At 54.9% G+C, this 256187-nt stretch overlaps 14 protein-coding genes and 2 long non-coding RNA genes across 61 annotated transcripts; 7 read left to right on the top strand and 9 right to left on the bottom strand.

The window, feature by feature from the left end:
• Positions 1–2151: 2151 nt before the first annotated feature.
• TEKTIP1 (tektin bundle interacting protein 1) lies at positions 2152–5833 on the top strand. Its single transcript, XM_086410203.1, has 4 exons — positions 2152–2474; positions 5086–5324; positions 5419–5544; positions 5633–5833. The coding sequence occupies exons 1-4, from the start codon at positions 2341–2343 to the stop codon at positions 5809–5811; spliced, it is 678 nt and encodes a 225-aa protein (XP_086266329.1). The 5' UTR covers positions 2152–2340; the 3' UTR covers positions 5812–5833.
• Positions 3847–15916, bottom strand: MFSD12 (major facilitator superfamily domain containing 12). Of its 2 annotated transcripts, none has more exons than XM_086410201.1 (10): positions 15444–15916; positions 11582–11792; positions 9782–9920; positions 9504–9686; positions 9117–9209; positions 8940–9032; positions 8289–8459; positions 8109–8203; positions 6963–7093; positions 3847–6836 (listed from the first exon to the last, which is right to left on the bottom strand). In XM_086410201.1, exons 1-10 carry the CDS (start codon positions 15739–15741, stop codon positions 6820–6822), a joined length of 1431 nt encoding a protein of 476 aa, XP_086266327.1. In that variant the 5' UTR covers positions 15742–15916; the 3' UTR covers positions 3847–6819. The 2 variants fall into 2 exon arrangements, with proteins under 2 accessions (XP_086266327.1, XP_086266328.1); XM_086410202.1 differs by having other exon boundaries at positions 6018–6836; positions 8109–8198; positions 15444–15890.
• A 5596-nt stretch (positions 15917–21512) lies between these two features.
• On the top strand, positions 21513–31859 carry HMG20B (high mobility group 20B). Of its 9 annotated transcripts, none has more exons than XM_086410191.1 (11): positions 21513–21849; positions 23656–23725; positions 26641–26696; positions 27176–27284; positions 27764–27967; positions 28583–28703; positions 29083–29129; positions 29403–29475; positions 29714–29883; positions 30488–30620; positions 31158–31859. In XM_086410191.1, the coding sequence occupies exons 2-11, from the start codon at positions 23687–23689 to the stop codon at positions 31304–31306; spliced, it is 1101 nt and encodes a 366-aa protein (XP_086266317.1). In that variant the 5' UTR covers positions 21513–21849; positions 23656–23686; the 3' UTR covers positions 31307–31859. The 9 variants fall into 9 exon arrangements, with proteins under 9 accessions (XP_086266317.1, XP_086266320.1, XP_086266314.1 ...); XM_086410194.1 differs by having other exon boundaries at positions 29714–29929; XM_086410188.1 differs by having other exon boundaries at positions 21520–21849; positions 22420–23725.
• Positions 25092–26387, bottom strand: LOC147368832 (uncharacterized). The gene is made up of 3 exons (XR_015166861.1): positions 26137–26387; positions 25914–26056; positions 25092–25705 (listed from the first exon to the last, which is right to left on the bottom strand). It is a non-coding gene; the product is annotated as an uncharacterized LOC147368832 (long non-coding RNA).
• A 2857-nt stretch (positions 31860–34716) lies between the features above and the next one.
• On the top strand, positions 34717–41036 carry GIPC3 (GIPC PDZ domain containing family member 3). Of its 2 annotated transcripts, none has more exons than XM_086410173.1 (6): positions 34717–35081; positions 35844–36029; positions 36181–36361; positions 37449–37561; positions 37845–37939; positions 38045–41036. In XM_086410173.1, exons 1-6 carry the CDS (start codon positions 34839–34841, stop codon positions 40767–40769), a joined length of 3543 nt encoding a protein of 1180 aa, XP_086266299.1. In that variant the 5' UTR covers positions 34717–34838; the 3' UTR covers positions 40770–41036. The 2 variants fall into 2 exon arrangements, with proteins under 2 accessions (XP_086266299.1, XP_086266300.1); XM_086410174.1 differs by having other exon boundaries at positions 34718–35081; positions 37845–37926.
• A 166-nt stretch (positions 41037–41202) lies between these two features.
• TBXA2R (thromboxane A2 receptor) lies at positions 41203–54783 on the bottom strand. The gene is made up of 3 exons (XM_086410198.1): positions 54416–54783; positions 49144–49996; positions 41203–42394 (listed from the first exon to the last, which is right to left on the bottom strand). The coding sequence occupies exons 2-3, from the start codon at positions 49927–49929 to the stop codon at positions 42149–42151; spliced, it is 1032 nt and encodes a 343-aa protein (XP_086266324.1). The 5' UTR covers positions 49930–49996; positions 54416–54783; the 3' UTR covers positions 41203–42148.
• A 4069-nt stretch (positions 54784–58852) lies between these two features.
• On the bottom strand, positions 58853–72600 carry CACTIN (cactin, spliceosome C complex subunit). 6 transcript variants are annotated; one of them, XR_015166860.1, is made up of 11 exons: positions 70952–71481; positions 68077–68566; positions 67423–67518; positions 66792–66937; positions 65775–65937; positions 65580–65694; positions 62035–64134; positions 61207–61329; positions 60846–61126; positions 59691–60349; positions 58853–59175 (listed from the first exon to the last, which is right to left on the bottom strand). XR_015166860.1 is itself a non-coding variant. In XM_086410186.1 (10 exons), exons 1-10 carry the CDS (start codon positions 71122–71124, stop codon positions 59859–59861), a joined length of 2271 nt encoding a protein of 756 aa, XP_086266312.1. In that variant the 5' UTR covers positions 71125–72600; the 3' UTR covers positions 58853–59858. The 6 variants fall into 6 exon arrangements, 1 of the variants encoding a protein (XP_086266312.1); XR_015166856.1 differs by having other exon boundaries at positions 62035–62227; XR_015166858.1 differs by lacking the exon at positions 61207–61329 and having other exon boundaries at positions 60846–61173; positions 62035–62227.
• Positions 72601–72856: 256 nt separating this feature from the next.
• Positions 72857–123002, bottom strand: PIP5K1C (phosphatidylinositol-4-phosphate 5-kinase type 1 gamma). 10 transcript variants are annotated; one of them, XM_086410176.1, is made up of 19 exons: positions 122808–123002; positions 97257–97285; positions 95752–95844; positions 93852–93982; positions 92915–93032; positions 92374–92526; positions 90732–91031; positions 89773–89978; positions 87990–88073; positions 87129–87177; positions 85064–85148; positions 84122–84283; positions 83268–83406; positions 83117–83149; positions 81844–81948; positions 80006–80147; positions 78617–78694; positions 75938–76021; positions 72857–75659 (listed from the first exon to the last, which is right to left on the bottom strand). In XM_086410176.1, the coding sequence occupies exons 1-19, from the start codon at positions 122899–122901 to the stop codon at positions 75657–75659; spliced, it is 2088 nt and encodes a 695-aa protein (XP_086266302.1). In that variant the 5' UTR covers positions 122902–123002; the 3' UTR covers positions 72857–75656. The 10 variants fall into 10 exon arrangements, with proteins under 10 accessions (XP_086266302.1, XP_086266305.1, XP_086266307.1 ...); XM_086410177.1 differs by having other exon boundaries at positions 75280–75659; positions 93852–93961; XM_086410179.1 differs by lacking the exon at positions 78617–78694.
• Positions 123003–132237: 9235 nt separating this feature from the next.
• Positions 132238–162715, top strand: TJP3 (tight junction protein 3). 7 transcript variants are annotated; one of them, XM_086410162.1, is made up of 22 exons: positions 132238–132440; positions 133801–133869; positions 147953–148009; positions 148125–148234; positions 148907–149009; positions 149254–149602; positions 150918–151021; positions 152098–152257; positions 152532–152640; positions 153160–153218; positions 153641–153707; positions 153927–154083; positions 154958–155066; positions 155206–155443; positions 156350–156561; positions 157758–157853; positions 159496–159566; positions 160013–160223; positions 160306–160406; positions 160791–161078; positions 162073–162119; positions 162487–162715. In XM_086410162.1, the coding sequence occupies exons 3-22, from the start codon at positions 147962–147964 to the stop codon at positions 162587–162589; spliced, it is 2742 nt and encodes a 913-aa protein (XP_086266288.1). In that variant the 5' UTR covers positions 132238–132440; positions 133801–133869; positions 147953–147961; the 3' UTR covers positions 162590–162715. The 7 variants fall into 7 exon arrangements, 5 of the variants coding, with proteins under 5 accessions (XP_086266288.1, XP_086266286.1, XP_086266284.1 ...); XR_015166851.1 differs by lacking the exons at positions 132238–132440; positions 133801–133869 and adding exons at positions 142897–143088; positions 143461–143558 and having other exon boundaries at positions 162036–162119; XM_086410158.1 differs by lacking the exons at positions 132238–132440; positions 133801–133869 and adding exons at positions 142897–143088; positions 143461–143558.
• Positions 162716–162799: 84 nt separating this feature from the next.
• APBA3 (amyloid beta precursor protein binding family A member 3) lies at positions 162800–170249 on the bottom strand. Of its 2 annotated transcripts, XM_086410163.1 has the most exons (11): positions 170141–170249; positions 168571–169173; positions 168446–168485; positions 165360–165505; positions 165153–165239; positions 164887–165048; positions 164351–164530; positions 164013–164225; positions 163338–163457; positions 163109–163249; positions 162800–163019 (listed from the first exon to the last, which is right to left on the bottom strand). In XM_086410163.1, the coding sequence occupies exons 2-11, from the start codon at positions 169144–169146 to the stop codon at positions 162948–162950; spliced, it is 1737 nt and encodes a 578-aa protein (XP_086266289.1). In that variant the 5' UTR covers positions 169147–169173; positions 170141–170249; the 3' UTR covers positions 162800–162947. The 2 variants fall into 2 exon arrangements, with proteins under 2 accessions (XP_086266289.1, XP_086266290.1); XM_086410164.1 differs by lacking the exon at positions 163109–163249.
• Positions 170250–172103: 1854 nt separating this feature from the next.
• On the top strand, positions 172104–174121 carry MRPL54 (mitochondrial ribosomal protein L54). Of its 2 annotated transcripts, none has more exons than XM_086410169.1 (3): positions 172104–172234; positions 172930–173095; positions 173734–174121. In XM_086410169.1, the coding sequence occupies exons 1-3, from the start codon at positions 172117–172119 to the stop codon at positions 173864–173866; spliced, it is 417 nt and encodes a 138-aa protein (XP_086266295.1). In that variant the 5' UTR covers positions 172104–172116; the 3' UTR covers positions 173867–174121. The 2 variants fall into 2 exon arrangements, with proteins under 2 accessions (XP_086266295.1, XP_086266297.1); XM_086410171.1 differs by having other exon boundaries at positions 172104–172268.
• Positions 174122–175288: 1167 nt separating this feature from the next.
• Positions 175289–178183, bottom strand: RAX2 (retina and anterior neural fold homeobox 2). Of its 2 annotated transcripts, XM_086410167.1 has the most exons (3): positions 178090–178183; positions 177463–177697; positions 175289–176849 (listed from the first exon to the last, which is right to left on the bottom strand). In XM_086410167.1, the coding sequence occupies exons 2-3, from the start codon at positions 177676–177678 to the stop codon at positions 176511–176513; spliced, it is 555 nt and encodes a 184-aa protein (XP_086266293.1). In that variant the 5' UTR covers positions 177679–177697; positions 178090–178183; the 3' UTR covers positions 175289–176510. The 2 variants fall into 2 exon arrangements, with proteins under 2 accessions (XP_086266293.1, XP_086266294.1); XM_086410168.1 differs by lacking the exon at positions 178090–178183 and having other exon boundaries at positions 177463–177805.
• Positions 178184–181423: 3240 nt separating this feature from the next.
• Positions 181424–189380, bottom strand: MATK (megakaryocyte-associated tyrosine kinase). 2 transcript variants are annotated; one of them, XM_086410165.1, is made up of 14 exons: positions 189287–189380; positions 188730–188840; positions 187960–188019; positions 187469–187582; positions 187267–187382; positions 186959–187178; positions 186478–186571; positions 184530–184595; positions 183189–183288; positions 183023–183107; positions 182760–182833; positions 182451–182646; positions 181989–182075; positions 181424–181883 (listed from the first exon to the last, which is right to left on the bottom strand). In XM_086410165.1, exons 2-14 carry the CDS (start codon positions 188733–188735, stop codon positions 181644–181646), a joined length of 1458 nt encoding a protein of 485 aa, XP_086266291.1. In that variant the 5' UTR covers positions 188736–188840; positions 189287–189380; the 3' UTR covers positions 181424–181643. The 2 variants fall into 2 exon arrangements, with proteins under 2 accessions (XP_086266291.1, XP_086266292.1); XM_086410166.1 differs by lacking the exon at positions 188730–188840.
• A 183-nt stretch (positions 189381–189563) lies between these two features.
• LOC147368821 (uncharacterized) lies at positions 189564–194012 on the top strand. 2 transcript variants are annotated; one of them, XR_015166854.1, is made up of 3 exons: positions 189564–189713; positions 191571–192555; positions 192786–194012. It is a non-coding gene; the product is annotated as an uncharacterized LOC147368821 (long non-coding RNA). The 2 variants fall into 2 exon arrangements; XR_015166855.1 differs by having other exon boundaries at positions 189567–189713; positions 191571–191744.
• An 11793-nt stretch (positions 194013–205805) lies between these two features.
• ZFR2 (zinc finger RNA binding protein 2) lies at positions 205806–251501 on the bottom strand. Of its 11 annotated transcripts, none has more exons than XR_015166848.1 (19): positions 251426–251501; positions 229247–229466; positions 228178–228289; positions 227555–227758; positions 227173–227459; positions 224390–224572; positions 222447–222687; positions 220873–221033; positions 220018–220137; positions 218705–218844; positions 218455–218587; positions 217440–217630; positions 213950–214124; positions 211124–211262; positions 209624–209721; positions 209127–209222; positions 207634–207745; positions 206800–207359; positions 205806–206086 (listed from the first exon to the last, which is right to left on the bottom strand). XR_015166848.1 is itself a non-coding variant. In XM_086410156.1 (19 exons), exons 1-19 carry the CDS (start codon positions 251476–251478, stop codon positions 205907–205909), a joined length of 2943 nt encoding a protein of 980 aa, XP_086266282.1. In that variant the 5' UTR covers positions 251479–251501; the 3' UTR covers positions 205806–205906. The 11 variants fall into 11 exon arrangements, 8 of the variants coding, with proteins under 8 accessions (XP_086266282.1, XP_086266283.1, XP_086266280.1 ...); XR_015166849.1 differs by having other exon boundaries at positions 213950–214121; XM_086410156.1 differs by having other exon boundaries at positions 206800–206897.
• LOC147368820 (uncharacterized) lies at positions 214121–219243 on the top strand. The gene is made up of 4 exons (XM_086410172.1): positions 214121–214375; positions 214996–215097; positions 216515–216635; positions 218946–219243. Exons 1-4 carry the CDS (start codon positions 214249–214251, stop codon positions 218953–218955), a joined length of 360 nt encoding a protein of 119 aa, XP_086266298.1. The 5' UTR covers positions 214121–214248; the 3' UTR covers positions 218956–219243.
• Positions 251502–256187: the final 4686 nt, after the last annotated feature.

The following is a 256187-nucleotide window of genomic DNA, read 5'->3' as shown; positions in this document are numbered from 1 at the left end:
CAGCTGTGGCCAGGGGCCCGAGCATGCCTCCCTTCTGAGGCGAGAGGACATGGATGGGCGTGGACAGGGTGGGGCGGACCCTGCAGGAGCCCTGCTCTTGGTTCTGAGTACCTTTGCCCCTCAGCAGCCAGCGTGTGCATGTGTACATACGTATTTGTGACTTTGCTTTGGATTTGTTTTTGTGTTTCTGTAAATTGGTCCCCAAATGTTAAGGCTCGCTGGCAGGGAGCAGTGACCTGCCCCCACCCCTGGGGAAAACAGGGGTCACAGCTCTTAAAGCCCTAGCATTCAGAGGGTGGGCGGGTGTCTGAACTTGGGGAAGGGTGGGCCTGCCCCAAGCTGCTTGCAGGGGGCAGAGGGACAGTGTGTACAGACATGTGTATGCCCATTGGTCCAGGTCTTATTTTTGTTTGAGTCTTTTTTTTTTTTTTTAATAAGAAAACAGTCCTGTGTCTACCGCACCCAGCCTGGCTCTACTTGTGGGCCCCGCACCTGAGGGCACAGACAGGGTAGAAATGATGAAGCGTGTGTTGTCTTCCAATGCAGTGGCAGGGCTGGGCATGGGACCGGGAGGCTGGTGGGAGAGCCAACCACGTGGTCATGCCCAGTGGGGCTGTCAGTCTGTCGATGTGTTTGGCTCTGATGGTCCGCACTCAGCGTAACCCCAGAGCAGCCTCAATGTCACAAGCAGGTATCAACAGGCTGAGAAGGCCACTTGCAGGTGGTCAACAGGGAATGCCAGTGTCCCCGAAGGCTTGGATCCCTGATCCTTGCAGCCCAGCTGTGGCAGGTTCTGTGGGAGTGAGAGGGTGGACCCAGGGGTGGTGGTGTGAGTATGCAGCAAGGCCTGGCTCAGTGCCCTGGGCTGGGGGAGTGGCTGGGGAGGGGGCTAGGACTTGTTTCCATTGCTCCTAGACTGACAAAGGGGAAAGGTGTTACTGACAGCTGAGGGTGAGACGGGGAGGAAAGCAGCCAGGCTGGAGGAGCTGCGACACTGGATGGGCTCCCCAGAGGGTCCTAGAAGAAATTAGGTGAGGCCCCTGCAGTGAGCAGATGCCCATGACTGGTGGTACATCCTGTGAAGATCCTTGTCCTGGGCAGCGGGGACGAGGGAGGCCAGAGTCCAGACCTGCCCTTGAGCAGCTTCTATTTGCAGGTGAGTGGACAGTAAAGTGTTAAAGTGCATGTGGCAGGCACAGCGTGAAGCGGGGGTGGGGGGCTTGGGAAGAGGCAGCTCTGAGCCCAGGGCTGAGGTGGGAGCAAGGGTCCAATATGGGGCACAGACAACAGCCGGGCTGAGGTGGTGCCCCAAGCCGTGGGCATAGCTGTGCAAAGGCCCTGGAGCAGGACCATGTTGGAGGAACGGAGGGAGACCTGTGTGTGTGGAGCAGAATGAGCAAGGGGGAGAGAGGGAGGAGGGGAAGGAAAGAAAGGGACGGGGGAGGTCAGGCAGGGCCTGGGGGGCCGAGGAGAGGATTTGGGCCTTTACCCCCAGGGAGGTGGAACAGGACCAGGTTGCTGTGTGGAGACCTGGACACAGGTGGGAAGGGACCAGGGAGGAGGCTGTGCCCTGGCAGGTGCTGGCAGGACTATGGCCACAAGCCACTGGAGATGGTAAAAGACAGCCAGGTTCTAGATTTGTTAGTTTTTTTGCGTGTGGTGAAATGTGTGTAACATATTAAGGTGTACAATTTAGTATGTTTTTAGTATGTGTACTCTGTTGTGCTACCATCATCACTGTTCAGTTCCAGAATTTACATTCCTGAAAAGAAGCCCCATCCCCATCAGCAGTCACCCCCCCCCTTCCCCCTCCCCAGCCCCTGACCACCAGGAACCCACTCTCTGTGTCTGTGGATCAGCCTGTTCTGGATGTTTCCCATCAGTGGAGTCACATCCTGTGTGCCCGTCTGTGTCTGCCTCTCTCACTGAGCGTCGTGTTTTTAGGGTCGTGTCAGTGTATCACTCCATTCTGTGTTGAGAAATGTTCCCCAGCACGGAAGGACCCTGCTTGGGGTTTCTCTTCTGCGGTTGGTGGGTGTTTGGGTTGCTTCCGCTCTGGCTGTGGTGGTGTGTGCTATTGTGAACACGGGTGTGCAGACTCTCAAACTGGGTAAAGGACTGGATGTGGGGAGAAGGTAGAGCTGAGATTGTGGAAGGGAAATTCAGAAAGTTGGTTCTGTTCCAAGATGCCCCTGTGGGGGTGTTGGGGGACAGAAAAGAGGCGGGTGGACCGAGCCCCGGGCAGGCCCCTCTCCTGAGGGAGGGAGGCAGTGGCTTGGATGGGGGCCAGTAGGCCCAGCTGTTGCCAGGACACTGGGGTGGCCTTTGTTGCTGTCAACAATGGCCCCACAGGACTTGGAGGCAGGAGCCCCCAGGCACGCAGAGGCAGACATGCAGACCCTGAGGCGGCAGGCTGCCTGGCCCTGTGTCCCCCGGGGGACCCTGGAAGTGGATTTTCCTCCGCCTCTCTACAGGTGAGCATGTGCTGCCCTGTGCCGCTCCCCGGGTTTGCTTCCCACCAGCCTCAGTCCTTCTCCATAAAGGCTCCCCTGTCCTAACCTGGCTGCTCCCTGCACCCATCCCCTCCCACCCGTGCCTGGCTTGGGACCTGGCAGGAGTTGATGCAGGTCACGTGGTGGTTCATACCTGCACAACACACACAGCGTGTGCACGCACACAGCCAGCAGAGCAGAGGGTCCTGTGAACCCCACACTGCTGGACCAGTCTCCATAAGGGGCACAGAATACACCCTCTTCCCCTCTCCCGGGGCTGAGGTCAAGACCAAGCTGTCTGTCTGCAGGGTTGGGGGCCTCTTGAGGCCACAAGGGGGCGCCTGTCCCCTGACCCTCTGGGCTCTGGGGGTGCAGGCGGTCTGTGGTATCCCTTGGCTTGTAAAGGCATAACCCACACTGCCTCTGCATCACGTGATCTTCTCCCCTGCCCGTCCAGATCCCCTGCCTTACTGGGAGTCTGCATCAGGGTCATGTTAGGGCCTCCCCGACCCAGCGTGACCCTTTTTTGGGCTGTGCTGGGTCTTAGTTGCTGCATGGGCTTCTCATTACAGCAGGTTCTTCTGCTGTGGAGCACATATTCAGGCTTCAGTAGTTGTGACTCCTGGGCTTGAAGGCACAGTCTCAGTAGGCACACAGGCTTTAGTTGCTTCACGGCATGTAGGATCTTTCTGGACCAGGGATTGCACACGTGTCTCCTACATTGGCACAGGTGGATTCTTTACCACTGAGCCCCCAGGGAAGCCCCACACCCTCTGGAGTTAATCTGCTAAGACCATATCTCCAAATAAGGTCATATTCAGAGATTCCAGGTGGACAGGAACTTGGGTGACACCTTCAACCCACTAGAAGATCCATTAATCATTAATAAACTATAATGGTATACTATCCAGCTTTACAAAAAAAGGGGAGCGAGTACCTTGGGTGCTGCATTTCCAAGAAAATTAAGAAAAGCTGTGCCACCTCAATTGAAGCAGGGTCCCACAGGTGTGCAGTGGGACACGGGTGCATGCACAGACTGCTGCTGCAAGGGAATGGACAGCAATGAGTACAGGACTGCTGTGAGGGCTGGGGAATAATGGGGGGTCAGGGCTGGCATGGGAGATGAATTTTTTTCAGTGCTCTATTTAAACACTGGGCTTCCCTGGTGACTGAGGTGGTAAAGCATCTACCTGCAATGCAAGAGACCTGGGTTCCATCCCTCGGTTAGGAAGATCCCCTGGAAGAGGGCATGGCAACCCACTCCAATATTCTTGCCTGGAGAATCCCCATGGACAGAGGAGCCTGGCGAGCTACAGTCCATGGGGTCACAAAGAGTCAGACACGACTGAGCAACTAGGCACAACACGTTTATTTAAATGCCAGTAGGTCTCTCGATTCTAGACCGAGAAGGCTTCATTTATTAGGGAAAAAACATTTTTCTTTCAGCTGTAATGCAGTGTTTTTATTTTTTGAGGTAATAATTGACACAGACACTTTTCATTGTGTGTTGTTTTAGACTGTTTAAATTCCTTTCCACAAACCACGTGCGCTTTGTGGTTTCAGTTCATTTTGTAGCTCAAAAGGGTAGGGCCTGCCAGAGGGTCCCGCAACTCCCCTCCCTGCAAGCAGCAAACCCAGCCCATGGCCACTTCCCAAGACCTGTGCCCCAAATACAGCAGGCCACGCTCTCCTCTTTCTAGTTTGCCCTGTGGGGTGAGAACCCCAAGCAGGCACATAGGAGATGGTTTAGTCAGCAGCCCTGCTGGCACCATCTTGGGGTCACAGCCTCATTCCCTGGGGCACCCACGTCCCTGGAGCTAGACTGCCAGGTCACCGCAGGTGCCCACCTCTGTCCTTTGGGCAGTGGTGCTGCTGGGATGTTTGGAAGGGGAGCTTTAGTTTTAATGATGCCTCCTTGAGGTTTTAGTGTCACCATCAGCATATTTCCACTTCCCCCGGCTCTGCCAGCCTCAGTTCTTACATGTTCCCCCGCTGCCCCACGACCTTTACACGAGCTGCTCGCCTCACATCACTGTTACCTCCTCCTCCGGGAAGCCCTCCTGAGATGCTAGCCTGGGAGAGGCTCTGTACCAGAGGCCCCTGGAACAGGAGGCATAGGTGCTTCTTTAAATGTGAGCCAGTCTTAGCACCTAGGTGCTCCTGGGGACTTGGAGGAATGGTGAGGGCACTTCCTGGGAGCCTGGGCCCCTCCACACGTTTTCCCTGGATCCCCAGCCCATGGCTCCCAGGCCAGACCAGTGACAGGTAAACCTGGGCCACTCACTCAGCTGTAGCTGTGACCACTTCCAGTACACTTCCAGGCCAGGGTAGCTTCCTGGAGGAAAGGGCCTGCAGGTCTGTGAGGTTGGACAAGGGACTTGGTAGAGGCAAGAAAAGCAGAAAAGGTGAAGAAACATTTAAGAGGCTCCTGGGGGTCGGGGAGGATGGGGTAGGGAGGAGGGGCTACGGGGGCAGCCTCCCGCACCTCTGACAGGGCCTCTGCCTCTGCACCGAGATGCCAGCAAAGAGAGAGGCCCAGGGAGGGCAGGGGGGCTGCAAGCTCAGTCTTTCTCCTCCCGCCCCCTGCCCACAGCGATGACTACCTGTCCCAGGAGGGGCCCCGCTGGACTCCGGCCATCAAACAGGCCACGCGCTGGAAGTACACGCCCATGGGACGCGACGCGGCCGGCCAGCTGTGGTACACGGGCCTGACCAACTCGGACTCCCGGGAAGCCTGGTACACGCTCCCGCGGGCTCCGGACAGCCCGTACCGTGAGGCTTATGCCCGCTGGCACGGGTGCTATGACCACCGGGAGCGCAGCCTGCCCTCGGGTGAGCTCCCGCCCCTACCTTCCCCCACCGTCCCCAGGCCTGGAAAACAGGTGGGGCCGGAGGTGTGGAGCTGACCCCAACCCCCACCCCGCAGCCTACACCCAGCGTCTGCGGGAGACGGCCTGGTACGACCCCATCATCCCCGCCCAGTACACAGACCCCAGCACTCGGTGGGGAAGCGTGCTGTGGAAGGACAGGCCCATCAGGGGCAAAGAATTCGGTGAGGCGGGGGGCAGGGGGCGGGGCTCGGGGCGGGACCGCCCGGGGGCGGGGCCAGCCGTGACCCGAGTCCTGGCCCCGCCCCACAGCCATCAACAGGCCCCGTTTCGGGGTGGAACCGCTATGGCGGGCGTCTGACTACGTGCGGTACCTGTCAGCGCCCCAGCGCCCGCGCTACACCGCCCAGAACTACCGGCAGTGGGGCCTGGAACCCTACTGTCCCGCCACCAACCAGCGGCCCCCGCCTGTCTATACACCCAGTCACTGATAAAGATCGTGCTGCTGCCCGAGGCGGCTCTGCAGGGGTGCAGGCGCCACCACTCCCACCCGCCCTGGGCGTCCGTCCACCTCTGGGGCCGAGGCCTGGGGGCAGTCAGATAAAGGGAGACCTTGGTGACCAAACTCGAGGCAGGGGCAGACAGACGCCCACTCCGGCCCCGCCCTGGGCCCCAGGCAAACCGCCAAGGCAGAGAGTCCTGGCCCCAGGCAGCTCTTTATTCACGGTCAGCAGTGGCCTGGGCGCAGGGGATTGCACTCGGGGACCCCAGCCAGGCACGCGGATCCTCGACGCCTCCACGGCCAGGGTTTGGGCTCCTGGCAGGCTCAGCGACAGCTCTGTCCTCCAGGGCCTTCCAGCACCCAGGAAACCCTTGGCTGGCCAGGGCTGAGCTCCATGCAGCCCCTGGACCCAGGACCCTCATATCCGGCCCCACATAACACAAAGCACCTCTATCATCCAGACGGTGGGAGGTGGGTTAGAGTTGGCACTGCTGCTGCTGCTGCTAAGTCACTTCAGTCGTGTCCGACTCTGTGCGACCCCATAGACGGCAGCCCACCAGGCTCCCCCATCCCTGGGATTCTCCAGGCAAGAACACTGGAGTGGGTTGCCATTTCCTTCTCCAATCCATGAAAGTGAAAAATGAAAGTGAAGTCGCTCAGTCGTGTCCAACCCTCAGCGACCCCATGGACTGCAGCCTACCAGGCTCCTCCATCCATGGGATTTTCAATACTTCAATACTCCTCCAGGCAGGAGTATTGGAAGAGTTGGCACTGGAGTACACCAAATCACAAGAATCCCACCAGCTCGGTGTCCTCCCCTTACCCCAGCAGGGATAAGCTGCTGGGACCTCACCCATCCTGACCTCCACCCACAGCCAGGCAGAGACAGGACAATGCAGGGGAGGGAGCGGAGGGGCTGCTCCAGGCCTCTGGGCATCAGATGTTCACAGTCGAGGTTAATTTACAAAGGGCAAGGGACCACCGAGTGGGGTCAGGGCTAGGCTCCAGGGTCCCCTGCAAGAAAAGCGGTGGGAGTGGGGTTGGGGGGATGGGCCGGCCAGTTCTGGCCCCGCTGTCCCAGACCTACCACCACCCAGGACTAGTTGGGGCTTTTGTGGGGTGGGGGCGCCTACGACTCACATCTCCGAAGGCGGATGGGCCAGACCAGGAGACTGCACAGAGCCATGGTGGCGGCCACGCCCACACCACCCGTCACGACCACCATCACCCAGTGGTAGAAAGCCACACAGGCTTTGCAGCAGAGCTCCAAGCTGGGGAGGAGCAAGAGGGAGTGAGAGTTATCACTAGGTACCCTCCGGCTCCAGGCTGGACCTCCTACTCCTCTCAGCTGGTGCCCAAGCTTTCCTGGCACTCAGGCCAGGGCCAGGGGTCACCCTCCACCCCCTTATCCCCTCCAGCATCTGATACCTCACCCAATAAGGTCAGCTCTGCCTTCAAAGTCTATCCCAGACTCCCCATTTGTCCTCCCTCAGGACCCCCAACCCAGTCCAGCCCAGCACCACCCCCACCACCCTACACCCTAGTCCCCTCCCGTTCCCTCCTTCACTGCCCCATCTGTCCTCCCAGCAGCCACTAGAGGGCTCAGTGAGCAACTGAGTCAGGCCCACCCCTCCTCTGCCCACAGGGCTCAGAGCCACCCCCACCCCAGCCCCCTACTCCTGCAGTCATCCTCCCCTGCTTCTGCCCCTGCACGACCTGCACCATCCCCTCCCTGCCCTGGCCTCCTCACTCTCCAGACACCCAGGCCTTCTCCACTGTTCTTTCAACACACCAGGCCTGGTCCTGCCTCAGGGCCTTTGCACAGGCTCTTCCTCTCCATTTACCTAGAAATCCCTGACATCCACCATGTCTCGGATCCCATGTCACCTCAAGGAAGCCCTTCCTGACCTCTTTCCCTAGTGGGCCTCCCTAAGTAGTGTCCTTCACGCCCTCATACATATTTATTCATTGGATAGTACTGTGCCTGGAACCCTAAGGCCTAAGGATCTGAATGACAGGGATTCCAGGCTTTCCCACTGCCCTGTCCACTCCCATCATCCAACCCATCTTTGTGTTGTCAGCGCCCAGCACAGGACACACTGTCCACTCTGAATAAATGGGTGCTGGAAATGGGGAATAACCTGGTCTCCCTGACTTTGAGGCCACCACCACTGTATTGGGATCTTCTGTCAGTCATGGAATCCATAGTCTGCGGGCAGTGCCTGGCATACAACACAGGCTTGGCACACCTTACTAGACATGACGATGGTTGGATAAGGTACTCACGAGCAGGGGTGCAGGCTCTGGATGGCCATAACTGCCAGCCCATTGGCCACCTTGTCCGAGAAGCTCATGGCGCCATACACGAAGGCTCCACTGTGCTAGGGGGACACAGGCAGGGGGGTCAGCACCCCAGGCCTCGGCCCCAGTCCCCAACCTCGACTTGGCCCCACTCAGCAGCCCTACCGTGTGAGGACCGATGAGGTCAGCCGTCATGGCCAATGAGGTGACAAGGATGGTGGCACAGCCCATGCCCAGCAACACAGCCGCCACATACACAGCCATGCCCAGCTCCTCTGCCAGCGCCACCCAGGCTGCAAAGGCCAGAATCACCAGAAGGCCCACGAAGTAGGTCATCTGCAGAGCACCCAGCCCGGCGTCAGGCCCACCTCATTGGGCAGGCCTGAGCCAGACACCAGCCCTTTCTGGTCTCTAATCCGGCCCCCAGCCCCAGCAAACAAGAGGACTGAGTTGGGTCATCCCTAAGGAGCCCCCACTCTGACCTCAGAGAATTCCGAGGTTCTGAGCCTGCTGATACTGAGTGATCCATGGAGCGCATGTTCTACAGCTAAGCTGTCTGTCATGGCTGCCACTAGAGACTGGTGGCTACTCATGTCTCAACACGAGTTAATAAAGGAAATCAAGTGAAGTGTTTGGTTCCTCAGTCATACCCACTACCCCCACTCCTGACCTCTAGAGGGCTGTGGGTGGTCACAGTGTGCTCAAAGCCCAGGTTCTACAACTCGTTTCCCATCTTGGGGTTCCTGTAGGATGTGGGTGCTCTGTCCGTAGTTGCCAAGGTTCTGGGGGCACCCCCCTCCCCACCTTCCCACTCACATTCCTCCCGATGCACTTGTTCACTGGCTTCATGAGGAAGGAGGAGCAGAAACCGCTAAGGTACATCACCAGCGGGATGGTGGCGATGAACCTCTGTGGGGTGGAGAGGGCGCAAGCACGTCGGGCCTGGCTCAGCAGGCGCAGGGACCCCTGCCCCAGCCTGCCCACCCGGCTCACCTTGGGCAGGTGGAGGGAGTAGGTGAGGTACATGGCTATGTACGTCTGGGACAGGTTCACAATGAGCCTCGTGCTCATGTACAGCAGGCCAACCTAGGAACACACAGAGCATGGGGCAGGGGGGCAGGGCTGCAAGTCAGGATGAGTCACCCTGTAGCTCGCCACCCTGCAGCTGGCACCTGACCATTAGTAGTGACCGCCTAGCTGGTCAGGTGGAGAAGATGGCAGGGATCTATTAGTAATGTCTGTCCTGGGTGTGGACTTGGGAAGGGGTACATTTCCTCTAGTGTCTGCCATCTCTGCCTGCAGCCCGGCACAGTGAGGGCCCTGGTGGGGGAGGAGCATCAACCCCAACCTTGTTTGACCCCCCTCTCCCCGCTGTCATACCTGATAAAAGGCTGGCTCCCGAAGCCAGTGTTTCCAGAGCAGCAAGGGCTGGGTGGTAGAGGGAGCCAACAGGGGGCTGTGTTCACCGGGCTCCTCCACCTGCCGCCGGCGCCCTTCCCTGGTGCCCAGGTGGAACAGCAGTGAGAAGACAGCTCCGACACCCACCACCAGCAGGGAGAGATTCTGGGGACCGGGTAGGAGAGGGGTCAGCAGTGACACTTGGCCCCAACCCTAAGTTCAGGACCTTGGGAGCACCCCTCCCAGCCCCCACAGCTCACCCGGAACACTGGCACATCCTGGACCCCCAGATGGTCGCTGACATCCTCAGTGGGGCCGGTGTGGGGAGAGCCCTGCAGGTGTAGCAGAAGCCAGGCAGCTCCATAGACGGTGATGTTGGCCACCACAGTGAAGGCGTACCTGCGGGACAGTCAGGTCTCAGAGAGGCCACCCAGAAGCCACACAACCGCTTCCTTCCCAGGCGGTCACCCAGTCAGAGATGCTGGCCATGCCTGGGGAAGTCCTGGCCACATGATGTCAGCCACCAACACATCAGGTAGTCCCCGGAAATCCTCTGCTGGCCTCAGTTTCCCCAGCCTCCACGTTATCAGACTTCCTGCTCTGAACCAAGACTCCACCACGAGGTCCTGCAGGGCCGAGTCAGGGCTGCAACCCAGAGACCTGAGATACTCAGAAACCCTGGGCTTCAACTGGGCAGAGTCACCTGGGCCCGCACCTGCCTGTAGCCCCTGAGCCCTGTCCCCCAGGGCCTCACCAGATAAGGAGCCTCTGGGTCTCACTGGGACTCCGTTTCCCTTTCTGAAAGTTAAAACAAGAACACCCACAGAGTCACGAGGCAGGCTTGGTAAAGCTCTTGTGGGTAGAAAGCACCCGGAGCTTGACTTCTATGAGCCCAGCCCGCCCCCCGCAGCTGGGGCCTTTGGGGGCCCCGGTCATTGGGCAATCCCCCGATGCCGTTAGTGCCTGCAGCTCCCAGCCCTAATGGGGAACTGGGTTGTGGACAGGCGGGGCCTCATGACCAGCGTTCATGCCTGAACGTCCACCTGCAGGAGAGACATCCCTCCTGCCCAACAGTCACCTCCTGATGCCCGTTCCCCCGACACAGGCCCCGCTCTGCTCAAACCCTCTCCCTGGGTACATGTCAATCAACCTCCTGGGCTTGTTATGAGAATGAAAGATGGTTTGCTGTGCTCACACACAACAAGTGTTCTAAAGGGCTGCTGCTACCACCACACCTAGAATCGCCACCTTTAAGCAAGTCAGTGGATGAGCTGGGGGCCAGCTGTACCCACATGTGACAGGCAGGATGCTAAGATGCCCAGAGATCCCCCTGCCCTGCTTCCTCTCCATCTAACCTCCTCCCTTTGGGGAACGGAACCTATGAATACAATGGGATGTCAGGCCATGTTAAGATAACATCCTATGGCAAAGATCAAGGGATTTTGCAGATGTAATTAAGACAGACTATCCTTGGTGGGCCTCCTGGAGAAGGAAATGGCAACCCACTCCAGTATTCTTGCCTGGAAAATCCCATGGACAGAGGTGTCTGGTGGGCTACAGTTCATGGGGTCGCAAAGAGTTGGACACGACTGAACGACTGAGCACATCCTGGGTGGGCCTGATCTAATCCAGTGACCCTCAGAAAGAAGAAGGCTCACACACCGTCCCTGAGATCAGAGACTCTCATGCTGGCCACAAAGCAGCAGCAAACGCCAGGACGTCTAAAAGGACGCAAACACAGCAAATGATGACAACGTAAGCGGGGCAGAGGGACCTGAAACCGCAGCCAACACCTCAACTGCAGCCTCAAGCCTGAAGCTGAGAACCCAGCTAAGCTAAGCCAGACTCCTCACCTGCCAGAACTGTGAGGCAGTCCCGTATGTGCTGTCTGAAGCTGCTGATGTGGTGCTATTTGTTACGCGGCAACAGCTTAATGATACACTGATTGACGGATGTCCATTCTGGGGCTGAGACCCAGAGCCACACAGTCAAGCAGAGCTCAGATGTGATAGGTTGCCCTGGGCCCCCTGCCCCACCCTGCCCTGCCCCAAAGGTGGTACCTCAGAGCTGTGAGCTCCACCTTCTCGTGGTCGTTGGTGACGAGCTCTGGGATGAGGCTGAGGTGGGCGATTTGTGTAGCAGCCCAGCCGAACTGGAAGATCACAATGAAGGGCCCGTAGTAGAGGAGGGCGGCCCACTCAGGTGTGGCGGCCCCGCAGCCCAGGCAGGGGCTGAAGATGAAGGGGAAGGACAGCAAGACACAGATGGTGCCTGTGGACAAGCAGAATGGGGAGGGCACATCGCAGGCCTTCCCAACGGCCCTGGGCCCCCCAGGCAACCGGATGGGGCCAGACCCAGACACAGACACGGCTACACAGTGAGTGAGGGCCAGAGCCCCAGGCTCCCTGGGCTCACAGCCCTGTGACCGATTGGGAAACTAAGGCAGACAGATCAAGGGGTCCCCCTGAGGACACACACCCAAACAGGACAGAGGAGCTGGGCCTCCCCATCCAGGCTACCTGCCCCTTGTGTGCGGCGGGGAAGCACACAGAGGAGGTCACATGCCGAACCACGAGGGGGAAGGGGCAGCAATGGGGGGCCCCATGCCAGCTCAGGACTCCCCCAGCTCGCCCTCTAGGTGACAGCTCGAGAAACTGAAGCAGAGCTTGAGGCCATGCAGCAAGTTGAAAGAGCGCTGAGGGGTCCCCTGGGGAAGTGCCCACCACTTCCCCTTCCTGCCTCCCCACCAAGGAGGATTTTTCTTCCCAGTTCCTACCAGGTGATGCTGGGTGGGGCTGGTTGGACCCTGCCTTCCCTGAACCCTAGTGTCCCCATCAGAGCATGAGGGGGCCTCTTCCTGGAAAATACCCTAATTCCTCAGAACAAGCACAGGTCCTTCCCGAGGCCTCAGAGGCCCTGCTGACCTGCCCCGTACCCTCCCTGCCCTCCCCTCCTCCCCCCTCCTCCCCTCAGCTTGCTCTGCTCCAGGTACTGGGCCTCCAGCTGTTCCTCCTGCCCCAGGGCCTTGGCACCATCTGTGCCCTCTGCCTGGAATGCTTCTCCCCACGACATCTGAGCAAGACCCATTCCTCTCCATCCCTTGGGACTCAACTCAAATGTCACCTCCTCCAAAAAGCTGCCCCCTCCACCAGCTCCATTGCCAGCAGTCCCCTCCCCACCCTGACACTGTCTGAACCCTGCTTTCTCTCCTTCACATCCCTTAGCACTCACAGGAATTCTCTGTCTGCCTGTCTGTCTGAGGGTGGGTAACAGGTCTCTCCAAGTCACTTCTGTGTCCCTGGCACCCATTACAGAGCCTGGCACACCAAGATCTTTTCAATGAGTGAATAATAACAGTGGCCTCTGTTCACAGCCCAAAGCAGTACACGTTATTATTAACCCCATTTCCTGATGAGGAAACTGAGGCCCACAGAGTGAGCTACGGAACGAAGAGTCCAGCCCTCCACCCTTCTCCTCCCATCCCCGGAGGGCCTAGAGTCAGACTTCAGTTCTTCCTCTTTCCTGCCCTGGCTCCGGCTCCAGAGGTGACCTCATCCCCCAGACCCTGGGCCTGCCCCCGCAGTCCAGGGATTGGGAACTGAAACCCAAACCACCCTCACTATTTCTCTGGAACTGGTGCCTGGGAGGGGCACCCCGGGCCCCTCCAGATGCCTGGAGGTCTGGCTGCCACTCAGGGCCAGACAGGAACTGTAGACTCTGGTCAGAAGAATGTGCTGCCGTGGCCGGACTCTACCCTGCCACTGCTCAGGTAGTTAACCATTGTCAGCGCCCCAGGCTGCCTGGCTGCGGAACTTTGGGAAGTGACTTTACATCTCTGGGCCTTTGCCTCCAGAAAAGGCAGCTAATGAAAATACCCCACAAGATGGGTGTGAGGATTAAGAGTTAATGAAATTGGGAGCTCCTACTACTCTGAGCCACTTCCTGTCTCAGCAACTTCAAAGCCATGAGACTTCACACCTTTGCAAATGCTGTTTCAACTACTTGGAATGCTGCCCCATAAACACACACTTCTATTCATCCTCCAAAACCCCCAAGCTAATGCCCCCTCCAGTGCTCTGCTTCTTCCTTATGAAGTCCAGTCTACCCACCTGCCCCAACCTGGACCCCACAGGAGTACCCATGTGCTCTCTGGGTCCTCCGTGGGCTAGAAGCGGAGCACAGATGCTCATTAAGGTGAACATCAAGTCCGTCCCCACTACCCACAGATTCAGGGGCAAAATAGAATGGAAGTGGGCACTGTGGCCAAGGTGACCTTTATTCAAGTCACCTTATCAAGCCTCACAAGGGGCCACCCTGGCTTCCTCTCCCCACAGATCTTCCTGGATCTTCCTATGTGCTAACCCCAAGGCAGGGGGAGGGTGCAGGGAGATGCCTTGATATCTGGTTGGGGCACCATGCCCCACACCTGTTTTGCCTATACACAAAGCCTTCAGTTTAGGAGACTTAGATTTTGGTCTGGGGTCAGGTGAGACCCTCACTGAAGCTCAGCCCTCTGATTACAAAAGGGGAAGTCGTTTTTTTAGTAGCGCTGCTACTAGGTCCCATTCCAGGGCCCTGGCACAGGCAGCATCCACTGCCAGGGCCACCTACCCACCGCAGGCTCCGTCTCCTTAGAAGGGTCTCGTCTGTCCATCCCAGAAAACAAAAAGAGTCCTCACACCTCTTTGGCCCAGGAACGACCTGTTTGGTGTGTGTGTCAACAAGTCTACCTAACTATTATGAACAAAATTGCATTAGAGATTGTGGGTTTGGCTCTGTAAGCGATCCCAATGTGAGCCCGTGGAGGGACACCTCCATCTGCGGTCTGAGTCACCTGCCTCTACCTGCTCCCCTCCCTGGCTGCTTGTCTAACAGCCTGAGCGTGCTCAGTGTCTAAGAAACCTGAAATCCAGCCCTAAGCCGCTGCAGACACAGCAAAGCCGGCCACCTGCAGGCAACCTGGAGGTCTGCTGAACCTTGCAAATATGTCACTCACAAGGGCCCAGGGCAAATAACTGCCTCTTCAGTCACTGTTTCCAGGGGGCAGGGAGATACTAGCTGGCCCTCCTGGCACTTGAAAAGCTACCACCCTGAATTCTCATAAGTGGCAGGATTCCTGGCTTTGCTTTCTGAAATGCCTGGCGTGCCCCAAGTGCCAGGATGTGGCTAGTACTTCTGCCAGGGAGAGAACAGTAGGCAAAGTGGCCCGCAGCTAATCTCAGGGCCCAGGGTCCAGGCGGGCAGAGGAGGGACTCTAGGAGCTGGGCCTTATCAGGGGTGTGCACTGGGGAGGGTACTCCCAGCCCTGTGATACCTACCTCCTCCCCTCTCAGACAGCCCTCTAGTCCAGGCAACTCCCCCAGAAGGAACAGAGGGTAACCCCATAACCTTCTCTGCAGAACCCCATCCCATCAGCGGGACAAGCACAGAATCCTGACCTTTCTGGCTCACCCAGCCCACAACCCAGTTCCCAGGGCAGCTCCCCAAAGTCACCAATTGCCACGTTGCCCAAGATGGGGCAGAAGACATATGGACAAAGTGCACTGAGGGGACAGAGAGCAACACGGGGTTCTAGGCAACCTAACTCTGAGCTGCCATCGGTGGTCACTCTCATACAGACAGAGAAGTCAGGCCAGACCAGACAGACTGACAGTGGAGGCACTGGCAGGAAGATCCAACCCAGAGAGGGTTCAGGGTGCCCCTGAGCGTCAGACAGATGAAGAAAAGTGACCCTAGAGGGTCACACCCAGAGTCACATGGAGGAGGCTCCACGGGTCACCCAGCAGCCATCAGACAGACAGACAAAGACTACAGAGCAGTCAAGTGGACCGATGGGAAGGTTCATGGGCTGCGCAGATAGAGGACTGAGCAGTGGGACAGAGGGGCCGGCAGTCGGATGAGGGAGGCCGGACTGGGGCTTACCGACCAGGTGCCAGGCCTTGCGCGGGCCGAAGCGGGCGCAGCGGCCTGCGGCGCGGTCAGCCTCGAAGCCCACCAGGGGTGTGCACAGCCCGTCGGCCACCTGGCCGAGCAGTAGCAGCAGGCCGGCGCCGCGCGAGCTGTAGGCGCGCACCGAGTGCAGGTAGAGCAGCAGGTAGGTGAACCACATGGACGCGCATAGGTCATTGAGGAAGTGGCCCACAGCGTAGCTCAGCCGCGCGACCAGGGACAGCGGTGGCAGGGGCGCTCCGGCTCCGGCCGCCGGGGGCACCGGGCCCATGGCGGCGCTCCGGGCTCGGCCCGTCCGTCCGGCGCTGGCAGATTGTACCCCCGAGCCGGGATCTCCGCGTCCAGTTCTCCCAGGGGCGCCTCTCCTCGGCCCCACCCCGCCGAGCGCTTTTGCAGCGGTGGTGCTGGTGGACCCGGGACAACCTCGGGTGGGGAGGGGAATCTCGGGAGCGGCGTCCACTCTCGCCAATCGGAGCCGCACGCCGGAGAAGGCAAGCCAATCATCACGAAGGGAGGGCGTGGCCCGGGGGGCAAATAGGTTCTCGACGCCGGGTGCCAGCGGGTTCAGCCCCGCCGGGGCTGCTGGGTCCTAGCGCCCACCGTTCCTATCATTGGTTTGCGGACCCCCTCCCACGCAGGTGGGGGGCGACGCCAAGGGCTCTCCTAATCAGACTCGCGCGTTAAGACCCATGCCGTTTCAGGCTGCCCGCAAATTTACGAGGCCTCTTGTGGGCCAAGGAGGACGGGGTGGGCTGGGGACGCGGATGGGTGGAAGAGCGGTCCGAGTCCGACCTCGCCTGGGGCCCGGTGATTTCCTGGCCTGGAGAGACCCAGTCCGACGCAGAGAGGACACATTAGTTCTAATTAATTAGTTATTAACGATAATGGGGATGATAAAAATATTAACACCAGCTGGCATTTATGAGCGCTGACCGTGCCAAGCGCCCACGTGGATTTTCTCCTCCCAGCAGAGCAGGAGGCGGAGCAAGTCTCCCATTTCACAAGCGAGACACCGCCTTGGGGCTCATCATGAGTCAGGTGCATGCGACTCCGAGGCCAGCGGTCTGGACCCCTCTCCATCCTCCTTCCAACGCCTTCCCCCACCCCCCACCCCCCGCACCCCTCGCCACGATTGGGTCATCGCGCACACAATTTCAAGTTCCTCCAAGCGTTTGGTGCAGTTCCCCCCGGCCTCCGGGTCTCCACCAGCAGTGGTTTAAAACCTGCACTCCGGAACCAGAGGCTGGGATCCAGGTCCGGCCCCATCCACTCCGCGCTCCTCCTGCTGGGACAAGTCCCATCTCTTCCTGGGACTCCCCAGCTCTAGAATGGATATGCTGTATGTTTAAAAGGATCTAAGCGTCATGGGACTTCCCTGGTGGTCCAGTGGCTAAGACTCTGCCCTCCCAATGCAGGGGACCTGGGTTTGATCCCTGATCATAGAATTAGATGCTGCATGCCACAACTAAGACCTGGCCCAGCCAAATAAATAAGATAAAGTAAAAACTTTTAAAAAGAATATAAGCATCAGCACTTAATATTCTCAGCCAGAAAGCCTTTTCAGCACCCTCTCCTCCCAACTCAGTTATTACTCTGGGTTCCACAGTATCCTGCTCTCCCCTGCCCCATTTGTAACCCTTTGTCTTCCCCACTGGATGATGATCCCTGTGAATACACTCTTAGTCACTGGGTTGTCCCCAGTGATGCCTGGCACATAGTAGGAACTCAAGAAATATCTGTCAAATGATTGAGTAGTGGACATACAGGCAAAGAATCAGAAATGCAGAAAAATGCAGACAGAAATTGGGAACCAGAGGGGAACCCAATTATAAACTTAAAGTTCAGGGGACTTACCTGGTGGTCCAGTGGTTAAGACCCAGCGCTTCCACTACATAGGTTGTGGATTTGACCCCTGGACAGGGAACTAGGATCCCCCATGCTGGAAAAAGAAGAAAAAGCAAAAGGTAAACTTGAGGCTCAAGCAACCCAAGGGGTGCCCAGCCCAGACTTTGACACTGATAAGGACCAACTACTGCCACACACATTTTTTCATGGAGAGGAGCTGAAATGGGTGTGAATGGGAAATAGTGGCTTCAAGAGAGATAGCCTGGTAGAAAAACAGAGGAGATAGGGGTAGACCCAGATCTCTGATAAACTGATAAGAAGAGATCAGAGAACCACATTTCCTCCCGGCCAAGGTTGCTTCCTTTCAATTTCGGGGTTTTTTTTTCTTCAACTTTCGGCCACCCTCTGAGGCATGTGGAATCTTGGTTCTCCAACAGGGATTGAACTCGAGCCCCCTGCATAGAAGCGGGAAGTCTGAACCACTGGACCAGCAGGGAAGTCCCCAGAAGACGACTTTACCACTACCAGTGGACTTCTCTGGTGGTCCAGTGGTTAAGACTCCAAAGACTTAACGGTCCCAAGACTACATACTTCCACTGCTGGGGTGTGCTCAGTCACTCAGTCGCTCAGTCATTTTCCACTCTTTGTGACCCTGTGGACTGTAGCCCGCCAGGCTCCTCTGTCCATGGGATTTTTCAGGCAAGAATATTTGAGGGGGTTGCCATTTCCTCCTCCAGGGGATCTTCCCAACCCAGGGATTGAACCCAGGTTTCCTGAGTCTCCTGCATTGGCAGGCAGATTCTTTACCACTGAGCCACCTGAGAAGCCCCACTGCAGGGGGCATGCGTTCAGTCCCTGGTTGCGGGAATATCCCACATGCAGTGTAGCACTGCCAAACAAATAAATAAAATAAAAAATAAATACAACCCTATTAGCCTAAGCTTTTTATTTGCATTCCTCCTCTCTTTTCTTACCTCAACACTTCACACGCATTTTACAGATGAGAAAACTGAGGCTCAGACAGAAATTCCTTGCCAGAGGGCAAGCAGCTGACAAGAGGTGGATTCAAGATTCCAACTGAATTCCCTGTGACTTCCAATATCTTTGAGTTAATTACTCACTTTCAGGAGAGGTCTCACCTGTGGGTAAAAGATGGCTGAGTTTTCCCTCTTTTATCAGCCTCCTATGTGGATCAGGAACCCAAGGCATCAACCTGGCAGCCCCTGGGCACAGATCCAGCAGGGGGAGGAGGGGTCGTTTGGTGGAAGTACCAATACATCTCTCATCTCTGGGTTTTTGGCCTATTGAAGCCAGCTAGTACTTCTTGGGACTTCCCTGGTGACTCAGACAGTAAAGCGTCTGCCTACAATGAGGGAGACCGGGGTTCAATCCCTGGGTCAGGAAGATCTCCTGGAGAAGGGAATGGCAACCCACTCCAGTGTTCTTGCCTGGAGAATCCCAGGGGTGGCAGAGCCTGGTGGGCTGCCGTCTATGGGGTCACACAGAGTTGGACACAACTGAATCGACTTAGCAGCAGCAGCAGCAGCAGCAGCAGCAGCAGCAGCAGCAGTACTTCTCGGCCCTGACTCTGGCAAGTGTCAGTCCCTCACTTGTGACCGCATGGACTGTAGCCCACCAGGCTCCTCTGTCCATGGGATTCTCCAGGCAAGAATACTGGAGTGGGTTGCCATGCCCTTCTCCAAGGGTTCTTCCCCACCCAGGTATCACACCCGGTTTCCTGTATTGCAAGCAGATTCTTTTCGGTCTGAGCCACCAGGGAAGTTGACTCTGTGGGGATGGCAGGAACAAGACTGATCCTGACACTGGGGGAGCCAGAGAGCTGCCCCCGAGTATTGTCATTCATTCATTCATGAACTCATTACTTAATGAATGAACTCATTCAACTCACTGGATCTGGTCTCAGCCTGAGCAATGCTGGAGCCCCAAAGATTCTGAAGCCCCAATTCTAAGTGAGGGCAGAGCCGCATCCTCCAAACACCCCATAATCAGTGCTGGGACTGGAAGAATCAGACCAGGAAGGGTGACAGAATGTCAGAGGAGTTGGGACATTACCCTCAGGTCACTGAGCCACAGTAGAGTTCTGAAAAGGTGGGGAGAATCAGATTAAAAAGTCTATGGGGGGACTTCCCTGGTGGTCCAGTGGCTAAGAATCAGCCTGCCAACCCAGGGAACATGGGTTTGATCCCTGGTCTGGGAAGATCCCACATGTTATGGGGCAACTAAGCCAATGTGCCACAACTACTGAGTCCATATGCTCTAGAGCCCAGGAGCCACTGCAATGAGAAGGCTCAAGAGAAGCCACTGCAATGAGAAGGCCGCGCACAGAAACTAGAGAAAGTTCCCATGCAACAACGAAGGCCTAGCACAGCCCAAAAAAAAAAGCCTGTGGGGGTGGGAAAGGAGGTGAAGGTGGTTTATCCCAAATCAGGCCTCAGCTGCCTGGGTGGATACCAGCAGGGGGCACGTAGGCCCCCCTAATAAGGGGGATGGGGTCAGATTTGCTGGGAAGATCAGAGAAGGACATGCCTAGGGGAAGGGATGTCAGGAAGGACAGATAAATGCTGAACCCTTGGGTAGGACAAAAGGAAGGACAGACAGGCTTGTGTTCAGGAGCGATCCAGACATGCTTTGATGCCCCCAGAGCGTCCACAGCCGCCTCAGACGCCAGACCCGCGGCTCTCCTCCTCCAGCTGAGTATCGGATGACCTGGCAGCCCCCATCCAGCATCGGGCAGGTGCTTGCTTTGATCTTCTCTCTGACCTTTGAACTTCTCAGGTCAAAATGGGTGGGGGGTGGGCAGACACTCAGAGGGGGAAGGTTCTAACACTCAAAAAAAATTTCCTTACATCCCAGGGCCCACAGCCAAGATCAAACCAGGCAGTTTTGTGCAAGCTACGGGGTCATAGTTTCCCCTTTGTATAAAATGGAGGTGAGAGTGTGTATGATGCTCAGTTGTGTCCGACTCTGAGCCCGCCAGGCTCCTCTGTCCATGGGATTTTCCAGGCAAGAATACTGGAGTGGGTTGCCATGTCCTCCTCCAGGGGATCTTCTCAACCCAGGGATCGACCCCCATTTCCTGCAGCTCCTGCATTGTAGGCAGATTCTTTACCACTGAGCCACCAGGGAAGAGGAGCAACTCTGATTAGAGTTGTTGGGAGACCTTAGGGGGATCAGGCGGATAGAGCACTTTCTGGACCCTTGAGAAGGGTTTCCCAATCCTGTTCACAGCTTACACTTGGCACTGGATTATTCTTTGTGGTGGGGGCTGTCCTGGGATGACAGCACTTCTGGCCTTCACCGGGTAGATGCTAGGAGCAGCCCCACTAGCCCTAGACATGACAACCAAAAATGTCTCTAGACATCAGACCCCTGGGTGGGGGTGGGAGGGGCGCTGCATTACCCCTGGGTGGAAACCACGACACTAGAAAATTCTCTGTACCAGAGGCTTCAGTCTCCGTGGACAGGAGCAACCAATGCTTTATGGAGCACTGACCAGCCACGCCGGGTCGCGAGCACTGTGCTTGAATTAAACTCGTTAAATCCTTCTCACAACCTCATACAGGCAGACATGCTTATTAGCCCACTTTGCGGTGGGGCAAACTGAGGCACAGAGTGTTTGGTAAATTGCCCAAGTCACAGAGGTGGGCCTCAGCGCCACCTCCCTGAGCCCAGGAGAGTCCAGCAGCAGCGGTGTGTGTGTGGGGGGTGTCCCCTGCCCAAAAGACGGAGACCCCGTCCCCACACCCCTTCCTTCGGACAGCGGTTGCCTCTGCGTTTCGCTTTTGCCTCCTTGGCCCTTCATTGCCCACGACGGCAATCCCCTGAATTAAATTCACTCTGTAAAAGAGCCTAACGAAGGCGGGGATATCACGAGAGCGCCGACCGCATCCTGATCCTTCCTGGGGATGGAGAGAAATTGAACGGCCCGGGGCTGGCAAATAAGTATTAAAAACAAACGTAAACGCGGAGGCGTGGGTTAGGGAGATGACGTCTCTGGTTGTCCAGTGGTTGACTCTGCTCCCAATGCAGGGAATACGGGTTCTATCCCTGGTCGAGGAACTAAGATCCCGCATGCTGCACAGCGCAGCCCTGCAAAACAAAAACAAAACAAAACAAAAAGCCCCCCAAACGGTAACCCCGCCCCAACGCCTGCCTCGTCGATCAAGCCAAAGAGGCGGGGCTTGGAGGGCGGCGGTGGGAGGAACTACGCGTAACTTCATGTTTTCCTAGCTACGCTGGAAAAGGGGTCCAGACAGCTGGTTCGGAACGTTTGAAACAAAGGCGGCAATACAGTCGTATGAGGAAGAACCAGAAGTTGCCAGAGCTCGTTACACAGGCGGTGATGAGGTCCTGCTGTGGGAAATTACCCAGCCCCAGAGGCAGGGCTCTGGGCTTCACATATAAAGCCACTGGGCCAAAGGCTGCGGACTCGAGTTTGCAGAGGATGTTCACGGCGTGATTGATCATATGATCACAGGAAGCAAGCTGTGGGACTCCGCTGGCGGTCCAGTGGGTAAGACTGCAGGCTTCCACTGCAGGGGGGCACAGGCTCACTCCCTGGTCAGGGAACTCAAATCCTACATGCTTCTTGGTGTGGCAAAAAAAAAAGCAAGACGTGAGCTTACATTCCTTATAGGAGTGCATTCACACCCGTGTGTGTGTGTACGTGTTGTGTTTTGCTTTGTGCCCCCCAACCTTCCCAGGTGAAAGTCCTAATCCCCAGGACCTCAAATGTGACCTTATTTGGAGATGGAGTCATTGCAGATGTAATGAGTTAAGATGAGTCACAATTGGAGCAGGGTGGTTCCTAGTACAATACAACCCATGACCTAATAAAAAGGGGGAAATTTGGAAATACACACACGCCCAGGAACGTCATATAAATGTGAAGGTGGAGATGCAGTGATGCTTGTACAAGTCAAGGAAGGTTGCAGATGGCTAGGAGATGCCACAGAAGCTGGGAGAGCTCAAAGAGCATGGAACAGACTCACAGCCTCAGAAGGAACCAGTGCTGACCAAGCCCTTGATCTTGAACTTCTGGTCCCCATAACTCTGTTTTTTTTTTTTTCCCCACACTGCAAAGACATGCAGAGCTTCCCTGACCAGGGATCGAACCCATGCCTCCTTCAGTGGAAGCCCAGAGTCTTAACCACTGGATTGCCAGGGAAGTCCTTTTTACTTATTATTATTATTAGTTAATATTTTAACCATTTAAAAATTCTCTATTTCTGGCAGAGCTAGGTCTTCATTGCTGCATGAGCTTTCCTCCCATTTCCTCGATTGGGGGCTGCCCTTTGTTGCTGTGCGGGGGCTTCTCATTGCAGTGGCCTCTCATGGGCTTTAGGGCATTCGGCTTCAGGAGTCGTGGCTCCCAGGCTCTAGAGCACAGGCTCAGGAGTTGTGTTGCACTGGCTTAGTTGTTCTGAGGCATGTGGGATCTTCCTGAACCAGGAATGGAACCCGTGTCTCCTGCATTGGTTGCGGATTCTTTACCACTAAGCCACTGGGGAAGCCCCTATTATTATTTTTTAAAATAAATTTCAGTTGTTCAAGTCACCCAGTTTGTGGTGCCTTGTTCCTATAGCCCTAGGAGACTCACAGAGTATGTATGTGTATAGGTAGGTAGGAAAAGTTTTGGTAAGAAATGTGACAAGCTGATAAGGGGGAGTATGGTATGGGTCTGGTAGCCTTCACACACAACTTTAATTTGTACAAATGAATTTGCACATTGCTTGCATCATAAAATTAATTTCACAAAGACAGTTAAGTCATCCTTAATGGATCTTGTATTTCTCAGGCTACAAATTGGGGCCCTCTTCCTGGTTTCACACGATAAAAATTTCTAGGGACTTCCCTGGTGGTCCAGTGGTTAAGAACTCTTCTTCCAGTGGCAGGGGATGCTGGTTTGATCCCTGGTTGGGAAACTAAGATTCCACATTGTAGAGCAACTGGGCCTGGATGCCACAACTAAGATCCAATGCAGCCAAATAAATAAATAAATATATTTTTTACATTTCCAAATGGAGCATAGAAATGAATGCAAAGAAACTAACATGAAATTATATGAGGTTAGACAGCTAGAGTTCCTGGTTTTATTGAGAGCTAGGACTTGAGAGAAGTTTGTGGCTAAGGAAAAACCTATTTATACTTTGGGGGGCCAAAGTATCTGCTTTTAGATCAAAGAATGAAAGATGTAAAGTCAAACAGTAGAAATGCTGCTTCTTACATGTTGCTTCTTGGGGATGGGTGGGTGTCTGGATCACATGCACTGGAGTGGATGCAATGCCATTTGGATTCAAGACACTTTTCTTTTTCCCAGAAAATATCCACACAGCAAGGAATTTGTCCTGATGCCAAGGAGCTGCAAACTGCTTTCAAAATCGACATCAGTAAGTTGGGAGATTGGGATTGATATCTATATCACTAGTATATATAAAATAAATAACAATTAAGGACCTACTGTACAGCACAGGAAGCTCTACTCAGTACTCTGTAATAGCCTATATAGGAAAAGAATCTAAAAAAGAGTGGATATATGTATATGTATAACTGATTCAATTTGCTGTAAACCTGAAACTAACACAACATTGTAAATCAACTGTATGCCAAAAAAAAAAAAAATCAACCTCAAGACCTTTCATTTCTTTTCCATGCACAGGAAGACCCCTGAATTCCTTGTGTAGTACCCTGGGAGTGGAAGGACACGTTTCTATGGCAACATCAGCTTTGTCAATCAAGCCAAAGAGGCAGGATCTGGAGGGTGGGTCTTTCCTATTCTCCTGGCTGGAATTCTCACCTAGACATTTTCTAACCAAGCAGAGAGGCAAGCAGGTGTAGGAAGTCCCACATCTGATGAAGCAACAGAGCGGTGTGGAATTTGGGTCTGTCAAAATACCAGGGCACAGCTTATCTTCCTCAGCTCTGGGATGCCTCTTAGAGAAACAGGTTCATTGGGATTTAATTCACATTCCAGATAATGCACCTGTGTAAAGTGTACAATTGTGTGAACTTTAGTACGTTAATGGAGTTATGCAGCCATCAAAGCAGCCTAATTTTAGAACGTTTTGATCACCCCAAAAGAAGCCCCGTGACCTCCTTTGCCCCTGCCCACTGACTTTCTAGCCCCAGGCAACCACTAATCCACTTCCTATCTCTCTGGAGTTCTGGAAAATTCATATAAATGGAACCATACACTGTGTGGCCTTTTGTGACTGGCATCTTTGACTGAGCCTAATGTTTTCAAGGCATATCCCTGTCCTAGCATGACACAGCAATTTATTCCTTTTTATAGCCAAGAATATTCTATTGGATGGCTGGCCCACAGTATTTACCTATTCATCAACTGATAGACATTTGGGTTTGTTTCCACTTTTGCACTATTGTGAATCATGCTGCCGTGAACATTCATGTACAAGTTTCTGTGTGGATGTATGTTTTTAATTCTGAATATGTCCCTAGGAGTGCAGTGGATGCATTGCACGGTAATTCCTGGATGCTGGTGGTTTAGTCTCTCAGTCCTGTCCAACTCTTTGCGACCCCATAGACTGTAGCTTGCCAGGCGCTTTTCTCTACTGGAGTGGGTTGCCATTTCCTTCTCCAGGGAATCTTCCTGACCCAGGGATTGAACTGGGTCTCCTGCATTGCAAGCCCATTCTTTAACTCCTGGGTACATCGCATGGTAACTCTATGTTTTGTTTTGTTTTTAGCCTTTTGAAGAACTGCCAGACTGCTTTCCAAAGCTGCTGCACCTGCCTGTTAGAAATTTACATTATACATTTATTTGTTTATTTAATATATATGCATTGACAGCACCTGTGGGCACTGTTCTGGGTGCTGGCAATATAGCAATGAGCAAACAGGCAGCTTATAGGGAGGAAATGAACATATGGAGCAAAGATAAGATGGGGTGTTTGGGGTGGGGTACAAGCCTGGGAATGTCTCACTGGAAAGGGGGACATTTAACCTGGAGAAAGGGCATTAAGAGCAAGTGCAAAGGCCCAGAGGTGGGAATAAATGAAATGGACGTATCTAAGGAACGTTGAGGTCGCCAGAGTAAGTGAGGAGGAAAATGAAGGGAGGCGAGAGCAGGAAGGTGCTGTGGGTAGATTGTTTGGGGTCTAACGGGCCATCATGAGCATCCAGTGACCACAATTATCCTGGGGTCAGAGGAAACACAGTCCAGGCTGTAAGAGGACCAGGCTGCTGCCTGGGGGTTCCCAAGACTCCAGAGCAGGGTCTCCTGGCCCTTCATCTTCACGAGATCCTCGCAGCTTTCTTGTCCCCACCACATTCTTCCTAGTTGCTTCGAGCCCAGCTCCTGGTCTCAGCTTTGCTGCATCCGGCCTTCTGGACGTGGACTCTGTGCAAAGCTTCCATTGCATAGGAGAGAAAGCTGAGGCCCTTTCACAGGAGGGAGAGAAGCTCTTGCATGCAGGGTGGGGCACGGCCCTGTTGGGGGCTTTAAGTCCAGTGAGTAAACGGGAAACTTCTCCACCCGGTCTGCTAAGAACAGGTCCCACCTTGCAGTGGGGAAAGGGACTGCTCCAAAAGACCTTAACCCCTTCCCTAGCAACTTACTACCGTCCCCATGACAACTAGGGCGGGGCCGGACTCGGCCTCATAGGTCTCCGGATCCTGCAGGGGCGGGGAGTCTCGCCTTCAGCAGGGGAGGAATCTGAGCCGCGCTTGCTGGCCCTTTAAGAGGCTCCACCCGGCGAAACCTGAAAACATCCTGATTGGTCCCGAGAGCGGCCGAGCACAGCCGAACTTGACGCGCCCGCCTGCAGCTTTCTCTACTTACCTCCCACGCGGCTCAGTGGCTACCGCAGCCAATCACCAACGGGCGCGCCGACCTGTATCTGCATGGTCACGCCCCAGGGGATGGGTATACCCAATCCGATCGCTCGCCGAGTCGTTATTAGCATGTCGGGGGCGGTGCAGGGCGGAGCGGGCAGCAGGGGCGGGCTCCCGGCGGTTGGTTGGAGCGTCGTAGCAGCCGAGAGGTCCGGGAAAGTTTCTTTGGAGGTGAAAACAGCCGCGGAACTCGGGGCCCTGCGAGGAGGCGGGGGCGCGGGGATCCCTGGGCCGGGGCGGGGACCCTCCTGGGCCGGGAGGGTGCGGACCCAGGCCTCCTGGGGGGCGATCGCCCAACAAAGGATCCCTGGGGCGCCCGCCCCCGAGGGCCTCCCCGCCCCCGGTTCCGGCCCCCCCAGGCGCCCCGGACCTGGCATTACAGGGTTTCCCAGCCCAGCCCCGCCATCGCTGGCTTGGGCGACCCTCACTTGGCCACGCGTCTACGTTCCAGGTGCGGCCGGGAGTGGCCATGTCCCACGGCCCCAAGCAGCCCGGCGCGGCCTCCGCGTGAGTGCGACATCCCCTCCCCCTCAGCCCACTCGGGGATGCAACCACCCCGTCCCGTTGGAGCTTCTCGAACCCCGGGCCCAGGGTCTTGACTCCTCCGACTTGGGACAGGAGCCCCCCCACTTCGGAGTTCCCACGGGCTTCCCCCAAACCTCCGTGCTCTAGTCCTTTTCAGGAGTGGCCTGCTGACCTCCTCTAGTTCTCCTGCCCTAACCCCGGATCCTGACCTCCTAGACCCCTGCTCTCAGAACTCAGGCCGCTAGCTGCCAGCGCTTTCGTCGTGGGGGAAGGGGTGGGTGACCCTGGCGTCCCGTAGCTCTAGTCTCTCCGAGGTCCCCTGTGACTCCCCTAGTGCTCCAGTCTCAACCTCCGTATCCTGACCCTCTTCAGAGCCCTCTTCTGAGGACTCAGGCCTCTTGCTGCCAAATCCGTCGTCAGGGGTGGGGAGTGGGAATGACCCTGGCTTCCCGTGGCTACAGGCCGGCGAGCGGCAAGGCTCCAGGACAGCATGGGAGCTTCGTGGTGGCTGTCAAGCAAGAGCGCGGCGAGGGCCCGCGGGCCGGAGAGAAGGGGTCCCACGAAGAGGAGGTGAGAGTCCCTGCACTGCTGTGTCGGTGGGCCTTAGCCTTAAAGCTCCGCCCCGAGCTAAATTTGAATTTGCTGTGGCTCCGCCCACAGTCCAGAATTCCCTTCCCAAGCTGAGGCCTGCCCCATGTCAGATACCACGCCCCCAAGAGCTCCACTGCCACTGTCTAGGCCCCGCCCACTACCCGGGGAATCTCTGCTAGTAAGGCACGCCCATACAGGGGACACGCCCACAACACAAGCCAACCCAATCCTTGGGTTGATGCTCTGTCCCCAGTACCTCTCTGATCCCTTTACCCATGGCCAGGGGTTCCTTAACCCCACTCTCCCAATTCTGAACCCTGACCAGGCCATACTTCCATACCTCTGGGTCCCACCTCGTGGTTAGGCCCCACCCAAGTCTTCCAGGGCCCCGCCTCTTCCCCTCTGTGCCCAGCCCCAGCCCTCCAGACCCCTCCCAACAGCGCGACTGGGTTCTGCAGCCGGTGAAGAAGCGCGGCTGGCCCAAGGGCAAGAAGCGGAAGAAGATCCTGCCGAATGGGCCCAAGGCACCTGTCACCGGCTACGTGCGTTTCCTGAACGAGCGGCGCGAGCAGATCCGGACGCGCCACCCGGACCTGCCCTTTCCCGAGATCACCAAGATGCTGGGCGCCGAGTGGAGCAAGCTGCAACCGGCGGAGAAACAGGTGGGGACGGCCCGGGACCACTGACTGACCTGCTCTCACTCACTCAGACATCCATCAGCATCACTTACCCCCAAGGAACAGGTGTGGCAGGCCCTTCGTTCTGCCGGGAGGACTGACCACCCGTTAGCTCTCTCCAGTTTGTTGAAGGGAGGGGAGGGTGGCAGTTGGCTGGAATAAACATAAAAGTTAATAAACACCGTTATAAAAGAAGTCGAGGGTGGATGCTGGATTTTTGTTAGAAACCTTGCGGTTTTAAAGTTCTGGTAATTAATTTAAAATTTGCAAAAACATCAAGGAAATGTAACAAAATCACCAGCAGCGTACACCCTCTACATGGTATTTCAACAGGCAAAATGGGTTTAGAAGGGCAGGTCAGCCCAGAGGTGGGAGCCTGCAGACAGTCAGACACCGGGGAGTGGTTTAAAAAGGCTGGAATTGGGGTGAGGTAGTGAGGTCCGGGAGTTGGGAGGTGGCTTGAGCAGCAGAGCGAAGTGCGAAGTTTTGTCTGAAGGGCAGCAGGGAGCTGTGGCAAAGTGTAGTACAGCGGGCTGAGTGATGGAGTCTGCGAGGCCTCCGCTGCCACTGGGCCGAGCCTTCTCTCCCTGCCCCCACCAGCGGTACTTGGACGAGGCTGAACGGGAGAAGCAGCAGTACATGAAGGAGCTGAGGGCCTACCAGCAGTCGGAAGCCTACAAGATGTGTGCGGAGAAGATCCAGGAAAAGAAGATCAAGAAAGGTGCGAAGGGCCTCAGCCTCCAGGCAGCTGAGTGCTTACTCTGAGACAGGTGACCCAGGCCGATGCACCCCCCACCCCACCCCCTGCCAAAGGGTCTCTCACGGTCATGTGGGAACGAGACACATGTAACCAGACAGTTGTGAGTGAACGGGGCTGATCTGTACTGAGATAGGACACTCATGGATATGAGGGTGGGGGGAGGGGCCCAGGAGGGGCCTTTGATCCAGGATGAGCAGGTGCGGGGGTGGGGGGGGGTGGGGGGAAGGGGGTGGGTGTTGGTGGAAATAGTGGCGTTCCAGGCAGAGAGGACAGCATGTGCAAAGCAGGGGGTCAGAGGAGACCTGGGAGACTGACCCTGCCCTCCTCCCTCCCCCACCAGAGGATTCCAGCTCTGGGCTCATGAATACCCTTTTGAATGGACACAAGGTAAGCGTCCCTCCTCCACGGAGAACACCGGGGCGAGAAAGGTCTGGCGTGTTTAAACCCCCGGGTGACCAAGGACCGTCGCTCATGGGGTGAAGTGAGCACCCCGTCCAGATGTGTGCGAGTGGAGGCGGGGCACTCACACAAATTGAGAGGGGGGCAGTAAAATGGACTCTGACCCAGGTAGCCTCAGGAGACCCTCCCAAGCTTAGGGGATGTCCCATAGGAGAGTTGACTGACCCCCCTCAAAATTGCCACCTTGTCCTGTCGTCCCAGGGTGGGGACTGTGACGGCTTCTCGACTTTCGACGTCCCCATCTTCACTGAAGAGTTCTTGGACCAAAACAAAGGTGAGCGCTGACCAGCAGTTCTTGAAGCAAGCGTTGAACCAAGAGGGCATCGAGGCGGGAGGCAGTGGGTGCCTTCCTCTCTTGCCCTCGCAGCCCAGACTGCTGAGATGTGGGGCTGGAGACAGAGCAGTGACGGAAGGCTTGGCGTGGGACACAGCTCGGGGCGAAGTCCGCAGAGGGAAGGCGGCCGGGGGATGGCGGGGAAGCGTCAGGCTCTTACCCGGCTCCCCGCCTGCAGCACGGGAGGCGGAGCTGCGGCGCCTGCGGAAGATGAACGTGGCCTTCGAGGAGCAGAACGCTGTGCTGCAAAGGCACACGCAGAGCATGAGCAGCGCGCGCGAGCGTCTGGAGCAGGAGCTGGCGCTGGAGGAGCGGCGGACGCTGGCGCTGCAGCAGCAGCTCCAGGCGGTGCGCCAAGCGCTCACCGCCAGCTTCGCTTCGCTGCCAGTGCCTGGTGTGGAGGCCCCGCCCCCAACAACCTAGTCCCGCCCCCTATGACCCCGCCCTCGATGACCTCGGCTCTGCCCGGGCTTCCGCGAGTTCCGCCCCCTCTGACCCCGCCCAGCAAGTCCTCACTCTGGCATCCCTTCACCCCCAGTCGCTGCGCAAACCGCTTCTCTGTCCGACCGACGCGCCCCTGCTGACCCTTACTCCCGGGAATCCTAAGCCCCCGCGGCCCAGTCCCCACTGAACGCTGCTCGTGCCAGCCCCGCCCACAGTAGCCCTCGCGCCCCGCCTCTCCCCGGGTCTAACTTCCGTGTTCATTCCTCGGCTGACCTAGGCCAACTTCTCCCCCACCAGTCCCCGAATCCCCCCATCACGACCCCGCCCTCTCCATCTTCTGACCTCTGCCACAGTTGACCTTGATTTCCCCGGGTCCAGACGCCCTGACCGCGCGCACCTGACCCCACTGACGCTCACCCATGGCCCCCTCCTCTTACCCCCACCTTCTGATCTTTGTTTCCGTGGTGATCCCCCACTGGGCTCGTCTGACGGGTCCCTGCCTCCCCAGGCACCGGCGAAACGCCCACGCTCAGCACCCTGGACTTCTACATGGCCCGGCTGCACGGCGCCATCGAGCGCGACCCCGCCCAGCACGAGAAGCTCATCGTCCGCATCAAGGAGATCCTGGCCCAGGTCGCCAGGTGTGTACCAGGGCAGGTCTGCCCCCCGCCCGTTCAGCCCAGTTTGGGCTGCCTCGCGTGGGGACCACCTCAGGCTTGACTTGCCTTGGAGAAGCCTGGCTACATAAACCGGTTTTAGGTCTCCAGCGGGCTTTCTGGGGTCTGGGGCCGTTGCCGCCAAGTGGGATCTAGCTGCCAGATCTTATTCCGAGGCCACAGTGCTTGCAGGATCTACTAGGTGGGGCTGGTTTGATGTAGGTGGCTAATGGCCTAGCTACTGGGGAGCCCTAATTCAGCCTGGTACTGTGTTAAATGCTGCTTGGGGGATGTTGAGGCCAGCACACCTCTGGCTCAGGGGACCCAGAGCTTCACCACAGCTTCTGCATGGGTTTTTCTGGGTGGCTCCTAGCTGCCCAGGATAGGTGGGATCAACTCCAGGCCCCCCACCCTAGCATCCGAAGGAGCAGAGGAGGGTGGCCTCTGGGGTACCCCAGGATGGGGATGGGGGCTGAGACCTGATGTGGGTCCCCCATCAACTAATCTCTTCTTTTGTCACAGTGAGCATCTATGAGGGTGTCGGCCGCCCCACAGATCCAGAGAAGACCAAGCTCTGGTCATGGCCCCTCCCCCAGTTGCACCCCCTGGAGGAGGGGTGGGGGGTTCCATCCTCTGGGGCCAGGCCTGATCCTGCACCTTGGGGGCTCTAGCCCCCCTAAAATTAAATTTCTACAGCATCCCTCTAGCTTTGAATCTCCCCAGGTCCCCATCCTAGAAAACCCACCCACCATGCACTGTGCACAGACTCCTAGGGCCCAGCCAGGCCTGTTGGCCTCACAGGTCACATCACACTACACAGATGTGGGAACACACGAGGGGTAATGTAGCCCGGGACAGGAGGAAACCCACAGCCGCTCACAGCTGGTGTGGGGAGAGTTACACACCCTACACCCACTCCCCGGGACCAGCTCCCAGACCCAGGGCAGAGAAAACCCACATCCAATACACGGGGACTCCTGCCTGGCAGGTGTCACCCTAAGTACCCACACGGGCAGGCACCTTGCAGGGACACACTCTCACACTCCTGGCGGAGCCATCTATCTGTCACCCTCGCATTCCTGCACCCCTGAATGGGGGGGCTGGCACCACCCCATGCTCGTTCAGCTGAGGAACCACCGTGGAGGCAGTTGTTTTGCCACCACTCGATCTGGACTTCTTAAATAAAAAAAAAAAAAAAAGGTGGAATTGAATTTCAAACTTAAATGAGTATGTGTGTTTTTTTTAAAGGGGAATGGGCCAGGATCCTCTGTTGGGGTCCCAGGCCTACCCTCTCCAGCCCCTGGCAACCACTAGTCCACTTTCTGTCTCTGGATTTACATGTCCTAGACATTTCATACAAATGGAATCACACACTGGGTCTTTTGTGTCTGGCTTCTCTCACTGAGCGTCATGTCCTCAAAGTCCATGTTGTAGTGTTTCTTGGTGCTTCATTCCTTTTTCTGGCAGAGTGATATTCCATAGTGTGGATGGCCCATGTTTTGTGTACCCATTATCGGTTGATGGACACTTAGGTTGTTTCCACCTTCTGGCTATTGCAAATCATGCTGCTGAGAACACACACATACAGATTTTTGTTTGAACACCTGCTCTTATTTCTGGGTAGATCCCAAGAAGCAGACTTGCTGGGTCAGATGATAATTCTGTACTTAACTTACTGGGGAGTGCTTTCAGAGACTTAAGCCTTTTATGGAATATTTGAGACACCCTAAAAATTCCAGAGATTTAATTTGACAAACACTGGTGTTATCAGTTGAATTTAGCCCCACCCAAAGAAAATCTTGAAGCCCTAACCCCCAGAACCTCAAAATGTGACCTTATTTGGCAATAGGGTCACCGAGGATATAATTAGTTAAGATGAGGTCATCTTGGAGTGTATGTGTGGGGGGTGCCTCTAATCCAATGTGACTGGTGATCCTTATAAGAAGATAAAGTAGAGAAGGAAATGGCAACCCACTCCAGTGTTCTTGCCTGGAGGATCCCAGGGACGGGGGAGCCTGGTGGGCTGCTGTCTATGGGGTCGCACAGAGTTGGACACGGCTGAAGCGACTTAGCAGCAGCAGCAGCAGCAGCAGCAGACTACTTCAAATTAAGTTCTGAGGGATCAAAAATTATACATGGATTTTCTACAACAAGGGGCAGGGTGGTCAGCGCCACTAGCCTCTGCACTGCTCTAGAACCAACTGCAATTTCACAGTCAATGTTAAACTTTTGGGCTAAATTTATACTTTCAATTATGTAACTTGTCTCATATTCAACAAAATGAGATTCCAATTTTTTTTTTTACTGTGTGAACTGAATAAAATAAACAAATTGTTATTAAAAATTTAAAAAAAGAAGATAAGGATTTGGACATGGAGAAAGGAGACAGCCATGTGACAACAGGCAGACACTGGAGCAGAGCACACCCCAAAGAAGGCCAAGGATGGTTAGCCACCAACAGAGGCTGGGAGTGGTGCTGGGGGGAGAGGATGCCACCCAAGGAGTCAGAAGAGCTTGGACTTGCTGACAAATTGATTTCTAGCCTTCAGAATTTTGAGAGAATAAATTTCTATCGTTTTTAAGCCACTCAACTGGTGGTACTGTGTTATGGCTGCCCCAGGAAACTGGAAAAGATGGATATTGTCACACACACACACACACACGTGTGTGCTTCCTCACCTCACCCCCTCTCTGGCATCGTACCCTCATCGCAGGTTTGGAGTTTACCATTCCTGGTCAGGTCTTTACATAACCTTTAGCACAAAAGGATGTCTTTCCACAAGAATACCATTTTGATGGATTTTTTGTTTGTTTGTTTTAGTTTGTTTTCTAAAGATTTGAAAATGTACAATTCTGTGGTTTCTAGTATAGTCACAAAGTTGTGCAACCGCCAGCACCACTTAATTCCAGAATATTTCATCACCCCACAAACAACAGCCCCTTCCATGTTAGCTATTATTCCCCATCTTCCCTTCCCCCAGCCATTGGCAACCACAAATCCACTTTCTGTCTCCATGCATTGGCTGTTTTGGACACTTCATCTAAATGGTATCCCAGGCTATGTGGCCTTTGCAATCTGGCTTCCTTCAATGAGTATCAGGTTTTCAAGGCTCATCTGTGTTATGGTGTGTATGCCGTTCTGCACGTTTTCAAGCTTTATGTAAATTTTCTTACCTCGTCTGAAGCCTTCTGTAACTTGCCTTTTCCAGCAATGGTTGGTTTCTGAGATTCTTCAGAGGCATAAGTCCTCCCTTTTGAGCTGCTGTATGGCATTCCAGTGCTGTTTATTGAGCCAAAATCAACATTCCTTTTGGTGACAGTGGGTCCCCAGGGGATTCTGAGAGAAACCTCCTAGTACCCAGAGCCTTCTCATCTGTAACCCAATGGGCTCAGAGAACTCCTGCCTTCCTCTCCTCCAGTTGAGGAGACTGAGGAAACACAGGATGAATAAATAAAATATCTGCCCTGCCAGGTCACGCTCAGTGCTAGGGAGGAAAAAAAGCAGGGAAGAGAAACTGGGACCTGGTGAGGAGGTGACGTCTGAGCCAAGAGCTGAGGAGGCGAAGGAGTGAACCACTTGGAGATGTGAGAGACGTTCCAGGTGTTGGAGGGGGCACAGCCTGTGCAAAGGCCCTGTGTGTTGAATGAGCAGGGAGGACGCCCATGTGTCTGGAGCAGAGTGAGCCAGAAGAAAAGAGGGAGGAGAAGGGGCCAGGGATGGGGATGTGGCGGCTTGTGCAGGGCCTTGTGGGCAGAATAGAGGACTAGGGTTTACCCCAGGGGAGGTGGGAGCCCTGGAGGGCTGTGGGCAGGGGATGGACACGATGTAGCTCAGTTATGCCTGAGGGTAAGGGTAGGGTAAGGGTTCTCCCCACCTCCGACGGTTGTTGCAAGGATTAAATGAGTGCGCCCAGCAGAGAGTGAGCACTCTGGCACTAGCAGTTGCCCTATCCTTATTTGTGATCCTTATTTTTTCCCCTGCTCCCCGGGGAGAGCACAGCTGGACCTGGCAGGGCCGGGACACCTGGGGCCCACCCTCGCATACACACTCCGCGGTGTCGTCTTCCCGGGAGGCTCGGGTTCCCGGATCCCCTTACCCCGGGCGGCTCTGCTGTCGCGCCCTGGGCCGGGGGAGGGGAGGCTGCAGGAAGCGGCGGATCCGGCGGCTGTGGCGGTGGCCCCGGTGACCAAGCTCTTCCTGCCATGGAGACCACAGAGGCCCGCGAGGCCCGGGGGGCCGAGGCTCAGCGCCTGCCCGCGCCCCCGCCCTCGCCCGCCGAGGCCCCGGCGGCGTCCCAGACCCCAGCCGCGCCCCGTGCCCGCCCGCGCCTCGTCTTCCGCACGCAGCTGGCGCACGGCAGCCCCACGGGCAAGATCGAGGGCTTCACCAACGTGCGCGAGCTCTACGCCAAGATCGCCGAGGCCTTCGGAATTGCGCCCACCGAGGTGAGGCCCGCGGACCCCAGCACCCGAGGCCCACTAGTCGACCGGGGATAGGGGTGAACCCTGGACTCTGGGACGGGGTCCCCAGATCCTCCATCTCCGGATGGAGGGGACCCTATCTCCAGATCTCAGAGACTCACCTCTCGGATCCTGCGGTGCCCATACCCCGTGGACCCCCTTTGCACTCCCTGTGCAAAAGGTGAGCAAGTCTTAAGGTTCGTGGATCCTTAGATCGTCCGGAAAACACTGGGCTACCCAGCTAGGAGTGGACCCCAGCCCTCAGGGAAGCGCCTCCGGTTCCTGGGCGCGGCTGGGGACTGGGGTTCCCGGCAGCTCCCTGCCAGGTGAGATGTCCGAGGTCATGGGAGTCAGGGACTGGGCCACAGGTACGCCCCTCAGCCCCCAGGGGGCGCCAGGAGATTTGGAACTAACTGCCTTTAAAAGATGGTCTGGGGTTGTCAGGTCATCAAAGGGTTAAAAGTGGAAGTCTGAGGGAGGATGGAAGAAGGGCGTCCATCTGTCCGCAGCCTCCTTCTCATCCTGCTCCTCAGTCTGGGGGTCCCAGTCTCCTCGCCTCCTACTCCATTCTGAGGATCCCATATTCTGCCCTTAAGCATGACTACGATCCTGGGGAAGGCAGGGTTTTCATGCTTTTGTGCTGCAGTATCCCTATCAGGCCCCTGAGCCCATCCCCTGGTTGTTCTGTGCAGATGGTGGGGGATGAGGGCTGTCGTTAATTTGGGGCTCCCTCTCCTCTTGGGGCAGATCTTATTCTGCACCCTAAACAGCCACAAGGTGGACATGCAGAAACTCCTGGGCGGCCAGATAGGGTTGGAGGACTTTATCTTTGCCCATGTGCGCGGCGAGACTAAGGAGGTGGAGGTCACTAAGACGGAGGACGCCCTGGGACTGACCATCACGGACAACGGGGCCGGCTATGCCTTCATCAAGGTGCCCACTTTGGGGTGAGGGGGAGGTGGCTTCCAGGGTGTCCGGCGATCTGGGGTGAGCCCCTGCTCCTCTGTGGTGTGAATGGGCTCTGGGGACCCGAGTGGGGTGGCTGGATGGTGGGGTCCTGTGAATGACTCTGGGTCCCCCGCAGAGGATCAAGGAAGGCAGCATCATCAACCGAATCGAGGCAGTGTGTGTGGGAGACAGCATTGAGGCCATAAACGACCACTCGATCGTCGGCTGCCGCCACTACGAGGTGGCCAAGATGCTGCGTGAGCTGCCGAAGTCTCAGCCCTTCACCCTGCGGCTGGTGCAGCCCAAGAGAGCCTTCGGTGAGGGCCACCTGGGGCCCTGGGGGACAGGCTGGGTGGGGTGAAGCTCTTTCAGAAATGGGTTCTCTGGATGTAAGGAGCGGCAAAGGGTCAGGGGATGGGACAAGATGGAAGGGTCTAGATGCCCCTGGTAACAGGACAGAGACCTTTTGGCACTGTATGAGAAACAGGTGGGTTATTTCTACATTGTCATAGAGTCAGCCCAGGCATGGGGTCGGGGGAGGCTTGGGAAGACTGAGAAAGGATAAGGAGCTGTCTGGATCTATTCTGTAACCTAACTGGCAGCTTTTAAAGTCCTGCTCTGAGTCTCTGGTGAGTTCTAGACAGTGGCTTTCATAGGGAATTCTTGAATGGAGCTTTTCAAAGAGAAGTCTGTGACTGGTCTGTGGATGAGATAAGGAGGTCACCTTGCATGTGTGAGTGCTCAGTGGTTCAATCAGGTCCTACTCTTTGTGACCCCATGGACTGTAGTCTGCCAGGCTCCTCTGTCCATGGGATTCTCTAGGCAAGAACACTGGAGTGGGTTGCCACTTCCTACTTCAGGGCAAATTCCTGACCCAGGGATCGAACCCGTATCTCTTACGTCTCCTGCATTGGCTGGCAGATGCTTTATCATTGAGCCACCTGGGAAGCCCTCACGACTAGGTTGTGAAAGTGTTAGTCTCTCGGTCGTGTTCCACTCTTTGTGACCCCATGGTCTGTAGCCTGCCAGGCTACTCTGTCCATGGATTCTCCAGGCAAGAATACAGGAGTATCTTGCTCTAGCATTTGCTCTCCCTAATCTAGTCATTGCGGGAAAGCAATGACTAGATTAGGGAGAGCAAATGCTAGAGCAAGATACTTTCTAGACTGTCCCTAAGGAGAATCTGAAGTAGTTTCTTCTAGGGAGAGTCATTTTGAGAGGAGGAAGGAAATTTAAGGGAAGGAAGGATTCTCAAACAGGGTCTCTGAGGATTCATCCATGGAAATAAGGAGGACTTTGGAGGGTAGGAATGTTCTAGAAGGGCTCAGTTGGTGGCTTCTGAGTCTTTACGAAGATGTAGCTTCACCCAGAACACATGCACCTCCTCTACTCTGTCCCCTCCAGATATGATCAGCCAGAGGAGCCGGAGCAGCAAATACCCCATGGAAGCAAAAGTCAGCAGTGGGAGGGAGACCCTGCGGCTTCGGTCTGGGGGGGCTGCCACTGTGGAGGAAGTGGTGAGTGGAGGGGATGGGGGGCCTTCAGGGGCTCTTGCACACAGAGTTCTACCGCTGACGCTGACTCAGTATGACCTTGGGGAAGACCCTCTCCTTTACTCAGCCTCAGTTTCCCCATCTGCAGAATGGGTTCTTGTCAGGCAGGGCAGTAATGGCGGGACCAGAAGCATTGACTCATGGAAGATCCCAATCTGCTGTCACCAAAGGGGTAGTGGCTTGGGGAGGGGGCTGGGCCTGAGGATCCCAGGCTTCTGACTCTCTGCTTTGCCCCCCATGCCCCCAGCCCAGTGAATTCGAGGAGGAGGCATCTCGGAGGGTGGACGATCTGCTGGAAAGTTACATGGGCATTCGGGACCCAGAGCTGGGTAAGGGGCCAGGGTAAGCTGGGTGGACCCTGGGGGGAGGGCAGCCCATGGGGAGGAGGCAGGGACCCCCCCACCCCAGGGAGAACCCTCACCCACTTCCCCTCTGCTTGGCCTGCAGCATCCACCATGGTGGAGACATCCAAGAAGACAGTGAGCGTCCAGGAGTTTGCACGCCATTTAGACTCCGTCTTGGGCGAGTTCGCCTTCCCGGACGAGTTTGTGGTGGAGGTGTGGGCCGCCATCGGCGAGGCCAGGGAAGCCTGTGGCTAGTCTGCTCTGGTGCCAAGCGCAGCCCCAGCTCGGAGCCCAGCCCCCCGCCCCAGCCCTCCCGGTCAGTTTCCAAAGCCCAGCCCTGCTCCAGAGTCCAGAAGCCCAGACCTGAGATCCAGCTCTGCTCTAGAACACAGCCCAGTTCAGAGACCAAGCCTAGATCTGAGCCCGAGTCCTGCTCTAGAGTCCAGTCCAGTTCAGGGACCAAGCTCAGATCTGTGACACAACCCAGATTGGAGCCCCAGCCCTGCTTTAGAGCCCAGCCCAGCTCAGAGACCAAGCCCAGATCAGAGCCCCAGCCCTACTCTAGAGCCCAGCCCAGCTCAGAGACCAAACCCAGAACTGAGACTCAGCCCTGTTCAGAGACCAAGTCCCTCTTTAGAACCCAGGTCAGTTCTGAGGCCCAGTTCATCACTAGAACCCCATCCAGTTCTGAGATGCAATCCAGCTTCAGAACCCAGCTCAGTTCTAGAGCCCAGGATGGCTCTAGAGCCCAGGACAGCTCTGAGGCAAAGTGGAGCTTTGATGTGAAGTCAAGCTTTGGAACCCAAATAAATTTGAAGACCCAGCCCAGTTCTGAAATCCAACCTGGTTCTGGAAGCCAAGCCAGCTTTATGACCAAGCCCTGCCATAAAACTCGATCCAACTCTGCAGTTCAAGATAGCTCCATGACTCAGCCGAACCTGGATACTCAATGTAGCTCAGGAACACCAGGTAGTTCTGGAGCCCACGTGAGACTCAAGAGGCAGTCCAGCCCCGGAAGCCCCTCCAGCTTAGCAGTCAAAGACGGTTCTGAAATGCAACCCTGTTCCCGAACCCAGGCCAGCTCAGGAACCCAGATGCACACTTCAGTCCAGCCCAGGTCCAGACCCTATCTGCGTCCTAGGGCCCAGTCCAGCTCCAGTGATGAATCCAGCTCAGAGACTGAGCCCAGCTCTAGCACCCAGCCTCGTGCAACAAGCAAACCCATCTCCAGGATTCAGACAAGCTCTGGACCCCCACCCATTGCTGGGGCAAGACCTGCCTCCAGAGCTCAGCCTGATGCTGAGCCCCATGCTCACTGCAGAGCACAGAGCAACTCTAGAATGCCATCCAGCTCTGGGACAAGTACTAATCTCCGGGCCTGGCCTCTTTCCAGAGTTCAGTCCACCTCCAGCACTCCACCCAGCTCCAGAACTCAGCTCGGTTCTAGAGCCCAGGCTGGCTCTGGAATCCCACCTGGCTCCAAAACACAGTCAACTGCTGAGACCCAGGTGCATTCCAGAATACAGCTAATATCTGGAACCCGGTCAAGTCCTGGGACCCAGAAGGATGCAGACACAGACTTCAGCTTCACAGCTGTGTCAAACTCCGAGAGTAGGCCCAGTTCAAGGACCCAGCCCTGCCCAGGAGCTCAAAACATCTCTGAGGCTCAGCTCAGCTCAGAAAGCCTGACAAGTTCTAAAAACCAAATCCAGGCCACAACCCAGGGCAGCTCTGGGACTGAGCCAGACTTTGGGAAACAGACCAGCTCTGGAACGCAGCTCATCTCTAGAACCCCTCACAGCTCAGAGATGCAGATAAGTGCAGGAACTAAGCCCCGCTCTGGAGTCAAGCTCAACTCCAAAACCCAACTCAGCTCCACAGTTCAGTTCAGGTCTGAGATGCAAGCCAGCTCTGAAACCTGGAGCAGTTCAAGAGTACAGTCCAGCTCTGGATCCGAAACCGGCTCCAGAATCCAGACCAGTTCTGGAACCCAGCTGAACCCTGAGATTCAGCCCAGCTCTAGGACCCAGACCAGTGAAAGAACTCAGTCCAGCTCTGGAGTCCAGCTCAGCTCCAGAACACAGCCTGCTTCTGGATGCCAACCTGGCTCTAGAACCCAGACAAGTTCTGGAACCCAGCTCAGTCCTGAGACCCAGCCCAGCTCTGGGACCCAGACCAGTGCAAGAACTCAACTCAGCTCTGGAGTGCAGTTCAGCTCCAGAACCCAGTGCAGCTCTAGAATTCAGCCTAGCTCTGAAACCCAGACCACTTCAAACACTCAGCCCAGCTCTGGAGTTCACCTTAGTTCCAGAACTGAATCTGATTCTAAAACTAGAAGCCAGACCAGTCCAAGAATCCAGCTCAGCTCTAGAAAGGGGCCCTGCCCACAGACCCCAGGCCTTGACCCCAGAACCCAGCCTGATCCCACCCCTTATGCCCGACCTCAACACCTAGGCCCACCACCCAGAGCCCCGACTCCAGGTCCTAGCCAAATCTCTTGCCCCCAGCCCCATCCCCATGATCTGGTACGAGGAACCCCGCCCAACCCTAGCCCTGGCCAAAGCCCCTCAACTTCTCCCCTGGCCCCACACCCACAGTCCCCCTTCACCCTCCAGAAACCAGCCCTTTCCCCCAAGCCCCAGCTGGGACCCCAGAAGTCTACCCCACCCACCAAATCCGTCATCCCTAGTTTTGCCCCCAGGGTGGCCCTCCTTCGTTCTCAGCCCCTTGAACCCTCATTTGAGGGGCCTGCCCCCTCCTCCATGCTCAGGGAGTCTGGGTTACCTCCACGGGAGTCAGAGCTCCTACCCCACCATGGAGGGCAGTAGCTTGGGCGTGACATAGTTGGGGCCCCCATCCTGCTCCTCCTGCTCCTCCCTGCCTGGGTTGCCCAGAAGTAGCAGGTGACCTCATTCCACACCCACCCCGCACATGGGGTGGGGCAGGTGAGGAAGGGAGGGTGGAAACAGCTGATCCTAGGTCTATGGGAGGGCAGTGGGGTAGGGGCGGGCAGGGGAGGCAGGAGGCAGTTTCTTTCTCATGTACCTTGAGGGCTTGAGGGCTCGTGGGGAATAAAGGCATAAAGGCACCTCCCACCCCTGCAGCCTGATGTGTTATTTTGGCGGGTATTTGGGGGAGAGCAGAGGAAGGGGCTGACACGAAAACACTAGATGCTTCTTAAGTGCCTACTATGTGCCAGGCACCCTATAAGTGCTAATTGTGCAGGTGTTGAGGGCCCTGCAGGACACACATCAGTCTGTATAAGATCAGTCTACTTTTATTGAGCAGCTACTGTGGGCCAGGAGCTGCTTGCTCAAGGTACAGAGAGTCTGAGGGGCTGAGTGGATAGATGGTGAAACCACAAGCTGATGAAGGCATGTGCTTCATCTGCAGTGGAGGAAGCAGGTGTGTACCCCATGGTCTCTGGGTATCTATGTCGTCCTCTCTTTTCCTCATCTACAAAATGGGTTTAACCCAGAACCCTCTCCTGGGGTTTCAGGCAGGATTCCGGGAGATCTCAACCGTGAAATGTTCAGGGAAGACTCAATAAAGCGGGTGGGGAGAGAAGTGAGGAGCCAGCCCCACCTCTAGGGGCTTCCCCAACTCCCACCCTAGTCCTGCTCAGCTGGGGCTTCCCCAACCCCCACCCCAGTCCTGTTCAGCAGCTGTGGGCTGGATAGGAATCTTGACACCAGAAACTTCAATGATGGATGATTTCAGAGCCAAAGGAAAATAAAGCCGAGGTGGAGATTATATTTTGGCAAGAGAGGGGGTCTGTTGGCATTCAACCTTTCTAGACAGAGCCTTCTTGAATTGGGATGTCAAAGGGAATCAACCATACCCAGTAAGAAGGTCAGATTCAGGGGTTGGAGCCCCTTATTTTTGGAGGATTTCTGCAAGGGGAAGCTTACAAGTCTGATTTCCTCCAGATACCTGCCCAGCACCGTCACATCCTTCCTAGGGTTGGGAGGGGATTCAAAGAAGGGGTTGGAAGAGGGGAAGGGCTTTGGAAAGGGGAGTCAGGGAAGACTTGGGGGCGTCCCTGGGGCTGATGGAAGATAGCACACAATTTTGTTGTTCAAACCCTCTGTCTATGCTACACTCTTGGCTCCTGGGCATCAGGACAGACAGAAGCGACCGACAGGGAGGATAAAGGTCTGGTGGGGGACATTCTGGCAGGGTGCTCTGTCCTTCCAGAGTGTCCAGCCTAGTGTATCGTTGACCTGCGGGTGAGCTGGGGCTGCAGGGACAGTGACCGGGATCGGGTGCTCAGGCGAGGGTAGAAGCGCTGGATCACTGCCCGGCGAAACAGGATGTACACCCAGGGGTCGAGGATCTGGTTCCAGGTGGCCACTCGCAGGTAGATGAGCAGCTGCCGCTCCGTGAGGCGGGACAGCTGCCCCGTCGGGCTCATGGCGGGTGGGCTCTGCAGCACCGTCTGGGCGATGAAGACCTGCCGGGAGCCAGAGCAGTCAGCCAGGGGCCAGGCTGGCAGCCAGCCCTGCCCTCCACCAGCACCTGCCTGTGCCACCTGCTGTCCCCTGAGATCCAGTGCTGATTCTGTTCCTGCTGGGCTGTGTGACCTTCAGGATATCTGCCTGACTTCTCTGAGCTTCAGCTGATGTGGCTGCAAAATAGCACACTTTTCCTGCTCCTTCCCTGGACATGATTAAACACGGTGGACAAAGAGGACTTGCAGGTGCGAACAGGTGGAATCACTGTGACTGCCAGTGTTATTATTCTATTAAACACATATTTTATATAAACTTTACATATATCAAATATACATACTATATATAATAATATATCAAATTATGGTATAAGATTTATATTAAATAATTAAATTTTATGTTATTTTGTCACTTTATATTACATTGAAATTTATAGTTTATAAAATTCTATGACAAAAATTTTATATTAAATAATTTTATGTTGAACATAGTAAGTTTAATATAGATTATTAAATATTGGATTTATGTTTAATATTACACAATATGTAATATGATACAAATTATTATATACACTAATTTACAAATAATTATAGATATAATAATATAGTTACCTAATAATATGTTGTTAATTATAACCATATTATTTATTATATGGTATTTAAAATTATATATGTAATTAATTATATAATATATAATTGTAATGTGACTATGTATTACATGAGTGATCTAATTACTAAGTATTCATTAATAACATAGCTATATGTTATATAGTATTTAACAATTATATAATATATAATGATCAATGTTATTAAATATTAATTAATAATATGTATTATATGCTATATAGTATTTAACAATTATATACTATATACTGATCGATATATTAAATATTAATTAATAATATGTAATTATAATAGTTTTGCTCAGTAAGGTCCAACTGTTTGTGACCCCATGGACTATGGCCTGCCAGGCTCCTCTGTCCATGGGCTTTTTTTCAGGCAAGAATATTAGAGTGGCTTGCCATTCCCTTCTTCAGAAGATCTTCCTAACCCAGGAACTGAACCAGCACCTCCTGCATTGTAGATAGATTCTTTACCTGCTGAGCCACTGGGGAAACCCCCTAACTATAGTTATATGTTATATAGTATTTAACAGTTATATAATATATAATCATATATTATATAATAATTGATATAATTAATTATCAGATCACATCAGTCGCTCAGTCGTGTCCGACTCTTTGCGACCCCATGAATCGCAGCACGCCAGGCCTCCCTGTCCATCACCAACTCTTGGAGTTCCTTGAGACTCATGTCCATCAAGTCAGTGATGCCATCAAGCCATCTCATCCTCTGTCGTCCCCTTCTCCTCCTGTCCCCAATCCCTCCCAGCATCAGAGTCTTCTCCAATGAGTCAACTCTTCGCATGAGGTGGCCAAAGTACTGGAGTTTCAGCTTTAGCATCAGTCCTTCCAAAGAAATCCCAGGGCTGATCTCCTTCAGAATGGACCGGTTGGATCTCCTTGCAGTCCAAGGGACTCTCAAGAGTCTTCTCCAACACCACAGTTCAAAAGCATCAATTCTTTGGCGCTCAGCCTTCTTCACAGTCCAACTCTCACATCCATACATGACCACTGGAAAAACCATAGCCTTGACTAGACGAACCTTTGTTGGCAAAGTAATGTCTCTGCTTTTGAATATGCTATCTAGGTTGGTCATCACTTTCATTCCAAGGAGTAAGCATCTTTTAATTTCATGGCTGCAGTCACCATCTGTAGTGATTTTGGAGCCCAGAAAAATAAAGTCTGACACTGTTTCCACTGTTTCCCCATCTATTTCCCATGAAGTGGTGGGACCGGATGCCATGATCTTCGTTTTCTGAATGTTGAGCTTTAAGCCAACTTTTTCACTCTCCACTTTCACTTTCATCAGGAGACTTTTTAGTTCCTCTTTACTTTCTGCCATAAGGGTGGTGTCATCTGCATATCTGAGGTTATTGATATTTCTCCCGGCAATCTTGATTCCAGTTTGTGTTTCTTCCAGTCCAGCGTTTCTCATGATGTACTCTGTATATAAGTTAAATAAACTGGGTGACAATATACAGCCTTAATGAACTCCTTTTCCTATTTGGAACCAGTCTGTTGTTCCATGTCCAGTTCTAACTCTTGCTTCCTGACCTGCATACAGATTTCTCAAGAGGCAGATCAGGTGGTCTGGTATTCCCACCTCTTTCAGAATTTTCCACAGTTGATTGTGATCCACACAGTCAAAGGCTTTGGCATAGTCAATAAAGCAGAAATAGATGTTTTTCTGGAACTCTCTTGCTTTTTCCATGATCCAGTGGATGTTGGCCATTTGATCTCTGGTTCCTCTGCCTTTTCTAAAACCAGCTTGAACATCTGGAAGTTCACGGTTCACATATTGCTGAAGCCTGGCTTGGAGAATTTTGAGCATTACTTTACTAGCATGTGAGATGAGTGCAATTGTGTGGTAGTTTGAGCATTCTTTGGCATTGCCTTTCTTTGGGATTGGAGTGAAAACTGACCTTTTCCAGTCCTGTGGCCACTGCTGAGTTTTCCAAATTTGCTGGCATATTGAGTGCAGCACTTTCACAGCATCATCTTTCAGGATTTGGAATAGCTCAACTGGAATTCCATCACCTCCACTAGCTTTGTTCGTAGTGATGCTTTCTAAGGCCCACTTGACTTCACATTCCAGGATGTCTGGCTCTAGGTCAGTGATCACACCATTGTGATTATCTTGGTCGTGAAGATCCTTTTTGTACAGTTCTTCTGTGTATTCTTGCCATCTCTTCTTAATATCTTCTGCTTCTGTTAGGTCCATATCATTTCTGTCCTTTATCAAGCTCATCTTTGCATGAAATGTTCCTTTGGTATCTCTGATTTTCTTGAAGAGATCCCCAGTCTTTCCCATTCTATGAATATATATAATTATAGTTATATGTTGGGGCTTCCCTGGTGGCTCAGATGGTAAAACGTCTGCCTGCACTGTGGGAGACCCGGGTTCAATTCCTGGGTCGGGAAGATCTCCTGGAGAAGGAAATGGCAATCCACTCCAGCGCTCTTGCCTGGAAAATCCCATGGACTGAGGACACTGACGGTATTTAACAATTATATACTATATAAATATATATTATATGATTGATATAATTATTAAATGTTAACTGGGGCTTCCTTATATATTATATGATTAATATACTTATTAAATATTAATTAATACTATATAATTATAGTTTCGGGCTTCCCTGGTGGCTCAGAGGTTAAAGCGTCTGCCTCCAACGTGGGAGACCTGGGTTCGATCCCTGGGTTGGGAAGATCCCCTGTAGAAGGAAATGGTAACCCACTCCAGTATTCTTGCCTGGAGAATCCCATGGACGGAGAAGCCTGGTAGGCTACAGTCCACGGGGTCACAAAGAGTCGGACACAACTGAGTGACTTCGCTCACTCACTCACTCAATTATAGTGTATATTATATAGTATTTAACAATTATATCACAGTTGTTATAATTATATATATTAATTCTAATACAAATAATTATTATAGTGGGTATTATATTTCATAATTATAATTAAAATAATACTATGATTAATATTAATATTATATTGAATCACTACAGTACAGTTGTTTCCTGAGCACCTACTGTGTGCTGGGCAATTCTGGGGACAGTGCTGTGGCCACAATGGACCCAGGCTCTACTTACATGCCCAGGTGGTTTCGGCTCGGTGGTGGCGGTTGGTGTGACCAAGCAGACATGGAGGTACTGTTGTAGCCCAGAGGAGGCGTTGGGCCAGGCTTGAGAGGTAATCAGATGGAGAATAGGAGTTTCCCCAGTGAGATGGAGGGAAGTGTCTGTGGACCTTTCCTCTGGGACAACAGGGAGCCATGGGAGGTTTCAGAGCATGAGTTCGCTCATGGGCCAACTCTGGCCTGCCACCTGTTTTTGTTGTGCTTTGTTTGCTTTATTTGTGCCTTTTTGGTTTGTTGTTTTGCTAAGAATGTTTTTACACATGTCAATGGTGAGAAAAAAAACAGAAAGCATATTTTGTGACATGTGACAATTACATGAAATTCACATTTCCGAGTCCATAAATGAACTCCTTTTGGCACTTAGGCGTGCCCAGTCATTTCCAGGTAGCTTTCACACCCCAATAGAAGAGCTGTGTGGTTGTCCCAGAGACAGTGTTTAAAAGGGATACTATATGGCCTTTTAGGAAAAACTTGGCTCCCAAAGGGGACTTGGGAATCATTTAATGACTCAGTGATTCTACCTAAAACGCCTTCCTGGTTTTTATCTGGCAGCTTATCTCCTATTAAGGAGATCAAACCAGTCAATCCTAAGGAAATCCACCCTGAACATTCATTGGAAGGATGATGCTGAAGCTGAAGCTCCAATACTTTGGCCACCCGATGGGAAGAACTGGCTCATTGGAAAAGACACTGATGCTGGGAAAGATTGAGGGCAGGAGGAGAAGGGGGAAACAGAGGATGAGATGGTTGGCTGGCATCATCGACTCAATGGACATGAGTGAGCAAACTCTGGGAGATAGGACAGGGAAGCCTGGCATGCATGGGGTCGCAAAGAGGTGGACACAACTGAGCGACTGAACAAGAACAAATATCCTATTCAGGCTTCCCTGGTGGCTCAGATGGTAAAGAATTCAACTGCAATGCAGGAGACCTGGGTTCGATCCCTGAGAAGGAAATGGCAACACACTCCAGTATTCCTGCCTGGAAAATTCCATGGATGGGGACCCTGGCAAACTACAATCCATGGGGTCACAAAGAATCGGACACGACTAAGTGACTAACACACACATCTCTCTAATCTCCTATCCATCCTTCAGAGTCTCAGCTGAGACTCTAATGGTTCAGGGCAGGGCAGGGGTCATCTGGGGGTATTCTAAGACAGTCAAGCCTGGAAGGCAGGGATCAGGAAGATGCTGAGGCAGACCTTTGTCAGGGAACTCTTGCTGAAGGTGACATTTGAGCAAGGACATGGAGGAGTGAAGGAGTGATTCACATGGAGATCTGGGGTTGGGGGAGCATTCCAGGCAGACGGTACAGCACATACAAAGGCCCTGGGGCAGCATCATGCCTGGCATGTTGGAGGAACAGCAAGGAGGCTAGTGTGGCTGGAGCAGAGTGAGCAAGGGGGAGAGAGGGCGGACAGAAGGGCAGGGAGGGGATGGAGAAGGTCTCGCAGGGTCTTGTGGGCTGCAGGAGGACTTGGGGTTTTATCCTGAGGGAGATGGGAGCCCTGAGGTGCTGTAGGCAGAGAGGGGGAAACCCGATCAGGTGCTCACAGGCATCCTCTGGATGCTGCTCAATAAATAATAATGATAATAATTATAATAAACAAAAATAGAAACGGTCTCAGCTGTATGAAAACAGACCTGGGAGGGACACCCCAGGGACTGGGTTTCAGAAGCACATTGCTCAGCCAGAAGCATCATACTGTAACTTTTGCTCCCCCGGGGCCCGTCATGCCTGCAGCTTCATGTATCACACACAAAAACTTATGCTCCCTTCTATTTCTTTTCCCACCACTGACACATGTAAAAACATTTAGCAAAACAGAGCACAACCAAATTTGCAATCTTCCTATCCCACAGATTTAGTTTTTGTTTTAGCCCTTATCACTTCCTAATATCTACCATGTCACTTATTTATGCACTGTTTATTTGCTGTCTTCCCCATGATCATGGGGTCGCAAGAGTCTGACACGACTTAGCAACTAAACCGCCACCACCATGATCAAAGAGCTGCAGGAAGTCAAGCATTTTGTACTTTTTGTTCCCTTCTCAGCATCTAGACCAGAGCCTGCAACACACTGGGTGTTCAATCAATGTTTGTTGAAGAAACAAATGGATAAATGAGTTCATTTCCTCCTGAATCACTCTGAGAGGCAGGCACCTTTTAAATCATCCCCCATGGCTCAGACGGTAAAGAATCTGCCTGCAGTGCAGGAGACCCGGGTTGGATACCTGGGTCGAGAAGATCCCCTGGACATTCCAGTATTCTTGCCTGGAGAATTCCATGGACAGAGGAACCTGGTAGGCTATACAGTCCATGGGGTCACAAAGAGTTGGAGATGACTGAGCAACGAACACTTTCTTCTTTCTTTTAAAATCTAAGGAACTGATTGAGGCTGGAAGAAGGAAGCCCATAGCCAGAGTCACATGGTAAGTCCTTGTTGGATATGGGCTGGAAACCAAGTATCTGATTCTGGTCTTCAGACTTGTCCAGATTGAATCAGAAATGGAAAAATAACAACTCCAAAAGGCCAATTATATTAATCAGTGGAAGGACTTCAGTAAACTCACCTGACTCAGGAACATCTGTGCAAAGCTGGGGTCCAGCCCAGAACTAGGCACAAGGTAGAAATGATTCAGTGATTCCACCTGGAATATCCTCCCTGGTTTCATCTAGCAGGTAAACTCCTCTTCCTCCTTCAAAACCCCAGCTCCAATGACCCTCTTACGGAAAGTCTTCTCTGATACCCTCCCTGGGGTGGGGAGAGCCTGGGAGCCCCTCCCTGGGCATCTCAGTCCCAGGACACTGCTTCTGCCCCAGTCCTGCCCCCAGTTTGGGGTTATCTGTGTCTCACTCAAGGGAGTACCCCTGGACCCTGGGGTCACATTTTCTTGGGCTAATGAGAACCTGAGGGTTATGAATCTATTCAGGATGAACCCAGGCCCCAGGCAGTCCCCGCTCCTACCCCCGCCACTCACCAGCAGTGGCATCCAGCAAATGCTGGCCACCACCATAATGCCCATGAGCTGCACCATCATCTCCACCTCGCAGTCCCTCGGGCGCTGCTGGGCGGTCGCCTGCCCATGGTAGACGTGGCACAGGGTGGCCACACTGATGGTGTTGAGCAGGAAGGACATCCCCACTGAGACGCTGCCGAGGAGTGCGAAGAGCAGGCCGAAGGCCACGTCCCCCGGATCGGTGCCGAGTGTGAGGAAGCACCAGGAGCCGGGGTACTGCACGGTATAATGGCCCACACCCAGAAGGGGCAGCAGGCCCAGTGCCAGCGCAGAGGCCCACACCAGCCCCACTGTGGTCCAGGCTCGGCGCTGCGAGGCAGTCGCGGGCCTTGAGAAGGGCCGGGTGATGCCCAGGAAGCGCTCTGAGGCCATGGCGGCCCCCAGCAGCAGCGGACACAGGCCGAAAAAGACCATGATGACACCCATGAAGTGGCAGAGGCTGCAGCCAGGGTCCACGGCCTGCCATTCAAAGAGGACGAAGTGCTGGGTCACCACGATGGCGCCGGTGACCAGCAGCCCCATGAAGTCAGTGAGGACCAGGCCACAGAGGAAGGTCAGGAAGGAAGATCTAGACTGGGAGCTGCCTTGCCGTGCGCCCATCAGCACACTCAGCGCCAGCAGGTTGGACGCCAGGCCCACCAGGCAGAAGGAGGCTGCAAACCATGGGGAGGCAATCAGGCGCCGCTCCTCCAGTGTGATGTTCATAGGCCGGAAACAGGGCCCCAGAGAACTGGCATTGGGCCACATGGTTCTGGAGCATAGTAGGGAGGGTTACCACTTCATCAGGCCAAGGCTGGTGGTGGTTCAGAGACACCTGTGGGGAGGTGGGCGGCAGAGAGGATTTTGGTGATTCATTCTGCATATTAGTCTGAGTGGCCCCAGTGAACTCCTACACAAACTTCAATGCCCCAGCTCAACTATACCCTCCTTGAAGATGCCTTTCCTCACTTATCTCACTCCCAGCTCAGTAAGCATTACTATTACTACTCCTAGTAGTAGTCCTGCTATTACAATTACTAGTATGACTAGCTCCAACTCTGTCCTGCCCCAGGCTCAGTGACCCTCAAAGGCAAGGATCAGTGTTCCCTCCTCTGGGAACCCTGGAAGACACCAATTAGTGTCTGCCAGGTTGCAGAGAAGGGTTGAGAAGCTCTGGGTTTGAACTCTAGCCCTGACACCAACTATGCGACCTCAGGCAAATGATTTTTTCTTCTCTAAACTTCTGGTTCCCTGGGGGTCATCCATCTGAGTCCTTCATGGAAGGAAGGATCCAGGACAGATTTCAACTGCTGTAAAACAGGACACGTGCAGTGTGGGGAGGGCCACTGGCTGGCAGCCAGAGGTCGCTGACTCTCAGGCCAGCTCTGTGGTCAGCCTTGAGGTCACAATTCCTCATGAAGGCCTCGGGGAAGATCCGACCCCGTTGGTCTTTAGGGACATTCTTCCTCCTGTGTTAGAATCATGTATATTCCTCCCCCCCCATTTTTGTTTAATAAAAAAGAAACCCTGAAATCCAGTTCCATTCTGGGGGAAAAAAAAACCCAGTTCACTGGAAGCAACTGGATCCCCAGTGACGGGCTATAAACAGTAGCAGGAGGAAATGGGCTATAAACTCCTCAGTATGGGGCTGGGGGAGAAAACTGGAGAGACGTGTGGGTCTGACTGGGGTGTGGATGAATTGACCAGTGTTTGAGGAGAAAGAAAATGACACCATTTAAAAGTCAGCTCTCTAAAGCAATTATACTTGAATAATAATTTTTTAAAAAGTCTTCTCTCAGTTGCCCAAAAGGATCCAGCTGGGAGGGCACAGGGCCACCCATGGGGCCAGCCTCCCATGTGGTATGCGTGCCTATCACAAACCATGCTTGTGCCAGCAGTGAGGGTCCATTGGCCGCAGGATCAGAGTAGACAAAAGTGGGGAGGCAGGACGGTGGGAGGCATGGAGGTTCCAGGCAGCTGACGCCCAGAAAGGTCCACTTATTTTTTTTAATTAAAAAAAAATTTAGTTATTATTATTTTATTGGGCTTCCTAGGTGGTTCAGTGGTAAAGAATCTGCCTGTAATGCAGGAGATTCAGGTTCGATCCCTAGGTTGGGAAGATCCCCTGGAGGAGGAAATGATAACCCACTCCAGTATTCTTGCCTGGAGAATACCATGGACAGAGTAGCCTTGGACACAACAGAGCGACTAAACCACCACGACAACATTATTTTATTATTAATTAATTAATTAAACTGTACCAGGTCTTAGTTGCAGCATATGGGATCAAGTTACCGGACCAGGGATCAAACTTTTCAGGGTCCCTTGAAATGAGAACTCAGAGTCTTATGATCCCCATTTTGCGGAGGCAGGGAATCAGAAGTACAGAGAGGTTAAGTAACTAATCCAAAGTCACACAGCCTAGCCGGAGTTGACTGGAGATCAAATGTGTGCATCTGTGTCAAAAGCCTTGCAGTCAGGCAGAGGCTGGTGAGAGGTGGGTGTGGAGGGTCATCATTTCTAGGGAATTCCCTGGCAGTCCAGTGAGTAAGACTACATACATGCTTGCCCTGCCAAGGTCCCATGAGGCACAGCCAAAAAGGGATAGAATTTTTCTAAAATGACTGCCATGATTTCCCTCACGAACCTTGGAGGAGTCTCTTCCCTACTCTGAGCCTCAGTCTCCCTTCTGATAAAATGGGGCCAATGACGAGCCCTGGGGCTGTGTCCCGTGACCAGCCTCAGCAGCGAGTGTGCTTAGCTGCACCCCACCTCACTCCCCATCTCTTTAATTCATCTCAGCAACTCCTTATCTAGCCTCATAAATTATCCAGCTCCTCTGAGCCTCCCTCCCAGGCTGACAGCCAAGGTCAGCACCACTTTGGTGGGGTGGGGCCTCGAGTGAGAAACTAAATCCTGAGCGAGGGTGGCATGCGGCCTTTCCACGGCGCGTGGCCATCTGAGCCCTCCACTCCGGGGAAGGGATGTGTTTGTCGTCAGCTCAGATTCGACCTGCACTTGAGTTCCCCCTGGGACAGGGCGCTCCCTCCCTCCCTCCCTCGGAGCTGGTATGTGTTGTTTCTAAATATTCTCGGGACTCGGGCTGTGTCTGTGGTCACTGCCCCTGCCTCACCCTGGAGTGACTGCCAGCCCCTCCCGCATCTCATGGCCCCAGGGTCCCCTACTCTTGTGCAGGAGCTCATGCACCCAGGGACATAGACCCCGAGTCTGTTTCACGCTTCCCATATGTGGAAACAAAAACTGCGACCCCAGGACCCCTGGCCTGGGGGAGACTGGAAACTGGCACCACTTCCTCTGGCCCCAGCATGTGGTTTCCAGTCCCCCAACCAGGGGTTCAGGTGATAGCAGCCTGCTCAAGTTCCCCAGGAAAGCGGGCCAGGAGGGGCACCTGGCGGGGCCTCCCTTTCCCTCCCACATTGACCAGGAGGGCTCCGAGGTCCAGAAGCACGCCTGTGTGGCCCTTGGGAGAACTGCTCTCCCTCTCTGTGCCTCATGAGAAACATGGACCCCAGATTTGCTGGACAAACCCAAGGATCCTATAACCCGAGAGTGGGAGAGGTCTGGATTTGGAAAATCCAGGGTTCTGGAATTCTAACGAGTCCCCGGTTCTAGAATTCTAACAAGGTCCCACTTCAGGAACCCAAAGGCCTGAAGCATCTAGACTTTAAGGGGGCTGAGGTTCCACAGCTCTCATTGGCTGGTCCTGAGTTCCAGAAATCTCTCTCTCTTGGGTCCTGGCTCCTCTCTGCAGAACTGCAGGACAGACATTCAGTGCTCCCTCAGCTCACCTCGGGGAGGCTGGGAGGGCTCCAGCCCACTGTCCCAGAGGCCTGGGCGCTGGGCCAGGCGTGGGCACCAGGCTGCCCCCCCACTACCACGGTGTCCCTGGCAGACTGTAGTCTTTGGATTCCAAGGGCTGGGCCCCTCCTCTGCCTGATGGTCCATCACTGCCTGCCCACTCTCCCCCTGCTGCTTCCACAAGCCATCCATTTTTTAACAAGTCCCTCTGCCTCTCAACACCCCACCCCCTGGCCTGCCTGCCTGTCCCCTCGCCAGGGGCCTACCCACCCTCCCCCCAGAGGGGCGACAGTGACCTCAGACAAGCTTGGACTGGAGCCCCCGATCTGCCACTGTCAAGCGGGGGCTCGACCTTGCCAAGTCTCAGTTTCCCCCTTTCTGAAATGGGGACAACAAGGCCACTGACTTGCCTGCCAGCATTTGGGCTAGTCTTCCCAGGCCCGACTTGCTCTTGCCATTGAGACTTTCAGTCTTCACTCACACACACACACACACACACACCCATCCCAGCCTGGTGCCCGCACTCTTCCTGCTTCCTGGCTGTGCTCACAGCTTGTCTCCTGGGTGCACACACTGAGCAGCCAGGTGGGAGCCCTCATGCACTGTATGACCTCAGTCTATTTCCACATTTCCTAAGTTCTCTAATGCTGCCCAGTTGACCAAGGATCATGCCCTCTGGCACGAACATGCAGGGAGCAGGCCCGTTACTGCATTGGTTCCAGCTCACGCCCGGTTCGCATCTGCGCGCCCTAGGGTGGGGACCCTCTGTACGCCCTTGTGAAGCCACAGACGCCCACACAGACACAAACACTTCCACGCAAGGCAGCTCCCAGACCCGGCCCTGCCTCCCCTCACCACAAGGCTCTATTTCCGGGAACTTTTCCTGTTTGTGACACCACCCAGGTCCCCACCCCAGTCAGCCTGACTGGGTTAGAGCTGAGCCTTGGCCCTGACTCATGTGGTCCCCCTGAGCCTCAGTTTCCTCATCTGTCCAGCGGGCATCCTCTCAGCACTCACCACTGGCAAGGGGAACAGATGGGTGACAGAGGGACAGGACCGATCCAGGCCAGGCAGCCACTGGTTAGTGATGGACACAACTCCGAGTGTGCGTGCAGACACACAACCAACCAGGCGTGTGCTTTCACTTGCAGCCATACCCAGCGTCTCAGCACTGTCTCTGGCTGCAGCGCTACAGGACGCGGAGAGGCCTGGCCCAGACTCAGGGAATCCACACACAAGCACATTCTTGCTCACACCAGCCAGCAGGTGCCCAGGGCAGGCAGCACTCCAGACTGGGACCCAGGCTCAAGAGTGCCCCTGGACACCCAGCACCTAGTAGCTGTCACCGCCCACGGGAACACACCCACGGCAGCGCGGATCGGCCGGTAGGATGCACTCAAGCCACACCTGCCCACTCTCATGCCCCGCCCCTTACCTCAGGGCCAACTGTCCTCAGCTGAAGGTGGTCGAGGGGGCGTGCAGGGGTAGGCGCGCCGTCCTGGGCCCTGGAGCACGCGTAAATGTCTGGCGGGAGGAAGGGAGTGCGGAGGCGGAAGCAGGGCAGCTCGGCCTCCCGGGCCCCCTGGGGAAACCGAGTCACAGCGGGAGGACTCCCGCGCTGCCACGTCGCGCAGGGGCACCGACGGAGGGCCTGGCGGCGCGGGGTCCCCGGCCGAAGGAGGGGTGACTAGGTCCCCTCGCGGCCTGGAGGGGGGCCCAAGGGGTCTAAAAATAGCCCGGGGCGGGGGCTCTGCTCTACAGCTGGATCTAGTCTCTCTGCCCGAGTCTCTCAGTCTTTCGTCTGTCTCGCATCAGTCCCTCCCGCCCCGCGCTGGCCACGCCCCTCCCGCCCAGGCCTGGCTGCTGAGGGTCAAGGGGCGCCCCCAGCCCCCGGGGAGACAGCGCGGCCTCCTGGGGGAGGGGGAGTCCGTGGGATCCCGGGCCGCAAGGGCAGGGGCGCGGCGGGGGGGGTGGCCGGCACCCTCTCAGGAGCCTCCGCCCGCCCCCTCCCCCAAGCCAGCCCCAGCTAGGCCCCTTTCCGGCGCCGCTCCAGCCGCCAGGCCCCGCATTATTCACCGTCTGGGTAGTACCCCAGACCGAGAGGGGGCGGGGGCGGGGTCAGCTCCCCAGGGCGCCCAGACCCCGGTCCAGAGGCCCAGAGCTCAGAGCTGGTGAACGCGGGGTGCGTGGTGGTTGAGGAGTGGCTGGCCCCTCAGTAGAGGCTTCATCAGTGTAGGGTTTGTTTGAGGCCCCTGTCAGGGCTGGGGGTGGGGGTGCAGAGGTGTTCAGAGGGGAGAAGGACCGCACTCTGAAGCCGGAAGCCTCGTGGGCAGCCTGCTCAGACAGGTTTTCCCGGGAGCAGGTGAGCGAGAGGGCTGTGGGCGGCTGCATTCTAGGGGGAGCATCTGGGAGCACCTAGGCTGGCACTGGGCCCCTGAGGTGAGGGTGGGGAGGTACGCTTTCGCTCTGCTCCCTAGAGCCCATCACTGCAGGAATGATCGCGCTTGAGGCAGGGAGCTGGAAGCTGGGAATGACTCTCCAGACAGGATGGACTTTCTTGAAAGCCCCATGACTCACTCAGGGCTGTGGGCCAGGGTCTCATCGGCCCAAAGCTGTGAAAGTAAAGAGTGAGCAGTCGGGTACTGCTACAGCAAAGGTGTGGAGGCTAAACCCAGACCGTGGTGCAGGAAAGTGAGAAGCTTCTTAAAAGTCCTTCCTGCCCACAGTCCTTGGGCCTTGGGTGAATGAAGGGGGTCCACGGGTTTGGGACTGGCCATCGAGGATGCATGGAAGGCAGGGTTAAGGCATAGAGGGGTGAGTTTGGGCCTCATTGGCCCTGAGTTACAGCTTGGAGTGGGCTGGAACCCATTTGCCTTGGCCTTGATCTCATGCCACCGAGTCCTCAGGGGCCTGGGAGGGGCACACCAGTACAGGCTCTGAGTGGGAAAGATGGACTCCTGCCCTGGCCCTGATCTCCCTTCCACTGGGTCCACCTACTATCCTTCTGGCCTCTCCATCCCTCCAGACGGCCCCTCCTCTGTTCCATACCATTGTCTGAGTCCCCAGCAGGTTAACCCTAACTCCTCTTCCTTGACAAGGAGTCTCCCCGACTCCTATGCATCTGGCAGAACCCTGGCTCCGAGGCTCTCTCCTCTGTAAAGCCTTGATGTCCCTCACATCAAAGGAGGCAGTCTTGTTCCTCCCAGCCTTTCCTTTAGGGAAACTCTTTGCCCCAGCCCATATGGTAGGACAATTGTGAGCCCCAGGTAGACTGTAAACCACATCTGCCCTCAAAGATCCCCCAGGCTGGAGAAAAATAAAGCTGGATACAGACATTCCCAGCCTCCTGCGTTCAGGGCAGGGCCAAAGGAAGGGACAGAGGTTAGGGGGGCCAAGGAGGTGAGTCTGAAAGGCATCCTGGAGTGGGGATGGGGCAGAAATTGTGAGAACGGGGGCTTTGTGGAATGCATAGGAGGGCAAGAAAGGGACAGGGCAGAAATTATATATATGCTTTGGAAGCAAGAGAGAGCATGAGGCTTCAGGGGACTGTAAGGAGGGCAGAGGATGTGGGGCTGGGGCTCCAGATTGGGGGGGGGGGTGGGCTGAGATGGAGGAGGATTGTTCCGTTCCCACTTCCTCTGCCCTGAGATAAAAGGACAGTGCTCCTTCTGGTAAACATCCAGGGCAGGGGTCAGATAAACACACTTGACTTGAGATTGGCAAGTGCCTGGGTTACAGCAGGACTCTGCAAGGCAGGGGGCGAAAATGCTCATTTTATAGACTGGGAAACTGAGGCCTGGAGGGCAGGAAGGCTGGGTCTAAGGCCACATGCAGGTGCGATCTGACCGTGAGTTCTGCGCTTCCCCCACCTCCCAGGCTGTCTGCTGGAGGTCTCTTGGTCTCTGCCCTGGCCCTGGTCAAGGGCACATGGGAGTCGTGAGAAGCGTTGAGATGGTCTGTGGGGTGGGGGTGGGGGGCGGCAGATGGTGGGAACAGAGGTCAGGCTCAGGACTGGCTTCCCGGGGCTATGGTTTCCGCTGGGAGTCGGGGATCATCTATTCTTAGTCTCACACTCAGCCAAGGGCAGGAAGAGGCTGAGGTGGGGGTTGGGGGCAATTGAAGGATGCTGGGTGGACACTGGGCAGGGGCTGGGTCCTGGGGCAGCTGGGTGCTGTGGTGCCTCCAGTCTGCCTAATGGGTCTTCCTGACACCCAGCTTGTGTCCCACCCAGCTCACTTACCCTCTATGCCTCCCCAGTGCCCTAGAGCCCAGCACCTAGACTTGCATTCACCCCTGCCCAGGAAGCCCTGCAGAAGGAAATGGCAACCCACTCCAGTATCCTGGCCTGGAGAATCCCCACAGACAGAGGAGCCTGGTGGGCTCCTTTCCACGGAGTCACAAAGAGTAGGACACGACTGAGTGAATTCCACTTCACTTCACTGCCCTGGAAGCACTTGTTGCCTTTTCCTCTGCAAGGCAGGCCCAACTTCCTTCTCTGTCCGGCAGCCCTGTCCTCCCAGGCCTGGCAGGGCCCTCCCCCAGGGAACCTTCAGAGCCCTTTCTGGGACCCCTGGACCTTGAGCCTCCCCTGCCCCAGCCTGAACCCTTGCCTGGAGCAGCTCTCCTCCCTTTGGACTGGGGACTCCTGCTAAACAGGTGCCCAGCTATTCGGGGACATGGCCGCCTTGTTCCCCTCCCCCCTCCCCCAGAGTCTCCCTTGGGGTCTACAGGCCACCTGGATTGCAGAAGTGAAGTGAGGAGGCTGAGACACTGGGACTGGGAGGACTCCTCTTGGGGCAGGTAGGGAACCTGAGGCTGGAAATGGGAGGTTGGAGAAGGCTGGGTTCTAACTCTGACAGCTGGTTTCTAGGCTTGAAAACGTGGGCCTCTGTGAGTCTGTTTCCCAAATGGATGTAAATGCTGTCATGTACGGCTGGCGTGAGGTCTGCTTAACGCCTGTAAAGGCCAGGTCATTGCAGCCACACACAGCCTGCATGCTGAGACCAGAACAGGGCCCCACCCATCTGGTGAGCAAGCTCTGCCCCAGACTCGACCTTGCTCCAGGGCCTGTCCTGCTCCCATGACGGTGGAGCAGGCCAGGGATCAACTGGAAGCAGCTGCCCAGAGGATGCTGATTGCTATGGCAATCAGCCATTGATTAGTGATGTCCATGGAGGGTCCCAAAGGGGATGGATGGGGTCTTCTTCCACCTGGACCAAGCTGGCTGGGTGGGCCAGGGTCTGCAGTGGGGAGTGGGTGCCCCTTGACTACGTGCACTTCGTCCCCGAGTCCCCAGGCCCTGCTATCTAGAACGTGTCCGCTGACGTATGAGAACATGTGGGGCAAGGCACATCAGTGGAGGCCAGAGCTGAACCAGAGGCTCCTGGACACAGTTAAGTCAGGGTTGGGAGATGACTGGGGGACCTGGGGGTGTCAGTCTCAGTGCTGGGGACCTAGGAGCAGATCACTCTCTGAGAGTGGCCATCCTGGGCACGGTGGGGTGTGGAGCCCCCACCCCTGATGCCAGGAGTCCCCCAGGTCCTGACAACCATAGTTGTCCCTAGACACCGCTGAGCATCGAACCCTGGGTTAGGTGAACAGCTAAGCACCCCCTGGGGTGTTTAGGAATGCACCCTCCTTCTGGGGGGTGAGGGTAGAGGGCAAAGATGGAGGAAACCCTCAGATGACAAGGAGCTCCCTCGGGAACGGTTATCGACTATTTTTAGGGGTTGTACTTGTTTTCTAAAGGTCTTGGTTGTTTGGTGTCTTAGTTCTGACAGATGTACTGTGGTTGCACAAGATGTTAGCCATGTGGACAGCTGGGTGTGGATATGGGCATTGAGGGCGGGAACGCGAAACGACCTCTGCAGCATTTCTGACAATCTAAAATTATTCTAAAATAAAATGTTTCTTTAAAAAACATGCACTCTCACAAGTAGACCAATTAAAGGAAAATAAACAAGATTTTTCTCCCCCCACCTAAAAAAATCTTTGTAGAGAAACAACCTGAATTGTACATATTTCCAGATGAAATAAGGTGTCTGGACCACGCTGTCTGAGTAGTGGAGGCAGCCCTTCAGGCTTCTTCTCACTTGAGGCTGGAAATGTCTCCATAAGAAATTGTTAAAAAGCAGCCTGTTTCTGGGGCGGGGCAGGGGCGGGGGCCGGCCTGGGGCCCCACTGGCGCTCTGTGACCTGGTGAGAGATCGTACCTGTCAGACTCTCCACTGTCCCCATCCAAGACTCGGGGACAAGGAGGGTGGCTCTGGGTGGCATCCTTAAGGGACAGGAGAATGCCCAGGCCAGACGGGGCCCCCGGAGCGGCAGCTATGGAAGGATATTGCTCCCAGACTTGACAGTGGGCAGTAACGGGACCTCTGTGCCCATGGGGAGGAGACTGACCCCCAGCCAGCACAGGGGGTGAGCTAGGGCACCTGAGAGCTCAGACATCCCTGGATGGCCTCTTGGGGAGCATGCACTCAAGGCCCTGGAGCCTGGGTCCCACTGGTCCCACACCCACCCGTCAGCGACCTGGGCCAGTGAGTGCCCTGCCAGCCCTGAGGCCCTGACTTGAGATGGCTGATGTGGGGCCTGTCTCACTTGGGGCTCAGCGTCAGCCCAGGGACCGAGGTCTGGCGACACCTGCCGGGTCCCCTGGGCTCTGAAAACCCCCTAGCAGCCCCTCCAGTGTGTCAGTGCCACAGGCCCACCTGTCTGTGCGTCCCCTCAGCTTTCCCAGGTAGGCTTCGCAGGGAAGTGGGACCTGTTCATGCAGGGAAGTGGGGGGCGCCCTGCGAGGACCAGGCCCCGCCAGGGGAGGCTGCCGGCTCTGCACAAGCCCTCTCTGGGTCGTGGGGCTCCAGGAGGGGTCCCGGCCATCACCGCCGGTAGCGGTAGCGTTTGAAGTGGAACCAGAGCTGGAAGATGCCGTTGGCAAACTGGCAGCGGAAGCCGTGGCGGTGCGAATACTCCCACTCGCGGTTGACGATCTTGAAGGCGATGTCCTCGTAGGGCGGCCCAGCATGGAAGCGGAGCGTGGCGAAGTCCTTGTTGTCGGCGCAGGCCTCTAGGAAGTACTCGGGCGTGGAGCGCTTGTCGATGAGATCGGGGTAGAAAATGTTGAACTTGTAGCCCTGCACGATCTTGGGTGGTGGGTTGTCGAAGTCGTAGTGCGTCTGGTTGTACTTGTTCCACTCGAAGCCGGTGTGCACGCGGTTGAAGAAGCGCGGCTTGCGCGGCCGGTACTTGTCTGCCCACAGGTAGGCCTTGCCGGTCAGTGGCATCTCCACGCTGAACTGGGCCTCGTCCTGGCCCATGCCCTCCTTGGCTCGCCGGAAGAAGATGTCCTCTGCACTCTCGCTGGCGTCGCCTGCAGGGAGTGAGGTGGGGGGCGCGTTACCTGGGACCCCGGACACCCCCCTCCGGCCTCCCTGCCTGTCACACTCCCTGCTCCCGGCCTGCCTGCCCTGTGCCCCCTGTCCTCCCAGGTGGGCACCAAACACCACGTGTCCCCTTGCTGAGTTGCCCAAAGGGCCTGGTAGTTAGAGGCCCGCATGGGGACATTGGATCCGGTCTCCCCGAGGCGGTTTCTCCTCTGTGCCAGGAATGATGGCTGCCCCGGGAGGCCCAGGCCCTGGCCCACGGGCCATGTAAGGAGCTCAGAGCAGAGCCGGGCACTGGAGGTAACCACCACCATCCCTGTGTCCTTTGGACAAACAAGCAAGTGAACAAAGGGACACTCAGGAGAGCTGGAGGAGGATCCAAGCGGGTTCAAGGACAATGCCCCCTTCTCCGCTGGGAAGCCCTGCCCTTGCCCACCCCATAAACAGGGAAGCCCCACCTCTTGCTGCACCCCCACCGCGCACCTGTGACCTGAAGCTGTTGCCGCGACAGCTGCAGGCGCTGCAGGTCCTCGTCCGGCTCCAGCACGTGGGCATCCAGCGGCAGCTCATGAGCTGTGAGCAGCCGCGGGCTGTACTTGCCGGCGTCATAGTCGTCTAGGCTCTGCTGGATCAGGTCCTCCTCCATGAGCACCGCCTCCCCATCCGCCTCGCCCTCCGCTGGCGTGGCCCCTTCGGCCTCCGGCTCTGCAGGGCCGCCCTCCGAGGGCCCAGGCGGAGTAGGGGCTGGGTCCTCAGGCTCCAGGCTGCAGAAGAGGGCTGGGCTGAGCAGGGCCGGTGGCGGAAGAGGGTCCTGGGGAGCAGGGACAGACAGGCCAGGACTTACCTGTGGCCAGGAGATGGTGGCTCCTGCTTGAGGATGGGGAATAGCGGCTCGCTCTCCACGCCCTGCTCCTGCTTCAGCTTGTACAGCTTCTGCCGCAGCACATCCTGGTGCCGCTCCCGGAGCCTGGGGGGCAGGCCAGGCAGTCATCCGGAAGCCCCATGGGGAAGGCCCCTACCCAAGATTTCTCATGACTCCCAATTTGCAGCAAGGACCAGGTTGAGGGCAGCAAGGGGCTGCAGCACAGACACCAGGAGGGGTCAGGTCCCTGCCCTGGGCCGGAAAAGGACCACGGACTGGTGATGCTATGCTAAGTCACTTCAGTTGTGTCCGACTCTGTGTGATCCCACAGACGGCAGCCCAACAGGCTCCCCCGTCCCTAGGATTCTCCAGGCAAGAACACTGGAGTGGGTTGCCATTTCCTTCTCCAATGCATGAAAGTGAAAAGTGAAAGTGAAGTCACTCAGCCGTGTCAGACCCTCAGCGACCCCATTGACTGCAGTCCTCCAGGCTCCTCCATCCATGGGATTTTCCAGGCAAGGGTACTAGAGTGGGGTGCCATTGCCTTCTCCGAGGAAGAGGATAAATTTAGAAGTGACTGCATTCTGTGGCAGACAGGAACTGTGTTTACACGATGGTCCCATCACGCAGAGAATTCAAACACTGGGAGAGTGGAGCCTGTGGATGGGGCAGGCAGTGGCCTCTGGGGCTTTCCGTGATGTCTATTAACCCAGGAAAACAAAGACCAAGTGCTCAGTGGAGGCTGGAAGGAAGGTGGGAAGGCGGCTGGGAGCTGGTGGGGGTGCCCCCAGCGAGGCCCCACCTGCTTACCTGGCACGTGCCATGTGGGCTCGCAGCTGCTGGAGCAGGCTCTCCCAGTAGCCCATGTCCAGGTTGGGTCCTCCAGCCCGGATCTTGCCCTCGATGCCCTGGAAGATGACCTGCAGCTGGCTGTATGTCTTCCCCTTGAAGACTGACTGCACGTCGGAACTGACTGAGGCGTTGACCCCCTCTCGCCGCTCACCTGCAGTGGGGCAGAGGTGGCTCAGGTAAGGGCTGGGCCCAGGCCCTAACCCCTCACATTTGAGAGGCCCCAGATAGCGAGGCACAGGCTGACTGACCCCTGTCCCTCACACTGGCTGGCTTCCTTGTTTGTGGCTCATCAGACAGCAAGCTGTGTACACTCCCGCCCAGCCCCAGGGCCTCTGCACATGCCATGCAAGCTTTCCACCAGCAGTAAGTTTTCCCCATGAAGCTGGCCTCCTACATCCCAGCCATCCTCAGTCCTGAGACAATGTCCCGTCCACTGAGAGGCCATCCACAGTCACCAGCCTCCTCCCTTGGCCTAAGGGCCTAACTCTCAGTTTCCCAAGGGCGGGGACCTCCAGCTGCTGTTGGCTTAGCACTGTGCTGGGCTGGGTGAATGTAGGGCAGGCAACCAGCTCATGTTCCCTGCTCAAAAGCTGGCTTCTCCAACCCCTGCCAGTGGACAGAAGGTCAGTTAATCAGACAGGGTCAAGAAGAACCCAAGTCCCTTCAGCCAACCAACGTGGGACCCTGCAACCAGCAGTTGGGCTCCCAAGCAGCACTGGCTTCAGTGGGACCTGTAGGACCAGCAGCCTGGCTGTGGTCTCTCGCAGGTGCAAATACATCACGGGACCAAAACCGAATCTGGCAGCAGCCTTCACACCCAGCCAGGCAGGACCGTGTCCTGCACTGACTCAGATGTAAGCCAGGCCTCTGCCTGTTGACACAGTGAAAACTTAACAATCCACAGAAGCCACAGGCACTAAGCCACTGTCTAAAGGACCTAAGGGGGCTTTAACAGGGTGGGGAACTGAGGAGGCCACAGGGGTGTCTGAGGACCCACTTTCTCCTGCAACCCTACTGTATAGTGAGGATTCCCCAGCTACAAAGGTGAGAAGGGGAGGTGATGGGAGGGGAAAAGAAAAAAAAAGGAGGACTTTCCTGAAGGTCCAGTGATTAAGACTGTGCTTCCACTACAGTGGGTTCAAGTTCAATCCCCAGGTGGGGAAGTTCCACATGCAGTGCGCCTGGGGGTGGGGCAACAGGAAAGAAAAAAGAAGAGAAGGAAAAGAAGGAAGGAAAGGAAAGGGCCAGTTTAACTGGAAAGGGGGAAGGCTGCTATCCTCAGGGCTCTGGGAACAGTGGGGTCACACCTCTCAGCTCCCCTCCTCTCTCAGAAATCAGGCCCAAAGCAAACACACTTGCTCTTTGAGGACACCTGGAGCCACCTGGGGCCCCAACCACAACAACGCAGGGGGAAAGGGGACAGAGGGGTCACTGATGCAGTGGGGATGGGGAGGGGCCAGGAGGGGCCAGGAGGGGCCATGGGCCAGGCACTTGGGGAGCTCTGGAAACGGGGCGGGGGTACGGGACCAGGGATAGACACTTGGCACAATGCCCCTTCACTTTCCTGCAGCCTTGGGGTGGGGCTGTGCTTCAGAAAGAAAACAGCCAGAGCCAAGCTCCAGCCCCAGCCCTGCAAACACCAGTGAGGGGAGAGGAAATGCTTCCTGACATTTGGGACACCAACCATTTCCTGCCTCGCTCTAGAAGTTACTGGAGGGTGCAGGGCCAAGCTGCAGAAAAGAGCCGTGGGGTCCCAGAAAGCAGGGTTCCACTGCTGGTGCGAAGGCAGGAAGCCCTAGAAGGGTGGTGGCGGACAACCCCACCCTCAGGGGAACAGGGAGGAAGGGCCCAGGGAGGGGGGCAGGGGGCCGGATGGGAGCCTCCCAGGTGTCTGGCCCCCTGAGGAGTGAAGCGGAAGGTGGGGTCATTGGTGAAAAATCCCCCATGCGTTCCATAGTCCTGAGCTGAGGCGTCAACTCCATAAAGGTGGATGCTGTTTTGAATGTTTGACGACCGTGTGCTCACTTCTCTTCTGGAAACCCTCCGGGAGGTTGTCCCCTGTGCACAGGAAGAACACCCAGGCTCTGGGGAGGCTGCTGACCACCCCTGGTGGCCAAGCTACTCACTCACTGGCCTGGGTGTGCCCCTAGAGTCATGCCCCAGGCTGTCATCCAGTCCAAGGGGCTTGCGGCACCTCTCAACCAGCACCTCTGCCAACCAAGCAGCTGTTTCTGGACGTTTCTCTGTTGTTGTTTTGGGGTTTTTTTGGTCGTACTGAGAGGGTTGTGGGAGCTTAGTTTCCCGATCAGGGAGAGAACCCGGGGCCTGCAGCAGTGGGAACGCTGGGTCCTAACTGCTGTGCAGCCGTGAAAGTTCTCTGGACATGCACTGCTGATGGCAGAGCCCCTTCCTTTCTCTGGGACTCACTACAGGATGCGCCCCGAGAGGAGGGCTGACAGAAACACAACTCCACTTTTGAAGATAAAGGATGCTCCCCCTCTAAGAGGAAGGAAACAGCCCCGACCACCCCGTCTGAGCAGCATGTACACAGGCTCAGGGGACACAGGGCGCCTGTCCCTCAGCTGCCGTGGGTGGGCAGCGAGATACGGGGCTGAGAGCTTAGCGACACAGGCTCAAGGCCCCCAGGAGCTGGATGCCGTTAAAGCCAGTGGCTTCAAGGGGCAGGGGCAGTGGGGCTCCTGTGGTTGCTGGCAGGCTTTTATAACGGTGGCTCTCAACCACAGTTGAACCTGCTTCCTCTCAGGGGCCACTGGGCCATATAGGGAACATCTGTGATTGTCACGACTGGGAGCTCTTGGCACTGAGTAGGTGGGGGCAGGGAGGCTGTCCACACACCACAGGGCCCAGGACAGGCCCACAGAAAATGGTCTGGGCCCAGATGTGAGCAGTGCTATGGGGGGAGACACTGTTTTAGAGTTTATCCTCTTTGCAATTATATGCATGTAATCATTTTGAAGAAAAGAAAAGCAATTAAAAAGGAACACAGATTTCCTTAGTGGTCCAGCGGTTAAGACTTGGAGCTTCCACTGCAGGGTGCATGAGTTTGATCCCTGGTCAGGGAACTAAGACCCCACAAAACACATGGCGTGGCCAGAAAAACCTCCCAAACAAGAAAAAAGCCCTCCATATAGCACAGGTTCCTACCAAGTGGAGTCGGGTCCTGTTCTCACTGAAACAGATTGAGCCTCCAGTAAAAACTTAACACCCAAACAGAAGAGTCCTACTGGTGCTGATACCACAGAGCCCAAGTGTAGGCGACTGTTTAAAGGAAGCCCTTGACACTGCTGGGTGAGACTCCCCCACCAGCAGAAGAGCCCCTCACTTAGCACCAGCTGCTCCTGATGGCTTGCAGAGGCCTGATGAGGCTGTGGCTACCCCAGGGGGGAGGCAGAGACTTGCAGAGAATCGGGTCTTCTGTGGAGCCACCTGACCTGCTCCTACCAGACCCAGAGGTGCGACACTGCTGGCCTGGCCCACATTACCTGGCCCCTTGCCCGAGGCCTCTAGCTTTCGGAGCTTGGAGATCTCGTCCTCTGTAATGATTGTCATGTCCCTCCAGAAGTCTGCGTTCTTGCCCTGCTCGAGTTCCATGTAGACCTGGAGGAGGGGGCACGGCTGGTGTGAGGGCATGCCTGGGGCCTGGAGGTGGTGGTGGGGGGGCACACCGCAGGGCGCACCTGGATGTCCTCTAGCAAGTCCTCCATGTCAGCCACCGTGAGGCCGTTGAGGAAGGTATAGGGCTCATGCATCTCCACGGCCAGGTCGTCATCCTCAGCACTGATGTACTTGGCCAGCAGGTCGATGGGCTTGGCCCGTCCGTCCCGGATGCGGATCTTGGACCTGCCAGGGAGCAGAGGGCAGAGTCAGAGCCAGGGCCGTGTCCTCACTCCCAGACTGGGAGCCAGGAGAGGAGCCCAGCCCGCTGTGGGCGGCGGTCAGGGAAGGCTTTGTGCAAGAGGAGGCATCAGGCCGAGAAGCAAGAAAAGTTGGAAAGCACAGGCCCTGAAAGAGGCAGAGACAGGACAAGGTGGGGTCTGAAGAACAGTGGGTGGGCCACGAGAGAGGAGCAGAGAGGACAGCCCGGGCGAAAGATCTAAAGCCTCAGTGCTGTGCATGGGGACGGGCATCAGAGGCTAACCCTGTTCCAACCCCAGAGAACCCTGTGACCAGGCGGGTCTGAGCCCCTGGGGACTGTGGGTAGCCAGGTGAGTAGGGGCCAGGCCTGAGGCTCGCACAGCCCACATGACCTCAGACAACTCTTGACACCTCAGGAGCCTCGCTTTCCTTGTTTGTAGATGAAGCTGATGAGCAAAACGCCTCAAAGGTTGCGGACAGCCAGGGCCTAGCCAGTCAGGGCTGGTTGGTACCCTCTACTCAGCCGTATGTTTGTACCACCCGCAGCACCTGGCATCACGGGGTGAGAGTGCAATGATGAGGGAAGCAGACAGAAAGTGAGTCAGGATGGGCCCTGAGGAGGTGCGAGGTGCAAGCTTGAGGGCCAAGGGGGCAGGGTGGGGAGCAAGGGTGGGTCCCACCCCCTCAGGTCCAGGAGCAGGGGGCGTCTAGGAGGAGGAGGGGCATGTCCAGGAGCAGGAGGAGGGGCGAGCCCAGGAGCAGAAGGGGGAAGAGGAAGGGCAGGTTTAGTAGGAGCAGGGGCGGGCCCAGGAGGAGGAGGGGTTGGGGAACCCAAGCACCGAAGCTTGGCCTGCTGCAGGTGAAAGTTGTCTTCCTGCTCCTCCCAGGTCTTGAAGTGCTCCGCCTCCTTCTCTCGCTGCAGCATCTCCAGCTCCTGCTCCCGCATGGCCTTCTCTCGCTCCCGCTCCAGCCGCAGCTGCTTCACCTGAGGGCACATGCAGAGAATGAGGGGGGGACAGCAGACGACGGGGTCTCGTGGGGTCTGCCCTTATCCTCTCAGCCTGTGGGGTTCCCCAAGGTTTGGGGGGCGGGGTACTGTTCCTGGCGCCTGGCCCCAGTGGGCTGGCCCTGGACACAGGAATCCATCCAGGGATGCCTGAAGCTCTGGACAGACCCTGGGGCAGAAGGGAACCCTCTTTCTACTAGAGACACAGTAGCTTTAGTGGCCAGGGCTGCTCTGGCCACCCAGCAGGGAGGGCCTTAGAATAAATCCTGGAGGCCAGCAAAGCTGAGGTACTGTCACTGCCTGAGCCTCTGGATCCAGCCATGCCTGAGGCCAATCTCCCCTGAATTTTCCACGAAAGCCAATCAGGTCCCCCTGGACTTAAGCCAGGGTGAGCCAGACTCACTTTCTGTCTGCTTCCCTCGGATCCCTCAGGAGGGAAGCAGGAAACCCCAGGGCGCCCCCACCTTTTGCAGCTCCAGACGGTTGTCTTCCTGGATCCTCTTGTTCCGCTCCTTTAGCTCCTTCTCCTCCAGGTGGCTGATCCCCTTCTTCTCCAGGGCCTGGAAGGGCCAACCACACTCCCGCTGAGACAGATGCCTCCTCCCACCACCCTCCCTGGGAACATCCAGCACAGCCTCCTACACTTCATAACTGCTCTACCAGGTGGGGACCCACCAGGCCGAAGCACCTGCTCTGCTGATGTGGGGTGTGAGGCTGAGGGATTCCGCTGCCTGAAGGAACTGCGGCCTGCAGAATTGGCTCAGTCCACTCCAGCATCATGGAGCTCTGTCTGCCCTGACCATGGAATCCCACCCTGCATGTGATGCTGAGACCCTGTTCTCCCATTCTGCCTGAGGTTAGGCTGGTTCTGTGGGTGGAGGGCCTGAAATTTTACACCATAGGAGAGTGTCATCAGAGGAGAAGCCGGCGGAAGCTGGTGTGTGTGCTCGTGCAGGCACACAATGTCAGTGGCAGGTACAACCTGGGCACATGCACTGGGAATGCTAAACAATGTCTTTGGAAATAAGCTGTAACCAGTGTATGAAGCAAAAAGACAGAAAGGACTGGCAAGCAACATGAGCAGGACTAAGGGCCCAGCCTGGCTGCCCGAGGCTCACCTTGTTCCAGATGAAGGTGCCCAGCAGGTTGTTGTCACCAAAGGGGTTGTCGGTGTTGGTATAACCCATGTACTCCTCGCCCCAGCCCATCTTCTCCCGTTTCTTCCGCTCCTTGGCCTCCTTCTTGGCCAGCCGGCGTGCCCGCTTCTCCTCGGGAGTCTCGAAGGCCTTCATCAGCTCCTCCTGCTGCTTCCGTTCTTCTCGCAGCCGCAGGCGTTCCTGCAGGCTCTGTTGCTGGCTCAGGGCTGCTGCCGCTGCCTCCCGGGGGCTCTGTGAGTGGTCCCTGGATGCGGAGCTGGACGCTGAGGAGCCTGGGGACCAGGAACATGTCCGTTGCTGCCGCTGCCGGCGAGCCCATTGGCCCCGCTGCTGATGCTGCTGCTCATCGCTTGAGTCAGACTGAGAGGAGTGGTCCTGGGCATGCCGGTGGGCAGGAAAGGGGCTCCGGGTCTGCCTGCCTTGCCGTGGTCGCTCCTCTTCTGAATCTGACCTGTGGAGGGAACCCGTGAAGCTCTGCTTGCCGCCAGCTGGCCAGTCACCTGTCCCACTGCCACTGACTGGGCAGGCACCTGCTGGGGGCCAGGAGCTGGTTTAGGTTCTGGGAACATAGCAGTAACCCAAACACTGATGGTCCCTGCTTCTGTGGGGCTCACATCAACAAATGTGACACTAGATGGGACCATGAGCCACTAGGATAGTGACAGTGCATTAGGGCGTGCAGAGGCCAGAGAGGAGCTCGCTAAGAAGGTGACATTGGAGGAGTGTCAGGGAGCTACGGGGAGATCTGGAGAGAGTGATGGGGCAAAGGCCCTTGGGCAGGAATTCATTTGGCACATTTAAACAGCAGCAGGCAGGCCTGTGTAACTGGAGCAGAGTGAGTGAGGGGGAGAATGGGAGGGAGGGCAGGAGGGCAGGTGGCCTGGGCCAGATGGTGAGAGAACTATAAGCTCTGTCCAAGGTGTCCAGGGGGCTTCCCTGGTAGCTCAGTCGTAAAGAATTTGCCTGCAATGCAGGAGACATGGGTTTGATCCCTGGGTTGGGAAGATCCCCTAGAGAAGGAAATGACAACCTACTCCAGTATTCTTGCCTAGAGAATTCAATGGACAGAGGAGCCTGGTGGGCTACAGTCCATGGGGTTGCAAAAAGAGTCAGATGCAAATTAGCAACTAAACAACAATAACAAGGTGTCCAGGGAGGGTTTACAGAAAGAAGGTGGTGTTTGCCGGCTCTATAGGACAGGCAGGAGCAAGACTGGCGGGAATACAGAGCCTTGACAGGGCAGGTGAGGCGGGCAGGCAAAGTAACGAACCCTGGGGATAGATTCTTTAATGTTGGGGGCCTTTGAGCAACTAAATCTGTCTTTATTTTGTCCAATGCTCCACCCATTAAGCTCACGAGAAAAAACTTACACCTTGAAAACCAATTATTTGGCATTACTTAAACAAAAACTACAAACTTGGTCAAATCTTCATAAATGACATTGATTTTCATGACCTATCTAGAGTGGCTGATTCTTGTGAGTAACTAAAATCTTAGAAACCAATAGGTGACAATAACAATTTATTGCTACCCACAAACCACTGCTAAAACATCAACATTAAATATTAAACCAGAGTCAGCAAACTTTTTCTGTGAAGAGCCAGATGGTGGATGGCAAAGTAAGTCAACTTGGCTATCACAGGGCAAAAGTGGCCCATGAACAGCACATGAACTAACTGGCATAAGTTTATTCAATAAAATTTTATTTCTAGACACCAAAACTTGAATATCATGTACTTTTAATGTGTCATGAAGTACTACTCTATTGTCTTTCCCATCCCACCCCCTCCCCTCGACATTTAAACATGTAAAAGCTATTCTTGGTTCTAGGCTGTAGTTTACCAAATACTGGTTTAAACCATCTCTTTACTATTTTCACTCCGTTTGTCTTCCTGGAATTCCTGGGTGACAGTGATCTTATGAGACTCAAAAGGAAAAGCCACCTTCTCAAACCTAGAGGGTGATCAGTGGATGACAGCCACCCTGGCTATGGTGTGGAGAACAGGCTGGAGGGATGGGGAGACAGTGCATGCTTCCAGAGCCCCTGTGGAGATCCTTAGGGCACAGATGACAGAACTTGGATGAAAGTGGGGCAGGGACTGCCATTTACAGGCTGAGCCAGCAGTAGAACCCAGCTCTGAGAGTCAGTCCCTATCTCCATGCTGATTCCCTTGTGTAGGAACAGATTCAAGCAGACTCAAGCCAAGTCTGGTCAGGTGCCCCATCTCCAGAAGAAAAGGGCTGTGGGCAGATGGGAAGCTGAGCAACAAGTCCGAGGACTCAACGGAGTCCTGCCACCTGTCATCAACGGTTCTTCTCTCTTACACCCCAGGAACATGTGTTGTCACTTTTACTTCGGAAATCCCTCTCAAATCTACCCACTTTCTCACTGTACCTTCCCACAGCCTCCCCTCGAGAAAGCCATCCTCATCTGTTGCCTGGACAACTGTTACTACGTTCCTGCTCCTTGGTGTCACTCCTGCAGTCCCGCTGAGTCCCTTCTCCAGGCGAAAACCAGTGGGAATTGTGCAAGGTAATCCAGACATCACTTCTTGGTTCGAAATACTCCACAGCTCCCTGCTGCCCTCTTAAATAACCCTCAAATGCTTCAACGGTACACAAGCCTGCACGATCTGGTCTCCCGCTTCCTCTCCGACCTCATCGATTCCCCAACTCCTCGCTCCTGGAGCCTCTCGCTTTCCTATCGCTGCCTGGTCAATTCCGACGTCCTCAGACGTCCCCCTTTTCAGGAAGCCCTCCCTGACTAGCTCGAAGGGCTTTCAGCTCCCCTAAGGCTGGAGCTGGACCTCCAGCGCGGCTTACACAACTACCCTACCTACGATCCCGACTCCTCCGCCTCCGTCTGCGTCGTCCCTCGTCGTCTCGGCTACGCCGGTTTCGCCGCCCATGGCTTCCGCTCCGACTTCGGCTCCGATTCCCGCTCCAGCTCCGTTGCCTTCGACCCCTGCGACCAGCCGACCGCGAGCGCGAGCGTGTATCCCGACCCATCGGCTGGGACGGTGGCGACGGCGCTGACACAAATACCCGGGGCCTGTGCCGGGGGCCTTCCTCGCTTGTGGCGCGTGCCTGGTTGCCCCGCCCACGCCTGAGCAGGGAGATTGGAACCCATCCTGTCGCCCCATGCCGCGGGGACTTCGACCCTCCTTAACCTCTCCACTGTCCTCAGTGTGGCCTAAGTGATGGACTCCGGCCGGACTGTCGCCGCCAGAATTTGGGATTCGCTCTTCAGGCAATACTAGGGGCAGGCCCAGGTGGGTCCTAGCGCCTTAGCGAATCAGAGGGGCAGTGGGCGGAGCAAATGCGAAAGGCTGATCCTCTGTGAGAGTCCTCATCATGCTACACCACTGCCAATACCTGTGTTTCTTGGATTAAGCTTTGAAAAAACACTTCCATAACGTCTTAAGTTCCTCATTAACTCATTTTATAGATTGGGAAATTGAGGCTAAGAGAGAGAAAGTCACGCCAAAATCCCGCCCCCAATGAGCCGGTGTGGAGCTCATTGGTGGCCCATCCGGCTTTGTCCTGTGGGTGCTGGCAAACCGTGGGAGGGCTTTGAGCGGGCAGGGATATCAGGGGTCTTTAGGTGGAGTCCCTGCAGGGCCGTTAGGCAGGGGCAAGACCACAAAGGGGTGAGAGTGGAAGCCCGAAATCTGGAGGAGCCCAAAGTCCTGCTCTGAGTTCCCCAAACCCCACCCCCAGGGGATGGTGCTTAATTCTTTAAGCCAACTCTTTAAATGTGTAGAACACAACTTCCAGACACCATCCTAGATGCTAGCTTTGCATATTCTGCTTAGTGCTGCAGCGCGGGTTGGAGGGTGGCGGCATGGAGGCAACCCTTGATAACTGCCTGTCTTGGGATGTGGGTTGTCCTGGTGACAGGCTGGCCCAAAACGTTATTTTCCCCACCCGGAGGCATCCTTGAGTATATCTCCTCTCTGACCATAAGGGGAACATAGTCGTGATCGCCTAGTCTCGTGTACCAACGAGCTGTGCCATCTGTGTCTGGGATCAAAACTGGGTTGTCAAGGGCTTGCTTAGAGACAGAATCTTGTCTTCAATGCAGTGTTTCTCAAATTGGGAGTCAGGGAGAAATATTTTCCCCTTAAAAGGGGTCCATGCATTACTCAGACGGACTGGCAGAACAATCTCTGGGGAGTGTTTGTTCCTGAGGTCAGCTTTTATTTATTTAAAAAAATCTTTTTGGCCAGGCGGCATGTGGGAGTCGCTTCAGTCGTGTCCGACCTGCACGACCCCATAGAGGGCAGCCTACCAGGCTCCCCCGTCCCTGGGATTCTCCAGGCAAGAACACTGGAGTGGGTTGCCATTTCCTTCTCCAATAGATGAAAGTGAAGTCGCTCAGTCGTGTCCGACCCTCAGCCACCCCATGGACTGCAGCCCAACAAGCTCCTCCGTCCATGGGATTTTCCAGGCAAGAGTACTGGAGTGGGGTGCCATTGCCTTCTCCCTTAGTTTTCGACTAGTAATCAAATCTGCGTCCCCTGTGGTGGAGCCTTAACCACTGGCTTGTCAGGGGAGTCCCCTGTGGTCAGCTTTTAAAAAATTTTTTTGAGCAGAAGTGGAAGCCAATGCTACTAAAGCATTTGGGTCCGTTGTTGATTTTATTTATTGTGATTCTTACTAAGGTTTCTTTGTGTTCTCCTTCAAAGTCAGTCTTTAAACTCGCACCCAGACCACCAGAGAGACAGAGAGAGGCGGCTGATGCTTATTACCCAATTTATTAGAGAACTCTTCAACGTAAAAAGGGGGGGTGGGGTGGCGGGGCTGGGGTGGGGAGGATCTGGGGCTGCATACGAGTGTTATGGGGCCAGCAGTGGCTGCGGTCACAGAGGCGCCCACGGCTCTGGGTTTGAGCGGGCTGGCGTCCTGCACCCCAGGAGGCTGAGCCCCGGATTGTCACACACCAGACCACGGGGGCTGAGCACACGGAACCCCCAGTGAGATTAAGACACACAAGGTTTGCAGTTCTGTTGTGTTTGGAAATCAGATGGGCCATAAAAATGGGGTTGGGGTGGGGACAGGCGATGCAACTGAATTACCAGAGGTGACCGAGGGTGCTTGTTCTGGGGTGGGGACGGAGGGGCTGCGGCGACAGTACCATGGCAGGGGACCCCATGGGGATGGGAGTATTGCACTGAGCCAGGTGGTGGGAGGAAGGGGGCGAGAGGAGGCAGAGGATGGAGGCTGGGAGGGGACACGTGGGAGATCCCACCTTGTCAGTCTCAGGACACACCTTTCCCGTGTACAGTATGGCACGGCAGACAGTGCCCATGTTCTCAGTGACAGCAGCTGTCAAGGACAAGCTGGGACGGAACTGGGGCATCACCACCAAGGAGTTGGCAGATTGCTATCCTGGGGGTGGGATGACAGCTGGGTGGGTCCAGGGCCCTTCCTGTTGGGGGTCTGGGGAAGGCCATGAGTTCACTGCATGTTACAAATAAGGTCTTGCCTTCCCACCCTCTCACCCTGACCATAAGCACACGCTTCCCGGCAGCCTAATCCGAGGACCACCTTGCATCCATGTGACAGTTCTCTGAAAAAGGGACAAAAAAATGCAACCAACACAAAGGGGACTCTGAAGGGGTATTCATGACTTAGCACGGGAATGAAAACATCATGATGTCCAGGAGGTTTGCAAACTTCTCCAAGTAAGCATCTGTCTGTGATTCACTCAGGAAAGCCCCAGGGCCCCACTCCCCAGCTCCAGGTGGCCGAGGGCGCCCTGGACGTGGGGCCTGCTGCTCTGGTCGTCCCCACGGGATGCACCGCATCTCTGCAGCTGGCCTTAGGGCAGGGGCTCTGATGTCGGCACTGGGGCAACATAACAGTGGCTGTTAAGTCATCTTCAGACCTCTGCCCATTCAGCCCACCTCCTCCAGGCGGGACAGGGCAGGCACCAACTGGGGACTTGTGCGCATGGGGCACTGTGGACGGTGCCTTGGTGGAAGTCCCGGTGAGGATGCTCCAGGGTCTGGACACCCCCTCGCAGGTAGGAAGGGAGCAGAACGCCTGTAGGATTTTTCTGATGGATCCTCTTCCCCAAGCCTCGTGCTGCTGCATCCTTGGTGGCCCTGTGAGTGGAGAGCCCCTGGGGCACAGCCCGAGGAGGGGTACAGCCAGCCAAGAGGCTCTGTCCAGGTACACAAAGCAGGCTGTGCCAGGGGAGGTGACGAGGGGCCCTTGTAGGAAAAGACAGCAGTGTACACAGCTTGCAACGAACTTGAAAATCAGGTCCTGGCTTGGCAGGTTCTCCAGCCATCTCAGGCTCCACCAGGGAGGCAAAGGTGGGAGTTCTTCCACAAAGTGCAACTTCCACTCCACACTGGCTCCCAGCTCCTCCCACGCAGGGCCGGGTGGGCCAGGTGAACAATCCCTGATGCGTCCCTCTCCGGAGGCAGGCAGGAGAGACCCTGCAAAGCTGTCAGCTCCAGCAGCCGCCTATGGACGCAGCAGGGCCCCTGGCAGTTGCCCTGTGGGGCTCTGGACCCAGAAGTGGGACCATCCAAAAAAATTGTTTTTTTCACCAATAATTTCTTTTCCTATCCTTCAATCGGCACAGGTGTCTCCATCATTTAAGAGAGAGAGGATGCCTACCTCCGTCTTTTTACAGGAGGGGGTCTGGTCTTCTAGCCCTGGCGGCCTGCCCCTGGGGGCTCCCCTTCAGGACACAGACCTTGGGAAGTCCCAGGGCCTCAGTGCCTGGCTGCCTCCTCCTGCCTCGGCCCGTCTTCCAGAGAAGAGAGAAGCCCACAGCCCTGAGCTCCACTGAGTCAGGGCAGCTATGTGTCCACATGGAGGTTCTCATTACGCCTGGGGATTCCTGCTCGCGGTCACATGGGAGGCAGGTGGTGGGAGACAGATGCTGAGAGATGGCAGGGCCACTGGTGAAAAGCCATCCCCAGCCACCACTGTGCTGCCCTCAAGCATGATGTCCAGCTCTCTTGGCCCAAAAACCTGAGCCAACAGTGCTTGGCAGGTGCAGTGTGCAGCCTCCAGAGGCACCCTGGGGAACGCAGTGGCCCTTCTGTCCTAGGGGCCTGTCCACCCCGGCCCAGACCTAGAGTGGATTCCGCTGGGGCGCAGGTTCCCTCAGCAAAACATGCAAGCACAGCAATGAACCAAAAGTGCAGTAAAATAGAGTTTCTTCTTTTCCATTGTGGGTTTTTTTTTTTGCCTTTTCCTTTTTCTAAAAAAACACACCCATGTGTGCTACCATGTCTGTGCAAAGAATAAGGACCCAAAATAAATACATGATCGGAAATGCAGGAGGGTTCACAGTATCAGGCGTAGGTAGTTGTCGGGGAGCCAGAGCGGGGCAGGCCGTCCGGATGGGGGTCGCTCAGCAGCCAGGAGTGTCGGTGTCGTCAGGGGAGGACGAGGGCGAGGGCTGGCTGCCAGGCGGGCATCTCCCAAGCTCTGGGCTGAGCGAGGTGGGCAGTGCCTCCAGGAAGCGGCCGGGGCAGCAGCGGGCACTCGGCTCCGGGTCAGTGTCTGCATAGGAATTACTGCAGAGGCAAGGGGGCGGGTGAACTCATGGTGGGCTAGGGCCAATCCCCACCCACCCGGCCTCCCATGGCTAACGACACAAGCCAGGGACCCCGGGAGCCTTGAGGGCTGGACACAGGCCATGGCACGGCAGAGCCTGGCTGCCCCTCCCACTGGAGACCTCAGTTTCCCCATCGGTCCCAGGGGTGTCTGGGGGTCAGGCCCTCAGGCCCTCCTGGGCCGAGGCCATGGTCTGAGCCCCGAGTGGGCCCGGCTGGCCAGCCATGGGCTCACTTACTGTGTCGCTCTCGCCGTCGGAGGCAGGCTGGGCCTGCGTGCTATAGTGAAGCGGGGAGTACACCCAGCTCCTCTCATCGGTGGGCTGCAGGGCGGGTGGGCGGGCGGGCGGCACGTGCAGGAGGGGCGCAGAAGAAGAGCAGGGTGCGAGGAGGCGCGAGAGGCAACAGGGAAGAAGGAAGGAAGAAACAGAAATAAAAGAGGGGGACCCCCAACGTGGGACGAGTGGGCGGCTCAGCCCCCGTGCCCTCTCCCTGACAGGACCTGCCCCAACCTGGACGGCCCTTGGGCCTGGTGGGGTGGGGGCCGGGCCTCCGGGGCTGAGTGGCCAGAGCGTGGCAAGGGGCGGGGTGGGCAGCGGGAAGCGGCGCGTGGGTCAAGGCAGAGCTGGCACAGCAGGAAGGGGTGGCGGGCGGGGCTCCGTTTGCTCTGCTGTCCGCCCACCCCGGCCCCCTAACCTCTGCCCTAGCCTGGCAGCACCCCAGCTTCAGGCCTGCCTACCACTGGGGACTGCCAGCTGGAGCAGCACCCTGGGGACCCACGGCAGGGGGTCCTGGGTGGTAGGGGCACAGGGTGGAGCCCATTTCCTGCCCCAGTACACACAGACCTGCTCTGGGACCGAGGCAGGTGCCCCCCAGACAGCAAGCAGCAGAGGCCTCTCTGCCCCATGCCTGGAGCACAGGGATGCCTTCCTGGGGAGGGGCACAGGCAGAGTGGGGACTGGCCACCAAGGGGCCCCTGGGCCTGGCAGGGGCAGGCTGATCTTTCTCCAGCCATGTCTGGGCAGAGGTCCCAGGCGGGGCTCAACTAGGGGAGGACGTATACTTCCCCAGCCCCCCTTGCCCTTCCTGGGTCTGCTCTTAGCACCAGAACCCTCTTGGGCCTGGCAGCTCCTGTGGGGCTCCCCCAGCCACCTTGTCTTTCCTCTTTCCCCCCACTGCATGCCAGCCTTCAACACCCCACAGCCTGTTACTTCCACCCCAGCCAGAGCACACACCTGTCCTAGCCACGCCCCCCCTGGCTGTCCTATGGCCCCTGAACCCACCATGGCCCCTCAGACCCAACCCTCCTTGGGCTGCTTGGGAGAATCATCAGCAACCAGCCTCTGCCCTCCTGCCCCTCGGGGTCCACCTGTTCCAGGTACCCACACAGCCCCTGCCTCTACACCTGCCGCACCAGACTTTCTCCACAGCTCACAGGCCACGATGGTACCCATGTGGACCCAGAGGCCCAAGAAGCCTGTGTCCCCATGTGGGCGGGTTCCCACAAAGGCACCCAGAGCCAGGGCAGCAGGGTGAGGCCCCAGAGCAGGCCTTGCTCGTGCTTCAGGGGGTTACAGAGCCATAAAACCCATGTCTGGCCACTTGGGAGCCCAAGGCGCAGGTCCAGGCCTGTCTGTGGCCACAGCAGGTGCTGACGCTGGCTTGGTGGCAGTGCTGGGCTCAGAATATGGGTGACACAGGGGTCCCCAGGAACCCTGTGATGAGCTGGCCCTGGGTGACCCACAGAAGTCGAGTCCAGGGCATGCCTGCCCCGCACAGCAGACCGTAGGGTCCAGCCTTCCTCCTGCCACTCCTTTGCCTCCCTCTCCACCCATCGGCCCCAAGTATCTGATTCTGTGGTGCCCCCAGCGAAGACAGCCCTTCCTCTTCCACCTCCCCACACCCCAGGCACATCTCAGAGCCCAATCGACCCCTTCCAGATGGCCTTTGCCACTGGCTCCCATCCCCATGGCCCTTGGGCACCATGTGTCCCCAGCTCTGGGACCATCTCTGGCGTGCAGTGTCCCCGGCTGGACCGAGCGTGGAGGGGATCTCCCTTTTCAGGCTTGCTCGGCAGTGCACGACAGCCAGCGACACTCACAGGGACCACTGACAGGGCTGGAGTGTGGCCTCTGAGGAGCCTCACCTTGAGAACACAAAGTCTCGCTTCAGATCTTTGCCCTGTTCTGCCCGTTGAGTGCTGTGTGCCTCTGGGAGGTCAGCTGGCCTCTCTGGGACCCCATTTACTGCTCACGATGACAATAACGAGCACTAACAATGCCACTGCCACACAACATCCCCACAGCATCCCAGATACGCCGGTGGATAAGTGTTTATTAGACATACGCCTCAAGTTTGGGACCTAGATTTCGTCTACACTATGTGCTTGTGGGCTACCTGCGGAGCCAAGGTCTGTTTCTCCATCTGTGAAATAGGTACAGAGACACCAACTCCTCTCTCCTGTAGTTAAGAGCTTGGCTTTGTGGTCCTTCCGCTGACCACAGGGAGCGAGGTCACCCCCTTCAGGGGACAGACGCTCTGGGAGTGCTGTTGGCAGCAAAATCTGAACAAGTGGGAGCTGTCCATGTGACACGTCCCTGACCCAGGAGTGCTGGGACGAGGGGCAGGGGTGTCTGGGGGCTGGGGGTCAGATGCCGACCCTGCCATGGCCAGGCTGTCCCTGGGAGCCCCAGCAGTGTGCCCGCAGGTGCCATGACGCCCAATTCAGCGGGGAGTACACGTCCCGACAGGACGCCCACAGCCCAGCGTCCCACGCGGGCCAGTGTGGCCGACCTCAGCCGCAGCGATGTTTTCCCCATGTCCCTTCTTGGAGGAAGAGGGACCAGGACTTGTGGCTCCCTGCTGCCCAGGGCGCGGGGTGGGGCCTGGCTCCCTGGAGGCCTGCCGTGGTCACTTACAGTCCCTGAGGAGCTCAGCGTCACGGCCCGCAGTCGGCGATGCCGGGGAGAGTAAATCCAGTACCTCCCATCGGTGAACTGGGCGGGCCGGGCGGGCGGGGGAGGAAGCAAACAGAGGACAGGATGAAGTGACAGGACGAGGCCACGGGAGTCTGGCGGGCGGGCAGGCAGGGAGGGCAGCAGGTGGGGCAGGTTGGCTGACGGCCAAGCGGGAACAGGGGGTGGGCGTCCCACTGGCTGTCTTCTCCGCTGCGTGCCGGGCCTGGCTGCAAATCCGGGTTTCACGCCCCCGACTCCTGACAGGACATGGCCCCTGGGGCCGCCTCACACACAGATCCAGAGAACGGGAAAGATCAGCCCAGTGGGGTGGGGCAGGGGACACAGGGGGCGCTCGGTGCCCTGCAGGCCAGGCAGCGTTGGCGTGGGGACTGAGAGCAGGGGGCTGTTACGAAGCAGCGATGTCAGCAGGGCAGCCAGGCTCACCCAAACAGCCCCGAGGCCCAGCACCGGGCAAGGGCAGGGTTGTGGGTCAAAGGTGAGAGTGAAAGTCTGAGAAGAGGACAGCAGGCAGGGCTGGGGTTTGGCCCTCTCTGCTGTAATTAGGACCATCTGATCCCAGAGCGGGACATCCTGGGGAGACAGCTCAGGACCCGCTGTTAGGGGTGGGGCGGTCACTGGACTGGGCTTTGCGGGCTCCCAGGCCCCCCAGGACCCACTTAATCCAGGTTCCTGCCTGCCTGTGGGAGGTGTGAGGGGGAGGAGATGGCCAGCTCTGGAGGGAGGTCCCAGGTACCCAGGGGAGGGCCTCCTCCTGCTCTGACAGATCCCACCTTGTCCAGGAGCAGCTGTGTGTCCTCGTCCCATGAGGTTGGCATCGTGGAGCCCACCTGCCCCTCGCCTCGGTGCCCCGGCCTCCCTAAGCATGGAGTCTGCCCGCCGTACCCACCACCCGGTCAGAGAGAAGGTGTGTGTCATGCAGCCCCACGGTCAGCCTGGGCCTCCCTTCGGGCCAGGGGGCTGAGCGCTCCGGGACTCCAGACACCTCCCCAGGCCCCGCTGGGCTCAGGGCCAGACGTGGTCACGAGGCTGGGGAGGATGGGCAGGGCGCTGCCACATCACCTGAGAGTGAGCGAGCCAGGCACATGGACCTGCGTGTGAAAAGGTGAGCACACACTCGTGCCTGTGCCTGAGTGCACCTGCAGGTGTGCACGAGCGCCTTGAGTGTGCGACGAGTCAGTGGGAGCGTGTGAGGGAGTGGTGTGCCCGTGTGTGAATGCAGGTGGACATGAGCATACGTGGGTTTGTACGGGCACACCTACACACATGTAAGCACAGGTGAGCGCGGATGGTCAAGGGTCCGGCGACAGGAGGAAGCCCTGGGGGACTTACAAAGTAGATGTCCGTGGCGGGCGCGTCCTCCTCGTCCGAGGCCTGGCTGGCGGGCTCGGAGGCCTGGCTGGCGGGCTCGGAGGCCTGGCTGGCGGTTTCCGCTTCGACAGCGGCAGAGGCACAGGCTGGGGACACCCCCTCCCTGGGGACACGGGCAGGACATGGGAGTCCTGGGGGGGCTCTGGAAAGCATGCATCTCCCCGCACCGCAGCCTGGACCCTCCCCACTCCCTCCATCCCTCATGGAGACCATAGATGCAGGAAGTTCAGTGGCAGGGATGGGTTCTGCCTGACACATTCTGGTTCCCCCACATAACAAAACACCCCAAGCACTGTTGCTGCCAAGGGAACCAAGAACCCGGCTCCGAGCAGGTGGCCTGGCCCCTCCACTCAGGGGCATGCCTGTGGGCAAATCCCTGCCTCACCGCTCACTCGTTGGGCAACCATTAGGACTACATTCTTTCTCAGGGCCTCAGTTTCCTCACCTGTAAAGTGGGGACACATACCCACCCTGAGGGGCCAGAACCTTTTGCTCCTCTTTCTGGAGCACTTCCTAGGTGCCAGGCCTGTTTGAGGGCCTGCTGTCCTGTGTCGCTGCTATTTATTTGCTCAGTTGCGTCTGACTCTCTTGGGACCCCATGGACTGTAGCCCACAGGCTCCTCTGTACATGGGATTTCCCAGGCAAGAATACTGGAGTGGGGTCCATTTCCTTCTCCAGGGCATCTTCCAGACCCAGGTATCGAACTCACGCCTCCTACATTGGCAGATGGGTTCTTTACCACTGAGCCACCAGAGAAGCCCCTGTCCCGTGTTACAGATGAGGAAACTGAGGCATAGAGTGAAGGTGGGGAATGTGCCAGAGGCCATGGCTGGCGGCCACGCAATTAGTGAGAAATTTCACTTCTCGGATGAGGAGCTCAAAACCTAATAAAGTTAGAAATAAGTACCAAAAAGGTAAACAGAAAGTCTTAAACACGAGAGAAATGCCTCAGTCCAGGGTCTCGCCCTCAGCGCTGCTGACAGTGGGCAGGTCATTCTCTGTGGGGGCAGTCCTGGGCACAGTGGGGTGTAGGGCAGCCTCCCTGGCCCCCACTGTGATGCCAGCAAACCCCCGAGTCATGACCACCGGAGATGTCCCCAGACATCACCCACTGTCCTCTGAGGGCAGAATCACCCTCAGGTTGTTGAAAGCCACTATCTTAATTTAAAGAGAAAATTAAAAAAAAAAAAAGAAAATTACTACCCATTTGTACCTGAGCCAATATAAAAGAACTGGTTCGTGTCAAACCCATGGCACATGGCAATAGCAGCACTCAGAGGAAAACACATAGCCTTAAGGGCCTCATTGTTAAAGAAAAGAAGGAACTAACTCAACCTACACTGGAAAACAGAAACAAGTGAAAAACAAGCCAGAAGCAGCTAGAAAGAACACATTACTGGTGAGTTACAGTGAATGAGATAAAAACAGAACACAACAGGGGACCAAACGTGGCTTTGGTCCCCCATGAAAACCCATGAAAACCTCGTAGGTTACTGTCGTGCAAGCCCCGGCAAAACTAAGAGGAAGCAGAGAGGAAATGTGGCAGGAAAAGTGACCTCAGAGGTCAGGGCAGCTCTGCGTCCTGGAGGAGGAAACCCTTCCCAGAGTGAAGGACCCACACTATTCCCGGCTTTCCGCACTCCCTTCCCAAGCTGGAAGCCCCAGCCCCACCCCTAGCTTGTGTACTACTTTTCCCAGTCCGCCTTCGGCCAGCTGGCTACATGGCCACGCTTGGCCAATGGGACCAGAGCAGAACCTGAGACCAAGAACTAGTCAGTCGACCGTGGGGCCCACTCACCCTGCATCCTCCTCCTTGGGGACCACAATCTCCACGCTGCACGCGGGCTCCACCTGCACTGTGATCTGTTGCAGGTCTTCCTCCGCGTGCGTCTCCTCCTGGGGCCTGGAAGCAAAGGGAAGCTGAGCCTCAGTTTCCCTCCTCACCCCCTTCCGCCCTGGAAGCGCCTGCTGAGCTCCAGGCCAGTGTCAGTTTCCAGTCCCAGTAAGAAGCTTGGAGCTCCAGGAGGTGCTATCTCTGGGCGCCATCTGACCAGGGCCCTGAGCTGGCCCAGCTCACATCTGGTCCCTGGCCGTTCTGCCCACCTGGGGCTGCAAGGGGCCAGTGACTGACCATCCACCTGGGGCTAGCCTGTGACTCTGGCACCAGCTGGGGCATAATGAGTACATGGGGGGGTCTGGATCCTTCCCACCCCCTGGGGCAGCTAAGCACCGGCCTGGGGCCTGCACTAGGGGGCTGGGGTGGTTCTGGAGTTCCAGGCCTAGATCCCTGATGTAGGTGGGTCAGAACATGCCAGCAACCGGGTGTGCAGATGGCACACCTCCCTGGATGGCAATACCGGAGAGCAAACGGGTGGCTGACGTCAGAGCAGGTAGCTGGACGGAGGGTGACGCACATGATTTTTTTTCCAACTGGCAGAAATCACTGCCCCCCAAAAACCAATTACAGAGAACAACCCCTCTCCACTCCAGTCCTGTTACAAGATCAGACACCTGGGAACAACCCACATGTGCAGGAGGGCAAGTCACAGCCTGTCAGAGGAAGGGGACCAGCACCTACTCCACCTGCTCACAGAGGTGACCTGCCGCCAGCAGGTGACAGAGCAAAGGGCAGGGCGGCGCCCAGAGGCACGCTGGTTGAAAGGAGAGGGCGAGACAGGCCCAAATGTGTGTCTCTTTGTATATTCATAAATGTCTCTGGCAAGAGACAAAAAAATCCGTCCGCTGGTTACTCCCAGAGAGGGGAGCAGGCATGGGACAGGCATTTCTGTTTTTCCTTTTGTATTTCTACAAATATTACTAAGAAAGGGAGAAAGAAGAACCAACAGGCAAGTGCGGGAGATGAGTCCTCTGGGTACCGAGGTGGAAGACAGATTCCAAGTGACCCGAGATTCTCTCCGCTTCTAGAGCCTGACTTGAATCTGTGCTCAGAATGGTGTGGTCAGAGAGAAAGGGCTCTGGTGGGGAAGGCAGAGGAGGGATGGGGGCAGGGAGTGTAGGGGAGAGGGGAGAAGAGACAAGACAGAAGGGAGAGGGCTGGGGTTTCATCTCACCGGCCATCCTGTCCCGAGGACTGTGTGCGCCGCCTGCAGAGAGACCGCAAACACGTGGAAAAAGTGGGGTAAGGGCCCTCCCAATCAATGTTCTGCCCACCCTACGACCCCGCCCATCCCGCGGCCCAGGGACATGGTCAGGTCCACTTACCGGTACCGCGGCTGCTCCGATGACTCTGAGGGGGACCGCTCTGGGATGGAGAGGGACGTGGAGGACAGGGTCGTGGCGATGGAGGCGGTGGTGGCCTCCTCAAAAGACGGCGGCGTGCAGGGCAAGAGGTCCGGCCGGCCTAGGGGGAGGAGCAAGTGGCCACCTGTGCAAGCCAGGCACCCAGGGCTGCTCCTGGCAGGCCTCTGAGCTCTACCTGCAACTTGGCTCACCCCCAGCTACCCAAGTCCTCTCTCTCAGCCACCACCTCACACTGTTGTCCCCGCCAGCCTCAGGAGGAGAAATATGCTCCAATTTCCCCCTGGCCTCGGCCTTCCAGTACCTATCCCCTGCTCTCAATTAAAAACTCCCCTCAGGGTCCTGCTCCACTGGCCTCTGCCCCGCTCTGCTCCAGCCACACACACTTCTTGCTGTTCCCCAGACACCCACAGGCTAGGCCCTGTCCTGCCCCCTGGGCCTTTGCACAGGCAATGTCTCCCTTCCTTGATGCTCCCCCCACCACGCCCGCCCCTCCCTGTCTGGAATCTCTGACCCAGGAGATGGAAGGGACCTTCCTGAACACCAGGCTGACCCCATTAAGCACTTCATCCCCCCAGGTCTCCATGCATCTCTGACATAATGGGAGCCTGTCACCTGAGGATAGGGAGTGGGGGGTGAATTCTGTGCGCAGCTCTCATTGTGGCTCTTCCAGGGGCCCAGTCCCAGCTGTTCCCTACTTCTCAGCTGCAGATCTTGGGCTGAGGGGGGTGACTGTGACCCAGCCCCTCCCATCCAGGTTGGGGCCGGCACAGGGCCCTCCCCTTCTCAGGCCCCTCGTCTCCCAGCCACCTGCTCACCCTCGTCCTCCAGTGTGGGGTAGCTGCGGGCCCCCCGCAGGTCGTACTGTGCATCCTCCCGCTCGCTGGGGATCTGGCTGGCCGAGAAGGCGGCCGTGGGTCCGAGGGGCTTGACGGCCAGCAAGGCACCACGGCCCTTCTTGGACGGTGAGGACTTCAGGGCTGTGGAGGGAGGGCGGCTGGTGCTGGGGAGCCTGAGCCCCGCAGCAGCACCCAGACAGGGCCCCACAGACCCCAGAGCTTCTTCTGTACCAAAGCCTGGCTGCCCCACTGCCCCACCTCCAGCCTGTCTGCCAACACCCTTCGCTCTTGCTCTCGATAGGGGAAGCCTGCCCTACATTCCAGCTGGCTTGCCTGCAGGGGCAGGGTCGGGGTGCAGGAGCCCAGGTGCCCTGTCCTGCCCACTGGCAGAGATGGGATCCCAGGGACCCAGAACTCCCACTCTAGCCCCTTGGAAACAGCAGTAGGATCAGCAGCTGCCAATGTTTACTTAGCATTTTGGGGCCTCAGCCCACCCAACTCTCAGACACAGAAGCCAAGGGCCTGGTTCCCATCCAGGCTGCATGGCTTTGGGGCCCCTGCATCCTGATTTGAACCAATGGGTCAAAGGTGGCAGGAAAACCCTGACACACCTTCCACACCACCCTGGCTCCACCAAGGCCTGTCACCAGCCTCTCCCGCGCCTCCGGTGACCACTGCCCCACATACGGTGGCGGCTCAGTTTGCCTCACACAGCCATCCAGTCCCAGAGGCCGGGGGCTCCCTGGGTTCCCTGCCCTATGCACGTCCCTGAGGGGCCACCCAGCTGCCCTGTTCCCTGGACCAAGTCCCTGACTGCATCCTAGGGCTGGTGAGCGGAGGACCAGGACCCTGGGTTTACCCTGCTCTTGACCTCCCACCCTTCTCCCCCTGCACCCTGACCCAGAGGGCCCGGGCACTCACAGGAGTTCTTCCGGAAAACCGTGTTGCTCATGAACTTGAAGAAGCGCTCGGCATAGAAGCTGGGCCGGTGGACGGAGACTGTGTCCTGGGAAGGGAAGGGGGGCCTGAGGGCAGGCAGGGGATGAGGCCTGGGGGGGCCCATGGGAGTCCCTGTGTCAGGGCTGCTGTGTCACCTTGGTGGGGATGGGACCCCAGGAACTGATAGTGGTGGCAGAGACAGGGAGGCAGAGAGATGGTTTTGTGGTAATGGTGTCCGTATTTTTAATTGTTGACCCTCATGAATAAAATGGCTATTCAGGTAACTGAATAAACATCAAAATCAAGAAACTAGAAAGAACCTCTGGAGCCGGGGGGTAGAAGGTGCAGCTGACCCTGCTACAAAGGAAGGCTTTGTCCTGGGGGCAGGCAGACCCGGCTCCTGCACTCATGGTGGGGTGGCCCTGGCCATGCACTGCTCGTCGGTGCCCCGGGATGGACCCGAGGCTGCTGCGCAGGCCAGGACGCAGGGCTGGGATGCCCCTGAGGCAGGGAGCCTGGCACACAGTTGGGGCGCCATACTGCAGGGCCCCTGGGCGCACACCCTGGCTGTCCCTGGATCCAGTCTGCTCACTTGCTACGGCACTGTCTCCCCAGCACTGCTGATCGCAGGCCGGTCGTTCTCTGGGGGTCCATCCTATACCCTAGGGTGGGGCCAGCATCCCTGGTCCCCGCCCACTAGATCCAGTGTGACCACCAGAGACGTTCTCAGACACTGCCTCGTGGCCTCCCCAGCTATAACGTAACAGAACGCATCTGGACACAGGGCCTCCTGTCCCGGCCTGCCCTGAGGCGGTCACATGGCCTCGGGGACTCGTGCTGGTTGATGGTGAGTGAGCAAAGACAGCAAAAGAGTCTCTCCGCCCTGGGAGGAAGAGCCCCTCTCTCTGGTTGGAGCCAAAATGGGGGCTGCCATCTACGCCAGGTGCCAAGGGCAATACCTGGGGTGTACAGGGACACGCAGGAAGAAGCTGGCCCCCAGGAACTGTGGCGCCACCATACCAGTCTCAGGGTTCACACACCCGGATGGTTACTTTTTCTGGCCATGGTGCATGCATGGCAAGCGGGATCTTAGTTCCCCAACCAGGGACCACACTTGCGCCCCCCATGATGGGAGCTTGGAGTCTTAACCACTGGACTGTTGGGGAAGCCCCTGGATGGTTACTTTGATGTTTGGGCCCCTCTGGAGCTGACCTCGATCTTCTGACAGGGTCACGATCCCTCCATCTGCTTTCCCCTCTGCTGTGGGTTCACCGCACAGAAGGGTTTCCCGCCGGCCCCACCCAGGGGGGAACATTCTGAAAGCTCCCCAGACCCTCAAAACACTCCGGGGTGTAGTGGGGGAGGTTGTTGGGACCTTGGGTTTTGCAGACTGCTCACACACAGACAGCCCTTAGCATTCAAGTAAGAACTGGCCTGTGGGGGGCACAGGGGGAGAGGCCTCTGCCTGAGGGTCCACAGCCGGACTAGGGCCACAGGTGGACAGTTTAACCCCAGCAATTGGTCCTCACAGTATTTTACACTTTGAAGTAATTCACTGCAAGGGTTTACGGGTGAGCTGTGCTCACAGGAAGACACAAATTTCCAACTTTTTTTGAACAACTGAGCCCATTTGTGTAAGCAGGCCCAATCTGCAGGGTCAGCGGGGTCAGAGCTGTGCAGTGCTGCCCCTGGGGTGCAGCTGGGGCCCAAGACCCCCTCCATATCACACACTTTCAGAATGTTCTCTGCCTGACTGGCCCCTGACTTTCCCAGCCTGTCCTCACTTCTAACTCACTTGGGGCCCCTAGTCCCCTCCCTCGGGAAGCCTGTATGCTAAGCCTGTACCCTCACAGATGGCTCGGGCCCCTGGTTGGGGGGTCCCATGGCTGCCTCACTGCCTTGTCTTGGCCCTGATCCCCTGGCCTGTGACCGTGGCTCCAAAAAAGTGGACGTGTCCCTCGGCTCTTTAGCACCCAGGTCTGGCCCAGGATGATAGTCAGGATGTTTGTGGATGGACAGACAGAATGAACAAGTGGAAGATGCTCACCCCATCGTGGACGAGAGCCTTCCAGGTGTGTTCCAGCTTCTTGATGAACCTGCGGAGGAGAAAACGCCCAGAACATCAGCCACACTTCCACGTCCGGGGGAGGTCTCTTCTAGGTGCGCTCATCCCAGGGGACACAGGTGGTCTCCAGGGACCTGTGTGATCATCATGACTGGGAATGTTCTTGGCATCAAGGGGGCAGAGGAGCCCTGCTCGAGAGGAACCAGGCCACCTGCTGTATCAGTCAGAGACCACCCCGCTTTTTCCGGCCCCCTTGACCCCTCCCCACTGGCTGGCTGCTCCCATCGCTGCTGCTCTGCAGGAGGAAGTGGAAAGGCTGCGGTGCATGGCCCTCCATGGGGGACGGAGCCCGCCCTTCCTCTCTACCATGGCCCAGGCTGAGCGGGTCTCCTCCCTGCTGGAGGGAGCGCCCAATGCCCCAGCCAGGCCCCCATACCACACCTGGGCTGGGGAGCAGGTTGCTGCTTCCAGGCAGCTCCCCCAGACGCCTCTGGGCTGCAGGGGGAAGGATATCCTCCTCGACACACACCCCTGCCCTAGGATGGGCTCTGGCCGCCCGCCCTGGGCTGTGCCCACCTTACCCTACCCGGGTCTCCATGGAAACCCTCACCCACTGCTCGGAAAGCTGCCTGCTCTGCTCCACACTGGGAGGGAGACCCCAGCAGGAGATGGGGCAGCCCAGTCTTGGCACACAGCAGGGCCCACAGTCAGCCAGTGACACTCCACCCTCTACCCTGCCCTGTGCCAGCCCTGACCTGTCCCTGACCAGGCTCTCACTGGGGACTGGGAAAGTCGGGCCAGGGGCATGCACCCACCCCGGCAGGACAGGGGGCGAGGACCCACCTGTAGGACTGCAGGATGTCGATGATTCCAATGTGCAGAAGCAAACGCTCTCCTCGACCATTCACAGCGGGGATCCCCCCCATCCTGAGGAGAGGGGTCAAGACTGTCAGCACCCATGGAGCCAGCCCAGGGATGAGCCCTGTCTGTCAGGAGCACAGGCTGGAGGTAGCCTAGAGCCCCAAGCCAGGGGCACCTGCTCTGGGACTTAGGGGCACTGAGATAGAGGGATGAGCAGGCAGGAGTGATGGAACCCAGGGCTTGAGGATCCACACGCTCCCTGTAGGTGGCCACCTGGCTGGACCCTCGGAGAGGGACCTGACACCTGGGAAGCCCGCCACAAAGAAGGATCGAGTGGCCTTCTTGGCCCGCTCACTGAGTCAACACTGCAGGCCAGAGGCTGCCAAAGGGTCCAGGCTATGAGACTCAAGTGCACGCATACCCACACATGCACACGCGGAGCTTGCACACACACACAGGTGCATGCACACCCACACGTGCACACGCAGAGCTTGCACACTCACACACACACATAGGTGCATGCATGAGCACATACACACCCAGGCAAGGCTGGGCTTTGGGCGCAGGCTGGGGAGTTAAAGCTGCTGCAGCCCCAGGCCAAGCCCGCCCGTGCAGTTAGTGGGGCCCACAAGGCAGCAGCTTCCTGCACGCCCAGGCCCCCTACAGGCTCTGCCAGCTGCACTCCACACAGCGCTCACCTTCACACCTGCCGTCTCGCCTGGCCGGGCACCAACCCTACAAACGCCAGACGGCTGAGCTCTGGGCCCACTCAGGTTCCCCCCACTCATCCCAGGCAGGCCCTTCAGCTGATGGCCCAGTTTGGTGGCCAAGCTTTAGCCTGTCCCCCAGCTGCCTGTGCACCCTGATGGCTACCACCCCCTGTAAGGACTGGACAAGGTCTGGACATGGTGGGTCGAGCCAGCTCCCAAATGGTTTGTGCATGGTGATACAGGGTCAATTGTGACACCTGTCTACAGCAGTGGTTCCCATGGGGGGGTGACTGTCCCCGGGGACACTGGTGCTCTGTGGAGACAGCTGTGGTTGTCACGACCAGGGTCAGGAATGTTGATCCACCCCTCACAGTGCCCAGGACACCCAAAGAGTGACCGGGGCCTGCATGGGGTGGGAGTAGGGATGCCCTGTGAGTCTGTGCCTGAGCCCCGAGGGCAGGACCAGGTCGGCTGTTTGGTGGAGAGGTGGGGGGCGGTGGTCAGGGGGCACACTCTCCTCTGGACCCTCTGACCTGGCTGCTCCCACAGCCACCTGGCATCACTAGGCAAGGAACGTTGTCAGCCCCTGCACCCCCCTCCCCAGGGTCCTGGGCAGGGACTTGCTGTGAAAAGGGTCTCTCATCCCCAGCCCTTTCCACCTTCTCTTGGCTGCCTTCCAACACCTTTCCAGCTTTGCTGCCTATGGTGAGGCTTTAACTCTCCTAGGTCCAGGGCGGGGGTACCTGTGTTTCCCACAGGGTTGGCCAATGACCTCCGTCTACTGACTGACTGAGTCAGATGTCAGGTCAGAACACCTGGCCATAACTGTGCGCCCAATATCTAACTCTCAGGGCCCAGGGATGGGGACGGGTGGGCACTGCTGGCTTACAAACCAGAAACCAGGAACCCGCCAGGTTCTGGACCTGGTCTTGTCCCTCTCACCTTCCTCAAGGCTCCCCCTCTTCCTGCCCCCTGCCTGCTTCTCGCCTGGCAAGGGGGCTGAGGCAGAGATGAGAGCTGAAAGCTCCCCTGGCCCCGCCAGCCCCGGCACCTACGTGTCATCCGTCTCGATGGCCTCCCCGCGTGCGGCGCCACCCTGGATGGACTCCATGGCTGTGGAGTAGAGCGCCTTCTGGCCCAGCGGCCGCTTCTCATCGGCTGTGCTCTGGGCACCCTCAGCCTGCCGCTCACGCTCCTGCTGGTCGATGTTGTGGACGCCCAGGAGCAGGCTATAGTCCATGATCTTGAAGCTCTCCAGCACCTGCGGGAATAGGGGTCAGGGGTCGGCTGGCTGTGACCCCACCCCTGCCCTGGTTCAGAGGCTGGGTTCACTGGCTTCCCACCCTGCTCCAGACCATGAGGTGCAGCCCACGATGTGGACACACGGACGCTGGGGATGGGGCCTGGAAGCCCTGGGGCACGGAGACGACTGGTGGTTTCTGGGGTGTCTGGGAGCCAGGGTGCAGGGAGGACCCTGGAGGACCCAGGCCTGGCTTGAACCCCCTCCAGACCTCCGTATCCTCGCCTCTGAAGCCAATAGGGGACGGGGTGGACCGCAATAGCAAGACCTGGGATGAGCCTGGCAAACCTTCCTTCTCCCTAAGAAATACTTGCCTGTGGAGGAGGGCAGCTGCACAGACCTAGGTCTGAGGAGAGCCTTAAGTTTTTTTGGTTTTGCTTTTGTTTTGGCTATGCCACAGGCATGCAGGATATTAGTTCCCTGACCAGGAATCGAAACTGTGCCTCCTGCAGTAGAAGCTCAGAGTCTTAAACACTTAAACACTCAGGCCAGGCAAGCCCTGAGGTGCACTGAGTTGAGCCCTGAAAACCTCAGGCTGCCCCAAGGCTCTGTTTGGCAGCAGGAACACAGCCTGTGAGGGCGGCGGGGGTGGGGTGCGGGGGGCGGGGCATTTCTCCGGCTCACTGCGCTAACTTCTCCCAGCGTCCCCATGTCACAGCTGGGAAGACGGGGCTCAGACATGGGACCCTGTCAGACCAGCCAGCCGCTCCTCACCAGGCAGTCGCGTTGCAGCGTCTTGACGAGTGCAGAGAAGGTGTCGGCGTCAAGCATTAGCCCCTCGGGCATGTCCTGAATGAAGTCCAGGTCCTTGTAGGTGGGGATGCTCTTCTCCTTCTCCTTCTTGCTGGCCCGCCGCTTGTAGGTGGAGCCTTTGAGGTCGAACTTGAGGTGCATCTTGACCACGCGTGGCAGCACATTGTTCATCACCACCACGCGGATGTTCTTGCCTCCCGACTGCACGCAGTATAGCCCATAGAACTTGGGCAGCAGTGTCCGGGGATTCTGGTTGAGGTTCTGGTGGAGGGGAGAGGGCGGGTGGAGAGGACGCCAGGAGCCTTGCTGGGACCCCACACAGCACCCTGCGGCCTGCTCCTCGGAGCTCAGGTCAGAGGCCACCTCCTCAGGAAGCCCGCCCTGACCACCTCCCTCCTTGCCCCTAGCACCCAGCCAACTGAACTCCCCATCGCCCCACCTGACCAAAAGCACCAGGAGGGTCTGTTTCTACGAGGCCAGGCCCAGGGAGAGGTGGCCTTTCCATAAAGGCCCCCAGGGGACTTCCCAAGGTATTGGGCCTGATTTCTTGCGAGGTCAGACCCAGGTCTCTCACCTCCCCAGTCTGCCCTGAGGGGATGGGGGCTGGTTGGCCTCTAGGCATCAGGCCATTTGTCTTTTTTAAAAAAAATTTTTTTGGCTGTGCCTCGCAGCATATATGATCCTAGTTCCCTGACCAGGGATTGAACCTGTGCCCCCTGCATAAGAAGCATGGAGTCTTAACCACTGTACCATCAGGGAAGTCCCAAGCTACTTGTCTTTGTACAGCTGGGAACTAACAATGGTTTTACATTGTCAGGAAGTTGATAAAACTAAACAAGAAATAGTGTCCTGTGGCATGTGAAGATGACATGAAATGCACATGGCAGCCTCGGCAAAGAGTTCTATTGGCACTCAGCCGGGGTCACTTGCTCTCACCCTGTCTGTGGCAGCTTTCTCACTAGAGCGGAGCCGTGGAGACAGAGGCTGTGCTCACAAAGCTGAAGACGTTTGTTTTCTCATGTTTTACAGAAAACGTTTGCTGACCCCCGACCTAGGGGAGCTGAGGATCCCACCCAGGATCATACAGAGGGGAGGCGGGTTACAGGGTCGGGGACAGGTCACAATCTGCGCAAAGTTGCCCAGGGCCTGACCACGCCTGCCAGGCAGCAGGGAGGGCTGGCCCTCAGGCAAGGATCCTCACTTCCCATCTGGGTGTGTATCAGGACCCTCACCCCTGGGGGCCAGGAAGTCTGAGGCGCCTGCTTCCACAACTCCAGGGGCCTGAGTGCCAGCTGATAGCCCAGTTCCTCCCCAGTGCCTGTCTGAGTCACTGGTTGTTGAGACTTAAGGCCCAAAGCCATGACTTCTGGGAGGTGGGTGGTAGGGGATGGCCACCAGGGCCCAGATGGCTATTCCTGCTCGCCACGTGAGGGGGTCCTGCGGGTGAGGCTCGGTGACCCAGGACAGCCTGTCAAGGTCTGCCCAGAGGGGACAGTTCCTGGAGGGGGTGGTTCCTAGGAGGGGTAGTTCCCAAGGTGGGGATGCCCGGAGCTCCTCAGCAGAGGGAGGAAGACCTAAGTCCAGGGGCGGCCGGGCTCCCCACCATGTAGTAGCCGGGCAGCAGCTTCTGCAGGAACTCGGCCTCCTTGTGCATCACCGTCTTGATGATGAACTCGTCGTCGCTGGTGACGTAGAACAGGGAGCCACTGGCACCAGGGTTAGACAGCTCAATGAGCGGCTCGTTGCACAGCGAGTACTGAAAAGGGGATGGTGAATGGGTGGGGGTGGTCACCGACACCCCACAGGCCCAGGGGCTGGTGGGTGGTCCCGGAAGTGGTCACGGTCGGCTCCATGTGATAATCACACAGGAGACCGCAGTGTCTGGAAGGAATGGAAGTCCTGGCCAGCAAGGACGGAGCCTGGCTGATGACGCCAGGGGTCTGGAAGGGACCCGATGCAGTAGAGTCCACTTGAGGCCACAGCCCAGCCCCAGATGACAACCTGAGCAAGGAGCCCAGCAACACTGCAGCCACGTCCCTGCCCCATGGAGGCTGAGGACGACAAGCAGGTAGCGATCTAAGCCCCCGAGCGAGGGCTCGAGCGGGTGACCCCTGTGACACAGCGGCCACCGAGGACACACTCACCAAGTAGTCATCTGGCCGAATCCCAAAGAGCTCCCGGAAGTAGCGGAAGGCAACAGGCGCATAGGTCTTGAACCTGAAGTCCTGGAAGTGATGGGCAGGAGTGAGGTTGCTGCCTTCACTGCAGAGGAAGCAGGGGGGAGACTGTGAGGGACCCAGGCCTGTGTACGCTACCTTCCCCCACCAAGAGCCTGCCTGCCCACCCAGGCCCAGCCCCAAGGCACCCAAATAGCCAACCCAAAGAGTGACATGGGGCTCCCATGCTGGACACGGGACAAAGGGCTGTGGCCAGTCTCGGGTTGTCCTCCAATGAGCACCCTCCCCTTTCTTCATTAGCCCACAGTGTGGGGTGTACATGTGGCCACCCAGAATAAGACCACTGCCAGCCTCTCCCACAGCCAGGCATGATCAGGGTGCTGTGCCTGGCCAATCCCATGAGAGGAGGAGAATGACTTGGATCTTTTCCTAGTCATGCCCTTAAAAGGCAGGGGCATGTGCTCTCCTCTTTCCTGTGGTTGGAATGCAGCTGTGATGGCAGGAGCCTGGGCAGCTCTTGCAGCCACTGGTTTGTAAAGCAGCATAGAAGATGGTGGAGAAACCAGAAGGAATCTGGGCCCAGCAACATCATGGAGCCACCTGATCGATCTTCTAGTCTTGGACTCTGTGTGTGTGTGTGTGTGGGTATACACGCACACACACATATTAGAAAGAGAGAAACAACAAACTTTTGTCTTCCTCTCTTTCTAAGAGTCCCCATTCTATTGCATCTCTCTGATTCAGCAGCAAACGTCCAGACTAACATAGGGCTGGACCTCAAAGGCAGGGGGAGCCCAGGAGGAGCCGGAGCCATTTCCAGCAGAGAAAAAGGCTGAAAGAAGAGCATGGGGGTGTGTGCATGCAGGGAGAGTACTGAGGGCTTAGGGCGGCCCGGGCAGGGTACCTGGGGAAGAAGATGCTCTCCACCACGTAGAAGTCCTGCATGAGCACGTCGCGCTCCGGCTTGGAGCTCAGGTTGCCCACGGTGTAGCCGATGCCCAGCTGGATGGCCCCCTTCAGGGTAGAGGACGTGGTCTGCGGGAAACCCAGCTGCATCAAGACCCCTGGGGCCCACCCCTTGGCTGCCAGGGTCTGAGACAGGATGGGAAGCCCCCTTAGGATGGAGGGGGCAGCATCCGGCCTGCGGCTCAGCCCTCAACAACCATTACCTCCAAGGGGCCCCCAGGCAGCACCCGCCGAGCCCGTCACAGACATGCTGGCCTCAGGCCCACCACTCAGCCCGCATAACCATACGGCAAGGAAGTGGCCTGGCTGAGGCTCCAACGTCACCATGCGGCCCCGTGGCCTGTTTCTATCCACATTCTAGAAGGTTCCTACAGCTCAGAACTGCCCCGACTTGGCGGGGGGTCTACCACTGCCAGGGTTCTCTTTTGGGAAGCAGGAGTACAGTATCCAGCAATGCCCAGGCTTCCCTTCTGAGACCCGGGCTCCTTCTGTCTACTCTCAAAGGGATCTGCCTCTCTGCATCCCAGTCCTCCACCCTGGCACTGGCCCTCCTGGGGCCCCTCATGCCGCCCTCCCTAGAGAAGTACCAGCTGCCCATCCATCTGTCAGCACTGCCATTCACGTTACCGTCACCATGAGTTCTAAGCAACATGCCCACCATCAAGGAAAGACACCTCGGTCCTCAAGTTACCGACTCGGGTCGCCAGCACCCTCGTCGCAGGGACAAGCCCTTCCCAAGTGCCCACCCCTCCTCCTGAAGCCCCACCTCGATCCATTCCCTCAAGATGACATCGACTGAACCAGTCTTCCAGAGGAGATACGCAGACGACCAGTGAGCACAGAAGGTGCTGGGTACCACCAGGCACTGGGAAGGTGCCAATCTAGACGGTGAGACCTGCTGCCCATGCGCCGGGAGGGACAGATCACACAGACAAGCACCACACAGGGCGGGGAGTGGGGTCCCCGTGCTCAGCTGGCAAGAATGGAGAACAGGACAGCCACTGTGGACAGCGTGGCAGCTCCTCCAAGGGCTACCTGTGACCCCCCGGGGGGCCCCAGCGGTTCCACTGCTAGGACTGCGGCCCAGGGAGGGCAGTGCAGTCCCGAAAATCACCTGGACACAAGCCCTCACAACAGCACTGCTCACAACAGTCAGAGAGGGTCCATCAGCAGAGGGTGGATACACAGAACACAGTCCCCCCGCCCATGGGAGCATCGCTCAGCCACAAAAAGGGGAGAAGCCCCGACACTTGGTACCACGTGGATGGACTCTGAGAACACGACACACAGTGAAAGAAGCAGACACAGAAGGACACACAGGGTGTGACTCCACTGATGGGAAACGTGCAGAGCAGGCCGATCCGCAGACACAGAGAGTGGGTTCCTGGTTGTCAGGGGCTGGGGGAGGCAAATGGGGACAGGGCCTTTGAGGTGAGGGAAACGTTTTAAAATTGACTCTGGCGATGGCTGCATAGCTCTGAATACTCTAAAAACTGTCTAATTGAACACTTCAGAAGAATGACTCACTCACACACTCGCTCTTAGCGAGGTGGGTGTTTTTAGGAGGTGCGACCAGGTGGAGAGGACCAGCAGCAGCAGGGCCAGCTCACCACGCACAGCCCTGGCCCAACCTCACCTCCGCCCTGCTCCCAAGGGACGGGAGGAAGCTGCAATTTCCTCTCGCCCAAGGTCACAGTCAAGGCCACAGTGACTTGAGGAGCCAGGCAGGTGGTGCAGCCTCCAGCCACAAACGGCCCACACCTGACCTTCCGTGGGCCCCGTGTACATGTGGGGGCCCCCCCTGTCCCACCCCCGTTGACTGAGGGCAGAGCAGGAACCTTCTTGTAGGTGGTTTCACCAGATGCGTCCACGCCCCGATGACCCAGCTTCTTCCCATGGCCAGGGCCGGGCTGTCCAGTCATCAGTGGGACCTGGGGAAGAGGAAGCAGGAAGTTCAGAAATGGCAAGAAACCAGAACGCTCTGGAAATCCTGGCCAGAAAAGGCCTCTGTCACTGGGCCCAGCTGGAGTCTGGGGCGGGGACTGGGTAGGTAGGCTGCGGGCATGGGGGCTCCTCTCTCTGGGGGCCCACATCCCACATCTGGGGGCCACACCCAGACCAGGACCACCGGCTCCTCCAGAAAAGCAGGTCAGCAGCCTGGGCCCTCTGCAGGGAGAAGAGCCCCAACCTCAGGGTCACCCCCACCCCCAGCACTGCTGACTTGGGGCTAGTCACTCTCTGTGGGGGAATCCTGGGTGCTGTGGGGTGCAGAGCAACATCACTGCCCCACCTCTTCAGTGCCAGAAGCCCCCCAGTTGTGACAACCACAGATGTTCCCAGACGTGACTGGGTGAAACCCTTTGAACTGAAATGAGAGTATCTCCTCCTGGATGAGGGAGAGGTCCCGCTGGTCTGGGAGCAGGCTGGTTCCTGCCAGCTCCATGGCACAGGTGTGACATCCTGGCAAAGTTATGTGGAAGCCATTGGTCCCCATGTGTGACATCACAGGGGAAAGATGGTGCACAGGGCCACGGGGCCTGAAGGACACACACCAGCTCAAGAGCCGGGCCGAGGCCGGCCGGCAGATGGTGTGTACTTGCCACCATTCACAGCGCTCAGACCAGCCTGTTCTGCACACTGGCCACCAGGGGGCGGGCTTCCCTCAGGCAACATTAGTTGCCAGCCCTGCTCTGCACCCCTCGCTGGCTCCCCACTGCCTGTCAGCTGGACACCCCCCAGAGCCCCAGCAGATGGGCAAAGCCCTTCTAGGAAGGACCCTGGGTGCCCAGCAGTGTCCTGGGAGAGGAGCCTGGCTGGGAGGGAATATGGATGTCAGGCTGGCTCCTGCTGTACCTGGGGTCCTCTAACCTGCTGTCCATGGCTCCTCAGACAACAGGGCTCACAGAGGCCCCTCGCAGGTGGCTTCCAGGAGTGACCGGAAACTAACAAACTAGAGACAGGGTGCCAAGGGCTCACCCAAGTGGCCACCACCAGGAAAAGTTGCCTGAGGACAGGACCGGTGGGACCCTGGGTGGGCAGGTATGGGACAGCAGAGGGTAGGGGGGAAGGCCGGCTTGAAGGCACTGCTGACAGGCAGGAGGCCATCCTCTCCAGGCTCCTCGGGGCTCTCCCCACCCACCCCATCCCTCCCAGAAACGCAAGATGCTGGTGGGACAGACGGTTTCCACTGTCTGACGACAAGTGCTTATTTGCTATGGCAGCATTGGAGGCCCAGAGAAGTGCAGTGAGATGCCCAAGGCCACGGAGCAGGACATGGGCAGGGCAGGGTGCTGCCCCGTCCACCTTCAGGAGGCAGGGAGGGTGGGCCCCCGAGGACACTCACCTCTGCTGGGGTCTTTTTCTGGGCCGAACCTGAGGAAGAGAAGGGACGCTTTAGTCTGGACCCTTGGCCTCTGCCATCAGCACTGCCCCACACACGCACCCTGCGCCCCTGGGGAGGTGGTAGGGAGACGCAATGTGGGGGTGGACGCGCAGCGACCAAGCTGACGCGGCTCTGCAGGCAGGAGTTGTGGGAGGGCGGGTGGAGACAAGGCACAGCCCATTGCTGGGAGGGCCCCAGGCACGGGGGGGCAGCAGTGACCAGCGGCTGCGGCCCAGGCTAGAGTGACTGCACCAGCCCCCGAGGCAGCCGGGTGATGGAGAGCCAGCCAGCCAGGACACCCCTGGTTCCCGTCCACAGGGCCCCTGTCCGCACAGCACTCATCCACACGGCCCCCATCCCCACGGTCCCTGTGGAAGGCCAGCGACGTTCACCTCTTGGGACCACTACCACCCGCTCCAGCCCAGCTCCTCAGGGGCCTCAGGCCAAGCACAGGCTCCGCTGCGCTGGTGTCCTCACCCAGAAAGCTGGCTTCTGCTGAGGGTTATCTGCTCAGTGTGAGTGCTCAGCACATATCTGCCCCAACCCCTGAAATGTTCATATTCTGGTCCCAGAATGGACTGTGCTGGGGGGGTTAAAACCCTTGAGATGGGGATGATCCTGGATTCCTGGGGGCCCAGTGCCATTGTAGGGTCATCATAAGAGGGAGGGGGGGTTCAGAGACAGAGAGACGGGAGATGCTGCTCTGCTGGCTGTGAGGATGGAGGGAAGGGCTTTGAGCCAGGGACGCAGTGCCTCTAGAAGCTGGAAAACACTGGAAAACGGGGGAGCCAGTGCTCCCCTGGAGCCTCCGGAGGGACAGGCCCTGCCCACGCCTGGATTTAGCTCCGTGAGGACTCAGCTGGACTCCTGACCTCCAGGACTGTGAGATAATCAATCTGTGTAGTTAGCAGGTCAAGTCTGTCGTGATCTGTTACAGCTGTAAGGGGGAACTCACACTGGTGTCTGCCAGGTGTCAGCGTGGAGGGGACGCAAGTGGTGACTAGGACAGTCCTGGCCCCCCCTTCCAGGGCACACAGTCAAGGGGGGGCAGAGAAGGGTCTGGACAGCACAGCGAGTGCCAGGAGGACCACATGAAGAGACAGGTGGGGGGTCAGATCAGCAAGGGAAGGCTTGGGCTCTTACCTCAGGTAGATGGGAGCCCTGGAGGGCTGGGGTAAGGTGGGGACACCTCACTCAGGTGCTCAAAGGCACCCCCTTGTGGCCGTAGGGGGACAGATGGGGAGCGGCGCACGCTGGTCCAGGTGGGAGATAATGGGGAGATAATGGCGTGGACCACCACAAAGCAGGTGAGAGAGAAGTGGGCAGATCCGGGAAGATCTAGAATCAGGACGGACAGGCCGTGCTCACTGGAGGCAGACTGAAGAAAAGCAAGGCGTCAGGAATGACTAAGGATTTTGGAGCAACTCACAGAAGGATGGAGCTGCCTCAGCCAGGATGGGGGCTGGGCAGGAGAGGTGTGGGGCATGGTCGGGGGCAGGGTGGCCATGTTGAGTGTGAGACCCCTGCGTGAAGATGGGAGGGACAGCTGGACCCCACGTCAGGAGCTCAGGGAGGCCCTGGTGGAGGCAGGACTGGAGGCAGTTGTCGGGGTGTAGATGGGGTTGGAGCCCCAAGAGTGAACAAGACCACCCAGGAGATGTGGGGGTGGGGGAGGGGAGAGGCCTGAGGACCCAGCCCTGGGCCCACGAGCTGGGGGGTGGGCAAGGGCCACCAGAGAGCAGCAGGCCCAGGTGACGGGTCAGGGGTCAGAACGTGCTCTCTGTCCACTGGGCTTGGGGCAGGGCTGGGTTGGGGATGGCTAATGGGGACTCGGCCTCCTCCAGGAGGATGAGAATGGTCTGCAATCGGTGGTCATGGCTGCACAACACTGTAAAGATACAGGAAAAACTGAACTACACACTTACAAATGAGTTTTATGGTATTTATGAATTATCTGTCAATAAAGAACACAAAACCAAGATGGCACGGCCGTGGTGCAGCCGGGCTGGCTGGGGTGGGGCCTCTCCTGAGCACTCTTCTGCCTGCAGTGCACCCCCCACCCACCCGCTATCAGGAGACAGGAAAACCGAGGCCAGGGAGCAGCCAGCTCGGCGCTTCATGATACCAGGGCCCACAGAAGGGACTCTCCTGGAGGACACAGCCCACGGATCCTCGGAAAGCCGTAACAGCGCCAGGACGGGACACAGCAGCCCACATGCCCACCTGCGACATGTGGGGCTCCCTGGCCACAGGACGAACCTGGGCTCAGCCCACCCTGAGGCCTGGGGGTGGGGGGGTGGCGGAAGGTGCTGGGAAGCTGACATAATATTTTCGTTGGCTGCGCAACAGCAGAACAATTCACGGTTTTGCATCTGGGGTGTGGGGGAAGGAAGGGGGGATGAGGCAGGAAGTGCCAGTGGACTGAATGGAACATTCCAGACCTCGTCTGGGGGCCCCAGGCATCTCCTTCTCAGTCTGCCTGGAGCACCTGAGCCTGGAGCCCAACCCCTGGGCCCACCCACATTCTCTGCAGCTCCTGACCCCTCATCCCGGGGTTGAGATAGTCCAACACCATGGTCCCTGCCCTCTCCACCACCAAGGCCTCCGCAGTCTCAGGCCTGTGAGGGAGGGGCCCAGCCAACACCAGTGCCGGACGTGAGGTCCAGCCGGGTCTGCCCTGCTCAGGGACACTGACTGGCTGATAAAGGGGCAGCCCTACCCCACCTGGAATCCCCCCAGGCATGAGGCCAGGAGGGCAGCAGGCAGGCTCTGAGCCAGCCCAGGTCACAGGCAGGAGTGCCCAGGGCAGGAGCAGAGTCGGGGGAGAAGCAAGGGCAAGAAGTAGCCAGCACACCTGAGCCAGGGTTCTGCCTAGACATGCACCCCGATATCCCCTCTAGGGGCCTCCTTTCCCCCTCCCCCTGAGTCCCACCATCCGCGCGTCCACCCCCTCTCTGAAATACCCTTCTGGAGCCTTGCCCATCAGCTCTGGCGCCAGGCAGCCAGGTGGCTCCTGCACCCACTCCTGCCATCCAGGCTGGGGGCAGCAGGGACCAAGATCTTGCGCTCCTCCTAGCCCAAGACGTAACCAATTATCTTTTGAATGAGCCACCCCGTTTTCGAGGAAATTAGGTTTTAAAAATAGCCGGGGGAGGGGGAGAGCGTGAGGCGCTGCAGGCGGGAGGCAGGGCTGAGACCTGGGGGGGAACTGGGGACACAGCTGTGGTGGCCCCCCCACAGATGCCCACGAAGGCTGCTGGTGAGGGACCCCTCCCCCAGCATACACAGGACCACTTCTCTTACATTTGATGAAGAAACTGAGGCAGAGAAAACACACCCCAAAGACCGGGGGCAGGGGGGCCTTATCATCTATCCCTCAGCAGAAACACTAGGTTATTTTTACTTCGAAGTCCATTCACAGTGCACCTCTGCCTGGCTCCTCTCAGCCCCCATCCTGTACACGTGGAAAACTGCCCCCCAACCCTCCACCCCCCGCCAAGTCTGTCCTCCCCAGAGGAGCCACCAGAGGGTACCCGTGAGCACCAGAATCAGGCCCCGCCCCGGCCTGGCCCCCTCCTCTGCCCACAGCCCTCCTGGGTCCCACCTCCCTGGAGATAAGAGCCCAGGTCATCTACAGGGCCCACAGGGCCCTGCACAACCTTTCCTGTGCTCCCTCCCTCTCTCTCTCCCCCTCATTCACTCTGCTCCACACGGGCTTCCTTGCTGCTCGCTTCCAGCAGGCCAGGTACAGTCCTGCCCCAGGGCCTTTGCATGGGCTGTTCTCCCCACATGAAATGACCTTCCCAAGACCTCTGCAGGGTTTGCTCCCTTGCTTCAGCCAATACCTGGTTCAGACATCAACCCTTCAGATAAGCTGCTCCCCTGATCACCTCACCCCAGACTGCCCCCCTAACTCCAGGCCACTCTCCCCACCTTCTGGCTTTGTCTTCCAGCACTGGGCCCCACCTGGTGCCTGTGTATCATCTCTCCATATCCCCAGTCACGGGGCATCAGGTCTGCCCTGTCACCTGCAGAGCTGTCTGGAGTGCACAGGGGAGCATTCCTCAGAGAGGGGCAGGGGGGCCTGAGGCGGTCACTGTGGGATCACTGCCCGCCTCGTGCCCAGGGGAGGGCTGCTCCCCATGACTCAGAGCAAATGAGACAGTATGAGGCAGTTGAGCTAGGAAACAGCACTGGGGCCAGGGCTCTCTCATTTCCCATCAACTGGAATGGTCTGGCCACAGGAGCAAAGTCCCCCTAGGCCAGCTCCGCCCCCACCGAGTCTTGGTCCACCATGACCAGAGTGGACAGGCCACCCACAAGCCACCAAGGGAAATCTGCCTGTAACCCACAAGGAGGGCTCTGTGGCTGACGCCAGGAGGCTGCAGCCCCTGCAGCCAGGTAACCCACCCTGAGCCACCGAACCCAGCAGAAGGGACCCTGCAGCGTGAGGAAGGTGGGTGGCTTTGAGCCACAAGGTCCCTGCTGAGGCCCTGCAGGAGACCCATGTGGGCAGGACCAGGCAGCCCCCACCCCCCAGGCCTGTGAGTGCAGGAGCCTCCTAGATGGTGTGCCGCCTGCTAAACCCAACCCAGACGACAAAATCGTAGGTGTGTGCAATTTGCAGCCCTGCGGCTCTAGGTGGCTGCTACATAGCAGCAGCTAACTGATCCAGGGACCACTCCTCCAGGCCGAGAGCATCTCCAAGAGGAATATAAGGACCCAGTCTCAGCCTTTGGGAGATGAAGACAGAAGTAAGCACTTCATGCCCTCCATCCAACTTGCGTTCCTCACATTCACAAAAGTATTAAAGGTACCCACACGACAGATCACTCAGCCACGAAGAGAAGCCCCGACACTCGCTACCACATGGATGGACCCTGAGAACACGATGCTCAGTGAGAGCAGCAGACACAGAAGGACGCACAACGTGTGATTCCACTGACGGGAAACGTCCAGAACAGGCTGATCCACAGACACAGAGTGGGTGAGTGGTTGTCAGGGGCTGAGTGGGAGGAGGTGGGGGGCGACTGCTAAGGGCTTTCTGGGACTGATGGAGTATTCTAGAATTAGATTTTGGTGGTGGTGGCACAACAAAGCAAATATAATAATGACTGAATTGCACATTTTAAAAGAGTTAATTTTATACTATGTAAACGATGGCTCAAAAAAATTTTTTTTAAAGGAAGAAGCTCGTTAGTTGCAAAACCACCACCCAGTGACATGTGGCTCCAGGACCTCCTCCAGACCCCACTCCTCCAGCAGTGATACTGCAAAGCAGGAGGATGCAGGACCTTGGTCCCCTGCCCCACCCCGAGATGAGGTCGTGCAGCCAGATGGAGGTGTCTGAGCTCAGGAAGGGCAGCCAAGCCTCCAGGCTGGCGCTCCCTCACCTCCTGTGGGGAAGGGCCAACTTGTCCTATTTCTGACCCATCTTGGACCGAGATGTCCACAAAACATGGTAAACAACAGTCACTGGAGAGGGGAAGACACATATGATCAAGCTCAAGGTTTTGCTGCTGCTCTTTCAGCCTCTGTACACTGCAATCACTCCAGACAGAAGCACGGGGACCCCACCACGGCTCTCAGCTGTCAGCTGAGCTGCGACACTCTGCGAGCCCGGCCTCTCCTCAGTGTGCTGCATAGGACGCGAAGAGTGCAGGGCTCCGGGCACCCCAAGGCCCATTCGCTAACCCAGGCCCCCAGCACTGCAGACACGAGGGGAGGGCCACTCTGTGGGGCATCTGGGGTGTTGTGGATGTGGAGCCACATTGGCTGCCCAACTGGATGCTAGGGGCTCCCTCCCAGTATATATAATCCCAGTCGTGACAACTACAGACGTCCCAGGAGACAGGCAGTGAGACTGTCTACACATGGTGGAAACCCCCACACAAGGCGTTTATAATGGCAGCGACACGGTAACAGCCAGCACCACACTCCCCACTGTGCGGGCCCTGTCCGACAGCGCCCCCAACTCGTCCCCTCACTCCACGCCAACTGGGTGACACAGGGACTGGCCTCCCCGGTCTGCATGGGGACCTGGAAGCTGGTGGTCCCCATAGGAAAGTGACAGGCAGAGGTGTGAACTCAGGCCCCCCACCCACCCGCCCACTCCACAGCCCCAAGCTTGGTGACTATATCCTCCAGTTATGCCACTGGGAACCCCACCCTGGGCTTTCTTTCTGGCGGGAGAGGGTCAGTGAGAGTTGAGTCAACTTTCAAAGTCACAATGTTTTGGAGATAAACCTGGGTTTCTTGGAAAATGAGCAAATCTACACAGACAAGGCCAGCATGCTCACTCGCCTGGATCCATATTCTCGCCCTTCACGGTCTGCTCCTCCCACAGCAGCCAGAGGGCGCCTGTGAGCACCTGAGCCAGGCACCATCTGACTTAGTGATCTCATTTCTTTACCACCATTTTACAGAAGGAAGCAAGGGTTTGGAAAAATTTAGGAAGTAGTCCCAAGTCAGAGGTAAAAACTTTATGATCATATCTCAGAATCCAGAACAGCATTCCATAAAATTCAACAGAAAAGTCATGTTGAAAAAGCTATTAAGAAACTAGAGGAAACGGGGGGTGGGGGAAGTAGGGGTGGGGGCTTCCAGCGTGTGTAGACAGTCTCACTGCCCGTCTCCTGGGATGTCTGTAGTCGTCACGACTGGGATTATATATACTGGGAGGGAGCCCCTAGCATCCAGTTGGGGGACAGGAACAACCTTTATTTAAAAACAAGCAGGGGATTTCCCTGGTGGTCCAGTGGTTAGGACTCCACACTTCCTCTGCAGGGGCATGGATGCAATCCCCGGTCAAGAAACTAAGATCCCACAAGCCATGTAATGTAGCCAAAAAAGAAGAAAAAAGTACAAACAGTAAGCACATTAACATCAACCACAAGGCAGAGTGCAGCTGTGAGGGCTACCACTTCAGTGGGAGAACCGGCCAATGCAATAAAATAAGAAAAAAGAAAAGGAATGAAAATTGAAAAGATAAAAAAAATTTTTTTTACAAAATCTAAATCTAACAGAACCATCATAATGAAGCACTGAATTAAGTGGAGCAGAGCAATGTGGCCAGACAGATACCAGTAACTCACCTGCGGTCATATTGCAAGCAGATGCAGAGTTTCTGCCCTTTGGACCACCACCTGCTCTTATTCTTATACGCATGCCTGTCCCTGGTTTCACACCTGAGTTAATTTTTATCTGTTGGATCCGACCTCTCTGATTAACAGACATTATAAGGGAGCTGCTAATCTTTCCTTCCCCAGGGTCACACCTGGTGTGACACTGAAGAGGTATGAATCTGGGGTAAATATCACACAGTGACAGAATAAAGAACGTTCATATTTTTGTTGTTATCTCATACTTTTACCACCAGAACTAACGACAGGGAAGGCTAAGAAGTCTAAAGTTAATGGGTGATCAGAGTAGTTAACATTACCAAGAACATGAACACCAAGAACATGCTGGAACATATCAAAGTCTAGTTAATGAAACACATGTTGAAGTGTTTCCAGGGGAGTGTGCTGATGTCTGCAGCTCTGAAATGCATTCAAAAGGTTAGATGGAGAGAGTAATGGATGAGTGATGGCAGGTGCTCGACAGATAAACACAGCAAAACGTCCATTGTAGGATTTGAGTGGTAATGAGTGACTGTCCACTTTCCAATTCTTTCAACTTTTCCATACAACTGAAAATGTTCTTAATAAAATATTTTTCCTCCACATTAAAGGTGAATTTTGACCTTTCATGTCAGGTGTTTTCAAACTCTGGGGAGATATTTTTTGAAGTTCTGCCCACAAATGTGAGTGATCCCAGTGAGCAGTGAGCAGCAGCGGACATACATGAGCACACCTAACAAACTTAGTGAGCATCCCCTATGTCCAGGGTCCTGCTTTAGGGATAAAACACTCCAGAGGGAACTGGCTCCTTGCCTGATGTTTAGTAAGAAAAGAGTTTAAGTACCTAGAAAAATTCAAAATAATATAAAAGACACCAATGTGTTACTATACAGGTTAAACAAATCTTTGTTTCTCCCTTAAGTCAGGAGTCAGCAAACATTTTCTGTGACAGGTTAGAGGAGACCCAGCAAAGGCCACCCAGGGGTCCGGGTGAGGGGAGTGCCCTAAAGGCAGTTCTCACCCTGGTGATCCTGCCCCCAGGGGACACTGCGCAATGTCTGGGGACATCTGTGATCGTCATGACTGGGGGCTGCTGGCATCCAGTGGATGGGGGCGAGGTGTGCCCAGCACCCTGCAGCGCCCAGGATGGCACCCAGGGGATGACCTGACTTGACACAGGCAGTGCTGGGGGGAGACATGGAGCACATATAAAGATGTGTGGGACAGGAGGCAGAGCCTGGATGTGGCTGCTTATTATATTACTCTCTGGTATTTAAAATATTTCGTGATAAAAATGCACTTACTTGCACTATCCAGTCTGTTTTGTCTTCTGTTTGAAGTGCACTGTAATGAAAGGCTACAGCATGTGCGCACACACACACGTGCATACACACACACACACACACACACAGCCTCCCTGGGTTAGGGTCTATCCAGCCAAGTCTCCAACCCTCTCACCACCTCCAGGAGATAACTGCCATTCAACCCACTTTACAGCTGGAGAGGCTGAGGCCCATTGGCGCGGTGACTTCAAAGGCTGCAAGGTCACTACTGGCTGCATTGAGAGCTACCCCGAGGCTGGAGCAGGGGAGAGAGGGGGTGCGGCGGGTGGAGGAGGTTCTGGTGTCCAGTTTCCAGATAACGGGGTCAGAGCCACATAGCCTGACTGAGGTTGCGTAGCCAGCAAGCCCCAGGGCCTGGGGGGTTTGATGAGTGACTTGCTCTGCGCTGGGCAGACGTGCCTGGTTGTGCGAGGTCTTCCACTGGGCCCATACCATCACTGGGTAGGGCGCGGCTCCACCCCTGTGATGCAGAGCTAAGGAGAGGGAAGCTGTGTCTGGTTCACACCTGGGCAGAGCTCACCTTCCCCACGCCTGTCCTGGGGCCGCAGCAGCCCCAGCTCTATCCTCCCCTGGTGGCCTGGATCACCCCCTCTGCATAACACATGACAATCCTGCCCCCAATGCCCTCCCAACTCCACCAAAAGCTCCACTTCCTGTCCTGGATGCCTCGGCACCCGCCCAGGGCTGGGCATGGTGTGGACCTCAGTGAGTATCGGCTGAGTGAGAAACCCAGAAGGGCTGCATGGAGGAGGCTGAGAGTACGCCCTGTCAGGAGCCTCGGGGAAGAGTGGTGGGAATGCAGGCCCCAAGTGTCTCCAACATGTTCCCTCAAGCTGGACATCAGATGAAGGGCTGGAAGCCACTACGGCCATGGACTGTGGTGCTTCCAGCCCAGCCTGTCTAAGCAACATCCTGGTAGTCTCTCCTATTAGAGGAAGAAACTGGGCTCAGAGAAGGGGTATTCGGATGTGAGTCGAGACAGAAACACGATGGATGCTCCTTGAAGAAACAAGGTGAGGGTGGGGGGAAGAATATTTGTTGATGTAAATCAAGAGCCAGCAACCTGCCCCATGGACCAAACTCACCGCAGTCGTTACAAGGTTTTACTGGCGCACGGCCCCTCCCGCTCATTCACAATCACAGCTGCGTCGGCTCCCACACAGACCACCCAGCTCCTCACAAAAAAGGTCTGCAACCCAGCAAGACCAAAGAGGTCGTGGTGATGGGCTTCAAGCCTCGCTGGGCTCTGTCTCCCCGGTGCAGCACTGCTGTCCTTGGTGCTGACCCCCCAACAGACGCCTGGGCCCAGGGGTGGACCAGCTGCCCCTTCCTCTTGTCCCCTGCGAAGTCCCAGGGCAGGGAGGCTCTGACCCTGTGGGGCCTGGTCCTGCTCACCCAGGGCTGCAGCACCCTGCCTGGGGGGGTGGGCAGGGGCTCCCCAGGGGAAACCAGGGCACAGGGCCCAGTGCTCAGGAGGCGGACAGCAGACAGGGGCCAGAATGGAGGACAATGGCCAGAGTGCCCAGGGATAGCGCTCCGCTCACCCCGCAGGCGTCCAGTGGAGGGCCACGTGCTGTCTCAGGGCTGGTGTACAAGGCTTCCTGGCCCAGTTTTCCTCCCAGATGTACATTTTTACTTTCCGGCAGCCCGCGCTGGGCGACACACACTGCACCAGACGACACATGCCATACTGGTTTCCAGCAGACAAGGCCTTCAGGGTGAGGTGGGGGCCGTGGCTGGAAGACCCCTGGTCACTGGCGGGGTGGTGCTGCCAGCCAGGTGGGGGCTGTTCTCACATTCAGTCCCAGGCTCCACTTCCCAGGGGGCTTCCAGAATCCAAGGGCCTCAACCCGCCCAAAGTCCCTGGCAAGTTGGCAGCCGAGCCAGGTCCCCAATGCTTGGCTGGGCTCCAGGGGTGTCACAGGGGCTCCTGCACTTTGAGGTCCCTTGAGCCAAGGTGATCACACAGCCCCATCTGATGAGACAGGGGTTCAGTTCAGTTCATTTGCTCAGTCGTGTCCGACTCTTTGTGACCCCATGAATCGCAGTACACCAGGCCTCCCTGTCCATCACCAACTCCCAGAGTTCACTCAGACTCACATCCATCAGTTGGTATGCCATCCAGCCATCTCATCCTCTTTCGTCCCCTTCTCCTCCTGTCCCCAATCCCTCCCAGCATCAGAGTCTTTTCCAGTGAGTCAACTCTTCACATGAGGTGGCCAAAGTACTGGAGTTTCAGCTTTAGCATCAGTCCTTCCAAAGAACACCCAGGGCTGATCTCCTTTAGAATGGACTGGTTGGATCTCCTTGCAGTCCAAGGGACTCTCAAGAGTCTTCTCCAACACCACAGTTCAAAAGCATCAATTCTTTGGCACTCAGCTTTCTTCACAGTCCAACTCTCACATCCATACATGACCACAGGAAAAACCATAGCCTTGACTAGATGGACCTTTGTTGGCAAAGTAATGTCTCTGCTTTTGAATATGCTATCTAGGTTGGTCATCACTTTCCTTCCAAGGAGTAAGCGTCTTTTAATTTCATGGCTGGAGTCACCATCTGTAGTGATTTTGGAGCCCAGAAAAATAAAGTCTGACACTGTTTCCACTGTTTCCCCATCTATTTCCCATGAAGTGATGGGACCGAATGCCATGATCTTCGTTTTCTGAATGTTGAGCTTTAAGCCAACTTTTTCACTCTCCTCTTTCACTTTCATCAAGAGGCTTTTGAGTTCCTCTTCACTTTCTGCCATAAGGGTGGTGTCATCTGCATATCTGAGGTTACTGATATTTCTCCCAGCAATCTTGATTCCAGCTTGTGCTTCTTCCAGCCCAGCGATTCTCATGATATACTCTGCATAGAAGTTAAATAAACAGGGTGATAATATACAGCCTTGACGTACTCCTTTTCCTATTTGGAACCAGTCTGTTGTTCCATGTCCAGTTTAACTCTTGCTTCCTGACCTGCATATAGGTTTCTCAAGAGGCAGGTCAGGTGGTCTGGTATTCCCATCTCTTTCAGAATTTTCCACAGTTTATTGTGATCCACACAGTCAAAGGCTTTGGCATAGTCAATAAAGCAGAAATAGATGTTTTTCTGGAACTCTCTTGCTTTTTCCATGATCCAGCAGATGCTGGCAATTTGATCTCTGGTTCCTCTGCCTTTTCTAAAACCAGCTTGAACATCTGGAAGTTCACGGTTCACATACTGCTGAAGCCTGGCTTGGAGAATTTTGAACATTACTTTACTAGCGTGTGAGATGAGTGCAATTGTGCGGTAGTTTGAGCATTCTTTGGCATTGCCTTTCTTTGGGATTGGAATGAAAACTGACCTCTTCCAGTCCTGTGGCCACTGCTGAGTTTTCCAAATTTGCTGGCATATTGAGTGCAGCACTTTCACAGCATCATCTTTCAGGATTTGGAATAGCTCAACTGGAATTCCATCACCTCCACTAGCTTTGTTCGTAGTGATGCTTTCTAAGGCCCACTTGACTTCACATTCCAGGATGTCTGGCTTTAGGTGAGTGATCACACCATCGAGGTTATCTTGGTCGTGAAGATCCTTTTTGTACAGTTCTTCTGTGTTTTCTTGCCATCTCTTCTTAATATCTTCTGCTTCTATTAGGTCCATACTATTTCTGTCCTTTATTGAGCTCATCTTTGCATGAAATGTTCCTTTGGTATTTCTGATTTTCTTGAAGAGATCTCTAGTCTTTCCCATTCTGTTTTCCTCTATTTCTTTGCATTGATCGCTGAGGAAAGCTTTCTTATCTCTCCTTGCTATTCTTTGGAACTCTGCATTCAGATGTTTATATCTTTCCTTTTCTCCTTTGCTTTTCACTTCTCTTCTTTTCACAGCTATTTGTTAGGCCTCCCCAGACAGCCATTTTGCTTTCTTGCATTTCTTTTCCATGGGGATGGTCTTGATCCCTGTCTCCTGTACAATGTCACGAACCTCAGTCCATACTTCATCAGGCACTCTATCAGATCTAGTCCCTTAAATCTATTTCTCACTTCCACTGTATAATCATAAAGGATTTGATTTAGGTCATACCTGAATGGTCTAGTGGTTTTCCCTACTTTCTTCAATTTAAGTCTGAATTTGGCAATAAGGAGTTCATGATCTGAGCCACAGTCAGCTCCCGGCCTTGTTTTTGCTGACTGTATAGAATAGAACTTCTCCATCTTTGGCTGCAAAGAATATAATCAATCTGATTTCAGTGTTGACCATCTGGTGTTAGGAGCGTCCCATTTTACACATGAGGGAATGGAGGCTCCATCCTGGGGGCAGCTCCTCCCGCCTGGCCCACAGCCTCACTGCGACCTCCTAAGAGATGGAGCCACGAGGTGTGGTGCTAAGACACCCTTTGGATTCCCGACCCACAGAAAGCGTGAGATGACAGGTGTTTCTCGCTGTTTTAAGCCATGACGCTCTGGGATAATGTTACACGGCAGTAACTAATGGGTGCTGCCTGGTATCCACATGGCCCCTGGAGGACAAAGGGGAAGAGCAGACAGAGAGCAGTCCACATGGTGGGTCCTCCGGCCCTCACCCCCTCCTCCTCCTGCCCTTACTCCCTGTGTTCCCACCACACAGCCCCCTCACTGTTCCCCACACGTGCCAGGCACAGTCCTGCCCCAGGGTCTTTGCACATGCTTCTCCTCTGTGTGGAACACTCTGCACCAGCTCACGGATCAGGCCTGGATCAAATGGCACCTCCTCAGAGAGGCCTTCCCTGACCACTGGCTGGAGTTGGCCCCTGACACCACTCCCTGCCACTGATCATAAGTCACACCCTGCCTGGTTTAGACCTTCTCCTGTACCACTGCTCCTCCAGCAGCTGCTCCCTTAGTGGGTAGCAGTCACATCTCCTGCAGCCCACGAGCAGGTACCTGGCACCACCATGGACACCAGCACCCACCCTCTCTCCCTGGTGGTGACCCCAGGAATCATGTCAAGGTCTTGGGCCAGGGCAGGCAGGCTTGGCGCAGAGAGGGGCAGGAGCCTCGGGGTACAGCCTGCCGTGTGGGCCTCCAGTTCTGGCCCACTGGTTACCGTGGGGAGCAGCCGGAGCAACAGGACGAGGGCCCAGGAACAGTTACTGCTGAGCATGGCCGTGCGATGAAGCCAGCACTGCTGATTCACTGAAACTGCCCATCAGCCCACAGGACTGGTGCTATCATCACGTCCACGCAGCAGATGTGGAGGTCGAGGCCCGGAGAGGCCAGGTCACTCACCAGAGGCCACTCAGGACCAAGAGAGGAGGATGCATTTGACATCAGACAGCAGACTCCAGCCTGAGCCACAACCGCATCCACGGAAGAACTGGGAAGGAACCAGCCATCTGAGAGCCGTACAACCTCCCAGCAGCAGGAGAAGCCAGCACCAAGGTCCTGAGGCAGGACTGGGACTGCGGAGCCAGGGGTCAGCCAGAGGCTGTTGAGGCCGGAACAGAGTGAGCGACAAGAGGTGAGGGCAGGGAGGGGGCAGGCCCTGCCCCATCTGTCACTGCAGGACCCATGAGTGGTTGGTGATTAGGGTCCACTTGCAGCTCTTCCCAGACTGGAATCTGTCCTGGCCCCCCAGTGACCGGAGACCAGAAGATAAGGGCACCAAGACAACTGGACGAGAGGAGACACTGGGGTCCCGCTCACAGCAACACAAAATTAACTCAGACGCATCATAAGCCTAAACGAACGCGAGGGCTAAGGCCATAAAACCCTCAGAGGAAAACAAGGTCAATCCTCATGACCCCAGGTCAGGCAGGGATTTCTCGGCTACACCACCAGCAGCCAAGGAAAAGAGAGAAATGGGGCCTGGTCACAATGAAATACATCTGTGCTTCCACAGGCACCACTGCGGAGGTGAGAGGACCACCCACAGAACAGGAGGGAGCACTGTGAATCATCTCCCCGAGGAGGCGCTCGTGTCGAAACCATAGAAAGAAGGTCTACAATTCAGCGATGAAACGAAAACCAACCCAACTGGAAGACAAGCAGGGACTTTCCTGGCGGTGCCTGGTGGTTAAGACTTCGCCTTCCAATGCAGGGGGTGTGAGTTTGATCCCTGGCCGGGGAATTAAGATTCTACATACCATATGGCCAAGGTACCAAACCATAAAACAGAAACTACGTTGCAACAAATTCAAGGAAGACTTTAAAATAGTCCACATCAAAAAAAAAAAAAACGTTTAAAAGAAAAAAAGAAGGAAAGAAAAAAGAAAAGAAGCAAAGGATTTGAACAGACATTTCTCCAAAAAGGAAACATAAATGGCCAACAGGCAAGAGATGTTCACTGACCATCAGGGAAACACACCTGGAGATCATGGTGAGCGCCACCCCCACCCCACGATGAGGATGGGGCAGGGGGACAGGTGCAGCTGAGTGGGAACAGGGCGGTGTCTCCTCAGAAGGGTAACCGGAGTTTCCATTGGACCCAGCAGCCCCAAGGCTGGGTGTCCGCCAAAGAGACACGAGGACCCGTGTCCACATAAGGGCTGTACATGGAGCCACATGGGCCGAGAGGTGCAAACAGCCCAAATGCCCACAGACGGGTGGATAAACACACGTTGTCCCTCCACACCCGGGAGCGTCACTTGGCCTCGAGAAGGAGAGAAGCCCTGACACTTGCTACCACATGGGCAGACCCTGAGAACACGGTGCTCAGTGAGAGAAGCAGACATGGAAGGACACACAGGGTGTGACTCCACTGACGGGAAACGCGCAGAGCAGGCCGATCCGCAGACACAGAGAGTGGGTTCCTGGTGGTCAGGGGCTGGGGAGGGGATGGACGGTGACTGCTCATGGGGACGGGTTTCCTTTTGGGGTGATGAAAGTGCTCTAAAATCGACTGTGGTGATGGCCGCACAACTCTGAATATAGTGAAACCACTGAATTACACATTTTGAATAGGTAAACCCAGTGGCATGCGAATTCTATCTCAACAAAGCCGTTACCCAAAAAAAAGCGCTTAGGAAAATGCCTAAGTGCAGACAGGTCTGCAGCCCAATCTTGCCTCACTGCACGGGGCAAACACCGCGTGCTCCTCACGCTGCACATCTGTGGGCGCCCTGCACTGGGCAGGTGTGCCAACGTCGTTTACCCAACAGCATTTGCTCCCTTCAAGTCTCTGAGTCACATTCTGTTAATTCTCACGTGTCAAACTTCATCACTACTATGCTTGGTACAGTGACCTGTCATAAGTGATCTTTGACATTACCACTGCAAAATTATTACTACTTTCTAAAGGCTCAAATAGCCAGTAGAGTTTTTAAGCAATGAAGTATTTTTACCATATTTATTTATTCAGTTGTGCCAGATCTTAGCTGCAGCATGTGGGATCTAGTTCCCTGACCAGGGATTGAACCCGGGGTCCCTGCATTGTGGGCGGGGGCGGAGGGCGTGGGAGATGAGGGGTGCTGGCGAGAGAGGTGCCCGGGGTGGGCCTGAGGGTGGAGCCAGATCTGTGTTTTGTGCCAGAAACACATGGCAGCTTCACAGAAGAGAAAAATCATGAGAGCTGACTTCTAAGGGGGGCTGGGGGGATGCAGTGGGCAGCACACGCAAAGGCCCTGTGGTGATGGGATGGGACACTCTCCAGGAACAGCAGACAGGGTTTGATGTGGCTGGAGGGGAGTGTGCAGGTGGGGGCCAAGTCCTGACCAGCAGCCCACACCGCAACCCCCCATCTCCGTGCACGGAGCAAGTGTCTCCAGAGTGGTAAACAGGAAGCCTTGCACAGGACAGGGCCGGGGATGGCAAAGGGGGCAGAGGCAGGGGTGTTTGTCCAGGACTCTGCGGGCCCTGAGAGAAAGAAGGTTCCAGAACCTTCACTCCTGGTGCCACAGACAGCAGAATAGCCATCGGGACCAAGCACAGGTCTGCTGCCAGAGTTCAGGGCCTGCAGCTCAGGCAGAGACGACCCACAGGGCAGTGGATGGTCACCACATGGCCAGCACAGCACATGAAAGGCCTAAGGGCAGTGGGAGCGGCCTTGGCCAGGGAAATCAAGTGGGCTTCCTGGAGGAGCAGGCGGAGGACAGGTTCCCTTCCCTGAAGGAGGGCAGGGTCACCAGGCACATGCCCAGTGGCTCCACAGGTGGCAGGGTATGGGCGGTCATCTGAGGTTTCGGTCACAGAGCGGCCCTCAGAGGGTCCCACTGACCCCAAATGCTGAGTGTGACCCTGGATGGAGTCCCAGGGAGGAAGCAGATGTTACCACGCAGGACGGCCTGAGTTAATTCATGGAACTGAATCCTGTCCCACGTTCCATTTCCTCCACGTGACCCTGCGCTGGGCTCAGGGAGCCTCTTTGTTTATGGGACACACAGCCCGGCCTCCTCCGTCCTCCTTACTCACAGATTCCCCATCTGCAGGTCTACCTAGTGGTTGGCATGTACCTGTAACTCACACGTTCACTCCCAGGTACATGCAGATCAGCGAGGTCCTAGCATGCCCCCCACATGCCCAGTGAGGTGATGCCCTGCCTGCTGGGCTCAGCCCTCAGACCACAGACAAGGGTAAGGTGCGGGGTCTCTTTAGCGCCGGGCTTTCTGCATTTCTGACTGAATCAACAGCTGGCGTCAGACCAGGCCGCGTGGGGATCAGTCGTGACCCTGGGTGACAGAGCCCTAGGGAGCCCAGCCCTGCGTGTCCTCCTTCCCCTGGACTTCATGGCAGAGGGCATGTGGGTGTCGCCAGAATGTCCCCAGAACCCTGTGAAGGTTTCAAAGTTTTCAAAGTAAAATGCTGAAAGGATAATAATATACCCAGAAAGACAGTCATTGCCTCTGCAGAGATGCAGGGTTGAGACAGAAACAAACGCTCACTTTCCACCAACTGCAGGTCTCACTGCAGCTTTTCTTCTGGTAAACGTGTTATTACTTGTAGCTGAAGGCATGACTCCTGCATGAAGGCAGAGGCAGATGAGGGGAATCGAATAGAAGTCCAGAAATAGACCAGCCGCTCGCCGGAGTCTGGCCTGTGAGGGAGGTGACATTTGCCAGCGGGAGGAAGGCAGATTATCCAGAAGAGGGGCTGGGATGACCCAGAGGTGCCCGGGAGCACTCTGCTCAATTAAACCCTCGCACATCTCATGCCGGGATAAACTCCAAATCTAACAGGAATTTAAACATAAAGGGGAAAAAGTAAAATTATGGACGCACTAGAGGAATTTAACTGTAACCTCAGCACAAATGACACACTCACCAACCTGAGAAACCATAGAAAGAGAGACAATGATAAATGTGACCACATGAAAAGAAAATATCTGCCTGGCGTCAATAATCACTGTAAGAGAAGATGGGGAGACGCTTCTTGCACTTACTTGTATCATGGATTTAAAAAATAAATAAACCTTCCATAATATATAAAAAGCTCCTACAGATCAACAAGTAAAAGACTGGTATGTAATTTGAAAATGGGAAACACACGATGCAATTGATATGCAGTTCCCAGAAAGTGAGGTAAGAGTCCTGAGATGTGCAGGATGGAATGCAGAAGTGGAGTGAGTGGGGAAAAAGGGTCTGTGAGTATGGAATCAAGACAGGATGCAGACGGGCCCAAGAACTCTCTTTATGGTCAGAGGTATCAAGAACTCTCTTATCTTTGACCTCGGTGGGTAGGTCCCTTTATCTCAGGTTTTTTTGCTCCTTTTGCAGGGAAACTTTTTTTTTTTTTTTCTATTTTATGGCCATGCCACTTGGCATATGGGATCTTAGTTCCCTGACCAAGGATCGAACCTACACTCCTTGCAATGCAAGTGCAGCATCGTAACCACTGGACCACAAGAGAAGTCCCAGGATACATTTTCAACAAAATGAAGATGAAACATTAAGATGAAATACGTGAAAACCTTTCTCTCTGATTCATGTTTTCTCTGACTCAGATTTGATATGTATTAGTATGAGAGATACATATATACAAGTTGCAACTACATCAAAACATCCCCTTGTGTGTAAGTTCAGCACAGATGGAAGAAATGGATGAGGCACAGCACTCACCCTTGCTGGAGGGAGCTCAGAACAGTTCACCTGGGATTAACCACATGCATCTTAACGACGCTCCAACATCTTGGGGGTCCTGCAGACCTGGGGACCGTCCCTCCTTGAGTCAGCCAACTCCCAGATCACAAACAACTTGCCCATGAGCACATGTGTGCTGTGCAAACCAAGCCACCATGGTTCACACCCTCCCCCTCCTCATCCTGCTCACACACAAGCCCGGGGGCCCCACCCTAACCACCCCTGGCCAGGCCAGGCCCAGTCAGGGCCCACCCCACATCCCAGAGCCACCGCCATCAAACCAGTCAACCCTAAGCTGGCTCAGGGTGCTGACCCTGATCGTCCCTCCTATCCTGAGGACACCCCGATAAAGGCCCCTGCTCTTTCCACATCCATCCCAGCCCCTGGCTGGTGGCAGAAGGACCCAAGAGACAGCCCACTCAAATTTCTGCCCTGGTAGGTGCCCCTTGGGCCACCAACCTCCAGGGCTGGGCCCTGTCCTGGACAGTTCCTGTGGGCTAGCTCATCTAACCCTCACGGGACCCCGAGAGGAAGGCAAGTCTGAATCCTGCTTCCCCTATGAGCCTCCCGGAGCTGCTGGGACCCCAAATCCTCTGCGCCCGCTCCCTGGTCACCTTCCCTCCAGTGGTCAGAGGTTGGAAAGGCCATGTCCTACCAGAGGCGCTAAGACGTGTCTCCAAACAGGGACTTCAGCTGCCTGGTCTTCGCTCCACACAGGGAGGCCCTGGCCCTGCCTCGCCCCCACCTCCCCACCCCAAAGCCACCTGCCCACCACCCCTGGGCTCCAGACTGGGTCTTCTGCCCTCAAGCACTTCTTTGTGTCTCACACTAACACTGTACCCAACCGTCCCCCACACCTGCTCTCACCCCGTCCACCACCTTAGACGAAGCAGCTTGTCTTTCTGGGGCGCAGGTCACAACATGGGAGTCACCCCCTACTCCCCTCTGTCTCTTTCCCCTCCATGCTCAACCCTTCAATCAGTCCTGTCAACCTGGCTTCTGAAATCTACTCTGAATCACTCCTGCCTCCACCTGAGCCCCAGCCCCACCCACCACGACCCGCACAGTCCCCTCTGCCCTGGTACCCTACCCCCTCCTCCTTCCCCACAGTCCGTCTCCCACTGTGGCTTAGTCTGTGAGCAGCTAAGTCAGGGCCTGCCCCTCCTCTGCCCACAGCCCTCCAGGGCTCCCAACTCCCTGGGATAAAAGCCCATGTCCTCCCCCAGGTCCTGCACAACCTGCCCCATCCCCTCCCTGACCTCCCCTCCCCACTCTGCTCCAGACACACAAGCCTCCTCTATGTTCCTCCAACATGGTCTGCCCCAGGGCCTTTGCACGTGCTGGAAGCCCCTCTCCACACTCCATAGTACACACCCCTGTCCTCTCTCTCCCCTTCTCTGCTCTGCTCTTCTCTTCCCCTTGGCAGCATTATACCTCTTTTCCTCCTTTACTTACTGTCTGCATGCACCCCACTGGCAACCCCCCACCCCCACACCCCCTACACAGGGACCACGCTGTCTCATTTGGGCTGGCTCCAGCGCCTGGCCCAGCCACTCTTCAGCACCCATGTGTACACAAACACCTGCCCTGCATCCCACAGCCTCAAACTTTCAAGGACATCCCCGGCCCCCAGGATCAAGGCCCACATATGGACACGATGAGTGTGTGATTGAGTGAGGCGCTACTATGACTAATGCTGGGGTCCCTTTCCTGGGTCAGAGCCAGACGCCAGGTCCCCAGATGCCCTCCTGCTGGCTCTGGCATCTGGTTCCTCAGGTTGGACCCTAACCTCTCCAGGCGGCCTGGTGGTGCCTAATTAGTGCAGGGGCCCCTCAACTAATCCCCAAGTCAGTAATCCCCAATGTGGGCGGTCCCACCTCAAGCCCCGAAGCCAACTGGCAGCAGCCTGGCAATTCCCAGCAGGGTTCTGACCTGGACTGTTTTGAGTGGTGACATGGCTGGGGCTGGGCCGGGGCGGCAGGCTGGGTGAACAGGGGGCCTGGAGTCCAGAAGCTCTTTATCCTCAGCCCCCAGGCTGGTAAATGCTGTCACTTAATGAGTGCTGCCAGGGGAGGTGGGTCCCACCTCTTTCTGCCCTACCAAATCTTTGGGACCCCACTGTCCTTACCTTGCGAGGTGGAGAGAGGTACACAGTCCTTGGCCCAGGCAAGAGTAAGTCAGGCTGAGCCTCAGGCCGCCCCACCCAAGGTCCCATGGGCCTCCACCTGCGTTGGGAATCCTGGGAAGCCCACCAGACCCTCCCTTCCCCCATCAGCACAAGCCTGCCAGAGCCTGGACCCCTAGACCTGCTGCTTCTTGGGCCCTTCCCTATCTGCCCTCATCAACTCCAGGGTGCAGACTCCCTCATCTTTCTCCACCCCCACAAGACCCCCGTCCAGGCCCCTGGCCCCACAGCCCTCTCCCTACCAAGCAGCCCAAGTGTGATCACTCTGGAGTGTGACTTACCACCCTGCTTACACCTGCCAGAACCATGAACTGGACTCAGACCAGAACCCAAGTGAGGCCAGGTCCCCACCACGCTCATTCCTGCCTCAGGGCCTTTGCACAGCTGATCTCCTGCCTACATGCTTGACATGGCTACTATTTCTCCCTCGGGTCACCTGTTCCCTGACAGCTCTAAGACAGCAGGTCTTGGTCACCCCTTGGGGCCAGGATGCCCCTTTCACTACCCTCACAGCTCCCTTGGAGCTGGCGTGGCCTGACTCAGGGCTTGGCAGGCATCTTCCATAGAGCACCAGTCAGCAAGTTTTCCCGACTTCATAGGCCACGAGCCCATCTCAACACTCAGCTCTGTCGCTGTAGCTGGATTCCCTGTGGACGACAGGCAAGTGACAGGGCATGGCCAAGCACCAACGAGACGCGACAGACAAAAACCGGCAGGTGGGATGGACTCGGGCCTCAGTCTACGACCCCTGGTCTCACCTGCTTGCCATGGCATCCTAACCCCCACCAACCTGAGGGTGAGGGAGCCCTGGTACTTGACCCCCACCCCCAGCCAGCCTCCATGAATGTCCAACAGGCCACAACCAGGCGCAGGGCGAGAGATAACCACATGACCGCATGAGCCCAGTTGGACATGGGCCCTGCCTGTCCAGGTTCTGAGGGAAGTGGTCCCTCGAGCAGTCCCCATCCATCCTTCCAGGGCTCTACAGGCCAATCCACCTGGCCCAGCCCTCCAAGAAGGCACAGTCATCTGCCCATTTCACAGATGCAAAAACCAAGGAAGAGAGTCCCCAGCTGGCAAAGATGGTCTAGCTCCCGAGGCTGCTTTACAGAAGGAACTGAGTGTGCCGACCAAATGCCAGACATCACGTCACTAGAAAGGGGCCAGGGTGGGATTAGAACTGGGACCCTTCTGCCTCCAAAGGCTGTAGCTGAGTCAGTGAGGGGACAAGGGCGGCCACAGCCCCAGGTTACCATCCACCTGCAGCTGCAGAGGAAGCCTCATAAGGAGGCCCCATCTGCCCAGCCATGATGGCCCCCACTGCTCTTCAAGCCACTCAGGCCTTTGCCTGGGCCGTGCTGGCTTCCTGCCCCTCCTTCAGGCCCCTCAACCATCAGGGGAAGCCCAAGGGGAGATGTCATAGCAAAAACTTGGAAGAGCTCCAGAAGCAAAGACAGGGATATGGAGGACAAGCATCCCGGGCAGAAGGCACAGCAGGTGCAAAGGCCCTGGGACAGGACTGGGTCTGGTGTGCTGGAGGAGCAGGGTGGAGGCCTGGGGGTCTTTTACAGAGTGAGAGAAGGGGAAAGAGGGGAGGGCAGGACATGCATGGCCTTGGGGAGGACCTGTGCTTTTTTCCCAGAGACGTGGGACCCTGGAGGGCTGTGGCAGAGGAGGGGCAGAGCCTTCTGGAGTTGAGTGGCAGTATCACAGGAAGAGACAGATCAGGCCAGCCATGAGGATGGGGCTAAACCAGGAGGAGGCAGAGGGGTGGGGGGAAGTGGGTGGATTTTCAGTCCATTTGGAGGCAAAGCCAACAAAATCTGCCACCAAGTTAGACGTGGGAAGGGGTTGGGGGTCTGTGGGACGAAGCTGACTGTTCTGAAATATCATGGAAGCAAGAAGGGCAGGAGGGAAATAGCTCAGAAGCACCAGACCACAGCACGGCTGAAGCCCACAGGTAGCTCATGGGCCCCCACAGGGCCCAGCCCTCCCTGAGATCCTTGCTGGAGCCAGACACCCCACACAGTCCCCAAAAGCCAGCAGAGAACCCCAGCAGGCCTTCCCTGGACCAGCCTTGGGAACCCAGGTGTTTAAAGTAACCAGATTCTAAACACCACCAACATTTAACTCCCATCAGATTGGCCCCAGTGACCGAGGCCGATAACATCCAGAGTGGAGCTAGCAAGGCTGTGGGCACACAGACAGCCAGGCTCTCTCAGCCCTGCCGGGACTCTTCACAAAGCCCCCAAGCGTCAACCTGCTTGCCCCTGGCCCAGCCACTCAGAGGCAGGGACTTCAACCTCTAGAGATGAAAGCACCATAGCGCCAGGCCACGTCCAAGGGTGTTTACTGCAGTATGGCTGTGACAACAAAGCCAGCTCCAGACACCACCCAACCGTCCCCCACCAGGAGGCCCTGAGTTAGTAAGGCCTGACCGGTGTGGGCTGTTGCTAAAGTTCCCCAAGCACTCTCCACTTGCTGATGCGCTAATTCAGGTACTGCTGGCGGCGTGGCCCCATTTTACAGATGGGGACACTGAGACTCAGAGAGATCAAGGCATTTGACCTTGGAGGTCACAGAGCACCTGAGTGGAACTCAGGCAAGCTACAGTTTCCACCCTCTCAATCATAGCACTGTATTCTCTTTCTCTGAAAAGAACTGATACCAACGTGGGGATGGGGAGTCGGGGGGATCATATTGTGGATAAAAAAGCCAGCAAGGCATAGAATGATAAGGGAAGTACAGCAGGCCTGACCTTTGGTGGCTGCGTCTCCAGGGAATAGGGGTGATGTCTGGGGAGGAGGTCTGTGGTCATCACAACTGGGGGGCTCCTGGCATCAAGTGAGTGCTCCACCCCCCATAGTGTCCACGATAGTGTCCCCACAACAAAGAATTTTCCAGCCCCAACCGTCACTGGCGCCAAGGTGTGAGGGTACCCTCCAAACCCCCTGGTGAATGAGCAGCCCCAGCTGTGTGTTTACGCATCTGTGTGAGCAGCAGGAAAGGCGTGGACAGTTGTTCCCTAAACTTAACAGAAATGGGTTCAGCAGAAGAGAGGGAGCTATTGACCCTACAGTGAGTGAAATAAGCCATCAGCTGTGGGAGTGGGGTTTCTGTGGGTTTGGGGACAGGCGGGGGTCGGGGGGGGGATCTCACTGGTCAAGTCCCTGGGTTCAGACCCAACCACAGCTGGGGCCTGAACTTTATCTGACCCCATCACCTAGCCCCTGATAAGACAGACGTTTGCTGTGTGGCTTTCCTGTGGTCACTGCGTCCTAGGCTGTTTTGTCTCTGCCCATATAGGGCAGAGGACTGCTGGTGGAGGTCAGGGGGCTGAGAAGGGACTTCAGCTGGGCCCCTCCACTGTCTGGTGCTGGCAAGCCATGGCATCACTGCCAGCAAAGAAGCAGGGCGTGGGGGCCGGATGGTGGAGCTGAACGGGGTCATCCACCATGCAGCTCCAGATGGTAGCAGGAAGGGGAGCGGTGGGAGTGCTCCGGAGCCCGGGGTGGGCTGGGGCGGGGTGGAGATTGCTCCCTGCTCCGGCTATTCCTCCAGACATTTCCCTCAACTCCCGGGCAGCGCAGTATCTCCCGCCTGCCACGGAAGCTTCGGGAGGCCCGGGGGAGGAGGAGGATGGGTGCCCCAGGTGGGCGTCCACAGGGACTCGCCAGCGAGGGCTGCCTCGGGGGGGAGGTAGGGGGAAATGGAGAATTCTGATGATCCGGAAACTTCGTACTTGGGAGCCTGAAATTTGGACCAAGAAGGAACCGGCCCCTCCAGGCAGGGACTGGCCTCGGCCTGGAGCCCGCAGGGCTGGGTGAGGCCGCCTCCCTCCCCAAACCTGCTCTAGGGAAAGGCGAGGGATACAGGCCCAGGAGAGGGGCAGGGGAAAGCAGTACCCCCTACAGAGCCACGGCAGCCCCCTCTCAACATCCAGGGAAAAGGCTGGGGGCTCTCCTGTTCCCCACCTGCTTGTAGAGCCCTGGCACTGAAGGTGTCTGGAGATGTCAACCCCTAGCCCCCTCCTGTTAGAGCAAGTAAACCGAGGCCCAGAAAGGGAAAGAACGGCCAGTGAACTAAAAACCTGGTCTGGTGAATTCCACAAAGAATGATAAGGTAGTCAGGAGGCTGACCCGGCTGGCCTTCGAGACCCCCCATTTCCACCACAGCAGCCCCTGCCCTTCACGACCAGTAAGATGGGCCCAGAGGGTGACCGCTTGCAGGGCAAGAGGTGAGGCCCGGGAGCTGACACTAGCAAGGTGGGCGGCCGGGAGCAGAGGGTCCGCATCACCCTTTGGAGGCAGGGCTCCTCACCGGAACGGGGCTACTCCACAATCCCACGCGTAGAGCAGCCCCCTCACAAGACCGGGTGGGATGTCGTCCCCCAGAGCCCTCAGCAGGAGGCAGGCGGGGCACCCACTCACCCATGGCGCGTCCTAAACAGGGGTCGCCTCCCCCCGCCCAGAGGTGAGGACCCATCTTCCCCGCGCGCCTCCAACCGGGGCTGCTCCACCCACAGCCTCCCAGAATGGGGCCCTGCACCCACCCCCGCCCCCAGACCCACAGCTCTCCCCAAGGACCCCAGGAATGGGCGGCGCCACGCCTGAGCAACCGAGGCGGGGTGTTCCGTCCTCCCTCGGGCCCCAGACGACGCGTCCCCTGGCCCCGGAGTGGGGCGTTCCATCCCCCCCGCGAGCGCCCCCGAGTGGAACGTTCCGGCCTTCCTGCAGCGGGTCCCGACGCCCCTCCAGCGCTCGGACGGGTCCACTGGGCCCCGGCAGGGGGGTCAGGCGGGTCCATTCGGAGAGCGGGGAGGGGAGGAAGGTCCGGAACCGTTACCTGCTGTCGCGCCGCTCTCCGCTGCCCAGGCCGCCTCCGAGGTCACGGCCCCGGCTTCGGCGCTCTCCGCCTCGTCCGGCACTTCCAGCTCCATGGCCGCGCGCGGACCCGCCGGCGGGCTGGCGGGCGGCCGGGCGGCCGGAGGCTGCGACCCGAGCTGCGGTCGCCGTCGCTGAACAACAACCGCCGCCGGCTGGAGAGCGGAGGGAGGGGGCCGGGCCAGGGAGCGAGGGGCGGGCCCGGGGCGGGGCCAGGCGCTGCGCCATCGCGCACTTCGCGCATCGCCAATAGGGACTCGGGGGCGGGGCCTGCATGCGTCAGAGTCCCCGGGAGCTCCACGAGCGCCCTCACGCGCCCAGAGAATGGAAGAGCAGCGCCATTTCTGCCAATACTGCTGTAGGGCTCAGTCTCTCTGTCGTGTGCGATTCTATGACAGCATGGACTGTAGCCCTCTAGGCTCCTCCGTCCGTGAGATTATCCCAGGCAAGAATACTGGAGTGGGTTGCTTGATATATTAACGTTATTAAATAGTGATATATTAAAAAAAATAAATAGTGATATAGTATGACAAGTAATACTAATAAGTAAAATAAGATATTTATGATACATAACGTGTATTTGTAATGTGGTAAAAATTAGTTATACATAATAATAACATTCTTAAGTGTCGAGCTCAGTGCTATGCAATATCCCCCAAAGTCAGAGACCTGATTTTTTTTTTTTTGATTAAAAAAATTTTATTTATTTATGTATTTGGCTGTATTGGGTCTTAGTTGAGGCGTGTGGGATCTAGTTCCCTGACCACGGATCAAACCCGGGCCCCCTGCATTGGGACCATGGGGTCTTAGCCACTGGACCACCAGAGAAGTCCCTGTTTCCTTTTCTTAAAACTACTATTATATCCCCATTCAATTTAGTTCAGTTGCTCAGTTGTGTCCAACTCTTTGCAACCCCATGGACTGCAGCACTCCAGGCTTCCCTGTCCATCATCAACTCCTGGAGCTTACTCAAACTCATGTCCATCGAGTCGGTGATGCCATCCAACCATCTCATCCTCTGTCGTCCCCTTCTTCTCCCTCCTTCAATCTTTCCCAGCATCAGGGTCTTCTCCAACGAGTCATTTCTTTGCATCAGGTGGCCCAATTGGAGCTTCAGCTTCAGCATCAGTCCTTCCAGTGAATATTCAGGGTTGATTTCCTTTGGGATTGACTAGTTGGATCTCCTTGCTGTCCAAGGGACTCTCAACAGTCTTCTCCAACACCACAGTTCAAAAGCATGGATTCTTTGGTGCTCAGCTTTCTTTATAGCCCAACTCTCATGTCCATACATGACTACTGGAAAAACCATAGCTTTGACTAGATGGACTTTTGTTGGCAAAGTAATGTCTCTGCTTTTTAATATGCTGTCTAGGTTAGTCATAGCTTTCCTTCCAAAGAGTAAGCATCTTTTAATTGCATGGCTGCAGTCACCATCTGCAGTGATTTTGGAGCCCTCCCCAAAAATAGTCTCTCACTTTTTGCATTGTTTCCTCATCTATTTGCCATGAAGCAATGGGAGCAGATGCCATGATCTTAGTTTTCTGAAGGTTGAGTTTTATCCCCATTACCTAACACAAAACATTACACCTAGAAGATGATAAATACTTGATAATATTGATCAACCAGATGGAAACTATTATCATCCCCATTTCACACATGAGGAAACAGGAGCCCAGAGGGCTGAAGCCACATGTGTGGAATCACACAAAATACCTCGTCGTGAAGCAGCCTCTTTTCTTATTGTGTTAAGAATGATAATATTATTAAAGGGCAGTGGTGAGCTCACCAGTGCCACGGTCAGGAAGTTATTCATTCTGAAGTCATGGTTTGGGGAATAATAAGTGTTGCTATTAGTAGTTTTATTCATTATTAATGATTTCTGCTCAGAGGCAGGTGGGGGATCTGAGCACCCAGTTGGTGTAGGTCGGAGCTGGGATATTTTCACCCAGGCCTGTCCAACTCCAGACACGTGACCCCTCTCTTCACTGTCAGGTTGCTGGCGAGGTCAGCGGGAGGCTGAGACTGGGCTTTGGGGTGCTGGGTGATGGGATGAAGGGGAAACAGCGAGACAGAGCAGCCTTCAGTCAGACCCAGGGCTCAGAAAGATGCTTCTAAAATATTCTCTATCAAAAGTGGAAGTGAAGTTGCTCAGTCATGTCCGACTCTTTGTGACCCCATGGACTGTAGCCTACCAGGCTTCTCAGTCCATGGGATTTTCCAGGCAAGAGTACTGGAGTAGGTTGCCATTTCCTCCTCCAGGGGATCTTCCCAACCCAGGGATCAAGCCCGAGTCTCCCACATTGTAGGCAGATGCTTTACCCTCTGAGCCTAGAAGTCCTCTCTATCAAAATAAGGAGACAAATGAAGAAAAGGGAAGATGTAGAGAACAGGACCCAGGATCAGGTGGAGGGATCCCCCAGCTTAGCTGTTAGAAATGAGCCAACTCAGAGGGGAGGGGATCAACAGATGATGGATACACGTATATGGTCTACCCATACGATGGAATATGATTCCGCCTTAAAAAGGAGATTCTGACACACACTGCAACATGGATGAACCTTGAGGACACGATGCTCAGTGAGAGAAGCCAGAAAACAGGACAAATAGTGTCTGATTCCACTCACCTGAGTTCCCTGGAGGAGTCAGATCCATAGAGACAGGAAGTAGGTGGTGGGGGAGCGGTGAGGAGTCAGTGTTTCATCGACACAGAGCTTCCGTTTGGGAAGCTGAGAAAGTCCTGGAGGTGATGGTGGGGATGGTCGCACAACAGTGTGAAGGTCCTGAATGCAGCCAAGCTATGCCAGTGAATAGTTTGTGAATATATGCTTTGTGTATTTTGCCACCATTTTTCTAAAAGGCTCCAAGAGGAGTTCTTTGGTCCTGATTCATTTTGAATCTGCCTTGAGAAAAGATTTATATCCATGGTTCTCAAAGCAAGGTGCCCGGACCTGCCCCCATCAGCATCCACCAGGAGCTCGTTAGAAATGCAGGTTCTCCGGCCCGTCCCGCCCCACCTAGGGCTCCTGGATCAAAACCTCGGGGTGTGGGGACTCATAATCTTTCGCTGAGGCTCTAGGCGTTTCGGATGCCTGATAGAGTTTGAGAACCACTGACTCAGACAACTGGAAGTGCAGAGGAGGGGCCAGGGTCGGGATAGGGCAGCGGCTTTTGCTCCTCGGGCTTCATCCTCCCGTGTCCCTGCTCAAAATTCCCATTTTGCAGGATGGAAACTAAAGCTGCCGCGACTGGGATTGGTAGCCTGGTTTCGGGCGCCCCCTTGTGGCCATAGAGGCTATTACCTTCAGTACTGAGTCCTGCAGGTTGTTCAGTCGCTCAATGCTCAATGGCATCGGACTCTTTGCAACCCCATGGACTGCATGCAGACTGCCCATCACCAACTCCCAGAGTTTGCTCAGACTCATGTCTGTTGAATCGGTGATGCCATCCAACCATCTCATCCTGTCGTCCCCTTCTCCTGTCTTCAGTCTTTCCAATGAGTCTTTTCCAATGAGTCGGCTCTTCGCATCAGATGCCCAAAGTATTGGAGCTTCAGCTTCAGCATCATTTTCAGATCAGATCAGTCGCTCCGTCGTGTCCGACTCTTTGCGACCCCATGAATCGCAGCACGCCAGGCCTCCCTGTCCATCACCAACTCCCGGAGTTCACTCAGACTCACGTCCATCGAGTCAGTGATGCCATCCAGCCATCTCATCCTCTGTCGTCCCCTTCTCCTCCTGCCCCCACTCCCTCCCAGCATCAGAGTCTTCTTCAATGAGTCAACTCTTCGCATGAGGTGGCCAAAGTACTGGAGTTTCAGCTTTAGCATCATTCCTTCCAAAGAAATCCCAGGGCTGATCTCCTTCAGAATGGACCGGTTGGATCTCCTTGCAGTCCAAGGGACTCTCAAGAGTCTTCTCCAACACCACAGTTCAAAAGCATCAATTCTTCGGCACTCAGCCTTCTTCACAGTCCAACTCTCACGTCCATACATGACCACAGGAAAAACCATAGCCTTGACTAGACGAACCTTTGTTGGCAAAGTAATGTCTCTGCTGTTGAATATGCTATCTAGGTTGGTCACCACTTTCCTTCCAAGGAGTAAGCGTCTTTTAATTTCATGGCTGGAGTCACCATCTGTAGTGATTTTGGAGCCCAGAAAAATAAAGTCTGACACTGTTTCCACTGTTTCCCCATCTATTTCCCATGAAGTGGTGGGACCGGATGCCATGATCTTCGTTTTCTGAATGTTGAGCTTTACGCCAACTTTTTCACTCTCCACTTTCACTTTCATCAAGAGGCTTTTGAGTTCCTCTTCACTTTCTGCCATAAGGGTGGTGTCATCTGCATATCTGAGGTTATTGATATTTTTCCTGGCAATCTTGATTCCAGCTTGTACTTCCTCCAGCCCAGCGTTTCTCATGATGTACTCTGCATATAAGTTAAATAAGCAGGGTGACAATATACAGCCTTGACGTACTCCTTTTCCTATTTGGAACCAGTCTGTTGTTCCATGTCCAGTTCTAACTCTTGCTTCCTGACCTGCATACAGATTTCTCAAGAGGCAGATCAGGTGGTCTGGTATTCCCACCTCTTTCAGAATTTTCCACAGTTTATTGTGATCCACACAGTCAAAGGTTTTGGCATAGTCAATAAAGCAGAAATAGATGTTTTTCTGGAACTCTCTTGCTTTTTCCATGATCCAGCGGATGTTGGCAATTTGATCTCTGGTTCCTCTGCCTTTTCTAAAACCAGCTTGAACATCTGGAAGTTCACGGTTCACATATTGCTGAAGCCTGGCTTGGAGAATTTTGAACATTACTTTACTAGCGTGTGAGATGAGTGCAATTGTGCGGGAGTTTGAGCATTCTTAGAAAACTTTAAATGCCATTTAAAATTTTACATCGCCCTGTAGTTCTACTGGAAAACACTGGGATAGGTGCTCAGTGACTAAAGAACAACTGAAAGCACATATCAACTGTGGAGCCTTTTTTGATCACATTCTCTTGCTGCTGTACAATATCTCTATTATTTTCAAAGCATTTATTAGCAGCTGAAATGCCTTGTGTATTGTCTGCTTGTTTATCTGTTTCTCCTAGATGTCTCTCTCTCTCTCTTTTTTCCTTTGTGGCCACACACGTAGCTTGTGATTTTAGTTCCCAGACCAGGAATCAAACCATGGCCCTTGGCAGTGAGAGCACTGTGTCCTAACCACTGGACCACCAGGGAGTTCCCTTAGATTGCTCCTCTCTGAAGTAGGAATTTGCTCTTGCTTATTCGTGTGTCCCCGTGGCATAGAACAGTGCTTGGTACATAGCAGGTGTTCAATAAATATTTGTGAAGTGAATGAATGAATGAATGGAAGGAATATGGGGAAATTTGGGGAGGGAGTGAAAGACTCTTAAGTCCCTTTTACCTGCAGGTAAAACAGGAGATGGCAAGAGTGAATGTCGACATTCTAGGAATCAGCGAACTGAAATGGACTGGAATGGGCGAATTTAACTCAGATGACCATTATGTCTACTACTGTGGGCAGGAATCCCTCAGAAGAAATGGAGTGGCCATCATGGTCAATAAAAGAGTCCGAAATGCAGTACTTGGATGCAATCTCAAAAACGACAGAATGATCTCTGTTCGTTTCCAAGGCAAACCATTCAATATCACAGTAATCCAAGTCTATGCGCCAACCAGTAATGCTGAAGAAGCTGAAGTTGAATGGTTCTATGAAGACCTACAAAACCTTTTAGAACCACCACCCAAAAAAGATGTCCTTTTCATTATAGGGGACTGGAATGCAAAAGTAGGAAGTCAGGAAACACCTGGAGTAACAGGCAAATTTGGCCTTGGAATATGGAATGAAGCAGGGCAAAGACTAATAGAGTTTTGCCAAGAAAATGCACTGGTCATAGCAAACACCCTCTTCCAACAACACAAGAGAAGACTCTACACATGGACATCACCAGGTGGTCAACACCGAAATCAGACTGATTATATTCTTTGCAGCCAAAGATGGACAAGCTCTATACAGTCAGCAAAAACAAGACCAGGAGCTGACTGTGGCTCAGACCATGAACTCCTTATTGCCAAATTCAGACTTAAATTGAAGAAAGTAGGGAAAACCACTAGACCATTCAGGTATGACCTAAATTAAATCCCTTATGATTATACAGTGGAAGTGAGAAATAGATTTAAGGGCCTAGATCTGATAGATAGAGTGCCTGATGAACTATGGAATGAGGTTTGTGACATTGTACAGGAGACAGGGATCAAGACCATTCCCATGGAAAAGAAATGCAAGAAAGCAAAATGGCTGTCTGGGGAGGCCTTACAAATTGCTGTGAAAAGAAGAGAAGCAAAAAGCAAAGGAGAAAAGGAAAGATATAAACATCTGAATGCAGAGTTCCAAAGAACAGCAAGAAGAGATAAGAAAGCCTTCTTCAGCGATCAATGCAAAGAAACAGAGGAAAACAACAGAATGGGAAAGATTAGAGATCTCTTCAAGAAAATCAGAAATACCAAAGGAACATTTCATGCAAAGATGAGCTCAATAAAGGACAGAAATGGTATGGACCTAACAGAAGCAGAAGATATTAAGAAGAGATGGCAAGAATACACAGAAGAACTGTACAAAAAGGATCTTCACGACCAAGATAACCTCGATGGTGTGATCACTCACCTAGAGCCAGACATCCTGGAATGTGAAGTCAAGTGGGCCTTAGAAAGTATCACTACAAACAAAGCTAGTGGAGGTGATGGAATTCCAGTTGAGCTATTTCAAATCCTAAAAGATGATGATGTTAAAGTGCTGCACTCAATATGCCAGCAAATTTGGAAAACTCAGCAGTGGCCACAGGACTGGAAAAGGTCAGTTTTCATTCCAATCCCAAAGAAAGGCAACGCCAAAGAATGCTCAAACTCCCGCACAATTGCACTCATCTCACACGCTAGTAAAGTAATGTTCAAAATTCTCCAAGCCAGGCTTCAGCAATATGTGAACCGTGAACTTCCAGATGTTCAAGCTGGTTTTAGAAAAGGCAGAGGAACCAGAGATCAAATTGCCAACATCCGCTGGATCATGGAAAAAGCAAGAGAGTTCCAGAAAAACATCTATTTCTGCTTTATTGACTATGCCAAAGCCTTTGACTGTGTGGATCACAATAAACTGTGGAAAATTCTGAAAGAGGTGGGAATACCAGACCACCTGATCTGCCTCTTGAGAAATCTGTATGCAGGTCAGGAAGCAAGAGTTAGAACTGGACATGGAACAACAGACTGGTTCCAAATAGGAAAAGGAGTACGTCAAGGCTGTATATTGTCACCCTGCTTATTTAACTTATATGCAGAGTACATCATGAGAAACGCTGGGCTGGAGGAAGTACAAGCTGGAATCAAGATTGCCAGGAAAAATATCAATAACCTCAGATATGCAGATGACACCACCCTTATGGCAGAAAGTGAAGAGGAACTCAAAAGCCTCTTGATGAAAGTGAAAGTGGAGAGTGAAAAAGTTGGCGTAAAGCTCAACATTCAGAAAACGAAGATCATGGCATCCGGTCCCACCACTTCATGGGAAATAGATGGGGAAACAGTGGAAACAGTGTCAGACTTTATTTTTCTGGGCTCCAAAATCACTACAGATGGTGACTCCAGCCATGAAATTAAAAGACGCTTACTCCTTGGAAGGAAAGTGGTGACCAACCTAGATAGCATATTCAACAGCAGAGACATTACTTTGCCAACAAAGGTTCGTCTAGTCAAGGCTATGGTTTTTCCTGTGGTCATGTATGGACGTGAGAGTTGGACTGTGAAGAAGGCTGAGTGCCGAAGAATTGATGCTTTTGAACTGTGGTGTTGGAGAAGACTCTTGAGAGTCCCTTGGACTGCAAGGAGATCCAACCGGTCCATTCTGAAGGAGATCAGCCCTGGGATTTCTTTGGAAGGAATGATGCTAAAGCTGAAACTCCAGTACTTTGGCCACCTCATGCGAAGAGTTGACTCATTGAAGAAGACTCTGATGCTGGGAGGGAGTGGGGGCAGGAGGAGAAGGGGACGACAGAGGATGAGATGGCTGGATGGCATCACTGACTTGATGGACGTGAGTCTGAGTGAACTCCGGGAGTTGGTGATGGACAGGGAGGCCTGGCGTGCTGCGATTCATGGGGTCCCAAGGAGTCGGACATGACTGAGCGACTGAACTGAACTGAGCGACCACATTCTTAAGAAATTTTAAAAACCTGGGACTTCCCTGGTGGTCCAGTGGTTAAGACTCTACACTTCCAATGTAGGGGGTGTGGGTTTCATCCCATGGTCAGGGAACTAAGATCCAACATACCATGGGGCATGTCCAAAAATAAATAAAAATAAAACAAGCAGGTGACATTACTTTTAACAATATATTTCATTTAACCCAGTACATTCAAAACCATTGTCATCTCTACAAGGAATCGATGTGTAAAACTAATGAACTATTTTAGGTTCTTTTCTGCAGAGCAGCTCTTCCAAATCCTGTGTGTATCTCACCCAGCTCTCATTCATTCAGACCAGCCACCTGTGGATGGAGATTAGAAAGTGCTGCCCTACTGTGTGCCCAGCAAAGCTCTGAGCACTTTATGGACCAACATTCGTTCAGTTACTCAAGGAAACAGCCCTAGGAGCAGAGGCCAGTGTTGTTTCCATTTTTGAACATTTTGTGCTTGCTGGTTTTTATTGTAGGATAGCTGCTATCCAGTGTTTCATGTTGTTTCTTTTTTTTTGGGGGGGGGTGATTTTTTTGTTTTGGCCGCAAGGTGTGGCACCTGGGATTCTAGTTCCCTGACCAGAGATCCAACCCATCACCCCCTGTATTGGGAGCACAGTCTTAACCACCGGACTGCCAGGGAAGTCTCTGTTCCCATTTTTTGAGGAGAAGAAACTGAGGGGGCCCCGGTGACTTGCCCAAAGCTGCCCAGCTGGGAACTGATAGAAAATTCTCAGAGTAGGGATCCTGCCACTCATGTTGGGGTAGAGAAGCAGATTTTGTGCTCAGATCCTCAGGAAGAGAAGGAGCGGTCCCTCCACCAGATGCGAGACAGTGCCTGGAGAAAGGCAGGGGGAGCGATGGAGGGGTGGGGGATGCGGACGCGGGGGTGCAGGGGGTGCGGGCGGGGGGCACGGGGGGGTACAGGCGGGGGTGCACCATTCATTCACTCAGTTCTGAATTTATTCTACCAGTGTCTTCCACCTGCCACATGGGCCCATCTCTTGCTGATGCCAAGGGCTTGGCGGTAGCCAGCGCAAGTTGGGTGGGACTGGGCATCCCTGGCCTCTGGGCAGTCAGGGGTTAAGGCCAGCAGCTCCCACGTGAGCGCACCTTGCGACAGAACCACACACCCAACCAGGTCTCTCTCACTCTTGCCAGTCGGCTTGTGGTTGTCGCCCTGCTGGTTCCACCTGGCACGGGACCGGCCAGTCTGTGGCCACCACAGAGAGGAGAAGTTGGGCAAACAAGTGGGCAAGCCAGAGCCCAAGCCTCAGGTCCCCTCCCTGCCCCCGATGCCAGGCGGACATCCAGGCCCTGACTGCTGCTGCCTGCCCAGAGGCCACCCAGCCTCCTAGACAGGTGAGTCCCCCAGCCCGATCGGCCTACCACCCCAAAGGTACTGTCCAAATGGGGCTCCCCCCACAAGGTCCTGGGCCCCCTGCCACCTCCCCCCACCACCAGGCTCCTGGGAAGGCAGGAAACCGACACTCCTGTGTGGGCATTTGACATAGTTTCTAAGGGATTATCTGGCCGGCAGTTACTGCCCCTGGCAGCCTGCCCAGGACGCCACAGCCACAGACTTCAGAGGGTCATTGTGGGCCCAGGCTCTTTCAGGGAGGCTGAGGGGGTACCAGTTGGCCGCTGATTCCCCAAATTGAGGAGGGGAGGCTGGCAGGGAAGTGGCAGGTGAGACAAACTGGCACCTGGTTGGTATCTGGACCTCCTGGAACTTCTTAAGAGGCCCCCAAGTTTTCAGACAGTTGCATCTCGTCTCCCCCCACCCCTGCTGCTGGAGCCGGGGGCGACAAGGGTCCTGGGGGAGGAGGGCTTATCTCCTTATCTCGATTTCTTCTCTGGCTGAAATCTTCGTATGGAGAAATGAAGCAATGAGTGGGTGGATGATGGCCACAAGAGTCTGCAGAGCAGACTGTGGGCAAGAAGCCAGGATGGTTTCCAGGCAAAGGAAGATTAGACCCCCAAGAAGACAGAAGTCCCGTGGCAGGAGCTTTTCTGGGTCATTTTCTCCCAAAAAAGTGCAGGACAAAGAGTGCGTCCTAGCCAGCCAAGTGTCTGATTGCACCTCAAAGCTCTTTGTCCGAGATGAAGAGGGCCCTCTGGGGCTCAGAATGCATGAGCGTCCCAGTTGCAGGGTACGGGGTGGGGGCGGCTGGCATTTGGAGTCACTCCTGGGAAACAGAGATGCTAAGATTCAGGGTCTGAGGAGTTAGGAGGGAATATACCTCTGCTGGGGTTTGGAGAGAGAAAACCCCATGGCATCAGAGAGCTCTGACTTCAGTTTTCCACTCTGTGAAATGGGTATAGAGACACCATGTCACAGGGCTGCTGAAAATAGCATATGGTAGAGCACGTAATAAATTCCCAATCACGCAAGGGGCAGGGTAAACTGCCCCCCCAAAATCAGAATGCCAGACCAGCGGCAGCATCTCATTGCCTTCCTGTTTTGCAGAGGTCAAATCCAGGCTCAGAGAGGGGCAGCCACCTGCCCTGCGCTGCACAGGAAAGTACGGTTGTCAGCCTGATAGGAGTGAAAATGCGGAGAGCGGGGGAGGGGTGGGGGCTGCCTAAGCCCCCCTACCAGCCAACACCCCAGTTTCAGCATCTTGTTAGAGTCCTCCCTCCCTGGCTCAGGGCTTCCTTGTGGCCCCGGTTCTGAGGAAAGTCCACTGCGGGAGTCTGGGTTCCTGTTCTTCCTCCTCAGGTCTGGCCTGGTGCCAGGGAAGCTGTGTTTGCTCAAGGCGGAGCCTGACACCCTTTGGAATGGGCTGAGGTTAGCCGGGATCAGGACTGGGAGGAGGGGCTGCCCAGGGAATGAACCTGCATTTAAGGAGCACCCACTACTGTGTGCTGTGTCCCCGGCCTTGGGGATTCAGGGGGCAATCAAGAGAAACAAAGAGCCCTGCTCTTGTGGGGCTTGTGTTTCGGTGGAGGAAGACAGACAAGAAACAAGAGACAATGAGGAAGTAAACTATATCCTGGGTTAGAAGAGGGTCAGTATTACAGAAAAAAAAAAAAAATGAAAGAGGTACAGCTGCTGCTGCTGCTAAGTCACTTCAGTCGTGTCCGACTCTGTGCGACCCCATAGACGGCAGCCCACCAGGCTCCTCTATCCCTGGGATTCTCCAGGCAAGAACACTGGAGTGGGTTGCCATTTCCTTCTCCAATGCACTTCAGTCGTGTCCTACTCTGTGCAACCCCATGGACAGCAGCCCACCAGGCTCCTCTGTCCACAGAATTCTCTAGGCAAGAGTACTGGATTGGGTTGCAGGGATAGGAGTAAAATAGGCAGGGAGGTATTTCACAATCTTAAGTAGAAAGATCAGGGGAGAACTCGTTGCTTTTCAGTTGCTCCATTATGTCCGACTCTTTGTGACCCCATGGACCCCTGGCAGGATGCCAGGCTTCCTTGTCCTTCACTATCTCCTGGAGCTTGCTCAAACTTATGTCCATTGAGTCAGTGATGCCATCCAACCATCTTGTCTTCTGTTGCCCCATTCTCCTCCTGCCTTCAATCTTTCCCAGCATCAAGGTCTTTTCCAATGAGTCAGTTCCTCGAATCAGGTGGCCAGAGTATTGGAAGTTCAGCTTCAGCATCAATCCTTCCAATGAATATTCAGGGTTGATTTCCTTTAGGATTGACTGGTTGGATCTCTTTGCAGTCCAAGGGACTCAAGAGTCGTCTCCATCACAATTTGAAAGCATCAGTTCTTCAGTGCTCAGGCTTCTTTATGGTTCAACTCTCACATCCATACATGACTATTGGAAAAACCATAGCTTTGTCGGCTCAGGGTGACAAAGTAATATCTCTGCTTTTTAATACATTGTCTAGGTTTGTCATAGCTTTTCTTCCAAGGAACAGACGTCTTGTAATTTTGTGAACTCATTGAGAAGGGAACATTTGAGCAGAGACTTGAATGGAGTAGTTGGGGGAGGGGCATTCCAAGCGCAAAACACAGCCTGTGCAAAGGCCCTGGGGCAGGATTGTGCCTGGTAGAACAGCTGGGAGGCCTCTGTGGATGGACAGAGGGGAGAGAAAGAGACACGGGGGAAGGCCTGGAGGGGACGGGGCAGGTCCTGCAGGACATTGTGAGCCTCCGGAAGGACTTTGGCTTTTATGCTTTGAGAGGTGGGAGACCTGGAGAGCTGTGAGCAGAGGAGGGGTGGGGCCTGACTCTGGCGCTCACTGTTGCCATCTGGTGGCTGCTGCAGGGAGGACAGACTATGGAGGGTGAGGGTGGAACCAGGGACCTGGAGGAGTGGACTCTGCTGGTCCAGGTGGGCGAGGATGGGGTGAACCAGGTGGAGGCTCAGAAGGAGAAAGAAGTGGGAGGATTCTGGACACATTTTAGGGAGAACTAAGAGCATTTGCTGACATATGAAAGACAGGGTTCAGGGTGATTAGGAAGAAAAGTGGGAAGAATGTTCTGGGACTTGAAGATGTTAACAGGTAAGAGGGAGTAGGTGGAAATTTCTTGAGGGAGGAGCCTTGGATGCTAGAGTGAAGGCTTTCAGTGTAATGGAGTAAGGGATTTTTTTTTTTTTTCAAAAAAATATAAAAGCATGACTATAATATAAAACAAAGAAGGCCTTCCCTGGTGGTCCAGTGGCTAAGACTCCATGCTCCTGGTGCGGAGGGCCTGGGTTCGACCCCTGGTCAGTAAACTAGATCCCACATGCTGCAACTAAGACCTGGTGCAGCCAAATAAACAAAAATATATATTTAAAAATAAACAATGCTTTATGAGTTTACTTAACTCATTAATTAATATGTGAACTAATAAGATCTTACAGCTTGTTTAAAGGAGAGACTATTAAGAAAGAACACACACAGGCAATCAAGGCTGAAATGAAATAACAAATAGTTATAAAACTGGTCAATAACCACAGGACAATAATCAACAGTCTCCACAGGACAAAATTCATTTATATGTCTATGGACAAGAATCGTTTGCAATGTTACCAGTTTCCTGTAACTTTGCTGTTGTGAAGTCCTTAAGTCGTGTTTGATGCTTTTGCAACCCCATGGACTGTAGCCCTCCAGGCTCCGCTGTCCATGGGATTTCCCAGGGGAGATACTGGAGGGGGTTGTCATTTCCTCTTCCAGGGGATCTTCCCAACCCAGGGATTGAATCTAAGTCTCCTGCATTGGCAGGTGGACTCTTTACCATTAAGCCTCCAGGGAAGCCATTCCTATAGTTTACAGGGATGTAAAATAATTTGAAGACCATAAGAAGCACAGATAACTAAGAAGAGTGCCAAGAGCCTGGCATTGAGCAGATGCTCAATAAATATCCTTGACCAAAGGCTAGGGAACTGTGGAATGTTCTTGAGCTAAAGCCACAGCTTTTTAGCCACACGCTAATTGCTGACACTGTTCTGTTTATTTATTTCTTTTGGTCGAGACACACAACATGTGGGATATTTGTTCCCTGACCAGGGCTCAAACCCACATCCCCTACAGTGGAAGTTCAGAGCCTTAACCACTGGGCAGCCAGGGAAGTCCCTCAGACAATTACTGCATATCTGTTCTGAAAGTCTGTGAGCTCTACCTCTGCAGTGTCCTGAGTTCCTAGTATAGGGCCTGGTGTGCAGTGGGTGCTCCATAAAGGAATGAATAGCTCATGGGGAACCACCTAAGATTCTGAGCAGAGTAGAAAGACCAGTACTCTGCACTTCAGAAGGACGGATTCCAGCTGTGGCTGGCTCAGTCACAAAGCAGATAAGACCCCTAGCGAACTGGGGGTCACGAAGGACCTTTCATGGGACGTGGTGGGGGCAGCTGGCGGGGGCACAGGTGCAAAAGCCAGACAGGAGACAGGGATGCAGGTATCAGGGGTGTGGGTGCTTCCCTCAGCCATTGCACCAAAGGATGAAACCTCAAAGTTGACATTTCTGTGGGTGATCCCTGTCCAGCCCTGGGGGACACCATAATTCACTTCATTTTTTCCTACTAGGAGCTTATTTCCCTCCTTCTGACCCAAGTTGGGATGGAGCCACAGAGAGCCCAGGTGAACCTTTCTGTGCACCTGCTGTGTGCCAGCTGCTTTAGTTTGTGAACCTTCCCAATCACAGCGCTCACAGGCAGAAGCAGGTCCCACTATACAGATGAGAAAACTGAGGCTGGAGGCAGAGAGGCTGGGATTCGCAACAGGCACTGCTCTGCCCCCTGCGGTGGGCCTCCTCGCACCCGGGAGGCAGGCGATCGGGGAACACACTCTGTGAGCCCCGCTGCAGCTGCCCCCAGAAGGGTCTTCACCCCCCTCCTTCCAACATCAAAGTGCTCTCCCCAAGGTGCTCCAGCGCCCTCACGGTGCCAACTGCTGGGACATACCTCAGTGCTGTGAGCATCCACAAGCCGGCCGCACCCCAGAATCTGCCCTTCCTCCCATGCCCTCTGCCTGAACCCATAACCCCAGTCCAGGCACAAGGAAAGCACTGGACAAACCCCAAATGAGGAGTAGTGTGCAAAACCCTGCCTGGTCTCCAGACTGGAAAGGCCCATGGAGCAAGAGGGAGTGGAGCCCGAGGAGATGTGTGGACCGGACATGCTGTGCGATGCTAAACGGGGTCCTGGGGCAGTAAAAGCTGAACGCAGCCTGGAGTGTAGTTCGTGGTGATGAGACTGTGGTTTTTTAGTTTTGGCAGGTACATTGTGGTCATGTAAAATGATGTTGGGAGAAACTGGGTGAGAAGCATAGGGGGACTCTCTGAATTACATCAGCTTTTCTGTCAATTTAAAAATGGTCCAGGAAGTTCCCTGTTGGTCCAGTGGTTAGGCCTCCCCTCTTTCATTGTCCGAGGACCTGGGTTCAATCCCTGGTCGGGGAACTAAGATCCCACTAGAGGCACGGCCAAAATTAAATAAATAAAATAAAATAAATTAAAAGGTCCAAAATAAAATGTCTTGGTTTTTTTGGCATCGCGGCTTGTGGAATCTTATTTCCCTGACCAGGGATTGAACCTGGGCCCTTGGGCAGTGAAAGCGCAGAGTCCTAGTCACTTGACCACCAGGGAATTCTCCCAAAATAAAACTTGATTTAAAACGTTTTTGTTTTTTTTTGCAGGGCCTCTGGGTTTGGGCTCGCAGCTCCCCTAGGTTTGGCCCCGCCACTCAGTCTGTCGGCCTAGCAGTGGGCCACCAGAGGGCGCCAGTGGGCCCCTGAATCAGGCCCTGGCCCCTTCCTCTGCCATAGCCCTCCTCGGTCCCAACTTCCCTGGGGCCAGAAGCCCCTGTCTCTTCCCTGCCCTCCCCTCCTCCTTCTCTCTCCCTCACTCACTCTGTTCCAGTCACAAAGTCTTCCTCACTGTTCCTCCAACATTCTAGGCCCAGTCATGCCCCAGAGCCTTTGCACTGGCTGTCCACCAGCTCTCCCATGATGCCTCCCTTACCCCCTTCAGGTCTAGCTGTTACCTCCTCCCAGATCCCTCTCACTTAGGTCACTCCTATTAATCTCAGTAACACCTCCTCAGAGAAGCCCTCCAGGAGTCCCCAGACCAGGTGTGTCTCTGTGCAGGTGCTCTCAGAAATCTAGATTGGACATTTTATTTCTGCTACCTGAAGATTAGACCATGTCTATCTTCCCTGAGGGCCCTGGGCTTCCTTTTGTTGTTGTCATTCAGTGACATATCTGACTCTTTGCAACCCCCTGGACTGCAGCACGCCAGGCTTCCCTGTCCTTTACTATCTCCTAGAATTTGCTCAAACTCATGTCCACTGAGTCGATGATGCCATCCAACTGTCTCATATTCTCCTCCTCCTGCTCTCAATCTTTCCCAGCATCAGGGTCTTTTCCAATGAGTCGGCTCTTTGTATCAGATGGCCAAAGTATTGGAGCTTCAACATTAGTCCTCCCAATGAATATTCAGGGTTGATTTCCTTTAGGATTGATTGATTTGATTGCCATGCTGTCCAATAGACTCCCAAGAGTCTTTTCCAACACCACAGTTCGAAAGCATCAATTCTTCAGTGCTCAGCCTTCTTTAGGGCAGGGCTTGCGTAGGAACTGGGTGTACACAGTGGGCACTCAGTAATTGAATGAGCCAGCGCCCAGCCAGGTGGCTGAGCAGCTTCATTCTTGGGTTCTGGTCAGACCTGTTTGACCACAAATAACACCTCCGCCTCTTGCAGCCCAGCAAAGCAGCCTCCACCAGGGAGGCTTTAAGCCTCAGGCGTGAATGACCACCACTCCCTCCCTGCAGGTTCCCACCCTTCCTGATGGCCACCACTCAGGGAGACTTCAACCCTGTCCCCACCCTTTTTGAGCCTCAGTTTCCCCCTCTGGGGCTCAGAAGGGGCAGAGAAGGGTCATCCCCCAGGTTCCTAGTATCCTCCCCTCCCACAACATCACTTCAGGCCATGTGCACGCTGCCTCCTCCTGGTGGTAATCAGCACTGCAACTTCAGGCGGGAATTCCTTATCCCCTCACTTCCTCCTTCACCTGGTGCTTAACAAGGGCTTGAAATATTTTTTTGCATGAACGACTGAATAGGTGAGAACATGAATGCATGAATGACCCTCCCTCTGTGAGGCAGCACTGGAGGCACCTTTCTCCAAAGCCCCGAATTTGAGTACAGGTTATCTCATGGATACTGGGGAGCCGCTGAGTGTTCTTGAACAGGGAATGAAGTATGTGAGGTGGCTGAAGGAAGACCATGTATCTTGGGGTGGTTATCCCCCTTCTTAGAGGGCTTTAAAGTGGGGTTTCTGTACCTCAGCACTATTGACTTTTGGGACTGGATGGTTCTCTGGGGTGGGGCTGTCCTGGGCACTTGGCGGTGGTGAACAGCATCCCCGGCCTCTGTCCACTCTGTGCCAATAGGAGTGTGTGCATGCTCAGTTGTGTCCAACTCTTTGCGACCCCATGGACTGTAGCCTGTTGGGCTCCCTCTGTCCATGGGATTCTACAGGCAAGAATACTGGAATGGGTTGCCATTTCCCTCTCCAAGGGATCTTCCTGACCCAGGGATGGAACCTACATCTCCTGCATTGCCAGGTGGATTTTTTACCACTAAATCACCTGGGAAGCCCACTCAATGCCAACAGTGTCTACTAAACATGTCTTCAGATATTAAAGTGGGATTTCGAGGGGGAGTGAGGGGTAAATCACCCTACATATAGAGTGAGGGGTGTGGCATCAAACAGAGCCAAACCCAGCTCTTCTAGTTGGGCCCACTACTTGACACATCTGGTCTCAGTTTTCTCAGCTGCAAATGGGCACGTGGATACCTGTGTAACAGTGGTTGCAGCAAAGCTAACACTCCTTAAGCAGCCCGCTTGTCTGATTTTGCCAGACCTACATCCTAATCAGTAACTCCTCCCCAGTAATCGCAGCCACGAATTCCTTATACATGTGGGAGTAGAGAATTTATTTATGTTTTTTCCTGTAACTCATTAAAGCAAATATACATCTATTTTTTTAAAAAGTTTGACCTTCTTTTACCTAAAATCATTTCGTGTTTGGCCCAAGGTCACCCGCTGGTGGCCCAAGGTCACATCAGAAAAGGCTGAGGTTGGCTCAGATGGTAAAGAATCTGCCTGCAATGCAGGACACCTGGATTTGATCCCTGGGTTGAGATCTCCTGGAGAAGGGAATGGCTACCCACTCCATTGTTGCCTGGAGAATTCCATGGACAGAGTAGCCTGGTGGGCTACAGTCCATGTGGTTGCAAACAGTCGGACATGACTGAGCAACTAACACTGATTTACTTATGAGGGTCCAAATACGTCCTTAGAAGGGGGCTCTTAAAAAGGGTTATTGCCTTGGAAGACTTTGGGCACCCTTGAGGGGTAAATTTTGGCTAACTGGGATCTTTAGTGTTTTGGGGAGAGGTGAGATATCAACCTTGGGGGCCTCAAAGGATTTGACTGTATTCTTGCACATTTGGCAAATTCTTATCCAACCTTCTTGTTGGGCTGGATGAATCACAAGCTGAAACTGAGATTGCCAAGAGAAATAGCAACAACCTCCAATAGGCAGATGACTCCACCCTTATGGCAGAAAGTGAAGAGGAACTAAAGAGCCTCTTGATGAAAGTGAAAAAGAAGAATGAAAAAGCTGGCTTAAAACTCAACATTCAAAAAACTAAGATGATGGCATCTGGTCCCATCACTTCATGACAAATAGATGGAGAAACAATGGAAACAGTGAGACTTTATTTTCTTGGATTCCAAAATTACTGCAGACAGTAACTGCAGCCATGAAATTAAAAGACACTCGCTCCTTGGAAGAAAAGCTGTGATAAGCCTAGACAGTGTATCAAAAAGCAGAGATATCACTTTGCCAACAAAGGTCTGTATAGTCAAAGCTGATTTTTCCAGTAGACATGTATGGAAGTGAGAGTTGGACCATAAAGAAAAGCTGATCACAAACTGATGCTTTCAAACTGTGGTGCCAGAGAAGACTCTGGGGAGTCCCTTGGATTGCAGGGAGATCAAACCTGTCAGTGCTGACGGAAATCAACCCTGAATATTCAATGAAAGGACTGTTGCTGAAGCTGAAGCTCCAATACATTGGCCACATGATGAGAAGAACTGACTGATTGGAAAAGGTGCTGGGAAAGACTGAGGGCAAGAGAAGGGGATGACAGAGGACGAGATTGATGGACAGCATCATCGACTCAATGGACATGAGTTTGAGCAAACTCAGGGAGATGGTGAAGGACAGGGAAGCCTGGCATGCTGCACCCCATGGGGTGGCAAAAAGTCGGACACAACTTAGTGACTGACCAACAACAGCAATATTCAACCTTCTAAACCCCAGTGGCAATGCCCCCTCCTCCAGGAAGACTTCCCTGATCCCTAATTTTCCCCTCTGCCTCCCCTCTTCCCACAATCTGGAGCTTCTTTCTGCCCAGTCTTGATTGGGTGAGGCTGGGAAGGGGTGTCTATGCCCAGATTTGCCCCTTCAACCTTGACCTGGGTGGGACAAGGAAACAGTTGAGCCTCAGGCTCTATTTTTTTTTAAGCAAGAAGGAATGTGAGGGCAGAGCCAATGGTGGCTCCACCTACCCAGGTGACTTTCTCCCTTCCACACCCCCAGGTAGAGGGTTTCCGGCTCTGGTCCAATTATTCCTAGACAGGTCCCTTGAGGGTGAGTCAAGGGGTGGAGAAAGAAGCATGACCTTTACTCCAAGAATCTTAAAGAATTTCCTTGTCCCCGCTGAGCGCCCTTCCCAGCTGGGGACCCAACCCAGGGCTAGGTGTGAAGACAGGCTGAAAACACTGGATTCTGGCCAGGCCCAGAGGTGACCGCTGTGCACCTTCTGGATCCTCCACTGTAGGGGACATCAAAAGGGAAGTCTCATATCAGCCTACACCTTCAGAAAGTCCATACCCCTCACCCCACCCCAGGTTTCTCTGGGCCTCAGTTTCCTCTCTAAAATAAACTCCCAAAAATCAAAAAATCAAATAAAATCGGGTGAACTTGCTGAAGATGAGGTGACCGAGAAAGATCAGCCCTACTCTTGGGAGGTCTCTGAACCTTGGCTAGCTCCTAACCATAACACGTCTCTCTACAGAATCTCAACACGCATTGGTTTTCCTGGATGGAAAACCTTCCAAAGCGCAGGCTCCGTTCCAAACGCGGCTTTAATCCCTGCCTGGTCTTCCTTGCAGCCTCTCCGGGCAGGTCTCCAACCCGGCCGCCGGCTAGTGCGCAGCTGGGCGGAAAACACGGCCTGGAATTCCCACCACAGGGCCTGGATCCTGTATTAGGAGGGGTGGCAGGGTGTGAGCGAAGGCGGCCTTGGCGGCGTCCCGGAGGCGTGTCGGGACAGAGGCGGGGCCGGGAGGGGACTCAGAGGAGGAAGAGGTGCAGGTGCAGCCCTGGCGGCGGAGCGGGAGGGAGGAGGGCAAGTGCTGGACACCTGCTTCGCCGCGACCCTCCCCAGCCGCCAGGGTGGGGTCCAGTTTTGACTGTTTCTAGGCCCCCCGCCCTGGGCCAGAGGCGCTGGACAGCCCCCAGGGTGGACTATGGCGGTGAGATTCCAGGCGAGTAGCCCGCGGAGGGCTGGAGGGGGAAGGGGACCGAGGTGGGGTCGGGGCTGGGACCGGGACCCGGGACCCCAGATTACCCCCTTCTTAGGTAACAGATGGGGAAATTGAGGCCCAGGAGAATGTGGAGGCTAGCAAGGGGAGAGTGTCTGCGCCCACTGGCCTCCAGCGTGCCTCCGGGGGCTCCCTCTGCCCCGGGTCTGCTTCCCTTAACAGATAGCGTTCGTGTGTGTACTAAGTCACTTCAGTCATGTGTGACTGTTTGCAACCCAGTGGACGGTAGCCCGCCAGGCTCCTCTGTCCCATGCTCCTCCAGGGGATCTTTCCGACCCAGGGATGGAACCCGCGTCTCTTCTGTCTCTTGTATAGGCAGTCGGGATGTTTACCACCAGCGCCACCTGGGAAGTCCCTTAGCAGGCCGACCGGTGTTCAAATTCCGATTTTTCTGTGTAACTTTGAGCCAGCCAGTGAGTCCACGCCTTTGAGAACCTCGTCTATAAAGTGGGTGATGGTCACTTTATAGAAGGGCGTGGGGAGGATCCTAGGAGGGGGGGAAAATGCTCCTCGTACATAGTAGGTGTGCAGTTTCCCAGGGGGATGGGCCGAGTTGAGCTTGAGCACTAAGGGTGGGACGTAGGCAGGGACTATGTGGGCTGGAACGGCTTTGGCGAAGGCAGTGAGGCTGTGGAAGAGGGGATCACCATTTATTGAGTGTCTACTGTATACAGAGTTGTTAACTTGGGGGATCTGGCTTGAGAGTCCAGTTTTGCTGCATCGGGCAGGCCGATCGGGGCTGGGGCAGGGAATCCCCGTGGCCCTGTGGCGAGTGGGGTGTGCTTCGTTCTCCAGTGTTGGAGCTTGAACCGACTTTGTCACACCCACCCTTCTGCGTCTCAGGTCGGGCCCCAGAGGGGTAAACAGGTGAACAGGCTCGGGAGATCTGTGGCTGGCCCCAGGCCAGACCACCCGAGGCTCTAGGGCCGGGAAGTTCTTTCTCCTTCCAGGCAGCAAGCAGCAGCTCCCAGAATCCCGTCCTCAACTCGAGTATTTGTGGTCCCCTCCCCTCCCCCACTCCGACCCCCGCTGTGGTTCCCAGAGGTGGGGGCGGGGAGGGGGAGAGTGATCAGCAGCCTGGCAACCACGTGCCTGGGCCGGTGTGACTCGGTAAGCCCAGTCCCCTCCGGAGGCCTCTAGTCTCCGGTGTTTTTGTCCCGCGCGTGGCAAGGGGCGGGGATGTAGGCGCGGGCTCCGCCCCCTCGGAGCTCACCTGGAGGGGGGCGGGGCTGAGGAGGCTAGGAACTCTGGACGTACCTGCAGGTGGTGGTTGTTGTTCAGGCGCTAAGTCGTGTCTTACTCTTTGCGACCCTGTGGACTGCAGCACATCAGGCTCCTCTGTCCTCCACTATCTCCCAGAGAACCTGGTGGAGTTCCTGGGAAAATCAGCCTTTTATTCTACCATTAGTGCATTCCGCAAACTCCCCACACACGCTGTCCTGTGGGGACAATGATGGGGTCCCAGGACCCCCAACCCTGACTACCAGGAATCCCCAGACTCAGGGGTTTAAGGGAGACAGGTGGACTGGGACCTCCCAGGCCTCAATAATCAGAGGCAAGAAATGTATGTGTCTTGGGGGGGTGTTGAGGACTTATTTCCTGAAGGAAGAGACACAGCCCCTGGGGCTGTGAAGGATGAATAGGAGTTTGCCAGGGAGTACAGCATGTGTAAAAGCCTGGAAGGGAGGTTGATTGGTGGACCAATCAGCAAAGTACCCAGAGAGACAGCCCCGCCTAGCCTTAAAGAAGAAAGATCAGAAAATCACAAATTGATGATTAAACAGGGTAATTGAAGATGGTTTTGGAAGCCATGAGTAAAACCTAATCAATAGAGCAGAGGAGTGGTAGCATGCCAGCCAGAGAAGATTGGCTAGTCTGGGAGGTCTTCCTGGGGAGGTGGCATTTGAGCTGAGACCCAAGTGTCAGGGGACAGCTGTATGCATATTGGGAGGGTGTCCAGGCACAGGAGTCAGCCGGGGAAAGGTTGGGGGTGAACTAAGCTGAGGTGGGCTGCGGGGTTCGGTGTGACCCTATGGGTGTCAGAGAGCCTGCCAGTATCCGTGGAGGCGAACCTGCACGAGCCAGAACAAGCCATGGCCACCTGCGCCTGCCCCCTGAGGGCTGTGATTCCCTGGGGGCTGATTCTTAAAATAGAGCCAGGAACTCAAAATGCAAGGGGATCATTTAATGACACCAAACATAAAATCAGAGCAAGTGAAAAGATTTAGTTCCGAAAAATGTTTAGAAGGGGAAAAAAAAAAAAAAAAGAACAGAAGGGTGCTGGGACCAGGTGGTTGAGAGCAAAGGCGTGGGACAGACTGCCAGGGTTCACGTAGTGCTGTGTGACCTCTAGTACTTTACTGAACCTCTCTGGGCCTCCTTTTCCTCCCCTGTGAAGCAGGAAGGCAGGAATAGAAGCAGAGCCGCTTCCTGAGGTCACTCAGGAGTAAAGGAATGGGTACTGCATAGTGCTCACTGGCAGCTCATGAAATAGTGTTGCTTATTAATGTTACACAGAGGAGAAAGATCATTATTATTACTTCTCACTACAACCACTGCCGTCCCTCCAGAGGCTCCTACTGCTATTTGTGGGAGACTCCAGGCCCCCTTCTCACACCTCAGTGCTGAAAGATGGGGCAGCGGGGGTGAGGGAGGTACCCATTGTACAGATGGGGAAGATGAGGCTGGAGAAGTACCACCACAGCCAGTCAAGTGCACACTGAAGGATTTGAATCTTGGTGGTGCAAAGCAGACCCGGCTCCCAGGAGGGCTCATGAGGCCCCGCCCTTGGCTTTGTTTCCCTCTTCTCCTAGGGCCTCCTACCTCCCTGGAGCCTGGAATGCTGCTCTCCCAGGAACCTCTAAGAAAAGGCAGGGAAACACCACACACTGCACAGGGAATCCCCCCACACATGCTATGCTGTGTGGGGAGGGGGCATCATTTCTACAAGGCCCCCCAGGGGCAGCAGCACATCCAGATAGAAGTAAGGGATAGGTGTGGGCCACATACCCCCTTCTGTTGGCTGCGTGACTTCTATTCCCAAAGCCTCTGATCTCCTCTGTACCCTGGACTTGAAAATAACAGAAGCCACGCCTCTCCACCCCTACGCTCCAATTGCTCTGTTGTCTTGGCAAGTGACTTTCCCTCTCTGGACCCAGCTTTCCTCATCTGTGATTGTTGTTCAGTCGCTCAGTCGTGTCTGATTCTTTGCAGCCCCATGGACTGCAAGTATGCCAGGCTTCCCTGTCCTTCACCATCTCCCAGAACTTGCTCAAACTCATGTCCATTGAATTGGTGATGTCATCCCACCATCTCATCCTCTGTCGTCCCCTTCTCCTCCTGCCTTCGATCTTCCCCAGCATCAGGGTCTTTTCCAATGAGTCAGCCCTTCGCATCAGGTGGCCAAAGTATTGGAGCTTCAACTTCAGCATCAATCCTTCCAATGAATATTCAGGGTTGATTTCCTTTAGGATTGACTGGTTTGATCTCCTTGCAGTCCAAGGGATTCTCAAGAGTCTTCTCCAAACAGTTCAAAAGCATCAATTCTTCGGCATTCAGCCTTCTTTATGATCCAACTCTCACATCCATACATGACTACTGGAAAAAAATCATATAACAGATGAATAATAGACTATCTGTTAACAGAACACCTGTTAGTGAGCAGATTAAATGAGATCTTACTGCAAAGAGCCTGGCGCAAAGGAAGCACTTCATTTAATCATTCCATAGATAGAATCCGAGGCAGATAAAAATCTCTGCCCTCCGAAGCAGACATTCTAGAGGGAGAAGTACAGTGACCAGATTTTTAAAATTCAGAGAATGTCAAGGGATCACAGGTTCTGTGAACTGGGAATCAGGATGAGGTGGATAAACTGGTCTGTTGTGGGGTGGGGAGGGGCCGGTTGCAGACCGGGTGGCTGGGAGAAGGAAGTGAGGGAGGAAGCCAGGTAGAGATCTGGTGGACGAGAGTTTCAGGCAGAGGAGAAAGTGTGTGCAAAGGTCCTGGGGCAGGACCGGGCCTGGCGTGTTGGAGGAATGGCGAGGAGGCCTGCGGGTCTGGAGCAGAGTGAGTCCCTTGTGCCTGTGGGCTTTGCTCGATGCCCACTAGGCATCGAGTCAGATCTCCCAGAGGGAAAGCAACAAGGACTTGCCGCTTCTCTATTTCCATTACAGTTCAGCACCATTAACATCTGGGAAAGGATCATTTTTCTTTTTTTTTTCTGTATTTCTTGTTGCTATGCGCGGGTTTTCTCTAGTTGCGGCAATCAGGGGCTGTTCATTGTGCTGCACGGGCTTCCCACTGAGGTGTCTTCTCTTGTTGCAGAGCACAGGCTCTAGATGCGTGGGCTCAGTAGTTGTAGTGCACGAGCTTAGTTGCTCCCCATGGCATATGGAATCTTCCTGGACCAGGGATCAAACCCATGTGCCCTGCATTGGCAGGCGAATTCTTATCCACTGTACCACCAGGGAAGCCCATGGATGATTCTTTATGGTGGGGTCTGTCCTGTGCACTGAAGGAATTTGAGAAGCATCCCTAGCCCCCACCCACTCGATGCCAGGAGCACACCCAGTTGTGACAACCACAGATGATCCCAGATACCACACAGTGTCCCCTGGAGGAGGCAGAACAGTTCTGGGTTGAGAACCACTGACTTAAGTCCACTTTGCAGATGAAAAAACTGAGGTCTCAGGAGACATTGCAACCATCCCACAGGCTTGGGCCAGGAGAGTGTCAGAGCTAGGCTCCCCACCCAGGTATGGAGACCCCTGAATTCTCACAGCCACCTTCCCTGCCACCCCACTCCAGGTGCTGGACATGGAGGAGCTGACCATCTGGGAACAGTACACTGCCACGATCAGCAAGGTGGGGCCTCCCTCTCCCTGCATGGGCGCCAACAAAAACAGTGGGCCGGTCCCCGTAGGATGGCCTTTGTCCCAGTGAAAAGCAGAATCGCGTTCTGTTTCTCATCCCCTCTCAGGACCCCCGCCGAGGCTTTGGCATCGCAATCTCTGGTGGCCGAGACCGGTCCGGTGGATCTGTGGTTGTGTCCGATGTGGTGCCTGGAGGGCCGGCTGAGGGCTGGCTACAGTGAGTGTCAAGGCAGCTGGGTTACAGGGGACAGGTGTGTCAAGAAGAGGGACCTATATGGTCCAGAGTCTGGAGGCTAAAATGTGCCTGGCACCTCCCAGCTCTGACAACACAGGACTGGAAGCTGGCAGCATGACTGACTGTGTTCTCGGGGTTATGGTAGCCCTGGAACGCTCCTGGAACAAATATCCTAGAAACCTCTTTTTGGCTGGAGGGAGAGTGACCCAGTATCCTGAGGTCTTGGGGGCAGGAGGCTCTTGGGAGTTATTTTGGGAAAAATGGTTCTTGGGCCCGAGTGGTTGACAGGTGATGTGATACTCAGAATCGGGGGCCAGCTTCAGAGAGAAATAGAGTGTGAAACAGAGAGAGAAGGGAAGAAAAGCATGAAGAGGGGGGCCTAGAGAAAAAAGTAAGGCGGTATGGAGATGCCAGCCGCAATTGCCGTTTCTGTTCTACAATTGCATTTCATTATTATGTGGGTTCTTTGATCAGCCCCACTTTACAGATGAGGAAACTGAGGCCCAGAAGGATGTCTTTGTGAGCCTGGGGACTCTGATGGTTTGGAACCAGGCCTTGTACAGCTGGGGGTACCTGCCAGGGGCCCTCAGGGAAGGCCTGGGGAGAGGGGCTCCCAGCAAGACCTCCTCTCTCAGACCTGGCCTTCTCCCTCAGGACAGGGGACCAGATTGTCATGGTGAATGGGGTCTCCATGGAGAGTGTCACCTCCACCTTCGCCATTCAGATACTCAAGACCTGCACAAAGATGGCCAACATTGTGAGTGGGAGGGGCAGTGCCTGCCAGCAGCACCTCTGTCCTGGCTGAGTCCCCCACCCCACCCCAGTCCCCGATCCTGCTGCCCATGGGCAAATGAATAAGCTTCCCCCAAGCCAATGGAATTGTGTCCCCATTTCATAGCTTGGATGTTGAGGCTCGGAGGGACCAGAGTCCCCCAGGGCTGCCCAGGGGATGGGCCAGAGCCTTGAACTGGCCCCCCACCCATCTTTGCCTCCTTTAACAGACGGTGAAGCGTCCCCGGAAAGTCCAGGTGCCTGCCACCAAGGTCACTTCTGCCCCGGGACACCAGGACTCAGATGAGGAAGACAGGCTGCGGCGTTTGGAGGAGGCTGACCACGGCCGGGGCTACGAGGGGGACACGTCTAGCGGCTCTGGCCGCTCCTGGGGCGAGCGCTCCCGTCGGCCAAGGGCAGGTCGCCGGAGCCGGGCCGGCAGCCATGGGCGCAGGAGCCCAGGTGGCGGCTCCGAGGCCAACGGGCTGGCCCTGGTATCTGGCTTCAAGCGGCTGCCACGGCAGGACGTGCAAATGCGGCCCGTGAAGTCCGTGCTGGTGCGGAAGAGAGAGAGTGATGGTGAGCCTTAGGGCTATGTTGTCGGCAGGGGGTCTTGGAATCCCTGGGAAAGGGCCTCGTTGCTGCCCTGACATTTGGTCGCGCGTGGTGTGTGCTCAGCAGAATAACAGCCCCTAAAGATGTCCACGCCCTATCCCAGGACCTGTGGACGTGTCATCTCACGGGGCAGAGGGGACTCTGCAGGTGCAATTAAGCTAGGCCCCTGAGATGGGGATGACCCTACATTCCCTGGGGACCCAGTGTCTTCACAGTGTCCTTATAAGAGGGAGGGGGAGAATCAGAGGCAGAGAGAGACGGGAGATGCTGAGCTGCTGGCTGTGAGGGTGGAGGGAGGGGCCGCAAGCCAGGTGGTGCCTTGAAGCTGGGAAAGGCAGGAGCCAGTGCTCCCTGGGAGCCTCTGGAGGGATCAGCCCTGCCCACACCTGAATTAAGTCCCATGAGGCCCATTTCAAACTGTGAGATAAATCTGTGTGTATTATACGCACTAAATTTGTGGCATGTTCTTAGAGAAACAGGAAGCTCACACATCATGACATCAGTAGATTGTCAAGGTGTTCATAGGTAGAGAACAGTAGACCTTTACCTCTACAGAGGTAGAGAGACATGACCTCTCACCCCCTCGTGATTAAAGGACAGAATCATGATCTCGGAATTATGGTTACGATGTGACAAATGGCACTGGGACCTCTACCCCACATCGTAATTTTAATACTCCTGAAAATGTTCGTTGTGATCTCATTGAATATTGGGGGTTGTGACCCCGAAGCCCTTTTGGTGTTGTCATCAGGGTGTCTGGAAGGGACAGCCCGGGCTCTGCCCTTTCTCAGGTGCCTACTGCCGACCACCATGCAATGACATCAGAATCCCTGCTGCAGGGCATTTGCACAGACCATTTCCCACCTGAAACAACCTTCCCAAGACCCTTGCAGGGTTTGCTCCCTTGCTTCATCTGAGACCTGGCTCAGACATCACCCCCGTAGAGAGGCTGTCCCCCGACCACCTCGTCCCAAACGGCTTCCCCCCTTCCCACCAAGGCCACTTCCCCACCTCCCCGCTTTCTCCATCTTTCCAGCTCTTGGCACCACCTGGTGCTCGTGTGTTGCATCTCCAGCTATGGGGCACCAGGTCTGCTGTCACCTGCTCAGAGATACCTGAGGCGGAGAATGCCCGCTGGAAATGCTGAAGCTTGCCCCGTCCCCTTAGGACAGCAGCCGGGAAGGCAGGGTGGTAGAGAGCAGGTGAAAAGGCTGGGATCTGAGAGCCCCTGGCAGCCTAGACCCCAGGCCCTGCATCAGTTTTCCGCCTCCTCCCACAGATTTTGGGGTCAAACTGGGCAGTCAGATCTTCATCAAGCACATCACAGATTCGGGCCTGGCTGCCCAGAACAGTGGGCTTCAGGAAGGAGACCTCATCCTCCAGGTAAGCCCAGGCTTCCCATTAGAGGCAGGGAGACCAGGGCCAGAGAGTAACAGTGCTACCAAGACACCCAGTAAGGTCAGCAGAGCTGAACCACTTGCCAGCTGCATTGTTACCTATTTTCCAAAGATTGGAGATGGCTATGCAGGATTTTCCGCCCTTTCCCCTATCTGCTGCTAATCCATTGCCAAATGTTGGTTTCTAGTACTCCCTTTGGGTTGTCTGTTTCTAGTATCCTCAGAATCACATGGCCAGCTGGCTACAGCACTGATTCGTGGACCTGCCTTAGGTGCCTGGATACTAGTGATCCAGAAACCAGGCTGCAAGGGGCAGCTCTGCCTTAAGAGTTCATTTCCTTCTAGACTCCTCCCCTGAAAATCTGTTTCTAGTGATTCCTGATGTTTGATTTCCAAATCATTTCTGGTTGATTGTTTCTAAACTCTTCTCAGAGTTGTCTGTTTCTAGTGACCCTGAGTGTCTGTTTCTAGTGGCTTAGGGCTGACGCTTAGAGCTTGGAGGTGGGGGGTGGCTAGAAACTCACAATCGCAAGGGTTACTGAAAACGGACATTCCCAAGAGGAAATGTTAGAAATGGATTCCTGGTGAGTTGAGATGACGTTAAACCCTCCCTAGGAATTGTGCATTTCCAGTCTACTTCCGGATGTCTGTTTCTAGCACCTCCTAGAGATCATCTGTTTCTAGTATTTAAGTATTTACTCCCTCACCCCCAATTAGGGTTGTCTCTATTATTACTCCTGTAATATCTGTAATATCTAATATCTGTTCCCCGTGTCTCCTGAGAAATTTCCCTCTCTGGGGAGATGAGAGAGTCAGTCCATTTTAATTTTTCCCTAGCATCCCCCACCCCTCTTAGAAAACTGTTTCTAGAATTCTTCCAGAGGTCAGTTCTCGGCATAGTATCCTCTCACAGAAGGAATGCTATCATTTTCTCTTGAGAATGTCTGTTTTTAGTAACCCCTGAGAGTTGTGTGTTTGTAGTCCCCCCACCAAAATATCTGTTTCTAGTGTCCCCTATCTCTCGTGAACTTGCTTCCTCTCTCCTCTCCTGATTCCTTTTAGATCAACGGGGTGTCCAGTGAGAATCTGTCGCTGAGTGACACATGCCAACTGATTGAGAAATCGGAAGGGAAACTGACTCTGCTGGTGCTCAGGGACCGAGGCCAGTTCCTGGTGAATATCCCTCCGGCCGTCAGTGACAGCGACAGCTCCCTCCTGGAGGGTGAGGGGCCCTGGGCAGGGAGGTTCGAACGGAGGGCCAGGGAAGCAGGCTGTGTCTGGCAGGGCCAAGCAGGGGTTGGTAAGCCTGGCCCTGAGAGGCTCAGAGAGGGACAGAAACTTGCCCAAGGCCACACAGCAAATCAGAGCTGGAGGTTCCCAGCTGAGCCTGACTCTGGTCTGGGCCCCTTTGCTTAGAGAGGCCTGATGTGCCCCTCCGTGAAATGGGTCCAGCCTGGAAGGCCATGCCCATGGCTGAGACATGTTTTCCCCCACAGACATCTCAGACCTCGGCTCAGAACTGTCCCAGGCACCACCATCTCACATCCCACCGCCACCCCAGCATGGGCAGCAGAGTCCAGACACCAGCCGAACCAACTCCCCCGTGTATGTAACCCCATTGGCTAGGATGGCCAAATGAGAGGGGAACACGGGCATGTCTTTTCCCACATTGGGTAACCTTGAGGGTGCAGCCATGGTGGCCTGCCTGGAAGAGGTCTCTCCTGTCCATAGGAGGTTCCAAGACGTGGTCTAGGGCTATGGGCTTTTGGGGGTAGATAATCCACTTCTAAGCTCCCTCCTATGGCTGTTGGTGGGAGGACTCAGACCCTCAGCAGGGGGGTCTCTCTAGAGGAGGGGACCACACAGGAGTAACAACCAGGGGTAGAGGTCACCTCAGTCCATCTTAGAGGCCAGAGGACAGCCCATGCCAAGGTTCCAACTCTTACTTCATTATTGGCTCTTTAGGTCATTGACATGTCATAAGGAGCAGAGGGCCTGAGATCACACAGCTGCAGAGGGGCAGGACTAGAATTAAAACCCAAGTGCTGATAAATTCAAATTCTTCTAAAATTTGCTGCTCAACATCCACCCCCCAAACCCCACCCCAAATCTGTTCCCCACCAGGGAGAGCCACCGGCTTCCGCGGGAAAGTTCAGTGGATTCTAGGACCGCGTCAGAACCAGGTGAGCAGGGACTTCTTTGGTGGTCCAGTGGTTGAGACTCTGTGCTTCCAATGCAGGGGACTTGGGTTCAATCCCTGGTTGGAGAACCAAGATCCCACATGGCATAGCAGGAAAAAAAAAAGACATTTCAACAATGCTGACTTCTCATTTGGCATCAACAAATATATTTTTTTAAAACTAAACAGGTGAGCACCTCTGTGGTCAGTCTGAGCACCTCTCCTCTGGTTTTTCTGATATCAGCCAATGAGGCTGTGCCATGCAGAGTGTGGAAGGCTGGCATGGGCCTCAGAGGTCAGGGACAATTGCCCCGGAAGGAGCGGGGGTTGGGCAGCCACATTCCAAGGGGCAGGGATGCCCTACAGCAAAAGTTTGGCGGCTGGACCGGTCAGTGCACTTGGGGAAAACTGGCTGTTCCCTTTCAGACTCCCCGAGGCCAAGAAACTATGACATCTACAGGGTGCCCAGCGGTCAGAGTGTGGAGGACCACGGGTATGTGCCCCAAAAGAAAACTGAGGACCTGCACACGCCGGGGTGCCTCCCCGGTCCCCACCACCTGCCTTCCCGGGACACCCACGTGGGGCTGTTTGGGAGGTTCAGCTCCGAAGCTGGGAAGCTCACAGTCCACCTGACTCGGCCTCCCGCATGACTCCGCCTCTGCCTGCCCTGACTCCGCCTCCCACCTGACTCCGCCTCCGCCTCCCTGCGCAGGTACAGCCCAGACTCGCGTGTGGTCCGCTTCTTCAAGGGCACGAACATTGGGCTGCGGCTGGCCGGAGGCAATGACGTGGGCATCTTTGTATCCGGGGTTCAGGCGGGCAGCCCAGCTGACGGCCAGGGCATCCTGGAGGGAGATGAGATTCTGCAGGTGAGCGGGAGTTTTAGCTGGGGTGGCTGGCGGTGGGCGTTCTGGGTGGTCCCCGAGTCTGTTGCTGCCTGTGAGCCCTCCTCTTGGGCCTCCTTGGGGACTGGCAAGACCCTCAGAGACATTCAAATTTATGTGTATATATATATATATTTTTTTTTTGGCTGCTCTGCGTCTTCCTTTTTCTTGGGGATAGTTTTGGTCACCACCTCCTATACAATGTTACAAACCTCTGTCCATAGTGCTTCAGTCACTGCATCTGTCATATCTAATTCCGTGAATCTATTCGTCTCTTCCACTGAATAATCATAAAGGATTTGATTTAGGTCATACCTGAGTGGCTTAGTGATTTTCTCTACTTTCTTCAACTAAGGTCTGAACTTTGCAGTAAGGAGCTCATGATGTGAGCCACAGTCAGCTCCTGGTCTTGTTTTTGCTGACTGTATAGAGCTTCTTTGCAGCATGTGGAATCTTCCCGGACCAGGGATCGAACTCTTGTCCCCTGCATTGGCAGGTGGATTCTTAACCACTGGACCATGAGAAGTCCTCGTTCGTGTTTCACCAAATTCCCACCAGTGTCCTGGTCCTGTCACAGCTGAGACCCCCCCCGTTCCTATGTCTTGATGTTGAACACTCACTGAGACTTGGTTGTGCCTGAATTGATTATATTTCCCGTTTCCTGGTTTCCGGGTCAAACCTTCACAAGTGTGTGTGAAGCCTGGGTGCTACAAGGCAATGCCTCCATTGGAAAGCCATCCCCTAATTTCCAGGACTCTTGACAGCAACCCTGGAAGGGGAGGGTTGAGAGCTTTGTTGAGAGGAAGAGCTGGGATCTCTCACCCGGGGCATCGTCCCATCTGCACCCCATTCCTGGCAGGTGAATGATACCCCGTTCCAGAACCTGACCCGGGAGGAGGCTGTGAACTTCCTGTTGGGGCTGCCAGTTGGCGAGGAGGTGGAGCTGGTGACACAGCGCAAGCAGGACAGTGAGTGTGTGTGTATGTGTGTGTGTGAGAGAGAGAGAGAGAAAGGTGTGCATGGCCCAGGGCTGAGTGCGATCCACAGTCAGGCCCTGGGGAGGGGTGGGGTCTGGGTCCCACCAGTTCACGGAGTCTCCCCATCCAGTCTTCCAGAAGATGGTGCGGTCTGGCTTGGGCGACTCCTTCTACATCCGCACGCACTTTGAGATGGAGCCCAGCCCGCCATCCGGCCTGGGCTTCACCCGCGGAGATGTCTTCCACGTGCTGGACACATTGTACCCTGGCCCCGGGCAGAGTCCCACCCGGGGAGGCCAGTGGCTGGCAGTGCGCATGGGGCGTGACCTCCGGGAGAAGGAGCGGGGCATCATCCCCAACCAGAGCAGGTGGGGACCAACCACGCACTGGAATAGGTTTAGCATCACTACTTAGCATCCCTGGTGGTGCACTCTGGAGAGCCCTGCAGAAGGCTCCAGCCAACCAGCAGCATACGTTTCCCGCAGCTGCTGTAACAAATTACCATAAACCTGTGGGCTTTGAGCAACATGCATTTATTTATCATCTCATGTTCTGGAGGTCCAAAGTCCGAAACGCATCTGATGGGGCTCAGTCGAGATGTGGGCAGGGCTGGGTCCTCCCGAGGCTCTAGGGGAGCATAAGCTCCTGCCTTTTCCAGCTGCTAGAGGCACCACCTCCCTGGCTCGCGGCCCCTCCCTCCATCCTCACAGCCAGCAGGGCGGCATCTCCTGTCTCTCTCTGCCTCTGACCCTCCCACCCCTCCCTTTTTTTTTTTTTTTAATTTATTTATTTTTGGCTGCACTGGGTCTTCCTTGCTGCACACGGGCTTTCTCTAGTTGCAGTGAGCGGGGTCTACTCTTGGCCGCGGTGCTCGGGCTTCTTATTTCAGTGGCTTCTCTTGTTTGGGAGCGCAGACTCTTAGGGCACACAGGCTTCTGTAGTTGTGGTGCAGGGGCTTAGTTGCTGTGAGGTATTAGGATCTTCCTGGACCAGGGATTGAACCCGTGTCCCCTGCATTGGCAGGTGGATTCTTAACAACTGGACCACCAGGGAAGTATCTCCCCCCCGCTTTTATAAGGACCCTATGATGACACTGGGTCCCCCCAGGGAGCCAGGGTCGTCCCCATTTCAGGGGCCTTAAATTAATCCCTCCTGTAAAGTCTCCTTTGCCCACTGAGGTGACCCGTCCACACCGCCCCCTGTTCAGGCCATGGACATCTTTGGGGCTGTCATGCTGGACTCTGGTGCTCACTTACCTCCTCCCTTCTCTCCAGGGCTGAGCAGCTGGCCAGTCTGGAGGCTGCTCAGCGGGCTGTGGGGGTCATACCTGGAGCCTCAGTGGGCTCCAACTCACGGGCCGAGTTCTGGCGGCTGCGGGGTCTTCGTCGGGGAGCCAAGAAGACCACCCATCGGAGCCGCGAGGATCTGTCAGCTCTGACCAAACAGGGTCACTACCCACCGTACGAGCGCGTGGTGCTGAGAGAAGGTGGGCCAGGGTGGGAGGAGGCGAAGGGCCTCAAATAAGTGTTCAAAAGCCACAATCCTTACCTCCCTCCTTCCACCCCAAACACCCACTTTTAGTTACCTTAGGACCAAAATGCCATGCCATGCCATGCTAAGTCGCTTTAGTCGTGTCTGACTCTTCGTGACCCCATGCACTGTAGCCCACCAGGCTCTTCTGTCCATGAGATTCTTTAGGCAAGAATATTGGAGTATGTTGCCATGCTCTCTTCCAGGGGATCTTCCCACCCCAGGGATTGAACCCACATTTCCTGCGGCTCCCACATTGTAGAAAGATTCTTTACCACTGAGCCACCAGGGAAGCCCAGGACAAAAATACATACGCACAAAACCAGGAGATTCTTTCCCTACCTGAGAACCAGTTGTAAAAATACACCTTATCCAGATTCTGGAAGGGAAAAGATTAAGCTCTTACATACAGCCTCAGGGCAGAGGATTAAGACCAGGTGCAGAGGCTTTTAGAACAGTGGGAGGATGGGAATAGCAGGTGACCCAGAATAAGTTGGCTCAGATGATAAAGAATCTGTCTACAATAAAGGAGATCCCTGGGTTGGGAAGATTTCACTGGAGAAGGGAATGGCAACCCACTCTAGTATTCTTGCCTGGAGAATTCCATGGACAGAGGAGCCTGGTGAGCTACATGTCCATGGGGTTGCAAAGAGTTGGACACAACTGAGCGACTCACACACACAAACAGGAGAAATGGGACATAACCGGATGTGATTCTGTGCCAATAAAACTTTATTTACAAAAATAGGCACTGGACCGGATGTGGCCTGAGGGTTGTAATGGCGGTTACCAACCACTGAGTTAGCTGGATTCAGCTGCTCTAACAGACCTCAAGGGACAGCTGTATAAACAAGAAGTTTCCTTTTCTTTCAAGTAACACTCCTAGTGTAAGAAGTCAAAGAGAGCTCCTACCTTTCCATGAAGGATACAACCCAGACTTTGCTTATCATTCTGCTTGCATCCCATTGGCCAGGACACAGTCACATGGCCACCTTTACTGCAAGGGAGGCAGGGAGTTGTAGTCTTTAGCTGGGTAGCCATGGGCCTCACTAGATCTACTGTGGAGAAAATGAAGAAGCAGTTGTGCAAGAGGCTAGCAGTCCTTGCCCCACATGGGATCCTGATTCTTGTCATTGATTCTCTGCCCTTCAGCGAGTTTCAAGCGCCCGGTGGTGATACTGGGACCCGTGGCCGACATTGCTATGCAGAAGTTGACAGCTGAGATGCCTGACAAGTTTGAAATTGCAGGTAAGAAACCGGGTCCTTTAGCAACCTCACTGGTGAATCGTTTCATAGCCCTTTCCTAGGAACTTCCCTGGTGGTTCAGTGGTTAAGATTCCACCTTTCAATGTAGGACGTGTGGGTTTAATCCCTGGTACCAAGATGCCACGGAGTGTGGCAAAAATTTTTTTAAAAAGGAACCCTTTCTCAGCCTCTAGGGTTGAGGCAGTGTGGTAAGGGAGCTGCTAATGATGCAGCCTCAATTGACCTTGGCACTCTTTGCCCAGAGAGCCTCAGAATCCTTCTTAACACGTTTACCAGGCAGTCATTGACAATGGAGCCAATTAGACAGTTGCCAACTGTCCATTCATTAGTTCAAGACATTTGTTTATTGAGCTCTAGACACAGTGTTGAACAAATACACAGAATTTCTGGAAGAGACCAAAAGTGAACAACTACAGAAATAATTAGGATAGGGTAGAGAATCAGCAAATTGTAGCTCCTGGGCTAAGTCTGGTTGTTCTTATTCAGCCTGCTAATGGAGAATGGTATTTATAAATTTAAAATGGTTGAAAAGAAGGTAAAATAATTTTTTTTGGTGATATGTGGAAAGAACTGAAAGCTATGACTTGAACAGATACTTGTACATGAAATTTCGGCATGATTCACACCAGCCGGAAGGTGGACACAGCCCAAGTATCCGTCAACAGGTGATGAATAAATAAAATGTGCTCCATCTATCCATGGAATATCACTCAGCCTTAAAAAAAGGAAGGAGATTCAGACACTTGCTACATGGATGGACCTTGAGGACTTGATGCTCAGTGAGAAAAGCCAGACACAAAAAGGAAAAATACTGTCTGATTTCACTCACAGGAGATCCTAGATGAGTCAGATCCACAGAGACAGGAAGTAGATGGTGGGGCAGGAGCTGGGGGAGGGGATGGGGAGTCTGTTTCATGAGGACAGAGTTTCAGTTTGGGAAAATGAAGAAGTTCTGGAGATGATGGTAGGGATGGTTGCATGATACTGTGAATGTATTTAATGCCACTGAGCTATGGACTTAAAAACAGTTAAGATATGGTACATTTTATGTTACACAGATTACCACAACAAAGAGAAAAAAGCAAGGTTGTGTCCCCCTCCCTTCTAGGCACCCCAGAGCAAGGCGTGCCTTCTCCCTCAGCTGCCAGGATATCTAGGAGGGCTTCCTGGAGGAAGCAGTGCTCCATCTAGGGTCATAGAAGACACATGGGGGTGGGAGAACAGCTTCTTTTGGGTCACAGCCCAAGCAAAGGCCTAGAGCTGGGACTGAGCCTTGGAGAGTGAGTATCTGGAGCTCAGACTCTGCACCCAGCTCCTCATGCCGTTTGGCTCAGTGACTCTGAGCTGGTGACCTTATGTCCCTGAGGCTCAGTTTTCCCATCTGCCAGATGGGCCAGTAACAGCCACTCCTGTTCAGGAGGAGGAGGTAAGGGTCATGTTCAAGAGGGGACCCAGTGTGGTATCAGGCATGAGGCCAACAGGAGCTACTATTGCTGGTGTTAGGATTTTCAAGGGCCATGGGGAGCCATGGTGGGTTCTTGAGAAAGGGAGGGGCAGGTAGACATGAATTTGAAGGGCCAGTGACTGCCCTCCTGAAGCTGCCAGTCACCTCTCCCCTCCACAGAGAGTGTGTCAAGGACTGAGAGCCCTTCCAAGATCATCAGACTGGACACCGTGCGGGTGATTGCAGAGAAAGTAAGCAAGGCTGTGCTGTGGGTCCCATTTCATGGATGGGGAAACTGAGGCCCAGGCCTCCAACTTGCTCTGGCCCCATGCCCAACAGATGTGATTTTCCATGGAGGCCCATTTTGGAGGCTTTTTCATGTGGAGGGCTTGAGGGGGACAGAGCCTGCCCTGTGTCATGCAGTGGCAAGCCCTGGGAAAAGGCAGAGAATCAAAGTGGGGGCTCTGTGCTCAAGACACAGTGACTCAGGCCAACATGCTGGCCTGCAGATGTGAGTGGCTTGGGGGTCCACTCTGACCTCAGACTCTTCATCTCCATCTGTTTGATTCTTCACCTGTCTCCAATGCTCTGTCTCTGGGCGTGGTTTTTCTCTCCACTGTCTCTCTCTCTCTCTCTCTCTCTCTCTCTCTCTGTCTCCTGGCCCTGCACCACTGCCCCCGGCGCTGGCCCGGCCCAGGACAAGCACGCGCTCCTGGACGTGACACCCTCAGCCATTGAGCGCCTCAACTACGTGCAGTACTACCCCATCGTGGTCTTCTGTGTTCCTGAGAGCCGCACAGCCCTCAAAGCCCTGCGCCAGTGGCTGGCCCCCGCCTCCCGCCGCAGCTCCCGCCGGCTCTACGCCCAGGCCCAGAAGCTGAGGAAGTACAGCGACCACCTCTTCACAGGTGGGATGGGAGCTGAGGGTCTGGGGTGGGTGGTGGGCCCTGGCCCGAGCCTCCCGGCCATGCCGATGCCCCCTCCCTGTAGCCACCATCCCCCTGCAAGGTACGAGTGACTCCTGGTACCAAGAGCTCAAGGCCGTCATCCAGGAGCAGCAGATGCGGCCCATCTGGACGGCTGAGGACCAGGTATCTGGGCCAGGGGGTGGGACCCGCCTGGAGTTAGGGACTGAGGGGCATGGCCAAGATTTGACCCTGAGGTTAGGGTTTCTGGACCTGGTTCCTGGGGTGAGATGGGACTGGGGGGTTGGGTTTGGGAATTGGGACTTCTTTGGGGGCTGGAGTCAAGGCTTGGGGCTCAGTTCAGATTTGGAGGCTCTGTCTCGAATAAGGTCAATGGTGAGAACTCACCTTGGGGTCAAGAGTTAAGCCTCAACTTGAGGTTGAGGACTGGAATTTGAAGGGTGGTGTCATGGGTCTGGGGTTTGGTCTCAGATCAAGGAAGTTTGGGGCTGGAGGCGGGAGGGGGGAGGGGGAAGGATCTTGGCTCAGCCCGGCCATGTGCACCCACAGCTGGACAACTCCTCGGAAGACAACCTGGACCTCCCCCACCATGGCCTGGCAGACAGCTCCGCGGACCTGAGCTGCGACAGCCGGGTCAACAGCGACTACGAGACAGATGGCGAGGGCAGCGTCTACACGGACGGTGAAGGCTACACGGATGGCGAGGGTGGGCCCCACACAGACGTGGATGAGGGGCCCCGGGTGCCAGCCCTGGCCCGGTCCTCAGAGCCTGTGCTGGGGGATGAGGCCCAGATCCCGCAGCATCATGGGAGACCCTCCAGTCCCCGGGAAGCCCAGGTGAACAGAGCACAGGGGTGGCACCAGCAAGGGTTTGGGGATGGGGCTGAGACGTAGGGGGTCTGTTAACTTACCAACCCCGCACCCCGTCCCCCTGGATGTGAAGGAGCAGAAACTTCCCTGATCATATTAGTATCTGGGACCTACTTCTAGGGTGTTTAAACCAGAGTCACTTAGAACAAATATTTAATCTCTGCATGAGTTTCCTTATCTTAGATTCAGAGACTGATGGTAAAGTCTTGACATCACAAGCTCATTGTTTATTTGGTTGCTGCTGCTGCTTTGTTTTGTATTTTTTGGCCACGAGGTTTGAGGGATCTTAGTTCCTGGACCAGGGATTGAAGCCAGGCCCCCTGCAATGGGAAGCTCAGAGTCCTAACCACTGGACTGCCAGGGAATTCCCACAAGCTTGTTGTTTAAACTGAATACACTTAGTCCAAGTCCTTCCCCATCGTAGTCAGGTATTTGACAGTAACAAATATTGACTCAGCACTTATTCTCTGTGGGGCTTCCTCAGCCCCCTAGGTGCTTTTCTGTGAATTCAAGAAAGTTCTCCAGACCCTCTCTAGGGAAATGTAAAAACGTACAAATCTATGATGTTGCTGGTAGAATGGTGCTGTGGGGTTGTGCAGTGCCCAACCTGTTCAACTGTCTATGGCATCCTGTTTATGAGGCAGCTCTACGCTAAGCAGTGGACATACATGAACTCATTTATGTACTGCTGACAACATGACTCTGAGGAATGTCACAGATGGGAAATCCAACTCTCTCTTTGTTGACAGGCTAGGAGATCTCAGCCAAGGCCTTGCCCTGTCCAAATCCATTTTCTCATTTAAAATTGGGGATGATTTCAAGACTTCTGTGGGGACGAGGAGAAAGTTTGTGGGTAGAACTGCCTGGCCAAAGGGAGGGAGGTAGGATGGGGGTGATTACTCATCCCTATTTCTCATTCCTCAGTGGGGATAAGTGTTAACTGCCTTTCTCCCTCTCCAAGATGGATAGCCGCCACCCACAGGGTCAACGGCGACAAGAAAGCATGCGGTAAGAGTCCCTATACTCCACATTGGGGCTGCTCAACCCCCCACCCCGGGATTTTGGGGTGCTTAGAATCAAGCTGTGGTGCTAGCACCTTTGTGGTGCTAGAGCCTCGTGGTGAGACAGAACCAGAGAGAGCCACTCCAAGCCTCATGCAGTCAGGGCCATGAGAGTAGGAATCCTCTTCCTGGGAGGATGAGAAGGTTTCCCGAAGGAGGGGACATTGGGGTTGGGGCTTTGAAGGATGTGTAGGAGTTTGAGAGTCTTGCTCATCTCTGACTACACCCACTGTGCCTAGTCCAGAGTCAACTCAGTTAACAGTAGGTAAGTCCACACCCTCCCCACTCACAGCCTCTTCTATTTTCTCACCCAGGACATATGAGAGGGAAGCTCTGAGGAAAAAGTTTACACGAGCCAGAGATGTGGAGTCCTCTGATGAAGACGGCTACGACTGGGGACCAGCCACTGACCTGTGACCCCCTTCCAGGTGGCCAGCTGGCCTGTCCTCCTATTTCCTCCCTGGAGCTGAGACTCAGTCTCCCATACAGAACCTAGAAACCTGCCTCTCTCTACCTGGTATTTAATAGAGTATTTTCACAGCACTGGCTTCTAGTGATTTCCTGGGACAAGGGGCCACAGTCAGTGTTGTCTTTCCTCTGTCAACCTCAACAGACCCAGATCTGAGGTTTTGCCCATTCAATAAGCTTTTAATTTTTTACATCAGAATATAGAGCCTAGAAACCTTTGGGACCTTGGCCAGCCGAGGAGGTTCCGCGGACGGAGTTCCAGGGTCAGCAGGGGCTAAGGCACAGTGGTGGGGGTGAAGGTAGTCGATCACAGGTACACCGGCTGCTCCTGGCCTGTGAGCAGGCGGTAAGTGGCGGCGGGCATCGTCTTGATGTGGACCTGGGGGTGGAGAGGAGGCCGAGGCTGGGGTTGGGCTCCTCCCACTAGACCATGCCCACAACTGGCTCCTCCCACAAGACCCCGCCCACCTCAATGTGGGCCTCTGTGAGCAGCTCGATGATGCGAGCGTGGGGTGTGGCCACCACACTGTGCCCATTGATTTCAATGATGCGGTGCCCGACGCGGACGCCCCCACGCTCAGCGATGCCACCCCGAAGGAGGCTGCAGATCTGGGGGGAGAGGAAGGGCCATGCTGCTCAGGGGGCCAGGATTGGGGCCGCCCCACCCCCTTCCCCGGTCCCTGGGCTGGGAGCTCACGATGCCGTCCTCCACGCAAAAGCCCAGCTGCTCACGGACGTGCGGCCGGCGGATGATGGCCGTGGTGACCGGAGGGCAGTGGACGATGCTGAGGGTCACCAGCGTCTGCGACTTCACTTCCTGTGCAGGACGGGGGCTGTTGGCCTGGCTGGACCTCCGCGGAGGGGGCGTGGGTGGGGTGCTGCCAGACTTCTAGTCAAACTGCAACCTCTTGGGCCTCAGTTTATCCACTGATAAAATGGAAGCTGTAGAGTCTACAAGACCTCTTGAGAAGTGGTTAAGAACCCAGACCAGAGCTGGGCGGCCTAATAGTCAGAGCTCCATCACCTCTCATCGCCCTGGGCTTCAGTTATGGTCAGAAGTGAGGTTCTAGCAGTGCCCACAGGGTTACAGACAGTAACATGGCATGGACCGTGTCAGTCCTGCCCTTCTGGCCTGGCCAGGTCCCTCCCCATCTCTGGGCCTAGGTTGCCCCGTTTGGGCAACAAGGGTCAAGACTCAAGAACACCCTTGCTGCCTCGTGGCAGAGTCAAGGCTCTCTGCATTCCATCCTGCTCTGGCACCAGCAGGGTGTTCCTGGGCTTCTCCTCTCTGAGCCTCGGTTTCCTTAAGTGCCTGGGAGCCACATGGCGGGGCAGAGTGGGCCTCGCAGGCCCTCCACCCTGGAGCACTCACCCGGACGGCGGCCTGACAGGCAGCCAGGGGCAGCCCTACCAGGCTGGTCCCGTTGATGGCAGTGATGCGGTCGCCGATGCTGAGGGCCCCCGAGCGCTCAGCGGGGCCCCCGTGCAGCAGGTTGGCAATGACGGCGGTGGGCAGCAGGGAGCCCCAGCCCGACTCCACCAGGGCCACACCCAGACCCTCGCCCCGGCGTTTCTCGATGAACACCTGTGGGGCCACGGGTAGCAATTGAAGGAAGCTTAGAAGAGGTGAGAGGAACGGGGTGGCGGGGCGGGGGGCGCGGTTCTTCAGGTTCACTTAGTGGGCTGGGATGGGGAGCCCTGGTTGCTCACCTCCCTGCAGTTTTCGCTGTTGGAGAAGTGGTCGAGGTCCCCATTGTGGAGGTGGCCGGGACCCATGGCCCCCTGGCTCTGCTGGGTGCCCACCTGGCTGGGGTCGATCCCGCTTTCCCGGAGGAACTGACTGTAGGCCACGGCAAAGGCCTGGCCGATGGCCTGAGCGATGAGCTGGGCCTGTGGGATGGGCGGCACCTTTCTGGGGGTCCCGCCTACCTCCTTCAGGTCCCCCACCAACACACTGATATTCCCAGAGCTGGCCTTTGTACCCCCAAGTGGGACTGCCCCCCAAGCCTCTGCCTGAGAATCTAGGGGAGGGGAAGGGAGACAGGCCTGGGGCGGGGAGGGCTTGTGGAGGTGGCTGCCGGTCTCAGTGTCTTACAGGAAGGCCGGGGATACATGGCTTGGGGCCCAGAGCAGGGTGGGGATGGAAGAACACAAGGGTGACAGGGTGGCTGGGTGGGGCTCTGGTGGAGGGCAGGGGCCCAAGCAGCACCCCCTCGCCCCCAGGACACCCAGAGCCCGCTGCTCACGTCCTCTGACTGGAAAACATGGCAGATCATTTTATAGAGGCGGCGGCTGTGGGGCTGGGCTGCTGGCCTCTGGGCCAGGCGCCGCCGGGCCATGAGAACCAGTGTGCTGCCGATGTCAGCGATGTACGAGATGGTCTGCAGGGCATGGTCCATCATGGCCTCCTGGCGGGAGTGGGGAGACTGAGCTGGGTGGGCTACAGGAGCCTTGCTCGGCCCTGCCCTTGGTGGAGCCCCCCACGCCCCAGAGACCAGGCCCGACCCAGTACCTGGGAGTCAGTCATCAGGACCTTGACCCTCTTGGTGGAGACAAACAGGTCCACCTCCGTCATGGGCTGAGACTCCCCATCAGGGGCCTGTGGGGAGCAGGGTGGGGCATGGAGACCCCCAAAGACCCAGACTCTGACCCACCAGGCTCAGGGGTTCTCAGAGGAGCCTGCCTGCCCGCCCATCCACCCGCCAGCCCAGGGCTTCACCTTGACACGGTCCATAGCCTCCTGGGCCTGTGCCATGCGCGTGCTGGGGGGTGGGTTCCGCTCGGACACCAGCTGGGTGGAGCCCAGGTACTTGGCCCCAAATATGACACCGTCTAGGAGGTCTTCGTGGTCGCAGGGGCCAGATACTAAGGGTGACAGCAGAGGTGGGTCAGCCCCCTAGAACCCCCGCCAGCCTCATCCACCCCTATGGGCTCTTCCCAGAGTCCTGGATGGTCTGGAAACACAAAATTCTGCTCTGCGGCTCAGCACCTGGAGCCACACAGGTCCATCCACTCTCGGGTCCCAGAGCCATTCCGTCAGCCAGAGCCATGGACCAGAGGCTTGACCCTCATAGATGGAAAGCCCTCCGTCCATCTAGAGCCTGGTCTGCCCAGGGCGCAAGGACTCCCAGGCAGAGCACGCAGTTTCAGGAGCAGGCTGTGGGTCTAGAACCATGGCCAGACCCAAAAACAGCTCTAGTGCCCACAGACGCCTCCACCCTGTGTTTCTGGAATTCCAGGAATCAGGCTAGAACCAGACAGCCTCACTCTTATTTCTAAGACATGTGACATTCTAGAACCATGGTCAACTCTGCTAGGTAGTTCAGGAATCCCGATCAATCTAGAAACAATTAGGTATACCCACTGTTCTAGAATTCTCTCCAATCAGCCTAGGACCATAGACAGCTCAACTCCATGGTCATAGAACTGCGCAGAATACAAACAGGCAACTGTCCACATAGCTCAAACTCTCATTCTATCGAGAACACCAGGGGCTCCTGATCCACGAGTATAGAACTCCCTGATGGGTCTCAAACCACAGAATTCTGCCAGGGATTCTAGAAACCTAGAATCAGAATTTCTCCACTCTATGATTCCAGAACTTCTTAATCAAGAGAGCACTGGGGGGACTTTCCCTGGTGGTCCAGTGGCTAAGACTCCATCCTCCCAATGCAGGGGGCCCTGGTTTGATCCCTGGTCAGGCAACTAGATCTCACATGCTGAAACTAAAGATTCCACATGCTGCAACTAAGACCTGGTGCAGCCAAATAAATAAACAGTTTTAAAAACAGATAGCATCCAGAAGCTCTTCCATTGGTTCTACAATCTCCACAATGATTCACAGCTGCAGGTGTACCTGGAAATTCTAAGAATGATCTGAACAGTCCAGAAACAAACAACTTTGCTCATAGTTCTAGAACCCTCCAACTCAGCCCAGAACCTCAAAAAGCTTTGCCTGCACGGCCCTAGAATTCCCTGAGTAACCTAGAGCCAGACAGGAGTGCCAGTGATTCTAGAATATTCTAACCAATAGCTATTGCTTTTTTGGAGAACCACAGATGTAGGCCTAGGGAATGAAACCACACACCTGTGTGGTTAAAGGTTAGCCAGTTCTGTCCTTTTGTCCTTCATGAGCTCAGCATTCCAAGACAACAGAGAACTCTGCTCTGGGGTTTCAGAGATGCACCATCCAATATGGTAGCTACCGGGCACAGGTAGGCATTGTGCACTTGAAATGCAGCTGGTTTGGACTGAAACATGCTGTAAGTGTAAAATGTGACACTGGATTTTGAAACTCTCATATTACAAAATAATAATAATTATAAAATGTTAATTGTACATTGAAATAACATTTTAAATATATTGGGTTAACTTTAAAATTAATTTTTTCCAGTAGTCATATATGGATGTGAGAATTGGGCCATAAAAAAGGCTGAGTGCTGAAGAATTGATGCCTTCGAACTGTGGTGTGGGAGGACTTTTGAGAGTCTCTTAGACAGCAAGGAGACCAAAGCAGTCAATCCTAAAGGAAATCAACCCTGAATATTCACTGGAAGGACTGATGCTGAAGTTGAAGTGCCAGTACTTTGGCCACCTGATGTGAAGAGCCGACATATGTGAAAAGACCCCGATGCTGGGAAAGATGGAAGGCAACAGGAAAAGGGGGTGACAGAGGATGAGATGGTTGGATGGCATCACTGACTCAATGGACATGAGTTTGAGTGAACTCTGGGAAATAATGAAGGACAGGGAAGCCTGGCATGCTGCAGTCCATGGGGTCACAAACAGTTAGATGTGACTTAGCGACTGAACAACAACAAAGTTAATTTTGAGTGGTTTTTTAATGCGGATTACTAAGAAATTTCAAGTGATATGTGGCTGGAATTGTATTTCTGCTGTAGAGGTCTAGAACTTTCTGACGACTCTAGAACTGGACAGCCCTGCCCAGTTCTAGCACAGCTCCTAATGGTCTAGAAACCAGACATAAATTCTATTCACTCCATGGTTCTAGACTGCTCAGTCGGGGGAGAACTCGACAGCTCTGCTCATCATTCCAAAATGCCCTAAGCAGCCTAGGTCACATTTAACCACAGGCAAAATGCCAGGTTCTGGAACTTGCTAGGTCAATCACAGCTCCATGACTTTAGAACCTTCTTGGAACCACAAGTCCAAACCAGCGCCCTTTCCCATGATTACAGAACTTGTCCTTTGACCTAGAGCCTCAGGCAGCATGGGGGGAGAATATTCTTGAACATTCCAAGTGGCCAGAACAGTACTTCTCATGCCTTGAAGGCAGACTGGCAAACTCTTCTGCAAAAGGCCAAACAGTAATTAATTTTTCTACGGTCTCTGATGCAACTACTCAGCCTGGCCTGTGGTAACATGAAGGCTGCCACAGACAACACTTGAATGAATGGGCTTGAGTTTGTCCTGATAAAACTTTATTTGTGGATACTGAAACTTGAATTGCCTATCATTTTCATCCATCAAGAAATACTTTCAATTTTTTTCAACCATTAAAAAATGCAGAAGCCATTTTAGCTCACCAGACATAGCAGAAGGCCCATGGACGGTAATGTGCCAACTCTTGCTCTAGAATCAAGTCCTACAATTTGCCAAGGTTGCCCTATTCATTCCAGAACATTCTCAAGACTGTCTCTCTTCTCCCGGGTGTACAGAATCTACTCAAAACCAACCTCAGGGCCTCTCGAGAAGCCACTCCTCATGGGCTAACTTTGTGCCAGATTTTGGGAACTCGGGTCGGGCTGTTCTGAAACCCCTGAGCCCCTGGGGCGGGACACTCACCCTCCTGGAGGGCAGGGTAGGAAGCCAGGGTCTTGGGTCTCTGGAAGAAGACAGAAGAGGGGCAGGCCTGAGTCCTCCTGCTTGGCTCCCAACAGTGGAGGCCTGGGGGGTGGGGTGGGCTCTACCTGGACACTGGCAGGTGGCTCCTCAGGAGTGACCAGAGGTGAGGTCTCCAGCCAGGGTTCTGGGGAGCTGTTGGAGCTTCTGTCCTCATCCTGCTCGGCGGAGGCACCCTCCGTCCACTCCTGGGGGCCAGTGTCCTCCTCTGGGTCCTCGGGGGGCTGCAGCAGGCGAGGAGCAGGGTCCGGAGGTTTCTGGGAACCCGGCAGGGAAGGAGGGCCCTCATCTTGCTGCAGCAGATTTAGCAAGTCTTCCCGATCAGCCTCAGCAGACAAGAGCCCATGGGCATCAGCCATGTCCCGCGGGGCCAGGCCGTGGCCAGTGGCAATGTGCAGGGGGCATGGAGGTCCATCTGAGGACAGGCCCACCAGGTCACCCGGAAGAGCTTCAAACTGTTGCACCAGGTCCTGAATATTTAGCCCATCAAGTTCCATCTGACTCAGGCTGCTTGAGCCTCCTGGTGTGGGGTCCCACTGGCAATCACGGGTGAGGTCCTGAGAGGGCAAAAGTGTGTCCCTGGGCTCTTCCAAGTCCATGGCTGGAGGTCCTGGAGGGGGTTGGGAGGCTGTCAGGAATTCCATGCCTGGACCCTGGGCTCAAGCCAGCATCTGAAAGGGAGAATCAAAAATGAGATTTTCTGGGCTTCCCTGATGGCTCAGTGGTAAAGAATCAGCCTGTCAATTCAGGAGACATGGGTTTCGATCCCCAGTCTGGGAAGATCCCACATGCCATGGAGTAATTGAGCCCAGTGAACCACAACTATTGAGTCCGTGCTCTAGAGCCCGGGAGCCGCAACTACTGGAGCCCCTGAGCTCTGTAGAGCCCAAGCCACCACAATGAGAAGCCCATGCACCTCAGCTCAAGAGTAGCCCCTACTCTCCACAACTAGAGAAAGGCCCACGCAGTAATGAAGACCCACAGCACAACCAAAAAAAAAAAAAAGATGAGATTTTCCAGCTGCCAACTTGATACTAGGATCTAGCCTGGTAAATGTTCATAGAGAACACATAATTTAATCCCCACTATACCCCGCAAGGAAGATTCTGCCATGATCCTCATTTTACAGGGGAGGAAATCGAGGTGTAGAATCAGCAGTTGTAAGGCAGTGGCTTCCTGGGCTCCAAACCCGAGGGGATTCACCTGTGCCCGTCTCCCCAGACCTTCCCCTCCCACCCGTGGACCGTGTACAACCCAACCCTGATTCTTCCAAGTGTTCCTTCCCCGGGATGTGGGACCCAGAGACACACTCTGACTATACAGACCCGACAGGTGTAGGTACCCGATACCCAGAGACTCAAGATCTCAGTCCAAGACTTCAGATCCAGAACTTCAGACTAAATACTAGAGTTCCAAAATGCCAGAAAGCAGAGTCACCTCAAAACCTCCAATGCCACATTCAAGATCAACCCCAGACTCAGACCTGGACCTCAGACCCAGCCTGAAGACACAAACTGGAGCCTGAAGCTGAGAGTTAAGACCCTAGTCCTCTCGCAGACCCCAGACTCAAGACTTCAGACCCGTGACTTCAGATGCTGGCTCCAGACCTCTCTATGCCCCTCCGGGACAATCACTTACCAAACCGAAGTAGTCTCAACCCACGGGGGCGCCGAGACCCCTAACGTGAGCTGGTACCGTGTTTCCAGTGACCACCGCCTGCCAATTCCTGCCAATTCCGCCGCCGCCTGCCAGATCCGCGCAGCGATCCTGGATCACTGGGCATGCGCATTCCCGCTGGGCTTGCTGGGAAATGTAGTTCTCGAAGACAACCTCGCCCTCGCAGGAGCGCCAGATATGGGACCACAAGTTCGAATCCCAAGCCTTCGTTTACTCGGCGTGAACGCTCCGACGGGGTTCTGAGTCTATTTCCTCAACTGCAAAGTGCGGTTAAAAATCACTGCTTGACTGCTACCTCTTTGGTCATTATTCTAAGGGATAGCAGATGGGAAGAAATGGGACTGGAAAAATACTAAAGGCGCATGAGAGATGGACTTTCCGACTGCAGGGGTGCCAAAAGCGGCACGGGGAACATATTATACACAGGCTTTCGGCTCGGCGGAATGGCTCGGTTATGCTTAACTTTATTTCGCTGAGCTTCTGGCCTCCTCAGTTGTAAACTGGGGATAATAGTGCATGCGTGCGTGCTCAATTGCTGACTTGTGTTTGACTGCGACCCTATGGACTGTAGCTGGCCAGGCTCCTCTGTCCATGGGATTTCCCAGGCGAGAATACTGGAATGGGTTGCCATTTCCTTCTCTAGGGATCTTCCTGATGAACCTGCGTCTACTGGGTTGGCAGGCCGGTTCTTTACCGCTGAGCCACCAAGGAAGCCCACACCTGCTGCTGCTGCTGCTGCTAAGTCGCTTCGGTCGTGTTCGACTCCATGCGACCCCATAGATGGCAGCCACTGGAGTGGATTGCCATTTCCTTCTCCAATGCATGAAAGTGAAAAGTGAGAGTGAAGTCGCTCAGTCGTGTCCGACTCCTAGCGACCCCATGGACTGCAGCCTACCAGGCTCCCTGGTCCCTGGGATTCTCCAGGCAAGAGTGCTGGAGTGGGTTGCCATTGCCTTCTCCAAGCCCACACCTACCTCCTAATTAAACGAAATCGAGCTGGTTGCAGATTTAGCAGTAGGGCTGGAAAATATCGAGTCTAATAAGTGTTAGCTTTCATTACTTCTAGGTTTTCAGTAATTTAGCTACTGAGAAGAACCCAGTGTCAGAACCTAGAGAAATATTTCACTTTGAAAAGTTGATTTAAACGTACTTCTTTTTCTCTTGTGTGGACCTGCTTTGTGGAAAATTAATTGGCTTAGGATAACCAAACCCTTATTTATCACCTGTTGCATGTGATGACTTTTGAAAATTTGAGGGCCATTGGCTACACGGGTGTAACTTATAGGGTGGTAGGACCTTTTAATGTAACGCTAACAAGTTTTGTCCTCCTTGATCCCTGAAGCCTTCATTTTAATTTTTAAATGCCATATGTAATCTGTGGTCCACAAAATTGGGAGCGAGGGACTTGAAACAGACCTGCTATAAATTTAAAGGATACATAATCCCCTATCCAATGCTTCCCAGGTGGCGCTAGTAGTAGAGAATCTGCTTGCCAATGCAAGAGATTCAAGAGACCCAGGTTTGATCCTTGGGTTCAAGAAGGTGCCCTAGAGAAGGAAATACTCCAGTATTCGTGCTTGGAAAAATCCCAGTTTTTCCCCCTCCCAGACAGAGGAGCCTGGTGGACTACAGTCCCTGGGGCCGCAGAGTTGGACCAGATTGAGCACACACAGTTGCTTGTTGAATACAATCAGGAATGTATAAAAGTGTGATACTCAAAGTAAGTGATATAACTGAACGGCAAGAGGTCAATGAAACATCCTTTGAAAGTCTCTTCTTCCCATAACTAGGGATAGCTATTTAAAGAGATCACAATAAAGATATGCCTAGAGCTGGAATACTACATTTCCCATAAATCTCTAAGGGCCTACAACTCCCAACCCCTCGACCGCTGACGTCTTCCGGAAACGTGCACGTGCACGTTGCCAGCATACGTCATGGCGGCTAGACGCCTCTTCGGTGCTACCCGGAGCTGGGCCCGCTGGCGGGCCTGGGAGCTTCCGGACCCCGCGGGTTCTGTAAGACTACATGTACGCGATTATGCCAAGAGACCGGGTGAGGTGGCTTAAGAGAAACCAAAATGGGAACGGTAGGGACATTGGGGAGTTCGTAGTGCGCAAGTGCTAGTCGGGAGGCGCTTCCTAGTATGAGCGCGCAAGCGTAGAGGCAGCTAAGCTCGGCTATTTGCGCAGGCGCAGTGTGAGGTATCTAGAGTGCGGTTGGGGTCTGTGCTCAGGCACAAGGTTGTTTTGTGTGTGTGTGTGTTTGCGGGTGGATGGGGAGTGGTTAGGAGGAGAACTTGAACTTGGGTTCCTAGCGCGTTTCTGCGTCCGAAAAAGTCACCTCTTTAGCAAATTACCACCAGAAATTCGGACCATACGGGCATCTAAGTATTAAAGCCAAAACAAGATTTAATTTTTTTCTCGATGCAGCCTTGCCTGATCCCCCTTGTTGAAAGGAGGGACTTGGCAAACGAAACATGAGGTTTTAAAGACACACGGCAGCCGGCGGAGATTTTCTTCGTGACATAAATAGAAGGAATGAAAATGGATTTGAAAAGGAATGAACTTAGTTACCGTGAATAGCAGTGTCATTTAATGTAGTGCCCGTGAATATCAGTGTCATTTAATGCAGTGCCCGTGTCCCAGTTAAAATCATTTTGAGGACAGTACTCAGGGTACAGCTGGGGCAGAAAGGGAAGGCTGGCCTCTCGAGGGTGTAGCTGGGCTGACATGACTCCCCCACCGCAGTTTTTAAGGGGGGCAAAGGCGCCAAAGGCGCTGCTGTAGGAGAGACCCTGAAGGACCCCGAGGTGTGTACAGACCCAGTCCAGCTCACCACGCACGCCATGGGTGTCAACATCTACAAGGAGGGCCAGGATGTGGTCCTGAAGCCGGATTCTGAGTACCCCGAGTGGTAAGTGGGTCAGGACTGGGTGAGCAGGGCCCTGCGGATCTCATCTGAGATTTCAGGAGGGCTTCCCTGGGGAGTTGGTGGGTAAGTTAAGACCTGAGTGGATGGCCAGAGCTTCAGAGGCAGGTGGGAACAGCCAGTGCAAAGGCCCTGCGCAGAACTGCACCTGGTTTGTACATGGATAGCAAGGAGCAAGGTGGAGGGTAGGGGGAGACAGGCAGGAACCTGGTGAAGCCTGCCTGTCGGGGGCTGCAGGGGGAATTTTGCTCTTGGCTCTGTGAGCAGTGGGAGGATGTGGAAGCCATCACCATGCACCCATCCTTCAAGCAGGGTAAGGTTTAGAAAGGTTCAGTGAGGGGGTGGGGAAGCCTTACAGGCGGGCAGCGCAGCCCAGACGATGGCCAGGAGGCAGAAGGCTTGGCGTGTGCCTACTTCAGATCCCAGGGCCACTGGGACGGGGGCGCCCCCTGTTCCACAGCCCGGGAGCTGGCTTCTGGTGGGGAGGGACTGCCCTGAGGTCAGCTGGCCACCAAGGGACCCGGTACTGCTGCAGCCTGTGCCCAAGCTGTCTGGGATGGGGTGGGGGAGCCGTGGGGATGGGGGCTGCTCTGTAACCCCGTCTTCTGCCCACTTTCCATCAGGCTGTTCCAGATGAATGTGGGCCCCCCCAAGAAGCTGGAGGAGCTGGACCCGGAGACCCGGGAGTACTGGCGGCTGCTCCGGAAACACAACATCTGGCGCCACAACCGGCTGAGCAAGAACCAGAAGTTCTAGTAGGGGAGGGCCAGAGCTCTCTAAAAGGACCCTGACCCTCCAAGGACCTGGAGGAGACAGGACAGACTTGGGGTGGGGGGGAGTTGGTACCTCCCCTAGCCTGCCCCCAGGACTTTTTATTTTCTGGAGAAACAGACATTTCTGAGAACGAGGAGAATCCCCCCTCACTGGGGTTGCCCCCACAGTGAGACTGAATCAGGGGCCTGGGGGCCAATAAAGCCTTCTGGGGGCAATTGTCGGCAGGCCCCGGTTGCCGCTGAGTGTCCTGTGATATTGGGGTCAGGAGGGACTTGGGACAGGCAGTGGGGAGGTGGGCACTTCAGGCCCAGTGGTTCCATAGCCCAGCTTCCACCCTCAGTGATTGCTGGGCATCTGCAGGTCCATGTTCACCTCCCAGGCTTGAGCTTCTCACCCTGATTCCTGGAATTCTTGCATTGCCCAACCTCTGTCCTCGAGGGGGAGATTTTTTGAGCCAGGCTTCCCTGGATTGCAGTGGACTTGGACTCATACCCGAGCCACATCATCCAGAGCAGAAGAGAGTCTTTGTGAGGCTCAGGAATGGAAACGTCCAAGGCTAGGCATGGCTGGATCCAGGTGCTTCAGTATTCAGCTATGAGGTGCTTTCCATCTCTGGGTCCTTTAAACTCCAGTGGGTAGGTCCTTTTACCCCTTGGGTAGGGGTGGCTCCAGGACTTCTGACTGGCACCCCATACCCAGTTCAGCAAACCCAGCCAGAGGGAAGGGACTTCTCTTTCCTTTCTGCCAGGGTCACAGGGGTTATCTTTGTTGGCCAGCCTACCCACCATCCTGTCCACCCCCACTGGTGCCCACCAGCTTAGAGGAGGCTGAAGGACACACACACGGTGCCAGGGCCCACTCCCAGTGGTACAGCCATGCCCTCTCCTGGGTAGGTACCTGGGTTTGGGGTGGCATATGCTGCTTAGGGGGATGGACCAGGGCTCTCTCACCTTCCAGACTCCTCCAGAGCTGGCAGGTGGGGCGGGACAGGGTCCCTGAGGCTAATTCTGTCTGGTCCCAGGGAAACGAGAGCCCTCATCCTCTTAGGAGGACTCAGCCAAGCGGATTACTGCTCACCTGCCCTCCCTGCAGCCCGCGCTGGGTGGGCGCATCATCCCAACCCTCCTGCGTGGGTCCCCACAGCTCTCAGAGTGAAAACCGAAGTTGTAATGGCCACAGGCTTCCTGGCTGCTCCTCCAACACTGCAGTCATGGTGCCCCCTGGGCCCTCTGCCTGGGTCTCTCCCTGGCCCCACCGTGTCCTCAGGGCTCCCTCTTTACCTCCAGACCTTGGCTCTGATGGTGCCGACCACCCTATTAAACTGCAGCCCTGCCACACGCTCCCGACTGCCCTTCCTGGCTTTATTTTTCTCCCAAGCACTTCACCACCAGCAGGTGTCTCACGTTTTACTTATTTATTTTTAAAGTTAGGGCACTGGTCTCTCCCACTGGAGTGGCAGCTCCAGGAGGGCAGGGGATTTTCTCTGCTTTGTTCACTGTTGTGTCCTCATAAGTTGGAACCGGTGGATGAATGATTGGGGGGATGGTTGGCCTCGCTGCCGCAGCATAAACCACACAGGGGCGCTGGGGTTTACGTGAGGCGCCCTCTGAGATGGGAGGTGAGCAGGCCAGCTGAGAGTGGCCTGGAAGCGACATTCCTGGAATTTCCTAGCACCTGTGGTCACTTCCTGGCCAGAGCCTGGAGTAACTGGGGTGCTGCCATGTCCCCCCCAACCCCACCATACACTCTCCGGTCCTGACTCATCCCATCCCACAGGGAGGTGCCTTGACATGTGGGCACTTGGGCCACACCCCCCAGCCCAGCCAGCTTCATTGTCCTGGAGCCCAGTTGGACCCCGGCAGGGGCGGCCATCATGCCTTTGTGAGCCCTGGGGGCACGTGGTTGGACAGAACCAACGCTTGTCTTGCTACCAGGGCCCCAGCCCCGCCTCAGTGGGCTGGGAGATGTGATGGGGGCTGTGGTTGATGAGACAAGCCACGCTCTGATAAATGGGGGGAGCAAAGATCGACTGTTCAGCCAGTGTCAGCTGCTTCTGCCTGGGAGCGCCCTGTTAGCGCCCGGCCTGGGTCCTAGGTGCCAGGGGTGATGGAGTCAGGCAATGAGCCTAAAAAGAGCTCCACCCTCTACTGGCTCTGTGGCCTGAGTAAACTGACTATCCCTCTCTGGGCCTCAGTTTCTTCCCCTGTAACGTGGGGCTGATGGCCATGCCACCTTGGGGTACACTGATAGGCATGCTGGGAGCACACAGTGAAAGGGGGCAGTTAATGTGAACTGCTGCAGCTATTGTTATCTCTCAGGGCGGCCCTGCTGTTGAACACTTAGGAGCAGGCAGGAGGATTTAGAATGATCAACTCAGAATTAACATCCCTGTGGCTCCTGGTTACAGCCGTAGAGCCTTAAGAACCTCAGAACCCACCCCACACACACCCATTTGACAGGTGGGGAGACCAGGCCAGGGACCCCCACCCTGGCTGGGCGCCTCTGGCTGCCACCTTGAAGTCAGTGCCAGTTAACCCTGCAAGGCAGGGGTAGGTGGTGGTGGGTGGGGGACTTGGTGGGGTGGCCATGGACAGGCTGAGCAGGAGGGGCTGGGCAGGCACCAGGCTCAGGCCGACGGCCAGGCCCTGTCTAGAGCCTGCACATGCTCCTTGGCCAGAAGCCGCAGGGAACCCTCCTCCAGGGTGAAGCCATCCATGAAGGCTGGACTGAAGGCGTGGGGCCCAAAGGAGCCCTGCAACCCTGGGCCCGAGCCCAGGAGGCGCGGGAGGGCTGGCACAGCTGGGGGCCCTGGGCCCAGCCAGGGCTCCAGGGACAGTGGCATGGTGGGAGGGCGGGCAAAGGGCAGTGCTGGGACCTCAGGGAGTCTTGGGGCTGCCACGGCCCCAGAGCCTGACTCCAGACGCTCCTGGCGGCGCCACTTGGCCCGGCGGTTCTGGAACCACACCTAGAGGCAGCAAGAGAGGTGCTCCCATGTCAGAGGCGGCTGGTGGGTGCCAGGCAAGGCTGCTCTCCCTCCCTGGGCCTCCCAGCCCCTCAGGGTTCTGCCTGCTGTCTGACCTGATTCCTACCCCTTGCGATGCCAATATGCATTGTTACCTACCCCGAGGAGATGGCTGTTCTGAGAGCAAGATCCTTGCCTCTTGTACCCCATTAGATCAGTCCCAAAGTCTTCTGAGTCCAGGTTCTCCTTGCCTTTCCCTTTGCCCAGGCCCCCTCAGGCTCCTCAGCCTCCTCCCTGGTCTACCTTGGCCCTCAGCATGAAGTTCCAGCCACTGAGTTTGGCATTTGAGGGGCTTCACCAGCTTTCTCTGCCTCTCCTTCCACCCGCCTCAACACCTAGCTCAGTAGAAATGCCTCCAATTTAACTCCTGCACATCTTTGCACTCATAGTTCTGGATGCCTAGAAAAATGCCCTTTCTCCTTTCTAGCTGGCACACTCCTACTCAAATGTCTAGGCCCCAGTGCCACATCCCCTCCTCTGGGAAGCCTTGCCTTGCCCTGGGAGGGTCCATCTCTGGCACCGACTGCCTCAGAGGGTAGTTAGGGGGTACCCTCACCTGCACGCGCACCTCGGGCAGGTGCACCTTGGCTGCCAGCTCCTCACGGCTGTAAACGTCCGGGTAGTGGGAGGCCTCGAACGCCCGCTCCAGCTGGTGCAGCTGGTACGTGGTAAAGGTTGTGCGGTTCCTCCGGTGCTTCTTCTTGGGGGCCTCCTCTCCAGGCCCTGGCCCCCCACCCTCAGCCGCCGGCCCCTCACCTGGACTCAGGAACATGGCTCCTCCTTGCCCCCACCTGGCCGGAAGGCAGCAGGACAGATGGCGGTGAGACAGGGGAGGGACGGTGGCTGGGGAGGGCGGGGGAGTCCCCCACCCCTTGCTGGATCTGGGGTCAGATATGGAGGGGCTTCTCCCTCCACTGGGTCCTGCATTCCCTCTGCCTCTTTGTGCATCTCAGACGACCTCCCTCTGTCTCCACTTCCTTCTCTCTGATTATTTTTCTCTGTCTCTGCCTCTATTTCTCTTTCCTTCTGCAGCTCCCTGTCTCTTCCTTTGTCTCTGTGTCTGTGACCCCCAGGAAGGCAGAATCTGGAACACTGCCCTAAGGAACGTTTCCTCACCCCTCAGCTCTCCACCCTGGGGGGCTGTCTGTGCTCCTACCTCCCACCCAGGCCCACCTCTGCCCACCTGCCCAGTGCTCACTGCTCCCGGCAGCCCCTCCAACAGCCCCCGTGGGCCCAGCGCTGTCTGCTGCTGGCCTGGCCTTGCCAGACCCGAGGGGGTTGGGGTCGGGCGGGGAGGAGGATTAGCGAGGTGATTAATTGAGGGGGCCCCGCCCGCCCATGCACTGATTGCTCTGAGCCACAGAGGGAGTGCCGCGCAGCAGGACACCATTAGCCTGGGTCTGCCACGCCTTGCTCTAGAACATAAGCAAGAGCCTCCCCTTCCCGGGGCCTCAGTTTCCCCAGCTGTAAAATGGCAGCAACAGGACTTCCTACCCCGTGGGTCTCTCACAGGGACTCAATGAGCTGATGAAAGAGTACATTGATGGAGAGATATACAGTGACTGGCCAACAGTGAGTGCTTAGTGAGCACTCACTAAATTAGCCACTGTTAACCCCTTTTGTTATCATCTGGAGTGAGAAAAAGAACCTCTCAGATTCACAGATGTCAAGGGGAGTTGGGGAAGCTGAGGTCCCCAGAGGTGAAGGTAATTCCAGTTGGTTCCCCTGGGCACTATCCAGGGCAAAGGAGTATGGGGCATTTTAGCTGTGTTTTGAGGTATGAATAGAAGCTCACTTTTCAGTCACTCAATAAACATTTAAGCACAATAAACATTTGCGCTCACTGTACACCAGGTACTGTTCACAGCAGGGAACAAAAAAACACAGACACACTTCTGGAGCTGGCATCCTGGTCGGGGAGACTGATAATCCATAACTATGTAAGTAAAATACAGCATGTCAGGTGGTCAGAAACGTGGTGGGAAAACTCAAGCAGGGGAGGAAAGGTGGTTCTTTTAAGGAAGGTAAGCAGAATGGGAGATGGAGTGCAGGGTGTAAATTCTGGACACGATTGGGTGTGAAGGGGTAGGAGCCTACTCCTCCTACTCCTCAGTAGGAGCCATGGAAGGTTGTGGAGTGTGAGAGGGGCACAGGTGGCATTTTGGATGAGTGTTGTGGGCAAGATGGGAGGCCAGGAGGAGGCTAGAGGCCTGGTCAGGGCTAGATTTGGGGGGAGGGGGACAGGAGAGCAATTCTGGGGGGAAGGAGGACTTCCCTGGTGTCTAGTGGCTAAGACTCTGCACTCCCAATGCAGAGGGCCTGGGTTGGCTCCCTGGTCAGAACTAGATCCCATATGTCTCAACTAAGACCCGGTGCAGCCAAATAAATAAAAATATTTTTAAAAGTTCTGGGGAGAGAAAGTCTGAGGAGGGAAGAAGACTGGTGAGCCCAGCCCCTGTCTGGGGACAAGTGGGTGATGGGACTGTCCCTCCAGTAGTGGCCTGAGAGCCAAGTAGGACCTTGGTGATACCCTGAGACTGGATGGTCACCCCCCTGCCCAATCCAAGGAGCTTGGGGGTGCTTTGGCAGGGGGTGCCCTGAAAACAGGAGGGGCCCTGGGGGTGACAGGGGGCAAAATGGGGCCCAGAAGGAGGACGGGAGGGATGGAGGGAGGGAGGTTGTCTCAGTGGAATGAGGCTGGAGACCCAGGCCTGTGGATGGACCAGAGTGAGCGCAAGAGGAAGCAGAGCTAAGTCCTTCCAGAAGGATGGCTTTGTAGGGGGAAGACACACACAGAGATAGGGAGGCAGGTGCTCACACGTGCACGTGTGCCCAGTCGGACACTCACAGCACCGAGGTGCAGGCCCTGGAGTGCTGGCAGGGGTGAATGACCTCAGAGGAAGAGGGGGTCTGGGTGGGCAGGGGGCTTAGCACCCAAGGGGTCAGCCGGACAGGGAGGTTCCAGGAACTCTGAGTCCAGGCTGGAGGGGCGGTGAGTAAGGCCCCTCCAGGCCTCAGTGGCCCCGTCTTTGAGATGGGCTGGTGCATTGCGGCAGGGGGAGCCAGGCCTCAGGAGAGGGTGAGTGGGGGTGGGGGGAGGTAATCCCCCTAATTGCTTCATCACTTTAAAACGCTAATGAGCTGCTCTGTTCTCAGCCCCCAATTAGCTAATTGGCCCCAGTGGGTTAAGAGGTACAGGAGGGATCGGGGTGTTAGGCGCAGGGGCGAGGGGGGGCGCTTTGGTGACTTAGCCAGCAGCTGCAGGCCCAGACGCTGTGTCAGCTTAGAGGGCTGGATTAGGGGTGGGCAGGGTGGCATGGGGCTGCGGTGACAGGCGGCCTTCTCCAGCTGGATTGGGTCGGGGGGTGGGGTGGGCAGGCCACTCTCAGCCTCTCTGGACTCCCACCCTGCATTTCTCCCCCAGGAAGAATCACTAACCCACTTCAGGTGCTGGTGGGGAAACTGAGGCCAGAGGGTGGGCGGGGTTCTGGGGGGGTCGGTAATTGCAGGAGGCCAGTGTGACCTTGAGACGTAGGAACAGCTCAACTCTGGCAGGGGTGGGCCAGTGGAGGTGGGAGGCTGTGCCGTGGCCTGTGATCCCTGCACCAGCTCAGGGGTTCCTGGGGTGGGGGGCACACCCCACAGGCCAGACACTCCTCTCCAGGCAACCTTGAAGCATCTGGGAGTTTCATCAGAGAGGGGGTAGTTGCCAGTCACGGTAACAGCTGAGTGCCAGCTGTGTGCACTCAGCCCTCGGGGTCCTCGTGGCTCCCCTGGAAGACACCTGATCACAGAGGAGGCTGCAGGGATGGGGCAGGGAGGGAGACCACCCCCCCAGTTTCCCTGGGACACCTCGGGTTTAGCACCAACACCCCCATCCCAGACACACCCTCAGTTTGAGGTGCTGGCTCATGGTGAGCCCGGGCCACAGAGTGGTGGAGTCAGGATTCGAACCTGGGGGTGCAAGCCGGGAGCCCCAGCCCCCGCTGGAGAATGGACAGGGCCCTGGGACAGGTCGTGCAGCTGGCTTTTCCCAGCAAGTGTTCCTCGGAGTCACTGGGTGAGGCTGTTGGGGGCGGTGACAGGTGGAGGACATAACCAGCCTGGAGCGCCCCAGGAGGGGACGCTGCTGCCCTCGCAGCCCCCCTCCCCGCTCAGGGCTTCCATTTGCTCTCAAGGGGAAAGGCAGGGGTAGGAGAGGGTGCCGGGACAGGGGACTCAGACCTCCACGGCCCCTGGAAGTCTCCCACAGTCCTTTGCACCCGGGACCCCAAGGGCTACAGCAGGAGTCGGGGGACCTGGAGGTGATGGCAAGTGGTCCTCAGGTGGCTGTGACCCTGGCCTGGAGGGTCTCCTGGCTGGCATGCCCAGGAAAACATGTGCCCTCAGGGGCAGCAAGCTCCCAGCCAGGTGGCCCCCTCAGTGGGCAGACCAGTGGGCAGGCAGATGGCCCCCAGGCTGAGTGATGGGCCCCAGGGCGGACACAAGGGGCAGCAGAGAGACACTCAGACACCCAGTTCTTGGAACCAGTCTTTATCCAGGTGCTAATCCTTCGCTTCCTGGGGTCTAGGTGCCCATGGGCTTCCTGGAACCGCGCCCCCCCGCATGGGCCCGCCCCTGTGGTGTGAGCCCGGGAGGCAGCTCACCGGCCCTGCCCCTCTTCAGGCCTGGTCCGCATCCCCACCCTGAGCTCCCCACTCTCTCAGTCCTCTGGGGCCCGAAGCCCCGCAGGCAGGGTCAGGGCTCCTGGCTGCGGGGCGGGGCGGGACCGTCCGTGTCCTGCCCCCCATTGGGGGCTGAAGCACCCGCGCTGCGTAGCTCCCGGGCCAGCTTCTCAGCCAGTTTGCGGAAGGGTGGCCGGCGAGTGGGTTCAGCTTCCCAGCAGCTGCCCATGAGGGCATGGATGGACCCAGGGCAGCCTTCAGGGGGCTCCATGCGGTACCCCTTCTCCACGGCCTCTGACACCTCCTTCAGCGACTGTGGGCAGAGGCCACTCCAGTGTGGGCTGGGGTTCAGGATCACGACCCCCTAGACTGGCAGGGGACCCAGCACCTCCCCGCCCGGCCCCCGGACCCTGCTCACCATCTTGGGGTATGGAGCCCGGCCGTATGAGAAGACCTCCCATAGCAGCACCCCAAAGCTCCAGACATCCGACTTGCTGGAGAACTTCTGTGGGGCCCGAGATCAGGGTGAGAGGGACCTCTCAGGGCTTCTGCTCCAGCCCCTGCTTCCTCCAGAAAGTCCCCCTGGGTTGACCTTCACTCTGTAGTCTCCTCCCAATAGACTCCTGCCCCTGAATCCTCCTACCCCTCAACCCAGATTCAGTGCAAAAACAAGGTGTTTCTTGCTCTCCCTCTCTGAGCCCAAGACTGTTGCAGAAACGAGGAGACAAAGGCTCAGAGAAGGGCTAAGAGGAACAATTAGTCGCCAAGGGCTTACAGGGGAGGTGGAGCCATTCTTTTGGAGGTTCAGGGGCCAGAGACATGGCCAAAGGCTCGTAGTGGAACTAGGGTTCCCAGGGCCCTGGGGCTAAGGGGGGCTCACCCCATGCTTGAGAGCCTCGGGTGCTGTCCACTTGACGGGCAGCCGGCTGGAGTCCAGCCCCTTCCGCTCGGCTTTGGCCAGGCCGAAGTCACTGACCTTGGCCACCAGGTCCTCCGAGACGAGGATGTTGCGGGCGGCCAGATCGCGGTGCACCAGCTTCTTGCTCTCCAGGTATTCCATGCCCTCGGCCACATGCCTGGGGGAGGGGGCGCCGGGCGAGGGGCTGGGACGCCTGGGCCAGACTCCCGAGGCCAGGCTCCTCCCTGCTCCATGCCTCGACTTCCCTGCCACCCCCGGAGCCCCACTCACAGGGAAAACTGCAGGAGCTGCGGGGTGTTGACAAGCGCCCGGCCCCGCGTCCGTAGAAAATTCACCAAGTTACCCTGTGGGGGGCGCGGGCAGGGTCTAGGAGCGCTGCAGGCTGCTCAGCCACCCACCAGCACCCTACCTGACCCTCCGGTCCTGCCCCCCTCCTAACCCCCACCCTCAGGTCCTGCCCCACTCCCACCCCACCCCAACCCCCAAGCCCTACTCCCACCACCTCCCCCCACCACCCTTGGGTCCTGCCCCACCTTGCTCACGTGCTCCATGACGATGTAGAGGCCCTGATGTAGGATCACACCCAGTAGACGCACCAGGTTCTTATGCTGCACCTTCCTGGGGGCAGGTGGGTGTGGGGTGAAGGTGGGATGGGACCGTGGCCCTAGGGCGCCCTCCCCTGCCACACCCAGGACTCACGTCATGACCGCTGTCTCGTCCAGGAAGGCCTGGGCTGTTACGTCACATTTGATATTCTTCACGGCCACCTTCTGCCCCAGGTACTCGCCCTGCAGGACAGCTGGGGGGCAGGCAGGGATGGGAAGGGGCTCAGGACCCCACAGAGACAAGACAGACATGCACATATCCACTCACATGAACCGTGGAAGAGGCCAATGCAGTGGCAGGTCCCCAGGCCTGGAAACCCCTCCCCGTAGGCTCCAGTTGTCGTTCAGTTGCTCAGTCGTGTCTGACTCTGTGCGACCCCATGGACTGTAGCTCACCATGCTCCTCTGTCCATGGGAGTCTCCAGGCAAGAATACTGGAGTGGGTTGCCATTTCCTCCTCCAGGGGTTCTTCTGGACGCAGGGATCGAACACGTGTCTCTTACATTGGCAGGTGGGTTCTTTACCACTGAGCCACCTGGGAAGCCAACAGGCTCCAGACCCCAGAGCAAAGATAATCACCTAAGCCAGGGGTCTGCAAACTGCAGCCCTTGAACCCAATCTAGTCCCCTCAAGGGTTTTTGCAAGGCCTGCAAGCTCAGAATGGGTTTTTACATTTTTAAATGGTTGGGAAAAAAAAAATCAAAAGAAGAAGACTATTTCATGACATGAAAATGATACAAAATTCAATTTCAGTGTCCATAAATACAGTTTTATTGGCACGTGGCCTTGGCTGTTTGTCTCCCTGTGGCCTGTGGCTGGTTTCCTGTAACAAGGGCAGAGCTGAGCAGACATGACAGAGAACAAGCGCACGCCAGCCCTTTCCAGAGAAGGTCCCGATGCAAGCCCTGGGACCTCCCAGGATAATAACCTCAGGCTGTGGCCTCGACATAGAGGGTCCTGGGACTTCACTGGTGGTCCAGTGGTTAGGACTCTGAGATTTCGCTGCTGAAGGCAAGGGTCCAATCCCTGGATGGGGAACTAAGATCCCACAAGCTGTGCAGAATGGCCAAATAATAATAATAACAACACATAAATTTTAAACATTTGGGACTTCCTTGGTGGTCCAGTGGTTAAGACTCTGTGCTACCAATGCAGGTTCGATCCCTGATCAGGAAGATAAGATCCTACCGGCTGCACGGCCAAAATACAAATAATAATAAAACAGAAGTGTGCAAGGGTCCAGGGGGTGTGAAGTACTCACTCACGCCCACTGGCTACCTCACCACCTCTCTCCTCATCCTGGCTGTCATGAACCTCCTTCTATAGAGAGGAGCCCTTGTGGCCTCAGTCGCATGGTAAGTAGGTATCAAACGTGGGTGTCAATTCATCTCTGGGAGCCCCCCCTCCCTCAGCCCCTACGAAATCCCCTGCTCACCTCCAAACTCTCCCTCTCCGATCTGCGCTCCCAACGTCAAATGCTGCAGGTTCAGTAACCAGCCGGCTGTAGAGGGGGACCCAGTGAGAGGGCGGCCAGCAGCTCCACTCGACAGGAGGCCAGGCTCCGTCTGGTCTCCCATAGCAGTGGCCGTGGCCACGTCTGAGGCACCACACTCCTGGCACCAGTTACGGGGCTGGGAGTGGTGGTGAAAGCAATGAGGCCCACCTGTCAGGGCCCTTCTCTCTTCTACCTGGAGACTGTGTCCTTCCAAGGGCCCTGCAGAATCTTCCTTTACGGTGCTTTCCCTCTGCCTTCCTCTCTCCACCAGGGATACACAGACCAAAATATACAACAGATACTGGGAAAGTTTCCAGAACTTCTGGTTAAGGTTCTGGAAGATTCTTAGAATATTCCAGCACTCTAAGTCATCATCTTGGGACTTCCCTGGTGGTCCAGTGGCTAAGACTCCATGCTCCTAATGCAGGGGGCCTGGGTTAGATCCCTGGGCAGGGAACTAGATCCCACATGCCACAGTAAGACCTGAAAGTGTTAGTCACTCAGCTGTATCCGACTCTCTGCGATCCCATGGATGGTAGTCTTCCAGGTTCCTCTGTCCATGGGATTCTCCAGGCAAGAACACTGAAGTGGGATGCCATTCCCTTCTCCAGGGGATCTTCCCGACCCAGGGATCGAACCTGGGTCTCCCACATTGTGGGCAGATTCTTTACCATCAGGAAAAGTGGTAAGTGAAGAGCTTCCCTGTCACTCAGATGGTAAAGAATCTGCCCGCAATGTGGGAGACCCATGTTTGATCCCTGGGTCGAGAAGATCTCCTGGAGAAGGGAATGGCAACCCACTGCAGTATTCTTGCCTGGAGAATCCCGTGAACAGAGGAGCCTGGCGGCTACCTGGTAGTCCATGTGGTTGCAAAGAGTTGGACACGAGTGAGTGAATAACACTATAAGGTGGTAAGACCCAGTGCAGTCAAATAAATAAAAATAAATATTTTAAGTAATCATCTTTGTGCTAGCCTTCCTGATCTTTCTGCTAAGCACACCTGTGTTCTCCTGCCCCCTGCATTGTCCTCTGACAGGCTCTGTAGGTCTCCTCCTCTTCCCCAACAAATCCCCTCTTAAAATCACCAGCCCTTGGATACTATCAGGCACAGTGACACCAGCCTCCACCTGGGTGTCATCCCCAAGACATTTCCAAGAAGACAGCCATGATCACCAGGTTCAAAGAGGGGTGGCCAGGGCAGGGTGCGCTTGCTCTAAATGTGGGAGATCTCACTACTCAAGGGCGGCAAAAGCATTTCAGGTGAGGGGAACAGAATGCACAACAGTCCGGAGGGATGAGGGTAAGTGCAGAGTCACACAACCCCAGGGGCATGTGGAAAAGAAGGGCCTCGTAGATGAAGCAGGAAAGATAGCTCAGCCACAAGGGAAGGTTCTAGAAGGCAGTGGAGCTGCCTGGCCTCCCCACTTTAGACACGGGAGTGATGTGGGTGGATTTTCACGTAGAAAGTTGCCTCTGAGGCCACAGGGTTTGGGAGGAGGGGGGACTCCCCCCTCAGGAAGGAGGTGGTCTGATGGGAAGGTCCAAGGCTGGGCCATGGAGGGGCCAGATTTAAACTAGTGTTAATAGAACTTGGCCATGGAGGGGTTGTGGGAGGCCGGGGGGCCGGGGGATGGGGTGGCATCGAGGATCTGCCCAGGGTTTCTGACTCAGGTGAAGGATGATGAAACAAGGGGAGCAGCTGGTGTGGGAAATAAATGGATAGTGTGCTGATGGGTGTGTGCAGGCGTGCCCCACCCAGCCCAAGGGCACCCAGGTCTTCCACCTGCAGAGCCTGGCACTGTGACCTACCCAGGTGAGGCAGCCTTGGCCGTGTGCCCTGCGTCCCCAGGCCAGGCCAGACTCAGGAGGGAAGGGCGGGGCCCCTTACCCTTGGCCAGCTCCTCCTCCGCCGACTTGGTGCCTTGCTTTCTCTTCGGTCTCACGAGTTTCGTGCAGATGGCCCCCTGGTCCTTGCTGTAATACTGCAGCGGGTAGGGCAGGGCAGAGGCAGCCGTGAGTGTGACTCCCCACATCCGGTGAGGCCCTGCCTCCCATCCCCTTCCCAGGGGGTTCTCCGGAGGGGTGGGCGGCGCTGAGGAGGAGGAGAGGGGGTGGGTTCCCACAGGACTCTCTAGGCTGGTTTCCATGGAAACAGGAGGATGAGGGTGTGTGTCTTGGGACTGGCGTCAAATTGGAGGTTCCTGGGTGTCCCTGGAGATGGGGGGACGTGGAGGACTCAGACTGTCTGTAGGGTCCGTGGTCCAGGGAGCAGCGCCTCCTTGTCCACACTGGGGAGCATGAGCCTCTGGTGGGGGGTCCCATGCCTGGTCTCCCTACATCTTTGCACTAGGGGGGCTGGGCAGCCGCACCTCCACCATATCCATGAGGTTGCAGAAGCAGACCTCCTCGTCGATGGTCAGGTGGCCGTCGCGGTGCAGCACGCGGTAGTGGATGACGTCGCGGCCGAAGCTCACGCACAGCACGTAGTCACCCGGGTGCCGTGCGGACTCCCGCACCAAGAACAGCCCGTCCTCAGGCGGCTGCAGCTGCTGCACCGCCTCCTGGCCCGAAATCTTCCCGTGGAACCACCTGCCGCCGGTGGAAGGGCGGGCTGGGCGGGACTGGCCGGGCCCTACTGACTCCACCCGCGTCCCGAGGGCGCTTCCCCACGACTTACGGCATGAGGCTGAGCTTGGGGTCTGCCGAGAGGGCCTCGCGCTCCCGCAGCGCCCCAGCCGCCAGCAGCCCCTCCTGCCCGCTGGCGTGGTGCTTGGCACGGTACCAGCTCTTGTTCTGCCGGGAGGGAGCCAGGGGTCGGTGGGAGGAGATGTTTCCTGGAGGAGCACCCCCTCTCTCCAAGCACATTCCCCCCTACTCACTTCACAGGCCTCAAGGATGGTGACCACGTCGCCCTTGCAGAAGGCCAGCTCCCCGGGTTTGGGGCGCGTGTGCTCACACTTGGTGATGCACTGGGTACCGGGGGCCCAGCGCCTCTGGTAGGTAGTGGCGAGAGGAGGAAAGGGGTCATGAGATGGAGAGATGGTGGGGGTGGGGAGTGGGGCCCAAAGGAGAGAGAAAGACTATTGAGGCAGAGACCCAGAACAGAACACAGGAGAGAGGAGATGCGGGTGGGGGGTGCGCAGAGCACCCAGTAGAGGAAACAGAGTCACAAACAGAGGGACCCCCCGGGGCAGAAGATGGGAGGAAAGAGTGGGAAAAAACACCAAGTGACAGAAAAAGACCTGTGGACACTGCCTAAGGGGACACGGGTCAGATGGCCCCCACCCCCCCTCCAGCCCCGTGGAGCTGAGGTCCTGTGGACGGAGGAGAGGAGGGGCCTAGGCCCAGGCATCCAGTTGGGAGTACTTACCGTCGGCATCCTGGCTGAGATGGGTGAGGGGTGCCAGGCGTGGAGGAAGCGAGGGCTTCCCTGGGGAGGGGCAGAGACCAGCTGGAGAGCTCAAGATTCAAGCCAAACTGGGGGCCCAGGGGCCATGACTACTGCTTCCAGCCTGGACCAGGTGGAGGCGACAGTCTGGCGGCCTCCCCCCCACCCCCAGGGGTTGTGGGGGGCCCAAGGCGCTGGCTCCCCAAGCCCCTTAGGGGAGGTGGTCTTTCCCTGGGAGAGCTCCTTAGCATGGAGCCTGGCTGCGCCGTCATCCCCAAAGGGAAACAGAGGCACAGGGCAGGCTCAGAGTAAGTGGCCAGGGGCTGGCTCAGGCCCCAGCAGCCCACACTGGGGTGCTTGGAGCCACTAAACGTGGGGCGCTTGGAGCCACTAAACAGAGCCTGGTTCTTCCTCTTTTCTGGTAAAGTAGGCAGGGGTACATGAGGAAACAGAGGATGATTCAAGGTCATTCCCAAGAATCTCTGACCCTGGCGGGGGTGAGGCGGGGCAGTGCCGCCGTGCTGGGCTCCTCTGGCTGCCGGCTGGGTCTCTGATCCGCGCCCCCCACCCCCCCACCGCCCCCGCCCTCACTTCCCAACCGAGGACAGAAACAAAGTCCCGCACTGTTGCTGGGGCGGGGGCATTTCTGTCCCCTGCTTTCCCCATGGATCCCACCAGGTGGCGGGAGCAGTGGGACAGGTGGGGAGGAGTGAGTCTCCACCCCAGAAATCCCCAGCCCTCTGTGTACTCACACGCATACTGATCCATGTACACACGAGAACACACAGAAACACACAGGGCTTGGACACAGGTGGACACAGGTACCCACAGGCACGCGGGTATGCAAGCAAAAGCAGTTTCTCCTAGAGACAGTTGTGCACACACGTCTCACGTGTGAACACACGCACAGACATTCGGAAACGTGTGTGCCGCCCCCCCCCCCCAACCCACACTTGAACACCTGGGCGCCACACGCTGGGCCACCCGGGCACGCAGGGCTACACGCAGGGCCGCGCACACGCAGCGCAAGACACGCGCGCACATCCCTCCACGTGGACGCGCGGATACACACGCCCAGGGGTTGCAGACGCGCATACCCGCACCCACAAAAATACCACCCCACCCGACTCCTGGGCGCATCCAACCATACCCGCCCCAGCCGCGTACCGGCCGCACGCCCCGGAAGCGCGCGCTCGCGCTCGCACACTGGCCCCTCCTGCGCTCGCCCAGCATCCCCCCCACCCGCTAGCCCTTGGGGCCCCTCCACTGTCCTACGGTCTTTTCCCACTATCCCCTCCAGCGCCCTCACCTGTTCAGGGGTCGCCCCTGGGCTGCACTCCGTGCCTGCCCCCAGGAGGGCCCCCGCGCGCCGGCTGCGCACCCCGAGGCGGCCCCGGCTGCACAACTTGGAGCAAGTTGCTGCGTTTCCTCATTTTGGGTTGGGGGAGGGCTGGAACCGGGGTGGGGGGAGCGGGAGGCGCGGCAGTTTGAGCTGCCCCCGCGGGTCCTAGCGCCGGCCGCACTGCGGTCTGCTCGGCGCGCCGCCGCCACCGGCGGCCCCTCCTCGCCCCGCCTCCGGGGCCCCCGGCACCTCCCGCGCGGCGCTCTCGAGATCCACGCCACTTCCCGGCCTGGCGCCGCGGGGCGCGCAACCCGCGCGTTCCGGTAATCCACGCCTCCCGGAGAGAGGACAGCCGGCACAGGGAGGGGAAGGAGAGAGCTTCCCGTCCGGGCAGGTAAGCAAGTCTCAGAGTCCAGACAACACAGTGGACCCTTCTGACTCCAACGCCCTCAGCCAGCTCTAACAAGAGTCTCATTTCAGTACCTGGCCCTAGGAAAGAGCTGTTGGTGCCCGGCACAAAGAAAGCCCTCAAAATGTCAACCACCATGAATATTCTTATCATCATCCTTGAAATTAAGGGAGAATTGAGAGTAAAGGGAAAAACATCACCTGAAACTGGAGGCCTCCTGGCAGAGCAACACAGGGCCTCCCCAAGGCCAGCCCAGCTCGTGCCTCGGTTTCCTCCTCTGTAGGGTCAGGCAGCACCAGCTTCCGGCTCAGAAGGGAGTTCTGTGAGCATCTGAAGGCCTGGGGGCCCAGCCCTCGCCTTTCCTCTGTGAGCTCACTTCGAATACTTTCTAATGGATGAGTGGATGGGTCTGTGAGGACAAGGATGAAGCTGACCTTAGGAGGGTGATGCCCCAAGATGTCCAGAATTCAATTTTCTGGTACCCCCAAAGTCTAAGTGTCTGTGCACCAAGATGTCATGTGATTTCTGGGAATAGAGACCCAATGAGAAGAATTAGGGGCTTCCCCAGTGGCTCAGAGGATAAATAATCTGCCTGCAAAGCAGGAGACACAGGAGAAGTGGGTTCAATACCTGGGTCAGGAAGATTCCCTGGAGGAGGAAATAGCAACCCCCTCCAGTATTCTTGCCTGAAAAATCCCATGGACAGAGGAGCCTGATGGGCTACAGTTCATGGGGTGGCAAAGAGTTGGATACGATGAGCAGCTAAGCACAAGACAAGAATTGGAGATATTCAATATCATGCAATATTATGCACCAAAAACTAGGAAACTGTGTATAAGAAAATGCTAAAATCTCCAGTTGTCAGAAACAACCACCACTTACCAGAATGTGATAGAAAATAAACTGTGTGATCCCATACAGGTCATACAGGAAGCATCATGTCCAAGGGGAACAGTCCAGCAGGGGCCCCCCGAACCTGCAAAAGGTTATTCCCAGTGAAGGAAGCAGGCAGGAGGGGAGTGAGAGAGGGGGGTCTTTCTCTGTGGTGGTGTAATGTACTAATACTGGCAGTGTTTGCCAGGAGGTTTCCTGCTCATCCGGCTCTCTGGGCTCATCTGGGCTCCGTGGATCCGACTGTGGGATTGTCCCAGGTGCCCCCCAGCCCCAACTTCCCAGCCACGGGCACTGCTCTGGACCAAGGGGCTGGGAACCCTACAGCTAGCATTCAGCAGGGTCACTGGGGGCCAACCGTATATGGCAAACCATCATCACTTGCCCAAAATAGCGCAGCGTCAAAGTGGCCACAGCGGAAATCCAGCAGCACTGTTAGAGTTACACCAGCCACTGTGGCAGGCCCAGGAGCACGAGGGAGGGCTGCCTGCTCTCCTCAGCACGGCCTGTGCTTACGACTTCCCCGGTGCCCTGGCACCCCATGGAGCCTTTCTCCTTGATGCCACCAGAGAGATGGGAGGAGGTTGAATGGGTTTGCTATCTCCCTCTGCAAAACCGTGACACTTTGTGTCTAAGAAACATCTCCATCCTCCCCTGGACAGGGTCCTTGTCCCATGCTCTGTGAGATGGCCCTACCAGAGAAACCAGAGTTGCTGAGACTGGAGAAGGAGAGTCTTGAGCAAACAGCATCAAGTGCCCTTATCAACAAAGGCTGGCCTGGGAAGGGGAGGCCCCCATGGCATGGGCATGGGGCAGGGGGCAGTGCCTGACTCTAGGGGGACAGATATGAGTCCATGGTTTATGTGGGTCAGAGCTACATAAGGGGTGAGTTCCCTATCCCTGGAGGCATTCAAGAATTGACCACTTTGAATCACAAAGATGTTCTTCCAGTCCCCAGGGTGGCCATACCAGTGTCTCCTGCCTCCTGCCTTCTACCTGCCTGAAGCCAGTGGGTAGCCACATCACGGATCGCGGGGTCCTCACCCTCCAGGTTCCAGTCCTGTCGACTTGATTCCAGAAATTCTCTGGCCCCCCTCCCCGACCCAGGCAAGCCCTGTGGTCCAGGTGACACAGAAGCCCCCTCTCTGCTCCTTTGGCTCCTCCAGGTTTCTTCCTTGTAGTCCTCCACCTTCTACTGCACAGACAAGGGATGGACATGTGACTGTGGCCCTCCTTTGCTCCATACCCTTCTGGAACTCCCCATTGCCTGAAGGCAGAGCCTAAAGCGCTCAATCTGCGTTCAGGGCTCTTGTGTTCAACCTCCAGCTGGCCTCCCAGGTCTCACCTTCTCCCACCAAGTACCTAGCAGTTTGGCAGCACTGAACCGCAGGAGTTTGCAAGCATCTGTCTCCACTGTCCTCTCTGCCTGGAATGTCCTTGCCTTTGTCTGGCTGGCACCCCCAGTTCTCTCCATCTTTACAATGCCCTCTTATGTCCCCACTTGTTTCAGAGCAAGACCCCAACCCACTTCCATGCCCTGAAAGCACATAGCACTAGCCCTCTCTTCTTGCTGTGATGGGCGTGGACCTGGCCATGGTGACTGAGCCCATCAGCCTGCCTGAAAAGGAACCAGTCCAGGGGAAGCAGAGAGAGAGACTGACTCCCTCAGGAAGAATTAAAATGCTTGGATCCAGCCATGCCTGGAGTTTATGCTATGCCTCGTATTGGAAGCTGGTCTTTGCTTTTTGGAGGCTTCAGACTGACTGACTCAATGGTTTGAGCAAACTTTGGGAGATGGTGAAGGACAGGGAAGCCTGACGGGCTGCAGTCCATGGGGTTGCAAAGAGTCGGGCATGAGCGACTGAACAACAACAAATATGGAAAATGGAACCAGAAGTTGGGTGTTGAGATGAATGGATTCTATGATGTGGAACTGGTGAGTCAGATTGGGTTGCCTTAAACCCAGCTAGAGAAGAAGGAACTCTTGGGTGTTCCCTTCCATGAACTGCTAAATATACCTTCCACCCACCGGGTCAGGTGGCGCTGACTTTGCTTGCTCACCACAGAGAAGCCCTGATGGACCCACCCTGTCCCCCTCCGAAGGCTTTTCTTTTCCTCATCCAAATCTCACTGTTCTTCACCTTTCTCTTCTTTCTATTTTCACAGTTGGAGTTTGGCTACCCCTCCCATCAACAACCTCAGATATGCAGATTATACCACTCTAATGGCAGAAAGTGGGGAGGAACTAAAGAGCCTCTTGATGAGGGTGAAAGAGGAAAGTGAAGAAGCTGGCTTAAAATGCAACATTCAAAAAACTAAGATGATGGCATCTGGTCCCATCACTTCATGGCAAATAGATGGGGAAACAATGGAAACAGTGATAGACTCTATTTTCTTGGGCTCCAAAATCACTGCAGATGGTGACTGCAGCCATGAAATTAAAAGACGCTTGCTCCTTGGAAGAAAAACTATGACAAACCTAGACCTGTATTAAAAAGCAGAGACATCACTTTGCTGACAAAGGTCTATCTAGTCAAAACTATGGTTGTTCCAGTAGTCATGTATAGATGTGAGAGTTGGACCATAAAGAAGGCTGAGCGCTGAAAATTTGATGCTTTCAAATTGTGGTTCTGGAGAAGACCCTTGAGAGGCCCTTGGACTGCAAGGAAAGCAAACCAGTCAATCCTAAAGGGAATCAATCCTGAATATTCATTGGAAGGACTGATGCTGGAGCTCCAATACTTTGGCCACCTGATAAGAGCCGACTCATTGGGAAAGACCCTGATGCTGGGAAAGATTGAGGGCAGGAGGAGAAGGGGAGACAGAGGATGAGATGGTTGGATATCACAGACTCAAAGGACATGACTTTGAAAAAACTCCAGGAGATGGTGAAGGACAGGAAAGCCTGGCATGAGGCAGTCCATGGGGTTGCAAAGAGTCAGACATAACTGAGTGACTGAACAACAACAATAATGAACACCGTGGGTCATTTACAGGCACTTCATGTTACACACCAGTTGGGATTACGGTCAGCTCCACCAAGGTGAGGCACTGGTCTCCTCTTCCTCAAAGCTCCCAGGCTTGCTGCCACCTCAGGGCCTTTGCATTCCTGGGCCTCCTGCCTGGGACACTTCCCCAGGTGTACCCCGCCTTCCAGAACCCCACAGAATATTTCAGCCCGCTGACACTTCACACCCGCTTCCCCTGAAGCCCTGTAGAACCAGTACGGGCAGAAGGAACATAGACCCTACCGCATCTTGTTTGCTGGCTGCGTCTTCTCTAGAACATCAGCCCCCTGAGGGCAGAGCTTTTAGATGATGTCCTTCACTGCTGTGGCCTGGGTACCTGATTCAGAGGAGGTGCTCAGAACTCACTTAAAAAAATATTTAATTATTTTTGGCTGTGCTGGGTCTTTAATGCTGTGTGTGAGCTTTCTCTGGTTGCAGCGAGTGGGGCTACTCTTTGTGGTGGTGCGAGGCCTTCTCACTGAGGTGCCTTCTCTTGTTGTGGAGCACAGGCTCTAGGGCACACGGGCTTAGTTGCTCCACACCATGTGGGAACTTCCCAGATCAGGGATCAGACTTGTGTCCCCTGCATTGGCAGGCAGATTCTTAATGACTAGACCACCAGGGAAGTCCCAAAATGTACTTTTAAAGCCAGTGAATACTGCGGAGAGATGAGCTAGTGAGCAGTGCCTGTTACTTGTGAGGTGAGCGCTCTTATCGTACCCATTTTGCAGACAAGAAAGCTGAGGCTCAGAGGGTGCTCAGTCATGTCAGACTCTTTTGTGACCCCATGGACTGTAGCCTGCTAGACTCCTCTGTCCATGGGATTCTCTAGGCAAGACTACTGGAGTGGGTTGCCATGCTCTTCTCCAAGAGATCTCCACCCACATCTCCTATGTATTCTGCATTGCAGGTGGATTCTTTACCCACTGAGCCACCTGGGAAGCCCACCCTGGGACATAGGAGCTTTGAACGCAGGCCAATCCAGCTCCAGGACCCACACACTGACTGCCCAGCAAGGTGTGGGGCACATGGTAGATCCCCCAAATAGAATGAACCTATAAGAGCTCCCTGAATGTGGAGGGCCAGCTGCTGCCAGATGTCGGGACGGCTGAGTTGCTGTATCCCCAACTGATCTGCAGCTGGAGCACACACCGGCTCAAACTGCCCCAGTTAGCACACCTTTAAATTTAGCTTTCTCTCCCTGCCAGGGGACATGGGGATTCAGCACGGGAACGCTCCCTTCTTTCGAGGAAAAATGCTTTGCAACTGGAGTGCAGGCCACTGGGCCACTCCTGCCTGGTCCAAGGAAGGGCCTCTCAGGCAGTGTACTCTGGATGCCAGGGTGAGCTTTAGGCAGATCTGCCTTTAATGGGAGAGGCTCCCTGCTCTTCCCCAGTCCCGTGTCCCGTCTTCCTGGTACCAGAAGTGGAGCCAGGTGCCTCATTTCCCAGCCATGCTTATGGGTTCAATATGTGTAGCCTGGGTCCATATCACTTCCTGGCTTAACATCTCCCCTGGGGATGTCCCTGGTGCCCAGTGGTTAAGAACCTGCCTTGCAGTGGAGGAGATGCAGGTTTGACCCCTGGTTGGGGAACTAAGAGCCCACATGCCGTGGAACAACTAAGCCCTCCCTTGTACTGCAACTACTGAGCTTGCTCGCCACAACTAGAGAGTCCATGCACCACAACAAAGATATCTGCATGACGCAGTGAAGATCCCACGTGTCACAGCTAAGACCAATGCAGCCAAACAAACCAAAAACCTCCCCGGGTGCCAGCTGTGCTCATAAAACCCAGCTCCTGGCTACGGCTTGGTGGGGCCGCTGTCACCTCTGCTCGCATCTCTCTCCTGTTCCTCAGATGATCCGGCATTGTCCAGCCCCAGGGCCTTTGCACATGCCACTTTCTCCTCCTAGCATGTGCTCCCCCAAGCTCTGCGAAAGGCAGGCTCCTTCTTAGCACTTCCAGCAACGCCTCCGAGACCCTTCCCGACCACCCAGAGGGGCCGCCCACCATCCAAGCCTGATTACTGCCTGTCACCCTGTCTCACTTGCTCTTGTCAGTTACCTGGGATCTGCCTTGCTCTCCTTGATGGAGCGTAGGCTCCGTGAGCAAGGGCAGAGGCTGGCTGTGGCCTGGGCAATCATTTATCTCTGGAGCCTGGCATGGGGTAGGCTCTCCCAGCACAAAAGAACACAGAATCATGCGAGAGGGTAAACTTAGAGGACGAGCAGGTGACCCACAAGGTACCCGGAGACTTGCCCCTGCTCCAGGATCCCACCTCGATCCTCCCCATCCTGTCCCACGCCCTCGTGCTCTAATGCAGGAGTCAGCAAACTCTCCATCAACAGCCACGTGTCTTTTCTTCTTTTTCACTATGTATATTTTTTGGTTGCACTGGGTCTTAGTTACAGCCTGTGGGCTCTAGTTCCCTGACCAGGGTTCAAACCTGGGCCCTTTGCATTGGGAGCCCTCAGTCTTAGCCACTGGACCACCAGGGAAATCCCAAGAGCTGCAAGTCTAAACTACTCATTTCTGCCGCGGTGGCACGGAAGCCGCCTTAGAGAGAGAACACAAGGGAAAGAGAACAGGTATGGCTGCCTTCCAAGGAAATGTTACTTATGGACGCTGAAATTTCAGCTTCATGTACTATTCACGCATCATGCAATATGGCTTTCTCCCCAGCCATTTAAAAATGTAAAGAACCATTTTTAGCTCCCGGAATGCACAAAATCAAACGATGCATGCTAGATGGTGGGTAAGTGGGCTGTGGTTTGCTGACCTGTGGTCTCTCTGTGTCTTTATTTTCTTATAATGTAGGCACATTTTCTAATCTATTTGATCTTTTTTTTTTTTCTATTTTTTTTCTATTTTTTTTTTCTATTTGATCTTATAAGTGCACTCCTCATCAATTAAATTGAATGTGGGGACTTTCCTGGCTAAGACTTGGGGCTCACAATGCAGGGGGCCCAGGTTCCATCCCTGGTCGGGGAACTAGACCCCATATGCCAGTAAAGTAATACCCCAGTGCAGCCAAATAAATAAATATTTAAAAGAAAAAAAATGAAATATGTTGCTGTTCATGGCACACAGGAAGTTCTCAAGTGCTTTCCAAACCACATAAAGCTCCTCGACTCAGCAATGGGCCCCTCGAGTATATGTGTGTTTTCTTCTTGTCAAAATTAATAGTAGCAATATTTGTAGAACCTTTGGCCCTGTGCTGAAGACTGTACAAAGCTTAGGAAAAACTGTTTTAAACAAAGCACCGTGTGTCTCTCTCCTCAGTGGTTTACACATCTCTGGATTTATCATTGGAACATTTGTTGTCCATTGATTTCAGGAACAGACTTAACTCTATGAGGCATATTTCTTTCTCCAAAGTTCTCAAACAAAGGTATCACGACTTTTGTTTAAATGAATATTCAGTGCTTATATGAAACTTTTGTTCACAGTGAACAGTGTCCACTAAGGAACACTTATTTTCTAGGACTTGCTCTTTGCTCTTCCTGGAGTTAGTGATTGCCTTTGTTTTGTATGTCTGTGACTCTCTCTCCCCGAGCTCCTCAAGTGGAACTAACTACCCCAAACAGGAGCAGCTGTTGCCTGGTTGTGCTTCTGACCCCTCTTTCTTTAGCACCCAGGATTCCTGCGATGTAGCTCCAGTTTCTTGGGTCCAAGTCTCCTGTTTATTGGTTTGTGCCTTTGTTTTAGGAATTCATACGCCCCGGGCATTCCCAGAGAAAGTGTTTTCCTTCACTCTTCTGTGTGATCGGTGGTCTGACTGAGGACAAGTGCTCTGGGTACACAGTCGCTTGCCTCAGGTCTTCCGGCTTCCAGTCTCGGACAGCTAAACAATCTGAACTGTTCTGCTTCCTCATTTTCTGCTTGTCACTTTTTTTTCCCCTCCTCGTTTCTCTCTGGAAGCTTGTAGAATCTTCTCTGTCTTCTTTTCTTTTTGTTGTTCAGTCAATCAATTGTGTCTGACTCTTTGTGACCCCATGGACTACAGCATGCCAGGCTTCCCTGTCCTTCAGCAGTTTCTGGAGTTTGCCCAGACTCCCGTCCACTGAGTTGGTGATGCCATCCAACCATCTCGTCCTCTATCGCCTCTTCTCCTCCTGCCCTCAATCTTTCTCAGCATCAGGGTCTTTTCCAATGAGTTGGCTCTTCACATCATGTGGCCAAAGGATTGGAACTTCAGCTTCAGCATCAGTCCTTCCAATGAATATTCAGGGTTGATTTCCTTTAGGATTGACTGGTTTGATCTCCTTGCTGTCCACGGGGACTCAAGAGTCTTCTCCAGCATCATGGTTCAAAAATATCAGTTCTTTGGCCCTCAGCCTTTTTTATGGTCCAACCCTCACACCCATACATGACTACTGGAAAAACCATAGCCTTGACGATACAGACCTTTGTTGGCGAAGTGACGTCTCTGCCCTCCCCACCTAAATTCGTATTTACGTGGCTGCATCAGGTTTTAGTTGCAGCACATAGAAGCTTCACTGTGACATGTGGAATCTAGTTCCCTGACCAGGGGATCAAACCCGGGCCTCCTGCATTGGGAGTGCAGAGGCTTAGTCACTGGACCACCAGGGAAGTCCCTCTGTCTTCTCTTTACTCTCCACATCCTGCCCTTTGACAGTGTGGGTTTGCTGTGGATCTATTTTCACCTGTGATGCTGTACACTTGGTGGGCTCTGTCATGTTTTCCATTCCTGGCCAACTCTTTGGATGACGTCACTGGTGATTTTTTCCACTGTTGATGTCCCTGGTCTCTCTCTTTGGAACTCTTCTTAGTCACATATCGGGCTTCCTGAATTGATCTAATTTTCTTATCTACATTATTTTTTCTTTTTGTCTTCTGTTTTTTTTTCTCTTCCAACCCTTCTGTTGCCATTTGAATTTCGATCATCAGGTTTTTTATTTCCAATGGCTTTTTTCTGGTTCTTTGAACATTCCTCTTCAAAGGGCAAATTTAAGCTTGTTTCCTGGCTCTTGTACTTTCTACTTGCTCTCTGAGGATAGTATATATACATAAGGTTTTTTTTTTTGTTTTTTCTAGAACTGCTTTCTTTTGTTCTTATTCTTTCCTCCAAGTTGTGTGCTCACACATGCTCACTTGCTTCAGTCATGTCCAACTCTTTGCACCCCTATGCGGTGTAGCTTGCCAGGCTCCTCTGTCCATGGCGATTCTCCAGGCAAGAATACTAGAGTGGGCTGCCATTGCTTCCTCCAGGTGATCTTCTTGATCCAGGGATCAAACCCGCGCCTCTTATGTCTCCTGCATTGGCAGACGGGTTCTTTACCACTGAGCCACCTGCAAAGCCCTCCCAGTTTTTTCCGGCTTCTTTGATGGTTAACATTCAAGAGGAGAGGGCTACAGAGCTGACAGGAAGCTCCTCACTGTGGGAGTGGCTTCACTCTGGGGTGATTATGGGGGGACTGGCCACTACTGGGGAGTCCTCGAACATCAGCAGGACCTGTAGGGTTTTTCTCACATGCACGCTCTGTGTATGACTTCCATTTTAATCACCAGTGTTTGCCCTCAGCCCTGCCCTCCACTGTACCCATATCCCTGGGACTAAACCTTTCTGGGCAGCATTTTTTTAAAAATGCATTTTATGTCTGTGTCTCCATTATTGCTGTTCTTCAGTTGCTCAGTCATGTCTGACTCTTTGCCACCCCGTGGACTGCAGCACGCCAGGCCTCCCTGTCCCTCACCATCTCCCGGAGTTTGTCCAAGTTCATGTTCATTGCATCGGTGATGCCATCCAGCCATCTCATCCTCTGACACCCTCTTCTCCTTCTGCCCTTGATCTTTCCCAGCATCAGGGACATTTTTGCTGCCCTGAAAATAGGTTCATCAGTACCATCTTTCTAGATTCCATATATATGTGTTAATATACGATATTTGTTTTTCTCTTTCTAACTTACTTCACTCCGTATAATAGGGAGGTTCAAGAGGGAGGAGACATATGTACACCTATGGTTAATTCATGTTGATGTATGGCAGAAATGAAGCCAATATTGTAAAGCAATTATCCTTCAATTAAACATAAATAAAAATTTTTTAAAAGCTGTGATGCAGCTAAAGCTGGCACACCGCCACCACTGAGCCTGTGCTCCAGGATCCGTGAGCCGAAACTCCCGAGCCCACATGCTGCAAATACTGAAGCCAGCGTGCCCCAGAGCCCGTACTCTGAAACGAGAGAGGTCACTGCAATGAGACGCACGCATAAAGCAACAGAAACCCAGTGGATTTTATTACTGAGTTCTCTCCGCCGCCCTGCAAGGTTGGTGCTGATGAGTTTTAATCCAATTTCATAAGAGGCTCTGGGAAGTGAAGTGAGCTCCTGACACCCCATGGCTAATATGTCAAAGGGCCACGGAGTCACCCTTTTTGAGCGAAGTGACTCTGGCTGTGCTTTGGGTTCTCCCAAGGAAGGCGAGGTTTGCAGATTGTTGTTGTTTGGTTACTAAGCCGGGTCCGACTCTCTGTGACCCCGTGGACCGCAGCATGCCAGGCTTCCCTGTCCTTCACTGTCTCCTGTAGTTTGCTCAAACTCATGTTCATTGAGTCGATTTGCTGAGTGAACATTGAATCAACCTCAGCATTCTCAGTCAGGGACAGAGAGAGGTCCCATGAGCAATGGCCCATGGCACATAATAAGGTGTGCATGTTGCGTGAATGAGATGATGATAGAACAGCTGCTGAGTATCTAAGACATGGCAGAGGGAGACCTAACTGTTAAACGTACGTGCAGGAAAGTATCTTGGAAAATGAGAGGGTGTGGTCCTGACTTGGGGACTGGAGTGGGTCTCTTTAGTTTAAAGTGAGGGTGGGGTGGGGGAGGAACTCACACAGCTCTGATGGAATGTGGTCTTGCGCATGGAAGTTTCAAATGCCTTAAAATCTCATTCCTTTCAACATTCAGGAAGGTGTTTGCCGAGGTGTAATTTGTAATCTGCAAATAGTCTAAACATCCAACAGTAAGAGAACAATTAAGCAAATTAGGGTACGTTCATGCAGTGGAATGCTGCTGCTGCTGCTAAGTCGATTCAGTCGTGTCCGACTCTGTGTGACCCCCCCTAGACGGCAGCCCACCAGGATCCCCCGTCCCTGGGATTCTCCAGGCAAGAACACTGGAGTGGGTTGCCATTTCCTTCTCCAATGCATGAAAGTGAAAAGTGAAAGTGAAGTCGCTCAGTCGTGCCCGACTCTTAGCAACCTCATGGACTGCAGCCTACCAGGCTCCTCCATCCATGGGATTTTCCAGGCAAAGTACTGGAGTGGGGTGCCATTGCCTTCTCCGGTTAATTGGCTCTACCCAAGTACACAATAAGTTAAAGGAAAAAACAGACAAAAAGCTACATCTCTTCATAGTAGCCACAAAGTGGAAGTGACCCAAATGTCCGTCAACTGGTGAATGGATCAAATGTGGTCCATCCACACGCATGTAGTCAAAGCTGTGGTTCTTTCCTGTAGTCATTTATGGATGTGAGAGTTGGACCATATTTTAGCATCTTGATAATAATGAAAAAGATTTGTCTCCAAAGGTCTCCAGAAGAATTCAATTACAAAAACTATATCTAAGCACCTTGAAAACACAGCTGAGAAATCAAAGTTGTTATAATGTCAAGTGAAGGAGGAATGTAAGTAGTATAAACAGCGCACCTGTAACCAAGTGTCAAAATGAGAAAATTGGAAGGAAACAGTATTAACGATGGCTGACTTTATTTCCCTTCTTCCATTTTTTTCTGAGAGTTCCAAGATTCTTGTAATTGGAAAAACCCAGTGCATGAAAAGAAAATTTTATTGTGTTAAAATAGACACGGTACCATGGACAAATAAAATAGACAAAATACTATTGTAACCGTTTTTAGATGCACAGCTCAGTGGCATTAAGCGTATTCATATGGTTGCGCAATCCCCACCATCATATGATGCAGTCATTCATGCGATTCCCTTCCATCATCTCCAGAACGTTCTCATCTTCCCAAACTGAAACTCTGCCCCCATGAAACAGTGACTTCCCCATCCGCTCCCCCAGCCCCTGGCCCCCGCCATCTACTTCCTGTCTCTACAGATCTGACTCCTCTAGGACCTCCTGGGAGTGGAATAAGACAGTGTGTGTCCTTCTGTGTCTGGGTTATCTCACTGAGCTTCATGTCCCCAAGGTTCATCCACATTGTAGCAGGTGTCAGAACCTCTTTCCTTTTTAAGGCTGAGTAATATTCCACCATGTGAATGACCATACTTGTTTATTCATCATCTGTAATGGACACTTGGCTTTTGGCTTTTTCTCACCATTTGGCTGCTGTGATTCCTGCTGCTGTGAAAATGGGTGTTCCATGAACAGCATATATCTGTTTTCTAGTATCTTTAGTTTTCAGAACTTGGGCAGATATATACAGGGTGACACTCCCCAGGCCCAGCTGCTTACTTTGGGCTGCCTTCTCCATGAGTCCTCTGGCCTGTTCACTCCAAAGAGCCTTGATCTGCTTACCTGAAACATCTTCTCAGCCCTGGGAGCTGAACTAACAGGTGACCAGGGAGAGGATGGAGCCAACATCTCTCCAAAGAAGTTTGGACCGGCCGAGCCCAGAGATGCTTCCTGTACCGCTGAGCGTGACTTATCTAGATCAGGGGCTGCAGCGCGTTTTTGTGGTTTTCATTCCGTGTTATTGGTGACTTAGCAGGTGGGCTTGCTGGCAGGTCTGCCCTCTCATGTTTGTCTCTCCTGGACTGCCTGCTGGGTCTGGCTCTGGCCCTGCCCACACCACCCGCGTCATCCCTCCCACAGGCAACACCATCTCCTAGCAACCGGGCTGGCCTCCAGCATCCCACAGCCTGAGGTCCTGCTTCGCTGCTGTCTCTGGCTGCTTCTCTCCCCACTGTCCCCCCACAGCAGTCTCAGTTCTCAAGTGCCTGGTCCTGAGTCTCCCTACCAGCCGCCTGCCTGCTCTGGGGTCCTCTACCCTGCGGGAAGAGGGCTGGGAAGCAAAGCTGAGAAGCCACTGCTCTTCAGGCCTGCAGCAGGCACCACCGCCTGGGCGTTCCATCCATCTGGACTGAGTACATCGTTCACCAGCTGTCTGAGTCTGTGGCTGTGTTGCCTAAACTCGGTGTCTCGCAGTTGCTAGGGGGGCAGATTTAACTCTCTGTCAGCTGGGCTGGTTTTAAACCACCTGATGGAGGAGGTCCCACCCGTCTTCCCCAGGAGGCAGGGATGGGACGGTGAGCCATGGCTGGTGAGATTCTGGGAGCTGCCGTGGCCAGGATGAGAGAGGCCCGTGGTAGTGGGACAGGGTTGCAGCTGTGACTGTTCACTACCCCCCAAAATGCCAACCCATTCTCCCTTCCCTCCATCCTCTCACTGCCTTAGCCAAAGGCCCTCACCCCGACTGGCACGGTAATCTCCTGGGATGAGACCAGAACAGGCGGTGTCATTTCATCTGCTGAGAAAGGAATTCCTCCAATACAGAGACCCATATTTGTGGGCAGGGGCATGGCTTCGAGTATTAACAAACTTGCTACACTTGGTGTCTTCTAGACCTGGGATACTGTGGTGAGTAAGACAGATGCACAGTTTCTGTCCACAGACAATTCATAGTCCTGGGGGTGGCAGCGGGCAGCGGGGAAGGCAGATAACAAACTATTTTAATCTGCTCTGTGTGGGTCTGAAGGAAGTAGACAGAGTTATGTGACAGGCCGAAGGGGTCAAGGGCTTCCCTGGTGGCTCAGATGGTATAGAATCTGCCTGCAATGCAGGAGACGTGGGTTTGATCCCTGGTTTGGGAATATTCCCTGGAGAAGGGAATGGCAACCCACTCCAGTATTCCTACCTGGAGAATTCCATGGACAGAGGAGCCTGGTGGGCTACAGTCATGGGGTCGCAAAGAGTCAGATATGACTGAGTGACTAACACTTTCAACTGAGGGGGTCCAGGAGACCTCTCTGAGACCCAGAAGAGAAGAGCAGTGGCTGTACATACAGGTCGGGGAAAGGCTTACCAGGCAGTAGGAATAGCATGTGCAAAGGCCCTGGGGCAGCCGGACATGGGGCTGGTTCACTGAGGACCAGCAGAGACTAGTCGGTCTGGAGTGGAGACACTGAGGTGGAGGGTGGCCCCTGGGGTTCCTCTGGGGGCATTGTCAGGATCGGGGGTTTTATCTTGGGTGCAGTCCTGAGTTTTACCCAGAGCCCCAGCTGCTGGAGGACTAAAGCTGTGAGTGGAGCAGCAGGCAGGGGACCAACAGGACTTCTTACTGGCTTGGCCCAGAGGAACCCAGGAGGTCCCCCGGTAGTGGTGGTGGTGGTAGCCTGGGCAGCTGGGTGAACAGCAGGGCTGTGGATGGAGATGCAGAGGGGGAGGGGTGTGTGGGCAAGGCTGCCCTACGTGAACGCATGGTGTCCTCTGTGCCTGATCTGGGACCATGGCCAAGACCTGCTGAGGGGCTGCTCTGTCTCCTGGCCTTGTTGGGATGCCACTCCCCCAGGAAGGGCCTGGAAGCGGAGGCGAGCAGCCTACCCTCCTGGGGAGGTCAAATGGTCAGGCACCAGCTGGCCACTTCCTGTTTCTGGTAGATATCGCTCCAGCTAGAACCAGACTCAGCTCTGTTCACACCAGAGGGCTGATGCTCCCTTGGCCCAGCTCTGAGCAGGAAGTACCGGCTGTCTCCCTGCCCGGGTCTGTGCCCACGGGCATGTGCTACTGCCACCAGGGGCCACGCAACCTTGCCCACCTCCTACCCCTCTGGCCTCCCAACCACTGCCTGGGGATGCCCCTGGGGACTTGAAGCTGTCAAGGGCTCAGCTGTAACGGGTCTCCTTATCTGGACCCCCTCCCGCTGCCCCCTGAGGTTTGCAATGAGGACTTGGGGAAACAGCAGGGGAGCTCTTGGTAGGGGGCCTGTAGGCGGAGAGCCACCCCCCCAACTCAGCTTGGTTGCCCCCTCTTGCAGGAAGCCTTCTGGGTCCCACCTCCCGCTGACAGCCTGCCGATAAGAGTATCTCCTGGACCAGGCCAGGCTGGCTTCCTGGAGTGGCTGTGGATGTGTGTGAGATGAGTGCTGTGGGTGTTGGATCCCTGGTGTTGGGGTGGGGGTCTGCAGAGCCTTGGGGAGATGTCCTGGCAGCTCAGGGTCCTGCCTGGAGCCCAGCAGGGTCACTGTATCCCGAGGAAGGACTGTGTGGGCCACACCAAGACACAAGTGCACCTCGTTTACTCCCCACCCACCAAGCTTCCAGGCGGTTCTACGAAGACACTAGATGTGAAGCTGCACACAGGCTGTCCCTCAAACACAGAGGTGAACCGGAAACAGTCAGGTGAGCAGGAGAGATGGTGTCCGCCCAAAGATGGACATGTCCCCTTCAGCACCACTGGGCAGCCAGGCGAGAGGAGAAGTAGCAAAGAGGGAAGTGTGGACAGATGGGGGCAGGGACTGGGTGGGGGTGCTTCCAGGCCCACCTGCCCGGGTCGGGGGCGCCTGATCCTATGCCCCACCCCGGGGAAGAGCCCCCAGACCCTGCCTCCGAGGGGCAGGCCCCGGACCCATGTTGGCTGCACCTATGCGAGGAGGACGGGAGAAAGACAGAGGCAAACCAGCCCCGAATGAGGCGCACAGAGCGTCTCCCCACAGTGCAGAAGGCACGCAGCGGCACAGCATGCGGACCAGGGGGGTCACTCATGTTCCCAGGGTCAGGGGCCCACCCAGCCTGCACCTTCACCACTCAGGGGCTCTGTGGCCCCCTCCATGGCACGCCAGGGCAAGCCCAGCTCAGACCCTGCAAACCTCTGGCCAAGCCTCCAGGCTGGGGAGCTGTCACAGGTGGTGTGTTTGGAACCAGCTGGGCTTGGGGACAGGGGACCCCAGCCTGGGCACACTCCCAGGCTTGGCCAACAACCCCTTCCAACCTGCTTCCAGGGCAGGCTTCCTGGTGTGGGGCCCTCAGTGGGCTTGCCCATGTTATGTCAAATCCATGTGTGCTGGGCGCATCCACACACAGTCATTAAAAACCCACACCTTTTGCAGGCCACAGGGTGACTTTAAAGCTAGCAAAAAATGCCAGGGTTTATGGTTGTGCTGCCCCTTCTCGCCCCAGGGTGAAGGCAGGCCTTGGGTCCTGCCCCTAAACCCCACAGCTCAAATTGCCAGATGAAGAGAGTTCACTAATGGTTTAAGCACAGGTGTGTTTAAAGAAATCTACAGAACGTTACTGCAAAGGGAAACGTGGACTGTCGGTGTCAGGGGTGAAGTGGCCGCTCAGCGGCAGTGTGTCAGGTCCCATTGGGGAGGCGAGGCCGCTTCCTCTGGTCGCTGCCCCCCTTGGCCTCCAGCTCGCTTGCCTCCCGTGGCCTCTTCCGGAAGCGTGCCCCCAGCCTGATTCTGGGGGGAGGCAGCGGGTCGATGCCCAGGATCTTGTGGATCTGCCGGAACGCCAACATGCGCAGGGCGTGCTGGGGGCAGACCAGCTGTCAGGACCGGCCTGCCTGCACCCGCTGGCCCGCCTCACACAGCCTGTGTGAACTCAGGCATTCTCACACCCTCCCAGCAGTGGCCGAGCTCAAAGCACCTCTGGGCGTGAGGAACTGTGCTGGGAGCTGTTCACACCCGCTGGTGCCGAGGACGCTGCCCGGAAGCCCGGAAGCCCGGGAACCTCAGCTCCTCCTCATCTGCTAAGGGGACCCTGGATCCTGCTTCTCCCAGTTGGGCTCTGATTAACAGCAATTTGACTCTTTCCACTTAAGACCCTTCATGATGTCATGCCCAATGTGAAGTCTGCTGAAGAGACTTGCTCATTAATAGAATTTGCAAATGAAACGGAAGCCAGAGATGGGGCGGTGGGGGTGGGGGTGGGCAATGTTTTGATTCTTGAAGCTGTTGAGGCGCAGCAGGAGGCCTGGCTGGGTGTGTGCAGACCTGGGGCCTTGGGGTACTCCCAGGACGATGAGGCCCCAAGTCTGCACCTCATCACGGCCTCAGTTCTGGGCTGGGCTGGCCCTGCCCCTGGAAGCAGTCCTGTCACCCACAGGCCACCTGATTCTGCAGGGAAGAGGACGGGAAGCGGGCCCAGACCGCTTCCTGGGATGCAGCAGAGATGTGCACAGGGGCTGGGAGCCGGGCTGCCTGCAGCCAGCTCACGTGGGCCCAAGTTGGGCTGGCCTCCTACCTGGGCGCTGGCCGTGATGTCTTCTCGTTCCTGGAGGGTCATGGAGCCGAGGGCATCCATCTGGTCTCTCTCACAGGGATCCTGGAGCCCGGGCCCATCTGAACGAGGCGGGGTCGGTGGGAGCGGCAGACAAGCAGATGCACCCTTGTGAAGGCTGCCACCACGGCTCTGCGATGTTGGAAGTCTGTGCCCGGACCCCCAGGGGCCCACGGACCACAACTGGGCCTCTCCCCGCCAGTCCCCCTCCGGCCCCACAAGCATTCAGCAGAGCTCCTCGCAGCCTGTGTGTGTGTGTGGCACGTGTGCACACGCATGGGCGAGTGTGCGGTTACATAAAAGGCTCACACCACAGACCCATGTATCACGCTCTTCTTCCATGAAACACGCTATCATCCAAGTCACCGAAACAACCGGAGAACACCGACTGCATCTACCACGTCACGTGGGCTGCCCACCCGGTCTCTTCCTGCCGCTACCGCTCAGGACGCCGGGAACACCTCCGTGCCCGGCCCACCATGGACCTCCTGTCGTTTCCTTCGGAAGCAGCTCCCGGGCTATCCCTGGTTCCCCAGGAAGGATGGATGTGGCATCAGAGGATCCACTGGAACCCCCTCCAGCCTGCACCCGCCTCTCCTTCCACCCGTCCACGCCTCCTCACGGCTCCCTTGGGTGAGTGACACGCATGCGTGTGTCTGTGTCCGCTGTCCTGCCTAGGCTGGATGGGGTGCTCGAGTGTTCCTAAGAGGCTCCTCTGTCCACCTGCCCCGCTCCCCCATGGCCCTTGGTGTCTGCCAAGTGCTCCAGGGTCTGAGCTGCTCGCCAACAGGGACTGACCTGTGAGGAGCGTCCCCGAGGCCACGCACTCCAAGACTCGGCGCACAGCATCCCCGGGGCTCAGGGGCCCCTTGGTGCTGCTCAGGGCCTTCTCCACCAGCAGCTCCATGGCCTGCGCCAGGACAGAAAAGGAGACCCGGGCCTTTGAGGGGACAGTGGTTGTGCGGGCAGCCGGGTCTCCAGGGGACACGGGACCGGAGGCTCCGGCCCAGTGCCCCCTCAGGCCCACCCAGCCACCCACCCAGGGGGTCACCGGACCTTACTGCCCTGGCGTGGCCATGGGCGGGTTTCAGCACCTTCCCTTTTCAGCTTCCTCATTAGCAAAATCTCATCAATGGTAACATGGCAAAGTAGTGTCACGTGGGTTCAGAGATTCGTTCTCTGTGACCTGAGGGCCCCTGAGGGTCACAGGATCCTAGGGCCTAGTTCAGGAACCTTTCTTCCTCCAAGAGCCACCTGCCTGGAGGGCCCGGGGACAGGGTTGGGGGTGTGAGCTGTCCTGGGGGCGTGTCTACACTTAAAGGGAAATGGGCTCCAAGAAATGCGCGACCGCCTCGCACTGCCCCGCCCCCGGCCGCAAACATCTGAGTGAACCTCTCTGGTCACTCAGCACGGGGCAGCCACTGTGCCACCCCCTGGGGTGGAGCTGAGAGTGGACGTCTCCTCAGACCACAGGCAGGAAGCCGAGGTCCGGGGGGCACCAGAGCCCCTGGTTTTGGAGACGAGTAAGGCCAAGGGCAGCCTGGGTTGGGGTGTGGGGAACGTCCAGGAGCCCGCCTACGGGCATGGGAACTGATGGACTGGCTATAGATGGCTGCAGAGAAGAGGCACGTGTTCCTCCAAGTTCAGGGCCAAATTCCCAGGGATAAGGTCAAAGGTGAAAACCTTAAAAACCTACAAGTTGTTGGTTACTGGGGAGGTCAGTGGGCGTGTGATGGAAGAGGGACACTCGGAGATGAGACCCTGAAAGTCGAGGCAGGGGGCTTCAGTGGGTGGGGCTGTGGGGTCTCACGAGGCAACTTTGGGGGTTTGAGGTACCCAGAGTCCCTTGCATCCTCTCTCCTCTCCCCCTGGAAGGGGTCCAGGGCCGGCTGAAGAGCCGTGTCAGGGCCACTGGATTCTCTCCTTCAGAGGAGGTAGGTCTGCCCCAGGCCTAGAGGTCAAAGTGGAGCCAAGACAGGAACCGGCTTCTTGCCCTCACCAGGGCCTCTGCACCAGTGCCTGCAGGTCTAGGCAAACACTCCAGCTTTTGCTGGGGTGCCCTTGAATTTACATGCTTCCTGGTTCTGCCTGCAAGGTTGTGGGTTTAAGATAATACAGTCAAATGAGGCCGTGTCCTGTGGCAAGCCTCCCCCTGGGACTCAGACCAACACCAGCCTTTTCTCAGAAAGCTGGACACTGGACAAGGATACAAGGCTCAGCCTAACAGGGCTGTAGCCTGGCAGGGTTTGGGGGCTTCTTAAAGCAAGGCTGGCCCCTTGGCACTGTCTTACCCAGTCCGGCAGGGCCCCCCAGGTGGGCACGCGCTGGCAGAGGTCCCGGAAGACCCTGATGACGATCACACAGGGCTGCAGGCCGCTGGCTCTTGCCTTTGGGGGAAGAAGCACATGGGAAGCCCCAGGAAGCTCTGAGCACATGGCTGGGGTGGGACAGGGAGCTATGCATGGAGCCAAGGGAGCGAGACTGAGTCACGGCAGTGAGCCTGGTTGGCGGTCCCATGCTGGCAGTGGAGGCATTGAGGGACTCCAGTGGGATCAGGCCAGCCTCCTGGGCTGTGGGAGGCAACCAGAAGCAGATTCCACTCCCAAATGGCCCAGTCTAAGCCCTAGTGCCAGCCAACAGGGCCAGAGCGGTGGTCACCCCTTTCAAGCTCCCAACCCAATCGGCCAAGAAATGACCTCCATCATGATGGTGAGCGCGGGGTGAGGACACAGAGCCACCCCACCCATGTCAGCTCCTGGCCTCTCCTGGGAGCCCGCCTGCCGCTAACCTGGAACCACTTGGCGTGGCGGAGAGCAGCCAGTGCCTGCAGGCACTTCTCTGGGCTCAGCACGTCTCCTGGGTCCGGCGGAGGCACCTCGGTTCCTTCTGGAAGAGAAGGGCAGGTAGGCCGGCCACCCCTCCCCCTGCTCCCACCTCCTGGGCCCTCAGGTCCCTGGGCCTCCCTGCATTCATCCGTTCATCAGGAAGACATGCAGCTCAGCTCGCTGGCCCTGCCTCCAGACACTGCCACTGGGACACAGAGCTCCCCTCTTGAAATCCCATCCCTCTCCGAGGCTCTGTGGTCCCTTGCCCCCAAGAAGTCCACGTTCAGGTGGAAAACTAGGAATGAAGCTGGATTTCCAGAAACTTCCATGTGCGTGTGTGTGATTAGGGTCAGGTTTGAGCACATGGCATCACAGATGACCAGGGCCCCATGTCGGGGGAAATGTGCATTTTTTCTTCCTTCTGCTTGCTTTAGGGAGATTCTCCTCCCCTCATCCCGTGAGGCCCTGGTGTTCAGGTCGCAGGAGGGAGCACTGCTCTCCCCCCGGCCCCCAGGCCTGGATCAGTTTCTGGGGGCTGAAAGCCAGCACAGAAACAGCTGAACAACACCCCCTCCCACCCAGCAGCAGCCGGCAGGGTGCGGACCCCAGTGAGGAGCAGCTCTGGGGGTCCAGGGTGCCTGTAGAGGGGCTTCCTGCTCTCTGGACCCCTCCAGCCCGCCCCCTCCCCGACATTCCCAGTCCCCACTTGTTGGCAGGGGAGTGAGCTGGAGCAGGCCTGAAGCTGGGGTCGGAGGGCGGGCGTCACTGTTTCTTCCCACTGCATCTACTTTCAGATGACATGTGGCACTCCCCTTATGACAACTGATAATGGCTTTCCACTCACAGTTCAAAGGCTCTCTTCTTTAAAAATGGAAGAGCCAAAAAGGAGTTGAATCAGAGAAAGCAGCAGTGGTTCGTGGCCCTTACTCAAGGCAATGATCAGGAAGGGGGTCTGAGAAAGGCTGGAGTTTGGGAAAGGGTCCCAGGGGCTGTCCCAGGGGTTCCTCACTCCTGGGCATGAGACTTGGGGTGCCCTCCAGCCTGGCCCACGCCCTCTGTGTTGGCTGCCCTCTGGCTTTGGCCTGCACTCCTCCCACTTGCCCAGGCAGCAGTGCCCGTGTGTCTCAGGTCCCCAGGGCCCCTGCTTGGCTGGGGGACCCGGCGCACTGGGTCTCCTTGGGGTGGGGAGCAGGTGCCCAAATAGCCTGAAGGCTCAGGGGGAAGGGCCCCGAGCACACCTGCCACAGCCAGTTCTGAGCCACTTGACACTTGTCCCAGCTCTCCTCCTGCCTTCCTCTGCTACCCCAAGGCCTGGCCCTTATCTGACCAGGGCATCCAGGCTTCACAGAAGCACGGGAAGGTGGTGGTTGCACCCCTCCCCCTAAACCAGAGCAGAAGTGGGTGCCGCCCTAGGCTGCCAGGTATGTGGGAAGATGGGGCTGAACAGAAGGGCCCGGCCGCACCTCGGTCTGCGGAGGGGTCCTCCCGCATTAGGGGCGAGGTGATGGACACAGCGACCTGTATCCGGGGCTCCTCGCAGGAGGAGATGACAATGCTGGCGTCTGGGTCAGAAGAGACCTCGTACTTGTCGTCTGTTACCACCTGCAAGGTGCACATACAACATGAGGCCTCAGGACTCCACCTGAGAGGTGGGACACGGCTGGGTGCCCAGCCCCATGCCTTCTGGAACCTCCTAGGGACCGAGACACAGCCTTGCCCTCCAGAAATGCAGATGTAGAAATACCAAGGTGCCTTCATATGTAAAAAACACCTGGAGCTCAATAACAACCAGATCAGCAACCCAACAACAAAACTGGCAGGTGATGTTTGCAGAGAAAGAGACCAAAGTGACCCTTTTCACACAATGACAAAAAAAAAGAGCCCCACCGTAAGGAAGACTCACATTAAAACTAGAATGGCATGCCATGGCCCCCTGTAAGAAGGGCAAAATTTGAGGAGTCTGAGGAGCAGCTGGGCTGGCGTGTGCATGCTTAGTCACTTCAGTCGTGTCCGACTCTTTGTAACCCCATGGACTGTAGCTCACCAGGCTCCACCGTCCATGGGATTCCCCAGGCAAGAATACTGGAGTGGGTTGCCATGTCCTTCTCCAGGGGATCTTCTGGACCCAGGGATCGAACCTGAGTCTCCTGCATTGCAGGCAGATTCTTTACCATCTGAGCCACCAGGGAAGCCCCCGGCCGGCAGATCCGTGCATTTCTAAACTGCTGGTGGAGGCTGACCTGGCGACACTCACCAGGAGCATCCAGGCTCATGCCTTGGACCCAGAGACTCTGCCATAGGAAGTGCTCCCACGCGTGTGGAGCAGCGTGTGTACAAGCTTATTCACTCTCTGCAGCTTCGCTGGTGACCCGGAACACTGGACAAGACCTAAATGTCCAACTACACGGGAGGACCCAGCCAGCTACGGACATGTGGCAACAGCACGCCCTCCAGCCACAAGAAAGAGCGAGGCTCCCTACACAGGAGTGTGGGGTGCGGCCTGACAGGTCCACAATTATTCCGTGAGAACCACACAGTCCTTCAGCTGGCCTACCAGGCCGCCCTTGGGAGGATGAGGGCAGACGATGGTCTCTCGGAATGCAGGACAGGGGGTGCCTCCAGGCAAGGTCTGAGGCCCCTTGGCTCTGGTCCCCACCCCACACCTGCCGCGGGGCCCAGGGTTTAGTCTCGCCCCAACACAGGCACCCTTACGGCCCCGCCAGCCCCGGCCCCCTCACCCGGGGCTGCCCAGAGGGTCAGTCCTCTGCAAGCAGAGGCTCCAGGCAGCCCCGCCCTCTCAGCGGGCCCCCTCCTTTCCAGACCTCGTTCCAGTCAGTCTCTCACAGGGGGAGCTTCGGGAGCAGGGACCCTCGTTCATGGCCGTTAGAACTCCGACTGCTGCCCCCAGGTAGACGGCACAACGAAGGTGGGTTTGGTGCAGTGACCCAGTGCCTGGAGACAGTTTACTGTGTCCCTCATGTTGCTCTGGAGTTCCCGAGTCACTTGGCCAGGTGACAGCCAAGAGGTCTGTCTACATCTCTGGGGGCCGAGCACCACCAGCTCTCCCATGGCCTCTGCTGTCTTCCCTCCGGCCTCATCCATTTTCATGGCCCTGGGTTGCCAGATTCTGGAGGACAGGGCCTGCATCTGAGCCATCTTTGTATTTAGCAAAAAACTGCTATGTCATGGGGTGTTTAGGAAAAATGAGTGATTAAACTGGTGAAGTTGGAATATGTCACTCCCCTGCTTAAAGTTCTCCAGTCTCCACATTTCCCTGAGGAGGCAGTCATACTTCCCCACACGGCCTGCCCAGGTAGCACTAGTGGTGAAGAATCTGCCTGCCAGTGCAGGAGACACAGGAGACACGGATTTGATCCCTGGGTCAGGAAGATCTTCTGGAGGAGGGCGTGGCAACCAACTCCAGTATTCTTGCTTGGAGAATTCCATGGACAGAGGAGCCTGGTGGGCTATACAGTCGATAGGGTTGCACACAGTCAGAGACAACTAGTGACTTAGCACTCACATGGCCTTCAGGCCTGGCTTGATCTAGGCCCTCATCCACTCAGGCTCACCTCTCCGTGGGCCTCCTGCCTCTTGGCCTCTGCAGGTTCCCGTTCCTCTAAGGGGAACTTTGCCCGCCCCCATCTGTCAAGGCTTCTCCTCATCTCTCAGCTCACCTACTCCGTCTTCTGTTGAGACTCACACCTCCCATGGTCCTGTCTGCAGTGGACCCCGCTCTCCCTGAGTGCTCCCTACCTGGCACCAGGCTTGAATTGCTCTACAGAAGATACATCAGAACTCAGCCTTCTCTGTACCAGACTGGGAGCCTCAGAGAAGGACCTAGGAGGGACGAAGCTGAGTCCCCTCGGGGAGGGTGGCAGACAGGAAGGAGAAAGCACTCTGGCAAGTGATCATTTTAACTCAAGATGATCAATTAACATCATGACGTGCTCTCCCTCTTCTCCCAGTTATTATCTCGGGTGAGAACAGCTCTATGACAACAATGGGAACTGTGCTGGAAGAGAAAGTCCGGCCAAGCCTCCAGTCCTGTGCCTCCCTAGTGCTTTCCCTGCAGATCGTCCTCATGCCAGCTGGCTGGGCTCTGTGTGGGTGTGACAGAAGTGACTGTCCTCATGAGCCAGATCTTAGACTGTTTCAAGCCCTACTGTGAACCCCCCTGATAAGGGAACCCTCAGGTTCCACCAGTGGATCCCTGTGCCTGTTTCTAAAAGCAGACCGGACCGTGTCTCACCCAGGCAGACCCCACGCAGCGCGGCCGGGCACCTCACCGGGAGCTGGAGAGGCAGCTGCTCGGCGACTCTGCGCTGCAGGGCGCGGGTGGGCTTCTGGGAGCAGAGCAGGATCAGCTGTACTGCCCGGTCTCCACGCAGGAGTAGCCCCTTCGCCAGGAGGCCGACCCGCATCACGCCTTTCAGGATCCGGGCTGAGGGGCTGGGGCGGCTGCTGAGACAAACCCACGGACCAGTGAGCAGGGGGCACGGAGGAAGGACCCCCACTCCCGACCCAGAGGCATGGGTTTCCTTGCCAGGCGCCTGCGCCTCCATGTCTTCATCTGTGAAGTGGGAGCATGGCCCTTCCCAGAGGGCACCTGATCCGAGAGACACCGGGAGAACTGGGAGAACAGGGAGAGTTCTCGGACCTGAGGATGAGAATCTATGCTGCTCGGCGGGGCTGGCAGCTGGCACCCTCTGCTGGTAAACTGCATGCCGGAGGGGAGGGGGGCAGGGGGAGCGGGGGGAGGGGACGGTTGCTTGACCCCAGGCAGCCTCGTCGGCCCCCAGCTTCTGAGCTGTCTCTGTGGCCACGTCACCCCCACCTGGACTCCTTTGAGGAGGCCTGGCCGGCAGCTCCCTGCCTGTCCTCCCCTCCAGCCTGCGCATCTAGTCCCACCTCCCCTGCCCCCAAGTCTGCCCTCGCCCGCCCACCACTGTCCTGGCCACTTTCTGCAGGTGACCCCCATGGCAGCACTGGCCTGGCAGTCACCCTCCTACTGCTGCCCCGCTGTAGGCTGGGGACACCCCAGCTTCTTCCTGGGGCACCCACCCTGACCCCTGGCTGCTGCACCACCACCCTGTCCTTCCACTCCCTCCCCATGAGGCTCGCCCACCCGGACCGTTGCCTGGGGTGCCCCCATGCCATGGTGGACCTCTCCACGCTGTCTCTCTCTCACACACACACACACACGGTCACCTCCTCAGAAGCTGCCATCCGCTCCGACCACTTCCTGACTACCACTTTGCTTTGCGTCGTGTCTCAGGACATGCGATAACTTTATTCTACGATACATGTGGGTGTCGTTGTGATCTGTCTCCAGACCACCAGTGCTGGAGCCTGGGATGGTCCAGGGGGACCCAGCCATGCCTGGAATGTCTACAGGACAAGGAGCAGACCCTTTGGGGGAAGGCAGAGCACAAAGGTGGGAACCCGTGGATCAAGAGATTTACAACTTGTCAATTAATTGGGACCCTGATTCAACACGAACTGCAAAACAAAAAAACCTCCTAAAAGACTGAATTATTGTTATCTATGGGACAACTGGACGCTGCAGCACTGACTGGATATTTGGTGTTGCTAAAGAACTATTGTTCATTTTTCTTTGAGGATGATCATGGCATTCTGGTTTTGTTAAATGAAAAAGTATTGTTTAGAGATGGGCTCTGATGCACTGACATACTCCAGCTGTGGGCTGGCGCTCAGTAAGGTGTCAGACAGGATTTCCTTTAACCACTGTGGGCAAGGCAGGAGATGGGGAGAAAGCAAGTGAGCCACCCTCGGTTTAGGTATGGTCATCTTTTGTGTGTGTTAGAGAATTTCCATAATAAAAGTGAAAAAGAAAAACCAACACTAATGAGCTCTTTGCGACAGTTAAGTAAATAATGCAACATCCATAGGACAGTTTACCATGTTCCTATTAAACACACACACACACACACACACACATATTTCCACAGAGAAAAAGGCCACAAACAAGAGTGAGAAAGGGAATTCCCTGGCAGTCCAGTGGTTAGGACTCCACGCTCTCACTACCAAGGGCTCTGGGTTCAATCCCTGGTCAGGGAACTAACATCCCACAAAGCTCAGTGCAACGAAGGGAAAAAAAAATTGTGAGGACAAAAAGCCACCAACACTTCTGTTTTTGAAAAATAATGTAAAAAAAATGAAAAAGACAAAAAATAAAAATAAACAAACAACAACAAAGAAAGAAAAATAATGTAAGGACAGAACATGTAACATGACATCAATGTTATGTGAAGGCTTTAAAAAAGTGCAATCGGTTTTGCTTTCAAGCTGGGTTTGAGGGGGTTGTGGGAGTGTGGGGGCAGTGGGGCTCCTGTGCTGGTGGAGGCCCCGTGTCCTCACTGCGGTGGGGCATCTACTCAGGGGGCGAGTGGTCCAGCACTGGGGAGGCCTGAGCGGGGCCTGGGCCTCCCTGAGGTGCCTGTGTGGACGCCCAGCCTTAACACCTGTGGGTCCACGCTGTGGAAGCTGGGGGAGGGGGGAGGGTCCTCTCCTTACTATGTTTGTGTTGAGTCCATAATCATTTCAAAATGAAAAGTTAAACTAACAAAAACAAAACCTGAGAATGGGGAGAAAACGGGGAGGGAAGCCACGAAGCACTAAGTGAGGGCCCTTCTCCTTCAGGAGACATGGGGGTGGAGGTTGAGGGAAGGCTGCTCTGTCTGGGGCCGCACCTGCTTCCACTTCCAGGCAGTGAGCTTCCTCACCGGCGTTGGAGGGGGGAGCGGGCGGCGCCCGTGTTCACATTGAGGGACGAGTGCATTCGGTTATGACACCTGGTGACTCACGCATGGCTCTCATGTTCTTCTTCTCAGACAGCAAACACTCGGGCACAAAGAAGCTACTGACTGGAATCAGCCTGACACAAATGCTGCACGATTCCATGGACAGGAAACATCCAGAACAGGCCACGCCATGGACATGGGGCGTGGAAAGGTGGGTGCCGGAGGCTGGGGAATTTTATGGTATGGAATTCTGTTTCAGATGATTAAAAAGTTCTGGAAACAGACAGCGGTGATGGCTGTACAACTTTGTGAATGTGCCCACAATGGCCAATTTCCTGTTACGAGTATTTTACCATCAAAAAAACACCTTAAAATAGTAAACGAGGGAGGTCCAGTGGTTAGAACTGTGTGTGCTCACTGCTGAAGGTCCAGGTTCAATCCCTGGTCGGGAAACTAAGATTTTGCAAGCCATGTGGCACAACCAGAAAAAAAAAAAAAAAAGGTAAATGAAAAGGAAGCCACCCAGAGATGAGGGACCTGGAAAAGCTAAGTCCTCTGGGATTCTCTAAACTGTGCAATGATTCACTACGAGGTGCTGGGACTTTCCGTCTTCTGACAGTCGGGCAGCTGGAAAGATGATTCACACACATGCTTAGTGCTTGGCGGCACCTCTCGCACTGGTCTCTGTGTCACAGGTGAGGACACAGAGGTGCTAATCCTCTGCAAACCACGTTTCTAGACACACCTTCTACAGGAAAGTGACTTCCGGTGTGAGAACACTCACTCTCCTTGGCTGGGGGTACTATAACCCCCTTTGATCTCCCAGCCTCCTGGCTAGCTCCTAGCTCCTAGCCTCCTGGGGAGATATCTGAAGGGGGCTGGAAAGCGCAGGCCCCAAAGACTCCAAGCCTCCTGGCACTGGAGCTGCCACTTCCTGTCCGGACCCTGACCCCTGCCCACCCAGCCAGGGATCAGCAGCCTCTGGGCCCCTGGACAGGAGGGCGCCGTCCATCACCTGTGGTCCCCGCCCTCGGGCTCCGGGCTGGCAGAGTCCTCCTCAGCCAGCGTGTCAGACACCAGCTTGAGAGCACGCTCCGCATGGGAGACGGCCTTCTGGACGGCCAGGAGCTCCTCTTCCGTCGGGTAGATGGCCGCATGCTTACACATGACATGCCGGTCGTCGCTGGACTCCGGCCGCCTTGTGGGCTGTGGGGAGAGGTGCGTGTGTCTTGTCACAGGCAGGCTGAGAGGTCCCGGTCACTCGGGAGCCATGGGGGCCCTTGGAGCCTGGCTGGTGTGACAGGCAAGTGGTGGCCGGAGAGCCAGGCAAAGGAGCGACAGGGCCCAGGGGGAGGAATAAGTTAAATGGAACTTCCAGATGTACGAGATGGCTTCAGAAAAGGCAGAGGAACCAAAACTACCAACATTCATCGCATCTAGAGAAAGTGAGGGGACTCCAGAAAATCATGTATTTCTGCTTCATTGACTATGCTAAAGCCTTTGACTGTGTAGATCACAACAAACTGGAAAATTCTTAAAACAATGGAAATACCAGGCTACCCTACCTGCCTCCTGAGGAACCTGTATGCAGGTCAACAAGCAACAGTTATTACAAGATGTAAAACAATTGACTGGTTCAAAATTGGGAAAGGAGTAAAACAAGTGTGTATATTATCACCCTGCTCATTTAACTTATACGCATTTAACTTATATGGAACAGGGAGGACCTCAGCCCCATAGCTGTGGGGAACTTGGGCCGAGTGGGAGGCCACTGGGCTCCCTGGAGAACGCTCTTGAATTTCAGAGCCAGAGGCTCCGGAGGCAGCTGGGGCCGCTCCCTCGGCAGGGCGCCCTCCACGGTTTCCCCGCAACCCGCCCAATCCCCATGGATGGACAGTCAGATGCCTCAGTGCTTCCAAGGGATGTGACCACTGGGGCCTCAGGAAGCTCTGAGGGACCCCTGTGGTTGGTGGTGAGGCCCTCAGGTCCCTTCAGCTTCCCCCACTCCGAGGCATTCGACCACCACCCACCAGAGGCTTGGCTGTGGGCGCCCCTGGCCGACTCCTGAGGGCAGGCAGGTGCTGGTCAGGCAGCGGGCGTCCTGAGTGTGCATCCGGGACGGGCGGCCCCTCTTCCAGCCGCCTCCTGCACAAGTCGTAGCGCCTGTGGGACGAGAGGGACTCGGGGCCCTGAGGGGTGGCTGGACTGTGAGGTGGTCCCCTTGGAGCCCTGGGGAGCCCGTAGGGAGCCCTCCCACCGCACAGGGCCCCGAGGCTGCACCTTGTCTCATTGTGCCAACGCCGCAGCTCCCCCAGCCGCCTCTTGGTCAGCTGCCGCTGCCTCCGCAGTGTCTCCTCCACGAGCTTGCGCACCCGTGTGCTGGGCTTGTCTGCGATCGGGAGGTCGGGGTTCACTTTTTTCTGCAAAGTTCAGGGACCTTCATTCAGATGAGAATGCTGGGAAGCGGGGAGCTCAGGGCCCAGGGGACACCCGTCTGACAACACCCTTCCACTGGATTTAGACAACAGTGAGCTTCAGTCCCGAAGTCTCAACACTCCTCGTCCCCCAAAGGCCATGGCAGAAAACCATGAGGACAAAACCATGGCTGACTCAAAGAGCTGCAGACGTGACACTGAGCGAACCATCCGGATGTCTAATGGAGGAGCCAGAGGAGGAAGGTGCTAAGACACCTTGAGGCAACTGCCACCAGTGGTCACGCTGTTCTCAGAGGACTGACCATGCTCGTCCCAAACAGAGTAATTCAGAAAATACCATTTGTGTGAGATCCAATGTGTACTGTAAATAGAATTGTTAACTCACTCGCTGGGCTTCACTTTTAGCACTTAATTTCCTCACTCAGACAGCGTGGTGTTGTCTAAGGATTAATCACCGGTGGAAACAACACAAGTGTGCTTCAGTGGCAAAACACACCCGATGTGGTCCCTCCACACACGGAGCATCACTCAGCCACAGAAAGGAGAGAAGCCCTGGCACTCGCTACCACATGGACAGACCCTGAGAACATGACACTTAGTGAGAGAAGCAAACACAGAGAGACACACAGGGTGTGATTCCACTGACGGGAAACGTGCAAAGCAGGCTGATCCACAGACACAGAGAGTGGGTTCCTGTTGTCAAGGGCTGGGGAGGGGGTGGGGGTATGACTGACAATAGGGACCGGGGCTCCTGATGGACTGTTCCGGAATCAGATGGAGCTGCTGGCTGAATGTACACATTTGTGAATGCAGTTAAAGCCACTTCACATGCACCAGCTGCTTGGTGTGTGAGTGATATCTCAACAGGCTGCTTAAAAGAGAAAAATGCCCAGAAGCCACTGTCTCTCATGAAGGTCATAGCCTGTGCTGTGCACACACGCACTCAGGGTCACGTGTGTCTAAACACACTTGTGTGCACCCGTGCCCCGGCAAACCAGAGGCAGGGAGGCCTTGTCATGGCAACTGAGGGCCCCTCTGGTTGAGCCCGTGGTGCTGAAGGGCCCAGGGACTCAGACTCACAGAGGCACAGGGTGCGGTCTGAGACGTGGGCCAGGACGTCCAGAGCACAGATGCCCCCCGGCCCCTGTCAGGGCGCACCTTGTACTGCAGCCGGTGCCGCCGTCCCCGCACGTGCATGTCCCTGGCGTTGGGGTCATTGAAGCTGCACTCACACAGCTTGCAGTGGAAGCGGATCACCCGGCCCTCCTCGTTGCACACCTGAGACACAAGGCTTGGCTGAGCACCACCTGCAGCCCCCACACCCCCCACGCTGTGGGTCTGGGCTCTAACAGGAGCCTCCTCCCCCAGGGCCTTCCAGGCCAGGCACTGGCTTCCTGTCTGCCCTGTGGTTAATGCTTTCAGAGGAGTGACCTTCAGCAGCGCACCCTGCCAGCCTGGCCCTTCTTGCCACCACTTCTGCCACCGTCATCCCATCCTCCTTCCCTGCCCCCACCCACCCCTTCCTGGGGCTGCCACCAGGAAGCCTGCCTGGTGTGGCTGTTTTTCAGGGCACAAAACTGAAGCGCTGAGTGGACTGAACAAGAGCCTGAACTCCAGCACAGAAAAAGTGCCAACATGCAGGTGCCTAGAGGCAGGGACTGTGGGCATGGGAGCAGAGGGCTCAGAACCCAAGCTCCACAAGGAACCGGGTGTCCAGGCAGGTGCCTGGGGGGCACGTGGGCTCCAGTGCCCAAGGGTCACATGCCTGTGGGTTTCCAGGGCACAGATCCCTCCTGCCACCTTCCTTCCTGTAGGAACTGGGGCTGCCTGGGAGCAGGAGACGTCTCCGCCTGTCTCAGACCTCCTTCCGGGATCTGAAGCCTGACACCCAGGGCTCCCAGTGAGGTCCCAGTGATGCTGGCTCGCGGGGTTATTTGCCCAGGCATGTGTGCGAATCTCGAGGCATGGCACCACCAGGCCTAGCCAGGCACGCGATGGTCGTCCAGGTCTTACCTCCTCCACGTAGCCTGGGCCCACTGGCTGCCCCTCACAGCTGCTTCCAGAAGCTTCTGTAGAGCCTCCTCGGGCGGACGGCTCCCCGGGCCGCTCTGATCTGGGGGTCGCTGGTTTCCCGTGGGGGGCTCTGCAGTCAGTTGCTGGCAGTGCAGGAGGCCCTGGAGGGAAGAACTTCATGACTTGTAGCCTGCTCCAGCCAGAAACCATGGCCAGCTCCTGGCCCACCAGCTGGAAGCGTACAACACAAGGCCACTGGGTCCCCCGCCGTCCCTCTCATCCCCTCGTGACGTCAGCCTGTGGGGTCCGTGGTCCTGTGAGAACCTCACCCACCAGCTCGGGTCACAACTGGAGAGCGGGAGCCTCATGGTGTTTTGTGCCCAGGCGGACGGGTCCACAGGGAGGCCCGGGTTGTAGCCTCTCACTGAGGACATCCTCCGTCAACTGCGGAGTCTGCAGCCCTTAGTCAACAGTGGACACCAGGTGGACCAGGGTCACGTTCACTGACCTTGGTTCATTGAGCCCCAGAAGAGAGACTTTTTTTTAATGTGTTTTTAAAAACAATTAATTTATTTATGGCTGCACTGGGTCTTTGTGGCTGCCAGTGCTTTTCTTTAGTTGCGGAGAGTCGGGGCTACTCTGCTGTGGTGCGTGGGTTTTCACTGCGGTGTCCTCTCTTGTGCAGAGTACAGGCTCTGGAGCGCTGGCTCAGTAGTTGTGGCTCACAGGCTTAGCTGTCCTGTGGCAGGTGGGATCTTCCTGGACCACGGATTGAACCCATGTCTCCAGCATTGTAAAGTGGCAGGTTATTTACCACTGAGCTACTAGGGAAGTCCAGGGAGACATTTCTTTGTCACCAAAACTGCTTTACATCTTCACTATCACATGACTGTTCAAACCTCAGTCCTGCTGAGGCTCAAAATAAAATAGCCCCCCATCCCTCAATGTGGTGGTAGAGAGCAAAGACTGTCCCACACTGGGGTAGAACCCCACCTCCACTGCTCACCAGGCGGCCCGGGGGCCAAATGCTTTGCCACACCTCAGTTCTTCCATCTGTAAAGTGGGACTGATGACAAATCTAAAGCATCATAGGGGGAGAGTCAGGCCCTGCACATGACGCCGTCAGTGGAGCTCCTGACACGGAAGCCTATGTACCCATGCCACACAGGGCCTCGGTCACAGCGACAGATGCGGGGGATGCACACCCGAGGGGAGGCGGGGTTGCGAGGAGCCCGCCTTAACCTCCTGGTGCCCACCTAAGTGATCAGAGCACCTGGGGGAGGGGGCTGCATCCAGCACCAGGGCCATTGAGGGGCTGCTCCAGGCCCAGGGCGGGGCTCGCGTGAGCAGCACTCGCTGGGTCCCAAGCTCCAGGAGAGGAAATGGAAGCTGCCATCTCACTGCCCACACTTCCCCAGGTGGACCAAAGGCACCAGGAGGCACCGCCCGGCCGGAATCCGGCAGAGAACCATCAGAGATCCTGCCTCCCCAGAAGCTATGGCACACAGTGAACCGGGTGGCCAGTCTCTGAAGCTCAGGCTCGCCTGGGGTGGCTGTGAGGCGCAGAGCCGTACCCACACGCGAGGCCTTCGAGGTGGCCGGTCTCCTGGGCGGTGGTGGCCTGCTCGGGGCACACACGCTGGGGCTGGCGGGGGCCGCGGGCTTGGCTGAGGCTGCGGGGGCGCTCTCTGCGGTGACGGTGACGGGGATGGAGGCCGGCTGGCTGGTGCTGGGGGCCTGGGCCAAGCCGGGGTCGGCCGGCGCAGGGTCTATGGTGGGGATGGGCTTCCCCAGTTTGGTGTGCAGCTTGAAGACCTGGAACAGACCAGCCCCATCAGGGCCCCTCCCGCCCAACCAACCTCCTCAGGGGCGGGCAGAGCAGCTCACGGTGGTGGGAGCTGGCAGCCTGTGCAAGTGAGGGGGGTCTATCCTGGTCTCCCTGGGAGACCGCCTCCTCCCCAGCCCCCCTTAAATGTCCCAGGGAGGGCCTTCCCAAGCTGTCTCCTGCTAGGAGGTACCCACCAGTCATACACAGGTGGGACCTCAACACAACCCCAAACTCCACACTCCACACCTGTGCTGGTTTCTGCACTCCCAGCACCAGCCCAGGGCCAGCCCCACAGCACATGTGGGTGAATGCGCTGAGGGGGCCGGGTGCTCCGAGGTACGCGTGTGCACGCCCACAGCACAGGTCCACGCTCTGGGGGAACTCATACACACATCCAGAGATACAGATCACCGAGGACACAGTCATAGCCCCTCCTTGGCCTGACCTCCTCCAAGGCATTTAAGTGCTGAAGCTCCACTTGGCAAGGACAATCTGCACTGACGACCGTCTCAGACACATTCACGGGCTCCAAGTCTCTGACACTCACAGCTCAAACCTGCCTCCCCACCCCCATACCCCAGGGCTTCCTGCAGGGCTTCCTGTCCCCAGAAGCAAGTCCCAGCCTGCAAACCGAGCTGTGACACCTGCAGCCCACCCCACCTGGGCTCCAGCTCTCCCCTTGCATACCTGTGACCATCAGGTCAGGGCCCCTTCTCCACACTCCCCTGTTCCTTCCTCTGTGGGGTTTGTGGGTTCACTCAGGTATTTGAGAGCCTGTCCCAGCTGGGCTGGGGGACGAGGCCTGTGGTGAGCTGGGGCAGAGGACAGGACGGGCGCTCGGGGTGGCCCGACCTGCAGAGGGGGCTGGGGAAGGGCTGGCAAGGCCACGGTGTGGGGGGGCGGGTGGTGGTTCAAGGAAAGGCCCTGGGGCAGGAGGGAGCCCGATAGGTGGGCTGGGGCGGCTGGAGGGGATTCTGTGGACAGGGCAGGGGCCTTCCCAACCTTCTCACTCTAAACCACACAGGGCAGCACCAAGCAGGCCTCCTGCCAGGAATCGCCCCCTCCTGCCCTCAACGCACACCCAGAAGGCAAGCATCACCTACCAGGTTCATGACACTGTCTGGGGGGATTTGCTGATTTCCAAAAACCACCTCTGGGCCAAAAAAAGAGGGCCCAGGGAGGGGGAACCTACCTCTTCTCAGGTGGGGGACCCTGTTCACTTCCCCATAAGATGACATACTACAAGCATTTCTAAGGCCATAAGAAAACGCTGCTACTAAAATAGTAATAAATATGACAAGTGCTAATACTAAACAGTGTCAGTTAAATCTCAGATGTTCAAATATGAAAACTTACTACTTTAATTTGATTTTTAAATAAATAAGGACCCCCAAATGGACTATACCATTGGATCTCATCAACATACAGACTCTGGTCCGCATAAACACACAAGACACCCCGAGGGCCCGGAACAGTCTCCTCTTGGGCCGGGCATGGGGTCCGGCTCAATGCCTCTGTCCAGGGGCAGGTGTGACTCTTGTAACTGGGAGGAGGGGCTGCTTTCTGAGGAAGGAAGACACGTGGGCCTGAGGGGAGAGCTGCCTTTCGTGGATTGCTGTCTCCGTGCCCCCCATGTCAGCAGACGCCCCTCTGGGTCCCGAGTGGGCCTGGCTTCATGCAGGGTCCTACCTTCTGGTGCTTGGCCCCCCGGATGTGGGCAGCGTAGGCCTCTGCCCCGGTGCAGGACACGGCACAGAGGTCGCAGCGCAGCTGCGCCTGCACCCCCCGCGGGCTGCCGTTGGGCTGGACGCCCATCTTCTGGGCTGCCTCTTTCTTCTTGTGCTTCTGCCCTTCCAGGTGCTCGCGGTACGTCTGCTGGCAGAGAGCGAGGGCGGCCTGATGGGGGTGTGCCCACCCAGCATCATCTCCCCACAGTTCCCAGGGGTCTGGTGTCCCCACCCCTCTGTTCATGGGCCTCCCAGAGGTTTGTGTACCACCTTTTAAAGCCCAGTCAGGACTTCCCTGGTGGTCCAGTGGTTAAGAATGTGCCTGCCAATGCAGGGGTCGCAGGTTCAATCGCTGATCCTGGAAGACCCCACACGGGGCAGAGCAACTAAGCCCGTGCGCCACAACTACTGAAGTCCATGCGTCCTAGAGCCTGTGGTCTGCAACAAGAGAAGCCACTGCAATGAGCAGCCCTCACACCGCAACTAGAGGGTAGCCCCCGCTTGCCACAACTAGAGAAAAGCCTGCGTAGCAACAAAGACCCAGCACAGACAAAATAAATAAAATCTTAAAAAAAAATAATAAAGTCCAGGCAACAGACCTAGAAGCTCAGACTGAAAAACATAAAGTTTCCTTCTTCTAAAAATCACTGAGCTTCTGAAGCAAGCATCCTCAAAAGACAACACATTTAGTTTCAGAGGCTGCTTGAAAAAATATTCCAGCTTTTCAGAATCTGACCTCAGAAGCCAAGCAAGGACGCGTGTTACCAGAAAGACATGGAACACACTTCTTATTAAGGTGCTGCTTCCAAACCGTGAGTCCACGCAGGAGGGGACTTCGTTGAGTCACAGACCCACGGCTCCTGCCCCAGGGCACCTGAGATACCAGACATGTGACCGAGTGTTCACAGGGCAGCCTTGACTCGTCTCCTGGAAGGGGGCCTGCTGACCCGATGTCCTCTACCCACACCAAGAGCCAATAACCCTCAGAGCAGAAAGGCCTCTGGGAAATACGAAAGGCAGTGGTGATCTTGGCTGGTTCTGGGGGTGGGTAAGGAGGCAGGGACAGGAGTTGGGGCAGTGCTCTCGGAACGCAGGCATCTGTCTTTACCTAAGCCACAGGACACGCATACACACACACATGCATGCACACATATACACATGCACACAGGCATACACATGCACACACACACATATAACACAGGCACACATACACAGATGCGTATATGTGCACACACAAACACATACATGACATAAGAGCCTATGGAGAGAGAGCAGCCTAGAAAGAGATACACCAAGGTGCCAATGGTAAACCACTTCAGAACACACCTCGTAGAAAGAGCATGTGTTCACAGCTTATGCCATCCCAATGCCCGACTTGGTGGTGGCGGTGGTAACAGCGGCAGATGCGTGAGCCTGCTCAAGTGATGAGCTTGCACAGAGCAAACCACATGTACACACATACTCACATGCAAAGGCACACACGGGTGCAACTGAGACTAGTAAAACCAGGGGCATCTGACTAAGCTGCCACCTGACTAAGGCGGCAGGTTCAAGGCCAACAAACGTCAGCACTGGAGGCAGGCTGGTGGGCCTCCCTGCAGTTTTTCTTACAACCACATGTGAACCCACCGCTACCTCAATAAAAACGCCAATGCAAAAGCGCTGCTAACATTAGCAAAAAGCTGGGAATAACAGGAGCTGACATTTCTATGTGCCAGATGCTATACCGAGTGATGATGCACTTGGGCAAACCCAGTCCCATGGGAGACAAGGCTGAGAGAGACCTTGACACCGCTCGGGTGATGCTCACATGCCCACACCCCATCCCATCCCACATCTGTGGGGAGCGTCCCACGCTTGCTCAGTGTGATGCCATGAAGGGTCTAGAATCACAGAGCAGACCTTGTGTTTGACTGGTGACAATACCCAAGAATCCTTACGATGCAAATTTAAAGTCACGCAGAGAAATAAAGAAGGGAACAGGGAAAGCCAATGTCTAAAGGAGAGTCATGCAGTGGAAAGAAGCACAAGGAGTGGGGATGCCCTGAAATCTGAGGAGGGAAGGACCATGGACAGCTGGGGGTCTTGGCGTCGAGGCCCTGAGTGTGGGGGACCTGGCCCTTAACCCTCAGCCAGGAATTCGGGCTGGAGAAGACAGGCATGGGTGCCTCCCAAGTCTCTGCAGTCCACAATGGGGAGTCTCTACAGGCCTCCAGGGGCAGCTTGACGAGCCCTAGTGTCTGATGACCTCTGCAGGGAGCAAGCTGGGTTACCTGCGATCATGGCTTGGGAGGGCCTTTGCTTACAGAGAAGTACAGGCCCACTCACATGCACACACACGTGCTGCTCCTACCTGGCCGCAGGCCTGTCTCCATGGCCCTTCCTACACAACGCTGCCTGTCCGGCCCTGCAGCAAAGTTCCACTGTGACCAGCCACATCCACTGGGCCTCATGTCCAGGAGGGGTCATGAGTGCCTCCCTGCTGCAGACAGCCTCAGAGTGCAAGACTACGCTGCTGCGGCCCACACCCAGAGCTGGGCTGGCTTTCATGTCTTCCACAAGAACATCAGGCAGTTTTAAGGCCATGCTGATGCCCACTTGATGATGCAAATTACTAACAAGCCTCTTTTGGGCAGGTAACAACCCTGCCCTCTGGCCGGCTGCAAGGACGAGGAAGGGCTCCCCTACTATGGGGGCAGGGGGCTCCCCTGGGCCTCCCAACAGGGGCCAGAGTGGGGGCCTGACCTGGGGGCCGGCACAGCTGATCTTGCAGATGTCACAGTAGTGAAGCGGGAGCGGCTGGGGGCCGGTCCGGGGTCTGGGCAGCTTGCTGGGAACTGGAAGCTTCTTGGCAACGCTGTTGGTGCAGCTGGCACTGGGATTGCCTACTGGGCCACCCCACTGGGATGAGTCCACAGGCTTTGGGGGTGGGGGTGGCGGCGGCGGCGGCTGCATCTGTGGGGTGAGCAGCGGTGGGTAGTAAGGACCCGCCACGGAGTAGGAGGACGCGTCATAGCTTGGGTAGCTTGGTCCTAAGAAGGAAGAGAAGAGTGGTTGGTTTTGAGAGAAGGACCACATGTATTGCAGCAGCAAGCAGTGGAGTGGCCTGTGCCCATTGCCGGCTCACCTGTGTACGGGGCGGAGGCTGCGCTGAAGGATGACGAGGCTGGCAGGGTGGGGATGGAGGAAGCCATGGGCTGGGCGCTGCTCGTTGGGGCATATGTGTAGCTGGAGCAGGCGACGCTGGCTGGTGGCCCTGCCTCAGCGGTGGGCATCTGTGGCAGGGGCTGTGCCTGGCCATACCCACCGCCCCCGTAGGCTCCTTGGGTCCCTGGAGAGCAAGCATAGCCTCTGCAGAGTCAGCCCTGCGGCCCTGGGTCCCGTGAGTGGACAGTGAGAGCCACATGGGCAACAGTGTGGCTAGCTGGCCGTGAAGCCCGGGTGTCTGAGAGGTGCTGGAGGCCAGAGCCCCCGGTTCTTCCATCTCCAAGTCCTCCATGAAACCCACCTTCTTCCATCCTGGGAAAGCCTCCCGGGAAACCACTCCCAGCTCCACTTCAGTCTCTCCCCATCTCTCTGCCGCCCCTCCCCACCCTCCCTTCACACCCTCTGGCCCACTGACCTGTGGAGACCTGGGGATGTATCAAGACAACCCACCCAACTCCCGCACTATGAATCTGGAGTTTGAAATGGGACTTTCCCAGGGTCCCTCCTGTATGAACAAGGACACTGGCCCCCACCCTGACCCACCTGGCGGGCAGAGTGTGGCTGTGGCTGGGAGCTGATGGCCGGCAGCAGGCGGAGGGTACTGTTTGCTCTCGTAGCCACTGGTGGCTGTCGACAGTCCATAACTGTAACTGTCCTGAGCGGGTTTCCACAGGGAACACAGGGCAGGGAGAATGGTGCTCAGGGCAGGGTGAGGCACCCTCCCTCAGTCCCCGCCCCAGGCCCGCATCCATAGCATTCCTGAACTCCGGCCCTGTACCAAAGCTCTGTTTTGGGACCTGGGAATGAGGGACCAGGGAGAGGGCCGTGGCCTGCTCCCTCAGAACCTCATATCTGAGAGCAAAAGTCCCACAGGACATGGGCTGCTGGGGACGGCTTCTCAGAGGGGCGGTGACAAGGAGGCTGGTATGCAGAGACTCCAGGACAGAGCTCCCAGTCAGGTCAGTAGAGTCCAGAGGCCTTGGTGGGGGTCAGTGTATCGGCTTACAGGAGACCCAGAAGGTGGTCAGAGCAGAGGCCCAAGAGGGCCAGGAGAGGGGCTGGGCGGGCAAGTGGGCAGGGGCTGTGGGAAGGATCTGGGGTGGCAGGGAACAGGGCTGGATTTTGGTTCACAGGGGAATTCCAGCTGCGGGGTGGACCAGGGATGATGTGGAGGCGAGGACAGAAGCACAAAGGCCGTAGGAGGCCCTAGGAACAGGGCAGGAGCTCAGGATGGTGGGTTTGGAGAAGTCCCAGGAACAGGGCAGGAGCTCAGGATGGTGGGTTTGGAAAAGTCCCAGGGCTCTGGGGGAAGCAAAGGGGAGATAAGGAGGAAGGAGATGGAGCCAGATGGGTACAAGCTTGGCTGAGCGAGTCAGGAACCAGCTGTAGGTGACAGAGGCTGGGGGGTAGGCGGTGGGCCACATGGAGCGTGGGAGCACAACTGCCCGATCTGCAGACCTGGGGCTCAGGGTCAGCACCCGGAGGGCCCAGAAAGGAGGAGCCCATTCTCCATGCCCTCTATGGGCAGGGACAGGAGCATTAGGAGTGGGGACCTGTCCCCGACTGTGTTCTCAAGGAAGGGCCGTGCTGGGCAGAGACAAGTGGCTGATACCTGGTAGGAGGGTGCTGTGGTGGCAGCTGGCGTAGGCTCCTGGGGCTGGGTGCTATAACCGAGGTCCTGACCGGAATGGGGCTGGTACCCACTGTATCCTGGCCTGGGGGGCGGGGCAGCCTCAGGAAATGGGATCAGGGCTGGACCCAGTCCAGGAGCAGGCTGTGTGGACAAGCTGGCTCCAGCAGTGGGGAGGGGGAAAGCCGACGGAGGCGGGACGCTGGAACCACAGATGAACACAGCGTTAGATCCCGGCCCAGTCCGTAAGGACCTGCGCTGAGCAAAAAAATGCCACTGACGCTAGGAACCTGCTCTCCGGGTGCTCCCAGTCCAAGACCTTCCTGGGAGCGCGAGCACCATTGGAAGCTCTCTTCCCGAGTTCACACAATCTCACAGCAAGCCTGCTAAGTTGGAGCCAGCCTGGTCCCCGTTTCCAGGAAAATCATGGACGATGCATGAACACTAAACTAAGAATTCTTTACCTTCGAGAACCAGCTCTTGTTCAGGGTTTGCTCTGCAGGAAGCCGTGTGTGTGTGTGTGTGTGTGTGTGTGTGTATGTGTGTGTCCGTTTAGTTGTGTTTGACTCTTTGTGACCCCATGGACTGTAACCCACCAGGCTCCTCTGTCCATGGGATTTCCCAGGCAATAATACTGGAGTGGATAGCCATTCCCTTCTCCAGGGGATCTACCCAACCCAAGGATCGAACCCACGTCTCCTGCATTGCAGGCAGATTCTTTACCATCTGAGCCACCAGGGAAGCCCGTCGGAAGCCCAGAACCTAGGCCTCTTATCTACCTCACCTCATCCCACCTTCTGGCCCTTAGAGAAGACACTGGCTGGCTGGCTGTCAGTCTACCTGTTGGTCTGTCGCCACTGTCTAGATGAGGAACTCTGAGGACAGGTGATGAGTGAGGTACTCTATTCGGACCCAGATAGGTCTGATCCCCGCACCCCTTACTCTGCTAAATATCAGCCAACCCGTAGAGAGCGCTCGAATTTAAAAGCCCATGTATCGGAGAAGGGTATCAGCAAAGATTTTAGCCCAATTCCAATAAGAATCATATAAGAAAGTTCCCGTGACCCTCCTACATGGTTGGTGGGAATGTACACTGGTACAGTCACTATGGAAAACAGTGTGGACATTCCCTAAAAAATAAAAACAGAAGGAATCTCCTGGCAGCTCAGTGGCTAGAACTCCACACTCTGACTGCCAAGGGCCTGGGTTCAATCCTTGTGTGTGTGTGTGTTAGTCACTCAGTCGTGTCCAACTCTTTGCAACTCACTGGACCATAGCCCAGCAGGCTCCTCTGTCCATGGAATTCTCCAGGTAAGAATACCAGAGTGTGTTGCCATTCCCTTCTCCAGGGGATCTTCCTGACCCAGGGATTGAACCCAGGTCTCCCACATTGCAGGCAGATTCTCTACCATCTGAGCCACCAGGGAAGCCCTGGGTTCAATCCTCGGTTGGGAACTAAAATCCCACAATCTGTGCAATGCAGCCCCAAAATACAAACATAAAAACAATAAATTTTAAAAAATAGAGCTACCATATGATCCAGCAACCCCACTCCTGGATATATATCCAGAAAAGACAAAACACTCTAATTCAAAAAGATACATGCACCTCAGTGTTCTCAGCAGCACTGATACAGTTGCCAAGACATGGGAGCAACCTAAGCGTCCATTCACAGATTAATACGTAAAGATGTGGTATGTATATATATGTATATATACACACACACAGTGGAATATTACTCAGTCATAAAAAGAATGAAATATTGCCATTTGCAACAACATGGATGGACCTAGAGATTATCATACTAAGTGAAGTGAGTCAGACAGAGAAAGACAAATATCATATGATATCACTTATACGTGGAATCTAAAAATAATAAATGAATTTATTCACAAAACAGAACCAGACACATAGACACAGAAAACTTTACATTTACCAAAGGGGAGGGGAGTGAGGGATAAACTGGGAGTATGGGGTTAACAGATATATACTATTATGCATTAAAGTAGATAGCATGGGGGACTATGTTCAACATCTTATTATATTATAATCTATAATGATAGAGAATCTGAAAATACTGTATCACTTTGCTGTACACCTGAAACTAACACAATATTGCAGATCAACTATGCTTCAGTTTTTGAAAGAAGAAGTTCCCGCAAACCCCGTAGGGGATGAGGCAAGGTGTGTGCCCAGCCCAGGGCCAGGCAGACCCAGGGCGCAGAGGGACGACGGCTGGCAGCACCGGCCCACGAGTGCCTTCACACACATTCTGGGCCGACATCAGACTCACACGTGGCACCCACAGTGCTATCCCTGCCCACTGGGAGACCCATGGGGAAGTGGGGGCCACACTGGGGGTGTGTTATCCCAGCCATGCTGGGGGCGCTGAGGGCCAAGCAGAGCCCACTGCATTGCCCTGCCAGGACCGTGCCCAGCTCCTGGCCAGCAGCTCCTCATTCCTCCTGGCAGCCAAAGGGGTCCTCTTCAAGCACAGACTTGATCGGGTCACCTGCCTGCTCAGAGCCTCCCAAGGCCCGCGGCCCCATCCCCGCCCACACCCCCTCACTTGCCTCCTCCTCCAGCACTCCTAGAGCCCTGGCAGGAGAGCAGCGGTATCCTGGAACTCACCACCCTGCCCCCCGTCACCAGCTTCATTTTCCCGCCCAGCATTGCCTGATGCAATCCTTCCACCACTTCTACTTCCGGGAAGCCCCAGGAACTGCAGTGGGTCTCAGGCCATTTCCCAGCACTACAGGGGCACCTGGCACGTGGCAGGCACTCAGCAAATATTAGCACGGGGAATGGTGGATGGAAGCGGCCGGATAGGCAGTGTCCCGGCTCCCAGGGTGCTGGGCTCCTTCTCCCCACGTCCTGATATGGTCTCCCTTTATGTGTATGTGTCTGTGTCCTAATCGCTCTCTTTTGACTTATTTGGCTGTGCTAGGTCTTAGTTGCAGCACATGGGATCTTCGACCTTCACTGTGGCATGCAGGTTATCTTTTAGTCTCAGCATGTGGGATCTAGTTCCCTGACCAGGGATCAAACCCGGGCCCCCTGCATTGGGAGCATGGAGTCTTAGCCATTGGACCAGCAGGGAGGTCCCCTAATCTCCTCCCCTTATAAGGATACCAGGCATATTGGATCAGGGCCATCCTAATAGCTCATTTATAGCTTCCCTGGTGGTTCTGAGTGACTGAACTGAACTGAACTGAACTGGTGGTTCAGTGGTAAAGAACACACCTACTCATGCAGGAGACACGTGTTTGATCACTGGGTCGAAAGATCAGGCAAGATCCCCTGGAGACGGAAATGGCAACCCGCTCCAGTATTCTTGCCTGGGAAATCCCACGGACGGAGGAGCCTGCAGGGCTACAGTCCATAAGGTCAGAGAGTTGGACACGACCACACACACACACACACACCTCATTTTACTGTAATTATCTCTTCAAAAACCCTACCTTCTACAGTCACATTCTTGAGTTAGGACTGAAGCCCTGACGCCCCAAACCTCACGGCCGAATATAAATTTCATGCGACACAAGTCAGCCCACACCAGCTGCTTCAGGTCATTACTGTAGCAAAACTCAAATGATATGAAAATGTTGATTACACAAACATCATTCATACTGAAAAGAAAGCACCTAACATAAGGTTTACAGAATATATAATCATTTACGAATTAGTATGTTTTTATTTCAGACACCCAAACATCACCAGCCCATCACCAGACACACTCAATAGTAACCTATGATGATTTGACAACTATAAACCAATGTCACTTTTTTTTTCTTGCTCATTAGAAAGGTGTATTTGTTGAGGTAGGTGGGACAGGACATACGGTATCTAATTTTTGCCAGCTTGGTCTATCATGTTGAAATGTTGGGACATGGCATGCCAGCTTCCATTTGTACTTTTGCCCTGGGCCTCTCAAACCGTAAAGGCTATTCATTTGTTTGAGTCTATCACAGTTCATTCGCCTATTTTACTATTGGATGGTACCTACATTATGTATCAGTTAGCTTCTGAAGAGTTAAAAATTACCCCCGATAAATGTCAATTGGTGCAGCCACTATGGAAAACAGTTTGAAGGCTCCTCAAAAAACTAAAAATAGAACTAAGACATGTTCCAACAATTTCATTCCTGGGTAATCTTCTGAAGCGAAAAGGTTATACACCTCAATGTTCACTGCAGCATTATTTACAATAACCAAGATATGGAATTGACCTAAGTGTCCATGGATAGACGAATAGATAAAGCAGATAGATAAAGAAGACGTATGTATCTTTATCCACTAACAACAGACACTTAAGTACACACACAGATATGTGTGTGCACAACAGAATATTATTCAGCCATAAAAAAGAATGAAATCTTGCTATTTTTGACAACAGAGTATTATGCTGAGTGAAATTAGAGGAGGACAAACAACACGTGATCCCACCTACATGAAGAATCTATAAAACAGATGAATAAACATGACAAAACAGAGGCAGACTCAGAGATACAGAGAACAAACTGGTGGTAGCCAGAAGGGAGGCGGGACAGGAAAATGAGTGAAATAGGCAAGGGAGATGAAGAGGAAGAAACTACCAGTCCTTAAATAAGCCACAGGAATGTAATATAGAGCATAGGGAATATAGTCAATAATACTGCAATAAAGATACATTTAATGTTATTTATTAATAAATATTCAATACTATATTTAAAATTATTAATATAGATGTATTTATACATAAATACAGTTGATAAATTTGCATGGTGGCAGATGATGACTAGACTTTATCCTGGTGACCATTTTGTAACATATAAAAATATATAAAATTTCTGTTACATACCTGAAATTAACAGATTATTATAAGTGATTGTACTTCAATTTAGAGAACTACCCCCAGTGATGTGGCTCCAAACAATAGTTATCATCCATCTTTACAGTTTCTGTGGGTCAGAATTTGGGGGTTGCATGGGTGGGCTCTGACTCAGGGTGTTCATGAAGTTGCCAATAAGAAGCCGGCTGGGGCAGCATTGTCTGAAGGCTCGACTGGGGTAGTGGGATCTGCTTCCAGGATGGCTCCTTTACGTGGTGGGCAAGTTGCTGATTTCCCAGTGCTGCTTGGGTGTTCTTACAACATGGCTACCTGCTTCCCCCAGAATGAGAGAGAGAGGGGAAGGACCAGTGGAAGCTATCCTTGTTATGACCCAGCTTTAGACATCACGTGGCATGACTTCTGCCACATTCTGTGTTAGAAGTGAACCACTGAGGGACTTCCCTGGTGGTCCAGAGGTTAAGACTCTGGGCTTCCAATGCAGGAGGCGTGGGTTTGATCCCTGGTCAGAGAACTAGAGGGGCTTCCCAGGTGGCGCTCATGGTAAAGAACCTGCCTGCCAATGCAAGAGACACAAAAGACGTGGGTTTCATCCCTGAGTTGGGAAGATCCTCTGGAGGAGGGCATGGCAACCCACTCCAGCATTCTTGCCTGGAGAATCCCACAGACAGATGAGCCGGAAGGCCACAGTTCATAGGGACACAAAGAGCTGGACATGACTGAAGCAACGTAGCATGCATGTGCACAATGAACTAGACCCCACATGCCAGCTGGCATGGCCAAGAAATTAAAAAAAGAAGAAGAAGTGAACCACCAAATCCACCCCACCCTCAAGGGGAGAGGATTAGGCCCCAACTTGTGAAGGAAGGAGTGAGCTTATTTATATGTTGAATATGAGAACTTATGGAAAATTTTTTATTATCTTTTTAAAGATCCGTATTATATTTTTTAATTTTTGGCCACATCGTGAGACATGCCGGATCTTAGTTACCCGACCAGGGATTGATCCTGCTCCCCCTGCACCCCCTGCAGTGGAGTGTTTAACCACTGGACCCCCCAGGGAAGTCCCTATGGTTATGTTTTTAAACCACCACATGCTATTTGCAATTTTCTACCGTCACCTGTGTTCTGTGCATGTTCTACGCATGTCTTCTTGTGCCGGCTTCCCCTTAGGACTTGTTGTGCTGCCTGGGTCCCATACCACCAGCTCCAACCAGGGCACGGTTGAGGGCAATGGGGCAAGGGCGCCTGCTTCAGCTCCACCAGGATTTGTCGGGGAGCTGGGGCCACCTTCTCCTGACTCAGTCACATGGGACAGTCCACGGGACAGAGGTGGTCCCAGCCCAAACCAGCAAGGAAAATGGAAGGCATACTTTGGGAGGATGATAAAAGGCTATGCTGTTGAAGCCACCCAGAAGGCTCACCAAGGTGGTCTGAGCTGTCCAAGCTGCAAGGACAGAACTGGAGCTCTCTGGGCTGAGCTCTGCTGCCTCTGCTGGGGAAGAGACCATCAGCACTGCACACTGATGCTTCCTTCTTCTTAAGATTTTTTTTAGCTGCACTAGGTCTTAGCAGTAGCGCAAGGGCTTTCTCTTGTTGCAGCACACAGGCTCAGTAGTTACAGCATGCGGACTTAGTCACCCTGAGGCAGATGGGATCTTTGTTCCCCGACCAGGGATGGAGCTCATGTCCCCTGCATGGAAAGGCTGATTCTCAATCCCTGGACCACCAGGGGAGTCCCAAGCTTCCCAGCATGCCAAGGGCCCCCACCTCCATCCAGTGGGGTCTCTCCTCCCAGCCCTGAAGCCCAGCACACAGAGTGGTGCCAGCTGAGGAGGCAGAGGCAAGTGTCTCCCGGGTGGAAGGATGAGTCTCATCCTTTAGCTGAGGGCCCCAGTGAGGAAGCCGAGACAACTTTGGGGTGTTCTTCACCGGCTGCTGCAGTGACCCAGTTAAAAGCTGTGTCTCTGTCCAGTGGGGGCCCCATGCAGGGAACCACTGAGGTGGGTGGTTGTTAACCTTGTTCATGCCAGGAGATTCAATGGCCTGTTCCATTTAGGGCAAGGTTTATCGCTCCTGGTCCTGTTGACACTGTGAACCCCATCTCTCTTCATAGGGGACCGTCCTGGGCACTTCAGGCTCTGAAGTGCCCAGCATCCCTGGCCTCTACCCACTCAGTGCCTGGAGCACCCACAGTCATGACAACCAGAGATACTCCCAAACACTGATTGAGAGCTACTGGTCCCAATCCCAGGGTACCAGCTTTGAGACCCAGGCCACGATGGGCGGCGTTATGTGCTCAATTATGCCTGGTCCAGACCCTGCTCCAGAAGGACCCCTGGGACGCTGCGGGCTGCTGTCTGACTGGGGATCAGGCCCAAGACAGCATGTCTGCGGGCATAAACTGAGAACTGAAGACACGTTTTGGTTGTGTATGACACCGAGTAGTGACGATTACACACCCTGAGGTTTGAAGGCTGCTTCCCAGGTGGTGCTAATGGTAAGGAACTCACATGCCAATGCAGGAGACATAAAAGACATGGGTTTGATCCCTGGATCGGGAAGAACCCTTGGAGAAGGAAATGGCAACCCACTGCAGTATTGTTGCCTGGAGAATCCCATGGACAGAGAAGACTGGTGGGCTACAGTCCACGGGTTTGCAAAACAGTTGGACATGACTGAAACGACTTAGCACAGGCTAAACCAAAGTCAAGGACAAGAGGAGAGTCTGCCCACAGATGGCCTTGATGTAACTCAGTGCTGGGAGACCTCAGGTGTTCCTGTGCCTGCAGGGTGCCCCCATCAGGTTTATTATGAAGGCAGGCAAAGGTCACAGCTGTGAGAAGGCCAGTTGGCTGTGAGATGCACAGGGCTGAGTATACATCAGCTTTGAGGTTTGTTTTTTGGCTGTGCTGGGGCTTAGTTGCAGCACTTGGAATCTTCAATTGCAGCATGTGGGATCTAGTTCCCTAACCAGGGATCGAACCCGGGCCCCTTGCATTGGGAGCAAAGAGTCTTAGCCACTGGACCACCACGGAGTCCCAGCTCTGAGTTTTATTTGGGATGGTGAAACACCCTTGACCTTACCAGAGGTCACTCTCCCATCTGCTCAGATGACAGGAGGAAGCACCTCTGCGGAGGGAATAGCTGGGATGCTGGGGGAGGGGCAGGAGAGATGGAAACATGCTGTCTGGGACAAGGATGGGTGTGCTGACAGCCGGACAGGTGGTAGGAGCCTCCCCCTCCAACCTCGGACCAGAAAGGCCTGATTATGGAGGTTTCTGGGGTTCCAGAGAGGGGTTCAGATGCAGCCCCCAGGCTGAGAGCAGGGCCTGGCACACATGTGGGGATGGGAGATGAGCACGGAGGTTGGCAGGAGAACAGCATGGAGGAGCTGTGGGTGACAGGAGGCTGGGTGGTGGGTTCGGGGATGCCAGGCAGAATATGGGAGTCAGAGGTTTCTTAGGACGAGCTCTGTCCTGTTTCAGGGCACTAGTGGGGTGCTATGCTCTGAATCATGCCCTCCCCTAAGTTCACATGAAGCCCTAACCCCAATGTGACTTGTTTGGAGATACAGTAATTACAGAATTAAATGAAGCTGTAAGGGTGGGGTCCTCATCCTGCGAGGCTGGGGTTCTTATGAGAAGACACACTGGGGATGCCTGCACAGAGGGAAGACCACACGAGCACGTGGGAAGAAGGCAGCCATCTGTGGGCCGAGGGGCCTTGGGAGAAACCAACCCTGCTGGCACCTTGGTCTTGAACATGCAGCTTCCAGACTGTGAGAAACAGATGCGCTGTTTAGGCTGCCCAGTCTGTGGTGCTATTATGATGGCCCGAGCGGACTAGACTGGCAGTGAGGGCTGAGGACGGGAGAAGCTGAGGGTCCTTACAGGGCATGACACACATGGGCCTCAACCAGCCTGGTGGAAGTGGGGAGAAGACGCACGAGACTTCAGGCCTCCTGCACAAAGTCCGGCCACGCTGGTGGCTGGTAGTCGAGAGCTTTGCAAACACCCAAATGGGGGCTTGCCAAGCAGTCAAGTAAATAAATGTTTGGTGACAATGATCAGAGCAGTAGCTGTGACCCCAAAGGGAACACTGGGCCTACCATATGCTGAGTCACTGCTCACAACGGCACAAAGGTGTCCATGGTCTGGGAGGATCATGGGTGACCTGGCATTTATTTAGCAGAGCAAGCTCTGTGAGGAAGCAGAGCACGATGCCCTGGAGCTGTGGGGCGGGGGTGGTGAGGGATGTGCAGGTCCTATGATCTCACACCCTTCTCAGGAGTGGCATGGTAGAGCCCCAACTAGACCATTAAAGAGAGAAACGGAAGGGATTTAAAGCAGGGCTTGGACAGTGTGGCCACACCTGCCCACTGCCTGTTTTTGCACAGCCCATTAACAGAGAATGGATTTTGCATTTTTGAGTGGTTGGAGAGGGTTAAGAGAGTACGATTTTATGACATGTGAAAAGTATACGAAATTCAGTGTCAATATATAAGTTTTGATGGCCCACAGCCTCATCCACTTGTTTACATCTCTTCAGCTGCTTCCACTTTACGGCGGCAGAGCTCTGTAGTGGCGACATGTATAGTACAGTCTGCTGCTGTGGGCTGAATGTCCGTGTCTGTGCAAAATTGTTATGCTGAACCCCCTTCCCCTGAATATCATGTTAGAAGGTGGGGCCTTTGGGAGGTAATTTAGCATTAGATGAGGTCATGAGGGTGGGGCCCCTGAGATGGGATTAGTGCCCTTATAAAAGTCATAGGACAGAAGTGAATCAGACAGGGGAGAACTATCAAATGACGTCCCTTATATGTGGAATCTCAAAAGAAATAATACAAATGAACTTACTTACAAAATAGAAAAAGACGCACAGACTGAGAGAATGAATTTATGGGAATTTATGGGTGGTGGGGGGAAGGAGGGGGAAAAAGGATAGTTAGGTAATTTGGGATGGGCACGTACATACTGCTATGTTTAAAATGGATAACCAACAAGGACCTATGTATAGCACAGGGAACTCTGCTCAATGTTATATGGCAGCCTGGATGGGAGGGGAGTTTAGGGGAGAATGAATACATGTATATGTATGGCTGAGTCCCTTATCTGTTCAACTGAAACTATTACAACAATGTTAATCAGCTACACCCCAATACAAAATAAAAAGTTAAAAAGTCACAGGAGGGCTTCCTCCACCCTCTGCGCTCCTCTATGTGAGGACAAACAGAAGTCAGTGTCTGCAACCCAGAGAGGGTTCTCAGCAGAGCCCAGCCCTGTCTGTGTCCTGATGGCAGACCTCCAGCCATGGGAACTTAGAGGAATAAACTGTTACTTACAAGTCATCCAGTCTGTGGTGTTTGGTCACAGCAGGCTGAACTAAGACACCCACAGAGTGGAAAATATTTACTCTCTGACCCTTTACAGACAAGGTTTGCTGATCCCTGGCTTAAAATAGCCATCATTGGGACCTCCCTGGTGGTCCAGTGGTTAAAAGACTTCAAGCTTCCAAAGAATGGGGTGCGGGTTCAATCCCTGGTTGGGGAACTAAGATCTCACGTGCCATGTGGCTCAGCCAAAACCAAACAAACAAATCAGCTATCCATTACTTTGTTCTTCACCCTGTGGGCTGCGCTGGGCTGGGCTGCAACTGAGGTCAGTGGCAGGCAGCGCTGCTCCTGGAGAGCAGGGCCTGCACCAAGGCCCTCCTCCCTATGGCATCTCCTCCTCCAGTGGGCTAGTCTGGGGTCCCCCATGTGGTAGCAGGATACCCCCGAGAATGGACGATATGTGGGCAAAGGCTCTGGAGGTCTAGGCTTAGAATCAGATTAGCAGCTCAAACAGATGCTTCAACATGACACCACAGAGTGGGAACTTCTAAACAGAAACTGCTCAGTTCTGGAGACTGGGGAGTCTGAGACCAAGGCACCAGCAGATCCAGTGTCTGCTGAGAGCCCGAGTCCTGGTTCAGAGATGGCTACCTTCTTGCAGTGTCTTCACATGGCACTTCACAAGGGGTGAGAGGGCTCTCTGGGGTCCCTTTAAAAGGGCACTAATCCCATTCATGAGGCACTGTCCTCATGACCTTATCACCCCTCAAAAGGCACTACTTCCTAACACCATCAACTTAGGGGTTAGGTTTCAATATATAAACTTGAGGGGGGACATAAACCTTCCACATATGCACATATGGTGGTATCACTTCCACTGCAATCTATGGGCCAAGGAGGGGCATGAGGAAGCCTGGCTCCAGGGCCAGGGAAATAGATGTACTTTCCCAATGGGAAGAGTGCAAGGTCCCAGTTGAAAGGATGTAAGAAGGAATTCCTTCCTGGTGGCTCAGTGGTAAAGAATCTACCTGCCAATGCAGGAGACTCAAGTTTTATCCCTGAGTCAGGAAGATCCCCTGGAGAAGGAGATGGCAATCTACTCCAGTATTCTTGCCTGGGAAATCCCATGGACAGAGGAGATTGGCAGGCTACCATTCATGGGGTCACAGAGGCAGACACGACTTAGCAACTAAACCAATACCATAAGAAGGAAAGACATAAATGACAGGGTGTTTTGGCCACGGATCTACCACATGGAGGTTTTAGGAGCTGGGAGTGCCAAAAGACAGCTCATAGGAAAGCCTCCACAGGCTTGGCCCGTATGGTTGTCAAAACCTAGGTAATCCAGATCGGGGTTCTCATCTGGGGTGATCCTGCCCCCAGGGGACACAGGGTGATCATGGGGACATTTCTGGTTATTTGGGGGGCTCCTGGCATTGATAAGTGGGGGCCAGGGATGCTGCTCAACACCCCACAGTGCCCAGGATGGCCCCACAGGGAACAATCTGGCCTGGACATCAGCAGGGCTGCTGCTGAAGAGATTCAGGCCTGCAAGGTCAGGGTGCCCAGGAGTGGGGGAGTAGAGCCTAACATATGTGGGGGAGCGGCAGGTAAGTCAGCAGCAGAGGCTGTCACTCCTGCCCAAGGTCCCTGCCCCAAGTCTGAAGGGGTAGTCCCCATACTTCTGCTCTAGCTCCCCTTGGTGAGAGGTCAATTTCTAATTTTTTTTGGCCATGATACGTGGCATGCAGGATCTGAGTTCCCCAACCAGGGATAAAACCCACACCCCCTGCAGTGGATGTGTGGAGTCTTAACTGCTTGGCCAGACAAGGGAAGTCCTGAGAGGTCAGTTTCTAATAGCCTTTTTCAGGATCCTTTTAAGAATGAGAAGAAAGCTGTGACTTCCTGCCCTCTCAGATGCCCTGGACATGGCAGTTTTGCCTGTAATTACCTGGGGCTTCACAGGACATTGCTCTCCCATATGGGAGAGGGTAAAAGGCATGTCATGCCCTGCGTGACATGGCATATTCCCTTCTCTCGGAGTTGGGTTGGGGAGAGGAATGTAATCAATCTTCTTTCAAGGGCAAGACCGCCCCCTGTTGTCAGTCACCTCAAGATGAAAATTGCACAGGAACAAATGAGATGTGCCCTGAGAATAAGGTGGAAGGAAGTGGCTGAGGACCCAAGGGCTCTGCGTGAGGACTGAGGGCCGGGGACCAGGGAAAAGCTGACAGGGTTTCAAGCTTAGGAACTGGGAGTGCTGCAACCTAGGGGCTGGGACAGGAGCCACACCGCCTGGTTTCCAACCCTGTCTCTGCTCACCGTGGGACCTTGAGCGATCAGTTTACTCACCTGTAGAATGGAACGCCTACCTTTTGGGAGGTGTGACAAACAAAAACTCATTTGCTACAGGGCCTCCCAGCATGGCCAGCTCTTCCCATTTTAAGCAATCCTAGAAATTTCTGAAAAAGTCTCCCAACTTTACAGTAATGGCTCCAAATTTAAATATTTTGTTTGTGCTCAGTCATGTCTGACTCTTTGCGACTCCACAGACTGTAGCCTGCCAGGCTCCTCTGTCCAGAGAACTTTCCAGGCAAGAATAATACTGGAGTGGGTTGCCATTTTCTATTCCAATTCAAATATAGCAAACAAAAAACCCCACTGCACAGGCCTAAGAGAGCAAGTGTGAGAATCCAGCATGGTCTGCAGGAGATTCCTGAGCAAGAGCAGGGTGCTGGGAGTTGAGTGTTGAGGAATGAAGAGGCATGAACTGACCCCAGGTGAAGCCTCCCCTAAGCCAGGGGCCCTGGCTGCTGCTGCTGCTGCTGCTGCTGCTGCTGTGTGCTCATCTGCTGCTCACAGGAAGGGTGTGCCACTGCAACACAGCACTCGGGACACAGTCCTTGTAACGAGGACCCAGCGGCTGCCATCTGCCCTGCCCTGCCTGGGAGTGGGGAGCTGAGGCAGGAAGCTGGGGGAATGCACCGGCATCTGTGGGCTCAGGAAGAGCAAGGCTGAAGCACGTCTGAGTGACACAGACTCAAAGTCCTAGCTGGCGTCCTCGTCTATGGGTCCCAGGTAAGTATCCTCTGACGGCTTTCTGGTCTGAATTCTGTTTCAGGGAGTCAGGCTTTTTTGGGTGACTAAACATCTAGATAAGATTTTTAAAACTTATTATTCTTATTGTATTTATTTGTAATTTTTGTCTGTGTCACACGGCATGTGGGGATCTTAATTCCTGGACCAGGGATCAAACTGGAGCCCCCTGCACTGGAAGTGCAGAGTCATAAGATTTTAGAATGGAGAGACCCATGGATGTCATTTTGTTCAGTGAGTCACTGAGCTGATGGGGACATGGAGGGGATACATCTGGGGAGGCTATGTTTCCCGACCCGGGGGTCTCCCCCATGGGACACACTCTGGTTGCTCCTCTAAGGCCAAACATGAAGGACATGTCGGATCTTGAGCACAGACCTCACTTCAGAAGGGCACACACCTGAGGGAGCTACAGGCAGGTGGTGAAATGTGCCAGGGACCGTCAGGAGGAGCAACAGGTCATTCTAGGTTTGCCATAACGACTATCTCCGCTGCAGACTGCTTTCTTTCACAGAATCATTCTCATTGAGAACACACACAGGATCAAAAACATGCAGAGTTTGGGGAAGAAAAAAATCAAGTGGAAAAAAGATTTTCCTGGAATCACAATGGTGAGAAACCTCACACAATGATTTCTTTTAAAATCAAGGACTTCCCACCTATTGTATAGCACACTGAACTTCTGCTCAATGTTATGTGCCAGCCTGGATGGAAGGGGAGCTGGGGGAGAAAGGATATACATGTATATGTATGGCTGAGTCCCTTCGCTATTCACTTTAAACCACCACAACGTCATTAATCAGCTATATTCCAGTACATAATGTTTTAGGTGTTAAAATAAATAAATAAATAAATAAAATCACGGGCTTCCCTGGCAGTGCCATGGTTAAGAGTCCACCTTCTAATGCAGGGGCTGCAGGTTTGATCTCTGGTCAGGGAGCTCAGATCCTGCAAACCTCACGCCCAAAAAATCAAAACATAAAACAGAAGTTAACAGTTAACTATTATAACAGTATTTGTTACAATATTGTAACAAATTCAATAAAGACTTTACAAAACAGTCCACATCAAAAAAAAAAAAAAAAATCATGGACTCTTCCCTCCAGGGCAGAGCTCTTCACTCACTCACTTATTAGCCCTGCTCCTAACACTTCCCCTGCCCACCCCGTGGCTTAAACTAAACCAGACGGAGGGGTTAAACCTGACTGCGGGACAGTCTGACATCTCAGACTAGATGATCACAAACTCTGCAGGGCTATGGGGAGAAAACCCTGGCTTTGGCATCCTGACCTCGATCAGCTCCCCAGGTGTGTCTGTGACTCCTACATGGCTGAGGAACATTCAGGGGTTAGGGTTAGGGTAAGGCTAATATGCTCACTCAAGACATTCATCAGGGAGGAGGTGTTCAGATGTTTTATTGGCATTGAGATCACATCTGTTACTTTGTGTGTACACGCATACATACACACCCAGAGAGATGACCTCGTTTGGCACTTTGGTTGACAAGGGTTTTATGTCAAACATATGACATACTGTACATTTATACCCGTAACAATTCTTATTTTTTTTCTAACGGATTTTTTTTTTTTTTTTACCATGAAAGCTATATGCATTCTCCATATGAAATGCCCATTTCAGATCCAGGGATGTCCAGAAAATGCCCTGGAAAGCTTTAGATCTGATGCACTAAATCCTTGGGCTCTTAGGAAGAGGATGGAGAATTTCATTCCTCTGCCCCCGTCTGCAACCTTCTTTGAATGTAGTCAGGAGACCCCAGCTCCCCGGTCAGGGCCAGCCTGAGCCTCCACACAGAGTCACATGATGGCTGGACATTCCCGAGGCAGGGGTTTGAGACCGCTGACGGGAGCTTCCTAAGCCTGAAGGGTGAGCCACGTTGTTTGGCAGTGAAACTCCAAGAATCCTCTTCTGTTCTTCTGAAAAGGAATGTAGTTCTCACGTGGAGGGTGGCTGCATGGTTAGCGCTGTGGGTCAGATGCTTAAGAACGCCGTCTTGTTGATACATGCTGGTTAAGCTAAACAGAAAGCGTTATGTACACACACACACCGTCCCCCCACCAAAGCAGTGCAGGTCAACCAGGATCAGTGTGGCTGCGCCTCTTTACTGTGATGAACCAAACCCTTAACAGGCTGCTCTGGGCACAGCGAGGGCTCATTCGTGGTCCAGCCCTCTCCTGCTGTTTCAAGGGGCAGAAGAACCTCCACAGCCATGTTGGTGCTGGTCTAGCACATGTGCCTCTTGCGTCAACACAGGGAGCAGCCACTAGACAGCCAATCTGAGTTCCTCATGAGCAAATACAACATATGTTGGACCATCAACCCCGGATCCAACCAAGGACATTCAAAATTTAAAAGAACCACTGGCTTTTTAAAACATTCATTCCAAGAGTCTGAGAAGTTATAGTTCATTCTGCTCCCCATCAAGGAGATAATCTCAGTCTATGGAACTGATTTTCCAAACTACAAAGTGCTGCAGAACCAAAGCAAGGGATTTCTCAAATCTTGTTTAGTCTCTGAGTCATGTCTGACTCTTCTGCAATCCCATGGACTGTACCCTGCCAGGCTCCTCTGTCCATGGGATTTCCTAGGCAAGAATACTGGAGTGGGTTGCCATTTCCTTCTCCAGGGGATGTTCCCAACCCAGGGATTGAACCTGCGCCTCCCGCACTGGCAGGCAGATTCTTTACCACTGAGCCACCATGGAAGCCTTCTCAATTCTTAATCAACACTTAATTGTAAAAGGCAAGTGAACAGTGATGTGCCATAAATGCAACTTACCTCTGGGGGGATAAAACTGCCCAAAGCAGCAAAATATCTACCAAAAAAAAAAGAAATCCCATTCCTCAAAATACTTACAAATGAAGTTTCTAATTTAAAAAGGTCTAGCAACCTTACAAAAATCCAAAGAAAGGACAGGCAGAGATCAGTTCCCGGCTGATGGCAGATGCCTCAGTACAAGGCACAGAACAAGAAACAACCAGTCAAACAGTGAGACCCTGGGTGGTACCAAAGCTTTTCCTACCAAGATTCTACCACACGCTCTGACCAAAGAGCACCCTTCAAATTTAAGGTGTCACAGACACGCAAAAAACAAAAGAAACAAGAAAAAATCTCTGTGCTTTGTCAAAGCTTCCTAATTCTGTTTTGAATTAGACAGTGTTCCTCACCTTAGATGAATAAGCTATCTGAAGAGCTCAGAGTCGTGATGAAAACAAAAACTGATGTTAATTTTTAATACACAGACACACACATAAACCCAGAACTTTCTTAAATAACTAAAACCAGTTGAAATGGAGGGCTCCTCCTTCTAGCTGAAATAGGTACTGTTCCTTTCAACTATTCACTGTAAACTATAATGTCTTCCTATTCTCCTGTCTTACTAAACATTAAGTTTAATTATCTTCCTGTACATTCTTGTATCCTCAAGAACATAAAGGAAGGTCACAGAATGGAAGCAGATGTCATCTGTCTCACAGTCTGAATTTGGTCCTGGTATTTAAAACTTGGGGGATTTCACACAGAACGGGGATTGTGGGTTCTCTGGGAAAGCAGGAATACTCCAGGCTCAGTCCCACGAGTCAATGACTGGCGGGGGTGGGGTGTGCAGGCCCTGCTGTGATCCTCCCCCGGTACACCCTCTGTCCTCTTGGATGACTCATACATGTACGTGTCCGCCCCTCACAACGCTGTCTGCAATCCCTGATCTGAAGTTTCAGACTTTCAATCTATTAATATAAAATAAAGAGTAAATACAAAGTCTACGAATATCTTTCTACCTGTCTGCCTTACTTTTTAGGGCTCTTCGGTTATTCATCCAGGTCAATGGTCTTGATCCTTACCTCCACAGCCACATAGAACAACACCAATTACACTCAATGTGAAAAAACAATTTTAAAGGATCACTTGAAAATGCTTTTAAATTTGATGTAGCTGTTTTGGTCATTCTAAATATATACACTGGTGCTGCTGCTAAGTCGCTTCAGTCGTGTCCGACTCTGTGCGACCCCATGGATGGCAGCCCACCAGGCTCCTCTGTCCATGGGATTCTCCAGGCAAGAACACTGGAGTGGGCTGCCATTTCCTCCTCCATATATACACTGGTAGATCCAGACAAAAGACAAAACAAAACTAAAAAACATTCAGAAACAGAATATGTTGAGAAAAAAAAAATCTATATTAGGAATTAACTTATACTCTGAGGTTGATGAGCTGACTTTTGGTTCTATAATGTAGAAAATGAAAATTCAAAATCCACACTTCAAAAACTTTCAATGTACCTCACGTACTTGTGATAGAAACACAGATAACACAGTTCTATCGTTTGAAAGGTTTTCCTTAAAATATCCTGAAATCAGGTTTTGTCTGCAGTTGAGAGCTGCCACTCAAAACTGCCTTCCAAAGGCCCCTCTCACTCAACCCCTAGCACATATCTCAGCCTGATTGAGATGGGCCTTTAAAAAAACGACAGGAGTCACACTCTAACAGGAGAACTCCTGTGCCCTGTGTTTCCAGGGTCCACTTCAGCTAATCCCATCAGGAGTGAAAGGAGGTACTGCTGAGGAGCAGTCAGGTCATGTTCCCACCAGCCCCACCCCAGTCCCCGGGGCAATGACATTAGATTCTCCCTGGCAGCTTGTGCTCCTGGGACCTAAGTTCAGGGGACAGACAGGCCTTGGAGGGGAAGATTTATTCTGGAACGGCCTGGAGACCAGAGTGGGGGCATGCTGGGGGGTGGGTACAGGCAACAGAGGCTGGCAAGGGTACAACTTGGATGCTGCGCCCGCCCTGACAGGGCAAGGCTCCCACCTGGGTGTGTTAATGGGTGGTCTTCCTGTGCGGCTCCCTATGGCTGGCATGGGCCCCAGTGCCTTTCCCAAGCTACCTGTTTTGACTGGGAGAGATTACAGAGATACGGCTTGGCTTACCATTACCATCCCCACCACCCTGGACTAGATGCTTCCTCAGCTTTCCTGCTCCAGAGAAGGTCATCGCTCAAGGTCGGAAGAACATGGCCCTAAACCACAATCTGACTAGGACCCAAACTTAAGGGGCAGGATCCAGGCAACACCTACAGAATGACGAAACCCAGTCTCCGCCAGCAGGCCCCACTGCTAAGCGGCTGTGTCAGGCTTGGTCTGCTACCACCAGCACCTCAAAGACTCAGGTAAGCCCCACCAAGGGGCAGAGGCATGGCAGCCCGTGTGCCTAGCCAGACCCCACTGCTTGTCACCCTGGGGATCCTACACCAGTTACTGTACCCCAAGCCTCATTCCCTTATCAGCAAAACAGGCATCAAAACAGGCATCAGAACACCTTGCTCACAGGATAACTGGGAGTACTGGACGAGATGTCAAGTGCCTGGGACTTATTCAACACAGAGCGTCGGTAACCAGCACTCCTCAGTGTTAGTACCACTAATGGAGTTTGATGGGGTTTCACTCAGGCTTCCAACTTTCTGACACTCTCCAGGTAAAGGAATCCAGCCATTAACATAAACGCCAAAAGTTTATCAAGCTCCTGATGGGAAATCAACTATTACACCAAAATCCAGCAGCCATCTTAGCTTTAACAAGAATGCAAAGGTAGAGGCCACCAACTACACTAGATGGGTGGTGTTTTGACAAAACTGCCTGGGTTCAAGCCCTGGTCGGGGAGGAGGATCCCACATGCCACAGCTAAAGATTCTGAGGGCTGCAGCTAAGACCTGGCGCAGCCAAACAAAGAAATACTTTTTTTTAAAAATCTGCAAGAAGAGGGAAATGTTCACAGTAGATCTGGCCTGCCTGTCATGTTCCACCAGTGTGAACATCCACCGGACAGCTCTGAGCTCTCGTTTTCATTACCAACATGACTTAACTCACACAGGGCCCTGTCGGATTTCTTGAGCAGCTCTCAGCCTCACAACTGAAACCTGCATTCAGTGCAAATTAAATACACTGTCAATTTTCCAAGTGGGATTAATCCTTCTGAAAACTTACAGCGCTAACTGTAAAAAAGCCTTAAGAGATCTGAAAGACCACATAAGGTGAAATAAATTAAAATCACCATTATTAACAAGGAATTACAAACTTTTCTTATAGTTCAAAAGTGAATGTGCATTTGATCCTTTTCTTTTTTTTTTTAAGTTTTTACTTTTTGGCTGCATCACGCAGCATGTGGGCTATTAGCTCCCCGACCAGGGATTGAATCTGCACCCCCTACACTGGAGGCACGTAGTATTAATCACTGGACTGCCAGAGAAGTCCCTGTGGTTACCAGTTTTAAAAGCCAAGAAAATCTACACAAAATTCCTCTAAGAAATAAACTGCTGTCTTTGCTTTGGTAGTTTATGAAATGGGCTTTGTCAATACTGCTATCCAAATGCTACCACAAAGCTGGTACTCACAAAATCTGTTATCTGATCAGTTTTTCTATGGCACATTACACAAGAAATATATACTTTAAAAGCAGCTGAAGGTTTCAAGCAAAAGTCGTTTCCCCCAAAAGGGAATGTCTGGTTAACTTAAAACTGTTCAGATAATGCAGATTATCTCATTTCAAGGTTTTCTGAGACTGAAATTTACTTTGCTATAATTCCTACGCTTCTGTTTTAGTTAAATCTACTTCTTAAGGAATAACACACCTTCTTGGGGACAATTTTAAAGACACAGACAAATCTGACATTCAGTTCATGACAGTTTCACATCCTTAGTTACATGCATGTTTACTGTATGACTTAAGTTATCAGAATCCAGACAATAGCTGCATCAAAATGTTTAAGTACCTTAATTCAAATAAATGACAAGACCATCTGAAGTCCTCAGATTACCTATTTTACCAGTGTCAATTCTCAAATTTCTCTTGGAAGATAATCTTAATAGAAAGCACAACACTCAAGTGATTTTCCACATCTGAGTGTAGAATGCACTGGAGAAAGAAAAAGAAAGGGAAACAGAAAAATAGAGAGAAAGAAAAGAAAGAAGCGGCAGCAAGCAGGCAGAAGGACACAGCATTTCCAAAAAAGGCCTTGGTCTCTGACAGCCTAGCCAAGTCCTGCTGCTGTAACTAAGCACTGGCCGTAAGAATACCGCCAAGGATGCTGGAAACAGGGAAAGAGGACATAAAAATGCAACACTCTTGTTTCAGGAAACAGCAGGCTAGACATCCTTTCCCTGACAGAAAATCTATGTCTAGTCAATGCTACACCTAGAGAACACTCTGGGTACAGGAAACAGGAAGAACTCTGCAAGCTGCACAAGCCTTGGATCCAAGCCCTGACCTCATTACTTCTGACCCCATGGGAGCGAACATGGCAGCATCACAACTGGGTAGACAGGTGGGCACTAACTTCCCACTAGCCTGACCTGTGTTCAACGTGCTGAAACAGAGCATGAAATAAACATGAGGCGCAGGCCCATCCTGCAAGCAGACACCAGTCTCTCAGTTACCTAAGGGGCAGTTCGAATCCAGTCTGTAAGCAACTGGCCCAGAAGGTTCTGCCAGGCTACCAGCTGGAAACTGACCCCAGGGTGACACATGAAAATGATGTAAGGAGGGGGACACTTTTCCCCAGGGACACCAGCTCTGTCTGCATCCCTGCTGGGGACCTGGTCTTGCATGCCCAGCTGAAAAACTGAGACCTAACAGAGGCTCCAAGGAGAAGCCGTGGAAAGGGGTGTGTGTGTGTACATCTGGAGTCCATACGCACTCCATGTGTCTCTACCCCTAGATATTTCCTTCCCCTGGCTGCTTCCTGTCCCTGCCCACCCCCACGCCCCCCACCCCCGCCACCTTCCACCAGCTCTTCTCTCAGCTCCTTTCTTTCCCTCCCAATGCTTGGGTCCCTGTCTGTTGCACTGCATTGCATTGTATTCACTAAGTCGTGTCTGACTCAGCTTCCCCAGGGACTGTAGCCCGCCAGGCAAGAAAACTGGGGTAGGTTGCCATTTCCTTCTCCAGGGGATTTTCCGGACCCAGAGATCGAACCTGTGTCTCCTGCATTGGCGGGCGGATTCGTTACCATAGGCAAGCCCTCCCAGTCTGTTAGTGTTAATCACTCAGTCGCGTCCAACTCTTTGCGATCCCATGGACTATGGCCGCCAGGCTCCTCTGTCCATGGGATCCTCCAGGCAAGAATTCCCTTCTCCGAGTCTGTTAAAACTCAAATACCCAATGGCCTCCTCCATTGACTTTCAGGATTCCAGGTCCCTCTACCCTTCCTTATGGTTCCCGTTCCCCGGAGCCCCAGGTGCCCGCTCTCCTATTGGATCTCAGGACTTCCCTCAGGTCTAGACTGCTACTCCCTTGAGTCTCGGCCCGCCCCTCCAGTCAGGCCTCTATCCTCCTCCCCCAGGCCTCTGTCTCTCCCTCCCGGGTCTCTGTGTTCTGTAGCACCCCCTGACCCCCGCCCCCGCTAGGGTCCATCCCTCCAAACTTAAAATCCCCCTACCCGGTCAGGAACCCCTCCGAGGCTGTCTGGCCTCCCAATCAGGGGTCAAGTTTCCACCTCCACTCCCCTGCTCCCCGCCAAGGTCTCTCTGCTCCACCCCCTGCCCCGCCAGGTGCCCTCACAGGTCTCGGTCTTCTCCCTACTCGCCCTGCCCCCGCCCTCCGTCCTTGGCCCTTGTCCCGCCCCTAACCCAGTCAGGTACCGTCCCACGCCGGTCTTCTCTCCCCCACCTCAGGTGCTGCATCCTCCTAGGGCAGCCCCTTCCGTGGTCAGACCTCGGTGCCCGCTGAGGTACAATTCCCCCTCGGGCACATCCCCGCGACAGGCCGAGAGCCCCCTCCCACGTCAGGAGCCCCTCCGGCTCTCCCCGACAGAAACAACTTGGGGCTGTGGCCTCCCCGGGGCCGGGGTTAGGGTCGAACGGCGCGGGCGGCGCGGGCGGCGCGGGGGCCGTTACCTGTACTGCGAGCCGACGCCTTGCGCAAAGCCATAATAGTTACTCGCCGCCATCTTGGCGTCTCCACTAAGCGCCCGCCGACCCGGAGGCGCGAAGGGGCGGGGCCGTCAGCGCATGACGTCATCTGGCCGGCGCCTGGGCCGCGTGCCTCTCGCGCCCCGCCACGCGCCTCAGGCCCCGCCCCCACCCGCGAAGCTCGTGCCTTCTCGCTTATTAGTCTGCTTCCGAGGGCGTATCTTTGCCTCGAACCCCTCCCCTCGCTGCAAGCCCCTCCCCCTACTCGGAGTCCCCACTTTCCCTCTGCTCAGGATCAGGGTCTTTGGCTCGACACTCTGCCGGTGGAGTCCCAGACCCGACCCTCTTTGATTTGGTTCAAGCTCCGCCCCTCGCCGCAAGCCCCGCCCCATATTGGACTTCCCTTTAACCTCTCAGCTTGGGGATTTCGAGGCTGCATTGGAGAAGGAAATAGCAACACACTCCAGTACTTTTGCCTGGAAAATCCCATGGATGGAGGAGCCTGGTAGGCTGCAGTCCATGGGGTCGCTAGGAGTCGGACACGACTGAGCGACTTCACTTTCACTATTCACTTTTATACATTGGAGAAGGAAATGGCAACCCACTCCAGTGTTCTTGCCTGGAGAATCCCAGGGACGGGGGAGCCTGGTGGGCTGCCGTCTATGGGGTCGCACAGAGAATCGGACACGACTGAAGCGACTTAGCAGCAGCAGCAGCAGTGGTTTTTCCTTTTTGAGCGGGGTTTCGTTGCCCCGCTGACCGTTTCTGGCTGGGTGAATATGGCCCTGCTGATACAACCAAGTCCTGCTGATCAGCACCCTGTGTGCCAGTCTTTCCTTAGAAGGCTCCAGTACCTAAAATTCAGTGGCTCTAAATTTGCGGTTCTCAACTGGAGTATTTTGCCCCCAGAGGACAGTGGACAGTGTCTGGGGACATCTGTGGCTGTCATGATTGGAGTGCTCCTGGCATCAAGTAGGTGGGGACCAGGGATGCTGCACAAGACCCAGCAGTGTGCAGGTAGGTGCCCCATAACAGAGAAGAACCTGTCTCCAATATCGGCAGTGCCAAGGTGGAGAAACCCTGTTCTAAGGGTAATTCATTTTGAAAGATATTTCTTTACCCACTTGCTACAGGCAGGGCCTTCTTGGGGGGTAACAGTGAGCTGCCCAACACCAGTCCTCAAGAACTTGGATTCAGGGAAGCAGTTCATAACCAAACTGTACTCTTTGGTTAAGAACAGATTTATTGAGATATACTTCACATACCATACAATTCACCCACCTAAGGTGTGCAATTCAATTTTTTTTTAGCATATCCATAAAGTTGTGGATGGCGGTTACAAACATTAATTCCAGAACATTTTCATCACTCCAAGAAGAAACCTTGTACCCCTTCACAGTTACTTGCCCACACCTCCCCCAGCCCCTGGCCACCACTAGTTTGCATTCTGTCTCTATGGATTTGCCAGTTCTGGACATTTCATATAAATGGAATGTTACTCTGCAGTAAGGAGGAATAAACTCCTGATACACACAACAACTTGGATAAAGCTCTAGAGAATTATGCTGAGCAGGAAAAGCTGATGTCAAGAGGTCACATATGATTCTATTTACATAAAATTCTTGAAAGATCAAAAATTATAGAAACGGAGAATGTATTTGTGATTTCCACCAGTTAAGGGCATGGGGGTGGGGGAACGGGGAGTGGGAGTAGCTATAAAAGGGCAACATGAGAGCTCCTAAGGTGATTGAAATGTTGTGTATCTTGACTGTATCATTAGCAATAGTGCTATTGTATTATAATTTTCCAAGATGTTATTAATACCATTGGGTAACATGGTGGAAAAGGGTACATGGGATCTTTCTGTGTTACTTTTTACAACTGTGTGTGAGTCTACAATTATTTAAATTTTTTTAATTAATTTTTTGGAACTTCCCTGGTGGTCCAGTGGCTAAGACTCCACACTCTCAATGCAGGAGGCCAGGATTCTATCCCTGGTCAGGGAGCTAGATCCCACATGCTGCAGCTAAGAGTCTTCAGTCTGCAGTGAAGGTCAAAGATTCCAAAGACACTAAACTGTCTTGCAACTAAGACATCAAAGATAAATATTTAATTTAAAAAAAATTTTAAGCCCCCCCCAAAAGTGTCCATTTATTGATCATGCTGGAGTGGTGTTCTTTTGCCCTCCTTTTAAGCAGGCACAGGGCTAGTCAACCCTTGGACAGAAACCATGGCAAGCCCAGGGTGCCAAGGAAAGCCATATGGGTGATTTAGTGGATGGCATTCTTCCATTTGTGTCTTAATGGCCATGTGTGGTCACTAAGGAACAATCCAGTGCGTCTGGCAAACGCAGCTCCCCCGCCATGCCCTGGCTGAAGGCCAGTGTGGTAATTACCCAGGACCTCATTCTGATTCCCTGAGGCTCTAACTAGCTAATCCATGCTGCATACCTTTTACAAAAGCAGGTCTGTTTTCTCTGGAATGCATAGTATCTTTTTTTCCTATTATTTGCTGTAAGTGTTAGTCACTCAGTTGTATCTGGTTCTTTGCACCCAATGGACTGTAACCCACCAGGCTCTTCTGCCCGTGGAATTCTCCAGGCAAGAATACTGGAGTGGGTTGCTACTCCTTTCTCCAGGGGAATCTTTCTTACTCAGGGATTTAACCCAGGTCTTCTGCATTGTAGGTGGATTCTTTACCATCTGAGCCACCAGGAAAGCCCCTATTTGCTGTGAGAAGTGTGTAAAATGCTTTACATGCACAACGTTATCTAGTCCACACAATAGCCCTCAGAAGTAGATACAGTTGATTCTCGTTATTGGCAGCAGTTCTGCTCTATAATGTTGCAGCAAACACTGAAATGGCAAATACTGATCCATTGCTCCCAGGGGAAATACAGACTTAGGTTCTTGCAAGCCTCAGATCACATTTTCATTAGTCGATCAATACCTAAATGTGTGTGTGTGTGTGTGTGTTTTGTTTTGTTTAAGGGCATCTTGTTTAATATATATTGTAGATTGCTTTACATTGAACTCACAGTCTGCAACACTATAATTCACACTTGAATGAAGCTTATCTAACATGCTTTTTTTCTCCATAAGGCACATCTTGATAGCTTACGGTGAACAATGTCGGATTCGTGATTTCCGAAGAAGATTTAGCTTTGGGACCAGGCTTGATCACTCAAGAGTTTTTGTGTAGCAGAGTTTTATTAAAGTTTAAAATGGACAGAGAAAGCTTCTGACATAGACATCAGAAGGGGGAAGGAGAGTGCCCTGTCGCTATTCTTTTCAAGGCCTTATATACTTTTACTAGACTCACTCCTACAGCATACATCTTAAATTAACAAGATTAGAACTAACAATAGAAAGGTCCTACCAGATTCTACTCCCACATAAGATAGCAAGATTAGTCAGAAGGTTCTTGTTAAGAAGGAGAAACAAGTCCTAGAGCAAGATACATTGCTGTTCTATAATCCTTAGTACAGAGTTTAAGATGAGTGTTGTGTAATCATTAGCTCTGGGTTTAAAGACAAGGCAATGTAGAAAAAAAAAGTTTTGTCCTTTTCTCCTCTTTGAGAACCACAGACCCTTTTCTCCATCTCCAGGGCCCTTGACCCCTTCCCAAAGCAAGAATATTGAAGTGGCAACCACTTCAGTATTCTTACCTTGAGAACCCCATGAACAGTATGAAAAGGCAAAAAGATATGACACTGAAAGATGAACTCCCCAGGTAGGTAGGTGGCCAATATGCTGCTGGAGAAGAGTGGAGAAGTAACTCCAGAAACAATAAAGAGACAGAGCCAAAGCAAAAACTATGCCCAGTTGTGGATGTGATTGGTGATGGAAGTAAAGTCCAATGCTCTAAAGAACAATATTGCATAGGAACCTGAAATGTTGGGTCCACAAATCAAGGTAAATTGGAAGTGGTCAATCAGGAGATGGCAAGAGTGAACATAGACATTTTAGGAATCTGTGAAATGAAATGGACTGGAATGGGTGAATTTAACTCAAATGACCATTATATCTACTACTGTGGGCAAGAAGAAATGGAGTAGCCCTCATAGTCAACAAAAGAGTCTGAAATGCAGTACTTGGGTGTAATCTCAAAAATGACAGAATGATCTCTCTTCATTTCCAGGGCAAACCTTTCAACATCACAGTAATCCAAGTCTATGCCCCAGCCACTAATGCTGAAGAAACTGAACATTTCTTTTAGGACCTACAAGACCTTCTAGAACGAACACCAAAAAAAGATGTCCTTTTTATCATAGGGGACTGGAATGCAAAAATAGGAAGTCAAGAGATACCTGGAGTAACAGGCAAGTTTGGCCTTGAAGTACAAAATGAAGCAGGGCAAAGGCTAACAGAGTTTTGCTAAGAGAACGCACTGATCATAGAAAACACCCTCTCCCAACAACACAAGAGTTGACTCTACACATGGACATCACCAGATCGTCAGTACTAAAATCAGATTGATCATATTCTTTGCCGTCAAAGATGGAGAAGCTCTATAGTCAGCAAAAACAAGACTAGGAGCTGACTGTGGCTCAGACCATGAACTCCTTATTGAAAAATTCCAGCTTAAATTGAAGAAAGTAGGGAAAACCACTAGACCATTCAGGTATGACCTAAATCAAATCCCTTACAATTATACAGTGGAAGTTACAAATAGACTCAAGGGATTAGATCTGATAGAGTGCCTGAAGAACTATGGACGGAGGTTCCTGACATTGTACAGGAGGCAG

Source organism: Bos grunniens, chromosome 7, assembly GCF_055505025.1.
Source record: "Bos grunniens cultivar Pamir isolate PY7600 chromosome 7, Bosgru_T2T1.0, whole genome shotgun sequence".
NCBI lineage: Eukaryota > Metazoa > Chordata > Mammalia > Artiodactyla > Bovidae > Bos > Bos grunniens.
The sequence above is the reverse complement of the archived record's forward strand: the minus strand, read 5'-3'. Positions and strand labels throughout refer to the sequence as shown.

Bases quoted from the DNA above. Each gene is read 5' to 3' on its own strand.
- TEKTIP1 (XM_086410203.1), top strand. From the start codon at position 2,341: ATGGCCCCACAGGACTTGGAGGCAGGAGCCCCCAGGCACGCAGAGGCA. The intron at 2,475-5,085 runs GTGAGCATGTGC...CCCTGCCCACAG, and splicing joins TTTCCTCCGCCTCTCTACAG to CGATGACTACCTGTCCCAGG. The intron at 5,545-5,632 runs GTGAGGCGGGGG...CCCGCCCCACAG, and splicing joins CATCAGGGGCAAAGAATTCG to CCATCAACAGGCCCCGTTTC.
- MFSD12 (XM_086410202.1), bottom strand. From the start codon at position 15,741: ATGGGCCCGGTGCCCCCGGCGGCCGGAGCCGGAGCGCCCCTGCCACCG. The intron at 9,210-9,503 runs GTATGACAGCGG...GTGTGTTCCTAG, and splicing joins GGGAGCCAGCCTTTTATCAG to GTTGGCCTGCTGTACATGAG. The intron at 8,460-8,939 runs GTGAGTGGGAAG...GGTGCTCTGCAG, and splicing joins ACAAGTGCATCGGGAGGAAT to ATGACCTACTTCGTGGGCCT.
- HMG20B (XM_086410188.1), top strand. From the start codon at position 23,549: ATGCTGCTTCTTACATGTTGCTTCTTGGGGATGGGTGGGTGTCTGGAT. The intron at 27,285-27,763 runs GTGAGAGTCCCT...TGGGTTCTGCAG, and splicing joins AGGGGTCCCACGAAGAGGAG to CCGGTGAAGAAGCGCGGCTG. The intron at 29,130-29,402 runs GTAAGCGTCCCT...CTGTCGTCCCAG, and splicing joins CCCTTTTGAATGGACACAAG to GGTGGGGACTGTGACGGCTT.
- GIPC3 (XM_086410173.1), top strand. From the start codon at position 34,839: ATGGAGACCACAGAGGCCCGCGAGGCCCGGGGGGCCGAGGCTCAGCGC. The intron at 36,030-36,180 runs GTGCCCACTTTG...GGTCCCCCGCAG, and splicing joins CCGGCTATGCCTTCATCAAG to AGGATCAAGGAAGGCAGCAT. The intron at 36,362-37,448 runs GTGAGGGCCACC...TGTCCCCTCCAG, and splicing joins GCAGCCCAAGAGAGCCTTCG to ATATGATCAGCCAGAGGAGC.
- TBXA2R (XM_086410198.1), bottom strand. From the start codon at position 49,929: ATGTGGCCCAATGCCAGTTCTCTGGGGCCCTGTTTCCGGCCTATGAAC. The intron at 42,395-49,143 runs GTGAGTGGCGGG...GGCTCCCGGCAG, and splicing joins TTTGCTGGATGCCACTGCTG to GTCTTCATCGCCCAGACGGT.
- CACTIN (XM_086410186.1), bottom strand. From the start codon at position 71,124: ATGGGTCGGGATACACGCTCGCGCTCGCGGTCGGCTGGTCGCAGGGGT. The intron at 65,695-65,774 runs GTGCGCCCTGCG...CCCCTCCTCCAG, and splicing joins ACTTGCTAGAGGACATCCAG to GTCTACATGGAACTCGAGCA. The intron at 60,350-60,845 runs GTGCGCGGTGGG...CACTCCCTGCAG, and splicing joins GCAACAGCTTCAGGTCACAG to GCGACGCCAGCGAGAGTGCA.
- PIP5K1C (XM_086410175.1), bottom strand. From the start codon at position 122,901: ATGGAGCTGGAAGTGCCGGACGAGGCGGAGAGCGCCGAAGCCGGGGCC. The intron at 93,983-95,751 runs GTTCCTGCTCTG...GGTTTCCCGCAG, and splicing joins GTGAAACCACCTACAAGAAG to ACCACGTCCTCTACCCTGAA. The intron at 88,074-89,772 runs GTAGGTGCCGGG...CCCTCTCCTCAG, and splicing joins GCCATCGAGACGGATGACAC to GATGGGGGGGATCCCCGCTG.
- TJP3 (XM_086410159.1), top strand. The intron at 149,010-149,253 runs GTGAGTGGGAGG...CTCCTTTAACAG, and splicing joins GCACAAAGATGGCCAACATT to ACGGTGAAGCGTCCCCGGAA. The intron at 156,562-157,757 runs GTGGGCCAGGGT...TCTGCCCTTCAG, and splicing joins GCGCGTGGTGCTGAGAGAAG to CGAGTTTCAAGCGCCCGGTG.
- APBA3 (XM_086410163.1), bottom strand. From the start codon at position 169,146: ATGGAATTCCTGACAGCCTCCCAACCCCCTCCAGGACCTCCAGCCATG. The intron at 168,486-168,570 runs GTAGAGCCCACC...GTCTTCTTCCAG, and splicing joins AGCCACCTGCCAGTGTCCAG to AGACCCAAGACCCTGGCTTC. The intron at 163,458-164,012 runs GTGAGTGCTCCA...CGTCCTGCACAG, and splicing joins CCTGTCAGGCCGCCGTCCGG to GAAGTGAAGTCGCAGACGCT.
- MRPL54 (XM_086410169.1), top strand. From the start codon at position 172,117: ATGGCGGCTAGACGCCTCTTCGGTGCTACCCGGAGCTGGGCCCGCTGG. The intron at 172,235-172,929 runs GTGAGGTGGCTT...CCCCCACCGCAG, and splicing joins CGATTATGCCAAGAGACCGG to TTTTTAAGGGGGGCAAAGGC. The intron at 173,096-173,733 runs GTAAGTGGGTCA...ACTTTCCATCAG, and splicing joins GATTCTGAGTACCCCGAGTG to GCTGTTCCAGATGAATGTGG.
- RAX2 (XM_086410167.1), bottom strand. From the start codon at position 177,678: ATGTTCCTGAGTCCAGGTGAGGGGCCGGCGGCTGAGGGTGGGGGGCCA. The intron at 176,850-177,462 runs GTGAGGGTACCC...TGCTGCCTCTAG, and splicing joins TGCCCGAGGTGCGCGTGCAG to GTGTGGTTCCAGAACCGCCG.
- MATK (XM_086410165.1), bottom strand. The intron at 182,076-182,450 runs GTGAGCCCCCCT...CGGGCCCCACAG, and splicing joins CCGAGGCTCTCAAGCATGGG to AAGTTCTCCAGCAAGTCGGA. The intron at 181,884-181,988 runs GTGAGCAGGGTC...CTCTGCCCACAG, and splicing joins GGGCTCCATACCCCAAGATG to TCGCTGAAGGAGGTGTCAGA.
- LOC147368820 (XM_086410172.1), top strand. From the start codon at position 214,249: ATGGCCCTTCCCAGAGGGCACCTGATCCGAGAGACACCGGGAGAACTG. The intron at 214,376-214,995 runs GTAAACTGCATG...ATCTGTCTCCAG, and splicing joins GCAGCTGGCACCCTCTGCTG to ACCACCAGTGCTGGAGCCTG. The intron at 215,098-216,514 runs GTGGGAACCCGT...TCTTCTTCTCAG, and splicing joins GGGGAAGGCAGAGCACAAAG to ACAGCAAACACTCGGGCACA.
- ZFR2 (XM_086410150.1), bottom strand. From the start codon at position 251,478: ATGGCGGCGAGTAACTATTATGGCTTTGCGCAAGGCGTCGGCTCGCAG. The intron at 229,467-251,425 runs GTAACGGCCCCC...CTGTGGTTCCAG, and splicing joins GGCGTCGGCTCGCAGTACAG to CGTCCCGCCTCCGTCGGCTT. The intron at 214,125-217,439 runs GTGATGGACGGC...GGTTTGTCTCAG, and splicing joins CCCGAGGGCGGGGACCACAG to CAGCCGCCCCAGCCCCTCAG.